Here is a 272,130-nt window from a genome sequence, read left to right as displayed (position 1 = left end):
TTGCCAATATCTCTCTTTTGCAAAGAGCTGCGCATTGGAAAATTCAGGGCTATGTCGTGTAGATGATGGCCTAACAGGAGGCTTTAAAATTTTCTTTCTAGTGACCTTCGTTTGGGAGAAAAATGCAAAGGTACAAGACAGCTTTTCCTTGCCAATATCTCTCTTTTGCAAAGAGCTGCGCATTGGAAAATTCAGGGCTATGTCGTGTAGATGATGGCCTAACAGGAGGCTTTAAAATTTTCTTTCTAGTGCCCTTCGTTTGGGAGAAAAATGCAATGGTACAAGACAGCTTTTCCTTGCCAATATCTCTCTTTTGCAAAGAGCTGCGCATTGGAAAATTCAGGGCTATGTCGTGTAGATGATGGCCTAACAGGAGGCTTTAAAATTTTCTTTCTAGTGCCCTTCGTTTGGGAGAAAAATGCAATGGTACAAGACAGCTTTTCCTTGCCAATATCTCTCTTTTGCAAAGAGCTGCGCATTGGAAAATTCAGGGCTATGTCGTGTAGATGATGGCCTAACAGGAGGCTTTAAAATTTTCTTTCTAGTGACCTTCGTTTGGGAGAAAAATGCAAAGGTACAAGACAGCTTTTCCTTGCCAATATCTCTCTTTTGCAAAGAGCTGCGCATTGGAAAATTCAGGGCTATGTCGTGTAGATGATGGCCTAACAGGAGGCTTTAAAATTTTCTTTCTAGTGCCCTTCGTTTGGGAGAAAAATGCAATGGTACAAGACAGCTTTTCCTTGCCAATATCTCTCTTTTGCAAAGAGCTGCGCATTGGAAAATTCAGGGCTATGTCGTGTAGATGATGGCCTAACAGGAGGCTTTAAAATTTTCTTTCTAGTGCCCTTCGTTTGGGAGAAAAATGCAATGGTACAAGACAGCTTTTCCTTGCCAATATTTCTCTTTTGCAAAGAGCTGCGCATTGGAAAATTCAGGGCTATGTCGTGTAGATGATGGCCTAACAGGAGGCTTTAAAATTTTCTTTCTAGTGACCTTCGTTTGGGAGAAAAATGCAAAGGTACAAGACAGCTTTTCCTTGCCAATATCTCTCTTTTGCAAAGAGCTGCGCATTGGAAAATTCAGGGCTATGTCGTGTAGATGATGGCCTAACAGGAGGCTTTAAAATTTTCTTTCTAGTGACCTTCGTTTGGGAGAAAAATGCAAAGGTACAAGACAGCTTTTCCTTGCCAATATCTCTCTTTTGCAAAGAGCTGCGCATTGGAAAATTCAGGGCTATGTCGTGTAGATGATGGCCTAACAGGAGGCTTTAAAATTTTCTTTCTAGTGCCCTTCGTTTGGGAGAAAAATGCAATGGTACAAGACAGCTTTTCCTTGCCAATATCTCTCTTTTGCAAAGAGCTGCGCATTGGAAAATTCAGGGCTATGTCGTGTAGATGATGGCCTAACAGGAGGCTTTAAAATTTTCTTTCTAGTGTCCTTCGTTTGGGAGAAAAATGCAAAGGTACAAGACAGCTTTTCCTTGCCAATATCTCTCTTTTGCAAAGAGCTACGCATTGGAAAATTCAGGGCTATGTCGTGTAGATGATGGCCTAACAGGAGGCTTTAAAATTTTCTTTCTAGTGACCTTCGTTTGGTAGAAAAATGCAAAGGTACAAGACAGCTTTTCCTTGCCAATATCTCTCTTTTGCAAAGAGCTGCGCATTGGAAAATTCAGGGCTATGTCGTGTAGATGATGGCCTAACAGGAGGCTTTAAAATATTCTTTCTAGTGTCCTTCGTTTGGGAGAAAAATGCAATGGTACAAGACAGCTTTTCCTTGCCAATATCTCTCTTTTGCAAAGAGCTGCGCATTGGAAAATTCAGGGCTATGTCGTGTAGATGATGGCCTAACAGGAGGCTTTAAAATTTTCTTTCTAGTTACCTTCGTTTGGGAGAAAAATGCAAAGGTACAAGACAGCTTTTCCTTGCCAATATCTCTCTTTTGCAAAGAGCTGCGCATTGGAAAATTCAGGGCTATGTCGTGTAGATGATGGCCTAACAGGAGGCTTTAAAATTTTCTTTCTAGTGACCTTCGTTTGGGAGAAAAATGCAAAGGTACAAGACAGCTTTTCCTTGCCAATATCTCTCTTTTGCAAAGAGCTGCGCATTGGAAAATTCAGGGCTATGTCGTGTAGATGATGGCCTAACAGGAGGCTTTAAAATTTTCTTTCTAGTGCCCTTCGTTTGGGAGAAAAATGCAATGGTACAAGACAGATTTTCCTTGCCAATATCTCTCTTTTGCAAAGAGCTGCGCATTGGAAAATTCAGGGCTATGTCGTGTAGATGATGGCCTAACAGGAGGCTTTAAAATTTTCTTTCTAGTGTCCTTCGTTTGGGAGAAAAATGCAAAGGTACAAGACAGTTTTTCCTTGCCAATATCTCTCTTTTGCAAAGAGCTACGCATTGGAAAATTCAGGGCTATGTCGTGTAGATGATGGCCTAACAGGAGGCTTTAAAATTTTCTTTCTAGTGACCTTCGTTTGGGAGAAAAATGCAAAGGTACAAGACAGCTTTTCCTTGCCAATATCTCTCTTTTGCAAAGAGCTGCGCATTGGAAAATTCAGGGCTATGTCGTGTAGATGATGGCCTAACAGGAGGCTTTAAAATTTTCTTTCTAGTGACCTTCGTTTGGGAGAAAAATGCAAAGGTACAAGACAGCTTTTCCTTGCCAATATCTCTCTTTTGCAAAGAGCTGCGCATTGGAAAATTCAGGGCTATGTCGTGTAGATGATGGCCTAACAGGAGGCTTTAAAATTTTCTTTCTAGTGCCCTTCGTTTGGGAGAAAAATGCAATGGTACAAGACAGCTTTTCCTTGCCAATATCTCTCTTTTGCAAAGAGCTGCGCATTGGAAAATTCAGGGCTATGTCGTGTAGATGATGGCCTAACAGGAGGCTTTAAAATTTTCTTTCTAGTGTCCTTCGTTTGGGAGAAAAATGCAAAGGTACAAGACAGCTTTTCCTTTCCAATATCTCTCTTTTGCAAAGAGCTACGCATTGGAAAATTCAGGGCTATGTCGTGTAGATGATGGCCTAACAGGAGGCTTTAAAATTTTCTTTCTAGTGACCTTCGTTTGGTAGAAAAATGCAAAGGTACAAGACAGCTTTTCCTTGCCAATATCTCTCTTTTGCAAAGAGCTGCGCATTGGAAAATTCAGTGCTATGTCGTGTAGATGATGGCCTAACAGGAGGCTTTCAAATTTTCTTTCTAGTGTCCTTCGTTTGGGAGAAAAATGCAATGGAACAAGACAGCTTTTCCTTGCCAATATCTCTCTTTTGCAAAGAGCTGCGCATTGGAAAATTCAGGGTTATGTCGAGTAGATGATGGCCTAACAGGAGGCTTTAAAATTTTCTTTCTAGTGTCCTTCGTTTGGGAGAAAAATGCAATGGTACAAGACAGCTTTTCCTTGCCAATATCTCTCTTTTGCAAAGAGCTGCGCATTGGAAAATTCAGGGCTATGTCGTGTAGATGATGGCCTAACAGGAGGCTTTAAAATTTTCTTTCTAGTGTCCTTCGTTTGGGAGAAAAATGCAAAGGTACAAGACAGCTTTTCCTTGCCAATATCTCTCTTTTGCAAAGAGCTGCGCATTGGAAAATTCAGGGCTATGTCGTGTAGATGATGGCCTAACAGGAGACTTTAAAATTTTCTTTCTAGTGTCCTTCGTTTGGGAGAAAAATGCAATGGTACAAGACAGCTTTTCCTTGCCAATATCTCTCTTTTGCAAAGAGCTGCGCATTGGAAAATTCAGGGCTATGTCGTGTAGATGATGGCCTAACAGGAGGCTTTAAAATTTTCTTTCTAGTGTCCTTCGTTTGGGAGAAAAATGCAATGGTACAAGACAGCTTTTCCTTGCCAATATCTCTCTTTTGCAAAGAGCTGCGCATTGGAAAATTCAGGGCTATGTCGTGTAGATGATGGCCTAAAAGGAGGCTTTAAAATTTTCTTTCTAGTGTCCTTCGTTTGGGAGAAAAATGCAATGGTACAAGACATCTTTTCCTTGCCAATATCTCTCTTTTGCAAAGAGCTGCGCATTGGAAAATTCAGGGCTATGTCGTGTAGATGATGGCCTAACAGGAGGCTTTAAAATTTTCTTTCTAGTGTCCTTCGTTTGGGAGAAAAATGCAAAGGTACAAGACAGCTTTTCCTTGCCAATATCTCTCTTTTGCAAAGAGCTGCGCATTGGAAAATTCAGGGCTATGTCGTGTAGATGATGGCCTAACAGGAGGCTTTAAAATTTTCTTTCTAGTGACCTTCGTTTGGGAGAAAAATGCAAAGGTACAAGACAGCTTTTCCTTGCCAATATCTCTCTTTTGCAAAGAGCTGCGCATTGGAAAATTTAGGGCTATGTCGTGTAGATGATGGCCTAACAGGAGGCTTTAAAATTTTCTTTCTAGTGTCCTTCGTTTGGGAGAAAAATGCAATGGTACAAGACAGCTTTTCCTTGCCAATATTTCTCTTTTGCAAAGAGCTGCGCATTGGAAAATTCAGGGCTATGTCGTGTAGATGATGGCCTAACAGGAGGCTTTAAAATTTTCTTTCTAGTGACCTTCGTTTGGGAGAAAAATGCAAAGGTACAAGACAGCTTTTCCTTGCCAATATCTCTCTTTTGCAAAGAGCTGCGCATTGGAAAATTCAGGGCTATGTCGTGTAGATGATGGCCTAACAGGAGGCTTTAAAATTTTCTTTCTAGTGACCTTCGTTTGGGAGAAAAATGCAAAGGTACAAGACAGCTTTTCCTTGCCAATATCTCTCTTTTGCAAAGAGCTGCGCATTGGAAAATTCAGGGCTATGTCGTGTAGATGATGGCCTAACAGGAGGCTTTAAAATTTTCTTTCTAGTGCCCTTCGTTTGGGAGAAAAATGCAATGGTACAAGACAGCTTTTCCTTGCCAATATCTCTCTTTTGCAAAGAGCTGCGCATTGGAAAATTCAGGGCTATGTCGTGTAGATGATGGCCTAACAGGAGGCTTTAAAATTTTCTTTCTAGTGCCCTTCGTTTGGGAGAAAAATGCAATGGTACAAGACAGCTTTTCCTTGCCAATATCTCTCTTTTGCAAAGAGCTGCGCATTGGAAAATTCAGGGCTATGTCGTGTAGATGATGGCCTAACAGGAGGCTTTAAAATTTTCTTTCTAGTGACCTTCGTTTGGGAGAAAAATGCAAAGGTACAAGACAGCTTTTCCTTGCCAATATCTCTCTTTTGCAAAGAGCTGCGCATTGGAAAATTCAGGGCTATGTCGTGTAGATGATGGCCTAACAGGAGGCTTTAAAATTTTCTTTCTAGTGCCCTTCGTTTGGGAGAAAAATGCAATGGTACAAGACAGCTTTTCCTTGCCAATATCTCTCTTTTGCAAAGAGCTGCGCATTGGAAAATTCAGGGCTATGTCGTGTAGATGATGGCCTAACAGGAGGCTTTAAAATTTTCTTTCTAGTGCCCTTCGTTTGGGAGAAAAATGCAATGGTACAAGACAGCTTTTCCTTGCCAATATTTCTCTTTTGCAAAGAGCTGCGCATTGGAAAATTCAGGGCTATGTCGTGTAGATGATGGCCTAACAGGAGGCTTTAAAATTTTCTTTCTAGTGACCTTCGTTTGGGAGAAAAATGCAAAGGTACAAGACAGCTTTTCCTTGCCAATATCTCTCTTTTGCAAAGAGCTGCGCATTGGAAAATTCAGGGCTATGTCGTGTAGATGATGGCCTAACAGGAGGCTTTAAAATTTTCTTTCTAGTGACCTTCGTTTGGGAGAAAAATGCAAAGGTACAAGACAGCTTTTCCTTGCCAATATCTCTCTTTTGCAAAGAGCTGCGCATTGGAAAATTCAGGGCTATGTCGTGTAGATGATGGCCTAACAGGAGGCTTTAAAATTTTCTTTCTAGTGCCCTTCGTTTGGGAGAAAAATGCAATGGTACAAGACAGCTTTTCCTTGCCAATATCTCTCTTTTGCAAAGAGCTGCGCATTGGAAAATTCAGGGCTATGTCGTGTAGATGATGGCCTAACAGGAGGCTTTAAAATTTTCTTTCTAGTGTCCTTCGTTTGGGAGAAAAATGCAAAGGTACAAGACAGCTTTTCCTTGCCAATATCTCTCTTTTGCAAAGAGCTACGCATTGGAAAATTCAGGGCTATGTCGTGTAGATGATGGCCTAACAGGAGGCTTTAAAATTTTCTTTCTAGTGACCTTCGTTTGGTAGAAAAATGCAAAGGTACAAGACAGCTTTTCCTTGCCAATATCTCTCTTTTGCAAAGAGCTGCGCATTGGAAAATTCAGGGCTATGTCGTGTAGATGATGGCCTAACAGGAGGCTTTAAAATATTCTTTCTAGTGTCCTTCGTTTGGGAGAAAAATGCAATGGTACAAGACAGCTTTTCCTTGCCAATATCTCTCTTTTGCAAAGAGCTGCGCATTGGAAAATTCAGGGCTATGTCGTGTAGATGATGGCCTAACAGGAGGCTTTAAAATTTTCTTTCTAGTTACCTTCGTTTGGGAGAAAAATGCAAAGGTACAAGACAGCTTTTCCTTGCCAATATCTCTCTTTTGCAAAGAGCTGCGCATTGGAAAATTCAGGGCTATGTCGTGTAGATGATGGCCTAACAGGAGGCTTTAAAATTTTCTTTCTAGTGACCTTCGTTTGGGAGAAAAATGCAAAGGTACAAGACAGCTTTTCCTTGCCAATATCTCTCTTTTGCAAAGAGCTGCGCATTGGAAAATTCAGGGCTATGTCGTGTAGATGATGGCCTAACAGGAGGCTTTAAAATTTTCTTTCTAGTGCCCTTCGTTTGGGAGAAAAATGCAATGGTACAAGACAGATTTTCCTTGCCAATATCTCTCTTTTGCAAAGAGCTGCGCATTGGAAAATTCAGGGCTATGTCGTGTAGATGATGGCCTAACAGGAGGCTTTAAAATTTTCTTTCTAGTGTCCTTCGTTTGGGAGAAAAATGCAAAGGTACAAGACAGTTTTTCCTTGCCAATATCTCTCTTTTGCAAAGAGCTACGCATTGGAAAATTCAGGGCTATGTCGTGTAGATGATGGCCTAACAGGAGGCTTTAAAATTTTCTTTCTAGTGACCTTCGTTTGGGAGAAAAATGCAAAGGTACAAGACAGCTTTTCCTTGCCAATATCTCTCTTTTGCAAAGAGCTGCGCATTGGAAAATTCAGGGCTATGTCGTGTAGATGATGGCCTAACAGGAGGCTTTAAAATTTTCTTTCTAGTGACCTTCGTTTGGGAGAAAAATGCAAAGGTACAAGACAGCTTTTCCTTGCCAATATCTCTCTTTTGCAAAGAGCTGCGCATTGGAAAATTCAGGGCTATGTCGTGTAGATGATGGCCTAACAGGAGGCTTTAAAATTTTCTTTCTAGTGCCCTTCGTTTGGGAGAAAAATGCAATGGTACAAGACAGCTTTTCCTTGCCAATATCTCTCTTTTGCAAAGAGCTGCGCATTGGAAAATTCAGGGCTATGTCGTGTAGATGATGGCCTAACAGGAGGCTTTAAAATTTTCTTTCTAGTGTCCTTCGTTTGGGAGAAAAATGCAAAGGTACAAGACAGTTTTTCCTTGCCAATATCTCTCTTTTGCAAAGAGCTACGCATTGGAAAATTCAGGGCTATGTCGTGTAGATGATGGCCTAACAGGAGGCTTTAAAATTTTCTTTCTAGTGACCTTCGTTTGGGAGAAAAATGCAAAGGTACAAGACAGCTTTTCCTTGCCAATATCTCTCTTTTGCAAAGAGCTGCGCATTGGAAAATTCAGGGCTATGTCGTGTAGATGATGGCCTAACAGGAGGCTTTAAAATTTTCTTTCTAGTGTCCTTCGTTTGGGAGAAAAATGCAATGGTACAAGACAGCTTTTCCTTGCCAATATCTCTCTTTTGCAAAGAGCTGCGCATTGGAAAATTCAGGGCTATGTCGTGTAGATGATGGCCTAACAGGAGGCTTTAAAATTTTCTTTCTAGTGACCTTCGTTTGGTAGAAAAATGCAAAGGTACAAGACAGCTTTTCCTTGCCAATATCTCTCTTTTGCAAAGAGCTGCGCATTGGAAAATTCAGGGCTATGTCGTGTAGATGATGGCCTAACAGGAGGCTTTAAAATTTTCTTTCTAGTGACCTTCGTTTGGGAGAAAAATGCAAAGGTACAAGACAGCTTTTCCTTGCCAATATCTCTCTTTTGCAAAGAGCTGCGCATTGGAAAATTCAGGGCTATGTCGTGTAGATGATGGCCTAACAGGAGGCTTTAAAATTTTCTTTCTAGTGACCTTCGTTTGGTAGAAAAATGCAAAGGTACAAGACAGCTTTTCCTTGCCAATATCTCTCTTTTGCAAAGAGCTGCGCATTGGAAAATTCAGGGCTATGTCGTGTAGATGATGGCCTAACAGGAGGCTTTAAAATATTCTTTCTAGTGTCCTTCGTTTGGGAGAAAAATGCAATGGTACAAGACAGCTTTTCCTTGCCAATATCTCTCTTTTGCAAAGAGCTGCGCATTGGAAAATTCAGGGCTATGTCGTGTAGATGATGGCCTAACAGGAGGCTTTAAAATTTTCTTTCTAGTGTCCTTCGTTTGGGAGAAAAATGCAATGGTACAAGACAGCTTTTCCTTGCCAATATCTCTCTTTTGCAAAGAGCTGCGCATTGGAAAATTCAGGGCTATGTCGTGTAGATGATGGCCTAACAGGAGGCTTTAAAATTTTCTTTCTAGTGTCCTTCGTTTGGGAGAAAAATGCAAAGGTACAAGACAGCTTTTCCTTGCCAATATCTCTCTTTTGCAAAGAGCTACGCATTGGAAAATTCAGGGCTATGTCGTGTAGATGATGGCCTAACAGGAGGCTTTAAAATTTTCTTTCTAGTGACCTTCGTTTGGTAGAAAAATGCAAAGGTACAAGACAGCTTTTCCTTGCCAATATCTCTCTTTTGCAAAGAGCTGCGCATTGGAAAATTCAGGGCTATGTCGTGTAGATGATGGCCTAACAGGAGGCTTTAAAATATTCTTTCTAGTGTCCTTCGTTTGGGAGAAAAATGCAATGGTACAAGACAGCTTTTCCTTGCCAATATCTCTCTTTTGCAAAGAGCTGCGCATTGGAAAATTCAGGGCTATGTCGTGTAGATGATGGCCTAACAGGAGGCTTTAAAATTTTCTTTCTAGTGACCTTCGTTTGGGAGAAAAATGCAAAGGTACAAGACAGCTTTTCCTTGCCAATATCTCTCTTTTGCAAAGAGCTGCGCATTGGAAAATTCAGGGCTATGTCGTGTAGATGATGGCCTAACAGTAGGCTTTAAAATTTTCTTTCTAGTGTCCTTCGTTTGGGAGAAAAATGCAAAGGTACAAGACAGCTTTTCCTTGCCAATATCTCTCTTTTGCAAAGAGCTGCGCATTGGAAGATTCAGGGCTATGTCGTGTAGATGATGGCCTAACAGGAGGCTTTAAAATGTTCTTTCTAGTGTCCTTCGTTTGGGAGAAAAATGCAATGGTACAAGACAGCTTTTCCTTGCCAATATCTCTCTTTTGCAAAGAGCTGCGCATTGGAAAATTCAGGGCTATGTCGTGTAGATGATGGCCTAAAAGGAGGCTTTAAAATTTTCTTTCTAGTGTCCTTCGTTTGGGAGAAAAATGCAATGGTACAAGACAGCTTTTCCTTGCCAATATCTCTCTTTTGCAAAGAGCTGCGCATTGGAAAATTCAGGGCTATGTCGTGTAGATGATGGCCTAACAGGAGGCTTTAAAATTTTCTTTCTAGTGTCCTTCGTTTGGGAGAAAAATGCAAAGGTACAAGACAGCTTTTCCTTGCCAATATCTCTCTTTTGCAAAGAGCTGCGCATTGGAAAATTCAGGGCTATGTCGTGTAGATGATGGCCTAACAGGAGGCTTTAAAATTTTCTTTCTAGTGACCTTCGTTTGGGAGAAAAATGCAAAGGTACAAGACAGCTTTTCCTTGCCAATATCTCTCTTTTGCAAAGAGCTGCGCATTGGAAAATTTAGGGCTATGTCGTGTAGATGATGGCCTAACAGGAGGCTTTAAAATTTTCTTTCTAGTGTCCTTCGTTTGGGAGAAAAATGCAATGGTACAAGACAGCTTTTCCTTGCCAATATTTCTCTTTTGCAAAGAGCTGCGCATTGGAAAATTCAGGGCTATGTCGTGTAGATGATGGCCTAACAGGAGGCTTTAAAATTTTCTTTCTAGTGACCTTCGTTTGGGAGAAAAATGCAAAGGTACAAGACAGCTTTTCCTTGCCAATATCTCTCTTTTGCAAAGAGCTGCGCATTGGAAAATTCAGGGCTATGTCGTGTAGATGATGGCCTAACAGGAGGCTTTAAAATTTTCTTTCTAGTGACCTTCGTTTGGGAGAAAAATGCAAAGGTACAAGACAGCTTTTCCTTGCCAATATCTCTCTTTTGCAAAGAGCTGCGCATTGGAAAATTCAGGGCTATGTCGTGTAGATGATGGCCTAACAGGAGGCTTTAAAATTTTCTTTCTAGTGCCCTTCGTTTGGGAGAAAAATGCAATGGTACAAGACAGCTTTTCCTTGCCAATATCTCTCTTTTGCAAAGAGCTGCGCATTGGAAAATTCAGGGCTATGTCGTGTAGATGATGGCCTAACAGGAGGCTTTAAAATTTTCTTTCTAGTGACCTTCGTTTGGGAGAAAAATGCAAAGGTACAAGACAGCTTTTCCTTGCCAATATCTCTCTTTTGCAAAGAGCTGCGCATTGGAAAATTCAGGGCTATGTCGTGTAGATGATGGCCTAACAGGAGGCTTTAAAATTTTATTTCTAGTGACCTTCGTTTGGGAGAAAAATGCAAAGGTACAAGACAGCTTTTCCTTGCCAATATCTCTCTTTTGCAAAGAGCTGCGCATTGGAAAATTCAGGGCTATGTCGTGTAGATGATGGCCTAACAGGAGGCTTTAAAATTTTCTTTCTAGTGACCTTCGTTTGGGAGAAAAATGCAAAGGTACAAGACAGCTTTTCCTTGCCAATATCTCTCTTTTGCAAAGAGCTGCGCATTGGAAAATTTAGGGCTATGTCGTGTAGATGATGGCCTAACAGGAGGCTTTAAAATTTTCTTTCTAGTGTCCTTCGTTTGGGAGAAAAATGCAATGGTACAAGACAGCTTTTCCTTGCCAATATTTCTCTTTTGCAAAGAGCTGCGCATTGGAAAATTCAGGGCTATGTCGTGTAGATGATGGCCTAACAGGAGGCTTTAAAATTTTCTTTCTAGTGACCTTCGTTTGGGAGAAAAATGCAAAGGTACAAGACAGCTTTTCCTTGCCAATATCTCTCTTTTGCAAAGAGCTGCGCATTGGAAAATTCAGGGCTATGTCGTGTAGATGATGGCCTAACAGGAGGCTTTAAAATTTTCTTTCTAGTGACCTTCGTTTGGGAGAAAAATGCAAAGGTACAAGACAGCTTTTCCTTGCCAATATCTCTCTTTTGCAAAGAGCTGCGCATTGGAAAATTCAGGGCTATGTCGTGTAGATGATGGCCTAACAGGAGGCTTTAAAATTTTCTTTCTAGTGCCCTTCGTTTGGGAGAAAAATGCAATGGTACAAGACAGCTTTTCCTTGCCAATATCTCTCTTTTGCAAAGAGCTGCGCATTGGAAAATTCAGGGCTATGTCGTGTAGATGATGGCCTAACAGGAGGCTTTAAAATTTTCTTTCTAGTGTCCTTCGTTTGGGAGAAAAATGCAAAGGTACAAGACAGCTTTTCCTTGCCAATATCTCTCTTTTGCAAAGAGCTACGCATTGGAAAATTCAGGGCTATGTCGTGTAGATGATGGCCTAACAGGAGGCTTTAAAATTTTCTTTCTAGTGACCTTCGTTTGGTAGAAAAATGCAAAGGTACAAGACAGCTTTTCCTTGCCAATATCTCTCTTTTGCAAAGAGCTGCGCATTGGAAAATTCAGGGCTATGTCGTGTAGATGATGGCCTAACAGGAGGCTTTAAAATATTCTTTCTAGTGTCCTTCGTTTGGGAGAAAAATGCAATGGTACAAGACAGCTTTTCCTTGCCAATATCTCTCTTTTGCAAAGAGCTGCGCATTGGAAAATTCAGGGCTATGTCGTGTAGATGATGGCCTAACAGGAGGCTTTAAAATTTTCTTTCTAGTGACCTTCGTTTGGGAGAAAAATGCAAAGGTACAAGACAGCTTTTCCTTGCCAATATCTCTCTTTTGCAAAGAGCTGCGCATTGGAAAATTCAGGGCTATGTCGTGTAGATGATGGCCTAACAGGAGGCTTTAAAATTTTATTTCTAGTGACCTTCGTTTGGGAGAAAAATGCAAAGGTACAAGACAGCTTTTCCTTGCTAATATCTCTCTTTTGCAAAGAGCTGCGCATTGGAAAATTCAGGGCTATGTCGTGTAGATGATGGCCTAACAGGAGGCTTTAAAATTTTCTTTCTAGTGCCCTTCGTTTGGGAGAAAAATGCAATGGTACAAGACAGCTTTTCCTTGCCAATATCTCTCTTTTGCAAAGAGCTGCGCATTGGAAAATTCAGGGCTATGTCGTGTAGATGATGGCCTAACAGGAGGCTTTAAAATTTTCTTTCTAGTGTCCTTCGTTTGGGAGAAAAATGCAAAGGTACAAGACAGCTTTTCCTTGCCAATATCTCTCTTTTGCAAAGAGCTACGCATTGGAAAATTCAGGGCTATGTCGTGTAGATGATGGCCTAACAGGAGGCTTTAAAATTTTCTTTCTAGTGACCTTCGTTTGGGAGAAAAATGCAAAGGTACAAGACAGCTTTTCCTTGCCAATATCTCTCTTTTGCAAAGAGCTGCGCATTGGAAAATTCAGGGCTATGTCGTGTAGATGATGGCCTAACAGGAGGCTTTAAAATTTTCTTTCTAGTGACCTTCGTTTGGGAGAAAAATGCAAAGGTACAAGACAGCTTTTCCTTGCCAATATCTCTCTTTTGCAAAGAGCTGCGCATTGGAAAATTCAGGGCTATGTCGTGTAGATGATGGCCTAACAGGAGGCTTTAAAATTTTCTTTCTAGTGCCCTTCGTTTGGGAGAAAAATGCAATGGTACAAGACAGCTTTTCCTTGCCAATATATCTCTTTTGCAAAGAGCTGCGCATTGGAAAATTCAGGGCTATGTCGTGTAGATGATGGCCTAACAGGAGGCTTTAAAATTTTCTTTCTAGTGTCCTTCGTTTGGGAGAAAAATGCAAAGGTACAAGACAGCTTTTCCTTGCCAATATCTCTCTTTTGCAAAGAGCTACGCATTGGAAAATTCAGGGCTATGTCGTGTAGATGATGGCCTAACAGGAGGCTTTAAAATTTTCTTTCTAGTGACCTTCGTTTGGTAGAAAAATGCAAAGGTACAAGACAGCTTTTCCTTGCCAATATCTCTCTTTTGCAAAGAGCTGCGCATTGGAAAATTCAGGGCTATGTCGTGTAGATGATGGCCTAACAGGAGGCTTTAAAATATTCTTTCTAGTGTCCTTCGTTTGGGAGAAAAATGCAATGGTACAAGACAGCTTTTCCTTGCCAATATCTCTCTTTTGCAAAGAGCTGCGCATTGGAAAATTCAGGGCTATGTCGTGTAGATGATGGCCTAACAGGAGGCTTTAAAATTTTCTTTCTAGTGACCTTCGTTTGGGAGAAAAATGCAAAGGTACAAGACAGCTTTTCCTTGCCAATATCTCTCTTTTGCAAAGAGCTGCGCATTGGAAAATTCAGGGTTATGTCGAGTAGATGATGGCCTAACAGGAGGCTTTAAAATTTTCTTTCTAGTGTCCTTCGTTTGGGAGAAAAATGCAATGGTACAAGACAGCTTTTCCTTGCCAATATCTCTCTTTTGCAAAGAGCTGCGCATTGGAAAATTCAGGGCTATGTCGTGTAGATGATGGCCTAACAGGAGGCTTTAAAATTTTCTTTCTAGTGTCCTTCGTTTGGGAGAAAAATGCAAAGGTACAAGACAGCTTTTCCTTGCCAATATCTCTCTTTTGCAAAGAGCTGCGCATTGGAAAATTCAGGGCTATGTCGTGTAGATGATGGCCTAACAGGAGACTTTAAAATTTTCTTTCTAGTGTCCTTCGTTTGGGAGAAAAATGCAATGGTACAAGACAGCTTTTCCTTGCCAATATCTCTCTTTTGCAAAGAGCTGCGCATTGGAAAATTCAGGGCTATGTCGTGTAGATGATGGCCTAACAGGAGGCTTTAAAATTTTCTTTCTAGTGACCTTCGTTTGGGAGAAAAATGCAAAGGTACAAGACAGCTTTTCCTTGCCAATATCTCTCTTTTGCAAAGAGCTGCGCATTGGAAAATTCAGGGCTATGTCGTGTAGATGATGGCCTAACAGGAGGCTTTAAAATTTTCTTTCTAGTGACCTTCGTTTGGGAGAAAAATGCAAAGGTACAAGACAGCTTTTCCTTGCCAATATCTCTCTTTTGCAAAGAGCTGCGCATTGGAAAATTCAGGGCTATGTCGTGTAGATGATGGCCTAACAGGAGGCTTTAAAATTTTCTTTCTAGTGCCCTTCGTTTGGGAGAAAAATGCAATGGTACAAGACAGCTTTTCCTTGCCAATATCTCTCTTTTGCAAAGAGCTGCGCATTGGAAAATTCAGGGCTATGTCGTGTAGATGATGGCCTAACAGGAGGCTTTAAAATTTTCTTTCTAGTGTCCTTCGTTTGGGAGAAAAATGCAAAGGTACAAGACAGCTTTTCCTTGCCAATATCTCTCTTTTGCAAAGAGCTACGCATTGGAAAATTCAGGGCTATGTCGTGTAGATGATGGCCTAACAGGAGGCTTTAAAATTTTCTTTCTAGTGACCTTCGTTTGGTAGAAAAATGCAAAGGTACAAGACAGCTTTTCCTTGCCAATATCTCTCTTTTGCAAAGAGCTGCGCATTGGAAAATTCAGGGCTATGTCGTGTAGATGATGGCCTAACAGTAGGCTTTAAAATTTTCTTTCTAGTGTCCTTCGTTTGGGAGAAAAATGCAAAGGTACAAGACAGCTTTTCCTTGCCAATATCTCTCTTTTGCAAAGAGCTGCGCATTGGAAAATTCAGGGCTATGTCGTGTAGATGATGGCCTAACAGGAGGCTTTAAAATGTTCTTTCTAGTGTCCTTCGTTTGGGAGAAAAATGCAATGGTACAAGACAGCTTTTCCTTGCCAATATCTCTCTTTTGCAAAGAGCTGCGCATTGGAAAATTCAGGGCTATGTCGTGTAGATGATGGCCTAACAGGAGGCTTTAAAATTTTCTTTCTAGTGTCCTTCGTTTGGGAGAAAAATGCAATGGTACAAGACAGCTTTTCCTTGCCAATATCTCTCTTTTGCAAAGAGCTGCGCATTGGAAAATTCAGGGCTATGTCGTGTAGATGATGGCCTAAAAGGAGGCTTTAAAATTTTCTTTCTAGTGTCCTTCGTTTGGGAGAAAAATGCAATGGTACAAGACAGCTTTTCCTTGCCAATATCTCTCTTTTGCAAAGAGCTGCGCATTGGAAAATTCAGGGCTATGTCGTGTAGATGATGGCCTAACAGGAGGCTTTAAAATTTTCTTTCTAGTGTCCTTCGTTTGGGAGAAAAATGCAAAGGTACAAGACAGCTTTTCCTTGCCAATATCTCTCTTTTGCAAAGAGCTGCGCATTGGAAAATTCAGGGCTATGTCGTGTAGATGATGGCCTAACAGGAGGCTTTAAAATTTTCTTTCTAGTGTCCTTCGTTTGGGAGAAAAACGCAATGGTACAAGACAGCTTTTCCTTGCCAATATCTCTCTTTTGCAAAGAGCTGCGCATTGGAAAATTCAGGGCTATGTCGTGTAGATGATGGCCTAACAGGAGGCTTTAAAATTTTCTTTCTAGTGACCTTCGTTTGGGAGAAAAATGCAATGGTACAAGACAGCTTTTCCTTGCCAATATCTCTCTTTTGCAAAGAGCTGCGCATTGGAAAATTCAGGGCTATGTCGTGTAGATGATGGCCTAACAGGAGGCTTTAAAATTTTCTTTCTAGTGTCCTTCGTTTGGGAGAAAAATGCAAAGGTACAAGACAGCTTTTCCTTGCCAATATCTCTCTTTTGCAAAGAGCTACGCATTGGAAAATTCAGGGCTATGTCGTGTAGATGATGGCCTAACAGGAGGCTTTAAAATTTTCTTTCTAGTGACCTTCGTTTGGTAGAAAAATGCAAAGGTACAAGACAGCTTTTCCTTGCCAATATCTCTCTTTTGCAAAGAGCTGCGCATTGGAAAATTCAGGGCTATGTCGTGTAGATGATGGCCTAACAGGAGGCTTTAAAATATTCTTTCTAGTGTCCTTCGTTTGGGAGAAAAATGCAATGGTACAAGACAGCTTTTCCTTGCCAATATCTCTCTTTTGCAAAGAGCTGCGCATTGGAAAATTCAGGGCTATGTCGTGTAGATGATGGCCTAACAGGAGGCTTTAAAATTTTCTTTCTAGTGACCTTCGTTTGGGAGAAAAATGCAAAGGTACAAGACAGCTTTTCCTTGCCAATATCTCTCTTTTGCAAAGAGCTGCGCATTGGAAAATTCAGGGCTATGTCGTGTAGATGATGGCCTAACAGTAGGCTTTAAAATTTTCTTTCTAGTGTCCTTCGTTTGGGAGAAAAATGCAAAGGTACAAGACAGCTTTTCCTTGCCAATATCTCTCTTTTGCAAAGAGCTGCGCATTGGAAAATTCAGGGCTATGTCGTGTAGATGATGGCCTAACAGGAGGCTTTAAAATGTTCTTTCTAGTGTCCTTCGTTTGGGAGAAAAATGCAATGGTACAAGACAGCTTTTCCTTGCCAATATCTCTCTTTTGCAAAGAGCTGCGCATTGGAAAATTCAGGGCTATGTCGTGTAGATGATGGCCTAACAGGAGGCTTTAAAATTTTCTTTCTAGTGTCCTTCGTTTGGGAGAAAAATGCAATGGTACAAGACAGCTTTTCCTTGCCAATATCTCTCTTTTGCAAAGAGCTGCGCATTGGAAAATTCAGGGCTATGTCGTGTAGATGATGGCCTAAAAGGAGGCTTTAAAATTTTCTTTCTAGTGTCCTTCGTTTGGGAGAAAAATGCAATGGTACAAGACAGCTTTTCCTTGCCAATATCTCTCTTTTGCAAAGAGCTGCGCATTGGAAAATTCAGGGCTATGTCGTGTAGATGATGGCCTAACAGGAGGCTTTAAAATTTTCTTTCTAGTGTCCTTCGTTTGGGAGAAAAATGCAAAGGTACAAGACAGCTTTTCCTTGCCAATATCTCTCTTTTGCAAAGAGCTGCGCATTGGAAAATTCAGGGCTATGTCGTGTAGATGATGGCCTAACAGGAGGCTTTAAAATTTTCTTTCTAGTGTCCTTCGTTTGGGAGAAAAACGCAATGGTACAAGACAGCTTTTCCTTGCCAATATCTCTCTTTTGCAAAGAGCTGCGCATTGGAAAATTCAGGGCTATGTCGTGTAGATGATGGCCTAACAGGAGGCTTTAAAATTTTCTTTCTAGTGACCTTCGTTTGGGAGAAAAATGCAAAGGTTCAAGACAGCTTTTCCTTGCCAATATCTCTCTTTTGCAAAGAGCTGCGCATTGGAAAATTTAGGGCTATGTCGTGTAGATGATGGCCTAACAGGAGGCTTTAAAATTTTCTTTCTAGTGTCCTTCGTTTGGGAGAAAAATGCAATGGTACAAGACAGCTTTTCCTTGCCAATATTTCTCTTTTGCAAAGAGCTGCGCATTGGAAAATTCAGGGCTATGTCGTGTAGATGATTGCCTAACAGGAGGCTTTAAAATTTTCTTTCTAGTGACCTTCGTTTGGGAGAAAAATGCAAAGGTACAAGACAGCTTTTCCTTGCCAATATCTCTCTTTTGCAAAGAGCTGCGCATTGGAAAATTCAGGGCTATGTCGTGTAGATGATGGCCTAACAGGAGGCTTTAAAATTTTCTTTCTAGTGACCTTCGTTTGGGAGAAAAATGCAAAGGTACAAGACAGCTTTTCCTTGCCAATATCTCTCTTTTGCAAAGAGCTGCGCATTGGAAAATTCAGGGCTATGTCGTGTAGATGATGGCCTAACAGGAGGCTTTAAAATTTTCTTTCTAGTGCCCTTCGTTTGGGAGAAAAATGCAATGGTACAAGACAGCTTTTCCTTGCCAATATCTCTCTTTTGCAAAGAGCTGCGCATTGGAAAATTCAGGGCTATGTCGTGTAGATGATGGCCTAACAGGAGGCTTTAAAATGTTCTTTCTAGTGTCCTTCGTTTGGGAGAAAAATGCAATGGTACAAGACAGCTTTTCCTTGCCAATATCTCTCTTTTGCAAAGAGCTGCGCATTGGAAAATTCAGGGCTATGTCGTGTAGATGATGGCCTAACAGGAGGCTTTAAAATTTTCTTTCTAGTGTCCTTCGTTTGGGAGAAAAATGCAATGGTACAAGACAGCTTTTCCTTGCCAATATCTCTCTTTTGCAAAGAGCTGCGCATTGGAAAATTCAGGGCTATGTCGTGTAGATGATGGCCTAAAAGGAGGCTTTAAAATTTTCTTTCTAGTGTCCTTCGTTTGGGAGAAAAATGCAATGGTACAAGACAGCTTTTCCTTGCCAATATCTCTCTTTTGCAAAGAGCTGCGCATTGGAAAATTCAGGGCTATGTCGTGTAGATGATGGCCTAACAGGAGGCTTTAAAATTTTCTTTCTAGTGTCCTTCGTTTGGGAGAAAAATGCAAAGGTACAAGACAGCTTTTCCTTGCCAATATCTCTCTTTTGCAAAGAGCTGCGCATTGGAAAATTCAGGGCTATGTCGTGTAGATGATGGCCTAACAGGAGGCTTTAAAATTTTCTTTCTAGTGTCCTTCGTTTGGGAGAAAAACGCAATGGTACAAGACAGCTTTTCCTTGCCAATATCTCTCTTTTGCAAAGAGCTGCGCATTGGAAAATTCAGGGCTATGTCGTGTAGATGATGGCCTAACAGGAGGCTTTAAAATTTTCTTTCTAGTGACCTTCGTTTGGGAGAAAAATGCAAAGGTTCAAGACAGCTTTTCCTTGCCAATATCTCTCTTTTGCAAAGAGCTGCGCATTGGAAAATTTAGGGCTATGTCGTGTAGATGATGGCCTAACAGGAGGCTTTAAAATTTTCTTTCTAGTGTCCTTCGTTTGGGAGAAAAATGCAATGGTACAAGACAGCTTTTCCTTGCCAATATTTCTCTTTTGCAAAGAGCTGCGCATTGGAAAATTCAGGGCTATGTCGTGTAGATGATGGCCTAACAGGAGGCTTTAAAATTTTCTTTCTAGTGACCTTCGTTTGGGAGAAAAATGCAAAGGTACAAGACAGCTTTTCCTTGCCAATATCTCTCTTTTGCAAAGAGCTGCGCATTGGAAAATTCAGGGCTATGTCGTGTAGATGATGGCCTAACAGGAGGCTTTAAAATTTTCTTTCTAGTGACCTTCGTTTGGGAGAAAAATGCAAAGGTACAAGACAGCTTTTCCTTGCCAATATCTCTCTTTTGCAAAGAGCTGCGCATTGGAAAATTTAGGGCTATGTCGTGTAGATGATGGCCTAACAGGAGGCTTTAAAATTTTCTTTCTAGTGCCCTTCGTTTGGGAGAAAAATGCAATGGTACAAGACAGCTTTTCCTTGCCAATATCTCTCTTTTGCAAAGAGCTGCGCATTGGAAAATTCAGGGCTATGTCGTGTAGATGATGGCCTAACAGGAGGCTTTAAAATTTTCTTTCTAGTGTCCTTCGTTTGGGAGAAAAATGCAAAGGTACAAGACAGCTTTTCCTTGCCAATATCTCTCTTTTGCAAAGAGCTACGCATTGGAAAATTCAGGGCTATGTCGTGTAGATGATGGCCTAACAGGAGGCTTTAAAATTTTCTTTCTAGTGACCTTCGTTTGGTAGAAAGATGCAAAGGTACAAGACAGCTTTTCCTTGCCAATATCTCTCTTTTGCAAAGAGCTGCGCATTGGAAAATTTAGGGCTATGTCGTGTAGATGATGGCCTAACAGGAGGCTTTAAAATATTCTTTCTAGTGTCCTTCGTTTGGGAGAAAAATGCAATGGTACAAGACAGCTTTTCCTTGCCAATATCTCTCTTTTGCAAAGAGCTGCGCATTGGAAAATTCAGGGCTATGTCGTGTAGATGATGGCCTAACAGGAGGCTTTAAAATTTTCTTTCTAGTGACCTTCGTTTGGGAGAAAAATGCAAAGGTACAAGACAGCTTTTCCTTGCCAATATCTCTCTTTTGCAAAGAGCTGCGCATTGGAAAATTCAGGGCTATGTCGTGTAGATGATGGCCTAACAGGAGGCTTTAAAATTTTCTTTCTAGTGTCCTTCGTTTGGGAGAAAAATGCAATGGTACAAGACAGCTTTTCCTTGCCAATATCTCTCTTTTGCAAAGAGCTGCGCATTGGAAAATTCAGGGCTATGTCGTGTAGATGATGGCCTAACAGGAGGCTTTAAAATTTTCTTTCTAGTGACCTTCGTTTGGGAGAAAAATGCAAAGGTACAAGACAGCTTTTCCTTGCCAATATCTCTCTTTTGCAAAGAGCTGCGCATTGGAAAATACAGGGCTATGTCGTGTAGATGATGGCCTAACAGGAGGCTTTAAAATGTTCTTTCTAGTGTCCTTCGTTTGGGAGAAAAATGCAATGGTACAAGACAGCTTTTCCTTGCCAATATCTCTCTTTTGCAAAGAGCTGCGCATTGGAAAATTCAGGGCTATGTCGTGTAGATGATGGCCTAACAGGAGGCTTTAAAATTTTCTTTCTAGTGTCCTTCGTTTGGGAGAAAAATGCAATGGTACAAGACAGCTTTTCCTTGCCAATATCTCTCTTTTGCAAAGAGCTGCGCATTGGAAAATTCAGGGCTATGTCGTGTAGATGATGGCCTAACAGGAGGCTTTAAAATTTTCTTTCTAGTGACCTTCGTTTGGGAGAAAAATGCAAAGGTACAAGACAGCTTTTCCTTGCCAATATCTCTCTTTTGCAAAGAGCTGCGCATTGGAAAATTCAGGGCTATGTCGTGTAGATGATGGCCTAACAGGAGGCTTTAAAATTTTCTTTCTAGTGCCCTTCGTTTGGGAGAAAAATGCAATGGTACAAGACAGCTTTTCCTTGCCAATATCTCTCTTTTGCAAAGAGCTGCGCATTGGAAAATTCAGGGCTATGTCGTGTAGATGATGGCCTAACAGGAGGCTTTAAAATTTTCTTTCTAGTGACCTTCGTTTGGGAGAAAAATGCAAAGGTACAAGACAGCTTTTCCTTGCCAATATCTCTCTTTTGCAAAGAGCTGCGCATTGGAAAATTTAGGGCTATGTCGTGTAGATGATGGCCTAACAGGAGGCTTTAAAATTTTCTTTCTAGTGTCCTTCGTTTGGGAGAAAAATGCAATGGTACAAGACAGCTTTTCCTTGCCAATATCTCTCTTTTGCAAAGAGCTGCGCATTGGAAAATTCAGGGCTATGTCGTGTAGATGATGGCCTAACAGGAGGCTTTAAAATTTTCTTTCTAGTGACCTTCGTTTGGGAGAAAAATGCAAAGGTACAAGACAGCTTTTCCTTGCCAATATCTCTCTTTTGCAAAGAGCTGCGCATTGGAAAATTCAGGGCTATGTCGTGTAGATGATGGCCTAACAGGAGGCTTTAAAATTTTCTTTCTAGTGACCTTCGTTTGGGAGAAAAATGCAAAGGTAAAAGACAGCTTTTCCTTGCCAATATCTCTCTTTTGCAAAGAGCTGCGCATTGGAAAATTCAGGGCTATGTCGTGTAGATGATGGCCTAACAGGAGGCTTTAAAATTTTCTTTCTAGTGCCCTTCGTTTGGGAGAAAAATGCAATGGTACAAGACAGCTTTTCCTTGCCAATATCTCTCTTTTGCAAAGAGCTGCGCATTGGAAAATTCAGGGCTATGTCGTGTAGATGATGGCCTAACAGGAGGCTTTAAAATGTTCTTTCTAGTGTCCTTCGTTTGGGAGAAAAATGCAATGGTACGAGACAGCTTTTCCTTGCCAATATCTCTCTTTTGCAAAGAGCTACGCATTGGAAAATTCAGGGCTATGTCGTGTAGATGATGGCCTAACAGGAGGCTTTAAAATTTTCTTTCTAGTGACCTTCGTTTGGTAGAAAAATGCAAAGGTACAAGACAGCTTTTCCTTGCCAATATCTCTCTTTTGCAAAGAGCTGCGCATTGGAAAATTCAGGGCTATGTCGTGTAGATGATGGCCTAACAGGAGGCTTTAAAATATTCTTTCTAGTGTCCTTCGTTTGGGAGAAAAATGCAATGGTACAAGACAGCTTTTCCTTGCCAATATCTCTCTTTTGCAAAGAGCTGCGCATTGGAAAATTCAGGGCTATGTCGTGTAGATGATGGCCTAACAGGAGGCTTTAAAATTTTCTTTCTAGTGACCTTCGTTTGGGAGAAAAATGCAAAGGTACAAGACAGCTTTTCCTTGCCAATATCTCTCTTTTGCAAAGAGCTGCGCATTGGAAAATTCAGGGCTATGTCGTGTAGATGATGGCCTAACAGTAGGCTTTAAAATTTTCTTTCTAGTGTCCTTCGTTTGGGAGAAAAATGCAAAGGTACAAGACAGCTTTTCCTTGCCAATATCTCTCTTTTGCAAAGAGCTGCGCATTGGAAAATTCAGGGCTATGTCGTGTAGATGATGGCCTAACAGGAGGCTTTAAAATGTTCTTTCTAGTGTCCTTCGTTTGGGAGAAAAATGCAATGGTACAAGACAGCTTTTCCTTGCCAATATCTCTCTTTTGCAAAGAGCTGCGCATTGGAAAATTCAGGGCTATGTCGTGTAGATGATGGCCTAACAGGAGGCTTTAAAATTTTCTTTCTAGTGTCCTTCGTTTGGGAGAAAAATGCAATGGTACAAGACAGCTTTTCCTTGCCAATATCTCTCTTTTGCAAAGAGCTGCGCATTGGAAAATTCAGGGCTATGTCGTGTAGATGATGGCCTAAAAGGAGGCTTTAAAATTTTCTTTCTAGTGTCCTTCGTTTGGGAGAAAAATGCAATGGTACAAGACAGCTTTTCCTTGCCAATATCTCTCTTTTGCAAAGAGCTGCGCATTGGAAAATTCAGGGCTATGTCGTGTAGATGATGGCCTAACAGGAGGCTTTAAAATTTTCTTTCTAGTGTCCTTCGTTTGGGAGAAAAATGCAAAGGTACAAGACAGCTTTTCCTTGCCAATATCTCTCTTTTGCAAAGAGCTGCGCATTGGAAAATTCAGGGCTATGTCGTGTAGATGATGGCCTAACAGGAGGCTTTAAAATTTTCTTTCTAGTGTCCTTCGTTTGGGAGAAAAACGCAATGGTACAAGACAGCTTTTCCTTGCCAATATCTCTCTTTTGCAAAGAGCTGCGCATTGGAAAATTCAGGGCTATGTCGTGTAGATGATGGCCTAACAGGAGGCTTTAAAATTTTCTTTCTAGTGACCTTCGTTTGGGAGAAAAATGCAAAGGTTCAAGACAGCTTTTCCTTGCCAATATCTCTCTTTTGCAAAGAGCTGCGCATTGGAAAATTTAGGGCTATGTCGTGTAGATGATGGCCTAACAGGAGGCTTTAAAATTTTCTTTCTAGTGTCCTTCGTTTGGGAGAAAAATGCAATGGTACAAGACAGCTTTTCCTTGCCAATATTTCTCTTTTGCAAAGAGCTGCGCATTGGAAAATTCAGGGCTATGTCGTGTAGATGATGGCCTAACAGGAGGCTTTAAAATTTTCTTTCTAGTGACCTTTGTTTGGGAGAAAAATGCAAAGGTACAAGACAGCTTTTCCTTGCCAATATCTCTCTTTTGCAAAGAGCTGCGCATTGGAAAATTCAGGGCTATGTCGTGTAGATGATGGCCTAACAGGAGGCTTTAAAATTTTCTTTCTAGTGACCTTCGTTTGGGAGAAAAATGCAAAGGTACAAGACAGCTTTTCCTTGCCAATATCTCTCTTTTGCAAAGAGCTGCGCATTGGAAAATTCAGGGCTATGTCGTGTAGATGATGGCCTAACAGGAGGCTTTAAAATTTTCTTTCTAGTGCCCTTCGTTTGGGAGAAAAATGCAATGGTACAAGACAGCTTTTCCTTGCCAATATCTCTCTTTTGCAAAGAGCTGCGCATTGGAAAATTCAGGGCTATGTCGTGTAGATGATGGCCTAACAGGAGGCTTTAAAATTTTCTTTCTAGTGTCCTTCGTTTGGGAGAAAAATGCAAAGGTACAAGACAGCTTTTCCTTGCCAATATCTCTCTTTTGCAAAGAGCTACGCATTGGAAAATTCAGGGCTATGTCGTGTAGATGATGGCCTAACAGGAGGCTTTAAAATTTTCTTTCTAGTGACCTTCGTTTGGTAGAAAGATGCAAAGGTACAAGACAGCTTTTCCTTGCCAATATCTCTCTTTTGCAAAGAGCTGCGCATTGGAAAATTTAGGGCTATGTCGTGTAGATGATGGCCTAACAGGAGGCTTTAAAATATTCTTTCTAGTGTCCTTCGTTTGGGAGAAAAATGCAATGGTACAAGACAGCTTTTCCTTGCCAATATCTCTCTTTTGCAAAGAGCTGCGCATTGGAAAATTCAGGGCTATGTCGTGTAGATGATGGCCTAACAGGAGGCTTTAAAATTTTCTTTCTAGTGACCTTCGTTTGGGAGAAAAATGCAAAGGTACAAGACAGCTTTTCCTTGCCAATATCTCTCTTTTGCAAAGAGCTGCGCATTGGAAAATTCAGGGCTATGTCGTGTAGATGATGGCCTAACAGGAGGCTTTAAAATTTTCTTTCTAGTGTCCTTCGTTTGGGAGAAAAATGCAATGGTACAAGACAGCTTTTCCTTGCCAATATCTCTCTTTTGCAAAGAGCTGCGCATTGGAAAATTCAGGGCTATGTCGTGTAGATGATGGCCTAACAGGAGGCTTTAAAATTTTCTTTCTAGTGACCTTCGTTTGGGAGAAAAATGCAAAGGTACAAGACAGCTTTTCCTTGCCAATATCTCTCTTTTGCAAAGAGCTGCGCATTGGAAAATTCAGGGCTATGTCGTGTAGATGATGGCCTAACAGGAGGCTTTAAAATGTTCTTTCTAGTGTCCTTCGTTTGGGAGAAAAATGCAATGGTACAAGACAGCTTTTCCTTGCCAATATCTCTCTTTTGCAAAGAGCTGCGCATTGGAAAATTCAGGGCTATGTCGTGTAGATGATGGCCTAACAGGAGGCTTTAAAATTTTCTTTCTAGTGTCCTTCGTTTGGGAGAAAAATGCAATGGTACAAGACAGCTTTTCCTTGCCAATATCTCTCTTTTGCAAAGAGCTGCGCATTGGAAAATTCAGGGCTATGTCGTGTAGATGATGGCCTAACAGGAGGCTTTAAAATTTTCTTTCTAGTGACCTTCGTTTGGGAGAAAAATGCAAAGGTACAAGACAGCTTTTCCTTGCCAATATCTCTCTTTTGCAAAGAGCTGCGCATTGGAAAATTCAGGGCTATGTCGTGTAGATGATGGCCTAACAGGAGGCTTTAAAATTTTCTTTCTAGTGCCCTTCGTTTGGGAGAAAAATGCAATGGTACAAGACAGCTTTTCCTTGCCAATATCTCTCTTTTGCAAAGAGCTGCGCATTGGAAAATTCAGGGCTATGTCGTGTAGATGATGGCCTAACAGGAGGCTTTAAAATTTTCTTTCTAGTGACCTTCGTTTGGGAGAAAAATGCAAAGGTACAAGACAGCTTTTCCTTGCCAATATCTCTCTTTTGCAAAGAGCTGCGCATTGGAAAATTTAGGGCTATGTCGTGTAGATGATGGCCTAACAGGAGGCTTTAAAATTTTCTTTCTAGTGTCCTTCGTTTGGGAGAAAAATGCAATGGTACAAGACAGCTTTTCCTTGCCAATATCTCTCTTTTGCAAAGAGCTGCGCATTGGAAAATTCAGGGCTATGTCGTGTAGATGATGGCCTAACAGGAGGCTTTAAAATTTTCTTTCTAGTGACCTTCGTTTGGGAGAAAAATGCAAAGGTACAAGACAGCTTTTCCTTGCCAATATCTCTCTTTTGCAAAGAGCTGCGCATTGGAAAATTCAGGGCTATGTCGTGTAGATGATGGCCTAACAGGAGGCTTTAAAATTTTCTTTCTAGTGACCTTCGTTTGGGAGAAAAATGCAAAGGTACAAGACAGCTTTTCCTTGCCAATATCTCTCTTTTGCAAAGAGCTGCGCATTGGAAAATTCAGGGCTATGTCGTGTAGATGATGGCCTAACAGGAGGCTTTAAAATTTTCTTTCTAGTGCCCTTCGTTTGGGAGAAAAATGCAATGGTACAAGACAGCTTTTCCTTGCCAATATCTCTCTTTTGCAAAGAGCTGCGCATTGGAAAATTCAGGGCTATGTCGTGTAGATGATGGCCTAACAGGAGGCTTTAAAATTTTCTTTCTAGTGTCCTTCGTTTGGGAGAAAAATGCAAAGGTACAAGACAGCTTTTCCTTGCCAATATCTCTCTTTTGCAAAGAGCTGCGCATTGGAAAATTCAGGGCTATGTCGTGTAGATGATGGCCTAACAGGAGGCTTTAAAATATTCTTTCTAGTGTCCTTCGTTTGGGAGAAAAATGCAATGGTACAAGACAGCTTTTCCTTGCCAATATCTCTCTTTTGCAAAGAGCTGCGCATTGGAAAATTCAGGGCTATGTCGTGTAGATGATGGCCTAACAGGAGGCTTTACAATTTTCTTTCTAGTGACCTTCGTTTGGGAGAAAAATGCAAAGGTACAAGACAGCTTTTCCTTGCCAATATCTCTCTTTTGCAAAGAGCTGCGCATTGGAAAATTCAGGGCTATGTCGTGTAGATGATGGCCTAACAGTAGGCTTTAAAATTTTCTTTCTAGTGTCCTTCGTTTGGGAGAAAAATGCAAAGGTACAAGACAGCTTTTCCTTGCCAATATCTCTCTTTTGCAAAGAGCTGCGCATTGGAAAATTCAGGGCTATGTCGTGTAGATGATGGCCTAACAGGAGGCTTTAAAATGTTCTTTCTAGTGTCCTTCGTTTGGGAGAAAAATGCAATGGTACGAGACAGCTTTTCCTTGCCAATATCTCTCTTTTGCAAAGAGCTGCGCATTGGAAAATTCAGGGCTATGTCGTGTAGATGATGGCCTAACAGGAGGCTTTAAAATTTTCTTTCTAGTGTCCTTCGTTTGGGAGAAAAATGCAATGGTACAAGACAGCTTTTCCTTGCCAATATCTCTCTTTTGCAAAGAGCTGCGCATTGGAAAATTCAGGGCTATGTCGTGTAGATGATGGCCTAACAGGAGGCTTTAAAATTTTCTTTCTAGTGCCCTTCGTTTGGGAGAAAAATGCAATGGTACAAGACAGCTTTTCCTTGCCAATATCTCTCTTTTGCAAAGAGCTGCGCATTGGAAAATCCAGGGCTATGTCGTGTAGATGATGGCCTAACAGGAGGCTTTAAAATATTCTTTCTAGTGTCCTTCGTTTGGGAGAAAAATGCAATGGTACAAGACAGCTTTTCCTTGCCAATATCTCTCTTTTGCAAAGAGCTGCGCATTGGAAAATTCAGGGCTATGTCGTGTAGATGATGGCCTAACAGGAGGCTTTACAATTTTCTTTCTAGTGACCTTCGTTTGGGAGAAAAATGCAAAGGTACAAGACAGCTTTTCCTTGCCAATATCTCTCTTTTGCAAAGAGCTGCGCATTGGAAAATTCAGGGCTATGTCGTGTAGATGATGGCCTAACAGTAGGCTTTAAAATTTTCTTTCTAGTGTCCTTCGTTTGGGAGAAAAATGCAAAGGTACAAGACAGCTTTTCCTTGCCAATATCTCTCTTTTGCAAAGAGCTGCGCATTGGAAAATTCAGGGCTATGTCGTGTAGATGATGGCCTAACAGGAGGCTTTAAAATGTTCTTTCTAGTGTCCTTCGTTTGGGAGAAAAATGCAATGGTACGAGACAGCTTTTCCTTGCCAATATCTCTCTTTTGCAAAGAGCTGCGCATTGGAAAATTCAGGGCTATGTCGTGTAGATGATGGCCTAACAGGAGGCTTTAAAATTTTCTTTCTAGTGTCCTTCGTTTGGGAGAAAAATGCAATGGTACAAGACAGCTTTTCCTTGCCAATATCTCTCTTTTGCAAAGAGCTGCGCATTGGAAAATTCAGGGCTATGTCGTGTAGATGATGGCCTAACAGGAGGCTTTAAAATTTTCTTTCTAGTGCCCTTCGTTTGGGAGAAAAATGCAATGGTACAAGACAGCTTTTCCTTGCCAATATCTCTCTTTTGCAAAGAGCTGCGCATTGGAAAATTCAGGGCTATGTCGTGTAGATGATGGCCTAAAAGGAGGCTTTAAAATTTTCTTTCTAGTGTCCTTCGTTTGGGAGAAAAATGCAAAGGTACAAGACAGCTTTTCCTTGCCAATATCTCTCTTTTGCAAAGAGCTAGGCATTGGAAAATTCAGGGCTATGTCGTGTAGATGATGGCCTAACAGGAGGCTTTAAAATTTTCTTTCTAGTGTCCTTCGTTTGGGAGAAAAATGCAAAGGTACAAGACAGCTTTTCCTTGCCAATATCTCTCTTTTGCAAAGAGCTACGCATTGGAAAATTCAGGGCTATGTCGTGTAGATGATGGCCTAACATGAGGCTTTAAAATTTTCTTTCTAGTGACCTTCGTTTGGGAGAAAAATGCAAAGGTACAAGACAGCTTTTCCTTGCCAATATCTCTCTTTTGCAAAGAGCTGCGCATTGGAAAATTCAGGGCTATGTCGTGTAGATGATGGCCTAACAGGAGGCTTTAAAATTTTCTTTCTAGTGCCCTTCGTTTGGGAGAAAAATGCAAAGGTACAAGACAGCTTTTCCTTGCCAATATCTCTCTTTTGCAAAGAGCTGCGCATTAAAAAATTCAGGGCTATGTCGTGTAGATGATGGCCTAACAGGAGGCTTTAAAATTTTCTTTCTAGTGCCCTTCGTTTGGGAGAAAAATGCAATGGTACAAGACAGCTTTTCCTTGCCAATATCTCTCTTTTGCAAAGAGCTGCGCATTGGAAAATTCAGGGCTATGTCGTGTAGATGATGGCCTAACAGGAGGCTTTAAAATTTTCTTTCTAGTGTCCTTCGTTTGGGAGAAAAATGCAATGGTACAAGACAGCTTTTCCTTGCCAATATCTCTCTTTTGCAAAGAGCTGCGCATTGGAAAATTCAGGGCTATGTCGTGTAGATGATGGCCTAACAGGAGGCTTTAAAATTTTCTTTCTAGTGTCCTTCGTTTGGGAGAAAAATGCAAAGGTACAAGACAGCTTTTCCTTGCCAATATCTCTCTTTTGCAAAGAGCTGCGCATTGGAAAATTCAGGGCTATGTCGTGTAGATGATGGCCTAACAGGAGGCTTTAAAATGTTCTTTCTAGTGTCCTTCGTTTGGGAGAAAAATGCAATGGTACAAGACAGCTTTTCCTTGCCAATATCTCTCTTTTGCAAAGAGCTGCGCATTGGAAAATTTAGGGCTATGTCGTGTAGATGATGGCCTAACAGGAGGCTTTAAAATTTTCTTTCTAGTGTCCTTCGTTTGGGAGAAAAATGCAATGGTACAAGACAGCTTTTCCTTGCCAATATCTCTCTTTTGCAAAGAGCTGCGCATTGGAAAATTCAGGGCTATGTCGTGTAGATGATGGCCTAACAGGAGGCTTTAAAATTTTCTTTCTAGTGTCCTTCGTTTGGGAGAAAAATGCAATGGTACAAGACAGCTTTTCCTTGCCAATATCTCTCTTTTGCAAAGAGCTGCGCATTGGAAAATTCAGGGCTATGTCGTGTAGATGATGGCCTAACAGGAGGCTTTACAATTTTCTTTCTAGTGACCTTCGTTTGGGAGAAAAATGCAAAGGTACAAGACAGCTTTTCCTTGCCAATATCTCTCTTTTGCAAAGAGCTGCGCATTGGAAAATTCAGGGCTATGTCGTGTAGATGATGGCCTAACAGTAGGCTTTAAAATTTTCTTTCTAGTGTCCTTCGTTTGGGAGAAAAATGCAAAGGTACAAGACAGCTTTTCCTTGCCAATATCTCTCTTTTGCAAAGAGCTGCGCATTGGAAAATTCAGGGCTATGTCGTGTAGATGATGGCCTAACAGGAGGCTTTAAAATGTTCTTTCTAGTGTCCTTCGTTTGGGAGAAAAATGCAATGGTACAAGACAGCTTTTCCTTGCCAATATCTCTCTTTTGCAAAGAGCTGCGCATTGGAAAATTCAGGGCTATGTCGTGTAGATGATGGCCTAACAGGAGGCTTTAAAATTTTCTTTCTAGTGTCCTTCGTTTGGGAGAAAAATGCAAAGGTACAAGACAGCTTTTCCTTGCCAATATCTCTCTTTTGCAAAGAGCTACGCATTGGAAAATTCAGGGCTATGTCGTGTAGATGATGGCCTAACAGGAGGCTTTAAAATTTTCTTTCTAGTGACCTTCGTTTGGTAGAAAAATGCAAAGGTACAAGACAGCTTTTCCTTGCCAATATCTCTCTTTTGCAAAGAGCTGCGCATTGGAAAATTCAGGGCTATGTCGTGTAGATGATGGCCTAACAGGAGGCTTTAAAATATTCTTTCTAGTGTCCTTCGTTTGGGAGAAAAATGCAATGGTACAAGACAGCTTTTCCTTGCCAATATCTCTCTTTTGCAAAGAGCTGCGCATTGGAAAATTCAGGGCTATGTCGTGTAGATGATGGCCTAACAGGAGGCTTTACAATTTTCTTTCTAGTGACCTTCGTTTGGGAGAAAAATGCAAAGGTACAAGACAGCTTTTCCTTGCCAATATCTCTCTTTTGCAAAGAGCTGCGCATTGGAAAATTCAGGGCTATGTCGTGTAGATGATGGCCTAACAGGAGGCTTTAAAATGTTCTTTCTAGTGTCCTTCGTTTGGGAGAAAAATGCAATGGTACGAGACAGCTTTTCCTTGCCAATATCTCTCTTTTGCAAAGAGCTGCGCATTGGAAAATTCAGGGCTATGTCGTGTAGATGATGGCCTAACAGGAGGCTTTAAAATTTTCTTTCTAGTGTCCTTCGTTTGGGAGAAAAATGCAATGGTACAAGACAGCTTTTCCTTGCCAATATCTCTCTTTTGCAAAGAGCTGCGCATTGGAAAATTCAGGGCTATGTCGTGTAGATGATGGCCTAACAGGAGGCTTTAAAATTTTCTTTCTAGTGCCCTTCGTTTGGGAGAAAAATGCAATGGTACAAGACAGCTTTTCCTTGCCAATATCTCTCTTTTGCAAAGAGCTGCGCATTGGAAAATTCAGGGCTATGTCGTGTAGATGATGGCCTAAAAGGAGGCTTTAAAATTTTCTTTCTAGTGTCCTTCGTTTGGGAGAAAAATGCAAAGGTACAAGACAGCTTTTCCTTGCCAATATCTCTCTTTTGCAAAGAGCTAGGCATTGGAAAATTCAGGGCTATGTCGTGTAGATGATGGCCTAACAGGAGGCTTTAAAATTTTCTTTCTAGTGTCCTTCGTTTGGGAGAAAAATGCAAAGGTACAAGACAGCTTTTCCTTGCCAATATCTCTCTTTTGCAAAGAGCTACGCATTGGAAAATTCAGGGCTATGTCGTGTAGATGATGGCCTAACATGAGGCTTTAAAATTTTCTTTCTAGTGACCTTCGTTTGGGAGAAAAATGCAAAGGTACAAGACAGCTTTTCCTTGCCAATATCTCTCTTTTGCAAAGAGCTGCGCATTGGAAAATTCAGGGCTATGTCGATTAGATGATGGCCTAACAGGAGGCTTTAAAATTTTCTTTCTAGTGCCCTTCGTTTGGGAGAAAAATGCAAAGGTACAAGACAGCTTTTCCTTGCCAATATCTCTCTTTTGCAAAGAGCTGCGCATTAAAAAATTCAGGGCTATGTCGTGTAGTTGATGGCCTAACAGGAGGCTTTAAAATTTTCTTTCTAGTGCCCTTCGTTTGGGAGAAAAATGCAATGGTACAAGACAGCTTTTCCTTGCCAATATCTCTCTTTTGCAAAGAGCTGCGCATTGGAAAATTCAGGGCTATGTCGTGTAGATGATGGCCTAACAGGAGGCTTTAAAATTTTCTTTCTAGTGTCCTTCGTTTGGGAGAAAAATGCAATGGTACAAGACAGCTTTTCCTTGCCAATATCTCACTTTTGCAAAGAGCTGCGCATTGGAAAATTCAGGGCTATGTCGTGTAGATGATGGCCTAACAGGAGGCTTTAAAATTTTCTTTCTAGTGTCCTTCGTTTGGGAGAAAAATGCAAAGGTACAAGACAGCTTTTCCTTGCCAATATCTCTCTTTTGCAAAGAGCTGCGCATTGGAAAATTCAGGGCTATGTCGTGTAGATGATGGCCTAACAGGAGGCTTTAAAATGTTCTTTCTAGTGTCCTTCGTTTGGGAGAAAAATTCAATGGTACAAGACAGCTTTTCCTTGCCAATATCTCTCTTTTGCAAAGAGCTGCGCATTGGAAAATTTAGGGCTATGTCGTGTAGATGATGGCCTAACAGGAGGCTTTAAAATGTTCTTTCTAGTGTCCTTCGTTTGGGAGAAAAATTCAATGGTACAAGACAGCTTTTCCTTGCCAATATCTCTCTTTTGCAAAGAGCTGCGCATTGGAAAATTTAGGGCTATGTCGTGTAGATGATGGCCTAACAGGAGGCTTTAAAATTTTCTTTCTAGTGTCCTTCGTTTGGGAGAAAAATGCAATGGTACAAGACAGCTTTTCCTTGCCAATATCTCTCTTTTGCAAAGAGCTGCGCATTGGAAAATTCAGGGCTATGTCGTGTAGATGATGGCCTAACAGGAGGCTTTACAATTTTCTTTCTAGTGACCTTCGTTTGGGAGAAAAATGCAAAGGTACAAGACAGCTTTTCCTTGCCAATATCTCTCTTTTGCAAAGAGCTGCGCATTGGAAAATTCAGGGCTATGTCGTGTAGATGATGGCCTAACAGGAGGCTTTAAAATGTTCTTTCTAGTGTCCTTCGTTTGGGAGAAAAATGCAATGGTACGAGACAGCTTTTCCTTGCCAATATCTCTCTTTTGCAAAGAGCTGCGCATTGGAAAATTCAGGGCTATGTCGTGTAGATGATGGCCTAACAGGAGGCTTTAAAATTTTCTTTCTAGTGTCCTTCGTTTGGGAGAAAAATGCAATGGTACAAGACAGCTTTTCCTTGCCAATATCTCTCTTTTGCAAAGAGCTGCGCATTGGAAAATTCAGGGCTATGTCGTGTAGATGATGGCCTAACAGGAGGCTTTAAAATTTTCTTTCTAGTGCCCTTCGTTTGGGAGAAAAATGCAATGGTACAAGACAGCTTTTCCTTGCCAATATCTCTCTTTTGCAAAGAGCTGCGCATTGGAAAATTCAGGGCTATGTCGTGTAGATGATGGCCTAAAAGGAGGCTTTAAAATTTTCTTTCTAGTGTCCTTCGTTTGGGAGAAAAATGCAAAGGTACAAGACAGCTTTTCCTTGCCAATATCTCTCTTTTGCAAAGAGCTAGGCATTGGAAAATTCAGGGCTATGTCGTGTAGATGATGGCCTAACAGGAGGCTTTAAAATTTTCTTTCTAGTGTCCTTCGTTTGGGAGAAAAATGCAAAGGTACAAGACAGCTTTTCCTTGCCAATATCTCTCTTTTGCAAAGAGCTACGCATTGGAAAATTCAGGGCTATGTCGTGTAGATGATGGCCTAACATGAGGCTTTAAAATTTTCTTTCTAGTGACCTTCGTTTGGGAGAAAAATGCAAAGGTACAAGACAGCTTTTCCTTGCCAATATCTCTCTTTTGCAAAGAGCTGCGCATTGGAAAATTCAGGGCTATGTCGATTAGATGATGGCCTAACAGGAGGCTTTAAAATTTTCTTTCTAGTGCCCTTCGTTTGGGAGAAAAATGCAAAGGTACAAGACAGCTTTTCCTTGCCAATATCTCTCTTTTGCAAAGAGCTGCGCATTAAAAAATTCAGGGCTATGTCGTGTAGTTGATGGCCTAACAGGAGGCTTTAAAATTTTCTTTCTAGTGCCCTTCGTTTGGGAGAAAAATGCAATGGTACAAGACAGCTTTTCCTTGCCAATATCTCTCTTTTGCAAAGAGCTGCGCATTGGAAAATTCAGGGCTATGTCGTGTAGATGATGGCCTAACAGGAGGCTTTAAAATTTTCTTTCTAGTGTCCTTCGTTTGGGAGAAAAATGCAATGGTACAAGACAGCTTTTCCTTGCCAATATCTCTCTTTTGCAAAGAGCTGCGCATTGGAAAATTCAGGGCTATGTCGTGTAGATGATGGCCTAACAGGAGGCTTTAAAATTTTCTTTCTAGTGTCCTTCGTTTGGGAGAAAAATGCAAAGGTACAAGACAGCTTTTCCTTGCCAATATCTCTCTTTTGCAAAGAGCTGCGCATTGGAAAATTCAGGGCTATGTCGTGTAGATGATGGCCTAACAGGAGGCTTTAAAATGTTCTTTCTAGTGTCCTTCGTTTGGGAGAAAAATTCAATGGTACAAGACAGCTTTTCCTTGCCAATATCTCTCTTTTGCAAAGAGCTGCGCATTGGAAAATTTAGGGCTATGTCGTGTAGATGATGGCCTAACAGGAGGCTTTAAAATTTTCTTTCTAGTGTCCTTCGTTTGGGAGAAAAATGCAATGGTACAAGACAGCTTTTCCTTGCCAATATCTCTCTTTTGCAAAGAGCTGCGCATTGGAAAATTCAGGGCTATGTCGTGTAGATGATGGCCTAACAGGAGGCTTTAAAATTTTCTTTCTAGTGTCCTTCGTTTGGGAGAAAAATGCAATGGTACAAGACAGCTTTTCCTTGCCAATATCTCTCTTTTGCAAAGAGCTGCGCATTGGAAAATTCAGGGCTATGTCGTGTAGATGATGGCCTAACAGGAGGCTTTACAATTTTCTTTCTAGTGACCTTCGTTTGGGAGAAAAATGCAAAGGTACAAGACAGCTTTTCCTTGCCAATATCTCTCTTTTGCAAAGAGCTGCGCATTGGAAAATTCAGGGCTATGTCGTGTAGATGATGGCCTAACAGTAGGCTTTAAAATTTTCTTTCTAGTGTCCTTCGTTTGGGAGAAAAATGCAAAGGTACAAGACAGCTTTTCCTTGCCAATATCTCTCTTTTGCAAAGAGCTGCGCATTGGAAAATTCAGGGCTATGTCGTGTAGATGATGGCCTAACAGGAGGCTTTAAAATGTTCTTTCTAGTGTCCTTCGTTTGGGAGAAAAATGCAATGGTACAAGACAGCTTTTCCTTGCCAATATCTCTCTTTTGCAAAGAGCTGCGCATTGGAAAATTCAGGGCTATGTCGTGTAGATGATGGCCTAACAGGAGGCTTTAAAATTTTCTTTCTAGTGTCCTTCGTTTGGGAGAAAAATGCAATGGTACAAGACAGCTTTTCCTTGCCAATATCTCTCTTTTGCAAAAAGCTGCGCATTGGAAAATTCAGGGCTATGTCGTGTAGATGATGGCCTAACAGGAGGCTTTAAAATTTTCTTTCTAGTGCCCTTCGTTTGGGAGAAAAATGCAATGGTACAAGACAGCTTTTCCTTGCCAATATCTCTCTTTTGCAAAGAGCTGCGCATTGGAAAATTCAGGGCTATGTCGTGTAGATGATGGCCTAAAAGGAGGCTTTAAAATTTTCTTTCTAGTGTCCTTCGTTTGGGAGAAAAATGCAAAGGTACAAGACAGCTTTTCCTTGCCAATATCTCTCTTTTGCAAAGAGCTAGGCATTGGAAAATTCAGGGCTATGTCGTGTAGATGATGGCCTAACAGGAGGCTTTAAAATTTTCTTTCTAGTGTCCTTCGTTTGGGAGAAAAATGCAAAGGTACAAGACAGCTTTTCCTTGCCAATATCTCTCTTTTGCAAAGAGCTACGCATTGGAAAATTCAGGGCTATGTCGTGTAGATGATGGCCTAACAGGAGGCTTTAAAATTTTCTTTCTAGTGACCTTCGTTTGGGAGAAAAATGCAAAGGTACAAGACAGCTTTTCCTTGCCAATATCTCTCTTTTGCAAAGAGCTGCGCATTGGAAAATTCAGGGCTATGTCGTGTAGATGATGGCCTAACAGGAGGCTTTAAAATTTTCTTTCTAGTGCCCTTCGTTTGGGAGAAAAATGCAAAGGTACAAGACAGCTTTTCCTTGCCAATATCTCTCTTTTGCAAAGAGCTGCGCATTAAAAAATTCAGGGCTATGTCGTGTAGATGATGGCCTAACAGGAGGCTTTAAAATTTTCTTTCTAGTGCCCTTCGTTTGGGAGAAAAATGCAATGGTACAAGACAGCTTTTCCTTGCCAATATCTCTCTTTTGCAAAGAGCTGCGCATTGGAAAATTCAGGGCTATGTCGTGTAGATGATGGCCTAACAGGAGGCTTTAAAATTTTCTTTCTAGTGTCCTTCGTTTGGGAGAAAAATGCAATGGTACAAGACAGCTTTTCCTTGCCAATATCTCTCTTTTGCAAAGAGCTGCGCATTGGAAAATTCAGGGCTATGTCGTGTAGATGATGGCCTAACAGGAGGCTTTAAAATTTTCTTTCTAGTGTCCTTCGTTTGGGAGAAAAATGCAAAGGTACAAGACAGCTTTTCCTTGCCAATATCTCTCTTTTGCAAAGAGCTGCGCATTTGAAAATTCAGGGCTATGTCGTGTAGATGATGGCCTAACAGGAGGCTTTAAAATGTTCTTTCTAGTGTCCTTCGTTTGGGAGAAAAATGCAATGGTACAAGACAGCTTTTCCTTGCCAATATCTCTCTTTTGCAAAGAGCTGCGCATTGGAAAATTTAGGGCTATGTCGTGTAGATGATGGCCTAACAGGAGGCTTTAAAATTTTCTTTCTAGTGTCCTTCGTTTGGGAGAAAAATGCAATGGTACAAGACAGCTTTTCCTTGCCAATATCTCTCTTTTGCAAAGAGCTGCGCATTGGAAAATTCAGGGCTATGTCGTGTAGATGATGGCCTACAGGAGGCTTTAATTTTCTTTCTAGTGTCCTTCGTTTGGCAGAAAAATGCAAAAGTACAAGACAGCTTTACCTTGCCAATATCTCTCTTTTGCAAAGAGCTACGCATTGGAAAATTCAGGGCTATGTCGTGTAGATGATGGCCTAACAGGAGGCTTTAAAATGTTCTTTCTAGTGTCCTTCGTTTGGGAGAAAAATGCAAAGGTACAAGACAGCTTTTCCTTGCCAATATCTCTCTTTTGCAAAGAGCTGCGCATTTGAAAATTCAGGGCTATGTCGTGTAGATGATGGCCTAACAGGAGGCTTTAAAATGTTCTTTCTAGTGTCCTTCGTTTGGGAGAAAAATGCAATGGTACAAGACAGCTTTTCCTTGCCAATATCTCTCTTTTGCAAAGAGCTGCGCATTGGAAAATTTAGGGCTATGTCGTGTAGATGATGGCCTAACAGGAGGCTTTAAAATTTTCTTTCTAGTGTCCTTCGTTTGGGAGAAAAATGCAATGGTACAAGACAGCTTTTCCTTGCCAATATCTCTCTTTTGCAAAGAGCTGCGCATTGGAAAATTCAGGGCTATGTCGTGTAGATGATGGCCTACAGGAGGCTTTAATTTTCTTTCTAGTGTCCTTCGTTTGGCAGAAAAATGCAAAAGTACAAGACAGCTTTACCTTGCCAATATCTCTCTTTTGCAAAGAGCTACGCATTGGAAAATTCAGGGCTATGTCGTGTAGATGATGGCCTAACAGGAGGCTTTAAAATTTTCTTTCTAGTGTCCTTCGTTTGGGAGAAAAATGCAATGGTACAAGACAGCTTTTCCTTGCCAATATCTCTCTTTTGCAAAGAGCTGCGCATTGGAAAATTCAGGGCTATGTCGTGTAGATGATGGCCTAACAGGAGGCTTTAAAATTTTCTTTCTAGTGTCCTTCGTTTGGGAGAAAAATGCAAAGGTACAAGACAGCTTTTCCTTGCCAATATCTCTCTTTTGCAAAGAGCTGCGCATTGGAAAATTCAGGGCTATGTCGTGTAGATGATGGCCTAACAGGAGGCTTTAAAATGTTCTTTCTAGTGTCCTTCGTTTGGGAGAAAAATGCAATGGTACAAGACAGCTTTTCCTTGCCAATATCTCTCTTTTGCAAAGAGCTGCGCATTGGAAAATTTAGGGCTATGTCGTGTAGATGATGGCCTAACAGGAGGCTTTAAAATTTTCTTTCTAGTGTCCTTCGTTTGGGAGAAAAAATGCAATGGTACAAGACAGCTTTTCCTTGCCAATATCTCTCTTTTGCAAAGAGCTGCGCATTGGAAAATTCAGGGCTATGTCGTGTAGATGATGGCCTAACAGGAGTCTTTAAAATTTTCTTTCTAGTGACCTTCGTTTGGGAGAAAAATGCAATGGTACAAGACAGCTTTTCCTTGCCAATATCTCTCTTTTGCAAAGAGCTGCGCATTGGAAAATTCAGGGCTATGTCGTGTAGATGATGGCCTAACAGGAGGCTTTAAAATGTTCTTTCTAGTGTCCTTCGTTTGGGAGAAAAATGCAATGGTACAAGACAGCTTTTCCTTGCCAATATCTCTCTTTTGCAAAGAGCTGCGCATTGGAAAATTCAGGGCTATGTCGTGTAGATGATGGCCTAACAGGAGGCTTTAAAATGTTCTTTCTAGTGTCCTTCGTTTGGGAGAAAAATGCAATGGTACAAGACAGCTTTTCCTTGCCAATATCTCTCTTTTGCAAAGAGCTGCGCATTGGAAAATTCAGGGCTATGTCGTGTAGATGATGGCCTAACAGGAGGCTTTAAAATTTTCTTTCTAGTGTCCTTCATTTGGGAGAAAAAAGCAAAGGTACAAGACAGCTTTTCCTTGCCAATATCTCTCTTTTGCAAAGAGCTACGCATTGGAAAATTCAGGGCTATGTCGTGTAGATGATGGCCTAACAGGAGGCTTTAAAATTTTCTTTCTAGTGACCTTCGTTTGGGAGAAAAATGCAATGGTACAAGACAGCTTTTCCTTGCCAATATCTCTCTTTTGCAAAGAGCTGCGCATTGGAAAATCCAGGGCTATGTCGTGTAGATGATGGCCTAACAGGAGGCTTTAAAATTTTCTTTCTAGTGTCCTTCGTTTGGGAGAAAAATGCAAAGGTACAAGACAGCTTTTCCTTGCCAATATCTCTCTTTTGCAAAGAGCTGCGCATTGGAAAATTCAGGGCTATGTCGTGTAGATGATGGCCTAACAGGAGGCTTTAAAATGTTCTTTCTAGTGTCCTTCGTTTGGGAGAAAAATGCAATGGTACAAGACAGCTTTTCCTTGCCAATATCTCTCTTTTGCAAAGAGCTGCGCATTGGAAAATTCAGGGCTATGTCGTGTAGATGATGGCCTAACAGGAGGCTTTAAAATTTTCTTTCTAGTGTCCTTCGTTTGGGAGAAAAATGCAATGGTACAAGACAGCTTTTCCTTGCCAATATCTCTCTTTTGCAAAAAGCTGCGCATTGGAAAATTCAGGGCTATGTCGTGTAGATGATGGCCTAACAGGAGGCTTTAAAATTTTCTTTCTAGTGCCCTTCGTTTGGGAGAAAAATGCAATGGTACAAGACAGCTTTTCCTTGCCAATATCTCTCTTTTGCAAAGAGCTGCGCATTGGAAAATTCAGGGCTATGTCGTGTAGATGATGGCCTAAAAGGAGGCTTTAAAATTTTCTTTCTAGTGTCCTTCGTTTGGGAGAAAAATGCAAAGGTACAAGACAGCTTTTCCTTGCCAATATCTCTCTTTTGCAAAGAGCTAGGCATTGGAAAATTCAGGGCTATGTCGTGTAGATGATGGCCTAACAGGAGGCTTTAAAATTTTCTTTCTAGTGACCTTCGTTTGGGAGAAAAATGCAAAGGTACAAGACAGCTTTTCCTTGCCAATATCTCTCTTTTGCAAAGAGCTGCGCATTGGAAAATTCAGGGCTATGTCGTGTAGATGATGGCCTAACAGGAGGCTTTAAAATTTTCTTTCTAGTGCCCTTCGTTTGGGAGAAAAATGCAAAGGTACAAGACAGCTTTTCCTTGCCAATATCTCTCTTTTGCAAAGAGCTGCGCATTGGAAAATTCAGGGCTATGTCGTGTAGATGATGGCCTAACAGGAGGCTTTAAAATTTTCTTTCTAGTGACCTTCGTTTGGGAGAAAAATGCAAAGGTACAAGACAGCTTTTCCTTGCCAATATCTCTCTTTTGCAAAGAGCTGCGCATTGGAAAATTCAGGGCTATGTCGTGTAGATGATGGCCTAACAGGAGGCTTTAAAATTTTCTTTCTAGTGCCCTTCGTTTGGGAGAAAAATGCAAAGGTACAAGACAGCTTTTCCTTGCCAATATCTCTCTTTTGCAAAGAGCTGCGCATTAAAAAATTCAGGGCTATGTCGTGTAGATGATGGCCTAACAGGAGGCTTTAAAATTTTCTTTCTAGTGCCCTTCGTTTGGGAGAAAAATGCAATGGTACAAGACAGCTTTTCCTTGCCAATATCTCTCTTTTGCAAAGAGCTGCGCATTGGAAAATTCAGGGCTATGTCGTGTAGATGATGGCCTAACAGGAGGCTTTAAAATTTTCTTTCTAGTGTCCTTCGTTTGGGAGAAAAATGCAATGGTACAAGACAGCTTTTCCTTGCCAATATCTCTCTTTTGCAAAGAGCTGCGCATTGGAAAATTCAGGGCTATGTCGTGTAGATGATGGCCTAACAGGAGGCTTTAAAATTTTCTTTCTAGTGTCCTTCGTTTGGGAGAAAAATGCAAAGGTACAAGACAGCTTTTCCTTGCCAATATCTCTCTTTTGCAAAGAGCTGCGCATTGGAAAATTCAGGGCTATGTCGTGTAGATGATGGCCTAACAGGAGGCTTTAAAATGTTCTTTCTAGTGTCCTTCGTTTGGGAGAAAAATGCAATGGTACAAGACAGCTTTTCCTTGCCAATATCTCTCTTTTGCAAAGAGCTGCGCATTGGAAAATTCAGGGCTATGTCGTGTAGATGATGGCCTAACAGGAGGCTTTAAAATGTTCTTTCTAGTGTCCTTCGTTTGGGAGAAAAATGCAATGGTACAAGACAGCTTTTCCTTGCCAATATCTCTCTTTTGCAAAGAGCTGCGCATTGGAAAATTCAGGGCTATGTCGTGTAGATGATGGCCTAACAGGAGGCTTTAAAATTTTCTTTCTAGTGTCCTTCGTTTGGGAGAAAAATGCAAAGGTACAAGACAGCTTTTCCTTGCCAATATCTCTCTTTTGCAAAGAGCTGCGCATTGGAAAATTCAGGGCTATGTCGTGTAGATGATGGCCTAACAGGAGGCTTTAAAATGTTCTTTCTAGTGTCCTTCGTTTGGGAGAAAAATGCAATGGTACAAGACAGCTTTTCCTTGCCAATATCTCTCTTTTGCAAAGAGCTGCGCATTGGAAAATTCAGGGCTATGTCGTGTAGATGATGGCCTAACAGGAGGCTTTAAAATTTTCTTTCTAGTGTCCTTCGTTTGGGAGAAAAATGCAATGGTACAAGACAGCTTTTCCTTGCCAATATCTCTCTTTTGCAAAAAGCTGCGCATTGGAAAATTCAGGGCTATGTCGTGTAGATGATGGCCTAACAGGAGGCTTTAAAATTTTCTTTCTAGTGCCCTTCGTTTGGGAGAAAAATGCAATGGTACAAGACAGCTTTTCCTTGCCAATATCTCTCTTTTGCAAAGAGCTGCGCATTGGAAAATTCAGGGCTATGTCGTGTAGATGATGGCCTAAAAGGAGGCTTTACAATTTTCTTTCTAGTGTCCTTCGTTTGGCAGAAAAATGCAAAAGTACAAGACAGCTTTTCCTTGCCAATATCTCTCTTTTGCAAAGAGCTACGCATTGGAAAATTCAGGGCTATGTCGTGTAGATGATGGCCTAACAGGAGTCTTTAAAATTTTCTTTCTAGTGACCTTCGTTTGGGAGAAAAATGCAATGGTACAAGACAGCTTTTCCTTGCCAATATCTCTCTTTTGCAAAGAGCTGCGCATTGGAAAATTCAGGGCTATGTCGTGTAGATGATGGCCTAACAGGAGGCTTTAAAATGTTCTTTCTAGTGTCCTTCGTTTGGGAGAAAAATGCAATGGTACAAGACAGCTTTTCCTTGCCAATATCTCTCTTTTGCAAAGAGCTGCGCATTGGAAAATTCAGGGCTATGTCGTGTAGATGATGGCCTAACAGGAGGCTTTAAAATGTTCTTTCTAGTGTCCTTCGTTTGGGAGAAAAATGCAATGGTACAAGACAGCTTTTCCTTGCCAATATCTCTCTTTTGCAAAGAGCTGCGCATTGGAAAATTCAGGGCTATGTCGTGTAGATGATGGCCTAACAGGAGGCTTTAAAATTTTCTTTCTAGTGTCCTTCATTTGGGAGAAAAAAGCAAAGGTACAAGACAGCTTTTCCTTGCCAATATCTCTCTTTTGCAAAGAGCTACGCATTGGAAAATTCAGGGCTATGTCGTGTAGATGATGGCCTAACAGGAGGCTTTAAAATTTTCTTTCTAGTGACCTTCGTTTGGGAGAAAAATGCAATGGTACAAGACAGCTTTTCCTTGCCAATATCTCTCTTTTGCAAAGAGCTGCGCATTGGAAAATCCAGGGCTATGTCGTGTAGATGATGGCCTAACAGGAGGCTTTAAAATTTTCTTTCTAGTGTCCTTCGTTTGGGAGAAAAATGCAAAGGTACAAGACAGCTTTTCCTTGCCAATATCTCTCTTTTGCAAAGAGCTGCGCATTGGAAAATTCAGGGCTATGTCGTGTAGATGATGGCCTAACAGGAGGCTTTAAAATGTTCTTTCTAGTGTCCTTCGTTTGGGAGAAAAATGCAATGGTACAAGACAGCTTTTCCTTGCCAATATCTCTCTTTTGCAAAGAGCTGCGCATTGGAAAATTCAGGGCTATGTCGTGTAGATGATGGCCTAACAGGAGGCTTTAAAATTTTCTTTCTAGTGTCCTTCGTTTGGGAGAAAAATGCAATGGTACAAGACAGCTTTTCCTTGCCAATATCTCTCTTTTGCAAAAAGCTGCGCATTGGAAAATTCAGGGCTATGTCGTGTAGATGATGGCCTAACAGGAGGCTTTAAAATTTTCTTTCTAGTGCCCTTCGTTTGGGAGAAAAATGCAATGGTACAAGACAGCTTTTCCTTGCCAATATCTCTCTTTTGCAAAGAGCTGCGCATTGGAAAATTCAGGGCTATGTCGTGTAGATGATGGCCTAAAAGGAGGCTTTAAAATTTTCTTTCTAGTGTCCTTCGTTTGGGAGAAAAATGCAAAGGTACAAGACAGCTTTTCCTTGCCAATATCTCTCTTTTGCAAAGAGCTGCGCATTGGAAAATTCAGGGCTATGTCGTGTAGATGATGGCCTAAAAGGAGGCTTTAAAATTTTCTTTCTAGTGTCCTTCGTTTGGCAGAAAAATGCAAAAGTACAAGACAGCTTTTCCTTGCCAATATCTCTCTTTTGCAAAGAGCTACGCATTGGAAAATTCAGGGCTATGTCGTGTAGATGATGGCCTAACAGGAGTCTTTAAAATTTTCTTTCTAGTGACCTTCGTTTGGGAGAAAAATGCAATGGTACAAGACAGCTTTTCCTTGCCAATATCTCTCTTTTGCAAAGAGCTGCGCATTGGAAAATTCAGGGCTATGTCGTGTAGATGATGGCCTAACAGGAGGCTTTAAAATGTTCTTTCTAGTGTCCTTCGTTTGGGAGAAAAATGCAATGGTACAAGACAGCTTTTCCTTGCCAATATCTCTCTTTTGCAAAGAGCTGCGCATTGGAAAATTCAGGGCTATGTCGTGTAGATGATGGCCTAACAGGAGGCTTTAAAATGTTCTTTCTAGTGTCCTTCGTTTGGGAGAAAAATGCAATGGTACAAGACAGCTTTTCCTTGCCAATATCTCTCTTTTGCAAAGAGCTGCGCATTGGAAAATTCAGGGCTATGTCGTGTAGATGATGGCCTAACAGGAGGCTTTAAAATTTTCTTTCTAGTGTCCTTCATTTGGGAGAAAAAAGCAAAGGTACAAGACAGCTTTTCCTTGCCAATATCTCTCTTTTGCAAAGAGCTACGCATTGGAAAATTCAGGGCTATGTCGTGTAGATGATGGCCTAACAGGAGGCTTTAAAATTTTCTTTCTAGTGACCTTCGTTTGGGAGAAAAATGCAATGGTACAAGACAGCTTTTCCTTGCCAATATCTCTCTTTTGCAAAGAGCTGCGCATTGGAAAATCCAGGGCTATGTCGTGTAGATGATGGCCTAACAGGAGGCTTTAAAATTTTCTTTCTAGTGTCCTTCGTTTGGGAGAAAAATGCAAAGGTACAAGACAGCTTTTCCTTGCCAATATCTCTCTTTTGCAAAGAGCTGCGCATTGGAAAATTCAGGGCTATGTCGTGTAGATGATGGCCTAACAGGAGGCTTTAAAATGTTCTTTCTAGTGTCCTTCGTTTGGGAGAAAAATGCAATGGTACAAGACAGCTTTTCCTTGCCAATATCTCTCTTTTGCAAAGAGCTGCGCATTGGAAAATTCAGGGCTATGTCGTGTAGATGATGGCCTAACAGGAGGCTTTAAAATTTTCTTTCTAGTGTCCTTCGTTTGGGAGAAAAATGCAATGGTACAAGACAGCTTTTCCTTGCCAATATCTCTCTTTTGCAAAAAGCTGCGCATTGGAAAATTCAGGGCTATGTCGTGTAGATGATGGCCTAACAGGAGGCTTTAAAATTTTCTTTCTAGTGCCCTTCGTTTGGGAGAAAAATGCAATGGTACAAGACAGCTTTTCCTTGCCAATATCTCTCTTTTGCAAAGAGCTGCGCATTGGAAAATTCAGGGCTATGTCGTGTAGATGATGGCCTAAAAGGAGGCTTTAAAATTTTCTTTCTAGTGTCCTTCGTTTGGGAGAAAAATGCAAAGGTACAAGACAGCTTTTCCTTGCCAATATCTCTCTTTTGCAAAGAGCTAGGCATTGGAAAATTCAGGGCTATGTCGTGTAGATGATGGCCTAACAGGAGGCTTTAAAATTTTCTTTCTAGTGTCCTTCGTTTGGGAGAAAAATGCAAAGGTACAAGACAGCTTTTCCTTGCCAATATCTCTCTTTTGCAAAGAGCTACGCATTGGAAAATTCAGGGCTATGTCGTGTAGATGATGGCCTAACAGGAGGCTTTAAAATTTTCTTTCTAGTGACCTTCGTTTGGGAGAAAAATGCAAAGGTACAAGACAGCTTTTCCTTGCCAATATCTCTCTTTTGCAAAGAGCTGCGCATTGGAAAATTCAGGGCTATGTCGTGTAGATGATGGCCTAACAGGAGGCTTTAAAATTTTCTTTCTAGTGCCCTTCGTTTGGGAGAAAAATGCAAAGGTACAAGACAGCTTTTCCTTGCCAATATCTCTCTTTTGCAAAGAGCTGCGCATTAAAAAATTCAGGGCTATGTCGTGTAGATGATGGCCTAACAGGAGGCTTTAAAATTTTCTTTCTAGTGCCCTTCGTTTGGGAGAAAAATGCAATGGTACAAGACAGCTTTTCCTTGCCAATATCTCTCTTTTGCAAAGAGCTGCGCATTGGAAAATTCAGGGCTATGTCGTGTAGATGATGGCCTAACAGGAGGCTTTAAAATTTTCTTTCTAGTGTCCTTCGTTTGGGAGAAAAATGCAATGGTACAAGACAGCTTTTCCTTGCCAATATCTCTCTTTTGCAAAGAGCTGCGCATTGGAAAATTCAGGGCTATGTCGTGTAGATGATGGCCTAACAGGAGGCTTTAAAATTTTCTTTCTACTGTCCTTTGTTTGGGAGAAAAATGCAAAGGTACAAGACAGCTTTTCCTTGCCAATATCTCTCTTTTGCAAAGAGCTGCGCATTGGAAAATTCAGGGCTATGTCGTGTAGATGATGGCCTAACAGGAGGCTTTAAAATGTTCTTTCTAGTGTCCTTCGTTTGGGAGAAAAATGCAATGGTACAAGACAGCTTTTCCTTGCCAATATCTCTCTTTTGCAAAGAGCTGCGCATTGGAAAATTTAGGGCTATGTCGTGTAGATGATGGCCTAACAGGAGGCTTTAAAATTTTCTTTCTAGTGTCCTTCGTTTGGGAGAAAAATGCAATGGTACAAGACAGCTTTTCCTTGCCAATATCTCTCTTTTGCAAAGAGCTGCGCATTGGAAAATTCAGGGCTATGTCGTGTAGATGATGGCCTAACAGGAGTCTTTAAAATTTTCTTTCTAGTGACCTTCGTTTGGGAGAAAAATGCAATGGTACAAGACAGCTTTTCCTTGCCAATATCTCTCTTTTGCAAAGAGCTGCGCATTGGAAAATTCAGGGCTATGTCGTGTAGATGATGGCCTAACAGGAGGCTTTAAAATGTTCTTTCTAGTGTCCTTCGTTTGGGAGAAAAATGCAATGGTACAAGACAGCTTTTCCTTGCCAATATCTCTCTTTTGCAAAGAGCTGCGCATTGGAAAATTCAGGGCTATGTCGTGTAGATGATGGCCTAACAGGAGGCTTTAAAATGTTCTTTCTAGTGTCCTTCGTTTGGGAGAAAAATGCAATGGTACAAGACAGCTTTTCCTTGCCAATATCTCTCTTTTGCAAAGAGCTGCGCATTGGAAAATTCAGGGCTATGTCGTGTAGATGATGGCCTAACAGGAGGCTTTAAAATTTTCTTTCTAGTGTCCTTCATTTGGGAGAAAAAAGCAAAGGTACAAGACAGCTTTTCCTTGCCAATATCTCTCTTTTGCAAAGAGCTACGCATTGGAAAATTCAGGGCTATGTCGTGTAGATGATGGCCTAACAGGAGGCTTTAAAATTTTCTTTCTAGTGACCTTCGTTTGGGAGAAAAATGCAATGGTACAAGACAGCTTTTCCTTGCCAATATCTCTCTTTTGCAAAGAGCTGCGCATTGGAAAATCCAGGGCTATGTCGTGTAGATGATGGCCTAACAGGAGGCTTTAAAATTTTCTTTCTAGTGTCCTTCGTTTGGGAGAAAAATGCAAAGGTACAAGACAGCTTTTCCTTGCCAATATCTCTCTTTTGCAAAGAGCTACGCATTGGAAAATCCAGGGCTATGTCGTGTAGATGATGGCCTAACAGGAGGCTTTAAAATTTTCTTTCTAGTGTCCTTCGTTTGGGAGAAAAATGCAAAGGTACAAGACAGCTTTTCCTTGCCAATATCTCTCTTTTGCAAAGAGCTACGCATTGGAAAATTCAGGGCTATGTCGTGTAGATGATGGCCTAACAGGAGGCTTTAAAATTTTCTTTCTAGTGACCTTCGTTTGGGAGAAAAATGCAAAGGTACAAGACAGCTTTTCCTTGCCAATATCTCTCTTTTGCAAAGAGCTGCGCATTGGAAAATTCAGGGCTATGTCGTGTAGATGATGGCCTAACAGGAGGCTTTAAAATGTTCTTTCTAGTGTCCTTCGTTTGGGAGAAAAATGCAATGGTACAAGACAGCTTTTCCTTGCCAATATCTCTCTTTTGCAAAGAGCTGCGCATTGGAAAATTCAGGGCTATGTCGTGTAGATGATGGCCTAACAGGAGGCTTTAAAATTTTCTTTCTAGTGACCTTCGTTTGGGAGAAAAATGCAAAGGTACAAGACAGCTTTTCCTTGCCAATATCTCTCTTTTGCAAAGAGCTGCGCATTGGAAAATTCAGGGCTATGTCGTGTAGATGATGGCCTAACAGGAGGCTTTAAAATTTTCTTTCTAGTGTCCTTCGTTTGGGAGAAAAATGCAAAGGTACAAGACAGCTTTTCCTTGCCAATATCTCTCTTTTGCAAAGAGCTGCGCATTGGAAAATTCAGGGCTATGTCGTGTAGATGATGGCCTAACAGGAGGCTTTAACATTTTCTTTCTAGTGTCCTTCGTTTGGGAGAAAAATGCAATGGTACAAGACAGCTTTTCCTTGCCAATATCTCTCTTTTGCAAAGAGCTGCGCATTGGAAAATTCAGGGCTATGTCGTGTAGATGATGGCCTAACAGGAGGCTTTAAAATTTTCTTTCTAGTGACCTTCGTTTGGGAGAAAAATGCAAAGGTACAAGACAGCTTTTCCTTGCCAATATCTCTCTTTTGCAAAGAGCTGCGCATTGGAAAATTCAGGGCTATGTCGTGTAGATGATGGCCTAACAGGAGGCTTTAAAATTTTCTTTCTAGTGACCTTCGTTTGGGAGAAAAATGCAAAGGTACAAGACAGCTTTTCCTTGCCAATATCTCTCTTTTGCAAAGAGCTGCGCATTGGAAAATTCAGGGCTATGTCGTGTAGATGATGGCCTAACAGGAGGCTTTAAAATTTTCTTTCTAGTGCCCTTCGTTTGGGAGAAAAATGCAATGGTACAAGACAGCTTTTCCTTGCCAATATCTCTCTTTTGCAAAGAGCTGCGCATTGGAAAATTCAGGGCTATGTCGTGTAGATGATGGCCTAACAGGAGGCTTTAAAATTTTCTTTCTAGTGTCCTTCGTTTGGGAGAAAAATGCAAAGGTACAAGACAGCTTTTCCTTTCCAATATCTCTCTTTTGCAAAGAGCTACGCATTGGAAAATTCAGGGCTATGTCGTGTAGATGCTGGCCTAACAGGAGGCTTTAAAATTTTCTTTCTAGTGACCTTCGTTTGGTAGAAAAATGCAAAGGTACAAGACAGCTTTTCCTTGCCAATATCTCTCTTTTGCAAAGAGCTGCGCATTGGAAAATTCAGGGCTATGTCGTGTAGATGATGGCCTAACAGGAGGCTTTAAAATTTTCTTTCTAGTGTCCTTCGTTTGGTAGAAAAATGCAATGGAACAAGACAGCTTTTCCTTGCCAATATCTCTCTTTTGCAAAGAGCTGCGCATTGGAAAATTCAGGGTTATGTCGAGTAGATGATGGCCTAACAGGAGGCTTTAAAATTTTCTTTCTAGTGACCTTCGTTTGGGAGAAAAATGCAAAGGTACAAGACAGCTTTTCCTTGCCAATATCTCTCTTTTGCAAAGAGCTGCGCATTGGAAAATTCAGGGCTATGTCGTGTAGATGATGGCCTAACAGGAGGCTTTAAAATGTTCTTTCTAGTGCCCTTCGTTTGGGAGAAAAATGCAATGGTACAAGACAGCTTTTCCTTGCCAATATCTCTCTTTTGCAAAGAGCTGCGCATTGGAAAATTCAGGGCTATGTCGTGTAGATGATGGCCTAACAGGAGGCTTTAAAATTTTCTTTCTAGTGTCCTTCGTTTGGGAGAAAAATGCAAAGGTACAAGACAGCTTTTCCTTTCCAATATCTCTCTTTTGCAAAGAGCTACGCATTGGAAAATTCAGGGCTATGTCGTGTAGATGCTGGCCTAACAGGAGGCTTTAAAATTTTCTTTCTAGTGACCTTCGTTTGGTAGAAAAATGCAAAGGTACAAGACAGCTTTTCCTTGCCAATATCTCTCTTTTGCAAAGAGCTGCGCATTGGAAAATTCAGGGCTATGTCGTGTAGATGATGGCCTAACAGGAGGCTTTAAAATTTTCTTTCTAGTGTCCTTCGTTTGGTAGAAAAATGCAATGGAACAAGACAGCTTTTCCTTGCCAATATCTCTCTTTTGCAAAGAGCTGCGCATTGGAAAATTCAGGGTTATGTCGAGTAGATGATGGCCTAACAGGAGGCTTTAAAATTTTCTTTCTAGTGTCCTTCGTTTGGGAGAAAAATGCAATGGTACAAGACAGCTTTTCCTTGCCAATATCTCTCTTTTGCAAAGAGCTGCGCATTGGAAAATTCAGGGCTATGTCGTGTAGATGATGGCCTAACAGGAGGCTTTAAAATTTTCTTTCTAGTGTCCTTCGTTTGGGAGAAAAATGCAAAGGTACAAGACAGCTTTTCCTTGCCAATATCTCTCTTTTGCAAAGAGCTGCGCATTGGAAAATTCAGGGCTATGTCGTGTAGATGATGGCCTAACAGGAGGCTTTAAAATTTTCTTTCTAGTGACCTTCGTTTGGGAGAAAAATGCAAAGGTACAAGACAGCTTTTCCTTGCCAATATCTCTCTTTTGCAAAGAGCTGCGCATTGGAAAATTCAGGGCTATGTCGTGTAGATGATGGCCTAACAGGAGGCTTTAAAATTTTCTTTCTAGTGCCCTTCGTTTGGGAGAAAAATGCAATGGTACAAGACAGCTTTTCCTTGCCAATATCTCTCTTTTGCAAAGAGCTGCGCATTGGAAAATTCAGGGCTATGTCGTGTAGATGATGGCCTAACAGGAGGCTTTAAAATTTTCTTTCTAGTGTCCTTCGTTTGGGAGAAAAATGCAAAGGTACAAGACAGCTTTTCCTTGCCAATATCTCTCTTTTGCAAAGAGCTACGCATTGGAAAATTCAGGGCTATGTCGTGTAGATGATGGCCTAACAGGAGGCTTTAAAATATTCTTTCTAGTGTCCTTCGTTTGGGAGAAAAATGCAATGGTACAAGACAGCTTTTCCTTGCCAATATCTCTCTTTTGCAAAGAGCTGCGCATTGGAAAATTCAGGGCTATGTCGTGTAGATGATGGCCTAACAGGAGGCTTTAAAATTTTCTTTCTAGTGACCTTCGTTTGGGAGAAAAATGCAAAGGTACAAGACAGCTTTTCCTTGCCAATATCTCTCTTTTGCAAAGAGCTGCGCATTGGAAAATTCAGGGCTATGTCGTGTAGATGATGGCCTAACAGGAGGCTTTAAAATGTTCTTTCTAGTGTCCTTCGTTTGGGAGAAAAATGCAATGGTACAAGACAGCTTTTCCTTGCCAATATCTCTCTTTTGCAAAGAGCTGCGCATTGGAAAATTCAGGGCTATGTAGTGTAGATGATGGCCTAACAGGAGGCTTTAAAATTTTCTTTCTAGTGTCCTTCGTTTGGGAGAAAAATGCAATGGTACAAGACAGCTTTTCCTTGCCAATATCTCTCTTTTGCAAAGAGCTGCGCATTGGAAAATTCAGGGCTATGTCGTGTAGATGATGGCCTAAAAGGAGGCTTTAAAATTTTCTTTCTAGTGTCCTTCGTGTGGGAGAAAAATGCAATGGTACAAGACAGCTTTTCCTTGCCAATATCTCTCTTTTGCAAAGAGCTGCGCATTGGAAAATTCAGGGCTATGTCGTGTAGATGATGGCCTAACAGGAGGCTTTAAAATTTTCTTTCTAGTGTCCTTCGTTTGGGAGAAAAACGCAATGGTACAAGACAGCTTTTCCTTGCCAATATCTCTCTTTTGCAAAGAGCTGCGCATTGGAAAATTCGGGGCTATGTCGTGTAGATGATGGCCTAACAGGAGGCTTTAAAATTTTCTTTCTAGTGACCTTCGTTTGGGAGAAAAATGCAAAGGTACAAGACAGCTTTTCCTTGCCAATATCTCTCTTTTGCAAAGAGCTGCGCATTGGAAAATTTAGGGCTATGTCGTGTAGATGATGGCCTAACAGGAGGCTTTAAAATTTTCTATCTAGTGTCCTTCGTTTGGGAGAAAAATGCAATGGTACAAGACAGCTTTTCCTTGCCAATATTTCTCTTTTGCAAAGAGCTGCGCATTGGAAAATTCAGGGCTATGTCGTGTAGATGATGGCCTAACAGGAGGCTTTAAAATTTTCTTTCTAGTGACCTTCGTTTGGGAGAAAAATGCAAAGGTACAAGACAGCTTTTCCTTGCCAATATCTCTCTTTTGCAAAGAGCTGCGCATTGGGAAATTCAGGGCTATGTCGTGTAGATGATGGCCTAACAGGAGGCTTTAAAATTTTCTTTCTAGTGACCTTCGTTTGGGAGAAAAATGCAAAGGTACAAGACAGCTTTTCCTTGCCAATATCTCTCTTTTGCAAAGAGCTGCGCATTGGAAAATTCAGGGCTATGTCGTGTAGATGATGGCCTAACAGGAGGCTTTAAAATTTTCTTTCTAGTGACCTTCGTTTGGGAGAAAAATGCAAAGGTACAAGACAGCTTTTCCTTGCCAATATCTCTCTTTTGCAAAGAGCTGCGCATTGGAAAATTCAGGGCTATGTCGTGTAGATGATGGCCTAACAGGAGGCTTTAAAATTTTCTTTCTAGTGACCTTCGTTTGGGAGAAAAATGCAAAGGTACAAGACAGCTTTTCCTTGCCAATATCTCTCTTTTGCAAAGAGCTGCGCATTGGAAAATTCAGGGCTATGTCGTGTAGATGATGGCCTAACAGGAGGCTTTAAAATTTTCTTTCTAGTGCCCTTCGTTTGGGAGAAAAATGCAATGGTACAAGACAGCTTTTCCTTGCCAATATCTCTCTTTTGCAAAGAGCTGCGCATTGGAAAATTCAGGGCTATGTCGTGTAGATGATGGCCTAACAGGAGGCTTTAAAATTTTCTTTCTAGTGTCCTTCGTTTGGGAGAAAAATGCAAAGGTACAAGACAGCTTTTCCTTTCCAATATCTCTCTTTTGCAAAGAGCTGCGCATTGGAAAATTCAGGGCTATGTCGTGTAGATGATGGCCTAACAGGAGGCTTTAAAATTTTCTTTCTAGTGTCCTTCGTTTGGTAGAAAAATGCAATGGAACAAGACAGCTTTTCCTTGCCAATATCTCTCTTTTGCAAAGAGCTGCGCATTGGAAAATTCAGGGTTATGTCGAGTAGATGATGGCCTAACAGGAGGCTTTAAAATTTTCTTTCTAGTGTCCTTCGTTTGGGAGAAAAATGCAATGGTACAAGACAGCTTTTCCTTGCCAATATCTCTCTTTTGCAAAGAGCTGCGCATTGGAAAATTCAGGGCTATGTCGTGTAGATGATGGCCTAACAGGAGGCTTTAAAATTTTCTTTCTAGTGTCCTTCGTTTGGGAGAAAAATGCAAAGGTACAAGACAGCTTTTCCTTGCCAATATCTCTCTTTTGCAAAGAGCTGCGCATTGGAAAATTCAGGGCTATGTCGTGTAGATGATGGCCTAACAGGAGGCTTTAAAATTTTCTTTCTAGTGACCTTCGTTTGGGAGAAAAATGCAAAGGTACAAGACAGCTTTTCCTTGCCAATATCTCTCTTTTGCAAAGAGCTGCGCATTGGAAAATTCAGGGCTATGTCGTGTAGATGATGGCCTAACAGGAGGCTTTAAAATTTTCTTTCTAGTGCCCTTCGTTTGGGAGAAAAATGCAATGGTACAAGACAGCTTTTCCTTGCCAATATCTCTCTTTTGCAAAGAGCTGCGCATTGGAAAATTCAGGGCTATGTCGTGTAGATGATGGCCTAACAGGAGGCTTTAAAATTTTCTTTCTAGTGTCCTTCGTTTGGGAGAAAAATGCAAAGGTACAAGACAGCTTTTCCTTTCCAATATCTCTCTTTTGCAAAGAGCTACGCATTGGAAAATTCAGGGCTATGTCGTGTAGATGCTGGCCTAACAGGAGGCTTTAAAATTTTCTTTCTAGTGACCTTCGTTTGGTAGAAAAATGCAAAGGTACAAGACAGCTTTTCCTTGCCAATATCTCTCTTTTGCAAAGAGCTGCGCATTGGAAAATTCAGGGCTATGTCGTGTAGATGATGGCCTAACAGGAGGCTTTAAAATTTTCTTTCTAGTGTCCTTCGTTTGGTAGAAAAATGCAATGGAACAAGACAGCTTTTCCTTGCCAATATCTCTCTTTTGCAAAGAGCTGCGCATTGGAAAATTCAGGGTTATGTCGAGTAGATGATGGCCTAACAGGAGGCTTTAAAATTTTCTTTCTAGTGTCCTTCGTTTGGGAGAAAAATGCAATGGTACAAGACAGCTTTTCCTTGCCAATATCTCTCTTTTGCAAAGAGCTGCGCATTGGAAAATTCAGGGCTATGTCGTGTAGATGATGGCCTAACAGGAGGCTTTAAAATTTTCTTTCTAGTGTCCTTCGTTTGGGAGAAAAATGCAAAGGTACAAGACAGCTTTTCCTTGCCAATATCTCTCTTTTGCAAAGAGCTGCGCATTGGAAAATTCAGGGCTATGTCGTGTAGATGATGGCCTAACAGGAGGCTTTAAAATTTTCTTTCTAGTGACCTTCGTTTGGGAGAAAAATGCAAAGGTACAAGACAGCTTTTCCTTGCCAATATCTCTCTTTTGCAAAGAGCTGCGCATTGGAAAAATCAGGGCTATGTCGTGTAGATGATGGCCTAACAGGAGGCTTTAAAATTTTCTTTCTAGTGCCCTTCGTTTGGGAGAAAAATGCAATGGTACAAGACAGCTTTTCCTTGCCAATATCTCTCTTTTGCAAAGAGCTGCGCATTGGAAAATTCAGGGCTATGTCGTGTAGATGATGGCCTAACAGGAGGCTTTAAAATTTTCTTTCTAGTGTCCTTCGTTTGGGAGAAAAATGCAAAGGTACAAGACAGCTTTTCCTTGCCAATATCTCTCTTTTGCAAAGAGCTACGCATTGGAAAATTCAGGGCTATGTCGTGTAGATGATGGCCTAACAGGAGGCTTTAAAATATTCTTTCTAGTGTCCTTCGTTTGGGAGAAAAATGCAATGGTACAAGACAGCTTTTCCTTGCCAATATCTCTCTTTTGCAAAGAGCTGCGCATTGGAAAATTCAGGGCTATGTCGTGTAGATGATGGCCTAACAGGAGGCTTTAAAATTTTCTTTCTAGTGACCTTCGTTTGGGAGAAAAATGCAAAGGTACAAGACAGCTTTTCCTTGCCAATATCTCTCTTTTGCAAAGAGCTGCGCATTGGAAAATTCAGGGCTATGTCGTGTAGATGATGGCCTAACAGGAGGCTTTAAAATGTTCTTTCTAGTGTCCTTCGTTTGGGAGAAAAATGCAATGGTACAAGACAGCTTTTCCTTGCCAATATCTCTCTTTTGCAAAGAGCTGCGCATTGGAAAATTCAGGGCTATGTAGTGTAGATGATGGCCTAACAGGAGGCTTTAAAATTTTCTTTCTAGTGTCCTTCGTTTGGGAGAAAAATGCAATGGTACAAGACAGCTTTTCCTTGCCAATATCTCTCTTTTGCAAAGAGCTGCGCATTGGAAAATTCAGGGCTATGTCGTGTAGATGATGGCCTAAAAGGAGGCTTTAAAATTTTCTTTCTAGTGTCCTTCGTTTGGGAGAAAAATGCAATGGTACAAGACAGCTTTTCCTTGCCAATATCTCTCTTTTGCAAAGAGCTGCGCATTGGAAAATTCAGGGCTATGTCGTGTAGATGATGGCCTAACAGGAGGCTTTAAAATTTTCTTTCTAGTGTCCTTCGTTTGGGAGAAAAACGCAATGGTACAAGACAGCTTTTCCTTGCCAATATCTCTCTTTTGCAAAGAGCTGCGCATTGGAAAATTCGGGGCTATGTCGTGTAGATGATGGCCTAACAGGAGGCTTTAAAATTTTCTTTCTAGTGACCTTCGTTTGGGAGAAAAATGCAAAGGTACAAGACAGCTTTTCCTTGCCAATATCTCTCTTTTGCAAAGAGCTGCGCATTGGAAAATTTAGGGCTATGTCGTGTAGATGATGGCCTAACAGGAGGCTTTAAAATTTTCTATCTAGTGTCCTTCGTTTGGGAGAAAAATGCAATGGTACAAGACAGCTTTTCCTTGCCAATATTTCTCTTTTGCAAAGAGCTGCGCATTGGAAAATTCAGGGCTATGTCGTGTAGATGATGGCCTAACAGGAGGCTTTAAAATTTTCTTTCTAGTGACCTTCGTTTGGGAGAAAAATGCAAAGGTACAAGACAGCTTTTCCTTGCCAATATCTCTCTTTTGCAAAGAGCTGCGCATTGGGAAATTCAGGGCTATGTCGTGTAGATGATGGCCTAACAGGAGGCTTTAAAATTTTCTTTCTAGTGACCTTCGTTTGGGAGAAAAATGCAAAGGTACAAGACAGCTTTTCCTTGCCAATATCTCTCTTTTGCAAAGAGCTGCGCATTGGAAAATTCAGGGCTATGTCGTGTAGATAATGGCCTAACAGGAGGCTTTAAAATTTTCTTTCTAGTGTCCTTCGTTTGGGAGAAAAATGCAATGGTACAAGACAGCTTTTCCTTGCCAATATCTCTCTTTTGCAAAGAGCTGCGCATTGGAAAATTCAGGGCTATGTCGTGTAGATGATGGCCTAACAGGAGGCTTTAAAATTTTCTTTCTAGTGACCTTCGTTTGGGAGAAAAATGCAAAGGTACAAGACAGCTTTTCCTTGCCAATATCTCTCTTTTGCAAAGAGCTGCGCATTGGAAAATTCAGGGCTATGTCGTGTAGATGATGGCCTAACAGGAGGCTTTAAAATTTTCTTTCTAGTGCCCTTCGTTTGGGAGAAAAATGCAATGGTACAAGACAGCTTTTCCTTGCCAATATCTCTCTTTTGCAAAGAGCTGCGCATTGGAAAATTCAGGGCTATGTCGTGTAGATGATGGCCTAACAGGAGGCTTTAAAATTTTCTTTCTAGTGTCCTTCGTTTGGGAGAAAAATGCAAAGGTACAAGACAGCTTTTCCTTGCCAATATCTCTCTTTTGCAAAGAGCTACGCATTGGAAAATTCAGGGCTATGTCGTGTAGATGATGGCCTAACAGGAGGCTTTAAAATATTCTTTCTAGTGTCCTTCGTTTGGGAGAAAAATGCAATGGTACAAGACAGCTTTTCCTTGCCAATATCTCTCTTTTGCAAAGAGCTGCGCATTGGAAAATTCAGGGCTATGTCGTGTAGATGATGGCCTAACAGGAGGCTTTAAAATTTTCTTTCTAGTGACCTTCGTTTGGGAGAAAAATGCAAAGGTACAAGACAGCTTTTCCTTGCCAATATCTCTCTTTTGCAAAGAGCTGCGCATTGGAAAATTCAGGGCTATGTCGTGTAGATGATGGCCTAACAGGAGGCTTTAAAATTTTCTTTCTAGTGCCCTTCGTTTGGGAGAAAAATGCAATGGTACAAGACAGCTTTTCCTTGCCAATATCTCTCTTTTGCAAAGAGCTGCGCATTGGAAAATTCAGGGCTATGTCGTGTAGATGATGGCCTAACAGGAGGCTTTAAAATTTTCTTTCTAGTGTCCTTCGTTTGGGAGAAAAATGCAAAGGTACAAGACAGCTTTTCCTTGCCAATATCTCTCTTTTGCAAAGAGCTACGCATTGGAAAATTCAGGGCTATGTCGTGTAGATGATGGCCTAACAGGAGGCTTTAAAATATTCTTTCTAGTGTCCTTCGTTTGGGAGAAAAATGCAATGGTACAAGACAGCTTTTCCTTGCCAATATCTCTCTTTTGCAAAGAGCTGCGCATTGGAAAATTCAGGGCTATGTCGTGTAGATGATGGCCTAACAGGAGGCTTTAAAATTTTCTTTCTAGTGACCTTCGTTTGGGAGAAAAATGCAAAGGTACAAGACAGCTTTTCCTTGCCAATATCTCTCTTTTGCAAAGAGCTGCGCATTGGAAAATTCAGGGCTATGTCGTGTAGATGATGGCCTAACAGGAGGCTTTAAAATTTTCTTTCTAGTGCCCTTCGTTTGGGAGAAAAATGCAATGGTACAAGACAGCTTTTCCTTGCCAATATCTCTCTTTTGCAAAGAGCTGCGCATTGGAAAATTCAGGGCTATGTCGTGTAGATGATGGCCTAACAGGAGGCTTTAAAATTTTCTTTCTAGTGTCCTTCGTTTGGGAGAAAAATGCAAAGGTACAAGACAGCTTTTCCTTTCCAATATCTCTCTTTTGCAAAGAGCTACGCATTGGAAAATTCAGGGCTATGTCGTGTAGATGCTGGCCTAACAGGAGGCTTTAAAATTTTCTTTCTAGTGACCTTCGTTTGGTAGAAAAATGCAAAGGTACAAGACAGCTTTCCTTGCCAATATCTCTCTTTTGCAAAGAGCTGCGCATTGGAAAATTCAGGGCTATGTCGTGTAGATGATGGCCTAACAGGAGGCTTTAAAATTTTCTTTCTAGTGTCCTTCGTTTGGTAGAAAAATGCAATGGAACAAGACAGCTTTTCCTTGCCAATATCTCTCTTTTGCAAAGAGCTGCGCATTGGAAAATTCAGGGTTATGTCGAGTAGATGATGGCCTAACAGGAGGCTTTAAAATTTTCTTTCTAGTGTCCTTCGTTTGGGAGAAAAATGCAATGGTACAAGACAGCTTTTCCTTGCCAATATCTCTCTTTTGCAAAGAGCTGCGCATTGGAAAATTCAGGGCTATGTCGTGTAGATGATGGCCTAACAGGAGGCTTTAAAATTTTCTTTCTAGTGTCCTTCGTTTGGGAGAAAAATGCAAAGGTACAAGACAGCTTTTCCTTGCCAATATCTCTCTTTTGCAAAGAGCTGCGCATTGGAAAATTCAGGGCTATGTCGTGTAGATGATGGCCTAACAGGAGGCTTTAAAATTTTCTTTCTAGTGACCTTCGTTTGGGAGAAAAATGCAAAGGTACAAGACAGCTTTTCCTTGCCAATATCTCTCTTTTGCAAAGAGCTGCGCATTGGAAAATTCAGGGCTATGTCGTGTAGATGATGGCCTAACAGGAGGCTTTAAAATTTTCTTTCTAGTGCCCTTCGTTTGGGAGAAAAATGCAATGGTACAAGACAGCTTTTCCTTGCCAATATCTCTCTTTTGCAAAGAGCTGCGCATTGGAAAATTCAGGGCTATGTCGTGTAGATGATGGCCTAACAGGAGGCTTTAAAATTTTCTTTCTAGTGTCCTTCGTTTGGGAGAAAAATGCAAAGGTACAAGACAGCTTTTCCTTGCCAATATCTCTCTTTTGCAAAGAGCTACGCATTGGAAAATTCAGGGCTATGTCGTGTAGATGATGGCCTAACAGGAGGCTTTAAAATATTCTTTCTAGTGTCCTTCGTTTGGGAGAAAAATGCAATGGTACAAGACAGCTTTTCCTTGCCAATATCTCTCTTTTGCAAAGAGCTGCGCATTGGAAAATTCAGGGCTATGTCGTGTAGATGATGGCCTAACAGGAGGCTTTAAAATTTTCTTTCTAGTGACCTTCGTTTGGGAGAAAAATGCAAAGGTACAAGACAGCTTTTCCTTGCCAATATCTCTCTTTTGCAAAGAGCTGCGCATTGGAAAATTCAGGGCTATGTCGTGTAGATGATGGCCTAAAAGGAGGCTTTAAAATTTTCTTTCTAGTGTCCTTCGTTTGGGAGAAAAATGCAATGGTACAAGACAGCTTTTCCTTGCCAATATCTCTCTTTTGCAAAGAGCTGCGCATTGGAAAATTCAGGGCTATGTCGTGTAGATGATGGCCTAACAGGAGGCTTTAAATTTTTCTTTCTAGTGTCCTTCGTTTGGGAGAAAAATGCAAAGGTACAAGACAGCTTTTCCTTGCCAATATCTCTCTTTTGCAAAGAGCTGCGCATTGGAAAATTCAGGGCTATGTCGTGTAGATGATGGCCTAACAGGAGGCTTTAAAATTTTCTTTCTAGTGTCCTTCGTTTGGGAGAAAAACGCAATGGTACAAGACAGCTTTTCCTTGCCAATATCTCTCTTTTGCAAAGAGCTGCGCATTGGAAAATTCGGGGCTATGTCGTGTAGATGATGGCCTAACAGGAGGCTTTAAAATTTTCTTTCTAGTGACCTTCGTTTGGGAGAAAAATGCAAAGGTACAAGACAGCTTTTCCTTGCCAATATCTCTCTTTTGCAAAGAGCTGCGCATTGGAAAATTTAGGGCTATGTCGTGTAGATGATGGCCTAACAGGAGGCTTTAAAATTTTCTATCTAGTGTCCTTCGTTTGGGAGAAAAATGCAATGGTACAAGACAGCTTTTCCTTGCCAATATTTCTCTTTTGCAAAGAGCTGCGCATTGGAAAATTCAGGGCTATGTCGTGTAGATGATGGCCTAACAGGAGGCTTTAAAATTTTCTTTCTAGTGACCTTCGTTTGGGAGAAAAATGCAAAGGTACAAGACAGCTTTTCCTTGCCAATATCTCTCTTTTGCAAAGAGCTGCGCATTGGGAAATTCAGGGCTATGTCGTGTAGATGATGGCCTAACAGGAGGCTTTAAAATTTTCTTTCTAGTGACCTTCGTTTGGGAGAAAAATGCAAAGGTACAAGACAGCTTTTCCTTGCCAATATCTCTCTTTTGCAAAGAGCTGCGCATTGGAAAATTCAGGGCTATGTCGTGTAGATGATGGCCTAACAGGAGGCTTTAAAATTTTCTTTCTAGTGCCCTTCGTTTGGGAGAAAAATGCAATGGTACAAGACAGCTTTTCCTTGCCAATATCTCTCTTTTGCAAAGAGCTGCGCATTGGAAAATTCAGGGCTATGTCGTGTAGATGATGGCCTAACAGGAGGCTTTAAAATTTTCTTTCTAGTGTCCTTCGTTTGGGAGAAAAATGCAAAGGTACAAGACAGCTTTTCCTTGCCAATATCTCTCTTTTGCAAAGAGCTACGCATTGGAAAATTCAGGGCTATGTCGTGTAGATGATGGCCTAACAGGAGGCTTTAAAATTTTCTTTCTAGTGACCTTCGTTTGGTAGAAAAATGCAAAGGTACAAGACAGCTTTTCCTTGCCAATATCTCTCTTTTGCAAAGAGCTGCGCATTGGAAAATTCAGGGCTATGTCGTGTAGATGATGGCCTAACAGGAGGCTTTAAAATATTCTTTCTAGTGTCCTTCGTTTGGGAGAAAAATGCAATGGTACAAGACAGCTTTTCCTTGCCAATATCTCTCTTTTGCAAAGAGCTGCGCATTGGAAAATTCAGGGCTATGTCGTGTAGATGATGGCCTAACAGGAGGCTTTAAAATGTTCTTTCTAGTGTCCTTCGTTTGGGAGAAAAATGCAATGGTACAAGACAGCTTTTCCTTGCCAATATCTCTCTTTTGCAAAGAGCTGCGCATTGGAAAATTCAGGGCTATGTCGTGTAGATGATGGCCTAACAGGAGGCTTTAAAATTTTCTTTCTAGTGACCTTCGTTTGGTAGAAAAATGCAAAGGTACAAGACAGCTTTTCCTTGCCAATATCTCTCTTTTGCAAAGAGCTGCGCATTGGAAAATTCAGGGCTATGTCGTGTAGATGATGGCCTAACAGGAGGCTTTAAAATTTTCTTTCTAGTGTCCTTCGTTTGGGAGAAAAATGCAATGGTACAAGACAGCTTTTCCTTGCCAATATCTCTCTTTTGCAAAGAGCTGCGCATTGGAAAATTCAGGGCTATGTCGTGTAGATGATGGCCTAACAGGAGGCTTTAAAATTTTCTTTCTAGTGACCTTCGTTTGGGAGAAAAATGCAAAGGTACAAGACAGCTTTTCCTTGCCAATATCTCTCTTTTGCAAAGAGCTGCGCATTGGGAAATTCAGGGCTATGTCGTGTAGATGATGGCCTAACAGGAGGCTTTAAAATTTTCTTTCTAGTGACCTTCGTTTGGGAGAAAAATGCAAAGGTACAAGACAGCTTTTCCTTGCCAATATCTCTCTTTTGCAAAGAGCTGCGCATTGGAAAATTCAGGGCTATGTCGTGTAGATGATGGCCTAACAGGAGGCTTTAAAATTTTCTTTCTAGTGCCCTTCGTTTGGGAGAAAAATGCAATGGTACAAGACAGCTTTTCCTTGCCAATATCTCTCTTTTGCAAAGAGCTGCGCATTGGAAAATTCAGGGCTATGTCGTGTAGATGATGGCCTAACAGGAGGCTTTAAAATTTTCTTTCTAGTGTCCTTCGTTTGGGAGAAAAATGCAAAGGTACAAGACAGCTTTTCCTTGCCAATATCTCTCTTTTGCAAAGAGCTACGCATTGGAAAATTCAGGGCTATGTCGTGTAGATGATGGCCTAACAGGAGGCTTTAAAATTTTCTTTCTAGTGACCTTCGTTTGGTAGAAAAATGCAAAGGTACAAGACAGCTTTTCCTTGCCAATATCTCTCTTTTGCAAAGAGCTGCGCATTGGAAAATTCAGGGCTATGTCGTGTAGATGATGGCCTAACAGGAGGCTTTAAAATATTCTTTCTAGTGTCCTTCGTTTGGGAGAAAAATGCAATGGTACAAGACAGCTTTTCCTTGCCAATATCTCTCTTTTGCAAAGAGCTGCGCATTGGAAAATTCAGGGCTATGTCGTGTAGATGATGGCCTAACAGGAGGCTTTAAAATGTTCTTTCTAGTGTCCTTCGTTTGGGAGAAAAATGCAATGGTACAAGACAGCTTTTCCTTGCCAATATCTCTCTTTTGCAAAGAGCTGCGCATTGGAAAATTCAGGGCTATGTCGTGTAGATGATGGCCTAACAGGAGGCTTTAAAATTTTCTTTCTAGTGACCTTCGTTTGGTAGAAAAATGCAAAGGTACAAGACAGCTTTTCCTTGCCAATATCTCTCTTTTGCAAAGAGCTGCGCATTGGAAAATTCAGGGCTATGTCGTGTAGATGATGGCCTAACAGGAGGCTTTAAAATTTTCTTTCTAGTGTCCTTCGTTTGGGAGAAAAATGCAATGGTACAAGACAGCTTTTCCTTGCCAATATCTCTCTTTTGCAAAGAGCTGCGCATTGGAAAATTCAGGGCTATGTCGTGTAGATGATGGCCTAACAGGAGGCTTTAAAATTTTCTTTCTAGTGACCTTCGTTTGGGAGAAAAATGCAAAGGTACAAGACAGCTTTTCCTTGCCAATATCTCTCTTTTGCAAAGAGCTGCGCATTGGAAAATTCAGGGCTATGTCGTGTAGATGATGGCCTAACAGGAGGCTTTAAAATGTTCTTTCTAGTGTCCTTCGTTTGGGAGAAAAATGCAATGGAACAAGACAGCTTTTCCTTGCCAATATCTCTCTTTTGCAAAGAGCTGCGCATTGGAAAATTCAGGGTTATGTCGTGTAGATGATGGCCTAACAGGAGGCTTTAAAATTTTCTTTCTAGTGTCCTTCGTTTGGGAGAAAAATGCAAAGGTACAAGACAGCTTTTCCTTGCCAATATCTCTCTTTTGCAAAGAGCTACGGATTGGAAAATTCAGGGCTATGTCGTGTAGATGATGTCCTAACAGGAGGCTTTAAAATTTTCTTTCTAGTGTCCTTCGTTTGGGAGAAAAATGCAAAGGTACAAGACAGCTTTTCCTTGCCAATGTCTCTCTTTTGCAAAGAGCTACGCATTGGAAAATTCAGGGCTATGTCGTGTAGATGATGGCCTAACAGGAGGCTTTAAAATTTTCTTTCTAGTGTCCTTCGTTTGGGAGAAAAATGCAATGGTACAAGACAGCTTTTCCTTGCCAATATCTCTCTTTTGCAAAGAGCTGCGCATTGGAAAATTCAGGGCTATGTCGTGTAGATGATGTCCTAACAGGAGGCTTTAAAATTTTCTTTCTAGTGTCCTTCGTTTGGGAGAAAAATGCAAAGGTACAAGACAGCTTTTCCTTGCCAATATCTCTCTTTTGCAAAGAGCTACGCATTGGAAAATTCAGGGCTATGTCGTGTAGATGATGGCCTAACAGGAGGCTTTAAAATTTTCTTTCTAGTGTCCTTCGTTTGGGAGAAAAATGCAAAGGTACAAGACAGCTTTTCCTTGCCAATATCTCTCTTTTGCAAAGAGCTACGCATTGGAAAATTCAGGGCTATATCGTGTAGATGATGGCCTAACAGGAGGCTTTAAAATTTTCTTTCTAGTGACCTTCGTTTGGGAGAAAAATGCAAAGGTACAAGACAGCTTTTCCTTGCCAATATCTCTCTTTTGCAAAGAGCTGCGCATTGGAAAATTCAGGGCTATGTCGTGTAGATGATGGCCTAACAGGAGGCTTTAAAATGTTCTTTCTAGTGTCCTTCGTTTGGGAGAAAAATGCAATGGTACAAGACAGCTTTTCCTTGCCAATATCTCTCTTTTGCAAAGAGCTGCGCATTGGAAAATTCAGGGCTATGTCGTGTAGTTGATGGCCTAACAGGAGGCTTTAAAATTTTCTTTCTAGTGACCTTCGTTTGGGAGAAAAATGCAAAGGTACAAGACAGCTTTTCCTTGCCAATATCTCTCTTTTGCAAAGAGCTGCGCATTGGAAAATTCAGGGCTATGTCGTGTAGATGATGGCCTAACAGGAGGCTTTAAAATGTTCTTTCTAGTGTCCTTCGTTTGGGAGAAAAATGCAATGGTACAAGACAGCTTTTCCTTGCAAATATCTCTCTTTTGCAAAGAGCTGCGCATTGGAAAATTCAGGGCTATGTCGTGTAGATGATGGCCTAACAGGAGGCTTTAAAATTTTCTTTCTAGTGTCCTTCGTTTGGGAGAAAAATGCAAAGGTACAAGACAGCTTTTCCTTGCCAATATCTCTCTTTTGCAAAGAGCTGCGCATTGGAAAATTCAGGGCTATGTCGTGTAGATGATGGCCTAACAGGAGGCTTTAAAATTTTCATTCTAGTGTCTTTCGTTTGGGAGAAAAATGCAAAAGTACAATGCTGCTTTTCCTTGCCGATATCTCTCTTTTGCAAAGAGATAAGCATTGGAAAATTCAGGGCTATAACGTGTAGATGAAGCACTAACAGGAGGCTTTAAAATTTTCATTCTAGTGTCCTTCGTTTGGGAGAAAAATGCAAAGGTACAATACAGCTTTTCCTTGCCAATATCTCTCTTTTGCAAAGAGCTAGGCATTGGAAAATGCAGGGCTATAACGTGTAGATGAAGCACTAACAGGAGGCTTTACAATTTTCATTCTAGTGTCTTTCGTTCGGGAGAAAAATGCCAAGATACAATGCTGCTTTTCCTTGCCGATATCTCTCTTTTGCAAAGAGATAGGCATTGGAAAATGCAGGGCTATAACGTGTAGATGAAGCACTAACAGGAGGCTTTAAAATTTTTATTCTAGTGTCTTTCGTTTGGGAGAAAAATGCAAAGGTACAATACAGCTTTTCCTTGCCGATATCTCTCTTTTGCAAAGAGATAGGCATTGGAAAATTCAGGGCTATAACGTGTAGATGAAGCACTAACAGGAGGCTTAAAAATTTTCATTCTAGTGTCCTTCGTTTGGGAGAAAAATGCAAAGGTACAATACAGCTTTTCCTTGCCAATATCTCTCTTTTGCAAAGAGATAGGCATTGAAAAATTCAGGGCTATAACGTGTAGATGAAGCACTAACAGGAGGCTTTAAAATTTTCATTCTAGTGTCTTTCGTTTGGGAGAAAAATGCAAAGGTACAATACAGCTTTTCCTTGCCGATATCTCTCTTTTGCAAAGAGATAGGCATTGGAAAATTCTGGGCTATAACGTGTAGATGAAGCACTAACAGGAGGCTTTAAAATTTTCATTCTAGTGTCCTTCGTTTGGGAGAAAAATGCAAAGGTACAATACAGCTTTTCCTTGCCGATATCTCTCTTTTGCAAAGAGATAGGCATTGGAAAATTCAGGGCTATAACGTGTAGATGAAGCACTAATAGGAGGCTTTAAAATTTTCATTCTAGTGTCCTTCTTTTGGGAGAAAAATGCAAAGGTACAATACAGTTTTTCCTTGCCGATATCTCTCTTTTGCAAAGAGATAGGCATTGGAAAATTCAGGGCTATAACGTGTAGATGAAGCACTAACAGGAGGCTTTAAAATTTTCATTCTAGTGTCCTTCGTTTGGGAGAAAAATGCAAAGGTACAATACAGCTTTTCCTTGCCAATATCTCTCTTTTGCAAAGAGCTAGGCATTGGAAAATGCAGGGCTATAACGTGTAGATGAAGCACTAACAGGAGGCTTTACAATTTTCATTCTAGTGTCTTTCGTTTGGGAGAAAAATGCAAAGGTACAATGCTGCTTTTCCTTGCCGATATCTCTCTTTTGCAAAGAGATAGGCATTGGAAAATGCAGGGCTATAACGTGTAGATGAAGCACTAACAGGAGGCTTTAAAATTTTCATTCTAGTGTCTTTCGTTTGGGAGAAAAATGCAAAGGTACAATACAGTTTTTCCTTGCCGATATCTCTCTTTTGCAAAGAGATAGGCATTGGAAAATTCAGGGCTATAACGTGTAGATGAAGCACTAACAGGAGGCTTTAAAATTTTCATTCTAGTGTCCTTCGTTTGGGAGAAAAATGCAAAGGTACAATACAGCTTTTCCTTGCCAATATCTCTCTTTTGCAAAGAGCTAGGCATTGGAAAATGCAGGGCTATAACGTGTAGATGAAGCACTAACAGGAGGCTTTACAATTTTCATTCTAGTGTCTTTCGTTTGGGAGAAAAATGCAAAGGTACAATACAGCTTTTCCTTGCCAATATCTCTCTTTTGCAAAGAGCTAGGCATTGGAAAATGCAGGGCTATAACGTGTAGATGAAGCACTAACAGGAGGCTTTACAATTTTCATTCTAGTGTCTTTCGTTTGGGAGAAAAATGCAAAGGTACAATGCTGCTTTTCCTTGCCGATATCTCTCTTTTGCAAAGAGATAGGCATTGGAAAATGCAGGGCTATAACGTGTAGATGAAGCACTAACAGGAGGCTTTAAAATTTTCATTCTAGTGTCTTTCGTTTGGGAGAAAAATGCAAAGGTACAATACAGTTTTTCCTTGCCGATATCTCTCTTTTGCAAAGAGATAGGCATTGGAAAATTCAGGGCTATAACGTGTAGATGAAGCACTAACAGGAGGCTTTAAAATTTTCATTCTAGTGTCCTTCGTTTGGGAGAAAAATGCAAAGGTACAATACAGCTTTTCCTTGCCAATATCTCTCTTTTGCAAAGAGCTAGGCATTGGAAAATTCAGGGCTATACCGTGTAGATGAAGCACTAACAGGAGGCTTTTAAATTTTCATTCTAGTGTCCTTCGTTTGGTAGAAAAATGCAAAGGTACAATAATGCTTTTCCTTGCCGATATCTCTCTTTTGCAAAGAGATAGGCATTGGAAAATTCTGGGCTAAAACGTGTAGATGAAGCACTAACAGGAGGCTTTAAAATTTTCATTCTAGTGTCCTTCGTTTGGGAGAAAAATGCAAAGGTAAAATACAGCTTTTCCTTGCCGATATCTCTCTTTTGCAAAGAGATAGGCATTGGAAAATTCAGGGCTATAACGTGTAGATGAAGCACTAATAGGAGGCTTTAAAATTTTAATTCTAGTGTCCTTCATTTGGGAGAAAAATGCAAAGGTACAATAAAGCTTTTCCTTGCCGATATCTCTCTTTTGCAAAGAGATAGGCATTGGAAAATTCAGGGCTATAACGTGTAGATGAAGCACTAACAGGAGGCTTTAAAATTTTCATTCTAGTGTCTTTCGTTTGGGAGAAAAATGCAAAGGTACAATACAGCTTTTCCTTGCCGATATCTCTCTTTTGCAAAGAGCTAGGCATTGGAAAATTCAGGGCTATAACGTGTAGATGAAGCACTAACAGGAGGCTTTAAAATTTTCATTCTAGTGTCCTTCGTTTGGGAGAAAAATGCAAAGGTACAATACAGCTTTTCCTTGCCAATATCTCTCTTTTGCAAAGAGCTAGGCATTGGAAAATGCAGGGCTATAACGTGTAGATGAAGCACTAACAGGAGGCTTTACAATTTTCATTCTATTGTCTTTCGTTTGGGAGAAAAATGCAAAGGTACAATGCTGCTTTTCCTTGCCGATATCTCTCTTTTGCAAAGAAATAGGCATTGGAAAATGCAGGGCTATAACGTGTAGATGAAGCACTAACAGGAGGCTTTAAAATTTTCATTCTAGTGTCTTTCGTTTGGGAGAAAAATGCAAAGGTACAATACAGTTTTTCCTTGCCGATATCTCTCTTTTGCAAAGAGATAGGCATTGGAAAATTCAGGGCTATAACGTGTAGATGAAGCACTAACAGGAGGCTTTAAAATTTTCATTCTAGTGTCCTTCGTTTGGGAGAAAAATGCAAAGGTACAATACAGCTTTTCCTTGCCAATATCTCTCTTTTGCAAAGAGCTAGGCATTGGAAAATTCAGGGCTATACCGTGTAGATGAAGCACTAACAGGAGGCTTTTAAATTTTCATTCTAGTGTCCTTCGTTTGGTAGAAAAATGCAAAGGTACAATACTGCTTTTCCTTGCCGATATCTCTCTTTTGCAAAGAGATAGGCATTGGAAAATTCTGGGCTATAACGTGTAGATGAAGCACTAACAGGAGGCTTTAAAATTTTCATTCTAGTGTCCTTCGTTTGGGAGAAAACTGCAAAGGTAAAATACAGCTTTTCCTTGCCGATATCTCTCTTTTGCAAAGAGATAGGCATTGGAAAATTCAGGGCTATAACGTGTAGATGAAGCACTAATAGGAGGCTTTAAAATTTTAATTCTAGTGTCCTTCATTTGGGAGAAAAATGCAAAGGTACAATAAAGCTTTTCCTTGCCGATATCTCTCTTTTGCAAAGAGATAGGCATTGGAAAATTCAGGGCTATAACGTGTAGATGAAGCACTAACAGGAGGCTTTAAAATTTTCATTCTAGTGTCTTTCGTTTGGGAGAAAAATGCAAAGGTACAATACAGCTTTTCTTTGCCGATATCTCTCTTTTGCAAAGAGCTAGGCATTGGAAAATTCAGGGCTATAACGTGTAGATGAAGCACTAACAGAAGGCTTTAAAATTTTCATTCTAGTGTCTTTAGTTTGGGAGAAAAATGCAAAGGTACAATACAGCTTTTCCTTGCCGATATCTCTCTTTTGCAAAGAGATAGGCATTGGAAAATTCAGGGCTATAACGTGTAGATGAAGCACTAACAGGAGGCTTTAAAATTTTCATTCTAGTGTCCTTCGTTTGGGAGAAAAATGCAAAGGTACAATACAGCTTTTCCTTGCCAATATCTCTCTTTTGCAAAGAGCTAGGCATTGGAAAATGCAGGGCTATAACGTGTAGATGAAGCACTAACAGGAGGCTTTACAATTTTCATTCTAGTGTCTTTCATTTGGGAGAAAAATGCAAAAGTACAATGCAGCTTTTCCTTGCCGATATCTCTCTTTTGCAAAGAGCTACGCATTGGAAAATTCAGGGCTATGTCGTGTAGATGATGGCCTAACAGGAGGCTTTAAAATTTTCTTTCTAGTGTCCTTCGTTTGGGAGAAAAATGCAATGGTACAAGACAGCTTTTCCTTGCCAATATCTCTCTTTTGCAAAGAGCTGCGCATTGGAAAATTCAGGGCTATGTCGTGTAGATGATGGCCTAACAGGAGGCTTTAAAATTTTCTTTCTAGTGTCCTTCGTTTGGGAGAAAAATGCAAAGGTACAAGACAGCTTTTCCTTGCCAATATCTCTCTTTTGCAAAGAGCTACGCATTGGAAAATTCAGGGCTATGTCGTGTAGATGATGGCCTAACAGGAGGCTTTAAAATTTTCTTTCTAGTGTCCTTCGTTTGGGAGAAAAATGCAAAGGTACAAGACAGCTTTTCCTTGCCAATATCTCTCTTTTGCAAAGAGCTGCGCATTGGAAAATTCAGGGCTATGTCGTGTAGATGATGGCCTAACAGGAGGCTTTAAAATTTTCTTTCTAGTGTCCTTCGTTTGGGAGAAAAATGCAAAGGTACAAGACAGCTTTTCCTTGCCAATATCTCTATTTTGCAAAGAGCTACGCATTGGAAAATTCAGGGCTATGTCGTGTAGATGATGGCCTAACAGGAGGCTTTAAAATTTTCTTTCTAGTGACCTTCGTTTGGGAGAAAAATGCAAAGGTACAAGACAGCTTTTCCTTGCCAATATCTCTCTTTTGCAAAGAGCTGCGCATTGGAAAATGCAGGGCTATAACGTGTAGATGAAGCACTAACAGGAGGCTTTAAAATTTTCATTCTAGTGTCTTTCGTTTGGGAGAAAAATGCAAAGGTACAATACAGTTTTTCCTTGCCGATATCTCTCTTTTGCAAAGAGATAGGCATTGGAAAATTCAGGGCTATAACGTGTAGATGAAGCACTAACAGTAGGCTTTAAAATTTGCATTCTAGTGTCTTTAGTTTGGGAGAAAAATGCAAAGGTACAATACAGCTTTTCCTTGCCAATATCTCTCTTTTGCAAAGAGCTAGGCATTGGAAAATTCAGGGCTATACCGTGTAGATGAAGCACTAAACAGGAGGCTTTTAAATTTTCATTCTAGTGTCCTTCGTTTGGGAGAAAAATGCAAAGGTACAATACAGGTTTTCCTTGCCGATATCTCTCTTTTGCAAAGAGATAGGCATTGGAAAATTCAGGGCTATAACGTGTAGTTGAAGCACTAACAGGAGGCTTTAAAATTTTCATTCTAGTGTCTTTCGTTTGGGAGAAAAATGCAAAGGTACAATACAGTTTTTCCTTGCCGATATCTCTCTTTTGCAAAGAGATAGGCATAGGAAAATTCAGGGCTATTACGTGTAGATGAAGCACTAAAAGGAGGCTTTAAAATTTTCATTCTAGTGTCTTTCATTTGGGAGAAAAATGCAAAAGTACAATGCAGCTTTTCCTTGCCGATATCTCTCTTTTGCAAAGAGCTACGCATTGGAAAATTCAGGGCTATGTCGTGTAGATGATGGCCTAACAGGAGGCTTTAAAATTTTCTTTCTAGTGTCCTTCGTTTGGGAGAAAAATGCAATGGTACAAGACAGCTTTTCCTTGCCAATATCTCTCTTTTGCAAAGAGCTGCGCATTGGAAAATTCAGGGCTATGTCGTGTAGATGATGGCCTAACAGGAGGCTTTAAAATTTTCTTTCTAGTGTCCTTCGTTTGGGAGAAAAATGCAAAGGTACAAGACAGCTTTTCCTTGCCAATATCTCTCTTTTGCAAAGAGCTACGCATTGGAAAATTCAGGGCTATGTCGTGTAGATGATGGCCTAACAGGAGGCTTTAAAATTTTCTTTCTAGTGTCCTTCATTTGGGAGAAAAATGCAAAGGTACAAGACAGCTTTTCCTTGCCAATATCTCTCTTTTGCAAAGAGCTGCGCATTGGAAAATTCAGGGCTATGTCGTGTAGATGATGGCCTAACAGGAGGCTTTAAAATTTTCTTTCTAGTGTCCTTCGTTTGGGAGAAAAATGCAAAGGTACAAGACAGCTTTTCCTTGCCAATATCTCTCTTTTGCAAAGAGCTGCGCATTGGAAAATGCAGGGCTATAACGTGTAGATGAAGCACTAACAGGAGGCTTTAAAATTTTCATTCTAGTGTCTTTCGTTTGGGAGAAAAATGCAAAGGTACAATACAGTTTTTCCTTGCCGATATCTCTCTTTTGCAAAGAGATAGGCATTGGAAAATTCAGGGCTATAACGTGTAGATGAAGCACTAACAGGAGGCTTTAAAATTTTCATTCTAGTGTCCTTCGTTTGGGAGAAAAATGCAAAGGTACAATACAGCTTTTCCTTGCCAATATCTCTCTTTTGCAAAGAGCTAGGCATTGGAAAATGCAGGGCTATAACGTGTAGATGAAGCACTAACAGGAGGCTTTACAATTTTCATTCTAGTGTCTTTCGTTTGGGAGAAAAATGCAAAGGTACAATGCTGCTTTTCCTTGCCGATATCTCTCTTTTGCAAAGAGATAGGCATTGGAAAATGCAGGGCTATAACGTGTAGATGAAGCACTAACAGGAGGCTTTAAAATTTTCATTCTAGTGTCTTTCGTTTGGGAGAAAAATGCAAAGGTACAATACAGTTTTTCCTTGCCGATATCTCTCTTTTGCAAAGAGATAGGCATTGGAAAATTCAGGGCTATAACGTGTAGATGAAGCACTAACAGGAGGCTTTAAAATTTTTATTCTAGTGTCCTTCGTTTGGGAGAATAATGCAAAGGTACAATACAGCTTTTCCTTGCCAATATCTCTCTTTTGCAAAGAGCTAGGCATTGGAAAATTCAGGGCTATACCGTGTAGATGAAGCACTAACAGGAGGCTTTTAAATTTTCATTCTAGTGTCCTTCGTTTGGTAGAAAAATGCAAAGGTACAATACTGCTTTTCCTTGCCGATATCTCTCTTTTGCAAAGAGATAGGCATTGGAAAATTCTGGGCTATAACGTGTAGATGAAGCACTAACAGGAGGCTTTAAAATTTTCATTCTAGTGTCCTTAGTTTGGGAGAAAAATGCAAAGGTAAAATACAGCTTTTCCTTGCTGATATCTCTCTTTTGCAAAGAGATAGGCATTGGAAAATTCAGGGCTATAACGTGTAGATGAAGCACTAATAGGAGGCTTTAAAATTTTAATTCTAGTGTCCTTCATTTGGGAGAAAAATGCAAAGGTACAATAAAGCTTTTCCTTGCCGATATCTCTCTTTTGCAAAGAGATAGGCATTGGAAAATTCAGGGCTATAACGTGTAGATGAAGCACTAACAGGAGGCTTTAAAATTTTCATTCTAGTGTCTTTCGTTTGGGAGAAAAATGCAAAGGTACAATACAGCTTTTCCTTGCCGATATCTCTCTTTTGCAAAGAGCTAGGCATTGGAAAATTCAGGGCTATAACGTGTAGATGAAGCACTAACAGTAGGCTTTAAAATTTTCATTCTAGTGTCTTTAGTTTGGGAGAAAAATGCAAAGGTACAATACAGCTTTTCCTTGCCGATATCTCTCTTTTGCAAAGAGATAGGCATTGGAAAATTCAGGGCTATAACGTGTAGATGAAGCACTAACAGGAGGCTTTAAAATTTTCATTCTAGTGTCTTTCGTTTGGGAGAAAAATGCAAAGGTACAATACAGCTTTTCCTTGCCAATATCTCTCTTTTGCAAAGAGCTAGGCATTGGAAAATTCAGGGCTATAACGTGTAGATGAAGCACTAACAGGAGGCTTTAAAATTTTCATTCTAGTGTCTTTCGTTTGGGAGAAAAATGCAAAGGTACAATACAGCTTTTCCTTGCCAATATCTCTCTTTTGCAAAGAGCTAGGCATTGGAAAATTCAGGGCTATAACGTGTAGATGAAGCACTAACAGGAGGCTTTAAAATTTTCATTCTAGTGTCTTTCGTTTGGGAGAAAAATGCAAAAGTACAATGCAGCTTTTCCTTGCCGATATCTCTCTTTTGCAAAGAGATAGGCATTGGAAAATGCAGGGCTATAACGTGTAGATGAAGCACTAACAGTAGGCTTTAAAATTTTCATTCTAGTGTCTTTCGTTTGGGAGAAAAATGCAAAGGTACAATACAGCATTTCCTTGCCGATATCTCTCTTTTGCAAAGAGATAGGCATTGGAAAATTCAGGGCTATTACGTGTAGATGAAGCACTAAAAGGAGGCTTTAAAATTTTCATTCTAGTGTCTTTCGTTTGGGAGAAAAATGCAAAAGTACAATGCAGCTTTTCCTTGCCGATATCTCTCTTTTGCAAAGAGATAGGCATTGGAAAATTCAGGGCTATAACGTGTAGATGAAGCACTAACAGTAGGCTTTAAAATTTTCATTCTAGTGTCTTTAGTTTGGGAGAAAAATGCAAAGGTACAATACAGCTTTTCCTTGCCAATATCTCTCTTTTGCAAAGAGCTAGGCATTGGAAAATTCAGGGCTATAACGTGTAGATGAAGCACTAACAGGAGGCTTTAAAATTTTCATTCTAGTGTCTTTCGTTTGGGAGAAAAATGCAAAGGTACAATACAGTTTTTCCTTGCCGATATCTCTCTTTTGCAAAGAGATAGGCATTGGAAAATTCAGGGCTATAACGTGTAGATGAAGCACTAACAGGAGGCTTTAAAATTTTCATTCTAGTGTCTTTCGTTTGGGAGAAAAATGCAAAGGTACAATACAGCATTTCGTTGCCGATATCTCTCTTTTGCAAAGAGATAGGCATTGGAAAATTCAGGGCTATAACGTGTAGATGAAGCACTAACAGTAGGCTTTAAAATTTTCATTCTAGTGTCTTTCGTTTGGGAGAAAAATGCAAAGGTACAATGCAGCTTTTCCTTGCCGATATCTCTCTTTTGCAAAGAGATAGGCATTGGAAAATTCAGGGCTATAACGTGTAGATGAAGCACTAACAGGAGGCTTTAAAATTTTCATTCTAGTGTCCTTCGTTTGGGAGAAAAATGCAAAGGTACAATACAGCTTTTCCTTGCCAATATCTCTCTTTTGCAAAGAGCTAGGCATTGGAAAATTCAGGGCTATAACGTGTAGATGAAGCACTAACAGTAGGCTTTAAAATTTGCATTCTAGTGTCTTTAGTTTGGGAGAAAAATGCAAAGGTACAATACAGCTTTTCCTTGCCAATATCTCTCTTTTGCAAAGAGCTAGGCATTGGAAAATTCAGGGCTATAACGTGTAGATGAAGCACTAACAGGAGGCTTTAAAATTTTCATTCTAGTGTCTTTCGTTTGGGAGAAAAATGCAAAGGTACAATACAGTTTTTCCTTGCCGATATCTCTCTTTTGCAAAGAGATAGGCATTTGAAAATTCAGGGCTATAACGTGTAGATGAAGCACTAACAGGAGGCTTTAAAATTTTCATTCTAGTGTCCTTCGTTTGGGAGAAAAATGCAAAGGTACAATACAGTTTTTCCTTGCCAATATCTCTCTTTTGCAAAGAGCTAGGCATTGGAAAATTCAGGGCTATACCGTGTAGATGAAGCACTAAACAGGAGGCTTTTAAATTTTCATTCTAGTGTCCTTCGTTTGGGAGAAAAATGCAAAGGTACAATACAGCTTTTCCTTGCCGATATCTCTCTTTTGCAAAGAGATAGGCATTGGAAAATTCAGGGCTATAACGTGTAGTTGAAGCACTAACAGGAGGCTTTAAAATTTTCATTCTAGTGTCTTTCGTTTGGGAGAAAAATGCAAAGGTACAATACAGTTTTTCCTTGCCGATATCTCTCTTTTGCAAAGAGATAGGCATTGGAAAATGCAGGACTATAACGTGTAGATGAAGCACTAACAGTAGGCTTTAAAATTTTCATTCTAGTGTCTTTCGTTTGGGAGAAAAATGCAAAGGTACAATACAGCATTTCCTTGCCGATATCTCTCTTTTGCAAAGAGATAGGCATAGGAAAATTCAGGGCTATTACGTGTAGATGAAGCACTAAAAGGAGGCTTTAAAATTTTCATTCTAGTGTCTTTCATTTGGGAGAAAAATGCAAAAGTACAATGCAGCTTTTCCTTGCCGATATCTCTCTTTTGCAAAGAGCTACGCATTGGAAAATTCAGGGCTATGTCGTGTAGATGATGGCCTAACAGGAGGCTTTAAAATTTTCTTTCTAGTGTCCTTCGTTTGGGAGAAAAATGCAATGGTACAAGACAGCTTTTCCTTGCCAATATCTCTCTTTTGCAAAGAGCTGCGCATTGGAAAATTCAGGGCTATGTCGTGTAGATGATGGCCTAACAGGAGGCTTTAAAATTTTCTTTCTAGTGTCCTTCGTTTGGGAGAAAAATGCAAAGGTACAAGACAGCTTTTCCTTGCCAATATCTCTCTTTTGCAAAGAGCTACGCATTGGAAAATTCAGGGCTATGTCGTGTAGATGATGGCCTAACAGGAGGCTTTAAAATTTTCTTTCTAGTGTCCTTCATTTGGGAGAAAAATGCAAAGGTACAAGACAGCTTTTCCTTGCCAATATCTCTCTTTTGCAAAGAGCTGCGCATTGGAAAATTCAGGGCTATGTCGTGTAGATGATGGCCTAACAGGAGGCTTTAAAATTTTCTTTCTAGTGTCCTTCGTTTGGGAGAAAAATGCAAAGGTACAAGACAGCTTTTCCTTGCCAATATCTCTCTTTTGCAAAGAGCTGCGCATTGGAAAATGCAGGGCTATAACGTGTAGATGAAGCACTAACAGGAGGCTTTAAAATTTTCATTCTAGTGTCTTTCGTTTGGGAGAAAAATGCAAAGGTACAATACAGTTTTTCCTTGCCGATATCTCTCTTTTGCAAAGAGATAGGCATTGGAAAATTCAGGGCTATAACGTGTAGATGAAGCACTAACAGGAGGCTTTAAAATTTTCATTCTAGTGTCCTTCGTTTGGGAGAAAAATGCAAAGGTACAATACAGCTTTTCCTTGCCAATATCTCTCTTTTGCAAAGAGCTAGGCATTGGAAAATGCAGGGCTATAACGTGTAGATGAAGCACTAACAGGAGGCTTTACAATTTTCATTCTAGTGTCTTTCGTTTGGGAGAAAAATGCAAAGGTACAATGCTGCTTTTCCTTGCCGATATCTCTCTTTTGCAAAGAGATAGGCATTGGAAAATGCAGGGCTATAACGTGTAGATGAAGCACTAACAGGAGGCTTTAAAATTTTCATTCTAGTGTCTTTCGTTTGGGAGAAAAATGCAAAGGTACAATACAGTTTTTCCTTGCCGATATCTCTCTTTTGCAAAGAGATAGGCATTGGAAAATTCTGGGCTATAACGTGTAGATGAAGTACTAACAGGAGGCTTTAAAATTTTCATTCTAGTGTCCTTAGTTTGGGAGAAAAATGCAAAGGTAAAATACAGCTTTTCCTTGCTGATATCTCTCTTTTGCAAAGAGATAGGCATTGGAAAATTCAGGGCTATAACGTGTAGATGAAGCACTAATAGGAGGCTTTAAAATTTTAATTCTAGTGTCCTTCATTTGGGAGAAAAATGCAAAGGTACAATAAAGCTTTTCCTTGCCGATATCTCTCTTTTGCAAAGAGATAGGCATTGGAAAATTCAGGGCTATAACGTGTAGATGAAGCACTAACAGGAGGCTTTAAAATTTTCATTCTAGTGTCTTTCGTTTGGGAGAAAAATGCAAAGGTACAATACAGCTTTTCCTTGCCGATATCTCTCTTTTGCAAAGAGCTAGGCATTGGAAAATTCAGGGCTATAACGTGTAGATGAAGCACTAACAGTAGGCTTTAAAATTTTCATTCTAGTGTCTTTAGTTTGGGAGAAAAATGCAAAGGTACAATACAGCTTTTCCTTGCCGATATCTCTCTTTTGCAAAGAGATAGGCATTGGAAAATTCAGGGCTATAACGTGTAGATGAAGCACTAACAGGAGGCTTTAAAATTTTCATTCTAGTGTCTTTCGTTTGGGAGAAAAATGCAAAGGTACAATACAGCTTTTCCTTGCCAATATCTCTCTTTTGCAAAGAGCTAGGCATTGGAAAATTCAGGGCTATAACGTGTAGATGAAGCACTAACAGGAGGCTTTAAAATTTTCATTCTAGTGTCTTTCGTTTGGGAGAAAAATGCAAAAGTACAATGCAGCTTTTCCTTGCCGATATCTCTCTTTTGCAAAGAGATAGGCATTGGAAAATGCAGGGCTATAACGTGTAGATGAAGCACTAACAGTAGGCTTTAAAATTTTCATTCTAGTGTCTTTCGTTTGGGAGAAAAATGCAAAGGTACAATACAGCATTTCCTTGCCGATATCTCTCTTTTGCAAAGAGATAGGCATTGGAAAATTCAGGGCTATTACGTGTAGATGAAGCACTAAAAGGAGGCTTTAAAATTTTCATTCTAGTGTCTTTCGTTTGGGAGAAAAATGCAAAAGTACAATGCAGCTTTTCCTTGCCGATATCTCTCTTTTGCAAAGAGATAGGCATTGGAAAATTCAGGGCTATAACGTGTAGATGAAGCACTAACAGTAGGCTTTAAAATTTTCATTCTAGTGTCTTTAGTTTGGGAGAAAAATGCAAAGGTACAATACAGCTTTTCCTTGCCAATATCTCTCTTTTGCAAAGAGCTAGGCATTGGAAAATTCAGGGCTATAACGTGTAGATGAAGCACTAACAGGAGGCTTTAAAATTTTCATTCTAGTGTCTTTCGTTTGGGAGAAAAATGCAAAGGTACAATACAGTTTTTCCTTGCCGATATCTCTCTTTTGCAAAGAGGTAGGCATTGGAAAATTCAGGGCTATAACGTGTAGATGAAGCACTAACAGGAGGCTTTAAAATTTTCATTCTAGTGTCTTTCGTTTGGGAGAAAAATGCAAAGGTACAATACAGCATTTCGTTGCCGATATCTCTCTTTTGCAAAGAGATAGGCATTGGAAAATTCAGGGCTATAACGTGTAGATGAAGCACTAACAGTAGGCTTTAAAATTTTCATTCTAGTGTCTTTCGTTTGGGAGAAAAATGCAAAGGTACAATACAGCACTTCGTTGCCGATATCTCTCTTTTGCAAAGAGCTAGGCATTGGAAAATTCAGAGCTATAACGTGTAGATGAAGCACTAACAGGAGGCTTTAAAATTTCCATTCTAGTGTCTTTCGTTTGGGAGAAAAATGCAAAGGTACAATACAGCTTTTCCTTGCCAATATCTCTCTTTTGCAAAGAGCTAGGCATTGGAAAATTCAGGGCTATAACGTGTAGATGAAGCACTAACAGGAGGCTTTAAAATTTTCATTCTAGTGTCTTTCGTTTGGGAGAAAAATGCAAAGGTACAATACAGTTTTTCCTTGCCGATATCTCTCTTTTGCAAAGAGGTAGGCATTGGAAAATTCAGGGCTATAACGTGTAGATGAAGCACTAACAGGAGGCTTTAAAATTTTCATTCTAGTGTCTTTCGTTTGGGAGAAAAATGCAAAGGTACAATACAGCATTTCGTTGCCGATATCTCTCTTTTGCAAAGAGATAGGCATTGGAAAATTCAGGGCTATAACGTGTAGATGAAGCACTAACAGTAGGCTTTAAAATTTTCATTCTAGTGTCTTTCGTTTGGGAGAAAAATGCAAAGGTACAATACAGCACTTCGTTGCCGATATCTCTCTTTTGCAAAGAGCTAGGCATTGGAAAATTCAGAGCTATAACGTGTAGATGAAGCACTAACAGGAGGCTTTAAAATTTCCATTCTAGTGTCTTTCGTTTGGGAGAAAAATGCAAAAGTACAATGCAGCTTTTCCTTGCCGATTTCTCTCTTTTGCAAAGAGATAGGCATTGGAAAATGCAGGGCTATAACGTGTAGATGAAGCACTAACAGTAGGCTTTAAAATTTTCATTCTAGTGTCTTTCGTTTGGGAGAAAAATGCAAAGGTACAATACAGCATTTCCTTGCCGATATCTCTCTTTTGCAAAGAGATAGGCATTGGAAAATTCAGGGCTATTACGTGTAGATGAAGCACTAAAAGGAGGCTTTAAAATTTTCATTCTAGTGTCTTTCGTTTGGGAGAAAAATGCAAAAGTACAATGCAGCTTTTCCTTGCCGATATCTCTCTTTTGCAAAGAGATAGGCATTGGAAAATTCAGGGCTATAACGTGTAGATGAAGCACTAACAGTAGGCTTTAAAATTTTCATTCTAGTGTCTTTAGTTTGGGAGAAAAATGCAAAGGTACAATACAGCTTTTCCTTGCCAATATCTCTCTTTTGCAAAGAGCTAGGCATTGGAAAATTCAGGGCTATAACGTGTAGATGAAGCACTAACAGGAGGCTTTAAAATTTTCATTCTAGTGTCTTTCGTTTGGGAGAAAAATGCAAAGGTACAATACAGTTTTTCCTTGCCGATATCTCTCTTTTGCAAAGAGATAGGCATTGGAAAATTCAGGGCTATAACGTGTAGATGAAGCACTAACAGGAGGCTTTAAAATTTTCATTCTAGTGTCTTTCGTTTGGGAGAAAAATGCAAAGGTACAATACAGCATTTCGTTGCCGATATCTCTCTTTTGCAAAGAGATAGGCATTGGAAAATTCAGGGCTATAACGTGTAGATGAAGCACTAACAGTAGGCTTTAAAATTTTCATTCTAGTGTCTTTCGTTTGGGAGAAAAATGCAAAGGTACAATACAGCATTTCGTTGCCGATATCTCTCTTTTGCAAAGAGCTAGGCATTGGAAAATTCAGGGCTATAACGTGTAGATGAAGCACCAACAGGAGGCTTTAAAATTTTCATTCTAGTGTCTTTCGTTTGGGAGAAAAATGCAAAGGTACAATACAGTTTTTCCTTGCCGATATCTCTCTTTTGCAAAGAGATAGGCATTGGAAAATTCAGGGCTATAACGTGTAGATGAAGCACTAACAGGAGGCTTTAAAATTTTCATTCTAGTGTCCTTCGTTTGGGAGAAAAATGCAAAGGTACAATACAGTTTTTCCTTGCCAATATCTCTCTTTTGCAAAGAGCTAGGCATTGGAAAATTCAGGGCTATACCGTGTAGATGAAGCACTAAACAGGAGGCTTTTAAATTTTCATTCTAGTGTCCTTCGTTTGGGAGAAAAATGCAAAGGTACAATACAGCTTTTCCTTGCCGATATCTCTCTTTTGCAAAGAGATAGGCATTGGAAAATTCAGGGCTATAACGTGTAGTTGAAGCACTAACAGGAGGCTTTAAAATTTTCATTCTAGTGTCTTTCGTTTGGGAGAAAAATGCAAAGGTACAATACAGTTTTTCCTTGCCGATATCTCTCTTTTGCAAAGAGATAGGCATTGGAAAATTCAGGGCTATAACATGTAGATGAAGCACTAACAGGAGGCTTTAAAATTTTCATTCTAGTGTCTTTCGTTTGGGAGAAAAATGCAAAAGTACAATGCAGCTTTTCCTTGCCGATATCTCTCTTTTGCAAAGAGATAGGCATTGGAAAATGCAGGGCTATAACGTGTAGATGAAGCACTAACAGTAGGCTTTAAAATTTTCATTCTAGTGTCTTTCGTTTGGGAGAAAAATGCAAAGGTACAATACAGCATTTCCTTGCCGATATCTCTCTTTTGCAAAGAGATAGGCATAGGAAAATTCAGGGCTATTACGTGTAGATGAAGCACTAAAAGGAGGCTTTAAAATTTTCATTCTAGTGTCTTTCATTTGGGAGAAAAATGCAAAAGTACAATGCAGCTTTTCCTTGCCGATATCTCTCTTTTGCAAAGAGCTACGCATTGGAAAATTCAGGGCTATGTCGTGTAGATGATGGCCTAACAGGAGGCTTTAAAATTTTCTTTCTAGTGTCCTTCGTTTGGGAGAAAAATGCAAAGGTACAATACAGTTTTTCCTTGCCAATATCTCTCTTTTGCAAAGAGCTAGGCATTGGAAAATTCAGGGCTATACCGTGTAGATGAAGCACTAAACAGGAGGCTTTTAAATTTTCATTCTAGTGTCCTTCGTTTGGGAGAAAAATGCAAAGGTACAATACAGCTTTTCCTTGCCGATATCTCTCTTTTGCAAAGAGATAGGCATTGGAAAATTCAGGGCTATAACGTGTAGTTGAAGCACTAACAGGAGGCTTTAAAATTTTCATTCTAGTGTCTTTCGTTTGGGAGAAAAATGCAAAGGTACAATACAGTTTTTCCTTGCCGATATCTCTCTTTTGCAAAGAGATAGGCATTGGAAAATTCAGGGCTATAACATGTAGATGAAGCACTAACAGGAGGCTTTAAAATTTTCATTCTAGTGTCTTTCGTTTGGGAGAAAAATGCAAAAGTACAATGCAGCTTTTCCTTGCCGATATCTCTCTTTTGCAAAGAGATAGGCATTGGAAAATGCAGGGCTATAACGTGTAGATGAAGCACTAACAGTAGGCTTTAAAATTTTCATTCTAGTGTCTTTCGTTTGGGAGAAAAATGCAAAGGTACAATACAGCATTTCCTTGCCGATATCTCTCTTTTGCAAAGAGATAGGCATAGGAAAATTCAGGGCTATTACGTGTAGATGAAGCACTAAAAGGAGGCTTTAAAATTTTCATTCTAGTGTCTTTCATTTGGGAGAAAAATGCAAAAGTACAATGCAGCTTTTCCTTGCCGATATCTCTCTTTTGCAAAGAGCTACGCATTGGAAAATTCAGGGCTATGTCGTGTAGATGATGGCCTAACAGGAGGCTTTAAAATTTTCTTTCTAGTGTCCTTCGTTTGGGAGAAAAATGCAATGGTACAAGACAGCTTTTCCTTGCCAATATCTCTCTTTTGCAAAGAGCTGCGCATTGGAAAATTCAGGGCTATGTCGTGTAGATGATGGCCTAACAGGAGGCTTTAAAATTTTCTTTCTAGTGTCCTTCGTTTGGGAGAAAAATGCAAAGGTACAAGACAGCTTTTCCTTGCCAATATCTCTCTTTTGCAAAGAGCTGCGCATTGGAAAATTCAGGGCTATGTCGTGTAGATGATGGCCTAACAGGAGGCTTTAAAATTTTCTTTCTAGTGTCCTTCGTTTGGGAGAAAAATGCAAAGGTACAAGACAGCTTTTCCTTGCCAATATCTCTATTTTGCAAAGAGCTACGCATTGGAAAATTCAGGGCTATGTCGTGTAGATGATGGCCTAACAGGAGGCTTTAAAATTTTCTTTCTAGTGTCCTTCGTTTGGGAGAAAAATGCAAAGGTACAAGACAGCTTTTCCTTGCCAATATCTCTCTTTTGCAAAGAGCTGCGCATTGGAAAATGCAGGGCTATAACGTGTAGATGAAGCACTAACAGGAGGCTTTAAAATTTTCATTCTAGTGTCTTTCGTTTGGGAGAAAAATGCAAAGGTACAATACAGTTTTTCCTTGCCGATATCTCTCTTTTGCAAAGAGATAGGCATTGGAAAATTCAGGGCTATAACGTGTAGATGAAGCACTTACAGGAGGCTTTAAAATTTTCATTCTAGTGTCCTTCGTTTGGGAGAAAAATGCAAAGGTACAATACAGTTTTTCCTTGCCAATATATCTCTTTTGCAAAGAGCTAGGCATTGGAAAATTTAGGGCTATAACGTGTAGATGAAGCACTAACAGTAGGCTTTAAAATTTTCATTCTAGTGTCTTTAGTTTGGGAGAAAAATGCAAAGGTACAATACAGCTTTTCCTTGCCAATATCTCTCTTTTGCAAAGAGCTAGGCATTGGAAAATTCAGGGCTATAACGTGTAGATGAAGCACTAACAGGAGGCTTTAAAATTTTCATTCTAGTGTCTTTCGTTTGGGAGAAAAATGCAAAGGTACAATACAGTTTTTCCTTGCCGATATCTCTCTTTTGCAAAGAGATAGGCATTTGAAAATTCAGGGCTATAACGTGTAGATGAAGCACTAACAGGAGGCTTTAAAATTTTCATTCTAGTGTCCTTCGTTTGGGAGAAAAATGCAAAGGTACAATACAGTTTTTCCTTGCAAATATCTCTCTTTTGCAAAGAGCTAGGCATTGGAAAATTCAGGGCTATACCGTGTAGATGAAGCACTAAACAGGAGGCTTTTAAATTTTCATTCTAGTGTCCTTCGTTTGGGAGAAAAATGCAAAGGTACAATACAGCTTTTCCTTGCCGATATCTCTCTTTTGCAAAGAGATAGGCATTGGAAAATTCAGGGCTATAACGTGTAGTTGAAGCACTAACAGGAGGCTTTAAAATTTTCATTCTAGTGTCTTTCGTTTGGGAGAAAAATGCAAAGGTACAATACAGTTTTTCCTTGCCGATATCTCTCTTTTGCAAAGAGATAGGCATTGGAAAATGCAGGACTATAACGTGTAGATGAAGCACTAACAGTAGGCTTTAAAATTTTCATTCTAGTGTCTTTCGTTTGGGAGAAAAATGCAAAGGTACAATACAGCATTTCCTTGCCGATATCTCTCTTTTGCAAAGAGATAGGCATAGGAAAATTCAGGGCTATTACGTGTAGATGAAGCACTAAAAGGAGGCTTTAAAATTTTCATTCTAGTGTCTTTCATTTGGGAGAAAAATGCAAAAGTACAATGCAGCTTTTCCTTGCCGATATCTCTCTTTTGCAAAGAGCTACGCATTGGAAAATTCAGGGCTATGTCGTGTAGATGATGGCCTAACAGGAGGCTTTAAAATTTTCTTTCTAGTGTCCTTCGTTTGGGAGAAAAATGCAATGGTACAAGACAGCTTTTCCTTGCCAATATCTCTCTTTTGCAAAGAGCTGCGCATTGGAAAATTCAGGGCTATGTCGTGTAGATGATGGCCTAACAGGAGGCTTTAAAATTTTCTTTCTAGTGTCCTTCGTTTGGGAGAAAAATGCAAAGGTACAAGACAGCTTTTCCTTGCCAATATCTCTCTTTTGCAAAGAGCTACGCATTGGAAAATTCAGGGCTATGTCGTGTAGATGATGGCCTAACAGGAGGCTTTAAAATTTTCTTTCTAGTGTCCTTCGTTTGGGAGAAAAATGCAAAGGTACAAGACAGCTTTTCCTTGCCAATATCTCTCTTTTGCAAAGAGCTGCGCATTGGAAAATTCAGGGCTATGTCGTGTAGATGATGGCCTAACAGGAGGCTTTAAAATTTTCTTTCTAGTGTCCTTCGTTTGGGAGAAAAATGCAAAGGTACAAGACAGCTTTTCCTTGCCAATATCTCTCTTTTGCAAAGAGCTGCGCATTGGAAAATGCAGGGCTATAACGTGTAGATGAAGCACTAACAGGAGGCTTTAAAATTTTCATTCTAGTGTCTTTCGTTTGGGAGAAAAATGCAAAGGTACAATACAGTTTTTCCTTGCCGATATCTCTCTTTTGCAAAGAGATAGGCATTGGAAAATTCAGGGCTATAACGTGTAGATGAAGCACTAACAGGAGGCTTTAACATTTTCATTCTAGTGTCCTTCGTTTGGGAGAAAAATGCAAAGGTACAATACAGCTTTTCCTTGCCAATATCTCTCTTTTGCAAAGAGCTAGGCATTGGAAAATTCAGGGCTATACCGTGTAGATGAAGCACTAACAGGAGGCTTTTAAATTTTCATTCTAGTGTCCTTCGTTTGGTAGAAAAATGCAAAGGTACAATACTGCTTTTCCTTGCCGATATCTCTCTTTTGCAAAGAGATAGGCATTGGAAAATTCTGGGCTATAACGTGTAGATGAAGCACTAACAGGAGGCTTTAAAATTTTCATTCTAGTGTCCTTCGTTTGGGAGAAAAATGCAAAGGTAAAATACAGCTTTTCCTTGCCGATATCTCTCTTTTGCAAAGAGATAGGCATTGGAAAATTCAGGGCTATAACGTGTAGATGAAGCACTAATAGGAGGCTTTAAAATTTTCATTCTAGTGTCCTTCGTTTGGGAGAAAAATGCAAAGGTACAATAAAGCTTTTCCTTGCCGATATCTCTCTTTTGCAAAGAGATAGGCATTGGAAAATGCAGGGCTATAACGTGTAGATGAAGCACTAACAGTAGGCTTTAAAATTTTCATTCTAGTGTCTTTCGTTTGGGAGAAAAATGCAAAGGTACAATACAGCATTTCCTTGCCGATATCTCTCTTTTGCAAAGAGATAGGCATTGGAAAATTCAGGGCTATTACGTGTAGATGAAGCACTAAAAGGAGGCTTTAAAATTTTCATTCTAGTGTCTTTCGTTTGGGAGAAAAATGCAAAAGTACAATGCAGCTTTTCCTTGCCGATATCTCTCTTTTGCAAAGAGATAGGCATTGGAAAATGTAGGGCTATAACGTGTAGATGAAGCACTAACAGGAGGCTTTAAAATTTTCATTCTAGTGTCTTTCGTTTGGGAGAAAAATGCAAAGGTACAATACAGCATTTCGTTGCCGATATCTCTCTTTTGCAAAGAGATAGGCATTGGAAAATTCAGGGCTATAACGTGTAGATGAAGCACTAACAGGAGGCTTTAAAATTTTCATTCTAGTGTCCTTCGTTTGGGAGAAAAATGCAATGGTACAAGACAGCTTTTCCTTACCAATATCTCTCTTTTGCAAAGAGCTAGGCATTGGAAAATTCAAGGCTATAACGTGTAGATGAAGCACTAACAGGAGGCTTTAAAATTTTCATTCTAGTGTCTTTCGTTTGGGAGAAAAATGCAAAAGTACAATGCAGCTTTTCCTTGCCGATATCTCTCTTTTGCAAAGAGATAGGCATTGGAAAATGCAGGGCTATAACGTGTAGATGAAGCACTAACAGTAGGCTTTAAAATTTTCATTCTAGTGTCTTTCGTTTGGGAGAAAAATGCAAAGGTACAATACAGCATTTCCTTGCCGATATCTCTCTTTTGCAAAGAGATAGGCATTGGAAAATTCAGGGCTATTACGTGTAGATGAAGCACTAAAAGGAGGCTTTAAAATTTTCATTCTAGTGTCTTTCGTTTGGGAGAAAAATGCAAAAGTACAATGCAGCTTTTCCTTGCCGATATCTCTCTTTTGCAAAGAGATAGGCATTGGAAAATGTAGGGCTATAACGTGTAGATGAAGCACTAACAGGAGGCTTTAAAATTTTCATTCTAGTGTCTTTCGTTTGGGAGAAAAATGCAAAGGTACAATACAGCATTTCCTTGCCGATATCTCTCTTTTGCAAAGAGATAGGCATTGGAAAATTCAGGGCTATAACGTGTAGATGAAGCACTAACAGGAGGCTTTAAAATTTTCATTCTAGTGTCCTTCGTTTGGGAGAAAAATGCAATGGTACAAGACAGCTTTTCCTTACCAATATCTCTCTTTTGCAAAGTGCTGCGCATTTGAAAATTCAGGGCTATGTCGTGTAGATGATGGCCTAACAGGAGGCTTTAAAATTTTCTTTCTAGTGTCCTTCGTTTGGGAGAAAAATGCAAAGGTACAAGACAGCTTTTCCTTGCCAATATCTCTCTTTTGCAAAGAGCTACGCATTGGAAAATTCAGGGATATGTCGTGTAGATGATGGCCTAACAGGAGGCTTTAAAATTTTCTTTCTAGTGTCCTTCGTTTGGGAGAAAAATGCAATGGTACAAGACAGCTTTTCCTTGCCAATATCTCTCTTTTGCAAAGAGCTGCGCATTGGAAAATTCAGGGCTATGTCGTGTAGACGATGGCCTAACAGGAGGCTTTAAAATTTTCTTTCTAGTGTCCTTCGTTTGGGAGAAAAATGCAAAGGTACAAGACAGCTTTTCCTTGCCAATATCTCTCTTTTGCAAAGAGCTGCGCATTGGAAAATTCAGGGCTATGTCGTGTAGATGATGGCCTAACAGGAGGCTTTAAAATTTTCTTTCTAGTGTCCTTCGTTTGGGAGAAAAATGCAAAGGTACAAGACAGCTTTTCCTTGCCAATATCTCTATTTTGCAAAGAGCTACTCATTGGAAAATTCCGGGCTATGTCGTGTAGATGATGGCCTAACAGGAGGCTTTAAAATTTTCTTTCTAGTGACCTTCGTTTGGGAGAAAAATGCAAAGGTACAATACAGCTTTTCCTTGCCGATATCTCTCTTTTGCAAAGAGATAGGCATTGGAAAATTCTGGGCTATAACGTGTAGATGAAGCACTAACAGGAGGCTTTAAAATTTTCATTCTAGTGTTCTTCGTTTGGGAGAAAAATGCAAAGGTAAAATACAGCTTTTCCTTGCCGATATCTCTCTTTTGCAAAGAGATAGGCATTGGAAAATTCAGGGCTATAACGTGTAGATGAAGCACTAATAGGAGGCTTTAAAATTTTCATTCTAGTGTCTTTCGTTTGGGAGAAAAATGCAAAGGTACAATACAGCTTTTCCTTGCCGATATCTCTCTTTTGCAAAGAGCTAGGCATTGGAAAATTCAGGGCTATAACGTGTAGATGAAGCACTAACAGTAGGCTTTAAAATTTTCATTCTAGTGTCTTTAGTTTGGGAGAAAAATGCAAAGGTACAATACAGCTTTTCCTTGCCGATATCTCTCTTTTGCAAAGAGATAGGCATTGGAAAATTCAGGGCTATAACGTGTAGATGAAGCACTAACAGGAGGCTTTAAAATTTTCATTCTAGTGTCTTTCGTTTGGGAGAAAAATGCAAAGGTACAATACAGCTTTTCCTTGCCAATATCTCTCTTTTGCAAAGAGCTAGGCATTGGAAAATTCAGGGCTATAACGTGTAGATGAAGCACTAACAGGAGGCTTTAAAATTTTCATTCTAGTGTCTTTCGTTTGGGAGAAAAATGCAAAAGTACAATGCAGCTTTTCCTTGCCGATATCTCTCTTTTGCAAAGAGATAGGCATTGAAAAATGCAGGGCTATAACGTGTAGATGAAGCACTAACAGTAGGCTTTAAAATTTTCATTCTAGTGTCTTTAGTTTGGGAGAAAAATGCAAAGGTACAATACAGCTTTTCCTTGCCGATATCTCTCTTTTGCAAAGAGATAGGCATTGGAAAATTCAGGGCTATAACGTGTAGATGAAGCACTAACAGGAGGCTTTAAAATTTTCATTCTAGTGTCTTTCGTTTGGGAGAAAAATGCAAAGGTACAATACCGCTTTTCCTTGCCGATATCTCTCTTTTGCAAAGAGATAGGCATTGGAAAATTCAGGGCAATAACGTGTAGATGAAGCACTAACAGGAGGCTTAAAAATTTTCATTCTAGTGTCCTTCGTTTGGGAGAAAAATGCAAAGGTACAATACAGCTTTTCCTTGCCAATATCTCTCTTTTGCAAAGAGATAGGCATTGGAAAATTCAGGGCTATAACGTGTAGATGAAGCACTAACAGGAGGCTTTAAAATTTTCATTCTAGTGTCTTTCGTTTGGGAGAAAAATGCAAAGGTACAATACAGCTTTTCCTTGCCAATATCTCTCTTTTGCAAAGAGCTACGGATTGGAAAATTCAGGGCTATGTCGTGTAGATGATGGCCTAACAGGAGGCTTTAAAATTTTCTTTCTAGTGTCCTTCGTTTGGGAGAAAAATGCAAAGGTACAAGACAGCTTTTCCTTGCCAATATCTCTCTTTTGCAAAGAGCTACGCATTGGAAAATTCAGGGCTATGTCGTGTAGATGATGGCCTAACAGGAGGCTTTAAAATTTTCTTTCTAGTGTCCTTCGTTTGGGAGAAAAATGCAATGGTACAAGACAGCTTTTCCTTGCCAATATCTCTCTTTTGCAAAGAGCTGCGCATTGGAAAATTCAGGGCTATGTCGTGTAGATGATGGCCTAACAGGAGGCTTTAAAATTTTCTTTCTAGTGTCCTTCGTTTGGGAGAAAAATGCAAAGGTACAAGACAGCTTTTCCTTGCCGATATCTCTCTTTTGCAAAGAGATAGGCATTGGAAAATTCTGGGCTATAACGTGTAGATGAAGCACTAACAGGAGGCTTTAAAATTTTCATTCTAGTGTCCTTCGTTTGGGAGAAAAATGCAAAGGTAAAATACAGCTTTTCCTTGCCGATATCTCTCTTTTGCAAAGAGATAGGCATTGGAAAATTCAGGGCTATAACGTGTAGATGAAGCACTAATAGGAGGCTTTAAAATTTTCATTCTAGTGTCCTTCGTTTGGGAGAAAAATGCAAAGGTACAATAAAGCTTTTCCTTGCCGATATCTCTCTTTTGCAAAGAGATAGGCATTGGAAAATTCAGGGCTATAACGTGTAGATGAAGCACTAACAGGAGGCTTTAAAATTTTCATTCTAGTGTCTTTCGTTTGGGAGAAAAATGCAAAGGTACAATACAGCTTTTCCTTGCCGATATCTCTCTTTTGCAAAGAGCTAGGCATTGGAAAATTCAGGGCTATAACGTGTAGATGAAGCACTAACAGTAGGCTTTAAAATTTTCATTCTAGTGTCTTTAGTTTGGGAGAAAAATGCAAAGGTACAATACAGCTTTTCCTTGCCGATATCTCTCTTTTGCAAAGAGCTAGGCATTGGAAAATTCAGGTTTATAACGTGTAGATGAAGCACTAACAGGAGGCTTTAAAATTTTCATTCTAGTGTCTTTCGTTTGGGAGAAAAATGCAAAGGTACAATACAGTTTTTCCTTGCCGATATCTCTCTTTTGCAAAGAGATATGCATTGGAAAATTCAGGGCTATACCGTGTAGATGAAGCACTAACAGGAGGCTTTAAAATTTTCATTCTAGTGTCCTTCGTTTGGGAGAAAAATGCAAAGGTACAATACAGCTTTTCCTTGCCAATATCTCTCTTTTGCAAAGAGCTAGGCATTGGAAAATTCAGGGCTATACCGTGTAGATGAAGCACTAAACAGGAGGCTTTTAAATTTTCATTCTAGTGTCCTTCGTTTGGGAGAAAAATGCAAAGGTACAAGACAGCTTTTCCTTACCAATATCTCTCTTTTGCAAAGTGCTGCGCATTTGAAAATTCAGGGCTATGTCGTGTAGATGATGGCCTAACAGGAGGCTTTAAAATTTTCTTTCTAGTGTCCTTCGTTTGGGAGAAAAATGCAAAGGTACAAGACAGCTTTTCCTTGCCAATATCTCTCTTTTGCAAAGAGCTACGCATTGGAAAATTCAGGGATATGTCGTGTAGATGATGGACTAACAGGAGGCTTTAAAATTTTCTTTCTAGTGTCCTTCGTTTGGGAGAAAAATGCAATGGTACAAGACAGCTTTTCCTTGCCAATATCTCTCTTTTGCAAAGAGCTGCGCATTGGAAAATTCAGGGCTATGTCGTGTAGACGATGGCCTAACAGGAGGCTTTAAAATTTTCTTTCTAGTGTCCTTCGTTTGGGAGAAAAATGCAAAGGTATAAGACAGCTTTTCCTTGCCAATATCTCTCTTTTGCAAAGAGCTGCGCATTGGAAAATTCAGGGCTATGTCGTGTAGATGATGGCCTAACAGGAGGCTTTAAAATTTTCTTTCTAGTGTCCTTCGTTTGGGAGAAAAATGCAAAGGTACAAGACAGCTTTTCCTTGCCAATATCTCTATTTTGCAAAGAGCTACTCATTGGAAAATTCCGGGCTATGTCGTGTAGATGATGGCCTAACAGGAGGCTTTAAAATTTTCTTTCTAGTGACCTTCGTTTGGGAGAAAAATGCAAAGGTACAATACAGCTTTTCCTTGCCGATATCTCTCTTTTGCAAAGAGATAGGCATTGGAAAATTCTGGGCTATAACGTGTAGATGAAGCACTAACAGGAGGCTTTAAAATTTTCATTCTAGTGTTCTTCGTTTGGGAGAAAAATGCAAAGGTAAAATACAGCTTTTCCTTGCCGATATCTCTCTTTTGCAAAGAGATAGGCATTGGAAAATTCAGGGCTATAACGTGTAGATGAAGCACTAATAGGAGGCTTTAAAATTTTCATTCTAGTGTCTTTCGTTTGGGAGAAAAATGCAAAGGTACAATACAGCTTTTCCTTGCCGATATCTCTCTTTTGCAAAGAGCTAGGCATTGGAAAATTCAGGGCTATAACGTGTAGATGAAGCACTAACAGTAGGCTTTAACATTTTCATTCTAGTGTCTTTAGTTTGGGAGAAAAATGCAAAGGTACAATACAGCTTTTCCTTGCCGATATCTCTCTTTTGCAAAGAGATAGGCATTGGAAAATTCAGGGCTATAACGTGTAGATGAAGCACTAACAGGAGGCTTTAAAATTTTCATTCTAGTGTCTTTCGTTTGGGAGAAAAATGCAAAGGTACAATACAGCTTTTCCTTGCCAATATCTCTCTTTTGCAAAGAGCTAGGCATTGGAAAATTCAGGGCTATAACGTGTAGATGAAGCACTAACAGGAGGCTTTAAAATTTTCATTCTAGTGTCTTTCGTTTGGGAGAAAAATGCAAAGGTACAATACAGCTTTTCCTTGCCAATATCTCTCTTTTGCAAAGAGCTAGGCATTGGAAAATTCAGGGCTATACCGTGTAGATGAAGCACTAAACAGGAGGCTTTTAAATTTTCATTCTAGTGTCCTTCGTTTGGGAGAAAAATGCAAAGGTACAAGACAGCTTTTCCTTACCAATATCTCTCTTTTGCAAAGTGCTGCGCATTTGAAAATTCAGGGCTATGTCGTGTAGATGATGGCCTAACAGGAGGCTTTAAAATTTTCTTTCTAGTGTCCTTCGTTTGGGAGAAAAATGCAAAGGTACAAGACAGCTTTTCCTTGCCAATATCTCTCTTTTGCAAAGAGCTACGCATTGGAAAATTCAGGGATATGTCGTGTAGATGATGGCCTAACAGGAGGCTTTAAAATTTTCTTTCTAGTGTCCTTCGTTTGGGAGAAAAATGCAATGGTACAAGACAGCTTTTCCTTGCCAATATCTCTCTTTTGCAAAGAGCTGCGCATTGGAAAATTCAGGGCTATGTCGTGTAGACGATGGCCTAACAGGAGGCTTTAAAATTTTCTTTCTAGTGTCCTTCGTTTGGGAGAAAAATGCAAAGGTACAAGACAGCTTTTCCTTGCCAATATCTCTCTTTTGCAAAGAGCTGCGCATTGGAAAATTCAGGGCTATGTCGTGTAGATGATGGCCTAACAGGAGGCTTTAAAATTTTCTTTCTAGTGTCCTTCGTTTGGGAGAAAAATGCAAAGGTACAAGACAGCTTTTCCTTGCCAATATCTCTATTTTGCAAAGAGCTACTCATTGGAAAATTCCGGGCTATGTCGTGTAGATGATGGCCTAACAGGAGGCTTTAAAATTTTCTTTCTAGTGACCTTCGTTTGGGAGAAAAATGCAAAGGTACAATACAGCTTTTCCTTGCCGATATCTCTCTTTTGCAAAGAGATAGGCATTGGAAAATTCTGGGCTATAACGTGTAGATGAAGCACTAACAGGAGGCTTTAAAATTTTCATTCTAGTGTTCTTCGTTTGGGAGAAAAATGCAAAGGTAAAATACAGCTTTTCCTTGCCGATATCTCTCTTTTGCAAAGAGATAGGCATTGGAAAATTCAGGGCTATAACGTGTAGATGAAGCACTAATAGGAGGCTTTAAAATTTTCATTCTAGTGTCTTTCGTTTGGGAGAAAAATGCAAAGGTACAATATAGCTTTTCCTTGCCGATATCTCTCTTTTGCAAAGAGCTAGGCATTGGAAAATTCAGGGCTATAACGTGTAGATGAAGCACTAACAGTAGGCTTTAAAATTTTCATTCTAGTGTCTTTAGTTTGGGAGAAAAATGCAAAGGTACAATACAGCTTTTCCTTGCCGATATCTCTCTTTTGCAAAGAGATAGGCATTGGAAAATTCAGGGCTATAACGTGTAGATGAAGCACTAACAGGAGGCTTTAAAATTTTCATTCTAGTGTCTTTCGTTTGGGAGAAAAATGCAAAGGTACAATACAGCTTTTCCTTGCCAATATCTCTCTTTTGCAAAGAGCTAGGCATTGGAAAATTCAGGGCTATAACGTGTAGATGAAGCACTAACAGGAGGCTTTAAAATTTTCATTCTAGTGTCTTTCGTTTGGGAGAAAAATGCAAAAGTACAATGCAGCTTTTCCTTGCCGATATCTCTCTTTTGCAAAGAGATAGGCATTGAAAAATGCAGGGCTATAACGTGTAGATGAAGCACTAACAGTAGGCTTTAAAATTTTCATTCTAGTGTCTTTAGTTTGGGAGAAAAATGCAAAGGTACAATACAGCTTTTCCTTGCCGATATCTCTCTTTTGCAAAGAGATAGGCATTGGAAAATTCAGGGCTATAACGTGTAGATGAAGCACTAACAGGAGGCTTTAAAATTTTCATTCTAGTGTCTTTCGTTTGGGAGAAAAATGCAAAGGTACAATACCGCTTTTCCTTGCCGATATCTCTCTTTTGCAAAGAGATAGGCATTGGAAAATTCAGGGCAATAACGTGTAGATGAAGCACTAACAGGAGGCTTAAAAATTTTCATTCTAGTGTCCTTCGTTTGGGAGAAAAATGCAAAGGTACAATACAGCTTTTCCTTGCCAATATCTCTCTTTTGCAAAGAGATAGGCATTGGAAAATTCAGGGCTATAACGTGTAGATGAAGCACTAACAGGAGGCTTTAAAATTTTCATTCTAGTGTCTTTCGTTTGGGAGAAAAATGCAAAGGTACAATACAGCTTTTCCTTGCCAATATCTCTCTTTTGCAAAGAGCTACGGATTGGAAAATTCAGGGCTATGTCGTGTAGATGATGGCCTAACAGGAGGCTTTAAAATTTTCTTTCTAGTGTCCTTCGTTTGGGAGAAAAATGCAAAGGTACAAGACAGCTTTTCCTTGCCAATATCTCTCTTTTGCAAAGAGCTACGCATTGGAAAATTCAGGGCTATGTCGTGTAGATGATGGCCTAACAGGAGGCTTTAAAATTTTCTTTCTAGTGTCCTTCGTTTGGGAGAAAAATGCAATGGTACAAGACAGCTTTTCCTTGCCAATATCTCTCTTTTGCAAAGAGCTGCGCATTGGAAAATTCAGGGCTATGTCGTGTAGATGATGGCCTAACAGGAGGCTTTAAAATTTTCTTTCTAGTGTCCTTCGTTTGGGAGAAAAATGCAAAGGTACAAGACAGCTTTTCCTTGCCGATATCTCTCTTTTGCAAAGAGATAGGCATTGGAAAATTCTGGGCTATAACGTGTAGATGAAGCACTAACAGGAGGCTTTAAAATTTTCATTCTAGTGTCCTTCGTTTGGGAGAAAAATGCAAGGTAAAATACAGCTTTTCCTTGCCGATATCTCTCTTTTGCAAAGAGATAGGCATTGGAAAATTCAGGGCTATAACGTGTAGATGAAGCACTAATAGGAGGCTTTAAAATTTTCATTCTAGTGTCCTTCGTTTGGGAGAAAAATGCAAAGGTACAATAAAGCTTTTCCTTGCCGATATCTCTCTTTTGCAAAGAGATAGGCATTGGAAAATTCAGGGCTATAACGTGTAGATGAAGCACTAACAGGAGGCTTTAAAATTTTCATTCTAGTGTCTTTCGTTTGGGAGAAAAATGCAAAGGTACAATACAGCTTTTCCTTGCCGATATCTCTCTTTTGCAAAGAGCTAGGCATTGGAAAATTCAGGGCTATAACGTGTAGATGAAGCACTAACAGTAGGCTTTAAAATTTTCATTCTAGTGTCTTTAGTTTGGGAGAAAAATGCAAAGGTACAATACAGCTTTTCCTTGCCGATATCTCTCTTTTGCAAAGAGCTAGGCATTGGAAAATTCAGGTTTATAACGTGTAGATGAAGCACTAACAGGAGGCTTTAAAATTTTCATTCTAGTGTCTTTCGTTTGGGAGAAAAATGCAAAGGTACAATACAGTTTTTCCCTTGCCGATATCTCTCTTTTGCAAAGAGATATGCATTGGAAAATTCAGGGCTATACCGTGTAGATGAAGCACTAACAGGAGGCTTTAAAATTTTCATTCTAGTGTCCTTCGTTTGGGAGAAAAATGCAAAGGTACAATACAGCTTTTCCTTGCCAATATCTCTCTTTTGCAAAGAGCTAGGCATTGGAAAATTCAGGGCTATACCGTGTAGATGAAGCACTAAACAGGAGGCTTTTAAATTTTCATTCTAGTGTCCTTCGTTTGGAGAAAAATGCAAAGGTACAAGACAGCTTTTCCTTACCAATATCTCTCTTTTGCAAAGTTGCTGCGCATTTGAAAATTCAGGGCTATGTCGTGTAGATGATGGCCTAACAGGAGGCTTTAAAATTTTCTTTCTAGTGTCCTTCGTTTGGGAGAAAAATGCAAAGGTACAAGACAGCTTTTCCTTGCCAATATCTCTCTTTTGCAAAGAGCTACGCATTGGAAAATTCAGGGATATGTCGTGTAGATGATGGCCTAACAGGAGGCTTTAAAATTTTCTTTCTAGTGTCCTTCGTTTGGGAGAAAAATGCAATGGTACAAGACAGCTTTTCCTTGCCAATATCTCTCTTTTGCAAAGAGCTGCGCATTGGAAAATTTAGGGCTATGTCGTGTAGACGATGGCCTAACAGGAGGCTTTAAAATTTTCTTTCTAGTGTCCTTCGTTTGGGAGAAAAATGCAAAGGTACAAGACAGCTTTTCCTTGCCAATATCTCTCTTTTGCAAAGAGCTGCGCATTGGAAAATTCAGGGCTATGTCGTGTAGATGATGGCCTAACAGGAGGCTTTAAAATTTTCTTTCTAGTGTCCTTCGTTTGGGAGAAAAATGCAAAGGTACAAGACAGCTTTTCCTTGCCAATATCTCTATTTTGCAAAGAGCTACTCATTGGAAAATTCCGGGCTATGTCGTGTAGATGATGGCCTAACAGGAGGCTTTAAAATTTTCTTTCTAGTGACCTTCGTTTGGGAGAAAAATGCAAAGGTACAATACAGCTTTTCCTTGCCGATATCTCTCTTTTGCAAAGAGATAGGCATTGGAAAATTCTGGGCTATAACGTGTAGATGAAGCACTAACAGGAGGCTTTAAAATTTTCATTCTAGTGTTCTTCGTTTGGGAGAAAAATGCAAAGGTAAAATACAGCTTTTCCTTGCCGATATCTCTCTTTTGCAAAGAGATAGGCATTGGAAAATTCAGGGCTATAACGTGTAGATGAAGCACTAATAGGAGGCTTTAAAATTTTCATTCTAGTGTCTTTCGTTGGGAGAAAAATGCAAAGGTACAATACAGCTTTTCCTTGCCGATATCTCTCTTTTGCAAAGAGCTAGGCATTGGAAAATTCAGGGCTATAACGTGTAGATGAAGCACTAACAGTAGGCTTTAAAATTTTCATTCTAGTGTCTTTAGTTTGGGAGAAAAATGCAAAGGTACAATACAGCTTTTCCTTGCCGATATCTCTCTTTTGCAAAGAGATAGGCATTGGAAAATTCAGGGCTATAACGTGTAGATGAAGCACTAACAGGAGGCTTTAAAATTTTCATTCTAGTGTCTTTCGTTTGGGAGAAAAATGCAAAGGTACAATACAGCTTTTCCTTGCCAATATCTCTCTTTTGCAAAGAGCTAGGCATTGGAAAATTCAGGGCTATAACGTGTAGATGAAGCACTAACAGGAGGCTTTAAATTTTCATTCTAGTGTCTTTCGTTTGGGAGAAAAATGCAAAGGTACAATACAGCTTTTCCTTGCCAATATCTCTCTTTTGCAAAGAGCTAGGCATTGGAAAATTCAGGGCTATACCGTGTAGATGAAGCACTAAACAGGAGGCTTTTAAATTTTCATTCTAGTGTCCTTCGTGTTTGGGAGAAAAATGCAAAGGTACAAGACAGCTTTTCCTTACCAATATCTCTCTTTTGCAAAGTGCTGCGCATTTGAAAATTCAGGGCTATGTCGTGTAGATGATGGCCTAACAGGAGGCTTTAAAATTTTCTTTCTAGTGTCCTTCGTTTGGGAGAAAAATGCAAAGGTACAAGACAGCTTTTCCTTGCCAATATCTCTCTTTTGCAAAGAGCTACGCATTGGAAAATTCAGGGATATGTCGTGTAGATGATGGCCTAACAGGAGGCTTTAAAATTTTCTTTCTAGTGTCCTTCGTTTGGGAGAAAAATGCAATGGTACAAGACAGCTTTTCCTTGCCAATATCTCTCTTTTGCAAAGAGCTGCGCATTGGAAAATTCAGGGCTATGTCGTGTAGACGATGGCCTAACAGGAGGCTTTAAAATTTTCTTTCTAGTGTCCTTCGTTTGGGAGAAAAATGCAAAGGTACAAGACAGCTTTTCCTTGCCAATATCTCTCTTTTGCAAAGAGCTGCGCATTGGAAAATTCAGGGCTATGTCGTGTAGATGATGGCCTAACAGGAGGCTTTAAAATTTTCTTTCTAGTGTCCTTCGTTTGGGAGAAAAATGCAAAGGTACAAGACAGCTTTTCCTTGCCAATATCTCTATTTTGCAAAGAGCTACTCATTGGAAAATTCCGGGCTATGTCGTGTAGATGATGGCCTAACAGGAGGCTTTAAAATTTTCTTTCTAGTGACCTTCGTTTGGGAGAAAAATGCAAAGGTACAATACAGCTTTTCCTTGCCGATATCTCTCTTTTGCAAAGAGATAGGCATTGGAAAATTCTGGGCTATAACGTGTAGATGAAGCACTAACAGGAGGCTTTAAAATTTTCATTCTAGTGTTCTTCGTTTGGGAGAAAAATGCAAAGGTAAAATACAGCTTTTCCTTGCCGATATCTCTCTTTTGCAAAGAGATAGGCATTGGAAAATTCAGGGCTATAACGTGTAGATGAAGCACTAATAGGAGGCTTTAAAATTTTCATTCTAGTGTCTTTCGTTTGGGAGAAAAATGCAAAGGTACAATACAGCTTTTCCTTGCCGATATCTCTCTTTTGCAAAGAGCTAGGCATTGGAAAATTCAGGGCTATAAAGTGTAGATGAAGCACTAACAGTAGGCTTTAAAATTTTCATTCTAGTGTCTTTAGTTTGGGAGAAAAATGCAAAGGTACAATACAGCTTTTCCTTGCCGATATCTCTCTTTTGCAAAGAGATAGGCATTGGAAAATTCAGGGCTATAACGTGTAGATGAAGCACTAACAGGAGGCTTTAAAATTTTCATTCTAGTGTCTTTCGTTTGGGAGAAAAATGCAAAGGTACAATACAGCTTTTCCTTGCCAATATCTCTCTTTTGCAAAGAGCTAGGCATTGGAAAATTCAGGGCTATAACGTGTAGATGAAGCACTAACAGGAGGCTTTAAAATTTTCATTCTAGTGTCTTTCGTTTGGGAGAAAAATGCAAAAGTACAATGCAGCTTTTCCTTGCCGATATCTCTCTTTTGCAAAGAGATAGGCATTGAAAAATGCAGGGCTATAACGTGTAGATGAAGCACTAACAGTAGGCTTTAAAATTTTCATTCTAGTGTCTTTAGTTTGGGAGAAAAATGCAAAGGTACAATACAGCTTTTCCTTGCCGATATCTCTCTTTTGCAAAGAGATAGGCATTGGAAAATTCAGGGCTATAACGTGTAGATGAAGCACTAACAGGAGGCTTTAAAATTTTCATTCTAGTGTCTTTCGTTTGGGAGAAAAATGCAAAGGTACAATACCGCTTTTCCTTGCCGATATCTCTCTTTTGCAAAGAGATAGGCATTGGAAAATTCAGGGCAATAACGTGTAGATGAAGCACTAACAGGAGGCTTAAAAATTTTCATTCTAGTGTCCTTCGTTTGGGAGAAAAATGCAAAGGTACAATACAGCTTTTCCTTGCCAATATCTCTCTTTTGCAAAGAGATAGGCATTGGAAAATTCAGGGCTATAACGTGTAGATGAAGCACTAACAGGAGGCTTTAAAATTTTCATTCTAGTGTCTTTCGTTTGGGAGAAAAATGCAAAGGTACAATACAGCTTTTCCTTGCCAATATCTCTCTTTTGCAAAGAGCTACGGATTGGAAAATTCAGGGCTATGTCGTGTAGATGATGGCCTAACAGGAGGCTTTAAAATTTTCTTTCTAGTGTCCTTCGTTTGGGAGAAAAATGCAAAGGTACAAGACAGCTTTTCCTTGCCAATATCTCTCTTTTGCAAAGAGCTACGCATTGGAAAATTCAGGGCTATGTCGTGTAGATGATGGCCTAACAGGAGGCTTTAAAATTTTCTTTCTAGTGTCCTTCGTTTGGGAGAAAAATGCAATGGTACAAGACAGCTTTTCCTTGCCAATATCTCTCTTTTGCAAAGAGCTGCGCATTGGAAAATTCAGGGCTATGTCGTGTAGATGATGGCCTAACAGGAGGCTTTAAAATTTTCTTTCTAGTGTCCTTCGTTTGGGAGAAAAATGCAAAGGTACAAGACAGCTTTTCCTTGCCGATATCTCTCTTTTGCAAAGAGATAGGCATTGGAAAATTCTGGGCTATAACGTGTAGATGAAGCACTAACAGGAGGCTTTAAAATTTTCATTCTAGTGTCCTTCGTTTGGGAGAAAAATGCAAAGGTAAAATACAGCTTTTCCTTGCCGATATCTCTCTTTTGCAAAGAGATAGGCATTGGAAAATTCAGGGCTATAACGTGTAGATGAAGCACTAATAGGAGGCTTTAAAATTTTCATTCTAGTGTCCTTCGTTTGGGAGAAAAATGCAAAGGTACAATAAAGCTTTTCCTTGCCGATATCTCTCTTTTGCAAAGAGATAGGCATTGGAAAATTCAGGGCTATAACGTGTAGATGAAGCACTAACAGGAGGCTTTAAAATTTTCATTCTAGTGTCTTTCGTTTGGGAGAAAAATGCAAAGGTACAATACAGCTTTTCCTTGCCGATATCTCTCTTTTGCAAAGAGCTAGGCATTGGAAAATTCAGGGCTATAACGTGTAGATGAAGCACTAACAGTAGGCTTTAAAATTTTCATTCTAGTGTCTTTAGTTTGGGAGAAAAATGCAAAGGTACAATACAGCTTTTCCTTGCCGATATCTCTCTTTTGCAAAGAGCTAGGCATTGGAAAATTCAGGTTTATAACGTGTAGATGAAGCACTAACAGGAGGCTTTAAAATTTTCATTCTAGTGTCTTTCGTTTGGGAGAAAAATGCAAAGGTACAATACAGTTTTTCCTTGCCGATATCTCTCTTTTGCAAAGAGATATGCATTGGAAAATTCAGGGCTATACCGTGTAGATGAAGCACTAACAGGAGGCTTTAAAATTTTCATTCTAGTGTCCTTCGTTTGGGAGAAAAATGCAAAGGTACAATACAGCTTTTCCTTGCCAATATCTCTCTTTTGCAAAGAGCTAGGCATTGGAAAATTCAGGGCTATACCGTGTAGATGAAGCACTAAACAGGAGGCTTTTAAATTTTCATTCTAGTGTCCTTCGTTTGGGAGAAAAATGCAAAGGTACAATACAGCTTTTCCTTGCCGATATCTCTCTTTTGCAAAGAGATAGGCATTGGAAAATTCAGGGCTATTACGTGTAGATGAAGCACTAAAAGGAGGCTTTAAAATTTTCATTCTAGTGTCTTTCGTTTGGGAGAAAAATGCAAAAGTACAATGCAGCTTTTCCTTGCCGATATCTCTCTTTTGCAAAGAGATAGGCATTGGAAAATGCAGGGCTATAACGGGTAGATGAAGCACTAACAGGAGGCTTTAAAATTTTCATTCTAGTGTCTTTCGTTTGGGAGAAAAATGCAAAGGTACAATACAGCATTTCGTTGCCGATATCTCTCTTTTGCAAAGAGATAGGCATTGGAAAATTCAGGGCTATAACGTGTAGATGAAGCACTAACAGTAGGCTTTAAAATTTTCATTCTAGTGTCTTTAGTTTGGGAGAAAAATGCAAAGGTACAATACAGCTTTTCCTTGCCAATATCTCTCTTTTGCAAAGAGCTAGGCATTGGAAAATTCAGGGCTATAACGTGTAGATGAAGCACTAACAGGAGGCTTTAAAATTTTCATTCTAGTGTCTTTCGTTTGGGAGAAAAATGCAAAGGTACAATACAGTTTTTCCTTGCCGATATCTCTCTTTTGCAAAGAGATAGACATTGGAAAATTCAGGGCTATAACGTGTAGATGAAGCACTAACAGGAGGCTTTAAAATTTTCATTCTAGTGTCCTTCGTTTGGGAGAAAAATGCAAAGGTACAATACAGCTTTTCCTTGCCAATATCTCTCTTTTGCAAAGAGCTAGGCATTGGAAAATTCAGGACTATACCGTGTAGATGAAGCACTAAACAGGAGGCTTTTAAATTTTCATTCTAGTGTCCTTCGTTTGGGAGAAAAATGCAAAGGTACAATACAGCTTTTCCTTGCCGATATCTCTCTTTTGCAAAGAGATAGGCATTGGAAAATTCAGGGCTATAACGTGTAGTTGAAGCACTAACAGGAGGCTTTAAAATTTTCATTCTAGTGTCTTTCGTTTGGGAGAAAAATGCAAAGGTACAATACAGTTTTTCCTTGCCGATATCTCTCTTTTGCAAAGAGATAGGCATTGGAAAATTCAGGGCTATAACGTGTAGATGAAGCACTAACAGGAGGCTTTAAAATTTTCATTCTAGTGTCTTTCGTTTGGGAGAAAAATGCAAAGGTACAATACAGCTTTTCCTTGCCAATATCTCTCTTTTGCAAAGAGCTAGGCATTGGAAAATTCAGGGCTATAACGTGTAGATGAAGCACTAACAGGAGGCTTTAAAATTTTCATTCTAGTGTCTTTCGTTTGGGAGAAAAATGCAAAGGTACAATACAGCATTTCCTTGCCGATATCTCTCTTTTGCAAAGAGATAGGCATTGGAAAATTCAGGGCTATAACGTGTAGTTGAAGCACTAACAGGAGGCTTTAAAATTTTCATTCTAGTGTCTTTCGTTTGGGAGAAAAATGCAAAGGTACAATACAGTTTTTCCTTGCCGATATCTCTCTTTTGCAAAGAGATAGGCATTGGAAAATTCAGGGCTATAACGTGTAGATGAAGCACTAACAGGAGGCTTTAAAATTTTCATTCTAGTGTCTTTCGTTTGGGAGAAAAATGCAAAGGTACAATACAGCTTTTCCTTGCCAATATCTCTCTTTTGCAAAGAGCTAGGCATTGGAAAATTCAGGGCTATAACGTGTAGATGAAGCACTAACAGGAGGCTTTAAAATTTTCATTCTAGTGTCTTTCGTTTGGGAGAAAAATGCAAAAGTACAATGAAGCTTTTCCTTGCCGATATCTCTCTTTTGCAAAGAGATAGGCATTGGAAAATGCAGGGCTATAACGTGTAGATGAAGCACTAACAGTAGGCTTTAAAATTTTCATTCTAGTGTCTTTCGTTTGGGAGAAAAATGCAAAGGTACAATACAGCATTTCCTTGCCGATATCTCTCTTTTGCAAAGAGATAGGCATTGGAAAATTCAGGGCTATTACGTGTAGATGAAGCACTAAAAGGAGGCTTTAAAATTTTCATTCTAGTGTCTTTCGTTTGGGAGAAAAATGCAAAAGTACAATGCAGCTTTTCCTTGCCGATATCTCTCTTTTGCAAAGAGATAGGCATTGGAAAATGTAGGGCTATAACGTGTAGATGAAGCACTAACAGGAGGCTTTAAAATTTTCATTCTAGTGTCTTTCGTTTGGGAGAAAAATGCAAAGGTACAATACAGCATTTCCTTGCCGATATCTCTCTTTTGCAAAGAGATAGGCATTGGAAAATTCAGGGCTATAACGTGTAGATGAAGCACTAACAGGAGGCTTTAAAATTTTCATTCTAGTGTCCTTCGTTTGGGAGAAAAATGCAATGGTACAAGACAGCTTTTCCTTACCAATATCTCTCTTTTGCAAAGTGCTGCGCATTTGAAAATTCAGGGCTATGTCGTGTAGATGATGGCCTAACAGGAGGCTTTAAAATTTTCTTTCTAGTGTCCTTCGTTTGGGAGAAAAATGCAAAGGTACAAGACAGCTTTTCCTTGCCAATATCTCTCTTTTGCAAAGAGCTACGCATTGGAAAATTCAGGGATATGTCGTGTAGATGATGGCCTAACAGGAGGCTTTAAAATTTTCTTTCTAGTGTCCTTCGTTTGGGAGAAAAATGCAATGGTACAAGACAGCTTTTCCTTGCCAATATCTCTCTTTTGCAAAGAGCTGCGCATTGGAAAATTCAGGGCTATGTCGTGTAGACGATGGCCTAACAGGAGGCTTTAAAATTTTCTTTCTAGTGTCCTTCGTTTGGGAGAAAAATGCAAAGGTACAAGACAGCTTTTCCTTGCCAATATCTCTCTTTTGCAAAGAGCTGCGCATTGGAAAATTCAGGGCTATGTCGTGTAGATGATGGCCTAACAGGAGGCTTTAAAATTTTCTTTCTAGTGTCCTTCGTTTGGGAGAAAAATGCAAAGGTACAAGACAGCTTTTCCTTGCCAATATCTCTATTTTGCAAAGAGCTACTCATTGGAAAATTCCGGGCTATGTCGTGTAGATGATGGCCTAACAGGAGGCTTTAAAATTTTCTTTCTAGTGACCTTCGTTTGGGAGAAAAATGCAAAGGTACAATACAGCTTTTCCTTGCCGATATCTCTCTTTTGCAAAGAGATAGGCATTGGAAAATTCTGGGCTATAACGTGTAGATGAAGCACTAACAGGAGGCTTTAAAATTTTCATTCTAGTGTTCTTCGTTTGGGAGAAAAATGCAAAGGTAAAATACAGCTTTTCCTTGCCGATATCTCTCTTTTGCAAAGAGATAGGCATTGGAAAATTCAGGGCTATAACGTGTAGATGAAGCACTAATAGGAGGCTTTAAAATTTTCATTCTAGTGTCTTTCGTTTGGGAGAAAAATGCAAAGGTACAATACAGCTTTTCCTTGCCGATATCTCTCTTTTGCAAAGAGCTAGGCATTGGAAAATTCAGGGCTATAACGTGTAGATGAAGCACTAACAGTAGGCTTTAAAATTTTCATTCTAGTGTCTTTAGTTTGGGAGAAAAATGCAAAGGTACAATACAGCTTTTCCTTGCCGATATCTCTCTTTTGCAAAGAGATAGGCATTGGAAAATTCAGGGCTATAACGTGTAGATGAAGCACTAACAGGAGGCTTTAAAATTTTCATTCTAGTGTCTTTCGTTTGGGAGAAAAATGCAAAGGTACAATACAGCTTTTCCTTGCCAATATCTCTCTTTTGCAAAGAGCTAGGCATTGGAAAATTCAGGGCTATAACGTGTAGATGAAGCACTAACAGGAGGCTTTAAAATTTTCATTCTAGTGTCTTTCGTTTGGGAGAAAAATGCAAAAGTACAATGCAGCTTTTCCTTGCCGATATCTCTCTTTTGCAAAGAGATAGGCATTGAAAAATGCAGGGCTATAACGTGTAGATGAAGCACTAACAGTAGGCTTTAAAATTTTCATTCTAGTGTCTTTAGTTTGGGAGAAAAATGCAAAGGTACAATACAGCTTTTCCTTGCCGATATCTCTCTTTTGCAAAGAGATAGGCATTGGAAAATTCAGGGCTATAACGTGTAGATGAAGCACTAACAGGAGGCTTTAAAATTTTCATTCTAGTGTCTTTCGTTTGGGAGAAAAATGCAAAGGTACAATACCGCTTTTCCTTGCCGATATCTCTCTTTTGCAAAGAGATAGGCATTGGAAAATTCAGGGCAATAACGTGTAGATGAAGCACTAACAGGAGGCTTAAAAATTTTCATTCTAGTGTCCTTCGTTTGGGAGAAAAATGCAAAGGTACAATACAGCTTTTCCTTGCCAATATCTCTCTTTTGCAAAGAGATAGGCATTGGAAAATTCAGGGCTATAACGTGTAGATGAAGCACTAACAGGAGGCTTTAAAATTTTCATTCTAGTGTCTTTCGTTTGGGAGAAAAATGCAAAGGTACAATACAGCTTTTCCTTGCCAATATCTCTCTTTTGCAAAGAGCTACGGATTGGAAAATTCAGGGCTATGTCGTGTAGATGATGGCCTAACAGGAGGCTTTAAAATTTTCTTTCTAGTGTCCTTCGTTTGGGAGAAAAATGCAAAGGTACAAGACAGCTTTTCCTTGCCAATATCTCTCTTTTGCAAAGAGCTACGCATTGGAAAATTCAGGGCTATGTCGTGTAGATGATGGCCTAACAGGAGGCTTTAAAATTTTCTTTCTAGTGTCCTTCGTTTGGGAGAAAAATGCAATGGTACAAGACAGCTTTTCCTTGCCAATATCTCTCTTTTGCAAAGAGCTGCGCATTGGAAAATTCAGGGCTATGTCGTGTAGATGATGGCCTAACAGGAGGCTTTAAAATTTTCTTTCTAGTGTCCTTCGTTTGGGAGAAAAATGCAAAGGTACAAGACAGCTTTTCCTTGCCGATATCTCTCTTTTGCAAAGAGATAGGCATTGGAAAATTCTGGGCTATAACGTGTAGATGAAGCACTAACAGGAGGCTTTAAAATTTTCATTCTAGTGTCCTTCGTTTGGGAGAAAAATGCAAAGGTAAAATACAGCTTTTCCTTGCCGATATCTCTCTTTTGCAAAGAGATAGGCATTGGAAAATTCAGGGCTATAACGTGTAGATGAAGCACTAATAGGAGGCTTTAAAATTTTCATTCTAGTGTCCTTCGTTTGGGAGAAAAATGCAAAGGTACAATAAAGCTTTTCCTTGCCGATATCTCTCTTTTGCAAAGAGATAGGCATTGGAAAATTCAGGGCTATAACGTGTAGATGAAGCACTAACAGGAGGCTTTAAAATTTTCATTCTAGTGTCTTTCGTTTGGGAGAAAAATGCAAAGGTACAATACAGCTTTTCCTTGCCGATATCTCTCTTTTGCAAAGAGCTAGGCATTGGAAAATTCAGGGCTATAACGTGTAGATGAAGCACTAACAGTAGGCTTTAAAATTTTCATTCTAGTGTCTTTAGTTTGGGAGAAAAATGCAAAGGTACAATACAGCTTTTCCTTGCCGATATCTCTCTTTTGCAAAGAGCTAGGCATTGGAAAATTCAGGTTTATAACGTGTAGATGAAGCACTAACAGGAGGCTTTAAAATTTTCATTCTAGTGTCTTTCGTTTGGGAGAAAAATGCAAAGGTACAATACAGTTTTTCCTTGCCGATATCTCTCTTTTGCAAAGAGATATGCATTGGAAAATTCAGGGCTATACCGTGTAGATGAAGCACTAACAGGAGGCTTTAAAATTTTCATTCTAGTGTCCTTCGTTTGGGAGAAAAATGCAAAGGTACAATACAGCTTTTCCTTGCCAATATCTCTCTTTTGCAAAGAGCTAGGCATTGGAAAATTCAGGGCTATACCGTGTAGATGAAGCACTAAACAGGAGGCTTTTAAATTTTCATTCTAGTGTCCTTCGTTTGGGAGAAAAATGCAAAGGTACAAGACAGCTTTTCCTTACCAATATCTCTCTTTTGCAAAGTGCTGCGCATTTGAAAATTCAGGGCTATGTCGTGTAGATGATGGCCTAACAGGAGGCTTTAAAATTTTCTTTCTAGTGTCCTTCGTTTGGGAGAAAAATGCAAAGGTACAAGACAGCTTTTCCTTGCCAATATCTCTCTTTTGCAAAGAGCTACGCATTGGAAAATTCAGGGATATGTCGTGTAGATGATGGCCTAACAGGAGGCTTTAAAATTTTCTTTCTAGTGTCCTTCGTTTGGGAGAAAAATGCAATGGTACAAGACAGCTTTTCCTTGCCAATATCTCTCTTTTGCAAAGAGCTGCGCATTGGAAAATTCAGGGCTATGTCGTGTAGACGATGGCCTAACAGGAGGCTTTAAAATTTTCTTTCTAGTGTCCTTCGTTTGGGAGAAAAATGCAAAGGTACAAGACAGCTTTTCCTTGCCAATATCTCTCTTTTGCAAAGAGCTGCGCATTGGAAAATTCAGGGCTATGTCGTGTAGATGATGGCCTAACAGGAGGCTTTAAAATTTTCTTTCTAGTGTCCTTCGTTTGGGAGAAAAATGCAAAGGTACAAGACAGCTTTTCCTTGCCAATATCTCTATTTTGCAAAGAGCTACTCATTGGAAAATTCCGGGCTATGTCGTGTAGATGATGGCCTAACAGGAGGCTTTAAAATTTTCTTTCTAGTGACCTTCGTTTGGGAGAAAAATGCAAAGGTACAATACAGCTTTTCCTTGCCGATATCTCTCTTTTGCAAAGAGATAGGCATTGGAAAATTCTGGGCTATAACGTGTAGATGAAGCACTAACAGGAGGCTTTAAAATTTTCATTCTAGTGTTCTTCGTTTGGGAGAAAAATGCAAAGGTAAAATACAGCTTTTCCTTGCCGATATCTCTCTTTTGCAAAGAGATAGGCATTGGAAAATTCAGGGCTATAACGTGTAGATGAAGCACTAATAGGAGGCTTTAAAATTTTCATTCTAGTGTCTTTCGTTTGGGAGAAAAATGCAAAGGTACAATACAGCTTTTCCTTGCCGATATCTCTCTTTTGCAAAGAGCTAGGCATTGGAAAATTCAGGGCTATAACGTGTAGATGAAGCACTAACAGTAGGCTTTAAAATTTTCATTCTAGTTTCTTTAGTTTGGGAGAAAAATGCAAAGGTACAATACAGCTTTTCCTTGCCGATATCTCTCTTTTGCAAAGAGATAGGCATTGGAAAATTCAGGGCTATAACGTGTAGATGAAGCACTAACAGGAGGCTTTAAAATTTTCATTCTAGTGTCTTTCGTTTGGGAGAAAAATGCAAAGGTACAATACAGCTTTTCCTTGCCAATATCTCTCTTTTGCAAAGAGCTAGGCATTGGAAAATTCAGGGCTATAACGTGTAGATGAAGCACTAACAGGAGGCTTTAAAATTTTCATTCTAGTGTCTTTCGTTTGGGAGAAAAATGCAAAGGTACAATACAGCTTTTCCTTGCCAATATCTCTCTTTTGCAAAGAGCTAGGCATTGGAAAATTCAGGGCTATACCGTGTAGATGAAGCACTAAACAGGAGGCTTTTAAATTTTCATTCTAGTGTCCTTCGTTTGGGAGAAAAATGCAAAGGTACAAGACAGCTTTTCCTTACCAATATCTCTCTTTTGCAAAGTGCTGCGCATTTGAAAATTCAGGGCTATGTCGTGTAGATGATGGCCTAACAGGAGGCTTTAAAATTTTCTTTCTAGTGTCCTTCGTTTGGGAGAAAAATGCAAAGGTACAAGACAGCTTTTCCTTGCCAATATCTCTCTTTTGCAAAGAGCTACGCATTGGAAAATTCAGGGATATGTCGTGTAGATGATGGCCTAACAGGAGGCTTTAAAATTTTCTTTCTAGTGTCCTTCGTTTGGGAGAAAAATGCAATGGTACAAGACAGCTTTTCCTTGCCAATATCTCTCTTTTGCAAAGAGCTGCGCATTGGAAAATTCAGGGCTATGTCGTGTAGATGATGGCCTAACAGGAGGCTTTAAAATTTTCTTTCTAGTGTCCTTCGTTTGGGAGAAAAATGCAAAGGTACAAGACAGCTTTTCCTTGCCAATATCTCTATTTTGCAAAGAGCTACTCATTGGAAAATTCCGGGCTATGTCGTGTAGATGATGGCCTAACAGGAGGCTTTAAAATTTTCTTTCTAGTGACCTTCGTTTGGGAGAAAAATGCAAAGGTACAATACAGCTTTTCCTTGCCGATATCTCTCTTTTGCAAAGAGATAGGCATTGGAAAATTCTGGGCTATAACGTGTAGATGAAGCACTAACAGGAGGCTTTAAAATTTTCATTCTAGTGTTCTTCGTTTGGGAGAAAAATGCAAAGGTAAAATACAGCTTTTCCTTGCCGATATCTCTCTTTTGCAAAGAGATAGGCATTGGAAAATTCAGGGCTATAACGTGTAGATGAAGCACTAATAGGAGGCTTTAAAATTTTCATTCTAGTGTCTTTCGTTTGGGAGAAAAATGCAAAGGTACAATACAGCTTTTCCTTGCCGATATCTCTCTTTTGCAAAGAGCTAGGCATTGGAAAATTCAGGGCTATAACGTGTAGATGAAGCACTAACAGTAGGCTTTAAAATTTTCATTCTAGTGTCTTTAGTTTGGGAGAAAAATGCAAAGGTACAATACAGCTTTTCCTTGCCGATATCTCTCTTTTGCAAAGAGATAGGCATTGGAAAATTCAGGGCTATAACGTGTAGATGAAGCACTAACAGGAGGCTTTAAAATTTTCATTCTAGTGTCTTTCGTTTGGGAGAAAAATGCAAAAGTACAATGCAGCTTTTCCTTGCCGATATCTCTCTTTTGCAAAGAGATAGGCATTGAAAAATGCAGGGCTATAACGTGTAGATGAAGCACTAACAGTAGGCTTTAAAATTTTCATTCTAGTGTCTTTAGTTTGGGAGAAAAATGCAAAGGTACAATACAGCTTTTCCTTGCCGATATCTCTCTTTTGCAAAGAGATAGGCATTGGAAAATTCAGGGCTATAACGTGTAGATGAAGCACTAACAGGAGGCTTTAAAATTTTCATTCTAGTGTCTTTCGTTTGGGAGAAAAATGCAAAGGTACAATACCGCTTTTCCTTGCCGATATCTCTCTTTTGCAAAGAGATAGGCATTGGAAAATTCAGGGCAATAACGTGTAGATGAAGCACTAACAGGAGGCTTAAAAATTTTCATTCTAGTGTCCTTCGTTTGGGAGAAAAATGCAAAGGTACAATACAGCTTTTCCTTGCCAATATCTCTCTTTTGCAAAGAGATAGGCATTGGAAAATTCAGGGCTATAACGTGTAGATGAAGCACTAACAGGAGGCTTTAAAATTTTCATTCTAGTGTCTTTCGTTTGGGAGAAAAATGCAAAGGTACAATACAGCTTTTCCTTGCCAATATCTCTCTTTTGCAAAGAGCTACGGATTGGAAAATTCAGGGCTATGTCGTGTAGATGATGGCCTAACAGGAGGCTTTAAAATTTTCTTTCTAGTGTCCTTCGTTTGGGAGAAAAATGCAAAGGTACAAGACAGCTTTTCCTTGCCAATATCTCTCTTTTGCAAAGAGCTACGCATTGGAAAATTCAGGGCTATGTCGTGTAGATGATGGCCTAACAGGAGGCTTTAAAATTTTCTTTCTAGTGTCCTTCGTTTGGGAGAAAAATGCAATGGTACAAGACAGCTTTTCCTTGCCAATATCTCTCTTTTGCAAAGAGCTGCGCATTGGAAAATTCAGGGCTATGTCGTGTAGATGATGGCCTAACAGGAGGCTTTAAAATTTTCTTTCTAGTGTCCTTCGTTTGGGAGAAAAATGCAAAGGTACAAGACAGCTTTTCCTTGCCGATATCTCTCTTTTGCAAAGAGATAGGCATTGGAAAATTCTGGGCTATAACGTGTAGATGAAGCACTAACAGGAGGCTTTAAAATTTTCATTCTAGTGTCCTTCGTTTGGGAGAAAAATGCAAAGGTAAAATACAGCTTTTCCTTGCCGATATCTCTCTTTTGCAAAGAGATAGGCATTGGAAAATTCAGGGCTATAACGTGTAGATGAAGCACTAATAGGAGGCTTTAAAATTTTCATTCTAGTGTCCTTCGTTTGGGAGAAAAATGCAAAGGTACAATAAAGCTTTTCCTTGCCGATATCTCTCTTTTGCAAAGAGATAGGCATTGGAAAATTCAGGGCTATAACGTGTAGATGAAGCACTAACAGGAGGCTTTAAAATTTTCATTCTAGTGTCTTTCGTTTGGGAGAAAAATGCAAAGGTACAATACAGCTTTTCCTTGCCGATATCTCTCTTTTGCAAAGAGCTAGGCATTGGAAAATTCAGGGCTATAACGTGTAGATGAAGCACTAACAGTAGGCTTTAAAATTTTCATTCTAGTGTCTTTAGTTTGGGAGAAAAATGCAAAGGTACAATACAGCTTTTCCTTGCCGATATCTCTCTTTTGCAAAGAGCTAGGCATTGGAAAATTCAGGTTTATAACGTGTAGATGAAGCACTAACAGGAGGCTTTAAAATTTTCATTCTAGTGTCTTTCGTTTGGGAGAAAAATGCAAAGGTACAATACAGTTTTTCCTTGCCGATATCTCTCTTTTGCAAAGAGATATGCATTGGAAAATTCAGGGCTATACCGTGTAGATGAAGCACTAACAGGAGGCTTTAAAATTTTCATTCTAGTGTCCTTCGTTTGGGAGAAAAATGCAAAGGTACAATACAGCTTTTCCTTGCCAATATCTCTCTTTTGCAAAGAGCTAGGCATTGGAAAATTCAGGGCTATACCGTGTAGATGAAGCACTAAACAGGAGGCTTTTAAATTTTCATTCTAGTGTCCTTCGTTTGGGAGAAAAATGCAAAGGTACAATACAGCTTTTCCTTGCCGATATCTCTCTTTTGCAAAGAGATAGGCATTGGAAAATTCAGGGCTATTACGTGTAGATGAAGCACTAAAAGGAGGCTTTAAAATTTTCATTCTAGTGTCTTTCGTTTGGGAGAAAAATGCAAAAGTACAATGCAGCTTTTCCTTGCCGATATCTCTCTTTTGCAAAGAGATAGGCATTGGAAAATGCAGGGCTATAACGGGTAGATGAAGCACTAACAGGAGGCTTTAAAATTTTCATTCTAGTGTCTTTCGTTTGGGAGAAAAATGCAAAGGTACAATACAGCATTTCGTTGCCGATATCTCTCTTTTGCAAAGAGATAGGCATTGGAAAATTCAGGGCTATAACGTGTAGATGAAGCACTAACAGTAGGCTTTAAAATTTTCATTCTAGTGTCTTTAGTTTGGGAGAAAAATGCAAAGGTACAATACAGCTTTTCCTTGCCAATATCTCTCTTTTGCAAAGAGCTAGGCATTGGAAAATTCAGGGCTATAACGTGTAGATGAAGCACTAACAGGAGGCTTTAAAATTTTCATTCTAGTGTCTTTCGTTTGGGAGAAAAATGCAAAGGTACAATACAGTTTTTCCTTGCCGATATCTCTCTTTTGCAAAGAGATAGACATTGGAAAATTCAGGGCTATAACGTGTAGATGAAGCACTAACAGGAGGCTTTAAAATTTTCATTCTAGTGTCCTTCGTTTGGGTGAAAAATGCAAAGGTACAATACAGCTTTTCCTTGCCAATATCTCTCTTTTGCAAAGAGCTAGGCATTGGAAAATTCAGGACTATACCGTGTAGATGAAGCACTAAACAGGAGGCTTTTAAATTTTCATTCTAGTGTCCTTCGTTTGGGAGAAAAATGCAAAGGTACAATACAGCTTTTCCTTGCCGATATCTCTCTTTTGCAAAGAGATAGGCATTTGAAAATTCAGGGCTATAACGTGTAGTTGAAGCACTAACAGGAGGCTTTAAAATTTTCATTCTAGTGTCTTTCGTTTGGGAGAAAAATGCAAAGGTACAATACAGTTTTTCCTTGCCGATATCTCTCTTTTGCAAAGAGATAGGCATTGGAAAATTCAGGGCTATAACGTGTAGATGAAGCACTAACAGGAGGCTTTAAAATTTTCATTCTAGTGTCTTTCGTTTGGGAGAAAAATGCAAAGGTACAATACAGCTTTTCCTTGCCAATATCTCTCTTTTGCAAAGAGCTAGGCATTGGAAAATTCAGGGCTATAACGTGTAGATGAAGCACTAACAGGAGGCTTTAAAATTTTCATTCTAGTGTCTTTCGTTTGGGAGAAAAATGCAAAGGTACAATACAGCATTTCCTTGCCGATATCTCTCTTTTGCAAAGAGATAGGCATTGGAAAATTCAGGGCTATAACGTGTAGTTGAAGCACTAACAGGAGGCTTTAAAATTTTCATTCTAGTGTCTTTCGTTTGGGAGAAAAATGCAAAGGTACAATACAGTTTTTCCTTGCCGATATCTCTCTTTTGCAAAGAGATAGGCATTGGAAAATTCAGGGCTATAACGTGTAGATGAAGCACTAACAGGAGGCTTTAAAATTTTCATTCTAGTGTCTTTCGTTTGGGAGAAAAATGCAAAGGTACAATACAGCTTTTCCTTGCCAATATCTCTCTTTTGCAAAGAGCTAGGCATTGGAAAATTCAGGGCTATAACGTGTAGATGAAGCACTAACAGGAGGCTTTAAAATTTTCATTCTAGTGTCTTTCGTTTGGGAGAAAAATGCAAAAGTACAATGAAGCTTTTCCTTGCCGATATCTCTCTTTTGCAAAGAGATAGGCATTGGAAAATGCAGGGCTATAACGTGTAGATGAAGCACTAACAGTAGGCTTTAAAATTTTCATTCTAGTGTCTTTCGTTTGGGAGAAAAATGCAAAGGTACAATACAGCATTTCCTTGCCGATATCTCTCTTTTGCAAAGAGATAGGCATAGGAAAATTCAGGGCTATTACGTGTAGATGAAGCACTAAAAGGAGGCTTTAACATTTTCATTCTAGTGTCTTTCATTTGGGAGAAAAATGCAAAAGTACAATGCAGCTTTTCCTTGCCGATATCTCTCTTTTGCAAAGAGATAGGCATTGGAAAATGCAGGGCTATAACGTGTAGATGAAGCACTAACAGGAGGATTTAAAATTTTCATTCTAGTGTCTTTCGTTTGGGAGAAAAATGCAAAGGTACAATACAGCATTTCCTTGCCGATATCTCTCTTTTGCAAAGAGATAGGCATTGGAAAATTCAGGGCTATAACGTGTAGATGAAGCACTAACAGGAGGCTTTAAAATTTTCATTCTAGTGTCCTTCGTTTGGGAGAAAAATGCAATGGTACAAGACAGCTTTTCCTTGCCAATATCTCTCTTTTGCAAAGTGCTGCGCATTTGAAAATTCAGGGCTATGTCGTGTAGATGATGGCCTAACAGGAGGCTTTAAAATTTTCTTTCTAGTGTCCTTCGTTTGGGAGAAAAATGCAAAGGTACAAGACAGCTTTTCCTTGCCAATATCTCTCTTTTGCAAAGAGCTACGCATTGGAAAATTCAGGGATATGTCGTGTAGATGATGGCCTAACAGGAGGCTTTAAAATTTTCTTTCTAGTGTCCTTCGTTTGGGAGAAAAATGCAATGGTACAAGACAGCTTTTCCTTGCCAATATCTCTCTTTTGCAAAGAGCTGCGCATTGGAAAATTCAGGGCTATGTCGTGTAGACGATGGCCTAACAGGAGGCTTTAAAATTTTCTTTCTAGTGTCCTTCGTTTGGGAGAAAAATGCAAAGGTACAAGACAGCTTTTCCTTGCCAATATCTCTCTTTTGCAAAGAGCTGCGCATTGGAAAATTCAGGGCTATGTCGTGTAGATGATGGCCTAACAGGAGGCTTTAAAATTTTCTTTCTAGTGTCCTTCGTTTGGGAGAAAAATGCAAAGGTACAAGACAGCTTTTCCTTGCCAATATCTCTCTTTTGCAAAGAGCTACTCATTGGAAAATTCAGGGCTATGTCGTGTAGATGATGGCCTAACAGGAGGCTTTAAAATTTTCTTTCTAGTGACCTTCGTTTGGGAGAAAAATGCAAAGGTACAATACAGCTTTTCCTTGCCAATATCTCTCTTTTGCAAAGAGCTAGGCATTGGAAAATTCAGGGCTATACCGTGTAGATGAAGCACTAAACAGGAGGCTTTTAAATTTTCATTCTAGTGTCCTTCGTTTGGGAGAAAAATGCAAAGGTACAATACAGCTTTTCCTTGCCGATATCTCTCTTTTGCAAAGAGATAGGCATTGGAAAATTCAGGGCTATTACGTGTAGATGAAACACTAAAAGGAGGCTTTAAAATTTTCATTCTAGTGTCTTTCGTTTGGGAGAAAAATGCAAAAGTACAATGCAGCTTTTCCTTGCCTATATCTCTCTTTTGCAAAGAGATAGGCATTGGAAAATGCAGGGCTATAACGTGTAGATGAAGCACTAACAGGAGGCTTTAAAATTTTCATTCTAGTGTCCTTCGTTTGGGAGAAAAATGCAAAGGTACAATACAGCTTTTCCTTGCCAATATCTCTCTTTTGCAAAGAGCTAGGCATTGGAAAATTCAGGGCTATACCGTGTAGATGAAGCACTAAACAGGAGGCTTTTAAATTTTCATTCTAGTGTCCTTCGTTTGGGAGAAAAATGCAAAGGTACAACACAGCTTTTCCTTGCCGATATCTCTCTTTTGCAAAGAGATAGGCATTGGAAAATTCAGGGCTATAACGTGTAGATGAAGCACTAACAGGAGGCTTTAAAATTTTCATTCTAGTGTCTTTCGTTTGGGAGAAAAATGCAAAGGTACAATACAGCTTTTCCTTGCCAATATCTCTCTTTTGCAAAGAGCTAGGCATTGGAAAATTCAGGGCTATAACGTGTAGATGAAGCACTAACAGGGGGCTTTAAAATTTTCATTCTAGTGTCTTTCGTTTGGGAGAAAAATGCAAAAGTACAATGAAGCTTTTCCTTGCCGATATCTCTCTTTTGCAAAGAGATAGGCATTGGAAAATGCAGGGCTATAACGTGTAGATGAAGCACTAACAGTAGGCTTTAAAATTTTCAGTCTAGTGTCTTTCGTTTGGGAGAAAAATGCAAAGGTACAATACAGCATTTCCTTGCCGATATCTCTCTTTTGCAAAGAGATAGGCATAGGAAAATTCAGGGCTATTACGTGTAGATGAAGCACTAACAGGAGGCTTTAAAATTTTCATTCTAGTGTCCTTCGTTTGGGAGAAAAATGCAATGGTACAAGACAGCTTTTCCTTGCCAATATCTCTCTTTTGCAAAGAGCTGCGCATTTGAAAATTCAGGGCTATGTCGTGTAGATGATGGCCTAACAGGAGGCTTTAAAATTTTCTTTCTAGTGTCCTTCGTTTGGGAGAAAAATGCAAAGGTACAAGACAGCTTTTCCTTGCCAATATCTCTCTTTTGCAAAGAGCTACGGATTGGAAAATTCAGGGCTATGTCGTGTAGATGATGGCCTAACAGGAGGCTTTAAAATTTTCTTTCTAGTGTCCTTCGTTTGGGAGAAACCAATATCTCTCTTTTGCAAAGAGCTACGCATTGGAAAATTCAGGGCTATGTCGTGTAGATGATGGCTTTAAAATTTTCTTTCTAGTGTCCTTCGTTTGGGAGAAAAATGCAAAGGTACAAGACAGCTTTTCCTTGCCAATATCTCTCTTTTGCAAAGAGCTACGCATTGGAAAATTCAGGGCTATGTCGTGTAGATGATGGCCTATCAGGAGGCTTTAAAATTTTCTTTCTAGTGTCCTTCGTTTGGGAGAAAAATGCAAAGGTACAAGACAGCTTTTCCTTGCCAATATCTCTCTTTTGCAAAGAGCTGCGCATTGGAAAATTCAGGGCTATGTCGTGTAGATGATGGCCTAACAGGAGGCTTTAAAATTTTCTTTCTAGTGTCCTTCGTTTGGGAGAAAAATGCAAAGGTACAAGACAGCTTTTCCTTGCCAATATCTCTATTTTGCAAAGAGCTACGCATTGGAAAATTCAGGGCTATGTCGTGTAGATGATGGCCTAACAGGAGGCTTTAAAATTTTCTTTCTAGTGACCTTCGTTTGGGAGAAAAATGCAAAGGTACAAGACAGCTTTTCCTTGCCAATATCTCTCTTTTGCAAAGAGCTGCGCATTGGAAAATTCAGGGCTATGTCGTGTAGATGATGGCCTAACAGGAGGCTTTAAAATGTTCTTTCTAGTGTCCTTCGTTTGGGAGAAAAATGCAATGGTACAAGACAGCTTTTCCTTGCCAATATCTCTCTTTTGCAAAGAGCTGCGCATTGGAAAATTCAGGGCTATGTCGTGTAGATGATGGCCTAACAGGAGGCTTTAAAATTTTCTTTCTAGTGTCCTTCGTTTGGGAGAAAAATGCAAAGGTACAAGACAGCTTTTCCTTGCCAATATCTCTCTTTTGCAAAGAGCTACGCATTGGAAAATTCAGGTCTATGTCGTGTAGATGATGGCCTAACAGGTGGCTTTAAAATTTTCTTTCTAGTGTCCTTCGTTTGGGAGAAAAATGCAATGGTACAAGACAGCTTTTCCTTGCCAATATATCTCTTTTGCAAAGAGCTGCGCATTGGAAAATTCAGGGCTATGTCGTGTAGATGATGGCCTAACAGGAGGCTTTAAAATTTTCTTTCTAGTGTCCTTCGTTTGGGAGAAAAATGCAAAGGTACAAGACAGCTTTTACTTGCCAATATCTCTCTTTTGCAAAGAGCTACGGATTGGAAAATTCAGGGCTATGTCGTGTAGATGATGGCCTAACAGGAGGCTTTAAAATTTTCTTTCTAGTGTCCTTCGTTTGGGAGAAAAATGCAAAGGTACAAGACAGCTTTTCCTTGCCAATATCTCTCTTTTGCAAAGAGCTACGCATTGGAAAATTCAGGGCTATGTCGTGTAGATGATGGCCTAACAGGAGGCTTTAAAATTTTCTTTCTAGTGTCCTTCGTTTGGGAGAAAAATGCAAAGGTACAAGACAGCTTTTCCTTGCCAATATCTCTCTTTTGCAAAGAGCTGCGCATTGGAAAATTCAGGGCTATGTCGTGTAGATGATGGCCTAACAGGAGGCTTTAAAATGTTCTTTCTAGTGTCCTTCGTTTGGGAGAAAAATGCAATGGTACAAGACAGCTTTTCCTTGCCAATATCTCTCTTTTGCAAAGAGCTGCGCATTGGAAAATTCAGGGCTATGTCGTGTAGATGATGGCCTAACAGGAGGCTTTAAAATGTTCTTTCTAGTGTCCTTCGTTTGGGAGAAAAATGCAATGGTACAAGACAGCTTTTCCTTGCCAATATCTCTCTTTTGCAAAGAGCTGCGCATTGGAAAATTCAGGGCTATGTCGTGTAGATGATGGCCTAACAGGAGGCTTTAAAATTTTCTTTCTAGTGTCCTTCGTTTGGGAGAAAAATGCAAAGGTACAAGACAGCTTTTCCTTGCCAATATCTCTCTTTTGCAAAGAGCTACGCATTGGAAAATTCAGGGCTATGTCGTGTAGATGATGGCCTAACAGGTGGCTTTAAAATTTTCTTTCTAGTGTCCTTCGTTTGGGAGAAAAATGCAATGGTACAAGACAGCTTTTCCTTGCCAATATATCTCTTTTGCAAAGAGCTGCGCATTGGAAAATTCAGGGCTATGTCGTGTAGATGATGGCCTAACAGGAGGCTTTAAAATTTTCTTTCTAGTGTCCTTCGTTTGGGAGAAAAATGCAAAGGTACAAGACAGCTTTTACTTGCCAATATCTCTCTTTTGCAAAGAGCTACGGATTGGAAAATTCAGGGCTATGTCGTGTAGATGATGGCCTAACAGGAGGCTTTAAAATTTTCTTTCTAGTGTCCTTCGTTTGGGAGAAAAATGCAAAGGTACAAGACAGCTTTTCCTTGCCAATATCTCTCTTTTGCAAAGAGCTACGCATTGGAAAATTCAGGGCTATGTCGTGTAGATGATGGCCTAACAGGAGGCTTTAAAATTTTCTTTCTAGTGTCCTTCGTTTGGGAGAAAAATGCAAAGGTACAAGACAGCTTTTCCTTGCCAATATCTCTCTTTTGCAAAGAGCTGCGCATTGGAAAATTCAGGGCTATGTCGTGTAGATGATGGCCTAACAGGAGGCTTTAAAATGTTCTTTCTAGTGTCCTTCGTTTGGGAGAAAAATGCAATGGTACAAGACAGCTTTTCCTTGCCAATATCTCTCTTTTGCAAAGAGCTGCGCATTGGAAAATTCAGGGCTATGTCGTGTAGATGATGGCCTAACAGGAGGCTTTAAAATTTTCTTTCTAGTGTCCTTCGTTTGGGAGAAAAATGCAAAGGTACAAGACAGCTTTTCCTTGCCAATATCTCTCTTTTGCAAAGAGCTACTCATTGGAAAATTCAGGGCTATGTCGTGTAGATGATGGCCTAACAGGAGGCTTTAAAATTTTCTTTCTAGTGACCTTCGTTTGGGAGAAAAATGCAAAGGTACAAGACAGCTTTTCCTTGCCAATATCTCTCTTTTGCAAAGAGCTGCGCATTGGAAAATTCAGGGCTATGTCGTGTAGATGATGGCCTAACAGGAGGCTTTAAAATTTTCTTTCTAGTGTCCTTCGTTTGGGAGAAAAATGCAAAGGTACAAGACAGCTTTTCCTTGCCAATATCTCTCTTTTGCAAAGAGCTACTCATTGGAAAATTCAGGGCTATGTCGTTTAGATGACGGCCTAACAGGAGGCTTTAAAATTTTCTTTCTAGTGACCTTCGTTTGGGAGAAAAATGCAAAGGTACAAGACAGCTTTTCCTTGCCAATATCTCTCTTTTGCAAAGAGCTGCGCATTGGAAAATTCAGGGCTATGTCGTGTAGATGATGGCCTAACAGGAGGCTTTAAAATTTTCTTTCTAGTGTCCTTCAATTTGGGAGAAAAATGCAATGGTACAAGACAGCTTTTCCTTGCCAATATCTCTCTTTTGCAAAGAGCTGCGCATTGGAAAATTCAGGGCTATGTCGTGTAGATTATGGCCTAACAGGAGGCTTTAAAATTTTCTTTCTAGTGACCTTCGTTTGGGAGAAAAATGCAAAGGTACAAGACAGCTTTTCCTTGCCAATATCTCTCTTTTGCAAAGAGCTGCGCATTGGAAAATTCAGGGCTATGTCGTGTAGATGATGGCCTAACAGGAGGCTTTAAAATTTTCATTCTAGTGTCTTTCGTTTGGGAGAAAAATGCAAAAGTACAATGCTGCTTTTCCTTGCCGATATCTCTCTTTTGCAAAGAGATAGGCATTGGAAAATGCAGGGCTATAACGTGTAGATGAAGCACTAACAGGAGGCTTTAAAATTTTCATTCTAGTGTCTTTCGTTTGGGAGAAAAATGCAAAGGTACAATACAGCTTTTCCTTGCCGATATCTCTCTTTTGCAAAGAGATAGGCATTGGAAAATTCAGGGCTATAACGTGTAGATGAAGCACTAACAGGAGGCTTTAAAATTTTCATTCTAGTGTCTTTCGTTTGGGAGAAAAATGCAAAGGTACAATACAGCTTTTCCTTGCCAATATCTCTCTTTTGCAAAGAGCTACGGATTGGAAAATTCAGGGCTATGTCGTGTAGATGATGGCCTAACAGGAGGCTTTAAAATTTTCTTTCTAGTGTCCTTCGTTTGGGAGAAAAATGCAAAGGTACAAGACAGCTTTTCCTTGCCAATATCTCTCTTTTGCAAAGAGCTACGCATTGGAAAATTCAGGGCTATGTCGTGTAGATGATGGCCTAACAGGAGGCTTTAAAATTTTCTTTCTAGTGTCCTTCGTTTGGGAGAAAAATGCAATGGTACAAGACAGCTTTTCCTTGCCAATATCTCTCTTTTGCAAAGAGCTGCGCATTGGAAAATTCAGGGCTATGTCGTGTAGATGATGGCCTAACAGGAGGCTTTAAAATTTTCTTTCTAGTGTCCTTCGTTTGGGAGAAAAATGCAAAGGTACAAGACAGCTTTTCCTTGCCAATATCTCTCTTTTGCAAAGAGCTACGCATTGGAAAATTCAGGGCTATGTCGTGTAGATGATGGCCTAACAGGAGGCTTTAAAATTTTCTTTCTAGTGTCCTTCGTTTGGGAGAAAAATGCAAAGGTACAAGACAGCTTTTCCTTGCCGATATCTCTCTTTTGCAAAGAGATAGGCATTGGAAAATTCTGGGCTATAACGTGTAGATGAAGCACTAACAGGAGGCTTTAAAATTTTCATTCTAGTGTCCTTCGTTTGGGAGAAAAATGCAAAGGTACAATACAGCTTTTCCTTGCCGATATCTCTCTTTTGCAAAGAGATAGGCATTGGAAAATTCAGGGCTATAACGTGTAGATGAAGCACTAATAGGAGGCTTTAAAATTTTCATTCTAGTGTCCTTCGTTTGGGAGAAAAATGCAAAGGTACAATACAGCTTTTCCTTGCCAATATCTCTCTTTTGCAAAGAGCTAGGCATTGGAAAATTCAGGGCATTAACGTGTAGATGAAGCACTAACAGTAGGCTTTAAAATTTTCATTCTAGTGTCTTTCGTTTGGGAGAAAAATGCACAGGTACAATGCAGCTTTTCCTTGCCGATATCTCTCTTTTGCAAAGAGATAGGCATTGGAAAATGCAGGGCTATAACGTGTAGATGAAGCACTAACAAGAGGCTTTAAAATTTTCATTCTAGTGTCTTTCGTTTGGGAGAAAAATGCAAAGGTACAATACAGCATTTCCTTGCCGATATCTCTCTTTTGCAAAGAGATAGGCATTGGAAAATTCAGGGCTATAACGTGTAGATGAAGCACTAACAGGAGGCTTTAAAGTTTTCATTCTAGTGTCTTTCGTTTGGGAGAAAAATGCAAAGGTACAATACAGCTTTTCCTTGCCGATATCTCTCTTTTGCAAAGAGATAGGCATTGGTAAATTCAGGGCTATAACGTGTAGATGAAGCACTAATAGGAGGCTTTAAAATTTTCATTCTAGTGTCTTTCGTTTGGGAGAAAAATGCAAAGGTACAATACAGCTTTTCCTTGCCGATATCTCTCTTTTGCAAAGAGATAGGCATTGGAAAATTCAGGGCTATAACGTGTAGATGAAGCACTAACAGGAGGCTTTAAAATTTTCATTCTAGTGTCCTTCGTTTGGGAGAAAACTGCAAAGGTACAATACAGCTTTTCCTTGCCGATATCTCTCTTTTGCAAAGAGATAGGCATTGGTAAATTCAGGGCTATAACGTGTAGATGAAGCACTAATAGGAGGCTTTAAAATTTTCATTCTAGTGTCCTTCGTTTGGGAGAAAAATGCAAAGGTACAATACAGCTTTTCCTTGCCGATATCTCTCTTTTGCAAAGAGATAGGCATTGGAAAATTCAGGGCTATAACGTGTAGATGAAGCACTAACAGGAGGCTTTAAAATTTTCATTCTAGTGTATTTCGTTTGGGAGAAAAATGCAAAGGTACAATACCGCTTTTCCTTGCCGATATCTCTCTTTTGCAAAGAGCTAGGCATTGGAAAATTCAGGGCTATAACGTGTAGATGAAGCACTAATAGGAGGCTTTAAAATGTTCAATCTAGTGTCTTCGTTTGGGAGAAAAATGCAAAGGTACAATACAGCTTTTCCTTGCCAATATCTCTCTTTTGCAAAGAGCTAGGCATTGGAAAATTCAGGGCTATAACGTGTAGATGAAGCACTAACAGGAGGCTTTAAAATTTTCATTCTAGTGTCTTTCGTTTGGGAGAAAAATGCAAAAGTACAATGCTGCTTTTCCTTGCCAATATCTCTCTTTTGCAAAGAGATAAGCATTGGAAAATTCAGGGCTATAACGTGTAGATGAAGCACTAACAGGAGGCTTTAAAATTTTCATTCTAGTGTCTTTCGTTTGGGAGAAAAATGCAAAGGTACAATACAGCTTTTCCTTGCCAATATCTCTCTTTTGCAAAGAGCTAGGCATTGGAAAATGCAGGGCTATAACGTGTAGATGAAGCACTAACAGGAGGCTTTACAATTTTCATTCTAGTGTCTTTCGTTTGGGAGAAAAATGCAAAGGTACAATGCTGCTTTTCCTTGCCGATATCTCTCTTTTGCAAAGAGATAGGCATTGGAAAATGCAGGGCTATAACGTGTAGATGAAGCACTAACAGGAGGCTTTAAAATTTTCATTCTAGTGTCTTTCGTTTGGGAGAAAAATGCAAAGGTACAATACAGCTTTTCCTTGCCGATATCTCTCTTTTGCAAAGAGATAGGCATTGGAAAATTCAGGGCTATAACGTGTAGATGAAGCACTAACAGGAGGCTTTAAAATTTTCATTCTAGTGTCTTTCGTTTGGGAGAAAAATGCAAAGGTACAATACAGCTTTTCCTTGCCGATATCTCTCTTTTGCAAAGAGATAGGCATTGGAAAATTCAGGGCTATAACGTGTAGATGAAGCACTAACAGGGGGCTTTAAAATTTTCATTCTAGTGTCCTTCGTTTGGGAGAAAACTGCAAAGGTACAATACAGCTTTTCCTTGCCGATAGCTCTCTTTTGCAAAGAGATAGGCATTGAAAAATTCAGGGCTATAACGTGTAGATGAAGCACTAATAGGAGGCTTTAAAATTTTCATTCTAGTGTCCTTCGTTTGGGAGAAAAATGCAAAGGTACAATACAGCTTTTCCTTGCCGATATCTCTCTTTTGCAAAGAGATAGGCATTGGAAAATTCAGGGCTATAACGTGTAGATGAAGCACTAACAGGAGGCTTTAAAATTTTCATTCTAGTGTATTTCGTTTGGGAGAAAAATGCAAAGGTACAATACCGCTTTTCCTTGCCGATATCTCTCTTTTGCAAAGAGCTAGGCATTGGAAAATTCAGGGCTATAACGTGTAGATGAAGCACTAATAGGAGGCTTAAAAATTTTCAATCTAGTGTCCTTCGTTTGGGAGAAAAATGCAAAGGTACAATACAGCTTTTCCTTGCCAATATCTCTCTTTTGCAAAGAGCTAGGCATTGGAAAATTCAGGGCTATAACGTGTAGATGAAGCACTAACAGGAGGCTTTAAAATTTTCATTCTAGTGTCTTTCGTTTGGGAGAAAAATGCAAAAGTACAATGCTGCTTTTCCTTGCCGATATCTCTCTTTTGCAAAGAGATAAGCATTGGAAAATTCAGGGCTATAACGTGTAGATGAAGCACTAACAGGAGGCTTTAAAATTTTCATTCTAGTGTCTTTCGTTTGGGAGAAAAATGCAAAGGTACAATACAGCTTTTCCTTGCCAATATCTCTCTTTTGCAAAGAGCTAGGCATTGGAAAATGCAGGGCTATAACGTGTAGATGAAGCACTAACAGGAGGCTTTACAATTTTCATTCTAGTGTCTTTCGTTTGGGAGAAAAATGCAAAGGTACAATGCTGCTTTTCCTTGCCGATATCTCTCTTTTGCAAAGAGATAGGCATTGGAAAATGCAGGGCTATAACGTGTAGATGAAGCACTAACAGGAGGCTTTAAAATTTTCATTCTAGTGTCCTTCGTTTGGGAGAAAAATGCAAAAGTACAATACAGCTTTTCCTTGCCAATATCTCTCTTTTGCAAAGAGCTAGGCATTGGAAAATTCAGGGCTATACCGTGTAGATGAAGCACTAACAGGAGGCTTTTAAATTTTCATTCTAGTGTCCTTCGTTTGGTAGAAAAATGCAAAGGTACAATACAGCTTTTCCTTGCCGATATCTCTCTTTTGCAAAGAGATAGGCATTGGAAAATTCAGGGCTATAACGTGTAGATGAAGCACTAACAGGAGGCTTTAAAATTTTCATTCTAGTGTCCTTCGTTTGGGAGAAAAATGCAAAGGTACAATAAAGCTTTTCCTTGCCGATATCTCTCTTTTGCAAAGAAATAGGCATTGGAAAATTCAGGGCTATAACGTGTAGATGAAGCACTAACAGGAGGCTTTAAAATTTTCATTCTAGTGTCTTTCGTTTGGGAGAAAAATGCAAAGGTACAATACAGCTTTTCCTTGCCGATATCTCTCTTTTGCAAAGAGATAGGCATTGGTAAATTCAGGGCTATAACGTGTAGATGAAGCACTAATAGGAGGCTTTAAAATTTTCATTCTAGTGTCTTTCGTTTGGGAGAAAAATGCAAAGGTACAATACAGCTTTTCCTTGCCGATATCTCTCTTTTGCAAAGAGATAGGCATTGGAAAATTCAGGGCTATAACGTGTAGATGAAGCACTAACAGGAGGCTTTAAAATTTTCATTCTAGTGTCCTTCGTTTGGGAGAAAACTGCAAAGGTACAATACAGCTTTTCCTTGCCGATATCTCTCTTTTGCAAAGAGATAGGCATTGGTAAATTCAGGGCTATAACGTGTAGATGAAGCACTAATAGGAGGCTTTAAAATTTTCATTCTAGTGTCCTTCGTTTGGGAGAAAAATGCAAAGGTACAATACAGCTTTTCCTTGCCGATATCTCTCTTTTGCAAAGAGATAGGCATTGGAAAATTCAGGGCTATAACGTGTAGATGAAGCACTAACAGGAGGCTTTAAAATTTTCATTCTAGTGTATTTCGTTTGGGAGAAAAATGCAAAGGTACAATACCGCTTTTCCTTGCCGATATCTCTCTTTTGCAAAGAGCTAGGCATTGGAAAATTCAGGGCTATAACGTGTAGATGAAGCACTAATAGGAGGCTTTAAAATGTTCAATCTAGTGTCCTTCGTTTGGGAGAAAAATGCAAAGGTACAATACAGCTTTTCCTTGCCAATATCTCTCTTTTGCAAAGAGCTAGGCATTGGAAAATTCAGGGCTATAACGTGTAGATGAAGCACTAACAGGAGGCTTTAAAATTTTCATTCTAGTGTCTTTCGTTTGGGAGAAAAATGCAAAAGTACAATGCTGCTTTTCCTTGCCAATATCTCTCTTTTGCAAAGAGATAAGCATTGGAAAATTCAGGGCTATAACGTGTAGATGAAGCACTAACAGGAGGCTTTAAAATTTTCATTCTAGTGTCTTTCGTTTGGGAGAAAAATGCAAAGGTACAATACAGCTTTTCCTTGCCGATATCTCTCTTTTGCAAAGAGCTAGGCATTGGAAAATGCAGGGCTATAACGTGTAGATGAAGCACTAACAGGAGGCTTTACAATTTTCATTCTAGTGTCTTTCGTTTGGGAGAAAAATGCAAAGGTACAATGCTGCTTTTCCTTGCCGATATCTCTCTTTTGCAAAGAGATAGGCATTGGAAAATGCAGGGCTATAACGTGTAGATGAAGCACTAACAGGAGGCTTTAAAATTTTCATTCTAGTGTCTTTCGTTTGGGAGAAAAATGCAAAGGTACAATACAGCTTTTCCTTGCCGATATCTCTCTTTTGCAAAGAGATAGGCATTGGAAAATTCAGGGCTATAACGTGTAGATGAAGCACTAACAGGAGGCTTTAAAATTTTCATTCTAGTGTCTTTCGTTTGGGAGAAAAATGCAAAGGTACAATACAGCTTTTCCTTGCCGATATCTCTCTTTTGCAAAGAGATAGGCATTGGAAAATTCAGGGCTATAACGTGTAGATGAAGCACTAACAGGGGGCTTTAAAATTTTCATTCTAGTGTCCTTCGTTTGGGAGAAAACTGCAAAGGTACAATACAGCTTTTCCTTGCCGATAGCTCTCTTTTGCAAAGAGATAGGCATTGAAAAATTCAGGGCTATAACGTGTAGATGAAGCACTAATAGGAGGCTTTAAAATTTTCATTCTAGTGTCCTTCGTTTGGGAGAAAAATGCAAAGGTACAATACAGCTTTTCTTTGCCGATATCTCTCTTTTGCAAAGAGATAGGCATTGGAAAATTCAGGGCTATAACGTGTAGATGAAGCACTAACAGGAGGCTTTAAAATTTTCATTCTAGTGTATTTCGTTTGGGAGAAAAATGCAAAGGTACAATACCGCTTTTCCTTGCCGATATCTCTCTTTTGCAAAGAGCTAGGCATTGGAAAATTCAGGGCTATAACGTGTAGATGAAGCACTAATAGGAGGCTTTAAAATGTTCAATCTAGTGTCCTTCGTTTGGGAGAAAAATGCAAAGGTACAATACAGCTTTTCCTTGCCAATATCTCTCTTTTGCAAAGAGCTAGGCATTGGAAAATTCAGGGCTATAACGTGTAGATGAAGCACTAACAGGAGGCTTTAAAATTTTCATTCTAGTGTCTTTCGTTTGGGAGAAAAATGCAAAAGTACAATGCTGCTTTTCCTTGCCAATATCTCTCTTTTGCAAAGAGATAAGCATTGGAAAATTCAGGGCTATAACGTGTAGATGAAGCACTAACAGGAGGCTTTAAAATTTTCATTCTAGTGTCTTTCGTTTGGGAGAAAAATGCAAAGGTACAATACAGCTTTTCCTTGCCAATATCTCTCTTTTGCAAAGAGCTAGGCATTGGAAAATGCAGGGCTATAACGTGTAGATGAAGCACTAACAGGAGGCTTTACAATTTTCATTCTAGTGTCTTTCGTTTGGGAGAAAAATGCAAAGGTACAATGCTGCTTTTCCTTGCCGATATCTCTCTTTTGCAAAGAGATAGGCATTGGAAAATGCAGGGCTATAACGTGTAGATGAAGCACTAACAGGAGGCTTTAAAATTTTCATTCTAGTGTCTTTCGTTTGGGAGAAAAATGCAAAGGTACAATACAGCTTTTCCTTGCCGATATCTCTCTTTTGCAAAGAGATAGGCATTGGAAAATTCAGGGCTATAACGTGTAGATGAAGCACTAACAGGAGGCTTTAAAATTTTCATTCTAGTGTCTTTCGTTTGGGAGAAAAATGCAAAGGTACAATACAGCTTTTCCTTGCCGATATCTCTCTTTTGCAAAGAGATAGGCATTGGAAAATTCAGGGCTATAACGTGTAGATGAAGCACTAACAGGGGGCTTTAAAATTTTCATTCTAGTGTCCTTCGTTTGGGAGAAAACTGCAAAGGTACAATACAGCTTTTCCTTGCCGATAGCTCTCTTTTGCAAAGAGATAGGCATTGAAAAATTCAGGGCTATAACGTGTAGATGAAGCACTAATAGGAGGCTTTAAAATTTTCATTCTAGTGTCCTTCGTTTGGGAGAAAAATGCAAAGGTACAATACAGCTTTTCCTTGCCGATATCTCTCTTTTGCAAAGAGATAGGCATTGGAAAATTCAGGGCTATAACGTGTAGATGAAGCACTAACAGGAGGCTTTAAAATTTTCATTCTAGTGTATTTCGTTTGGGAGAAAAATGCAAAGGTACAATACCGCTTTTCCTTGCCGATATCTCTCTTTTGCAAAGAGCTAGGCATTGGAAAATTCAGGGCTAGAACGTGTAGATGAAGCACTAATAGGAGGCTTAAAAATTTTCAATCTAGTGTCCTTCGTTTGGGAGAAAAATGCAAAGGTACAATACAGCTTTTCCTTGCCAATATCTCTCTTTTGCAAAGAGCTAGGCATTGGAAAATTCAGGGCTATAACGTGTAGATGAAGCACTAACAGGAGGCTTTAAAATTTTCATTCTAGTGTCTTTCGTTTGGGAGAAAAATGCAAAAGTACAATGCTGCTTTTCCTTGCCGATATCTCTCTTTTGCAAAGAGATAAGCATTGGAAAATTCAGGGCTATAACGTGTAGATGAAGCACTAACAGGAGGCTTTAAAATTTTCATTCTAGTGTCTTTCGTTTGGGAGAAAAATGCAAAGGTACAATACAGCTTTTCCTTGCCAATATCTCTCTTTTGCAAAGAGCTAGGCATTGGAAAATGCAGGGCTATAACGTGTAGATGAAGCACTAACAGGAGGCTTTACAATTTTCATTCTAGTGTCTTTCGTTTGGGAGAAAAATGCAAAGGTACAATGCTGCTTTTCCTTGCCGATATCTCTCTTTTGCAAAGAGATAGGCATTGGAAAATGCAGGGCTATAACGTGTAGATGAAGCACTAACAAGAGGCTTTAAAATTTTCATTCTAGTGTCCTTCGTTTGGGAGAAAAATGCAAAAGTACAATACAGCTTTTCCTTGCCAATATCTCTCTTTTGCAAAGAGCTAGGCATTGGAAAATTCAGGGCTATACCGTGTAGATGAAGCACTAACAGGAGGCTTTTAAATTTTCATTCTAGTGTCCTTCGTTTGGTAGAAAAATGCAAAGGTACAATACAGCTTTTCCTTGCCGATATCTCTCTTTTGCAAAGAGATAGGCATTGGAAAATTCAGGGCTATAACGTGTAGATGAAGCACTAACAGGAGGCTTTAAAATTTTCATTCTAGTGTCTTTCGTTTGGGAGAAAAATGCAAAGGTACAATACAGCTTTTCCTTGCCGATATCTCTCTTTTGCAAAGAGATAGGCATTGGAAAATTCTGGGCTATAACGTGTAGATGAAGCACTAACAGGAGGCTTTAAAATTTTCATTCTAGTGTCCTTCGTTTGGGAGAAAAATGCAAAGGTACAATACAGCTTTTCCTTGCCGATATCTCTCTTTTGCAAAGAAATAGGCATTGGAAAATTCAGGGCTATAACGTGTAGATGAAGCACTAATAGGAGGCTTTAAAATTTTCATTCTAGTGTCCTTCGTTTGGGAGAAAAATGCAAAGGTACAATAAAGCTTTTCCTTGCCGATATCTCTCTTTTGCAAAGAAATAGGCATTGGAAAATTCAGGGCTATAACGTGTAGATGAAGCACTAACAGGAGGCTTTAAAATTTTCATTCTAGTGTCTTTCGTTTGGGAGAAAAATGCAAAGGTACAATACAGCTTTTCCTTGCCGATATCTCTCTTTTGCAAAGAGATAGGCATTGGAAAATTCTGGGCTATAACGTGTAGATGAAGCACTAACAGGAGGCTTTAAAATTTTCATTCTAGTGTCTTTCGTTTGGGAGAAAAATGCAAAGGTACAATACAGCTTTTCCTTGCCAATATCTCTCTTTTGCAAAGAGCTAGGCATTGGAAAATGCAGGGCTATAACGTGTAGATGAAGCACTAACAGGAGGCTTTACAATTTTCATTCTAGTGTCTTTCGTTTGGGAGAAAAATGCAAAGGTACAATGCTGCTTTTCCTTGCCGATATCTCTCTTTTGCAAAGAGATAGGCATTGGAAAATGCAGGGCTATAACGTGTAGATGAAGCACTAACAGGAGGCTTTAAAATTTTCATTCTAGTGTCCTTCGTTTGGGAGAAAAATGCAAAAGTACAATACAGCTTTTCCTTGCCAATATCTCTCTTTTGCAAAGAGCTAGGCATTGGAAAATTCAGGGCTATACCGTGTAGATGAAGCACTAACAGGAGGCTTTTCAATTTTCATTCTAGTGTCTTTCGTTTGGTAGAAAAATGCAAAGGTACAATACAGCTTTTCCTTGCCGATATCTCTCTTTTGCAAAGAGATAGGCATTGGAAAATTCAGGGCTATAACGTGTAGATGAAGCACTAACAGGAGGCTTTAAAATTTTCATTCTAGTGTCTTTCGTTTGGGAGAAAAATGCAAAGGTACAATACAGCTTTTCCTTGCCGATATCTCTCTTTTGCAAAGAGATAGGCATTGGAAAATTCTGGGCTATAACGTGTAGATGAAGCACTAACAGGAGGCTTTAAAATTTTCATTCTAGTGTCCTTCGTTTGGGAGAAAAATGCAAAGGTACAATACAGCTTTTCCTTGCCGATATCTCTCTTTTGCAAAGAAATAGGCATTGGAAAATTCAGGGCTATAACGTGTAGATGAAGCACTAATAGGAGGCTTTAAAATTTTCATTCTAGTGTCCTTCGTTTGGGAGAAAAATGCAAAGGTACAATAAAGCTTTTCCTTGCCGATATCTCTCTTTTGCAAAGAAATAGGCATTGGAAAATTCAGGGCTATAACGTGTAGATGAAGCACTAACAGGAGGCTTTAAAATTTTCATTCTAGTGTCTTTCGTTTGGGAGAAAAATGCAAAGGTACAATACAGCTTTTCCTTGCCGATATCTCTCTTTTGCAAAGAGCTAGGCATTGGAAAATTCAGGGCTATAACGTGTAGATGAAGCACTAACAGTAGGCTTTAAAATTTTCATTCCCAATGGGGATGGCTTCCCGGGAGGTAACCCCTATTGAGTGAAGGGAGTATATAGGATACGACCCAGTGGTACCTGACGACATAGATACTAACAGCTATTTAATAACATTACGCTAGAAAGTGATTATTAGCAACATATATATCTATATAAACAACCCCGCCAGGGTTGTGCCTTCAAAAATAATCACACACGGACACGCTTTTTAAACCTTTTTTTCACATCTCTTTATTTTTCTTATGCACATGTATGTTAGTTCTGTGATTTTAACCTTTATGTTTCACTGCAGTTTGGGATAATAATATTAATATTTATCCAATTTTAATACATACTTAATAAAGGTTATATTTTATGATTCATTCATTCTGTCCAGTGCGTCAACAGTGCAGATTTCTTCTTGTTTTTTTCTCCCAAATTCTATAACAATGACAGTAAATGTTGTTTCTTTTCAAACAGAACTTTCTTGACCATGCTACTTGCTTGAAAGATCTGGGAGCACATGGAAAACAGTACAAACCATGCAGTATCACAAGAGCCTTTATTTGATCTTTCATGAAGATAGAGCAGAATTGAGGACACGTCAACAATTTCTGCCGAAGGTGGTTCATCTTTCCACATGGTGCCTTTGGCCACTGACACCTTCGTTGAGTCAAAGTCTCTGGCTGTGGTCAGAACTTTGAAAATTTATGTCACCAGAACGGTTCAGATTAGGAAAACAGAGGCTCTGTTTGTCCTGTATGCTCCCAACAGGATTGGGTGTCCTGCTTCCATGTAGACCATTATGCGCTGGATCTGTGGTAAGATTCAGCATGCTCATTCCATGGCAGGATTGCCGTTACTGAATTAGGTGAAGACCCATTCTACTAGAAAGGTGGGTTCATCCTGGGCAGCTGGTCGGGGAGTCTCGGCATTGCAACTTTGCCGAGAAGCTATTTAGTAAACACTTTTGCTAAGTTTTACAAGTTTGATACCTTGGCTGATGATAACCTCAAGTTGGGTCATTCGGTGCTGCAGAGTCGTACGCACTCTCCCACCCGTTCAAGAGCTTTGGTATAACCCCATGGTTCTTAATGTGACCCCAGCATCCTCTAGGTCGTATGAGAAAATAGGATTTTAATACCTACCGGTAAATCCTTTTCTCTTAGTCCGTAGAGGATGCTGGGCACCCGTCCCAGTCCATACTGTGTCTGCAGTTATTACTTGTGGTTATACACATGTTATGTTATGGTTCTGGTCAGCTTTTTGCTGCAATTGTTCATGCCGTTGGCTTGTGTTCTGTTGAATGCCACGTTCTGCGGCATGCTTAAGGTGTGAGCTGGTAAGATGCTCACCTTAGTTTAACAATAAATCCTTTCCTCGAAATGTCCGTCTCCCTGGGCACAGTTCCTATAACTGGAGTCTGGAGGAGGGGCATAGAGGGAGGAGCCAGTTCACACCCTTTGAAAGTCTTAAAGTGCCCATGTCTCTTGCGGATCCCGTCTATACCCCATGGTTCTTAATGTGACCCCAGCATCCTCTACGGACTAAGAGAAAAGGATGCCCTTGCGCACTATCCTGACTTCTCCTCCCGTCTGCTTACTTTGTGCCTTCCAACGCACAATGCGAACTACAGGTGGTGCTGCAGGGCCCACACCCTTTTACTTGCCTTACAGAACAGCTCTGGAGCTGTTACAGTGCCCAGCTGCTGCAAGAAATCAGCTTGAATGCTTCAGGGGATGGGGCATGGCCAACATGAGCCCCACACCAAAGGAGGGTGGGGGTGTTTAATGCGAACTAGGGGTCATCCAAGCACCGCAAAAGGCCGCCATGCCCTGCATGCCCCTTTTCTCTTTTCATATGCAGATGAGGGTTCCAGCCAACTTTGGCCCACATCTTGGATGACATCACCGTATGCAAATTCGTCTTCTGCAGACCTTCCCCCAGGAATGCTTGTACTAGTTGTTGCATATGGTTTGATATTTGATGGTGCTTCAATATTAGGCAGCCTTCCACCCTCCCATGTTCATCTGAACAGATGTGGTCTCCCTGCAGTTGTTGTCCCCAGACGAGAGTTCCCTTGTGCGTCCTCAGTTGAATCTCCTTAACTTGACGGGGGAGGGGCTGCCCGAGCAGCCACCCTCCCCAGCCCTATCCCAACTCATACTTATTTTGCATATGAGATCTCTTGATCATGAAGATTGTTCTCACAGGGTGAGGTTCATCCATTATATTTTAAAATAGGAAGGTACAAATTACATATTTGAATTGCATCTATGTGCTGGATTCAAATGTCCCCCCCCCCCCCCTTCCTTTCTCAATTGTGCCCGTCAGCAGCTATTCTAAGGTTGCTGCCAATGGGTGTGACACATTAATTTCTTCTGTGGGGTACACTGGACTCCACAAGGATTCACATTGGGGTGTAGAGTAGGATCTTGATCTGAGGCACCAACCGGCTCAAAGCTTTTGACTGTTCCCAAGATGCTCAGCGCATCCTCCTCTATAACCCCGCTTCCATGAACAGGGAGCTCAGTTTGTAGTTGGTGCCTTCAGTAGCAGGCCACTTAACAGGGGCCTGCCTCAGGCAGCCTATTCTTAGCTATTAATTTTGACAAGAAAAGAAGAACTTGTTTTATGAGAATCTACAAGGGCTGCAGCAGGCTAGGTCTAATAGACATCTTTACTGCAGCTTCATCACTCCCAGCGGCGCTGTATACTCCCGTGCCCTGGTTGCTGGGTCACTGCAGCGGAGGCTCCAGTTTCTTCCTAAGGTCAGTCACACACACACCGCCCTTCCGGATCACGAGGCCGCTGATGAAGGGGAGCGTGGCCGTAGGGGGTGGACCGTGTGCGCACTGGCGTGGACACTGATTACTGGGCAGCCGCTCCACTAGCCACCAGGTACAGTTAAGGAGCACAGGTCTGGGAGTTTTACTCCTATATTAACCCAATTTTGTACTGCCCGCAGCGCATTGTGATAGGTAATAGGGCCTGATTCAGGTTGGAATGCAATCACAATAAGCGATCCAACTGCAAAAATTGCTAACAGCATACGCATGTGCCTGCATTTTCTGCGGCACCCCGCAGAGAATGCGATCGCCTCTGCCTGTCAATCGGGGCGGGGGGGGGAGAGGGGGGTCAGCAACACTCCATTTCCAAGTCAGGGATGGAGCGGTGCGGGGGCAAGGCTTCAAAATGGGGTCTGCAACGGAGGAGACACAGGGGGCGTGGTCACAGCGGCTGTATGACATCACATTCAGCCGCTGTGATCACAAAAATGGTGGCGGCTTCCTGCGCGCACATACAGTTTGCACCAGCAGGAGGCTACACCATTTTTTATGATCACGCTGAACTGCAGTGCGACTGCAATTACAGCATGGTCAAGAATGGAGGCGTCATGCTGGGTGGCCATGCCCTGTCACTGTGCAGGAGCCAGCACCGCACACACACTAGTCCCCGGGTGCAGCCCCCAACCCCCGGGACACCCGGAGCAACAAAATGTAGATTCAGGCCACCAGGCCACGCCCCTACCTATGAAACCATGCCTCCTTTTTACCATTGCGCTGCTTATCTGCGCGCACTGCATTACAATCTCCTTCGCCACCTCTCTGGGTGTCACCAGTGATAGTGACACCTCTGCCATGCTTGTAGCAGCTGGTCCTAAGATCTACGCCTCAAGCCCTGAGTGTTTGCCCTTGTGACTTGTTGATCATCATAGCGAAGCAGATGCTTACAGAAAACTGCAGGGGCTTAGATTGAAAATAAAAAAATTGATGGGTATAAGGTAGAGAGGAGCGGGTTCGGTTCTCCGAGAACCGAATTCCCGACGAACTCCATGTGGTTTACACTGGTCCGAGGCAGGCTCGGTTGTTCCCGCCTGACTCGGAAAACCTGAACAAGGGAAAATGTCATCATCCCGCTGTCGGATTCTCTCGAGATTCGGATTCCATATAAAGAGCTGCGCGTTGCCGCCATTTTTACTCGTGCATTGAAGAGAGAGCGGAGAGGACGTGGCTATGTTCTCTCAGTGGAAATCTCAATATCAGTGCTCAGTATCAGTGGTTACTTATTGCTGCTCAGTAATACTAGTAGTGTGTCTCTCCTGCTCAGTGTCAGTTCTCAGTAGTATCCTCATCAGTGCTCAGTATCACTGCTCATTGTCTTGTGCTGCATTGTGGTGCTCAGCATACTACAGTACATTACTAATAGTCCAGTGCTGCATCTTGCTGCTCAGTGTCAGTTCTAGTATCCTCATCAGTGCTCACTATCACTGCTCATTACATTGTGGTGTTCTGTATACTACAGTAACATAGTAATATAGTAACATATAGTAACATAGTTTTTGAGGTTGAATAGAGGCAAATTGCCCATCGTGTTCAACCTGTTTTAAGTTGTGATGATTCTACATACTTGCTGAATAATGTTTTATGACTAGTTAGCTACTATAACTCATGTTACCCCCGGATTAACCATGTTGATATTTTAAGTATTATAACCTTGGATAGCTTTTTCATTCAGAAATGTATCCATTCCTTTTTTAAATCCAATTACAGAGTCCGCCATTACCACCTTCCCTGGCAGGGAATTCCACATCCTGATTGCCCTAACAGTGAACATCATAGTATCTCACCTGGCAGGTAAGTAGGAGTTGGGCTAGAGCTGTGGAGGATTGCTGCTCGGGCACCCCCTGTCAAGTGAAGGAGATCCAACTGAGGCAGCACAAGGGAACTCTCGAAAGAAGAACAAGGCTAGAGGAAGATCTGAGACAAAGAAATCTGACTTTTACCAGAGCTGACCAGAGGAAAGCACAAACGCAGTCCCCCACTACCACAAATAATGCAGTCGAGTTTCCCACATTTGGGGAAATCACAGGGGTCAGCATACCCAGAGTGCAATGAATGAACCTCACCCTGGGAGAACAATCTTCATGACCATGGTATCTCCTATGCAAAATAAGTATGATTTGGGATAGGGCTGGGGAGGGCCGCTGCTCAGGCACATCTCTGTCAAGTAAAGGAGATTCAACTGAGCCAACACAAGGGAACTCTCATCTGGGGACAACAACTGCAGGGAGAACACATATTTTCAGATGAACATGGGAGGGCAGAAGGCTGCCTAACACTGAAGCACCCCCAAACAACAAACCAAATGCAACTACTAGTGCAAGCATTCCTGGGGGAAGGCCTGCAGCAGATGGATTTGCATATGGTGATGTCATCCAAGCAGTGGGTCAAAGTTGGCTTCAACCCTCGTCTGCATATGAAAATAAAAAAGGGGTGTGCAGGGCATGGCGGCCTTTTGCGGCGCTTGGATGACCCCTAGTTTGCATTAAACACCTCCACCTTCCTTCGGTGTGGGGCTCATGTTGGCTATGCCCCAGCCCCTGAAGCATTCAAGCTGATTTCTTGCAGCAGCTGGGCACTGTAACAGCTCCAGAGCTGCTCTGTAAAGCAAGTAAAAGGGTGTGGGCCCTGCAGCACTACCTGTAGTTTGCATTGTGCGTTGGAAGGCACAAAGTAAGCAGACGGGAGAAGTCAGGATAGTGCACAAGGGCATAGAAGGGAGCGGCTCAAGAAAAGAGAAGTGGAAACAGACAGCAAACTAGGCTGGAGAGAGACCTGAGACAAAGAGATCTGAATTATACGAGAGCCGACCAGAGGAAACACAAATTATGTAATCAAGTGTCCCACATTTGGGGAAATCGTAGGAGCAGCACACCCAGAGTGCATTGGGTGAGCCTTGCCCTGGGAGAAGCACCTTCCTGATCATAGTATCTCACCTGGCAGGTAAGTAGGAGTTGGGCTAGAGCTGGGGAGGGTCGCTGTTCGGGCACCCCCCTGTCAAGTGAAGGAGATCCAACTGAGGCAGCACAAGGAAACTCTCGAAAAAAGAACAAGGCTAGAGGAAGATCTGAGACAAAGAAATCTGACTTTTACCAGAGCTGACCAGAGGAAAGCACAAACACAGTCCCCCACTACCACAAATAATGCAGTCGAGTTTCCCACATTTGGGGAAATGACAGGGGTCAGCATACCCAGAATGCAATGAATGAACCTCACCCTGGGAGAACAATCTTCATGACAATGGTATCTCCTATGCAAAATAAGTATGATTTGGGATAGGGCTGGGGAGGGCCGCTGCTCAGGCACATCTCTGTCAAGTAAAGGAGATTCAACTGAGGCAGCACAAGGGAACTCTCATCTGGGGACAACAACTGCAGGGAGAACACATATTTTCAGATGAACATGGGAGAGCAGAAGGCTGCCTAATACTGAAGCACCCCCAAACAACAAACCAAATGCAACAACTAGTACAAGCATTCCTGGGAAAAGGTCTGCAGAAGACGGATTTGCATACGGTGATGTCATCCAAGCAGTGGGCCAAAGTTGGCTGGAACCCTCATCTGCATATGAAAAGAGAAAAGGGGTATGCAGGGCATGGCGGCCTTTTGCGGCGCTTGGATGACCCTTAGTTCGCATTAAACACCTCCACCCTCCGTCGGTGTGGGGCTCATGTTGGCTATGCCCCAGCCCCTGAAGCATTCAAGCTGATTTCTTGCAGCAGCTGGGCACTGTAACAGCTCCAGAGCTGCTCTGTAAGGCAAGTAAAAGGGTGTTGGCCCTGCAGCACTACCTGTAGTTTGCATTGTGCGTTGGAAGGCACAAAGTAAGCAGACAGGAGAAGTCAGGAGAGTGCACAAGGGCAAGGGCAGGGGCTCAAGAAAAGAGAAGTGGAAACAGACAGCAAACTAGGCTGGAGAGAGACCTGAGACAAAGAGATCTGAATTATACGAGTAGCCGACCAGAGGAAACACAAATTATGTAGTCAAGTGTCCCACATTTGGGGAAATCGTAGGAGCAGCACACCCAGAGTGCAATGGGTGAGCCTTGCCCTGGGAGAAGCACCTTCCTGATCATAGTATCTCACCTGGCAGGTAAGTAGGAGTTGGGCTAGAGCTGGGGAGGGTCACTGCTCGGGCACCCCCCTGTCAAGTGAAGGAAATCCAACTGAGGCAGCACAAGGAAACTCTCAAAAAAAGAACAAGGCTAGAGGAAGATCTGAGACAAAGAAATCTGACTTTTACCAGAGCTGACCAGAGGAAAGCACAAACACAGTCCCCCACTACCACAAATAATGCAGTCGAGTTTCCCACATTTGGGGAAATCACAGGGGTCAGCATACCCAGAATGCAATGAATGAACCTCACCCTGGAAGAACAATCTTCATGACCATGGTATCTCCTATGCAAAATAAGTATGATTTGGGATAGGGCTGGGGAGGGCCGCTGCTCAGGCACATCTCTGTCAAGTAAAGGAGATTCAACTGAGGCAGCACAAGAGAACTCTCATCTGGGGACAACAACTGCAGGGAGAACACATATTTTCAGATGAACATGGGAGAGCAGAAGGCTGCCTAATACTGAAGCACCCCAAACAACAAACCAAATGCAACAACTAGTACAAGCATTCCTGGGGGAAGGTCTGCAGAAGACGTATTTGCATACGGTGATGTCATCCAAGCAGTGGGCCAAAGTTGGCTGGAACCCTCATCTGCATATGAAAAGAGAAAAGGGGTATGCAGGGCATGGCGGCCTTTTGCGGCGCTTGGATGACCCTTAGTTCGCATTAAACACCTCCACCCTCCGTCGGTGTGGGGCTCATGTTGGCTATGCCCCAGCCCCTGAAGCATTCAAGCTGATTTCTTGCAGCAGCTGGGCACTGTAACAGCTCCAGAGCTGCTCTGAAAGGCAAGTAAAAGGGTGTGGGCCCTGCAGCACTACCTGTAGTTTGCATTGTGCGTTGGAAGGCACAAAGTAAGCAGACAGGAGAAGTCAGGAGAGTGCACAAGGGCATAGAAGGCAGCGGCTCAAGAAAAGAGAAGTGGAAACAGACAGCAAACTAAGCTGGAGAGAGACCTGAGACAAAGAGATCTGAATTATACGAGAGCCGACCAGGGGAAACGCAAATTATGCAGTCAAGTTTCCCACATTTGGGGAAATCGCAGGAGCAGCACACCCAGAGTGCAATGGGTGAGCCTTGCCCTGGGAGAAGCACCTTCATGATCATAGTATCTCACCTGGCAGTTATGTAGGAGTTGGGCTAGAGCTGGGGAGGGTCGCTGCTCGGGTACCCCCCTGTCAAGTGAAGGAGATCAAACTGAGGCAGCACAATGGAACTCTCGAAAGAAGAACAAGGCTAGAGGAAGATCTGAGACAAAGAAATCTGACTTTTACCAGAGCTGACCAGAGGAAAACACAAACACAGTCCCCCACTACCACAAATAATGCAGTTGAGTTTCCCACATTTGGGGAAATCACAGGGGTCAGCATACCCAGAATGCAATGAATGAACCTCACCCTGGGAGAACAATCTTTATGACCATGGTATCTCCTATGCAAAATAAGTATGATTTGGGATAGGGCTGGGGAGGGCCGCTGCTCAGGCACATCTCTGTCAAGTAAAGGAGATTCAACTGAGGCAGCACAAGGGAACTCTCATCTGGGGACAACAACTGCCGGGAGAACACATATTTTCAGATGAACATGGGAGGGCAGAAGGCTGCCTAATACTGAAGCACCCCCAAACAACAAACCAAATGCAGCAACTAGTACAAGCATTCCTGGGGGAAGGTCTGCAGAAGACGGATTTGCATACAGTGATGTCATCCAAGCAGTGGGCCAAAGTTGGCTGGAACCCTCATCTGCATATGAAAAGAGAAAAGGGGTATGCAGGGCATGGCGGCCTTTTGCGGCGCTTGGATGACCCTTAGTTCGCATTAAACACCCCCACCCTACTTCGGTGTGGGGCTCATGTTGGCCATGCCCCAGCCCCTGAAGCATTCAAGCTGATTTCTTGCAGCAGCTTGGCACTGTAACAGCTCCAGAGCTGCTCTGTAAGGCAAGTAAAAGGGTGTGGGCCCTGCAGCACTACCTGTAGTTTGCATTGTGCATCGGAAGGCACAAAGTAAGCAGACAGGAGGAGAAGTCAGGATAGTGCACAAGGGTATAGAAGGGAGGGGCTCAAGAAAAAAGAAGTGGAAACAGACAGCAAACTAGGCTGGAGAGAGACCTGAGACAAAGAGATCTGAATTATATGAGAGCCGACTAGGGGAAACACAAATTATGCAATCAAGTTTCCCATATTTGGGGAAATCGCAGGGGCAGCACACCCAGAGTGCAATGGGTGAGCCTTGCCCTGGGAGAAGCAACTTCATGATCATAGTATCTCACCTGGCAGGTAAGTAGGAGTTGGGCTAGAGCTGGGGAGGGTCGCTGCTCGGGCACCCCCCTGTCAAGTGAAGGAGATCCAACTGAGGCAGCACAAGGGAACTCTTGAAAGAAGAACAAGGCTAGAGGAAGATCTGAGACAAAGAAATCTGACTTTTACCAGAGCTGACCAGAGGAAAGCACAAACACAGTCCCCCACTACCACAAATAATGCAGTTGAGTTTCCCACATTTGGGGAAATCACAGAGGTCAGCATACCCAGAACGCAATGAATGAACCTAACCCTGGGAGAACAATCTTCATGACCATGGTATCTCCTATGCAAAATAAGTATGATTTGGGATAGGGCTGGGGAGGGCCGCTGCTCAGGCACATCTCTGTCAAGTAAAGGAGATTCAACTGAGGCAGCACAAGGGAACTCTCATCTGGGGACAACAACTGCAGGGAGAACACATATTTTCAGATGAACATGGGAGGGCAGAAGGCTGCCTAATACTGAAGCACCCCCAAACAACAAACCAAATGCAACAACTAGTGCAAGCATTCCTGGGGGAAGGCCTGCCGCAGATGGATTTGCATATGGTGATGTCATCCAAGCAGTGGGTCAAAGTTGGCTTCAACCCTCGTCTGCATATGAAAAGAGAAAAGGGGCATGCAGGGCATGGCGGCCTTTTGCGGCGCTTGGCTGACCCCTAGTTTGCATTAAACACCTCCACCCTCCGTCGGTGTGGGGCTCATGTTGGCTATGCCCCAGCCCCTGAAGCATTCAAGCTGATTTCTTGCTGCAGCTGGGCACTGTAACAGCTCCAGAGCTGCTCTGTAAGGCAAGTAAAAGGGTGTGGGCCCTGCAGCACTACCTGTAGTTTGCATTGTGCGTTGGAAGGCACAAAGTAAGCAGACAGGAGAAGTCTGGAGAGTGCACAAGGGCATAGAAGGCAGCGGCTCAAGAAAAGAGAAGTGGAAACAGACAGCAAACTAGGCTGGAGAGAGACCTGAGACAAAGAGATCTGAATTATACGAGAGCCGACCAGGGGAAACACAAATTATGCAGTCAAGTTTCCCACAGGAGTATATAGGATACGACCCAGTGGTACCTGACGACATAGATACTAACAGCTATTTAATAATATTACGCTAGAAAGTGATTATTAGCAACATATATATCTATATAAACAACCCCGCCAGGGTTGTGCCTTCAAAAATAATCACACACGGACACGCTTTTTAAACCTTTTTTTCACATCTCTTTATTCTTCTTATGCACATGTATGTTAGTTCTGTGATTTTAACCTTTATGTTTCACTGCAGTTTGGGATAATAATATTAATATTTATCCAATTTTAATACATACTTAATAAAGGTTATATTTTATGATTCATTCATTCTGTCCAGTGCGTCAACAGTGCAGATTTCTTCTTGTTTTTTCTCCCAAATTCTATAACAATGACAGTAAATGTTGTTTCTTTTCAAACAGAACTTTCTTGACCATGCTTCTTGCTTGAAAGATCTGGGAGCACATGGAAAACAGTACAAACCATGCAGTATCACAAGAGCCTTTATTTGATATTTCATGAAGATAGAGCAGAATTGAGGACACGTCAACTATTTCTGCCGAAGGTGGTTCATCTTTCCACATGGTGCCTTTGGCCACTGACACCTTCGTTGAGTCAAAGTCTCTGGCTGTGGTTAGAACTTTGAAAATTTATGTCACCAGAACGGTTCAGATTAGGAAAACAGAGGCTCTGTTTGTCCTGTATGCTCCCAACAGGATTGGGTGTCCTGCTTCCATGTAGACAATTATGCGCTGGATCTGTGGTAAGATTCAGCATGCTCATTCCACGGCAGGATTGCCGTTACTGAATTAGGTGAAGACCCATTCTACTAGAAAGGTGGGTTCATCCTGGGCAGCTGGTCGGGGAGTCTCGGCATTGCAACTTTGCCGAGCAGCTATTTAGTAAACACTTTTGCTAAGTTTTACAAGTTTTAGAGTAAAGGAGATTCAACTGAGGCAGCACAAGGGAACTCTCATCTGGGGACAACAACTGCAGTGAGAACACATATTTTCAGATGAACATGGGAGGGCAGAAGGCTGCCTAATACTGAAGCACCCCCAAACAACAAACCAAATGCAACAACTAGTACAAGCATTCCTGGGGGAAGGTCTGCAGAAGACGGATATGCATATAGTGATGTCATCCAAGCAGTGGGCCAAAGTTGGCTGGAACCCTCATCTGCATATGAAAAGAGAAAAGGGGTATGCAGGGCATGGCGGCCTTTTGCGGCGCTTGGATGACCCTTAGTTCGCATTAAACACCCCCACCCTCCTTCGGTGTGGGGCTCATGTTGGCCATGCCCCAGCCCCTGAAGCATTCAAGCTGATTTCTTGCAGCAGCTTGGCACTGTAACAGCTCCAGAGCTGCTCTGTAAGGCAAGTAAAAGGGTGTGGGCCCTGCAGCACTACCTGTAGTTTGCATTGTGCATTGGAAGGCACAAAGTAAGCAGACAGGAGGAGAAGTCAGGATAGTCCACAAGGGTATAGAAGGGAGGGGCTCAAGAAAAAAGAAGTGGAAACAGACAGCAAACTAGGCTGGAGAGAGACCTGAGACAAAGAGATCTGAATTATATGAGAGCCGACCAGGGGAAACACAAATTATGCAGTCAAGTTTCCCACATTTGGGGAAATCGCAGGGGCAGCACACCCAGGTGAGATACTATAATCAGGAAGGTGCTTCTCCCAGGGCAAGGCTCACCCATTGCACACTGGGTGTGCTGCTCCTACGATTTCCCCAAATGTGGGACACTTGACTGCATAATTTGTGTTTCCTCTGGTCGGCTCTCGTATAATTCAGATCTCTTTGTCTCAGGTCTCTCTCCAGCCTAGTTTGCTCTCTGTTTCCACTTCTTTTTTCTTGAGCCCCTCCCTTCTATACCCTTGTGCACTATCCTGACTTCTCCTCCCGTCTGCTTACTTTGTGCCTTCCAATGCACAATGCAAACTACAGGTAGTGCTGCAGGGCCCACACCCTTTTACTTGCCTTACAGAGCAGCTCTGGAGCTGTTACAGTGCCCAGCTGCTGCAAGAAATCAGCTTGAATGCTTCATGGGATGGGGCATGGCCAACATGAGCCCCACACCAAAGGAGAGTGGGGGTGTTTAATGCGATCTAGGGGTCATCCAAGCACCGCAAAAGGCCGCCATGCCCTGCACGCCCCTTTTCTCTTTTCATATGCAGATGAGGGTTGAAGCCAACTTTGACCCACTGCTTGGATAACATCACCATATGCAAATCCATCTGCTGCAGGCCTTCCCCCAGGAATGCTTGCACTAGTTGTTGCATTTGGTTTGTTGTTTGGGGGTGCTTCAGTATTAGGCAGCCTTCTGCCCTCCCATGTTCATCTGAAAATATGTGTTCTCCCTGCAGTTGTTGTCCCCATATGAGAGTTCCCTTGTGCTGCCTCAGTTGAATCTCCTTTACTTGACAGAGATGTGCCTGAGCAGCGGCCCTCCCCAGCCCTATCCCAAATCATACTTATTTTGCATAGGAGACACCATGGTCATGAAAATTGTTCACCCAGGGTGAGGTTCATTCATTGCATTCTGGGTATGCTGACCCCTGTGATTTACCCAAATGTGGAAACTCGCCTGCATTATTTGTGGTAGTTGGGGACTGTGTTTGTGTTTTCCGCTGGTCAGCTCTGGTAAAAGTCAGATTTCTTTGTCTCAGATCTTCCTCTAGCCTTGTTCTTCTTTCGAGAGTTCCATTGTGCTGCCTCAGTTGGATCTCCTTCACTTGACAGGGGGGTGCCCGAGCAGCGACCCTCCCCAGCTCTAGCCCAACTCCTACTTACCTGCCAGGTGAGATACTATGATCTTGAAGGTGCTTCTCCCAGGGCAAGGCTCAACCATTGCACTCTGGGTGTGCTGCCCCTGCGATTTCCCCAAATATGGGAAACTTGACTGCATAATTTGTGTTTCCCCTGGTCGGCTCTCGTATAATTCAGATCTCTTTGTCTCAGGTCTCTCTCCAGCCTAGTTTGCTGTCTGTTTCCACTTCTCTTTTCTTGAGCCGCTCCCTTCTATGCCCTTGCGCACTATCCTGACTTCTCCCGTCTGCTTACTTTGCGCCTTCCAACGCACAATGCGAACTACAGGTAGTGCTGCAGGGCCCACACCCTTTTATTTGCCTTACAGAGCAGCTCTGGAGCTGTTACAGTGCCCAGCTGCTGCAAGAAATCAGCTTGAATGCTTCAGGGGCTGGGGCATAGCCAACATGAGCCCCACACCGAAGGAGGGTGGAGGTGTTTAATGCGAACTAGGGGTCATCCAAGCGCCGCAAAAGGCCGCCATGCCCTGCATAACCCTTTTCTCTTTTCATATGCAGATGAGGGTTCCAGCCAACTTTGGCCCACTGCTTGGATGACATCACCGTATGCAAATTCGTCTCCTGCAGACCTTCCCCCAGGAATGCTTGTACTAGTTATTGCATATGGTTTGATATTTGATGGTGCTTCAGTATTAGGCAGCCTTCCGCTCTCCCATGTTCATCTGAAAAAATGTGGTCTCCCTGCAGTTGTTGTCCCCAGACGAGAGTTCCCTTGTGCTTCCTCAGTTGAATCTCCTTAACTTGACGGGGGAGGGGCTTGCCCGAGCAGCCACCCTCCCCAGCCCTATCCCAACTCATACTTATTTTGCATATGAGATCTCTATATCATGAAGATTGTTATCACAGGGTGAAGTTCATCCATTATATTTTAAAATAGGAAGGTTCAAATTACATATTTGAATTGCATCTATGTGCTGGATTCAAATGTCCCCCCCCCTTCCTTTCTCAATTGTGCCCGTCAGCAGCTATTCTAAGGTTGCTGCCAATGGGTGTGACACATTAATTTCTTCTGTGGGGTACACTGGACTCCACAAGGATTCACATTGGGGTGTAGAGTAGGATCTTGATCTGAGGCACCAACCGGCTCAAAGCTTTTGACTGTTCCCAAGATGCTCAGCGCATTCTCCTCTATAACCCCGCTTCCATGAACAGGGAGTTCAGTTTGTAGTTGGTGCCTTCAGTAGCAGGCCACTTAACAGGGGCCTGCCTCAGGCAGCCTATTCTTAGCTATTAATTTTGACAAGAAAATAAGAACTTTTTTTATGAGAATCTACAAGGGCTGCAGCAGGCTAGGTCTAATAGACATCTTTACTGCAGCTTCATCACTCCCAGCGGCGCTGTATACTCCCGTGCCCTGGTTGCTGGGTCACTGCAGCGGAGGCTCCGGTTTCTTCCTAAGGTCAGTCACACACGCACCGCCCTTCCGGATCACGAGGCCGCTGATGAAGGGGAGCGTGGCCGTAGGGGGTGGACCGTGTGCGCACTGGCGTGGACACTGATTACTGGGCAGCCGCTCCACGAGCCACCAGGTACAGTTAAGGAGCACAGGTCTGGGGTTTTTTCTCCCATATTAAACCAATTTTGTACTGCCCGCAGCGCATTGTGATAGGTAATAGGGCCTGATTCAGGTTGGATTGCAATCACAGTAAGCGATCCAACTGCAAAAATTGCTAAGAGCATACGCATGTGCCTGCATTTTCTGCGGCACCCCGCAGAGAATGCGATCGCCTCTGCCTGTCAATCGGGGCAGGGGGGGAGAGGGGGGTCAGCAACACTCCATTTCCAAGTCAGGGATGGAGCGGTGCGGGGGCAAGGCTTCAAAATGGGGTCTGCAACGGAGGAGACACAGGGGGCGTGGTCACAGCGGCTGTATGACATCACATTCAGCCGCTGTGATCACAAAAATGGTGGCGGCTTCCTGCGCGCACATACAGTCTGCACCAGCAGGAGGCTACACCATTTTTTATGATCACGCTGAACTGCAGTGCGACTGCAATTACAGATTGGTCAAGAAGGGAGGCGTCATGCTGGGTGGCCATGTCCTGTCACTGTGCAGGAGCCAGCACCGCTCACACACTAGTCCCCGGGTGCAGCCCCCAACCCCCGGGACACCCGGAGCAACAAAATGTAGATTCAGGCCACCAGGCCACGCCCCTACCTATGAAACCATGCCTCCTTTTTACCATTGCGCTGCTTATCTGCGCGCACTGCATTACAATCTCCTTCGCCACCTCTCTGGGTGTCACCAGTGATAGTGACACCTCTGCCATGCTTGTAGCAGCTGGTCCTAAGATCTACGCCTCAAGCCCTGAGTGTTTGCCCTTGTGACTTGTTGATCATCATAGCGAAGCAGATGCTTACAGAAAACTGCAGGGGCTTAGATTGAAAATAAAAAAATATATGGGTATAAGGTAGAGAGGAGCGGGTTCGGTTCTCCGAGAACCGAATTCCCCACGAACTCCACGTGGTTTACACTGGTCCGAGGCAGGCTCGGTTGTTCCCGCCTGACTCGGAAAACCTGAACAAGGGAAAATGTCATCATCCCGCTGTCGGATTCTCGCGAGATTCGGATTTCATATAAAGAGCTGCGCGTTGCCGCCATTTTTACTCGTGCATTGAAGAGGGAGCGGAGAGGACGTGGCTATGTTCTCTCAGTGGAAATCTCAATATCAGTGCTCAGTATCAGTGGTTACTTATTGCTGCTCAGTAATACTAGTAGTGTGTCTCTCCTGCTCAGTGTCAGTTCTCAGTAGTATCCTCATCAGTGCTCAGTATCACTGCTCATTGTCTTGTGCTGCATTGTGGTGCTCAGCATACTACAGTACATTACTAATAGTCCAGTGCTGCATCTTGCTGCTCAGTGTCAGTTCTAGTATCCTCATCAGTGCTCACTATCACTGCTCATTACATTGTGGTGTTCTGTATACTACAGTAACATAGTAATATAGTAACATATAGTAATATAGTTTTTGAGGTTGAAAAGAGGCAAATTGCCCATCGTGTTCAACCTGTTTTAAGTTGTGATGATTCTACATACTTGCTGAATAATGTTTTATGACTAGTTAACTACTACAACTCATGTTACCCCCGGATTAACCATGTTGATATTTTAAGTATTATAACCTTGGATAGCTTTTTCATTCAGAAATGTATCCATTCCTTTTTTAAATCCAATTACAGAGTCCGCCATTACCACCTTCCCTGGCAGGGAATTCCACATCCTGATTGCCCTAACAGTGAAGATCATAGTATCTCACCTGGCAGGTAAGTAGGAGTTGGGCTAGAGCTGTGGAGGATTGCTGCTTGGGCACCCCCTGTCAAGTGAAGGAGATCCAACTGAGGCAGCACAAGGGAACTCTCGAAAGAAGAACAAGGCTAGAGGAAGATCTGAGACAAAGAAATCTGACTTTTACCAGAGCTGACCAGAGGAAAGCACAAACACAGTCCCCCACTACCACAAATAATGCAGTCGAGTTTCCCACATTTGGGGAAATCACAGGGGTCAGCATACCCAGAATGCAATGAATGAACCTCACCCTGGGAGAACAATCTTCATGACCAAGGTATCTCCTATGCAAAATAAGTATGATTTGGGATAGGGCTGGGGAGGGCCGCTGCTCAGGCACATCTCTGTCAAGTAAAGGAGATTCAACTGAGGCAGCACAAGGGAACTCTCATCTGGGGACAACAACTGCAGGGAGAACACATATTTTCAGATGAACATGGGAGGGCAGAAGGCTGCCTAAAACTGAAGCACCCCCAAACAACGAACCAAATGCAACTACTAGTGCAAGCATTCCTGGGGGAAGGCCTGCAGCAGATGGATTTGCATATGGTGATGTCATCCAAGCAGTGGGTCAAAGTTGGCTTCAACCCTCGTCTGCATATGAAAATAAAAAAGGGGTGTGCAGGGCATGGCGGCCTTTTGCTGCGCTTGGATGACCCCTAGTTCGCATTAAACACCTCTACCCTCCTTCGGTGTGGGGCTCATGTTGGCTATGCCCCAGCCCCTGAAGCATTCAAGCTGATTTCTTGCAGCAGCTGGGCACTGTAACAGCTCCAGAGCTGCTCTGTAAAGCAAGTAAAAGGGTGTGGGCCCTGCAGCACTACCTGTAGTTTGCATTGTGCGTTGGAAGGCACAAAGTAAGCAGATGGGAGAAGTCAGGATAGTGCACAAGGGTATAGAAGGGAGGGGCTCAAGAAAAAAGAAGTGGAAACAGACAGCAAACTAGGCTGGAGAGAGACCTGAGACAAAGAGATCTGAATTATATGAGAGCCGACCAGGGGAAACACAAATTATGCAGTCAAGTTTCCCACATTTGGGGAAATCGCAGGGGCAGCACAGCCAGAGTGCAATGGGTGAGCCTTGCCGTGGGAGAAGCATCTTCATGATCATAGTATCTCACCTGGCAGGTAAGTAGGAGTTGGGCTAGAGCTGGGGAGGGTCGCTGCTCGGGCACCCCCCTGTCAAGTGAAGGAGATCCAACTGAGGCAGCACAAGGGAACTCTCGAAAGAAGAACAAGGCTAGAGGAAGATCTGAGACAAAGAAATCTGACTTTTACCAGAGCTGACCAGAGGAAAGCACAAACACAGTCCCCCACTACCACAAATAATGCAGTTGAGTTTCCCACATTTGGGGAAATCACAGGGGTCAGCATACCCAGAATGCAATGAATTAACCTAACCCTGGGAGAACAATCTTCATGACCATGGTATCTCCTATGCAAAATAAGTATGATTTGGGATAGGGCTGGGGAGGGGCGCTGCTCAGGCACATCTCTGTCAAGTAAAGGAGATTCAACTGAGGCAGCACAAGGGAACTCTCATCTGGGGACAACAACTGCAGGGAGAACACATATTTTCAGATGAACATGGGAGGGCAGAAGGCTGCCTAATACTGAAGCACCCCCAAACAACAAACCAAATGCAACAACTAGTGCAAGCATTCCTGGGGGAAGGCCTGCAGCAGATGGATTTGAATATGGTGATGTCATCCAAGCAGTGGGTCAAAGTTGGCTTCAACCCTCGTCTGCATATGAAAAGAATAAAGGGGTGTGCAGGGCATGGCGGCCTTTTGCGGTGCTTGGATGACCCCTAGTTCGCATTAAACACCTCCACCCTCCTTCGGTGTGGGGCTCATGTTGGCTATGCCCCAGCCCCTGAAGCATTCAAGCTGATTTCTTGCAGCAGCTGGGCACTGTAACAGCTCCAGAGCTGCTCTGTAAAGCAAGTAAAAGGGTGTGGGCCCTGCAGCACTACCTGTAGTTTGTATTGTGCGTTGGAAGGCACAAAGTAAGCAGACGGGAGAAGTCAGGATAGTGCACAAGGGTATAGAAGGGAGGGGCTCAAGAAAAAAGAAGTGGAAACAGACAGCAAACTAGGCTGGAGAGAGACCTGAGACAAAGAGATCTGAATTATATGAGAGCCGACCAGGGGAAACACAAATTATGCAGTCAAGTTTCCCACATTTGGGGAAATCGCAGGGGCAGCACACCCAGAGTGCAATGGGTGAGCCTTGCCCTGGGAGAAGCATCTTCATGATCATAGTATCTCACCTGGCAGGTAAGTAGGAGTTGGGCTAGAGCTGGGGAGGGTCGCTGCTCGGGCACCCCCCTGTCAAGTGAAGGAGATCCAACTGAGGCAGCACAAGGGAACTCTCGAAAGAAGAACAAGGCTAGAGGAAGATCTGAGACAAAGAAATCTGACTTTTACCAGAGCTGACCAGAGGAAAGCACAAACACAGTCCCCCACTACCACAAATAATGCAGTTGAGTTTCCCACATTTGGGGAAATCACAGGGGTCAGCATACCCAGAATGCAATGAATTAACCTAACCCTGGGAGAACAATCTTCATGACCATGGTATCTCCTATGCAAAATAAGTATGATTTGGGATAGGGCTGGGGAGGGCCGCTGCTCAGGCACATCTCTGTCAAGTAAAGGAGATTCAACTGAGGCAGCACAAGGGAACTCTCATCTGGGGACAACAACTGCAGGGAGAACACATATTTTCAGATGAACATGGGAGGGCAGAAGGCTGCCTAATACTGAAGCACCCCCAAACAACAAACCAAATGCAACAACTAGTGCAAGCATTCCTGGGGGAAGGCCTGCCGCAGATGGATTTGCATATGGTGATGTCATCCAAGCAGTGGGTCAAAGTTGGTTCAAACACCTTTGCAAAGTTCTATAAGTTTGATACCCTGGCTGAGGAGGACCTCCTGTTTGCTCAATCGGTGCTGCAAAGTCATCCGCACTCTCCTGCCCGTTTGGGAGCTTTGGTATAATCCCCATGGTCCTTACGGAGTCCCCAGCATCCTCTAGGACGTAAGAGAAAATAAGATTTTAAACCTACCGGTAAATCTTTTTCTCGTAGTCCGTAGAGGATGCTGGGTGCCCGTCCCAAGTGCGGTCTACTTCTGCAAGACTTGTATATAGTTATTGCTTACATAAGGGTTATATGTTAGTTTTCATCGGTCTTGGACTGATGCTATGTTGTTTTCATACTGTTAACTGGGTAGTATATCACAAGTTATACGGTGTGATTGGTGTGGCTGGTATGAATCTTGACCTTGGATTAACAAAAATCCTTTCCTCGTACTGTCCGTCTCCTCTGGGCACAGTTTCTCTAACTGAGGTATGGAGGAGGGGCATAGAGGGAGGAGCCAGTGCACACCCAGATCTAAAGTCTTTCTTAAAGTGCCCATGTCTGCTGCGGAGCCCGTCTATCCCCCATGGTCCTTACGGAGTCCCCATCATCCTCTACGGACTACGAGAAAAAAAAATTACCGGTAGGTTTAAAATGTTATTTTTTTCTCTGCAACCCACTGCTAAATTGTGCTTCCTAGCTGTTTTTTATAAAATCACTTAATTAAATCTAACTCTGATTACGTCAGAGAAGGCCAGGTACCCTACACCATAAGAGGGGGTTTGAAATTTTGACTTGTCTACTTAAAGATCACCAAAATCTGATGACAAGGTCAATTACATCCCTGGGTGGGATTGAACCACCAACCTTTTGGTTAATAGCCCATGTAAGTGCAAGAAATCCTGAAGCACTCACTCATCATGGGAAAGTACCAATGTGTTTCTTACAAAAATTCTCCAGATTATTGACTTTTTAAAGTTTTTCTAGGAAACGTTCTAGATGAATGCTTATTAGCCTTTGTCAGTATTGACTTTCGCAAGGTGTCTCTGTGGCGCAATCGGTTAGCATGTTTGGCTATTAACCAAAAGGTTGGTGGTTCAATCCCACCCAGGGATGTAATTGACCTTGTAATCAGATTTTGGTGATCTTTAAGTAGACAAGTCAAAATTTCAAAAACCCCCCTTATGGTGTAGGGTACCTGGCCTTCTCTGATGTAATCAGAGTTAGATTTGATTAAGTGATTTTATAAAAAAACAGCTAGGAAGCACAATTTAGCAGTGAGTTGCAGAGAAAAAAAATTATGCTGGCAGAAAAGTCCAATTGAGTGATTAAACAGCTCTTAATTTTCTGATTTTATGTTTATGCTAACAAATTTGCTCTCTGAAAAGTGTCCACAAAGCCAAGTCTCTGATTAACACCTTTGTAGGAATGGTTTTTCACCTATTACTGAATTAAACTTGCTTCATTGGAAAGGCATCAAAGATGCATCCTCATTTCAATGTCTACTGAAATAATACAGGTTGACACCAGGAAACGTCACTGCATCCTTGCTGCTTCCTCATGGGGAAGTCTGTTTAATGTGAAAACAAGGTGATATCTAATCAGCACACAGGTAAGGAATTAAGAAAATCTTTCTTTATGGGTGAAGATGTTTCTCACAAATTGTTGTCCCAATGCATCATTGAAATTCAAGATGGAAGATGATTTTCATATATCACTTGTACATTTTGCATTGCTCTTCTGGTGACAATGTAGTTTGTTTTTGTCAATTACCATTTCAGTAATAGGGTAAAGAAAATTAAGTGGATTTTTTAAAGAAAACAATGCTGTCAATATACTATTAAAACAAATTAAAATGATAAAAGTTATTGTACTTTAAGTAAAAATAAAAGTGCCAAAATATCAATCCCAGTTTTTGATTACTTTAATTATAAAAAAAAAAAATGCACATAGCAGAGGATAGTTTCGATCAATCGACCTCTGGGTTATGGGCCCAGCATGCTTCCATTGCACTACTCTGCTGCTCATGGAAGTGTCAGAGATCCTGAAGACTAAATTGATTAAAGGCCTTAAAGTACTGGACTATAAGGAAAGACTTACTAGGCTGAATATTTATACACTAGAAAAGAGGTGCCTAAGAGGAGATATTATTAATATCTTCAAATATGTAAAGATACATAACAAAGAGTTATCAGAGGAATTATTTATTAAAAGAACACGTGGTCACTCGCTGCGACTGGAGGAAAGTTCAGAACGCAATGGAGGAAAGGTTTCTTCACTGTTAGGGCAATCAGGATGTGGAATTCCCTGCCAGGGAAGGTGGTAATGGCGGACTCTGTAATTGGATTTAAAAAAGGAATGGATACATTTCTGAATGAAAAAGCTATCCAAGGTTATAATACTTAAAATATCAACATGGTTAATCCGGGGGTAACATGAGTTATAGTAGCTAACTAGTCATAAAACATTATTCAGCAAGTATGTAGAATCATCACAACTTAAAACAGGTTGAACACGATGGGCAATTTGCCTCTATTCAACCTCAAAAACTATGTTACTATATTACTATGTTATTGTAGTATACAGAACACCACAATGCAATGAGCAGTGATAGTGAGCACTGATGAGGATACTAGAACTGACACTGAGCAGCAAGATGCAGCACTGGACTATTAGTAATGTACTGTATTATGCTGAGCAACACAATGCAGCACAAGACAATGAACAGTGATACTGAGCACTGATGAGGATACTACTGAGAACTGACACTGAGCAGGAGAGACACACTACTAGTATTACTGAGCAGCAATAAGTAACCACTGATACTGAGCACTGATATTGAGATTTCCACTGAGAGAACATAGCCACGTCCTCTCCGCTCTCTCTTCAATGCACGAGTAAAAATGGCAGCAACGCGCAGCTCTTTATATGGAATCCGAATCTCGCGAGAATCCGACAGCGGGATGATGACATTTTCCCTTGTTCAGGTTTTCCGAGTCAGGCGGGAACAACCGAGCCTGCCTCGGACCAGTGTAAACCACGTGGAGTTCGTGGGGAATTCGGTTCTCGGAGAACCGAACCCGCTCCTCTCTACCTTATACCCTATCAATTTTTTTATTTTCAATCTAAGCCCCTGCAGTTTTCTGTAAGCATCTGCTTCGCTATGATGATCAACAAGTCACAAGGGCAAACACTCAGGGTTTGAGGCGTAGATCTTAGGACCAGCTGCTACAAGCATGGCAGAGGTGTCACTATCACTGGTGACACCCAGAGAGGTGGCGAGGGAGATTGTAATGCAGTGCGCGCAGATAAGCAGTGCAATGGTAAAAAGGAGGCATGGTTTCATAGGTAGGGGCGTGGCCTGGTGGCCTGAATCTACATTTTGTTGCTCCGGATGTCCCGGGGGTTGGGGGCTGCACCCGGGGACTAGTGTGTGAGCGGTGCTGGCTCCTGCAAAGTGACAGGGCATGGCCACCCAGCATGACGCCTCCCTTCTTGACCATGCTGTAATTGCAGTCGCACTGCAGTTCAGCGTGATCATAAAAAATGGTGTAGGCTCCTGCTGGTGCAGACTGTATGTGCGCGCAGGAAGCCGCCACCATTTTTGTGATCACAGCGGCTGAATGTGATGTCATACAGTCGCTGTGACCACGCCCCCTGTGTCTCCTCCGTTGCAGACCCCATTTTGAAGCCTTGCCCCCGCACCGCTCCATCCCTGACTTGGAAATGGAGTGTTGCTGACCCACCTCTCCCCCCCTTCCCCGCCCCGATTGACAGGCAGAGGCGATCACATTCTCTGCGGGGTGCCGCAGAAAATGCAGGCACATGCGTATGCTCTTAGCAATTTTTGCAGTTGGATCGCTTATTGTGATTGCAATCCAACCTGAATCAGGCCCTATTACCTATCACAATGCGCTGCGGGCAGTACAAAATTGGGTTAATATAGGAGAAAAACCCCCAGACCTGTGCTCCTTAACTGTACCTGGTGGCTAGTGGAGCGGCTGCCCAGTAATCAGTGTCCACCGCAGTGCGCACACGGCCCACCCCCTACGGCCTCGCTCCCCTTCAGCAGCGGCCTCGTGATCCGGAAGGGTGGTGTGTGTGTGACTGACCTTAGGATGAAACCGGAGCCTCCGCTGCAGTGACCCAGCAACCAGGGCACGGGAGTATACAGCGCCGCTGGGAGTGATGAAGCTGCAGTAAAGATGTCTATTAGACCTAGCCTGCTGCAGCCCTTGTAGATTCTCATAAAACAAGTTCTTCTTTTCTTGTCAAAATTAATAGCTAAGAATAGGCTGCCTGAGGCAGGCCCCTGTTAATTGGCCTGCTACTGAAGGCACCAACTACAAACTGAGCTCCCTGTTCATGGAAGCGGGGTTATAGAGGAGAATGCACTGAGCTTCTTGGGAACAGTCAAAAGCTTTGAGCCGGTTGGTGCCTCAGATCAAGATCCTACTCTACACCCCAATGTGAATCCTTGTGGAGTCCAGTGTACCCCACAGAAGAAATTAATGTGTCACACCCATTGGCAGCAACCTTAGAATAGCTGCTGACGGGCACAATTGAGAAAGGAAGGGGGGGGGGACATTTGAATCCAGCACATAGATGCAATTCAAATATGTAATTCGTACCTTCCTATTTTAAAATATAATGGATGAACCTCACCCTGTGAGAACAATCTTCATGATCAAGAGATCTCATATGCAAAATAAATATGAGTTGGGATAGGGCTGGGGAGGGCTGCTCGGGCAGCACCTCCCCCGTCAAGTTAAGGAGATTCAACTGAGGAAGCACAAGGGAACTCTCGTCTGGGGACAACAACTGCAGGGAGACCACATCTTTTCAGATGAACATGGGAGGGCGGAAGGCTGCCTAATACTGAAGCGCCATATGCAACAACTAGTACAAGCATTCCTGGGGGAAGGTCTGCAGCAGACGGATTTGCATACGGTGATGTTATCCAAGCACTGGGCCAAAGTTGACTGGAACCCTCATCTGCATATGAAAAGAGAAAAGGGGCATGCAGGGCATGGCGGCCTTTTGCAGTGCTTGGATGACCCCTAGTTCACATTAAACACCCCCACCCTCCTTTGGTGTGGGGCTCATGTTGGCCATGCCCCATCCCCTGAAGCATTCAAGCTGATTTCTTGCAGCAGCTGGGCACTGTAACAGCTCCAGAGCTGTTCTGTAAGGCAAGTAAAAGGGTGTGGGCCCTGCAGCACCACCTGTAGTTCGCATTGTGCGTTGGAAGGCACAAAGTAAGCAGACGGGAGGAGAAGTCAGGATAGTGCGCAAGGGCATTCTTTTCTCTTAGTCCGTAGAGGATGCTGGGGTCACATTAAGAACCATGGGGTATAGACGGGATCCGCAAGAGACATGGGCACTTTAAGACTTTCAAAGGGTGTGAACTGGCTCCTCCCTCTATGCCCCTCCTCCAGACTCCAGTTATAGGAACTGTGCCCAGGGAGACGGACATTTCGAGGAAAGGATTTATTGTTAAACTAAGGTGAGCATCTTACCAGCTCACACCTTAAACATGCCGCAGAACGTGGCATTCAACAGAACACAAGCCAACGGCATGAACAATTGCAGCAAAAAGCTGACCAGAACCATAACACAACATGTGTATAACCACAAGTAATAACTGCAGACACAGTATGGACTGGGACGGGTGCCCAGCATCCTCTACAGACTAAGAGAAAAGGATTTACCGGTAGGTATTAAAATCCTATTTTCTCATACGACCTAGAGGATGCTGGGGTCACATTAAGAACCATGGGGTTATACCAAAGCTCTTGAACGGGTGGGAGAGTGCGTACGACTCTGCAGCACCGAATGACCCAACTTAAGGTTATCATCAGCCAAGGTATCAAACTTGTAAAACTTAGCAAAAGTGTTTACTAAATAGCTGCTCGGCAAAGTTGCAATGCCGAGACTCCCCGACCAGCTGCCAAGGATGAACCCACCTTTCTAGTAGAATGGGTCTTCACCTACTTCAGTAACGGCAATCCTGCCGTGGAACGAGCATGCTGAATCTTACCACAGATCCAGCGCATAATGGTCTGCATGGAAGCAGGACACCAAATCCTGTTGGGAGCATACAGGACAAACAGAGCCTCTGTTTTCCTAATCTGAACCGTTCTGGTGACATACATTTTCAAAGTTCTGACCACAGCCAGAGACTTTGACTCAACGAAGGTGTCAGTGGCCAAAGGCACCATGTGGAAAGATGAACCACCTTCGGCAGAAATTGTTGACGTGTCCTCAATTCTGCTCTATCTTCATGAAAGATCAAATAAAGGCTCTTGTGATACTGCATGGTTTGTACTGTTTTCCATGTGCTCCCAGACCTTTAAGCAAGTAGCATGGTCAAGAAAGTTCTGTTTGAAAAGAAACAACATTTACTGTCATTGTTATGCAAATAAACTTACATTAAAGCTAACAAGAAAGCACACTCGTTCTGTCTTTAAACTGATAAAAGAAACCCCAATAATATGGGGCATGCAAAAATTGAGATAAAACTCAGTTTTGCTCCTCTCCACGGAAATCTTTAATAAAAGGCGAAATATTTGTTAGTTCTGAAGAGAAACCAGAGCATGACCAAGATTCCACCTGTCGCCTGAGTGCCATGCCAGCAGTTCTCATTCAGCTGAAAGTGAGCACCCAATTTGAATGAAAGAAAGCAGATTTCTCACCAGGCTTCCCCTTGCTATAAACATGGTTTGTACTCTTTTCCATGTGCTCCCAGATCTTTCAAGCAATTAGTGTGGTCAAGAAAGTTCTGTTTGAAAAGAAACAAACATTTACTGTCATTTCTATGCAAATGAGCTTACATTAAAGCACACTCGTTCTATCTTTAAACCGATAAAATAAAACCCCAATAAGATGGGGCATGCAAAAATTGAGATAAAACTCAGTTTTGCTCCTCTCCACGGAAATCTTTAGTAAAAGGCGAAAGATTTGTTCGTTCTGAAGAGAAACCAGAACATGACCAAGATTCCACCTGTCGCCTGAGTGCCATGCCAGCAGTCCTCATTCAGCTCAAAGTGAGCACCCAATTTGAAAGAAAGAAAGCAGATTTCTCACCAGGCTTCCCCTTGCTATAAACATGGTTTGTACTCTTTTCCATGTGCTCCCAATGAAGCATGTTTAATTTAGTAATAGGTGAAAAACCATCCCTACAAAGGTGTTAATCAGATACTTGGCTTTGTGGACTCTTTTCAGAGAACAAATTTGTTAGCATAAAAATAAAGCCAGAAAATGAAGAGCTGTTTAATCACTCAATTGGATTTTTCTGCCAGCATATTTCTTTTTCTCTGCAACCCACTGCTAAATTGTGCTTCCTAGCTGTTTTTTTTATAAAATCACTTAATCAAATCTAACTGATTACATCAGAGTAGGCCAGGTACCCTACACCATAAGAGAGGGTTTGAAATTTTGACTTGTCTACTTAAATATCACCAAAATCTGATCACAAGGTCAATTACGTCCCTGGGTGGGATTGAACCACCAACTTTTTGGTTAATAGCCGTACACACTAACTGATTGCGCTACAGCGACACTTTGTGAAAGTACATACTGACAAAGGCTAATAAGCATTCATCTAGAACGTTTCCTAGAAAAACTTTAAATAGTCAATAATCTGGAGAGTTTTTGTAAGATGTTTCTTCCATCAACCAATGAAGAAACACATTGGTACTTTCCCATGATGAGTGAGTGCTTCAGGATCTCTTGCACTTACATGTGCAGCAGAGTACTGTAATGGAAGCATGCTGGGTCCATAACCCAGAGGTAGGCAGATTGAAATTATCCTCTGCTATATGCATTTTTTTTTTGTTAATTAAAGTAATCCAAAACTGGGATTGATATTTTTGCTCTTTTTATTTTACTTAAAGTACAATAACTTTTACCTTTTTAATTTGTTTTAATAGTATATAGACAGTATTGTTTTCTTTCAAAAATCCACTTAATTTTCTTTACCCGATTATTAAAATGGTAATTGACAAAAACAAACTACATTGTCACCAGAAGAGCAATACAAAATGTACAAGTGATATATTAAAATCATCTTTCCAGCTTGAATTTCAATGATGCATTGGGGCAACGATTTTGTGAGAAACATCTTACCCTTAAATAAAGATTTTCTTAATTCCTTACCTGTGTGCTAATTAGATATCACCTTTTTTTCACATTAAACAGACTTCCACATGAGAAAGCAGCAAGGATGCAGTGGCGTTAATGTTTCCTGGTGTCAACCTGTATTATTTCAGTAGATATTGAAATGAGGATGCATCTTGCTGCCTTTCCAATGAAGCAAGTTTAATTTAGTAATAGGTGAAAAACCATCCCTACAAAGATGTTAATCCGATACTTGGCTTTGTGGAAACTTTTCAGAGAATAAATTAGTTAGCATAAAAATAAAGCCAGAAAATGAAGAGCTGTTTAATCACTCAATTGGATTTTTCTGCCAGCATATTTCATTTTCTCTGCAAACCACTGCTAAATTGTGCTTCATAGCTTTTTTTTGATAAAATCACTTAATCAAATCTAACTCTGATTACATCAGAGTAGGCCAGGTACCCTACACCATAAGAGGGGGTTTGAAATTTTGACTTGTCTACTTAAAGATCACCAAAATCTGATGACAAGGTCAATAACATCCCTGGGTGGGATTGAACCACCAACCCTTTGGTTAATAACCAAACACACTAACCGATTGCACCACAGAGACACTTTGCAAAAGTACATACTGACAAAGGCTAATAAGCATTCATCTAGAACGTTTCCTAGAAAACTTTAAAAAGTCAATAATCTGGAGAGTTTTTGTAAGATGTTTCTTCCATCAACCAATGAAGAAACACATTGGTACTTTCCCATGATGAGTGAGTGCTTCAGAATCTCTTGCACTTACATGTGCAGCAGAGTACTGCAATGGAAGCATGCTGGGCCCCTTAACCCAGAGGTAGGCAGATTGAAACTATCCTCTGCTATATGCATTTTTTTTTTGTTAATTAAAGTAATCCAAAACTGGGATTGATATTTTTGCTCTTGTATTTTTACTTAAAGTACAATAACTTTTACCATTTTAATTTGTTTTAATAGTATATTGACAGTATTGTTTTCTTTCAAAAATCCACTTAATTTTCTTTACCCTATTATTAAAATGGTAATTGACAAAAACAAACTACATTGTCACCAGAAGAGCAATACAAAATGTACAAGTGATATATTAAAATCATCTTTCCAGCTTGAATTTCAATGATGCATTGGGGCAACGATTTTGTGAGAAACATCTTCACCCTTAAATAAAGATTTTCTTAATTCCTTACCTGTGTGCTAATTAGATATCACCTTGTTTTCACATTAAACAGACTTCCACATGAGAAAGCAGCAAGGATGCAGTGGCATTAATGTTTCCTGGTGTCAACCTGTATTATTTCAGTAGATATTGAAATGAGGATGCATCTTGCTGCCTTTCCAATAAAGCAAGTTTAATTTAGCAATAGGTGAAAAACCATCCCTACAAAGATGTTAATCAGATACTTGGCTTTGTGGACACTTTTCAGAGAACAAATTTGTTAGCATAAAAATAAAGCCAGAAAATGAAGAGCTGTTTAATCACTCAATTGGATTTTTTTGCCAGCATATTTCTTTTTCTCTGCAAACCGCTGCTAAATTGTGCTTCCTAGCTGTTTTTATAAAATCACTGAATCAAATCTAACTCTGATTACATCAGAGAAGGCCAGGTACCCTACACCATAACAGGGGTTTTTGAAATTTTGACTTGTCTACTTAAAGATCACCAAAATCTGATAACAAGGTCAATTACATCCCTGGGTGGGATTGAACCACCAACCTTTTGGTTAATAGCCGTACACACTAACTGATTGCGCCACAGCGACACTTTGCAAAAGTACATACTGACAAAGGCTAATAAGCATTCATCTAGAATGTTTCCTAGAAAAACTTTAAATAGTCAATAATCTGGAGAGTTTTTGTAAGATGTTTCTTCCATCAACCAATGAAGAAACACATTGGTACTTTCCCATGATGAGTGAGTACTTCAGGATCTCTTGCAATTACATGTGCAGCAGAGTACTGTAATGGAAGCATGCTGGGTCCATAGCCCAGATGTAGGCAGATTGAAACTATCCTCTGCTATATGCGTTTTTTTTTGTTAATTAAAGTAATCCAAAACTGGGATTGATATTTTTGCTCTTTTATTTTTACTTAAAGTACAATAACTTTTACCATTTTCATTTGTTTTAATAGTATATTGACAGTATTGTTTTCTTTCAAAAATCCACTTAATTTTCTTTACCCGATTATTAAAATGGTAATTGACAAAAACAAACTACATTGTCACCAGAAGAGCAATACAAAATGTACAAGTGATATATTAAAATCATCTTTCCAGCTTGAATTTCAATGATGCATTGGGGCAACGATTTTGTGAGAAACATCTTCACCCTTAAATAAAGATTTTCTTAATTCCTTACCTGTGTGCTAATTAGATATCACCTTGTTTTCACATTAAACAGACTTCCACATGAGAAAGCAGCAAGGATGCAGTGGCGTTAATGTTTCCTGGTGTCAACCTGTATTATTTCAGTAGATATTCAAATGAGGATGCATCTTGCTGCCTTTCCAATGAAGCAAGTTTAATTTAGTAATAGGTGAAAAACCATCCCTACAAATGTGTTAATCAGAAACTTGGCTTTGTGGACACTTTTCAGAGAACAAATTTGTTAGCATAAAAATAAAGCCAGAAAATGAAGAGCTGTTTAATCACTCAATTGGATTTTTTTGCCAGCATATTTCTTTTTCTCTGCAACCCACTGCTAAATTGTGCTTCCTAGCTGTTTTTATAAAATCACTGAATCAAATCTAACTCTGATTACATCAGAGAAGGCCAGGTACCCTACACCATAAGAGGGGGTTTGAAATTTTGACTTGTCTACATAAAGATCACCAAAATCTGATAACAAGGTCAATTACATCCCTGGGTGGGATTGAACCACCAACCTTTTGGTTAATAGCCTTACACAGTAACTGATTGCGCCACAGCAACACTTTGCAAAAGTCCATACTGACAAAGGCTAATAAGCATTCATCTAGAACGATTCCTAGAAACATTTTAAAAAGTCAATAATGTGGAGAGTTTTTGTAAGATGTTTCTTCCATCAACCAATGAAGAAACACATTGGTACTTTCCCATGATGAGTGAGTGCTTCAGGATCTCTTGCACTTACATGTGCAGCAGAGTACTGTAATGGAAGCATGCTGGGTCCATAACCCAGAGGTAGGCAGATTGAAACTATCCTCTGCTATATGCATTTTTTTTTGTTAATTAAAGTAATCCAAAACTGGGATTGATATTTTTGCTCTTTTATTTTTACTTAAAGTACAATAACTTTTACCATTTTAATTTGTTTTAATAGTATATTGACAGTATTGTTTTCTTTCAAAAATCCAATTAATTTTCTTTACCCGATTATTAAAATGGTAATTGACAAAAACAAACTACATTGTCACCAGAAGAGCAATACAAAATGTACAAATGATATATTAAAATCATCTTTCCAGCTTGAATTTAAATGATGCATTGGGGCAACGATTTTGTGAGAAACATCTTCACCCTTAAATAAAGATTTTCTTAATTCCTTACCTGTGTGCTAATTAGATATCACCTTGTTTTCACATTAAACAGACTTCCACATGAGAAAGCAGCAAGGATGCAGTGGCGTTAATGTTTCCTGGTGTCAACCTGTATTATTTCAGTAGATATTGAAATGAGGATGCATCTTGTTGCCTTTCCAATGAAGCAAGTTTAATTTAGTAATAGGTGAAAAACCATCCCTACAAAGATGTTAATCAGATACTTGGCTTTGTGGACACTTTTCAGAGAACAAATTTGTTAGCATAAAAATAAAGCCAGAAAATGAAGAGCTATTTAATCACTCAATTGGATTTTTTTGCCAGCATATTTCTTTTTCTCTGCAACCCACTGCTAAATTGTGCTTCCTAGCTGTTTTTATAAAATCACTGAATCAAATCTAACTCTGATTACATCAGAGAAGGCCAGGTACCCTACACCATAACAGGGGTTTTCGAAATTTTGACTTGTCTACATAAAGATCACCAAAATCTGATAACGAGGTCAATTACGTCCCTGGGTGGGATTGAACCACCAACCTTTTGGTTAATAGCCTTACACAGTAACTGATTGCACCACAGCAACACTTTGCAAAAGTCCATACTGACAAAGGCTAATAAGCATTCATCTAGAACGATTCCTAGAAACATTTTAAAAAGTCAATAATGTGGAGAGTTTTTGTAAGATGTTTCTTCCATCAACCAATGAAGAAACACATTGGTACTTTCCCATGATGAGTGAGTGCTTCAGGATCTCTTGCACTTACATGTGCAGCAGAGTACTGTAATGGAAGCATGCTGGGTCCATAACCCAGAGGTAGGCAGATTGAAACTATCCTCTGCTATATGCATTTTTTTTTGTTAATTAAAGTAATCCAAAACTGGGATTGATATTTTTGCTCTTTTATTTTTACTTAAAGTACAATAACTTTTACCATTTTAATTTGTTTTAATAGTATATTGACAATATTGTTTTCTTTCAAAAATCCACTTAATTTTCTTTACCCGATTATTAAAATGGTAATTGACAAAAACAAACTACATTATCACCAGAAGAGCAATATAAAATGTTCAAGTAATATATTAAAATCATCTTTCCAGCTTGGATTTCAATGATGCATTGGGGCAACGATTTTGTGAGAAACATCTTCACCCTTAAATAAAGATTTTCTTAATTCCTTACCTGTGTGCTAATTAGATATCACCTTGTTTTCACATTAAACAGACTTCCACATGAGAAAACAGCAAAGATGCAGTGGCGTTAATGTTTCATGGTGTCAACCTGTATTATTTCCGTAGATATTGAAATGAGGATGCATCTTGCTGCCTTTCCAATGAAGCAAGTTTAATTTAGTAATAGGTGAAAAACCATCCCTACAAAGATGTTAATCAGATACTTGGCTTTGTGGACACTTTTCAGAGAACAAATTTGTTATCATAAAAATAAAGCCAGAAAATGAAGAGCTGTTTAATCACTCAATTGGATTTTTCTGCCAGCATTTTTCTTTTTCTCTGCAACTCACTGCTAAATTGTGCTTCCTAGCTGTTTTTTTTATAAAATCACTTAATCAAATCTAACTCTGATTACATCAGAGAAGGCCAGGTACCCTACACCATAAGAGGGGGTTTGCAATTTTGACTTGTCTACTTAAATATCACCAAAATCTGATCACAAGGTCAATCACGTCCCTGGGTGGGATTGAACCACCAACCTTTTGATTAATAGCTGAACACACTAACCGATTGCGCCACAGAGACACTTTGCAAAAAGTAAATACTGACAAAGACTAATAAGCATTCATCTAGAACGTTTCCTAGAAAAACTTTAAAAAGTCAATAATCTGGAGAGTTTTTGTAAGATGTTTCTTCCAGCAACCAATGAAGAAACACATTGGTACTTTCGCATGATGAGTGAGTGCTTCAGGATCTCTTGCACTTACATGTGCAGCAGAGTACTGTAATGGAAGCATGCTGGGTCCATAACCCAGAGGTAGGCAGATTGAAACTATCCTTTGCTATATGCATATTTTTTTGTTCATTAAAGTAATCCAAAACTGGGATTGATATTTTAGCTTTTATTTTTACTTAAAGTACAATAACTTTTACCATTTTAATTTGTTTTAATAGTATATTGACAGTATTGTTTTCTTTCAAAAATCCACTTAATTTTCTTTACCCTATTATTAAAATGGTAATTGACAAAAACAAACTACATTGTCACCAGAAGAGCAATACAAAATGTACAAGTGATATATTAAAATCATCTTTCCAGCTTGAATTTCAATGATGCATTGGGGCAACGATTTTGTGAGAAACATCTTCACCCTTAAATAAAGATTTTCTTAATTCCTTACCTGTGTGCTAATTAGATATCACCTTGTTTTCACATTAAACAGACTTCCACATGAGAAAGCAGCAAGGATGCAGTGGCGTTAATGTTTCCTGGTGTCAACCTGTATTATTTCAGTAGATATTGAAATGAGGATGCATCTTGCTGCCTTTCCAATGAAGCAAGTTTAATTTAGTAATAGGTGAAAAACCATCCCTACAAAGATGTTAATCAGATATTTGGCTTTGTGGACACTTTTCAGAGAACAAATTTGTTAGCATAAAAGTAAAGCCAGAAAATGAAGAGCTGTTTAATCACTCAATTGGATTTTTTTGCCAGCATATTTCTTTTTCTCTGCAAACCACTGCTAAATTGTGCTTCCTAGCTGTTTTTATAAAATCACTGAATCAAATCTAACTCTGATTACATCAGAGAAGGCCAGGTACCCTACACCATAAGAGGGGTTTTTGAAATTTTGACTTGTCTACTTAAAGATCACCAAAATCTGATAACAAGGTCAATTACGTCCCTGGGTGGGATTGAACCACCAACCTTTTGGTTAATAGCCTTACACACTAACTGATTGCGCCACAGCGACACTTTGCAAAAGTACATACTGACAAAGGCTGATAAGCATTCATCTAGAACGTTTCCAAGAAAAACTTTAAATAGTCAATAATCTGGAGAGTTTTTGTAAGATGTTTCTTCCATCAACCAATGAAGAAACACATTGGTACTTTCCCATGATGAGTGAGTGCTTCAGGATCTCTTGCAATTACATGTGCAGCAGAGTACTGTAATGGAAGCATGCTGGGTCCATAGCCCAGAGGTAGGCAGATTGAAACTATCCTCTGCTATATGCATTTTTTTTTGTTAATTAAAGTAATCCAAAACTGGGATTGATATTTTTGCTCTTTTATTTTTACTTAAAGTACAATAACTTTTACCATTTTAATTTGTTTTAATAGTATATTGACAGTATTGTTTTCTTTCAAAAATCCACTTAATTTTCTTTACCCGATTATTAAAATGGTAATTGACAAAAATAAACTGATGAGGATACTACTGCAGTCTTTGTTTCGTCTGTACCCGCTGAAAGAGCAGCAAAAGTTGGAGATCTTGATGGGACAGTTGAAAGGGCTTGCACTTAGAGAGGTTACTTCCTGGCCTACTGAAGAGAAGAAGACTGTGGACCAGATCCTCAACAGGCTTGCTACCACATTTGACACAAGGACAGTGTCAGAACTTAAAATGCACTTCTTTGCTCGAAAGCAACAACCAGGAGAGTCACTACGGGGCTATGCCCTCAGCTTTCAGGAAGCACTCAGAGATGTTCAGCAAGCAGACCCTGAGGAAGTGCATGACAAAGAGAAAATGTTATTGGACCAGTTCACTGAAGTTGCAAGGGGCGAATTTGTAAAAACTCAGCTGCGACTATTGAGATTGCAGAAGCCTGGAAGCACATTCCTGGATTTTAAAGAGGCTGCGATTAAAGTTCTAGGCTCCAGTCTTACTTCAGGGGCTGTTCCACAAGAGTCTATTCCAGAGATGCCACGGTATCAAGAGAATTCTGATGCCCAGGAGTCAAGTTTTAAAGGAGCTACTTACCCACCTACAGTAAAAGGAGTGACAGTGCCATGTTCAAAGACATGCATATTTGACTCTTCTAGTGAGTTACGAAGTCTGCTGGCTGAACTGACACGTGGTGTGACAGAGATGCGCAGAGACCTGCAGATTCTGAAGAGACAGCAGGCACTGCTCCATGAAGAAATGGAATGGTGCCAGGAGAGGAGACCACTGAACAGTTCCCAATGGGACCTACATAGAAACAGGGAGACACTTTTTTCCAACCACTTTGCCTCCCAAAGGCGACCCATTTTTCAAAGCTGTGAAGGAAGCGGACAAATTAAGAGAGAATTTGAGCAGCCAGATCATTTAAACTCCAAATTCATGTGGTTAACCCGTTATGTTAGCCAATGCCCGGTGGTTCAAGTTTGCATCAATGGAGTCTCAATGCCCGCTCTCTTAGACACTGGATCACAAGTGACCACAATACAAGCAACACAGTTTGAGCAGCATTGGACTGAGGAACAGATGTTTCCGTCAACTTCCACATTGATAAACCCGATTGCAAGCAATGGGCACTGCATCCCTTGCAAAGGATACTGGGAAGATGAAATTCAAATCGGACGAACAGTGCTACCACAGCAAGGCTTCATCATCACCACTGCCCAAGATGATGGATTGCCTCCAGTGATAGTGGGCATGAATGTGTTGCGGAACTGCTGTGAGGAGCTCGTAGCAGCACTCCAAGGAGAGTTTCAAACTGACAAGCTCCAGGAGAAACAAGGCCTTCAACCTGGGATAGCCAAACAAAAGGGAAGAATGATAACAGAATTATCTGTAAGAGAGGAACATGAAAAAAATAAGGCCAGCCAAATAATGATAGAAATGCCCATCTCCAGTGTCCAGATTATCCGAAAGAATGCTTCAATGTTAGGCATGAATAATATAGCATCCAGTTCTAGAAACTGTGAGCAACCTATTCAAGGAACCAGTTTTGACCACCTGCAAGATAAAAGTCAGATGATAAGACACCTCAAAGCCTTACTGAAGATTGGGAAATACCTGACCAAGCGACAAAGGCAAGAATCCTCGCCAGAACTCCTGAAGTTGTTGAGACAGCGAGAAAGGCTGTTTGAAGAGAAAGGACAGTTGGTTCGATGTAGTGTGGATCCTAATACTCATTACAAGTCAGGTCACCCTGGGTGCAAAAGGATGGAAACAAGCATCTGGAAAAAGTTCTTTTGGGTTGAAATGAGGGAAGACATCAAGAGATGGTGCCGAAACTGTCCAACCTGTTCTGTAAGAAGAACCTTGCTGCCTCTTTCTCTCCAGAATCCATTGTCCCAAACTAGCTGTGATACTGAATCCCAAGATGGAATGGAAGAGGCTCATAAAATGTATTTACAGCAGACTAAGGTGGTTTGTCACCGACAAGGAGGCAAGAAGACTAGGGCTTGCAAAACAGAAAACCACCATAGTCAGCTGCAGTTTTGTACAGCATGTCCCAAAGACAGTTTAGAAAGAGTTCAATACTCATCCATGGCAGGGGGGTTGAGGTTTCCTAGACAAACTTTTCAAGACCATATACTGTCCAGATTTCAACCGATTGCTCCAGGAGCATGTGTTAATGTACTATAGCACAAAAGGAATTATACCTATCAGATACTGATGTTAAAAATGTTGATAAATGTTAATGTTTCAGACATAATCTGTGTTCACTAATGAATGTGACTGGATATAGTGAGAAGTTTATATAGGGATAAAACCAAAATGCGTGAGGACACGCATGTTTTGGGGGGGGGCACGTGTGATATCCCATAACAACAAGGACATTTTTGACAACAGTGTAGTTGCCTGTGCCATTTTAAATAAAGTTTATTTAAAAGAAAATTGAACAGCAGTTTGAGAAGTCAGTTGGAGCCATGGTGAGGAAAGAGCTGGCGACGCCATTACGCAGAGATGAGCAGCTGAGAGAGGGGAGACAAATAAGCTGAAAATTGCATGAGAGAGTAAGCAGTAGTGCAAAATACAGCAGTGGAAGTGCAGCAATTAACAAGTAAGAACGCCATGACACTCTCAGCCAAGAGAGTGCACAGCAAGTGTCAGAGACAGGAGAGTATAAAGCCTTTATACCAATGCTGACTGGCCTACATCTGAGGGGAAACTGCCTCAGAAACATCTATTGACTGGGTGAGATAAATCCATATTTATACTGAAACCTACTCCACTGCAAAGGACATTATCCTATATTTACTATACCTATGCAGCGATTTACATGGGAAGCAGCTCCAGTTTGTTTTAAACAATCATCTTTACTACACAGAGCTACAATATTTTGTTCACAGCTAAAGGAGACAATAGCTGCATATAACTATGTAACAACATAACCGGGCCCCAACGTGCACATAGAGACTCCCTGCAGTGACACCAATGTTATCTTGGACTTAAATATTGTCTGCATAAGTTGATTTCTATTACTAAGCAACATAGTATTAATCTCAGATTTAGTTATATTACCATTTGTGTAATGACTTAAAGTGTATATGGTGTCTGTGTTTAAGTTGCTTGAATCAAATCTTTCCCTTCCCTACTGTAATCAGTTCCTTTTCTGAGTTATGTGGTAAACCATTTATTCTTTCATACAAAGCCCTGCCTGCCTTTCTTTGTGTCTGGGGAAACCTTGCCTCTCTGCCAGGAATAGAGAAGAGCTGCTGCTGAAGGAGGAATAGTCCATCAAGGTATCCCTGACCTGTTCCACATAGTTTACACACTTGTTATACCGGGGTGTTACATTGTGTGTGACTGACCTTAGGAAGAAACCGGAGCCTCCGCTGCAGTGACCCAGCAACCAGGGCACGGGAGTATACAGTGCCGCTGGGAGTGATGAAGCTGCAGTAAAGATGTCTATTAGACCTAGCCTGCTGCAGCCCTTGTAGATTCTCATAAAAAAAGTTCTTCTTTTCTTGTCAAAATTAATAGCTAAGAATAGGCTGCTTGAGGCAGGCCCCTGTTAAGTGGCCTGCTACTGAAGGCAACAACTACAAACTGAGCTCCCTGTTCATGGAAGCGGGGTTATAGAGGAGAATGCGCTGAGCATCTTGGGAACAGTCAAAAGCTTTGAGCCGGTTGGTGCCTCAGATCAAGATCCTACTCTACACCCCAATGTGAATCCTTGTGGAGTCCAGTGTACCCCACAGAAGAAATTAATGTGTCACACCCATTGGCAGCAACCTTAGAATAGCTGCTGATGGGCACAATTGAGAAAGGAAGGGGGGGGGACATTTGAATCCAGCACATAGATGCAATTCAAATATGTAATTTGAACCTTCCTATTTTAAAATATAATGGATGAACCTCACCCTGTGAGAACAATCTTCATGATATAGAGATCTCATATGCAAAATAAGTATGAGTTGGGATAGGGCTGGGGAGGGTGGCTGCTCGGGCAGCCCCTCCCCCGTCAAGTTAAGGAGATTCAACTGAGGAAGCACAAGGGAACTCTCGTCTGGGGACAACAACTGCAGGGAGACCACATCTTTTCAGATGAACATGGGAGGGCGGAAGGCTGCCTAATACTGAAGCACCATCAAATATCAAACCATATGCAATAACTAGTACAAGCATTCCTGGGGGAAGGTCTGCAGGAGACGAATTTGCATACGGTGATGTCATCCAAGCAGTGGGCCAAAGTTGGCTGGAACCCTCATCTGCATATGAAAAGAGAAAAGGGTTATGCAGGGCATGGCGGCATTTTGCGGCGCTTGGATGACCCCTAGTTCGCATTAAACACCTCCACCCTCCTTCGGTGTGGGGCTCATGTTGACTATGCCCCAGCCCCTGAAGCATTCAAGCTGATTTCTTGCAGCAGCTGGGCACTGTAACAGCTCCAGAGCTGCTCTGTAAGGCAAATAAAAGGGTGTGGGCCCTGCAGCACTACCTGTAGTTCGCATTGTGCGTTGGAAGGCACAAAGTAAGCAGACGGGAGAAGTCAGGATAGTGCGCAAGGGCATAGAAGGGAGCGGCTCAAGAAAAGAGAAGTGGAAACAGACAGCAAACTAGGCTGGAGAGAGACCTGAGACAAAGAGATCTGAATTATACGAGAGCCGACCAGGGGAAACACAAATTATGCAGTCAAGTTTCCCACATTTGGGGAAATCGCAGGGGCAGCACAGCCAGAGTGCAATGGGTGAGCCTTGATCTTGGAGAAGCACCTTCAAGATCATAGTATCTCACCTGGCAGGTAAATAGGAGTTGGGCTAGAGCTGGGGAGGGTCGCTGCTCGGGCACCCCCCTGTCAAGTGAAGGAGATCCAACTGAGGCAGCACAATGGAACTCTCGAAAGAAGAACAAGGCTAGAGGAAGATCTGAGACAAAGAAATCTGACTTTTACCAGAGCTGACCAGCGGAAAACACAAACACAGTCCCCCACTACCACAAATAATGCAGGCGAGTTTCCCACATTTGGGGAAATCACAGGGGTCAGCATACCCAGAATGCAATGAATGAACCTCACCCTGGGTGAACAATCTTCATGACCATGGTGTCTCCTATGCAAAATAAGTATGATTTGGGATAGGGCTGGGGAGGGCCGCTGCTCAGGCACATCTCTGTCAAGTAAAGGAAATTCAACTGAGGCAGCACAAGGGAACTCTCATCTGGGGACAACAACTGCAGGGAGAACACATATTTTCAGATGAACATGGGAGGGCAGAAGGCTGCCTAATACTGAAGCACCCCCAAACAACAAACCAAATGCAACAACTAGTGCAAGCATTCCTGGGGGAAGGCCTGCAGCAGATGGATTTGCATATGGTGATGTTATCCAAGCAGTGGGTCAAAGTTGGCTTCAACCCTCATCTGCATATGAAAAGAGAAAAGGGGCGTGCAGGGCATGGCGGCCTTTTGCGCTGCTTGGATGACCCCTAGATCGCATTAAACACCCCCACCCTCCTTTGGTGTGGGGCTCATGTTGGCCATGCCCCATCCCATGAAGCATTCAAGCTGATTTCTTGCAGCAGCTGGGCACTGTAACAGCTCCAGAGCTGCTCTGTAAGGCAAGTAAAAGGGTGTGGGCCCTGCAGCACTACCTGTAGTTTGCATTGTGCATTGGAAGGCACAAAGTAAGCAGACGGGAGGAGAAGTCAGGATAGTGCACAAGGGTATAGAAGGGAGGGGCTCAAGAAAAGAGAAGTGGAAACAGACAGCAAACTAGGCTGGAGAGAGACCTGAGACAAAGAGATCTGAATTATACGAGAGCCGACCAGGGGAAACACAAATTATGCAGTCAAGTTTCCCACATTTGGGGAAATTGCAGGGGCAGCACACCCAGAGTGCAATGGGTGAGCCTTGCCCTGGGAGAAGCACCTTCATGATCATAGTATCTCACCTGGCAGGTAAGTAGGAGTTGGGCTAGAGCTGGGGAGGGTCGCTGCTCGGGCACCCCCCTGTCAAGTGAAGGAGATCCAACTGAGGCAGCACAAAGGAACTCTCGAAAGAAGAACAAGGCTAGAGGAAGATCTGAGACAAAGAAATCTGACTTTTACCAGAGCTGACCAGAGGAAAGCACAAACACAGTCCACCACTACCACAAATAATGCAGTCGAGTTTCCCACATTTGGGGAAATCACAGGGGTCAGCATACCCAGAGTGCAATGAATGAACCGCACCCTGGGAGAACAATCTTCATAACAATGGTATCTCCTATGCAAAATAAGTATGATTTGGGATATGGCTGGGGAGGGCCGCTGCTCAGGCACATCTCTGTCAAGTAAAGGAGATTCAACTGAGGCAGCACAAGGGAACTCTCATCTGGGGACAACAACTGCAGGGAGAACACATATTTTCAGATGAACATGGGAGGGCAGAAGGCTGCCTAATACTGAAGCACCCCCAAACAACAAACCAAATGCAACAACTAGTGCAAGCATTCCTGGAGGAAGGCCTGCAGCAGATAGATTTGCATATGGTGATGTCATCCAAGCAGTGGGTCAAAGTTGGCTTCAACCCTCGTCTGCATATGAAAAGAGAAAAGGGGCGTGCAGGGCATGGTGGCCTTTTGCGGCACTTGGCTGACCCCTAGTTTGCATTAAACACCTCCACCCTCCTTCGGTGTGGGGCTCATGTTGGCTATGCCCCAGCCCCTGAAGCATTCAAGCTGATTTCTTGCAGCAGCTGGGCACTGTTACAGCTCCAGAGCTGCTCTGTAAGGCAAGTAAAAGGGTGTGGGCCCTGCAGCACTACCTGTAGTTCGCATTGTGCGTTGGAAGGCACAAAGTAAGCAGAAAGGAGGAGAAGTCAGGATAGTGCGCAAGGGCATAGAAGGGAGCGGCTCAAGAAAAGAGAAGTGGAAACAGACAGCAAACTAGGCTGGAGAGAGACCTGAGACAAAGATATCTGAATTATACGAGACCTGACCAGGGGAAACACAAATTATGCAGTCAAGTTTCCCACATTTGGGGAAATCGCAGGAGCAGCACACCCAGAGTGCAATGGGTGAGCCTTGCCCTTGGAGAAGCACCTTCATGATCATAGTATCTCACCTGGCAGGTAAGTATGAGTTGGGCTAGAGCTGGGGAGGGTCGCTGCTCGGGCACCCCCCTGTCAAGTGAAGGAGATCCAACTGAGGCAGCACAAAGGAACTCTCGAAAGAAGAACAAGGCTAGAGGAAGATCTGAGACAAAGAAATCTGACTTTTACCAGAGCTGACCAGAGGAAAGCACAAACACAGTCCACCACTACCACAAATAATGCAGTCGAGTTTCCCACATTTGGGGAAATCACAGGGGTCAGCATACCCAGAGTGCAATGAATGAACCGCACCCTGGGAGAACAATCTTCATAACAATGGTATCTCCTATGCAAAATAAGTATGATTTGGGATATGGCTGGGGAGGGCCGCTGCTCAGGCACATCTCTGTCAAGTAAAGGAGATTCAACTGAGGCAGCACAAGGGAACTCTCATCTGGGGACAACAACTGCAGGGAGAACACATATTTTCAGATGAACATGGGAGGGCAGAAGGCTGCCTAATACTGAAGCACCCCCAAACAACAAACCAAATGCAACAACTAGTGCAAGCATTCCTGGGGGAAGGCCTGCAGCAGATAGATTTGCATATGGTGATGTCATCCAAGCAGTGGGTCAAAGTTGGCTTCAACCCTCGTCTGCATATGAAAAGAGAAAAGGGGCGTGCAGGGCATGGTGGCCTTTTGCAGCACTTGGCTGACCCCTAGTTTGCATTAAACACCTCCACCCTCCTTCGGTGTGGGGCTCATGTTGGCTATGCCCCAGCCCCTGAAGCATTCAAGCTGATTTCTTGCAGCAGCTGGGCACTGTAACAGCTCCAGAGCTGCTCTGTAAGGCAAGTAAAAGGGTGTGGGCCCTGCAGCACTACCTGTAGTTCGCATTGTGCGTTGGAAGGCACAAAGTAAGCAGAAAGGAGGAGAAGTCAGGATAGTGCGCAAGGGCATAGAAGGGAGCGGCTCAAGAAAAGAGAAGTGGAAACAGACAGCAAACTAGGCTGGAGAGAGACCTGAGACAAAGAGATCTGAATTATACGAGACCTGACCAGGGGAAACACAAATTATGCAGTCAAGTTTCCCACATTTGGGGAAATCGCAGGGGCAGCACACCCAGAGTGCAATGGGTGAGCCTTGCCCTGGGAGAAGCACCTTCATGATCATAGTATCTCACCTGGCAGGTAAGTAGGAGTTGGGCTAGAGCTGGGGAGGGTCGCTGCTCGGGCACCCCCCTGTCAAGTGAAGGAGATCCAACTGAGGCAGCACAAGGAAACTCTCGAAAGAAGAACAAGGCTAGAGGAAGATCTGAAACAAAGAAATCTGACTTTTACCAGAGATCAGAGGAAAACACAAACACAGTCCCCCACTACCAACAAATAAAGCAGTCACGTTTCCCACATTTGGGGAAATCACAGGGGTCAGCATACCCAGAATGCAATGAATGAACCTCACCCTGGGAGAGTAATCTTCATGACCATGGTATCTCCTATGCAAAATAAGTATGATTTGGGATAGGGCTGGGGAGGGCCGCTGCTCATGCACATCTCTGTCAAGTAAAGGAGATTCAACTGAGGCAGCACAAGGGAACTCTCATCTGGGGACAACAACTGCAGGGAGAACACATATTTTCAGATGAACATGGGAGGGCAGAAGGCTGCCTAATACTGAAGCACCCCCAAACAACAAACCAAATGCAACAACTAGTGCAAGCATTCCTGGGGGAAGTTCTGCAGAAGACGGATTTGCATACGGTGATGTCATCCAAGCAGTGGGTCAAAGTTGGCTTCAACCCTCATCTGCATATGAAAAGAGAAAAGGGGCGTGCAGGGCATGGCGGCCTTTTGCGGTGCTTGGATGACCCCTAGTTCGCATTAAACACCTCCACCCTCCTTCGGTGTGGGGCTCATGTTGACTATGCCCCAGCCCCTGAAGCATTCAAGCTGATTTCTTGCAGCAGCTGGGCACTGTAACAGCTCCAGAGCTGCTCTGTAAGGCAAATAAAAGGGTGTGGGCCCTGCAGCACTACCTGTAGTTCGCATTGTGCGTTGGAAGGCACAAAGTAAGCAGACGGGAGAAGTCAGGATAGTGCGCAAGGGCATAGAAGGGAGCGGCTCAAGAAAAGAGAAGTGGAAACAGACAGCAAACTAGGCTGGAGAGAGACCTGAGACAAAGAGATCTGAATTATACGAGAGCCGACCAGGGGAAACACAAATTATGCAGTCAAGTTTCCCACATTTGGGGAAATCGCAGGGGCAGCACAGCCAGAGTGCAATGGGTGAGCCTTGCCCTGGGAGAAGCACCTTCAAGATCATAGTATCTCACCTGGCAGGTAAATAGGAGTTGGGCTAGAGCTGGGGAGGGTCGCTGCTCGGGCACCCCCCTGTCAAGTGAAGGAGATCCAACTGAGGCAGCACAATGGAACTCTCGAAAGAAGAACAAGGCTAGAGGAAGATCTGAGACAAAGAAATCTGACTTTTACCAGAGCTGACCAGCGGAAAACACAAACACAGTCCCCCACTACCACAAATAATGCAGGCGAGTTTCCCACATTTGGGGAAATCACAGGGGTCAGCATACCCAGAATGCAATGAATGAACCTCACCCTGGGTGAACAATCTTCATGACCATGGTGTCTCCTATGCAAAATAAGTATGATTTGGGATAGGGCTGGGGAGGGCCGCTGCTCAGGCACATCTCTGTCAAGTAAAGGAAATTCAACTGAGGCAGCACAAGGGAACTCTCATCTGGGGACAACAACTGCAGGGAGAACACATATTTTCAGATGAACATGGGAGGGCAGAAGGCTGCCTAATACTGAAGCACCCCCAAACAACAAACCAAATGCAACAACTAGTGCAAGCATTCCTGGGGGAAGGCCTGCAGCAGATGGATTTGCATATGGTGATGTTATCCAAGCAGTGGGTCAAAGTTGGCTTCAACCCTCGTCTGCATATGAAAAGAGAAAAGGGGCGTGCAGGGCATGGCGGCCTTTTGCGCTGCTTGGATGACCCCTAGATCGCATTAAACACCCCCACCCTCCTTTGGTGTGGGGCTCATGTTGGCCATGCCCCATCCCATGAAGCATTCAAGCTGATTTCTTGCAGCAGCTGGGCACTGTAACAGCTCCAGAGCTGCTCTGTAAGGCAAGTAAAAGGGTGTGGGCCCTGCAGCACTACCTGTAGTTTGCATTGTGCATTGGAAGGCACAAAGTAAGCAGACGGGAGGAGAAGTCAGGATAGTGCACAAGGGTATAGAAGGGAGGGGCTCAAGAAAAGAGAAGTGGAAACAGACAGCAAACTAGGCTGGAGAGAGACCTGAGACAAAGAGATCTGAATTATACGAGAGCCGACCAGGGGAAACACAAATTATGCAGTCAAGTTTCCCACATTTGGGGAAATTGCAGGGGCAGCACACCCAGAGTGCAATGGGTGAGCCTTGCCCTGGGAGAAGCACCTTCATGATCATAGTATCTCACCTGGCAGGTAAGTAGGAGTTGGGCTAGAGCTGGGGAGGGTCGCTGCTCGGGCACCCCCCTGTCAAGTGAAGGAGATCCAACTGAGGCAGCACAAAGGAACTCTCGAAAGAAGAACAAGGCTAGAGGAAGATCTGAGACAAAGAAATCTGACTTTTACCAGAGCTGACCAGAGGAAAGCACAAACACAGTCCACCACTACCACAAATAATGCAGTCGAGTTTCCCACATTTGGGGAAATCACAGGGGTCAGCATACCCAGAGTGCAATGAATGAACCGCACCCTGGGAGAACAATCTTCATAACAATGGTATCTCCTATGCAAAATAAGTATGATTTGGGATATGGCTGGGGAGGGCCGCTGCTCAGGCACATCTCTGTCAAGTAAAGGAGATTCAACTGAGGCAGCACAAGGGAACTCTCATCTGGGGACAACAACTGCAGGGAGAACACATATTTTCAGATGAACATGGGAGGGCAGAAGGCTGCCTAATACTGAAGCACCCCCAAACAACAAACCAAATGCAACAACTAGTGCAAGCATTCCTGGGGGAAGGCCTGCAGCAGATAGATTTGCATATGGTGATGTCATCCAAGCAGTGGGTCAAAGTTGGCTTCAACCCTCGTCTGCATATGAAAAGAGAAAAGGGGCGTGCAGGGCATGGTGGCCTTTTGCGGCACTTGGCTGACCCCTAGTTTGCATTAAACACCTCCACCCTCCTTCGGTGTGGGGCTCATGTTGGCTATGCCCCAGCCCCTGAAGCATTCAAGCTGATTTCTTGCAGCAGCTGGGCACTGTAACAGCTCCAGAGCTGCTCTGTAAGGCAAGTAAAAGGGTGTGGGCCCTGCAGCACTACCTGTAGTTCGCATTGTGCGTTGGAAGGCACAAAGTAAGCAGAAAGGAGGAGAAGTCAGGATAGTGCGCAAGGGCATAGAAGGGAGCGGCTCAAGAAAAGAGAAGTGGAAACAGACAGCAAACTAGGCTGGAGAGAGACCTGAGACAAAGATATCTGAATTATACGAGACCTGACCAGGGGAAACACAAATTATGCAGTCAAGTTTCCCACATTTGGGGAAATCGCAGGAGCAGCACACCCAGAGTGCAATGGGTGAGCCTTGCCCTTGGAGAAGCACCTTCATGATCATAGTATCTCACCTGGCAGGTAAGTAGGAGTTGGGCTAGAGCTGGGGAGGGTCGCTGCTCGGGCACCCCCCTGTCAAGTGAAGGAGATCCAACTGAGGCAGCACAAAGGAACTCTCGAAAGAAGAACAAGGCTAGAGGAAGATCTGAGACAAAGAAATCTGACTTTTACCAGAGCTGACCAGAGGAAAGCACAAACACAGTCCACCACTACCACAAATAATGCAGTCGAGTTTCCCACATTTGGGGAAATCACAGGGGTCAGCATACCCAGAGTGCAATGAATGAACCGCACCCTGGGAGAACAATCTTCATAACAATGGTATCTCCTATGCAAAATAAGTATGATTTGGGATATGGCTGGGGAGGGCCGCTGCTCAGGCACATCTCTGTCAAGTAAAGGAGATTCAACTGAGGCAGCACAAGGGAACTCTCATCTGGGGACAACAACTGCAGGGAGAACACATATTTTCAGATGAACATGGGAGGGCAGAAGGCTGCCTAATACTGAAGCACCCCCAAACAACAAACCAAATGCAACAACTAGTGCAAGCATTCCTGGGGGAAGGCCTGCAGCAGATAGATTTGCATATGGTGATGTCATCCAAGCAGTGGGTCAAAGTTGGCTTCAACCCTCGTCTGCATATGAAAAGAGAAAAGGGGCGTGCAGGGCATGGTGGCCTTTTGCAGCACTTGGCTGACCCCTAGTTTGCATTAAACACCTCCACCCTCCTTCGGTGTGGGGCTCATGTTGGCTATGCCCCAGCCCCTGAAGCATTCAAGCTGATTTCTTGCAGCAGCTGGGCACTGTAACAGCTCCAGAGCTGCTCTGTAAGGCAAGTAAAAGGGTGTGGGCCCTGCAGCACTACCTGTAGTTCGCATTGTGCGTTGGAAGGCACAAAGTAAGCAGAAAGGAGGAGAAGTCAGGATAGTGCGCAAGGGCATAGAAGGGAGCGGCTCAAGAAAAGAGAAGTGGAAACAGACAGCAAACTAGGCTGGAGAGAGACCTGAGACAAAGAGATCTGAATTATACGAGACCTGACCAGGGGAAACACAAATTATGCAGTCAAGTTTCCCACATTTGGGGAAATCGCAGGGGCAGCACACCCAGAGTGCAATGGGTGAGCCTTGCCCTGGGAGAAGCACCTTCATGATCATAGTATCTCACCTGGCAGGTAAGTAGGAGTTGGGCTAGAGCTGGGGAGGGTCGCTGCTCGGGCACCCCCCTGTCAAGTGAAGGAGATCCAACTGAGGCAGCACAAGGAAACTCTCGAAAGAAGAACAAGGCTAGAGGAAGATCTGAAACAAAGAAATCTGACTTTTACCAGAGATCAGAGGAAAACACAAACACAGTCCCCCACTACCAACAAATAAAGCAGTCACGTTTCCCACATTTGGGGAAATCACAGGGGTCAGCATACCCAGAATGCAATGAATGAACCTCACCCTGGGAGAGTAATCTTCATGACCATGGTATCTCCTATGCAAAATAAGTATGATTTGGGATAGGGCTGGGGAGGGCCGCTGCTCATGCACATCTCTGTCAAGTAAAGGAGATTCAACTGAGGCAGCACAAGGGAACTCTCATCTGGGGACAACAACTGCAGGGAGAACACATATTTTCAGATGAACATGGGAGGGCAGAAGGCTGCCTAATACTGAAGCACCCCCAAACAACAAACCAAATGCAACAACTAGTGCAAGCATTCCTGGGGGAAGTTCTGCAGAAGACGGATTTGCATACGGTGATGTCATCCAAGCAGTGGGTCAAAGTTGGCTTCAACCCTCATCTGCATATGAAAAGAGAAAAGGGGCGTGCAGGGCATGGCGGCCTTTTGCGGTGCTTGGATGACCCCTAGTTCGCATTAAACACCTCCACCCTCCTTCGGTGTGGGGCTCATGTTGACTATGCCCCAGCCCCTGAAGCATTCAAGCTGATTTCTTGCAGCAGCTGGGCACTGTAACAGCTCCAGAGCTGCTCTGTAAGGCAAATAAAAGGGTGTGGGCCCTGCAGCACTACCTGTAGTTCGCATTGTGCGTTGGAAGGCACAAAGTAAGCAGACGGGAGAAGTCAGGATAGTGCGCAAGGGCATAGAAGGGAGCGGCTCAAGAAAAGAGAAGTGGAAACAGACAGCAAACTAGGCTGGAGAGAGACCTGAGACAAAGAGATCTGAACTATACGAGAGCCGACCAGGGGAAACACAAATTATGCAGTCAAGTTTCCCACATTTGGGGAAATCGCAGGGGCAGCACAGCCAGAGTGCAATGGGTGAGCCTTGCCCTGGGAGAAGCACCTTCAAGATCATAGTATCTCACCTGGCAGGTAAATAGGAGTTGGGCTAGAGCTGGGGAGGGTCGCTGCTCGGGCACCCCCCTGTCAAGTGAAGGAGATCCAACTGAGGCAGCACAAAGGAACTCTCGAAAGAAGAACAAGGCTAGAGGAAGATCTGAGACAAAGAAATCTGACTTTTACCAGAGCTGACCAGCGGAAAACACAAACACAGTCCCCCACTACCACAAATAATGCAGGCGAGTTTCCCACATTTGGGGAAATCACAGGGGTCAGCATACCCAGAATGCAATGAATGAACCTCACCCTGGGTGAACAATCTTCATGACCATGGTGTCTCCTATGCAAAATAAGTATGATTTGGGATAGGGCTGGGGAGGGCCGCTGCTCAGGCACATCTCTGTCAAGTAAAGGAAATTCAACTGAGGCAGCACAAGGGAACTCTCATCTGGGGACAACAACTGCAGGGAGAACACATATTTTCAGATGAACATGGGAGGGCAGAAGGCTGCCTAATACTGAAGCACCCCCAAACAACAAACCAAATGCAACAACTAGTGCAAGCATTCCTGGGGGAAGGCCTGCAGCAGATGGATTTGCATATGGTGATGTTATCCAAGCAGTGGGTCAAAGTTGGCTTCAACCCTCGTCTGCATATGAAAAGAGAAAAGGGGCGTGCAGGGCATGGCGGCCTTTTGCGCTGCTTGGATGACCCCTAGATCGCATTAAACACCCCCACCCTCCTTTGGTGTGGGGCTCATGTTGGCCATGCCCCATCCCATGAAGCATTCAAGCTGATTTCTTGCAGCAGCTGGGCACTGTAACAGCTCCAGAGCTGCTCTGTAAGGCAAGTAAAAGGGTGTGGGCCCTGCAGCACTACCTGTAGTTTGCATTGTGCATTGGAAGGCACAAAGTAAGCAGACGGGAGGAGAAGTCAGGATAGTGCACAAGGGTATAGAAGGGAGGGGCTCAAGAAAAGAGAAGTGGAAACAGACAGCAAACTAGGCTGGAGAGAGACCTGAGACAAAGAGATCTGAATTATACGAGAGCCGACCAGGGGAAACACAAATTATGCAGTCAAGTTTCCCACATTTGGGGAAATTGCAGGGGCAGCACACCCAGAGTGCAATGGGTGAGCCTTGCCCTGGGAGAAGCACCTTCATGATCATAGTATCTCACCTGGCAGGTAAGTAGGAGTTGGGCTAGAGCTGGGGAGGGTCGCTGCTCGGGCACCCCCCTGTCAAGTGAAGGAGATCCAACTGAGGCAGCACAAAGGAACTCTCGAAAGAAGAACAAGGCTAGAGGAAGATCTGAGACAAAGAAATCTGACTTTTACCAGAGCTGACCAGAGGAAAGCACAAACACAGTCCACCACTACCACAAATAATGCAGTCGAGTTTCCCACATTTGGGGAAATCACAGGGGTCAGCATACCCAGAGTGCAATGAATGAACCGCACCCTGGGAGAACAATCTTCATAACAATGGTATCTCCTATGCAAAATAAGTATGATTTGGGATATGGCTGGGGAGGGCCGCTGCTCAGGCACATCTCTGTCAAGTAAAGGAGATTCAACTGAGGCAGCACAAGGGAACTCTCATCTGGGGACAACAACTGCAGGGAGAACACATATTTTCAGATGAACATGGGAGGGCAGAAGGCTGCCTAATACTGAAGCACCCCCAAACAACAAACCAAATGCAACAACTAGTGCAAGCATTCCTGGGGGAAGGCCTGCAGCAGATAGATTTGCATATGGTGATGTCATCCAAGCAGTGGGTCAAAGTTGGCTTCAACCCTCGTCTGCATATGAAAAGAGAAAAGGGGCGTGCAGGGCATGGTGGCCTTTTGCGGCACTTGGCTGACCCCTAGTTTGCATTAAACACCTCCACCCTCCTTCGGTGTGGGGCTCATGTTGGCTATGCCCCAGCCCCTGAAGCATTCAAGCTGATTTCTTGCAGCAGCTGGGCACTGTAACAGCTCCAGAGCTGCTCTGTAAGGCAAGTAAAAGGGTGTGGGCCCTGCAGCACTACCTGTAGTTCGCATTGTGCGTTGGAAGGCACAAAGTAAGCAGAAAGGAGGAGAAGTCAGGATAGTGCGCAAGGGCATAGAAGGGAGCGGCTCAAGAAAAGAGAAGTGGAAACAGACAGCAAACTAGGCTGGAGAGAGACCTGAGACAAAGATATCTGAATTATACGAGACCTGACCAGGGGAAACACAAATTATGCAGTCAAGTTTCCCACATTTGGGGAAATCGCAGGAGCAGCACACCCAGAGTGCAATGGGTGAGCCTTGCCCTTGGAGAAGCACCTTCATGATCATAGTATCTCACCTGGCAGGTAAGTAGGAGTTGGGCTAGAGCTGGGGAGGGTCGCTGCTCGGGCACCCCCCTGTCAAGTGAAGGAGATCCAACTGAGGCAGCACAAAGGAACTCTCGAAAGAAGAACAAGGCTAGAGGAAGATCTGAGACAAAGAAATCTGACTTTTACCAGAGCTGACCAGAGGAAAGCACAAACACAGTCCACCACTACCACAAATAATGCAGTCGAGTTTCCCACATTTGGGGAAATCACAGGGGTCAGCATACCCAGAGTGCAATGAATGAACCGCACCCTGGGAGAACAATCTTCATAACAATGGTATCTCCTATGCAAAATAAGTATGATTTGGGATATGGCTGGGGAGGGCCGCTGCTCAGGCACATCTCTGTCAAGTAAAGGAGATTCAACTGAGGCAGCACAAGGGAACTCTCATCTGGGGACAACAACTGCAGGGAGAACACATATTTTCAGATGAACATGGGAGGGCAGAAGGCTGCCTAATACTGAAGCACCCCCAAACAACAAACCAAATGCAACAACTAGTGCAAGCATTCCTGGGGGAAGGCCTGCAGCAGATAGATTTGCATATGGTGATGTCATCCAAGCAGTGGGTCAAAGTTGGCTTCAACCCTCGTCTGCATATGAAAAGAGAAAAGGGGCGTGCAGGGCATGGTGGCCTTTTGCAGCACTTGGCTGACCCCTAGTTTGCATTAAACACCTCCACCCTCCTTCGGTGTGGGGCTCATGTTGGCTATGCCCCAGCCCCTGAAGCATTCAAGCTGATTTCTTGCAGCAGCTGGGCACTGTAACAGCTCCAGAGCTGCTCTGAACGGCAAGTAAAAGGGTGTGGGCCCTGCAGCACTACCTGTAGTTCGCATTGTGCGTTGGAAGGCACAAAGTAAGCAGAAAGGAGGAGAAGTCAGGATAGTGCGCAAGGGCATAGAAGGGAGCGGCTCAAGAAAAGAGAAGTGGAAACAGACAGCAAACTAGGCTGGAGAGAGACCTGAGACAAAGAGATCTGAATTATACGAGACCTGACCAGGGGAAACACAAATTATGCAGTCAAGTTTCCCACATTTGGGGAAATCGCAGGGGCAGCACACCCAGAGTGCAATGGGTGAGGCTTGCCCTGGGAGAAGCACCTTCATGATCATAGTATCTCACCTGGCAGGTAAGTAGGAGTTGGGCTAGAGCTGGGGAGGGTCGCTGCTCGGGCACCCCCCTGTCAAGTGAAGGAGATCCAACTGAGGCAGCACAAGGAAACTCTCGAAAGAAGAACAAGGCTAGAGGAAGATCTGAAACAAAGAAATCTGACTTTTACCAGAGATCAGAGGAAAACACAAACACAGTCCCCCACTACCAACAAATAAAGCAGTCACGTTTCCCACATTTGGGGAAATCACAGGGGTCAGCATACCCAGAATGCAATGAATGAACCTCACCCTGGGAGAGTAATCTTCATGACCATGGTATCTCCTATGCAAAATAAGTATGATTTGGGATAGGGCTGGGGAGGGCCGCTGCTCATGCACATCTCTGTCAAGTAAAGGAGATTCAACTGAGGCAGCACAAGGGAACTCTCATCTGGGGACAACAACTGCAGGGAGAACACATATTTTCAGATGAACATGGGAGGGCAGAAGGCTGCCTAATACTGAAGCACCCCCAAACAACAAACCAAATGCAACAACTAGTGCAAGCATTCCTGGGGGAAGTTCTGCAGAAGACGGATTTGCATACGGTGATGTCATCCAAGCAGTGGGTCAAAGTTGGCTTCAACCCTCATCTGCATATGAAAAGAGAAAAGGGGCGTGCAGGGCATGGCGGCCTTTTGCGGTGCTTGGATGACCCCTAGTTCGCATTAAACACCCCACCCTCCTTTGGTGTGGGGCTCATGTTGGCCATGCCCCATCCCCTGAAGCATTCAAGCTGATTTATTGCAGCAGCTGGGCACTGTAACAGCTCCAGAGCAGCTCTGAACGGCAAGTAAAAGGGTGTGGGCCCTGCAGCACTACCTGTAGTTTGCATTGTGCATTGGAAGGCACAAAGTAAGCAGACGGGAGAAGTCAGGATAGTGCGCAAGGGCATAGAAGGGAGCGGCTCAAGAAAAGAGAAGTTGAAACAGACAGCAAACTAGGCTGGAGAGAGACCTGAGACAAAGAGATCTGAATTATACGAGAGCCGACCAGGGGAAACACAAATTATGCAGTCAAGTTTCCCACATTTGGGGAAATCGCAGGAGCAGCACACCCAGAGTGCAATGGGTGAGCCTTGCCCTGGGAGAAGCACCTACATGATCATAGTATCTCACCTGCCAGGTAAGTAGAAGTTGGGCTAGAGCTGGGGAGGGTCGCTGCTCAGGTACCCCCCTGTCAAGTGAAGGAGATCCAACTGAGGCAGCACAAGGGAACTCTCGAAAGAAGAACAAGGCTAAAGGAAGATCTGAGACAAAGAAATCTGACTTTTACCAGAGCTGACCAGAGGAAAGCACAAACACAGTCCCCCACTACCACAAATAAAGCAGTCGAGTTTCCCACATTTGGGGAAATCACAGGGGTCAGCATACCCAGAATGCAATGAATGAACCTCACCGTGGGAGAACAATCTTCATGACCATGGTATCTCCTATGCAAAATAAGTATGATTTGGGATAGGGCTGGGGAGGGCCGCTGCTCAGGCACATCTCTGTCAAGTAAAGGAGATTCAACTGAGGCAGCACAAGGGAACTCTCATCTGGGGACAACAACTGCAGGGAGAACACATATTTTCAGATGAACATGGGAGGGCAGAAGGCTGCCTAATACTGAAGCACCCCCAAACAACAAACCAAATGCATCAACTAGTGCAAGCATTCCTGGGGGAAGGCCTGCAGCAGATGGATTTGCATACGGTGATGTCATCCAAGCAGTGGGTCAAAGTTGGCTTCAACCCTCGTCTGCATATGAAAAGAGAAAAGGGGCGTGCAGGGCATGGCGGCCTTTTGCGGCGCTTGGATGACCCCTAGTTCGCATTAAACACCTCCACCCTCCTTCGGTGTGGGGCTCATGTTGGCTATGCCCCAGCCCCTGAAGCATTCAAGCTGATTTCTTGCAGCAGCTGGGCACTGTAACAGCTCCAGAGCTGCTCTGTACGGCAAGTAAAAGGGTGTGGGCCCTGCAGCACTACCTGTAGTTTGCATTGTGCATTGGAAGGCACAAAGTAAGCAGACAGGAGGAGAAGTCAGGATAGTGCACAAGGGTATAAAAGGGAGGGGCTCATGAAAAAAGAAGTGGAAACAGACAGCAAACTAGGCTGGAGAGAGACCTGAGACAAAGAGATCTGAATTATACGAGAGCCGACCAGGGGAAACACAAATTATGCAGTCAAGCTTCCCACATTTGGGGAAATCAGAGTGCAATGGGTGAGCCTTGCCCTGGGAGAAGCACCTTCATGATCATAGTATCTCACCTGGCAGGTAAGTAGGAGTTGGGCTAGAGCTGGGGAGGGTCGCTGCTCGGGCACCCCCCTGTCAAGTGAAAGAGATCCAACTGAGGCAGCACAAGGAAACTCTCGAAAGAAGAACAAGGCTAGAGGAAGATCTGAGACAAATAAATCTGACTTTTACCAGAGCTGACCAGAGGAAAGCACAAACACAGTCCCCCACTACCACAAATAATGCAGTCGAGTTTCCCACATTTGGGGAAATCACAGGGGTCAGCATACCCAGAATGCAATGAATGAACCTCACCCTGGGAGAACAATCTTCATGACCATGGTATCTCCTATGCAAAATAAGTATGATTTGGGATAGGGCTGGGGAGGGCCGCTGCTCAGGCACATCTCTGTCAAGTAAAGGAGATTCAACTGAGGCAGCACAAGGGAACTCTCATCTGGGGACAACAACTGCAGGGAGAACACATATTTTCAGATGAACATGGGAGGGCAGAAGGCTGCCTAATACTGAAGCACCCCCAAACAACAAACCAAATGCAACAACTAGTGCAAGCATTCCTGGGGGAAGGCCTGCAGCAGATGGATTTGCATACGGTGATGTCATCCAAGCAGTGGGTCAAAGTTGGCTTCAACCCTCGTCTGCATATGAAAAGAGAAAAGGGGCGTGCAGGGCATGGCGGCCTTTTGCGGTGCTTGGATGACCCCTAGTTCACATTAAACACCTCCACCCTCCTTCGGTGTGGGGCTCATGTTGGCTGTGCCCCAGCCCCTGAAGCATTCAAGCTGATTTCTTGCAGTAGCTGGGCACTGTAACAGCTCCAGAGCTGCTCTGTACGGCAAGTTAAAGGGTGTGGGCCCTACAGCACTACCTGTAGTTTGCATTGTGCATCGGAAGGCACAAAGTAAGCAGACAGGAGGAGAAGTCAGGATAGTGCACAAGGGTATAAAAGGGAGGGGCTCATGAAAAAAGAAGTGGAAACAGACAGCAAACTAGGCTGGAGAGAGACCTGAGACAAAGAGATCTGAATTATACGAGAGCCGACCAGGGGAAACACAAATTATGCAGTCAAGCTTCCCACATTTGGGGAAATCGCAGGGGCACCACACCCAGAGTGCAATGGGTGAGCCTTGCCCTGGGAGAAGATCCTTCATGATCATAGTATCTCACCTGGCAAGTAAGTAGGAGTTGGGCTAGAGCTGGGGAGGGTCGCTGCTCGGGCACCCCCCTGTCAAGTTAAAGAGATCCAACTGAGGCAGCACAAGGGAACTCTCGAAAGAAGAACAAGGCTAGAGGAAGATCTGAGACAAAGAAATCTGACTTTTACCAGAGCTGTCCAGAGGAAAGCACAAACACAGTCCCCCACTACCACAAATAATGCAGTCGAGTTTCCCACATTTGGGGAAATCACAGGGGTCAGCATACCCAGAATGCAATGAATGAACCTCACCCTGGGAGAACAATCTTCATGACCATGGTATCGCCTATGCAAAATAAGTATGATTTGGGATAGGGTTGGGGAGGGCCGCTGCTCAGGCACATCTCTGTCAAGTAAAGGAGATTCAACTGAGGCAGCACAAGGGAACTCTCATCTGGGGACAACAACTGCAGGGAGAACACATATTTTCAGATAAACATGGGAGGGCAGAAGGCTGCCTAATACTGAAGCACCCCCAAACAACAAACCAAATGCAACAACTAGTACAAGCATTCCTGGGGGAAGGCCTGCAGCAGATGGATTTGCATATAGTGATGTCATCCAAGCAGTGGGTCAAAGTTGGCTTCAACCCTCGTCTGCATATGAAAAGAGAAAAGGGGCGTGCAGGGCATGGCGGCCTTTTGCGGCGCTTGGATGACCCCTAGTTCGCATTAAACACCTCCACCCTCCTTCGGTGTGGGGCTCATGTTGGCTATGCCCCAGCCCCTGAAGCATTCAAGCTGATTTCTTGCAGCAGCTGGGCACTGTAACAGCTCCAGAGCTGCTCTGAACGGCAAGTAAAAGGGTGTGGGCCCTGCAGCACTACCTGTAGTTTGCATTGTGCATTGGAAGGCACAAAGTAAGCAGACGGGAGAAGTCAGGATAGTGCGCAAGGGCATAGAAGGGAGCGGCTCAAGAAAAGAGAAGTTGAAACAGACAGCAAACTAGGCTGGAGAGAGACCTGAGACAAAGAGATCTGAATTATACGAGAGCCGACCAGGGGAAACACAAATTATGCAGTCAAGTTTCCCACATTTGGGGAAATCGCAGGAGCAGCACACCCAGAGTGCAATGGGTGAGCCTTGCCCTGGGAGAAGCACCTACATGATCATAGTATCTCACCTGCCAGGTAAGTAGAAGTTGGGCTAGAGCTGGGGAGGGTCGCTGCTCGGGTACCCCCCTGTCAAGTGAAGGAGATTCAACTGAGGCAGCACAAGGGAACTCTCGAAAGAAGAACAAGGCTAGAGGAAGATCTGAGACAAATAAATCTGACTTTTACCAGAGCTGACCAGAGGAAAGCACAAACACAGTCCCCCACTACCACAAATAATGCAGTCGAGTTTCCCACATTTGGGGAAATCACAGGGGTCAGCATACCCAGAATGCAATGAATGAACCTCACCCTGGGAGAACAATCTTCATGACCATGGTATCTCCTATGCAAAATAAGTATGATTTGGGATAGGGCTGGGGAGGGCTAAAATATCAATCCCAGTTTTGGATTACTTTAATGAACAAAAAAAAAATGCCAGCAGTCCTCATTCAGATCAAAGTGAGCGCCCAATTTGAAAGAAAGCAGATTTCTCACCTGGCTTCTCCTTGCTATAAGCATGGTTTGTACTGTATTCCATGTGCTCCCAGATCTTTAAAGCAAGTAGCATGGTCAAGAAAGTTCTGTTTGAACATAAATAAACATTTACTGTCATTTCTATGCAAATGAGCTTACATTAAAGCACACTCATTCTATCTTTAAACCGGTAAAAGAAACCCCAAAAAGATGGGGCATGCAAAAATTGAGATAAAACTCGGTTTTGCTCCTCTCCACGGAAATCTTTAGTAAGAGGCGAAAGATTTGTTCGTTCTGAAGAGAAACCAGAGCATGACCAAGATTTTTATCTGAAAATATGTGTTCTCCCTGCAGTTGTTGTCCCCAGATGAGAGTTCCCTTGTGCTGCCTCAGCTGAATCTCCTTTACTTGACAGAGATGTGCCTGAGCAGCGGCCCTCCCCAGCCTTATCCCAAATCATACTTATTTTGCATAGGCGATACCATGGTCATGAAGATTGTTCTCCCAGGGTGAGGTTCATTCATTGCATTCTGGGTATGCTGACCCCTGTGATTTCCCCAAATGTGGGAAACTCGACTGCATTATTTGTGGTAGTGGGGGACTGTGTTTGTGCTTTCCTCTAGTCAGCTCTGGTAAAAGTCAGATTTATTTGTCTCAGATCTTCCTCTAGCCTTGTTCTTCTTTCGAGAGTTCCCTTGTGCTGCCTCAGTTGGATCTCTTTCACTTGACAGGGGGGTGCCCGAGTAGCGACCCTCCCCAGCTCTAGCCCAACTCCTACTTACCTGCCAGGTGAGATACTATGATCATGAAGGTGCTTCTCCCAGGGCAAGGCTCACCCATTGCACTCTGGGTGTGGTGCCCCTGCGATTTCCCCAAATGTGGGAAGCTTGACTGCATAATTTGTGTTTCCCCTGGTCGGCTCTCGTATAATTCAGATCTCTTTGTCTCAGGTCTCTCTCCAGCCTAGTTTGCTGTCTGTTTCCACTTCTTTTTTCATGAGCCCCTCCCTTTTATACCCTTGTGCACTATCCTGACTTCTCCTCTTGTCTGCTTATTTTGTGCCTTCCAATGCACAATGCAAACTACAGGTAGTGCTGCAGGGCCCACTCCCTTTTACTTGCCGTACAGAGCAGCTCTGGAGCTGTTACAGTGCCCAGCTGCTGCAAGAAATCAGCTTGAATGCTTCAGGGGCTGGGGCATAGCCAACATGAGCCCCACACCGAAGGAGGGTGGAGGTGTTTAATGCGAACTAGGGGTCATCCAAGCGCCGCAAAAGGCCGCTATGCCCTGCACGCCCCTTTTCTCTTTTCATATGCAGACGAGGGTTGAAGCCAACTTTGACCCACTGCTTGGATGACATCACCGTATGCAAATCCATCTGCTGCAGGCCTTCCCCCAGGAATGCTTGCACTAGTTGTTGCATTTGGTTTGTTGTTTGGGGGTGCTTCATTATTAGGCAGCCTTCTGCCCTCCCATGTTCATCTGAAAATATGTGTTCTCCCTGCAGTTGTTGTCCCCAGATGAGAGTTCCCTTGTGCTGCCTCAGTTGAATCTCCTTTACTTGACAGAGATGTGCCTGAGCAGCGGCCCTCCCCAGCCCTATCCCAAATCATACTTATTTTGCATAGGAGATACCATGGTCATGAAGATTGTTCTCCCAGGGTGAGGTTCATTCATTGCATTCTGGGTATGCTGACCCCTGTGATTTCCCCAAATGTGGGAAACTCGACTGCATTATTTGTGGTAGTGGGGGACTGTGTTTGTGCTTTCCTCTGGTCAGCTCTGGTAAAAGTCAGATTTATTTGTCTCAGATCTTCCTCTAGCCTTGTTCTTCTTTCGAGAGTTCCCTTGTGCTGCCTCAGTTGAATCTCCTTCACTTGACAGGGGGGTACCCGAGCAGCGACCCTCCCCAGCTCTAGCCCAACTTCTACTTACCTGGCAGGTGAGATACTATGATCATGTAGGTGCTTCTCCCAGGGCAAGGCTCACCCATTGCACTCTGGGTGTGCTGCTCCTGCGATTTCCCCAAATGTGGGAAACTTGACTGCATAATTTGTGTTTCCCCTGGTCGGCTCTCGTATAATTCAGATCTCTTTGTCTCAGGTCTCTCTCCAGCCTAGTTTGCTGTCTGTTTCAACTTCTCTTTTCTTGAGCCGCTCCCTTCTATGCCCTTGCGCACTATCCTGACTTCTCCCGTCTGCTTACTTTGTGCCTTCCAATGCACAATGCAAACTACAGGTAGTGCTGCAGGGCCCACACCCTTTTACTTGCCGTTCAGAGCAGCTCTGGAGCTGTTACAGTGCCCAGCTGCTGCAAGAAATCAGCTTGAATGCTTCAGGGGCTGGGGCATAGCCAACATGAGCCCCACACCGAAGGAGGGTGGAGGTGTTTAATGCGAACTAGGGGTCATCCAAGCGCCGCAAAAGGCCGCCATGCCCTGCACGCCCCTTTTCTCTTTTCATATGCAGACGAGGGTTGAAGCCAACTTTGACCCACTGCTTGGATGACATCACTATATGCAAATCCATCTGCTGCAGGCCTTCCCCCAGGAATGCTTGTACTAGTTGTTGCATTTGGTTTGTTGTTTGGGGGTGCTTCAGTATTAGGCAGCCTTCTGCCCTCCCATGTTTATCTGAAAATATGTGTTCTCCCTGCAGTTGTTGTCCCCAGATGAGAGTTCCCTTGTGCTGCCTCAGTTGAATCTCCTTTACTTGACAGAGATGTGCCTGAGCAGCGGCCCTCCCCAACCCTATCCCAAATCATACTTATTTTGCATAGGCGATACCATGGTCATGAAGATTGTTCTCCCAGGGTGAGGTTCATTCATTGCATTCTGGGTATGCTGACCCCTGTGATTTCCCCAAATGTGGGAAACTCGACTGCATTATTTGTGGTAGTGGGGGACTGTGTTTGTGCTTTCCTCTGGACAGCTCTGGTAAAAGTCAGATTTCTTTGTCTCAGATCTTCCTCTAGCCTTGTTCTTCTTTCGAGAGTTCCCTTGTGCTGCCTCAGTTGGATCTCTTTAACTTGACAGGGGGGTGCCCGAGCAGCGACCCTCCCCAGCTCTAGCCCAACTCCTACTTACTTGCCAGGTGAGATACTATGATCATGAAGGATCTTCTCCCAGGGCAAGGCTCACCCATTGCACTCTGGGTGTGGTGCCCCTGCGATTTCCCCAAATGTGGGAAGCTTGACTGCATAATTTGTGTTTCCCCTGGTCGGCTCTCGTATAATTCAGATCTCTTTGTCTCAGGTCTCTCTCCAGCCTAGTTTGCTGTCTGTTTCCACTTCTTTTTTCATGAGCCCCTCCCTTTTATACCCTTGTGTACTATCCTGACTTCTCCTCCTGTCTGCTTACTTTGTGCCTTCCAATGCACAATGCAAACTACAGGTAGTGCTGTAGGGCCCACACCCTTTAACTTGCCGTACAGAGCAGCTCTGGAGCTGTTACAGTGCCCAGCTACTGCAAGAAATCAGCTTGAATGCTTCAGGGGCTGGGGCACAGCCAACATGAGCCCCACACCGAAGGAGGGTGGAGGTGTTTAATGTGAACTAGGGGTCATCCAAGCACCGCAAAAGGCCGCCATGCCCTGCACGCCCCTTTTCTCTTTTCATATGCAGACGAGGGTTGAAGCCAACTTTGACCCACTGCTTGGATGACATCACCGTATGCAAATCCATCTGCTGCAGGCCTTCCCCCAGGAATGCTTGCACTAGTTGTTGCATTTGGTTTGTTGTTTGGGGGTGCTTCAGTATTAGGCAGCCTTCTGCCCTCCCATGTTCATCTGAAAATATGTGTTCTCCCTGCAGTTGTTGTCCCCAGATGAGAGTTCCCTTGTGCTGCCTCAGTTGAATCTCCTTTACTTGACAGAGATGTGCCTGAGCAGCGGCCCTCCCCAGCCCTATCCCAAATCATACTTATTTTGCATAGGAGATACCATGGTCATGAAGATTGTTCTCCCACGGTGAGGTTCATTCATTGCATTCTGGGTATGCTGACCCCTGTGATTTCCCCAAATGTGGGAAACTCGACTGCATTATTTGTGGTAGTGGGGGACTGTGTTTGTGCTTTCCTCTGGTCAGCTCTGGTAAAAGTCAGATTTATTTGTCTCAGATCTTCCTCTAGCCTTGTTCTTCTTTCGAGAGTTCCCTTGTGCTGCCTCAGTTGGATCTCTTTAACTTGACAGGGGGGTGCCCGAGCAGCGACCCTCCCCAGCTCTAGCCCAACTCCTACTTACTTGCCAGGTGAGATACTATGATCATGAAGGATCTTCTCCCAGGGCAAGGCTCACCCATTGCACTCTGATTTCCCCAAATGTGGGAAGCTTGACTGCATAATTTGTGTTTCCCCTGGTCGGCTCTCGTATAATTCAGATCTCTTTGTCTCAGGTCTCTCTCCAGCCTAGTTTGCTGTCTGTTTCCACTTCTTTTTTCATGAGCCCCTCCCTTTTATACCCTTGTGCACTATCCTGACTTCTCCTCCTGTCTGCTTACTTTGTGCCTTCCAATGCACAATGCAAACTACAGGTAGTGCTGCAGGGCCCACACCCTTTTACTTGCCGTACAGAGCAGCTCTGGAGCTGTTACAGTGCCCAGCTGCTGCAAGAAATCAGCTTGAATGCTTCAGGGGCTGGGGCATAGCCAACATGAGCCCCACACCGAAGGAGGGTGGAGGTGTTTAATGCGAACTAGGGGTCATCCAAGCGCCGCAAAAGGCCGCCATGCCCTGCACGCCCCTTTTCTCTTTTCATATGCAGACGAGGGTTGAAGCCAACTTTGACCCACTGCTTGGATGACATCACCGTATGCAAATCCATCTGCTGCAGGCCTTCCCCCAGGAATGCTTGCACTAGTTGATGCATTTGGTTTGTTGTTTGGGGGTGCTTCAGTATTAGGCAGCCTTCTGCCCTCCCATGTTCATCTGAAAATATGTGTTCTCCCTGCAGTTGTTGTCCCCAGATGAGAGTTCCCTTGTGCTGCCTCAGTTGAATCTCCTTTACTTGACAGAGATGTGCCTGAGCAGCGGCCCTCCCCAGCCCTATCCCAAATCATACTTATTTTGCATAGGAGATACCATGGTCATGAAGATTGTTCTCCCACGGTGAGGTTCATTCATTGCATTCTGGGTATGCTGACCCCTGTGATTTCCCCAAATGTGGGAAACTCGACTGCTTTATTTGTGGTAGTGGGGGACTGTGTTTGTGCTTTCCTCTGGTCAGCTCTGGTAAAAGTCAGATTTCTTTGTCTCAGATCTTCCTTTAGCCTTGTTCTTCTTTCGAGAGTTCCCTTGTGCTGCCTCAGTTGGATCTCCTTCACTTGACAGGGGGGTACCCGAGCAGCGACCCTCCCCAGCTCTAGCCCAACTTCTACTTACCTGGCAGGTGAGATACTATGATCATGTAGGTGCTTCTCCCAGGGCAAGGCTCACCCATTGCACTCTGGGTGTGCTGCTCCTGCGATTTCCCCAAATGTGGGAAACTTGACTGCATAATTTGTGTTTCCCCTGGTCGGCTCTCGTATAATTCAGATCTCTTTGTCTCAGGTCTCTCTCCAGCCTAGTTTGCTGTCTGTTTCAACTTCTCTTTTCTTGAGCCGCTCCCTTCTATGCCCTTGCGCACTATCCTGACTTCTCCCGTCTGCTTACTTTGTGCCTTCCAATGCACAATGCAAACTACAGGTAGTGCTGCAGGGCCCACACCCTTTTACTTGCCGTTCAGAGCTGCTCTGGAGCTGTTACAGTGCCCAGCTGCTGCAATAAATCAGCTTGAATGCTTCAGGGGATGGGGCATGGCCAACATGAGCCCCACACCAAAGGAGGGTGGGGTGTTTAATGCGAACTAGGGGTCATCCAAGCACCGCAAAAGGCCGCCATGCCCTGCACGCCCCTTTTCTCTTTTCATATGCAGATGAGGGTTGAAGCCAACTTTGACCCACTGCTTGGATGACATCACCGTATGCAAATCCGTCTTCTGCAGAACTTCCCCCAGGAATGCTTGCACTAGTTGTTGCATTTGGTTTGTTGTTTGGGGGTGCTTCAGTATTAGGCAGCCTTCTGCCCTCCCATGTTCATCTGAAAATATGTGTTCTCCCTGCAGTTGTTGTCCCCAGATGAGAGTTCCCTTGTGCTGCCTCAGTTGAATCTCCTTTACTTGACAGAGATGTGCATGAGCAGCGGCCCTCCCCAGCCCTATCCCAAATCATACTTATTTTGCATAGGAGATACCATGGTCATGAAGATTACTCTCCCAGGGTGAGGTTCATTCATTGCATTCTGGGTATGCTGACCCCTGTGATTTCCCCAAATGTGGGAAACGTGACTGCTTTATTTGTTGGTAGTGGGGGACTGTGTTTGTGTTTTCCTCTGATCTCTGGTAAAAGTCAGATTTCTTTGTTTCAGACCTTCCTCTAGCCTTGTTCTTCTTTCGAGAGTTTCCTTGTGCTGCCTCAGTTGGATCTCCTTCACTTGACAGGGGGGTGCCCGAGCAGCGACCCTCCCCAGCTCTAGCCCAACTCCTACTTACCTGCCAGGTGAGATACTATGATCATGAAGGTGCTTCTCCCAGGGCAAGGCTCACCCATTGCACTCTGGGTGTGCTGCCCCTGCGATTTCCCCAAATGTGGGAAACTTGACTGCATAATTTGTGTTTCCCCTGGTCAGGTCTCGTATAATTCAGATCTCTTTGTCTCAGGTCTCTCTCCAGCCTAGTTTGCTGTCTGTTTCCACTTCTCTTTTCTTGAGCCGCTCCCTTCTATGCCCTTGCGCACTATCCTGACTTCTCCTCCTTTCTGCTTACTTTGTGCCTTCCAACGCACAATGCGAACTACAGGTAGTGCTGCAGGGCCCACACCCTTTTACTTGCCTTACAGAGCAGCTCTGGAGCTGTTACAGTGCCCAGCTGCTGCAAGAAATCAGCTTGAATGCTTCAGGGGCTGGGGCATAGCCAACATGAGCCCCACACCGAAGGAGGGTGGAGGTGTTTAATGCAAACTAGGGGTCAGCCAAGTGCTGCAAAAGGCCACCATGCCCTGCACGCCCCTTTTCTCTTTTCATATGCAGACGAGGGTTGAAGCCAACTTTGACCCACTGCTTGGATGACATCACCATATGCAAATCTATCTGCTGCAGGCCTTCCCCCAGGAATGCTTGCACCAGTTGTTGCATTTGGTTTGTTGTTTGGGGGTGCTTCAGTATTAGGCAGCCTTCTGCCCTCCCATGTTCATCTGAAAATATGTGTTCTCCCTGCAGTTGTTGTCCCCAGATGAGAGTTCCCTTGTGCTGCCTCAGTTGAATCTCCTTTACTTGACAGAGATGTGCCTGAGCAGCGGCCCTCCCCAGCCATATCCCAAATCATACTTATTTTGCATAGGAGATACCATTGTTATGAAGATTGTTCTCCCAGGGTGCGGTTCATTCATTGCACTCTGGGTATGCTGACCCCTGTGATTTCCCCAAATGTGGGAAACTCGACTGCATTATTTGTGGTAGTGGTGGACTGTGTTTGTGCTTTCCTCTGGTCAGCTCTGGTAAAAGTCAGATTTCTTTGTCTCAGATCTTCCTCTAGCCTTGTTCTTCTTTCGAGAGTTCCTTTGTGCTGCCTCAGTTGGATCTCCTTCACTTGACAGGGGGGTGCCCGAGCAGCGACCCTCCCCAGCTCTAGCCCAACTCCTACTTACCTGCCAGGTGAGATACTATGATCATGAAGGTGCTTCTCCAAGGGCAAGGCTCACCCATTGCACTCTGGGTGTGCTGCTCCTGCGATTTCCCCAAATGTGGGAAACTTGACTGCATAATTTGTGTTTCCCCTGGTCAGGTCTCGTATAATTCAGATATCTTTGTCTCAGGTCTCTCTCCAGCCTAGTTTGCTGTCTGTTTCCACTTCTCTTTTCTTGAGCCGCTCCCTTCTATGCCCTTGCGCACTATCCTGACTTCTCCTCCTTTCTGCTTACTTTGTGCCTTCCAACGCACAATGCGAACTACAGGTAGTGCTGCAGGGCCCACACCCTTTTACTTGCCTTACAGAGCAGCTCTGGAGCTGTTACAGTGCCCAGCTGCTGCAAGAAATCAGCTTGAATGCTTCAGGGGCTGGGGCATAGCCAACATGAGCCCCACACCGAAGGAGGGTGGAGGTGTTTAATGCAAACTAGGGGTCAGCCAAGTGCCGCAAAAGGCCACCATGCCCTGCACGCCCCTTTTCTCTTTTCATATGCAGACGAGGGTTGAAGCCAACTTTGACCCACTGCTTGGATGACATCACCATATGCAAATCTATCTGCTGCAGGCCTTCCCCCAGGAATGCTTGCACTAGTTGTTGCATTTGGTTTGTTGTTTGGGGGTGCTTCAGTATTAGGCAGCCTTCTGCCCTCCCATGTTCATCTGAAAATATGTGTTCTCCCTGCAGTTGTTGTCCCCAGATGAGAGTTCCCTTGTGCTGCCTCAGTTGAATCTCCTTTACTTGACAGAGATGTGCCTGAGCAGCGGCCCTCCCCAGCCATATCCCAAATCATACTTATTTTGCATAGGAGATACCATTGTTATGAAGATTGTTCTCCCAGGGTGCGGTTCATTCATTGCACTCTGGGTATGCTGACCCCTGTGATTTCCCCAAATGTGGGAAACTCGACTGCATTATTTGTGGTAGTGGTGGACTGTGTTTGTGCTTTCCTCTGGTCAGCTCTGGTAAAAGTCAGATTTCTTTGTCTCAGATCTTCCTCTAGCCTTGTTCTTCTTTCGAGAGTTCCTTTGTGCTGCCTCAGTTGGATCTCCTTCACTTGACAGGGGGGTGCCCGAGCAGCGACCCTCCCCAGCTCTAGCCCAACTCCTACTTACCTGCCAGGTGAGATACTATGATCATGAAGGTGCTTCTCCCAGGGCAAGGCTCACCCATTGCACTCTGGGTGTGCTGCCCCTGCAATTTCCCCAAATGTGGGAAACTTGACTGCATAATTTGTGTTTCCCCTGGTCGGCTCTCGTATAATTCAGATCTCTTTGTCTCAGGTCTCTCTCCAGCCTAGTTTGCTGTCTGTTTCCACTTCTCTTTTCTTGAGCCCCTCCCTTCTATACCCTTGTGCACTATCCTGACTTCTCCTCCCGTCTGCTTACTTTGTGCCTTCCAATGCACAATGCAAACTACAGGTAGTGCTGCAGGGCCCACACCCTTTTACTTGCCTTACAGAGCAGCTCTGGAGCTGTTACAGTGCCCAGCTGCTGCAAGAAATCAGCTTGAATGCTTCATGGGATGGGGCATGGCCAACATGAGCCCCACACCAAAGGAGGGTGGGGGTGTTTAATGCGATCTAGGGGTCATCCAAGCAGCGCAAAAGGCCGCCATGCCCTGCACGCCCCTTTTCTCTTTTCATATGCAGATGAGGGTTGAAGCCAACTTTGACCCACTGCTTGGATAACATCACCATATGCAAATCCATCTGCTGCAGGCCTTCCCCCAGGAATGCTTGCACTAGTTGTTGCATTTGGTTTGTTGTTTGGGGGTGCTTCAGTATTAGGCAGCCTTCTGCCCTCCCATGTTCATCTGAAAATATGTGTTCTCCCTGCAGTTGTTGTCCCCAGATGAGAGTTCCCTTGTGCTGCCTCAGTTGAATTTCCTTTACTTGACAGAGATGTGCCTGAGCAGCGGCCCTCCCCAGCCCTATCCCAAATCATACTTATTTTGCATAGGAGACACCATGGTCATGAAGATTGTTCACCCAGGGTGAGGTTCATTCATTGCATTCTGGGTATGCTGACCCCTGTGATTTCCCCAAATGTGGGAAACTCGCCTGCATTATTTGTGGTAGTGGGGGACTGTGTTTGTGTTTTCCGCTGGTCAGCTCTGGTAAAAGTCAGATTTCTTTGTCTCAGATCTTCCTCTAGCCTTGTTCTTCTTTCGAGAGTTCCATTGTGCTGCCTCAGTTGGATCTCCTTCACTTGACAGGGGGGTGCCCGAGCAGCGACCCTCCCCAGCTCTAGCCCAACTCCTATTTACCTGCCAGGTGAGATACTATGATCTTGAAGGTGCTTCTCCCAGGGCAAGGCTCACCCATTGCACTCTGGCTGTGCTGCCCCTGCGATTTCCCCAAATGTGGGAAACTTGACTGCATAATTTGTGTTTCCCCTGGTCGGCTCTCGTATAATTCAGATCTCTTTGTCTCAGGTCTCTCTCCAGCCTAGTTTGCTGTCTGTTTCCACTTCTCTTTTCTTGAGCCGCTCCCTTCTATGCCCTTGCGCACTATCCTGACTTCTCCCGTCTGCTTACTTTGTGCCTTCCAACGCACAATGCGAACTACAGGTAGTGCTGCAGGGCCCACACCCTTTTATTTGCCTTACAGAGCAGCTCTGGAGCTGTTACAGTGCCCAGCTGCTGCAAGAAATCAGCTTGAATGCTTCAGGGGCTGGGGCATAGTCAACATGAGCCCCACACCGAAGGAGGGTGGAGGTGTTTAATGCGAACTAGGGGTCATCCAAGCACCGCAAAAGAGCGCCATGCCCTGCACGCCCCTTTTCTCTTTTCATATGCAGATGAGGGTTGAAGCCAACTTTGACCCACTGCTTGGATGACATCACCGTATGCAAATCCGTCTTCTGCAGAACTTCCCCCAGGAATGCTTGCACTAGTTGTTGCATTTGGTTTGTTGTTTGGGGGTGCTTCAGTATTAGGCAGCCTTCTGCCCTCCCATGTTCATCTGAAAATATGTGTTCTCCCTGCAGTTGTTGTCCCCAGATGAGAGTTCCCTTGTGCTGCCTCAGTTGAATCTCCTTTACTTGACAGAGATGTGCATGAGCAGCGGCCCTCCCCAGCCCTATCCCAAATCATACTTATTTTGCATAGGAGATACCATGGTCATGAAGATTACTCTCCCAGGGTGAGGTTCATTCATTGCATTCTGGGTATGCTGACCCCTGTGATTTCCCCAAATGTGGGAAACGTGACTGCTTTATTTGTTGGTAGTGGGGGACTGTGTTTGTGTTTTCCTCTGATCTCTGGTAAAAGTCAGATTTCTTTGTTTCAGATCTTCCTCTAGCCTTGTTCTTCTTTCGAGAGTTTCCTTGTGCTGCCTCAGTTGGATCTCCTTCACTTGACAGGGGGGTGCCCGAGCAGCGACCCTCCCCAGCTCTAGCCCAACTCCTACTTACCTGCCAGGTGAGATACTATGATCATGAAGGTGCTTCTCCCAGGGCAAGGCTCACCCATTGCACTCTGGGTGTGCTGCCCCTGCGATTTCCCCAAATGTGGGAAACTTGACTGCATAATTTGTGTTTCCCCTGGTCAGGTCTCGTATAATTCAGATCTCTTTGTCTCAGGTCTCTCTCCAGCCTAGTTTGCTGTCTGTTTCCACTTCTCTTTTCTTGAGCCGCTCCCTTCTATGCCCTTGCGCACTATCCTGACTTCTCCTCCTTTCTGCTTACTTTGTGCCTTCCAACGCACAATGCGAACTACAGGTAGTGCTGCAGGGCCCACACCCTTTTACTTGCCTTACAGAGCAGCTCTGGAGCTGTTACAGTGCCCAGCTGCTGCAAGAAATCAGCTTGAATGCTTCAGGGGCTGGGGCATAGCCAACATGAGCCCCACACCGAAGGAGGGTGGAGGTGTTTAATGCAAACTAGGGGTCAGCCAAGTGCTGCAAAAGGCCACCATGCCCTGCACGCCCCTTTTCTCTTTTCATATGCAGACGAGGGTTGAAGCCAACTTTGACCCACTGCTTGGATGACATCACCATATGCAAATCTATCTGCTGCAGGCCTTCCCCCAGGAATGCTTGCACTAGTTGTTGCATTTGGTTTGTTGTTTGGGGGTGCTTCAGTATTAGGCAGCCTTCTGCCCTCCCATGTTCATCTGAAAATATGTGTTCTCCCTGCAGTTGTTGTCCCCAGATGAGAGTTCCCTTGTGCTGCCTCAGTTGAATCTCCTTTACTTGACAGAGATGTGCCTGAGCAGCGGCCCTCCCCAGCCATATCCCAAATCATACTTATTTTGCATAGGAGATACCATTGTTATGAAGATTGTTCTCCCAGGGTGCGGTTCATTCATTGCACTCTGGGTATGCTGACCCCTGTGATTTCCCCAAATGTGGGAAACTCGACTGCATTATTTGTGGTAGTGGTGGACTGTGTTTGTGCTTTCCTCTGGTCAGCTCTGGTAAAAGTCAGATTTCTTTGTCTCAGATCTTCCTCTAGCCTTGTTCTTCTTTAGAGAGTTCCTTTGTGCTGCCTCAGTTGGATCTCCTTCACTTGACAGGGGGGTGCCCGAGCAGCGACCCTCCCCAGCTCTAGCCCAACTCATACTTACCTGCCAGGTGAGATACTATGATCATGAAGGTGCTTCTCCAAGGGCAAGGCTCACCCATTGCACTCTGGGTGTGCTGCTCCTGCGATTTCCCCAAATGTGGGAAACTTGACTGCATAATTTGTGTTTCCCCTGGTCAGGTCTCGTATAATTCAGATATCTTTGTCTCAGGTCTCTCTCCAGCCTAGTTTGCTGTCTGTTTCCACTTCTCTTTTCTTGAGCCGCTCCCTTCTATGCCCTTGCGCACTATCCTGACTTCTCCTCCTTTCTGCTTACTTTGTGCCTTCCAACGCACAATGCGAACTACAGGTAGTGCTGCAGGGCCCACACCCTTTTACTTGCCTTACAGAGCAGCTCTGGAGCTGTTACAGTGCCCAGCTGCTGCAAGAAATCAGCTTGAATGCTTCAGGGGCTGGGGCATAGCCAACATGAGCCCCACACCGAAGGAGGGTGGAGGTGTTTAATGCAAACTAGGGGTCAGCCAAGTGCCGCAAAAGGCCACCATGCCCTGCACGCCCCTTTTCTCTTTTCATATGCAGACGAGGGTTGAAGCCAACTTTGACCCACTGCTTGGATGACATCACCATATGCAAATCTATCTGCTGCAGGCCTTCCCCCAGGAATGCTTGCACTAGTTGTTGCATTTGGTTTGTTGTTTGGGGGTGCTTCAGTATTAGGCAGCCTTCTGCCCTCCCATGTTCATCTGAAAATATGTGTTCTCCCTGCAGTTGTTGTCCCCAGATGAGAGTTCCCTTGTGCTGCCTCAGTTGAATCTCCTTTACTTGACAGAGATGTGCCTGAGCAGCGGCCCTCCCCAGCCATATCCCAAATCATACTTATTTTGCATAGGAGATACCATTGTTATGAAGATTGTTCTCCCAGGGTGCGGTTCATTCATTGCACTCTGGGTATGCTGACCCCTGTGATTTCCCCAAATGTGGGAAACTCGACTGCATTATTTGTGGTAGTGGTGGACTGTGTTTGTGCTTTCCTCTGGTCAGCTCTGGTAAAAGTCAGATTTCTTTGTCTCAGATCTTCCTCTAGCCTTGTTCTTCTTTCGAGAGTTCCTTTGTGCTGCCTCAGTTGGATCTCCTTCACTTGACAGGGGGGTGCCCGAGCAGCGACCCTCCCCAGCTCTAGCCCAACTCCTACTTACCTGCCAGGTGAGATACTATGATCATGAAGGTGCTTCTCCCAGGGCAAGGCTCACCCATTGCACTCTGGGTGTGCTGCCCCTGCAATTTCCCCAAATGTGGGAAACTTGACTGCATAATTTGTGTTTCCCCTGGTCGGCTCTCGTATAATTCAGATCTCTTTGTCTCAGGTCTCTCTCCAGCCTAGTTTGCTGTCTGTTTCCACTTCTCTTTTCTTGAGCCCCTCCCTTCTATACCCTTGTGCACTATCCTGACTTCTCCTCCCGTCTGCTTACTTTGTGCCTTCCAATGCACAATGCAAACTACAGGTAGTGCTGCAGGGCCCACACCCTTTTACTTGCCTTACAGAGCAGCTCTGGAGCTGTTACAGTGCCCAGCTGCTGCAAGAAATCAGCTTGAATGCTTCATGGGATGGGGCATGGCCAACATGAGCCCCACACCAAAGGAGGGTGGGGGTGTTTAATGCGATCTAGGGGTCATCCAAGCAGCGCAAAAGGCCGCCATGCCCTGCACGCCCCTTTTCTCTTTTCATATGCAGATGAGGGTTGAAGCCAACTTTGACCCACTGCTTGGATAACATCACCATATGCAAATCCATCTGCTGCAGGCCTTCCCCCAGGAATGCTTGCACTAGTTGTTGCATTTGGTTTGTTGTTTGGGGGTGCTTCAGTATTAGGCAGCCTTCTGCCCTCCCATGTTCATCTGAAAATATGTGTTCTCCCTGCAGTTGTTGTCCCCAGATGAGAGTTCCCTTGTGCTGCCTCAGTTGAATTTCCTTTACTTGACAGAGATGTGCCTGAGCAGCGGCCCTCCCCAGCCCTATCCCAAATCATACTTATTTTGCATAGGAGACACCATGGTCATGAAGATTGTTCACCCAGGGTGAGGTTCATTCATTGCATTCTGGGTATGCTGACCCCTGTGATTTCCCCAAATGTGGGAAACTCGCCTGCATTATTTGTGGTAGTGGGGGACTGTGTTTGTGTTTTCCGCTGGTCAGCTCTGGTAAAAGTCAGATTTCTTTGTCTCAGATCTTCCTCTAGCCTTGTTCTTCTTTCGAGAGTTCCATTGTGCTGCCTCAGTTGGATCTCCTTCACTTGACAGGGGGGTGCCTGAGCAGCGACCCTCCCCAGCTCTAGCCCAACTCCTATTTACCTGCCAGGTGAGATACTATGATCTTGAAGGTGCTTCTCCAAGGGCAAGGCTCACCCATTGCACTCTGGCTGTGCTGCCCCTGCGATTTCCCCAAATGTGGGAAACTTGACTGCATAATTTGTGTTTCCCCTGGTCGGCTCTCGTATAATTCAGATCTCTTTGTCTCAGGTCTCTCTCCAGCCTAGTTTGCTGTCTGTTTCCACTTCTCTTTTCTTGAGCCGCTCCCTTCTATGCCCTTGCGCACTATCCTGACTTCTCCCGTCTGCTTACTTTGTGCCTTCCAACGCACAATGCGAACTACAGGTAGTGCTGCAGGGCCCACACCCTTTTATTTGCCTTACAGAGCAGCTCTGGAGCTGTTACAGTGCCCAGCTGCTGCAAGAAATCAGCTTGAATGCTTCAGGGGCTGGGGCATAGTCAACATGAGCCCCACACCGAAGGAGGGTGGAGGTGTTTAATGCGAACTAGGGGTCATCCAAGCGCCGCAAAATGCCGCCATGCCCTGCATAACCCTTTTCTCTTTTCATATGCAGATGAGGGTTCCAGCCAACTTTGGCCCACTGCTTGGATGACATCACCGTATGCAAATTCGTCTCCTGCAGACCTTCCCCCAGGAATGCTTGTACTAGTTATTGCATATGGTTTGATATTTGATGGTGCTTCAGTATTAGGCAGCCTTCCGCCCTCCCATGTTCATCTGAAAAGATGTGGTCTCCCTGCAGTTGTTGTCCCCAGACGAGAGTTCCCTTGTGCTTCCTCAGTTGAATCTCCTTAACTTGACGGGGGAGGGGCTGCCCGAGCAGCCACCCTCCCCAGCCCTATCCCAACTCATACTTATTTTGCATATGAGATCTCTATATCATGAAGATTGTTCTCACAGGGTGAGGTTCATCCATTATATTTTAAAATAGGAAGGTTCAAATTACATATTTGAATTGCATCTATGTGCTGGATTCAAATGTCCCCCCCCCCTTCCTTTCTCAATTGTGCCCATCAGCAGCTATTCTAAGGTTGCTGCCAATGGGTGTGACACATTAATTTCTTCTGTGGGGTACACTGGACTCCACAAGGATTCACATTGGGGTGTAGAGTAGGATCTTGATCTGAGGCACCAACCGGCTCAAAGCTTTTGACTGTTCCCAAGATGCTCAGCGCATTCTCCTCTATAACCCCGCTTCCATGAACAGGGAGCTCAGTTTGTAGTTGTTGCCTTCAGTAGCAGGCCACTTAACAGGGGCCTGCCTCAAGCAGCCTATTCTTAGCTATTAATTTTGACAAGAAAAAAAGAACTTTTTTTATGAGAATCTACAAGGGCTGCAGCAGGCTAGGTCTAATAGACATCTTTACTGCAGCTTCATCACTCCCAGCGGCACTGTATACTCCCGTGCCCTGGTTGCTGGGTCACTGCAGCGGAGGCTCCGGTTTCTTCCTAAGGTCAGTCACACACAATGTAACACCCCGGTATAACAAGTGTGTAAACTATGTGGAACAGGTCAGGGATACCTTGATGGACTATTCCTCCTTCAGCAGCAGCTCTTCTCTATTCCTGGCAGAGAGGCAAGGTTTCCCCAGACACAAAGAAAGGCAGGCAGGGCTTTGTATGAAAGAATAAATGGTTTACCACATAACTCAGAAAAGGAACTGATTACAGTAGGGAAGGGAAAGATTTGATTCAAGCAACTTAAACACAGACACCATATACACTTTAAGTCATTACACAAATGGTAATATAACTAAATCTGAGATTAATACTATGTTGCTTAGTAATAGAAATCAACTTATGCAGACAATATTTAAGTCCAAGATAACATTGGTGTCACTGCAGGGAGTCTCTATGTGCACGTTGGGGCCCGGTTATGTTGTTACATAGTTATATGCAGCTATTGTCTCCTTTAGCTGTGAACAAAATATTGTAGCTCTGTGTAGTAAAGATGATTGTTTAAAACAAACTGGAGCTGCTTCCCATGTAAATCGCTGCATAGGTATAGTAAATATAGGATAATGTCCTTTGCAGTGGAGTAGGTTTCAGTATAAATATGGATTTATCTCACCCAGTCAATAGATGTTTCTGAGGCAGTTTCCCCTCAGATGTAGGCCAGTCAGCATTGGTATAAAGGCTTTATACTCTCCTGTCTCTGACACTTGCTGTGCACTCTCTTGGCTGAGAGTGTCATGGCGTTCTTACTTGTTAATTGCTGCACTTCCACTGCTGTATTTTGCACTACTGCTTACTCTCTCATGCAATTTTCAGCTTATTTGTCTCCCCTCTCTCAGCTGCTCATCTCTGCGTAATGGCGTCGCCAGCTCTTTCCTCACCATGGCTCCAACTGACTTCTCAAACTGCTGTTCAATTTTCTTTTAAATAAACTTTATTTAAAATGGCACAGGCAACTACACTGTTGTCAAAAATGTCCTTGTTGTTATGGGATATCACACGTGCCCCCCCCCAAAACATGCGTGTCCTCACGCATTTTGGTTTTATCCCTATATAAACTTCTCACTATATCCAGTCACATTCATTAGTGAACACAGATTATGTCTGAAACATTAACATTTATCAACATTTTTAACATCAGTATCTGATAGGTATAATTCCTTTTGTGCTATAGTACATTAACACATGCTCCTGGAGCAATCGGTTGAAATCTGGACAGTATATGGTCTTGAAAAGTTTGTCTAGGAAACCTCAACCCCCCTGCCATGGATGAGTATTGAACTCTTTCTAAACTGTCTTTGGGACATGCTGTACAAAACTGCAGCTGACTATGGTGGTTTTCTGTTTTGCAAGCCCTAGTCTTCTTGCCTCCTTGTCGGTGACAAACCACCTTAGTCTGCTGTAAATACATTTTATGAGCCTCTTCCATTCCATCTTGGGATTCAGTATCACAGCTGGTTTGGGACAATGGATTCTGGAGAGAAAGAGGCAGCAAGGTTCTTCTTACAGAACAGGTTGGACAGTTTCGGCACCATCTCTTGATGTCTTCCCTCATTTCAACCCAAAAGAACTTTTTCCAGATGCTTGTTTCCATCCTTTTGCACCCAGGGTGACCTGACTTGTAATGAGTATTAGGATCCACACTACATCGAACCAACTGTCCTTTCTCTTCAAACAGCCTTTCTCGCTGTCTCAACAACTTCAGGAGTTCTGGCGAGGATTCTTGCCTTTGTCGCTTGGTCAGGTATTTCCCAATCTTCAGTAAGGCTTTGAGGTGTCTTATCATCTGACTTTTATCTTGCAGGTGGTCAAAACTGGTTCCTTGAATAGGTTGCTCACAGTTTCTAGAACTGGATGCTATATTATTCATGCCTAACATTGAAGCATTCTTTCGGATAATCTGGACACTGGAGATGGGCATTTCTATCATTATTTGGCTGGCCTTATTTTTTTCATGTTCCTCTCTTACAGATAATTCTGTTATCATTCTTCCCTTTTGTTTGGCTATCCCAGGTTGAAGGCCTTGTTTCTCCTGGAGCTTGTCAGTTTGAAACTCTCCTTGGAGTGCTGCTACGAGCTCCTCACAGCAGTTCCGCAACACATTCATGCCCACTATCACTGGAGGCAATCCATCATCTTGGGCAGTGGTGATGATGAAGCCTTGCTGTGGTAGCACTGTTCGTCCGATTTGAATTTCAGCTTCCCAGTATCCTTTGCAAGGGATGCAGTGCCCATTGCTTGCAATCGGGTTTATCAATGTGGAAGTTGACGGAAACATCTGTTCCTCAGTCCAATGCTGCTCAAACTGTGTTGCTTGTATTGTGGTCACTTGTGATCCAGTGTCTAAGAGAGCGGGCATTGAGACTCCATTGATGCAAACTTGAACCACCGGGCATTGGCTAACATAACGGGTTAACCACATGAATTTGGAGTTTAAATGATCTGGCTGCTCAAATTCTCTCTTAATTTGTCCGCTTCCTTCACAGCTTTGAAAAATGGGTCGCCTTTGGGAGGCAAAGTGGTTGGAAAAAAGTGTCTCCCTGTTTCTATGTAGGTCCCATTGGGAACTGTTCAGTGGTCTCCTCTCCTGGCACCATTCCATTTCTTCATGGAGCAGTGCCTGCTGTCTCTTCAGAATCTGCAGGTCTCTGCGCATCTCTGTCACACCACGTGTCAGTTCAGCCAGCAGACTTCGTAACTCACTAGAAGAGTCAAATATGCATGTCTTTGAACATGGCACTGTCACTCCTTTTACTGTAGGTGGGTAAGTAGCTCCTTTAAAACTTGACTCCTGGGCATCAGAATTCTCTTGATACCGTGGCATCTCTGGAATAGACTCTTGTGGAACAGCCCCTGAAGTAAGACTGGAGCCTAGAACTTTAATCGCAGCCTCTTTAAAATCCAGGAATGTGCTTCCAGGCTTCTGCAATCTCAATAGTCGCAGCTGAGTTTTTACAAATTCGCCCCTTGCAACTTCAGTGAACTGGTCCAATAACATTTTCTCTTTGTCATGCACTTCCTCAGGGTCTGCTTGCTGAACATCTCTGAGTGCTTCCTGAAAGCTGAGGGCATAGCCCCGTAGTGACTCTCCTGGTTGTTGCTTTCGAGCAAAGAAGTGCATTTTAAGTTCTGACACTGTCCTTGTGTCAAATGTGGTAGCAAGCCTGTTGAGGATCTGGTCCACAGTCTTCTTCTCTTCAGTAGGCCAGGAAGTAACCTCTCTAAGTGCAAGCCCTTTCAACTGTCCCATCAAGATCTCCAACTTTTGCTGCTCTTTCAGCGGGTACAGACGAAACAAAGACTGCAGTAGTATCCTCATCAGTTTATTTTTGTCAATTACCATTTTAATAATCGGGTAAAGAAAATTAAGTGGATTTTTGAAAGAAAACAATACTGTCAATATACTATTAAAACAAATTAAAATGGTAAAAGTTATTGTACTTTAAGTAAAAATAAAAGAGCAAAAATATCAATCCCAGTTTTGGATTACTTTAATTAACAAAAAAAAATGCATATAGCAGAGGATAGTTTCAATCTGCCTACCTCTGGGCTATGGACCCAGCATGCTTCCATTACAGTACTCTGCTGCACATGTAATTGCAAGAGATCCTGAAGCACTCACTCATCATGGGAAAGTACCAATGTGTTTCTTCATTGGTTGATGGAAGAAACATCTTACAAAAACTCTCCAGATTATTGACTATTTAAAGTTTTTCTTGGAAACGTTCTAGATGAATGCTTATCAGCCTTTGTCAGTATGTACTTTTGCAAAGTGTCGCTGTGGCGCAATCAGTTAGTGTGTAAGGCTATTAACCAAAAGGTTGGTGGTTCAATCCCACCCAGGGACGTAATTGACCTTGTTATCAGATTTTGGTGATCTTTAAGTAGACAAGTCAAAATTTCAAAAACCCCTCTTATGGTGTAGGGTACCTGGCCTTCTCTGATGTAATCAGAGTTAGATTTGATTCAGTGATTTTATAAAAACAGCTAGGAAGCACAATTTAGCAGTGGTTTGCAGAGAAAAAGAAATATGCTGGCAAAAAAATCCAATTGAGTGATTAAACAGCTCTTCATTTTCTGGCTTTACTTTTATGCTAACAAATTTGTTCTCTGAAAAGTGTCCACAAAGCCAAATATCTGATTAACATCTTTGTAGGGATGGTTTTTCACCTATTACTAAATTAAACTTGCTTCATTGGAAAGGCAGCAAGATGCATCCTCATTTCAATATCTACTGAAATAATACAGGTTGACACCAGGAAACATTAACGCCACTGCATCCTTGCTGCTTTCTCATGTGGAAGTCTGTTTAATGTGAAAACAAGGTGATATCTAATTAGCACACAGGTAAGGAATTAAGAAAATCTTTATTTAAGGGTGAAGATGTTTCTCACAAAATCGTTGCCCCAATGCATCATTGAAATTCAAGCTGGAAAGATGATTATAATATATCACTTGTACATTTTGTATTGCTCTTCTGGTGACAATGTAGTTTGTTTTTGTCAATTACCATTTTAATAATAGGGTAAAGAAAATTAAGTGGATTTTTGAAAGAAAACAATACTGTCAATATACTATTAAAACAAATTAAAATGGTAAAAGTTATTGTACTTTAAGTAAAAATAAAAGCTAAAATATCAATCCCAGTTTTGGATTACTTTAATGAACAAAAAAATATGCATATAGCAAAGGATAGTTTCAATCTGCCTACCTCTGGGTTATGGACCCAGCATGCTTCCATTACAGTACTCTGCTGCACATGTAAGTGCAAGAGATCCTGAAGCACTCACTCATCATGCGAAAGTACCAATGTGTTTCTTCATTGGTTGCTGGAAGAAACATCTTACAAAAACTCTCCAGATTATTGACTTTTTAAAGTTTTTCTAGGAAACGTTCTAGATGAATGCTTATTAGTCTTTGTCAGTATTTACTTTTTGCAAAGTGTCTCTGTGGCGCAATCGGTTAGTGTGTTCAGCTATTAATCAAAAGGTTGGTGGTTCAATCCCACCCAGGGACGTGATTGACCTTGTGATCAGATTTTGGTGATATTTAAGTAGACAAGTCAAAATTGCAAACCCCCTCTTATGGTGTAGGGTACCTGGCCTTCTCTGATGTAATCAGAGTTAGATTTGATTAAGTGATTTTATAAAAAAAACAGCTAGGAAGCACAATTTAGCAGTGAGTTGCAGAGAAAAAGAAAAATGCTGGCAGAAAAATCCAATTGAGTGATTAAACAGCTCTTCATTTTCTGGCTTTATTTTTATGATAACAAATTTGTTCTCTGAAAAGTGTCCACAAAGCCAAGTATCTGATTAACATCTTTGTAGGGATGGTTTTTCACCTATTACTAAATTAAACTTGCTTCATTGGAAAGGCAGCAAGATGCATCCTCATTTCAATATCTACGGAAATAATACAGGTTGACACCATGAAACATTAACGCCACTGCATCTTTGCTGTTTTCTCATGTGGAAGTCTGTTTAATGTGAAAACAAGGTGATATCTAATTAGCACACAGGTAAGGAATTAAGAAAATCTTTATTTAAGGGTGAAGATGTTTCTCACAAAATCGTTGCCCCAATGCATCATTGAAATCCAAGCTGGAAAGATGATTTTAATATATTACTTGAACATTTTATATTGCTCTTCTGGTGATAATGTAGTTTGTTTTTGTCAATTACCATTTTAATAATCGGGTAAAGAAAATTAAGTGGATTTTTGAAAGAAAACAATATTGTCAATATACTATTAAAACAAATTAAAATGGTAAAAGTTATTGTACTTTAAGTAAAAATAAAAGAGCAAAAATATCAATCCCAGTTTTGGATTACTTTAATTAACAAAAAAAAATGCATATAGCAGAGGATAGTTTCAATCTGCCTACCTCTGGGTTATGGACCCAGCATGCTTCCATTACAGTACTCTGCTGCACATGTAAGTGCAAGAGATCCTGAAGCACTCACTCATCATGGGAAAGTACCAATGTGTTTCTTCATTGGTTGATGGAAGAAACATCTTACAAAAACTCTCCACATTATTGACTTTTTAAAATGTTTCTAGGAATCGTTCTAGATGAATGCTTATTAGCCTTTGTCAGTATGGACTTTTGCAAAGTGTTGCTGTGGTGCAATCAGTTACTGTGTAAGGCTATTAACCAAAAGGTTGGTGGTTCAATCCCACCCAGGGACGTAATTGACCTCGTTATCAGATTTTGGTGATCTTTATGTAGACAAGTCAAAATTTCGAAAACCCCTGTTATGGTGTAGGGTACCTGGCCTTCTCTGATGTAATCAGAGTTAGATTTGATTCAGTGATTTTATAAAAACAGCTAGGAAGCACAATTTAGCAGTGGGTTGCAGAGAAAAAGAAATATGCTGGCAAAAAAATCCAATTGAGTGATTAAATAGCTCTTCATTTTCTGGCTTTATTTTTATGCTAACAAATTTGTTCTCTGAAAAGTGTCCACAAAGCCAAGTATCTGATTAACATCTTTGTAGGGATGGTTTTTCACCTATTACTAAATTAAACTTGCTTCATTGGAAAGGCAACAAGATGCATCCTCATTTCAATATCTACTGAAATAATACAGGTTGACACCAGGAAACATTAACGCCACTGCATCCTTGCTGCTTTCTCATGTGGAAGTCTGTTTAATGTGAAAACAAGGTGATATCTAATTAGCACACAGGTAAGGAATTAAGAAAATCTTTATTTAAGGGTGAAGATGTTTCTCACAAAATCGTTGCCCCAATGCATCATTTAAATTCAAGCTGGAAAGATGATTTTAATATATCATTTGTACATTTTGTATTGCTCTTCTGGTGACAATGTAGTTTGTTTTTGTCAATTACCATTTTAATAATCGGGTAAAGAAAATTAATTGGATTTTTGAAAGAAAACAATACTGTCAATATACTATTAAAACAAATTAAAATGGTAAAAGTTATTGTACTTTAAGTAAAAATAAAAGAGCAAAAATATCAATCCCTGTTTTGGATTACTTTAATTAACAAAAAAAAATGCATATAGCAGAGGATAGTTTCAATCTGCCTACCTCTGGGTTATGGACCCAGCATGCTTCCATTACAGTACTCTGCTGCACATGTAAGTGCAAGAGATCCTGAAGCACTCACTCATCATGGGAAAGTACCAATGTGTTTCTTCATTGGTTGATGGAAGAAACATCTTACAAAAACTCTCCACATTATTGACTTTTTAAAATGTTTCTAGGAATCGTTCTAGATGAATGCTTATTAGCCTTTGTCAGTATGGACTTTTGCAAAGTGTTGCTGTGGCGCAATCAGTTACTGTGTAAGGCTATTAACCAAAAGGTTGGTGGTTCAATCCCACCCAGGGATGTAATTGACCTTGTTATCAGATTTTGGTGATCTTTATGTAGACAAGTCAAAATTTCAAACCCCCTCTTATGGTGTAGGGTACCTGGCCTTCTCTGATGTAATCAGAGTTAGATTTGATTCAGTGATTTTATAAAAACAGCTAGGAAGCACAATTTAGCAGTGGGTTGCTGAGAAAAAGAAATATGCTGGCAAAAAAATCCAATTGAGTGATTAAACAGCTCTTCATTTTCTGGCTTTATTTTTATGCTAACAAATTTGTTCTCTGAAAAGTGTCCACAAAGCCAAGTTTCTGATTAACACATTTGTAGGGATGGTTTTTCACCTATTACTAAATTAAACTTGCTTCATTGGAAAGGCAGCAAGATGCATCCTCATTTGAATATCTACTGAAATAATACAGGTTGACACCAGGAAACATTAACGCCACTGCATCCTTGCTGCTTTCTCATGTGGAAGTCTGTTTAATGTGAAAACAAGGTGATATCTAATTAGCACACAGGTAAGGAATTAAGAAAATCTTTATTTAAGGGTGAAGATGTTTCTCACAAAATCGTTGCCCCAATGCATCATTGAAATTCAAGCTGGAAAGATGATTTTAATATATCACTTGTACATTTTGTATTGCTCTTCTGGTGACAATGTAGTTTGTTTTTGTCAATTACCATTTTAATAATCGGGTAAAGAAAATTAAGTGGATTTTTGAAAGAAAACAATACTGTCAATATACTATTAAAACAAATGAAAATGGTAAAAGTTATTGTACTTTAAGTAAAAATAAAAGAGCAAAAATATCAATCCCAGTTTTGGATTACTTTAATTAACAAAAAAAAAACGCATATAGCAGAGGATAGTTTCAATCTGCCTACATCTGGGCTATGGACCCAGCATGCTTCCATTACAGTACTCTGCTGCACATGTAATTGCAAGAGATCCTGAAGTACTCACTCATCATGGGAAAGTACCAATGTGTTTCTTCATTGGTTGATGGAAGAAACATCTTACAAAAACTCTCCAGATTATTGACTATTTAAAGTTTTTCTAGGAAACGTTCTAGATGAATGCTTATTAGCCTTTGTCAGTATGTACTTTTGCAAAGTGTCGCTGTGGCGCAATCAGTTAGTGTGTACGGCTATTAACCAAAAGGTTGGTGGTTCAATCCCACCCAGGGATGTAATTGACCTTGTTATCAGATTTTGGTGATCTTTAAGTAGACAAGTCAAAATTTCAAAAACCCCTGTTATGGTGTAGGGTACCTGGCCTTCTCTGATGTAATCAGAGTTAGATTTGATTCAGTGATTTTATAAAAACAGCTAGGAAGCACAATTTAGCAGCGGTTTGCAGAGAAAAAGAAATATGCTGGCAAAAAAATCCAATTGAGTGATTAAACAGCTCTTCATTTTCTGGCTTTATTTTTATGCTAACAAATTTGTTCTCTGAAAAGTGTCCACAAAGCCAAGTATCTGATTAACATCTTTGTAGGGATGGTTTTTCACCTATTGCTAAATTAAACTTGCTTTATTGGAAAGGCAGCAAGATGCATCCTCATTTCAATATCTACTGAAATAATACAGGTTGACACCAGGAAACATTAACGCCACTGCATCCTTGCTGCTTTCTCATGTGGAAGTCTGTTTAATGTGAAAACAAGGTGATATCTAATTAGCACACAGGTAAGGAATTAAGAAAATCTTTATTTAAGGGTGAAGATGTTTCTCACAAAATCGTTGCCCCAATGCATCATTGAAATTCAAGCTGGAAAGATGATTTTAATATATCACTTGTAAATTTTGTATTGCTCTTCTGGTGACAATGTAGTTTGTTTTTGTCAATTACCATTTTAATAATAGGGTAAAGAAAATTAAGTGGATTTTTGAAAGAAAACAATACTGTCAATATACTATTAAAACAAATTAAAATGGTAAAAGTTATTGTACTTTAAGTAAAAATAAAAGAGCAAAAATATCAATCCCAGTTTTGGATTACTTTAATTAACAAAAAAAAAAATGCATATAGCAGAGGATAGTTTCAATCTGCCTACCTCTGGGTTAAGGGACCCAGCATGCTTCCATTGCAGTACTCTGCTGCACATGTAAGTGCAAGAGATTCTGAAGCACTCACTCATCATGGGAAAGTACCAATGTGTTTCTTCATTGGTTGATGGAAGAAACATCTTACAAAAACTCTCCAGATTATTGACTTTTTAAAGTTTTCTAGGAAACGTTCTAGATGAATGCTTATTAGCCTTTGTCAGTATGTACTTTTACAAAGTGTCTCTGTGGTGCAATCGGTTAGTGTGTTTGGTTATTAACCAAAGGGTTGGTGGTTCAATCCCACCCAGGGATGTTATTGACCTTGTCATCAGATTTTGGTGATCTTTAAGTAGACAAGTCAAAATTTCAAACCCCCTCTTATGGTGTAGGGTACCTGGCCTACTCTGATGTAATCAGAGTTAGATTTGATTAAGTGATTTTATCAAAAAACAGCTAGGAAGCACAATTTAGCAGTGGTTTGCAGAGAAAATGAAATATGCTGGCAGAAAAATCCAATTGAGTGATTAAACAGCTCTTCATTTTCTGGCTTTATTTTTATGCTAACTAATTTATTCTCTGAAAAGTGTCCACAAAGCCAAGTATCGGATTAACATCTTTGTAGGGATGGTTTTTCACCTATTACTAAATTAAACTTGCTTCATTGGAAAGGCAGCAAGATGCATCCTCATTTCAATATCTACTGAAATAATACAGGTTGACACCAGGAAACATTAACGCCACTGCATCCTTGCTGCTTTCTCATGTGGAAGTCTGTTTAATGTGAAAAAAAGGTGATATCTAATTAGCACACAGGTAAGGAATTAAGAAAATCTTTATTTAAGGGTAAGATGTTTCTCACAAAATCGTTGCCCCAATGCATCATTGAAATTCAAGCTGGAAAGATGATTTTAATATATCACTTGTACATTTTGTATTGCTCTTCTGGTGACAATGTAGTTTGTTTTTGTCAATTACCATTTTAATAATCGGGTAAAGAAAATTAAGTGGATTTTTGAAAGAAAACAATACTGTCTATATACTATTAAAACAAATTAAAAAGGTAAAAGTTATTGTACTTTAAGTAAAATAAAAAGAGCAAAAATATCAATCCCAGTTTTGGATTACTTTAATTAACAAAAAAAAAATGCATATAGCAGAGGATAATTTCAATCTGCCTACCTCTGGGTTATGGACCCAGCATGCTTCCATTACAGTACTCTGCTGCACATGTAAGTGCAAGAGATCCTGAAGCACTCACTCATCATGGGAAAGTACCAATGTGTTTCTTCATTGGTTGATGGAAGAAACATCTTACAAAAACTCTCCAGATTATTGACTATTTAAAGTTTTTCTAGGAAACGTTCTAGATGAATGCTTATTAGCCTTTGTCAGTATGTACTTTCACAAAGTGTCGCTGTAGCGCAATCAGTTAGTGTGTACGGCTATTAACCAAAAAGTTGGTGGTTCAATCCCACCCAGGGACGTAATTGACCTTGTGATCAGATTTTGGTGATATTTAAGTAGACAAGTCAAAATTTCAAACCCTCTCTTATGGTGTAGGGTACCTGGCCTACTCTGATGTAATCAGTTAGATTTGATTAAGTGATTTTATAAAAAAAACAGCTAGGAAGCACAATTTAGCAGTGGGTTGCAGAGAAAAAGAAATATGCTGGCAGAAAAATCCAATTGAGTGATTAAACAGCTCTTCATTTTCTGGCTTTATTTTTATGCTAACAAATTTGTTCTCTGAAAAGAGTCCACAAAGCCAAGTATCTGATTAACACCTTTGTAGGGATGGTTTTTCACCTATTACTAAATTAAACATGCTTCATTGGGAGCACATGGAAAAGAGTACAAACCATGTTTATAGCAAGGGGAAGCCTGGTGAGAAATCTGCTTTCTTTCTTTCAAATTGGGTGCTCACTTTGAGCTGAATGAGGACTGCTGGCATGGCACTCAGGCGACAGGTGGAATCTTGGTCATGTTCTGGTTTCTCTTCAGAACGAACAAATCTTTCGCCTTTTACTAAAGATTTCCGTGGAGAGGAGCAAAACTGAGTTTTATCTCAATTTTTGCATGCCCCATCTTATTGGGGTTTTATTTTATCGGTTTAAAGATAGAACGAGTGTGCTTTAATGTAAGCTCATTTGCATAGAAATGACAGTAAATGTTTGTTTCTTTTCAAACAGAACTTTCTTGACCACACTAATTGCTTGAAAGATCTGGGAGCACATGGAAAAGAGTACAAACCATGTTTATAGCAAGGGGAAGCCTGGTGAGAAATCTGCTTTCTTTCATTCAAATTGGGTGCTCACTTTCAGCTGAATGAGAACTGCTGGCATGGCACTCAGGCGACAGGTGGAATCTTGGTCATGCTCTGGTTTCTCTTCAGAACTAACAAATATTTCGCCTTTTATTAAAGATTTCCGTGGAGAGGAGCAAAACTGAGTTTTATCTCAATTTTTGCATGCCCCATATTATTGGGGTTTCTTTTATCAGTTTAAAGACAGAACGAGTGTGCTTTCTTGTTAGCTTTAATGTAAGTTTATTTGCATAACAATGACAGTAAATGTTGTTTCTTTTCAAACAGAACTTTCTTGACCATGCTACTTGCTTAAAGGTCTGGGAGCACATGGAAAACAGTACAAACCATGCAGTATCACAAGAGCCTTTATTTGATCTTTCATGAAGATAGAGCAGAATTGAGGACACGTCAACAATTTCTGCCGAAGGTGGTTCATCTTTCCACATGGTGCCTTTGGCCACTGACACCTTCGTTGAGTCAAAGTCTCTGGCTGTGGTCAGAACTTTGAAAATGTATGTCACCAGAACGGTTCAGATTAGGAAAACAGAGGCTCTGTTTGTCCTGTATGCTCCCAACAGGATTTGGTGTCCTGCTTCCATGCAGACCATTATGCGCTGGATCTGTGGTAAGATTCAGCATGCTCGTTCCACGGCAGGATTGCCGTTACTGAAGTAGGTGAAGACCCATTCTACTAGAAAGGTGGGTTCATCCTTGGCAGCTGGTCGGGGAGTCTCGGCATTGCAACTTTGCCGAGCAGCTATTTAGTAAACACTTTTGCTAAGTTTTACAAGTTTGATACCTTGGCTGATGATAACCTTAAGTTGGGTCATTCGGTGCTGCAGAGTCGTACGCACTCTCCCACCCGTTCAGGAGCTTTGGTATAACCCCATGGTTCTTAATGTGACCCCAGCATCCTCTAGGTCGTATGAGAAAATAGGATTTTAATACCTACCGGTAAATCCTTTTCTCTTAGTCTGTAGAGGATGCTGGGCACCCGTCCCAGTCCATACTGTGTCTGCAGTTATTACTTGTGGTTATACACATGTTGTGTTATGGTTCTGGTCAGCTTTTTGCTGCAATTGTTCATGCCGTTGGCTTGTGTTCTGTTGAATGCCACGTTCTGCGGCATGTTTAAGGTGTGAGCTGGTAAGATGCTCACCTTAGTTTAACAATAAATCCTTTCCTCGAAATGTCCGTCTCCCTGGGCACAGTTCCTATAACTGGAGTCTGGAGGAGGGGCATAGAGGGAGGAGCCAGTTCACACCCTTTGAAAGTCTTAAAGTGCCCATGTCTCTTGCGGATCCCGTCTATACCCCATGGTTCTTAATGTGACCCCAGCATCCTCTACGGACTAAGAGAAAAGAATGCCCTTGCGCACTATCCTGACTTCTCCTCCCGTCTGCTTACTTTGTGCCTTCCAACGCACAATGCGAACTACAGGTGGTGCTGCAGGGCCCACACCCTTTTACTTGCCTTACAGAACAGCTCTGGAGCTGTTACAGTGCCCAGCTGCTGCAAGAAATCAGCTTGAATGCTTCAGGGGATGGGGCATGGCCAACATGAGCCCCACACCAAAGGAGGGTGGGGGTGTTTAATGTGAACTAGGGGTCATCCAAGCACTGCAAAAGGCCGCCATGCCCTGCATGCCCCTTTTCTCTTTTCATATGCAGATGAGGGTTCCAGTCAACTTTGGCCCACTGCTTGGATAACATCACCGTATGCAAATCCGTCTGCTGCAGACCTTCCCCCAGGAATGCTTGTACTAGTTGTTGCATATGGCGCTTCAGTATTAGGCAGCCTTCCGCCCTCCCATGTTCATCTGAAAAGATGTGGTCTCCCTGCAGTTGTTGTCCCCAGACGAGAGTTCTCTTGTGCTTCCTCAGTTGAATCTCCTTAACTTGACGGGGGAGGTGCTGCCCGAGCAGCCCTCCCCAGCCCTATCCCAACTCATATTTATTTTGCATATGAGATCTCTTGATCATGAAGATTGTTCTCACAGGGTGAGGTTCATCCATTATATTTTAAAATAGGAAGGTACGAATTACATATTTGAATTGCATCTATGTGCTGGATTCAAATGTCCCCCCCCCCTTCCTTTCTCAATTGTGCCCGTCAGCAGCTATTCTAAGGTTGCTGCCAATGGGTGTGACACATTAATTTCTTCTGTGGGGTACACTGGACTCCACAAGGATTCACATTGGGGTGTAGAGTAGGATCTTGATCTGAGGCACCAACCGGCTCAAAGCTTTTGACTGTTCCCAAGAAGCTCAGTGCATTCTCCTCTATAACCCCGCTTCCATGAACAGGGAGCTCAGTTTGTAGTTGGTGCCTTCAGTAGCAGGCCAATTAACAGGGGCCTGCCTCAGGCAGCCTATTCTTAGCTATTAATTTTGACAAGAAAAGAAGAACTTGTTTTATGAGAATCTACAAGGGCTGCAGCAGGCTAGGTCTAATAGACATCTTTACTGCAGCTTCATCACTCCCAGCGGCGCTGTATACTCCCGTGCCCTGGTTGCTGGGTCACTGCAGCGGAGGCTCCGGTTTCATCCTAAGGTCAGTCACACACACACCACCCTTCCGGATCACGAGGCCGCTGCTGAAGGGGAGCGAGGCCGTAGGGGGTGGGCCGTGTGCGCACTGCGGTGGACACTGATTACTGGGCAGCCGCTCCACTAGCCACCAGGTACAGTTAAGGAGCACAGGTCTGGGGGTTTTTCTCCTATATTAACCCAATTTTGTACTGCCCGCAGCGCATTGTGATAGGTAATAGGGCCTGATTCAGGTTGGATTGCAATCACAATAAGCGATCCAACTGCAAAAATTGCTAAGAGCATACGCATGTGCCTGCATTTTCTGCGGCACCCCGCAGAGAATGTGATCGCCTCTGCCTGTCAATCGGGGCGGGGAAGGGGGGGAGAGGTGGGTCAGCAACACTCCATTTCCAAGTCAGGGATGGAGCGGTGCGGGGGCAAGGCTTCAAAATGGGGTCTGCAACGGAGGAGACACAGGGGGCGTGGTCACAGCGACTGTATGACATCACATTCAGCCGCTGTGATCACAAAAATGGTGGCGGCTTCCTGCGCGCACATACAGTCTGCACCAGCAGGAGCCTACACCATTTTTTATGATCACGCTGAACTGCAGTGCGACTGCAATTACAGCATGGTCAAGAAGGGAGGCGTCATGCTGGGTGGCCATGCCCTGTCACTTTGCAGGAGCCAGCACCGCTCACACACTAGTCCCCGGGTGCAGCCCCCAACCCCCGGGACACCCGGAGCAACAAAATGTAGATTCAGGCCACCAGGCCACGCCCCTACCTATGAAACCATGCCTCCTTTTTACCATTGCACTGCTTATCTGCGCGCACTGCATTACAATCTCCCTCGCCACCTCTCTGGGTGTCACCAGTGATAGTGACACCTCTGCCATGCTTGTAGCAGCTGGTCCTAAGATCTACGCCTCAAACCCTGAGTGTTTGCCCTTGTGACTTGTTGATCATCATAGCGAAGCAGATGCTTACAGAAAACTGCAGGGGCTTAGATTGAAAATAAAAAAATTGATAGGGTATAAGGTAGAGAGGAGCGGGTTCGGTTCTCCGAGAACCGAATTCCCCACGAACTCCACGTGGTTTACACTGGTCCGAGGCAGGCTCGGTTGTTCCCGCCTGACTCGGAAAACCTGAACAAGGGAAAATGTCATCATCCCGCTGTCGGATTCTCGCGAGATTCGGATTCCATATAAAGAGCTGCGCGTTGCTGCCATTTTTACTCGTGCATTGAAGAGAGAGCGGAGAGGACGTGGCTATGTTCTCTCAGTGGAAATCTCAATATCAGTGCTCAGTATCAGTGGTTACTTATTGCTGCTCAGTAATACTAGTAGTGTGTCTCTCCTGCTCAGTGTCAGTTCTCAGTAGTATCCTCATCAGTGCTCAGTATCACTGTTCATTGTCTTGTGCTGCATTGTGTTGCTCAGCATAATACAGTACATTACTAATAGTCCAGTGCTGCATCTTGCTGCTCAGTGTCAGTTCTAGTATCCTCATCAGTGCTCACTATCACTGCTCATTGCATTGTGGTGTTCTGTATACTACAATAACATAGTAATATAGTAACATAGTTTTTGAGGTTGAATAGAGGCAAATTGCCCATCGTGTTCAACCTGTTTTAAGTTGTGATGATTCTACATACTTGCTGAATAATGTTTTATGACTAGTTAGCTACTATAACTCATGTTACCCCCGGATTAACCATGTTGATATTTTAAGTATTATAACCTTGGATAGCTTTTTCATTCAGAAATGTATCCATTCCTTTTTTAAATCCAATTACAGAGTCCGCCATTACCACCTTCCCTGGCAGGGAATTCCACATCCTGATTGCCCTAACAGTGAAGAAACCTTTCCTCCATTGCGTTCTGAACTTTCCTCCAGTCGCAGCGAGTGACCACGTGTTCTTTTAATAAATAATTCCTCTGATAACTCTTTGTTATGTATCTTTACATATTTGAAGATATTAATAATATCTCCTCTTAGGCACCTCTTTTCTAGTGTATAAATATTCAGCCTAGTAAGTCTTTCCTTATAGTCCAGTACTTTAAGGCCTTTAATCAATTTAGTCTTCAGGATCTCTGACACTTCCATGAGCAGCAGAGTAGTGCAATGGAAGCATGCTGGGCCCATAACCCAGAGGTCGATTGATCGAAACTATCCTCTGCTATGTGCACTTTTTTTTTTATAATTAAAGTAATCAAAAACTGGGATTGATATTTTGGCACTTTTATTTTTACTTAAAGTACAATAACTTTTATCATTTTAATTTGTTTTAATAGTATATTGACAGCATTGTTTTCTTTAAAAAATCCACTTAATTTTCTTTACCCTATTACTGAAATGGTAATTGACAAAAACAAACTACATTGTCACCAGAAGAGCAATGCAAAATGTACAAGTGATATATGAAAATCATCTTCCATCTTGAATTTCAATGATGCATTGGGACAACAATTTGTGAGAAACATCTTCACCCATAAAGAAAGATTTTCTTAATTCCTTACCTGTGTGCTGATTAGATATCACCTTGTTTTCACATTAAACAGACTTCCCCATGAGGAAGCAGCAAGGATGCAGTGACGTTTCCTGGTGTCAACCTGTATTATTTCAGTAGACATTGAAATGAGGATGCATCTTTGATGCCTTTCCAATGAAGCAAGTTTAATTCAGTAATAGGTGAAAAACCATTCCTACAAAGGTGTTAATCAGAGACTTGGCTTTGTGGACACTTTTCAGAGAGCAAATTTGTTAGCATAAACATAAAATCAGAAAATTAAGAGCTGTTTAATCACTCAATTGGACTTTTCTGCCAGCATAATTTTTTTTCTCTGCAACTCACTGCTAAATTGTGCTTCCTAGCTGTTTTTTTATAAAATCACTTAATCAAATCTAACTCTGATTACATCAGAGAAGGCCAGGTACCCTACACCATAAGGGAGGTTTCTGAAATTTTGACTTGTCTACTTAAAGATCACCAAAATCTGATTACAAGGTCAATTACATCCCTGGGTGGGATTGAACCACCAACCTTTTGGTTAATAGCCAAACATGCTAACCGATTGCGCCACAGAGACACCTTGCGAAAGTCAATACTGACAAAGGCTAATAAGCATTCATCTAGAACGTTTCCTAGAAAAACTTTAAAAAGTCAATAATCTGGAGAATTTTTGTAAGAAACACATTGGTACTTTCCCATGATGAGTGAGTGCTTCAGGATTTCTTGCACTTACATGGGCTATTAACCAAAAGGTTGGTGGTTCAATCCCACCCAGGGATGTAATTGACCTTGTCATCAGATTTTGGTGATCTTTAAGTAGACAAGTCAAAATTTCAAACCCCCTCTTATGGTGTAGGGTACCTGGCCTTCTCTGATGTAATCAGAGTTAGATTTAATTAAGTGATTTTATAAAAAACAGCTAGGAAGCACAATTTAGCAGTGGGTTGCAGAGAAAAAAATAACATTTTAAACCTACCGGTAATTTTTTTTTCTCGTAGTCCGTAGAGGATGATGGGGACTCCGTAAGGACCATGGGGGATAGACGGGCTCCGCAGCAGACATGGGCACTTTAAGAAAGACTTTAGATCTGGGTGTGCACTGGCTCCTCCCTCTATGCCCCTCCTCCATACCTCAGTTAGAGAAACTGTGCCCAGAGGAGACGGACAGTACGAGGAAAGGATTTTTGTTAATCCAAGGTCAAGATTCATACCAGCCACACCAATCACACCGTATAACTTGTGATATACTACCCAGTTAACAGTATGAAAACAACATAGCATCAGTCCAAGACCGATGAAAACTAACATATAACCCTTATGTAAGCAATAACTATATACAAGTCTTGCAGAAGTAGACCGCACTTGGGACGGGCACCCAGCATCCTCTACGGACTACGAGAAAAAGATTTACCGGTAGGTTTAAAATCTTATTTTCTCTTACGTCCTAGAGGATGCTGGGGACTCCGTAAGGACCATGGGGATTATACCAAAGCTCCCAAACGGGCAGGAGAGTGCGGATGACTTTGCAGCACCGATTGAGCAAACAGGAGGTCCTCCTCAGCCAGGGTATCAAACTTATAGAACTTTGCAAAGGTGTTTGAACCAACTTTGACCCACTGCTTGGATGACATCACCATATGCAAATCCATCTGCGGCAGGCCTTCCCCCAGGAATGCTTGCACTAGTTGTTGCATTTGGTTTGTTGTTTGGGGGTGCTTCAGTATTAGGCAGCCTTCTGCCCTCCCATGTTCATCTGAAAATATGTGTTCTCCCTGCAGTTGTTGTCCCCAGATGAGAGTTCCCTTGTGCTGCCTCAGTTGAATCTCCTTTACTTGACAGAGATGTGCCTGAGCAGCGGCCCTCCCCAGCCCTATCCCAAATCATACTTATTTTGCATAGGAGATACCATGGTCATGAAGATTGTTCTCCCAGGGTTAGGTTAATTCATTGCATTCTGGGTATGCTGACCCCTGTGATTTCCCCAAATGTGGGAAACTCAACTGCATTATTTGTGGTAGTGGGGGACTGTGTTTGTGCTTTCCTCTGGTCAGCTCTGGTAAAAGTCAGATTTCTTTGTCTCAGATCTTCCTCTAGCCTTGTTCTTCTTTCGAGAGTTCCCTTGTGCTGCCTCAGTTGGATCTCCTTCACTTGACAGGGGGGTGCCCGAGCAGCGACCCTCCCCAGCTCTAGCCCAACTCCTACTTACCTGCCAGGTGAGATACTATGATCATGAAGATGCTTCTCCCAGGGCAAGGCTCACCCATTGCACTCTGGGTGTGCTGCCCCTGCGATTTCCCCAAATGTGGGAAACTTGACTGCATAATTTGTGTTTCCCCTGGTCGGCTCTCATATAATTCAGATCTCTTTGTCTCAGGTCTCTCTCCAGCCTAGTTTGCTGTCTGTTTCCACTTCTTTTTTCTTGAGCCCCTCCCTTCTATACCCTTGTGCACTATCCTGACTTCTCCCGTCTGCTTACTTTGTGCCTTCCAACGCACAATACAAACTACAGGTAGTGCTGCAGGGCCCACACCCTTTTACTTGCTTTACAGAGCAGCTCTGGAGCTGTTACAGTGCCCAGCTGCTGCAAGAAATCAGCTTGAATGCTTCAGGGGCTGGGGCATAGCCAACATGAGCCCCACACCGAAGGAGGGTGGAGGTGTTTAATGCGAACTAGGGGTCATCCAAGCGCCGCAAAAGGCCGCCATGCCCTGCACACCCCTTTATTCTTTTCATATGCAGACGAGGGTTGAAGCCAACTTTGACCCACTGCTTGGATGACATCACCATATTCAAATCCATCTGCTGCAGGCCTTCCCCCAGGAATGCTTGCACTAGTTGTTGCATTTGGTTTGTTGTTTGGGGGTGCTTCAGTATTAGGCAGCCTTCTGCCCTCCCATGTTCATCTGAAAATATGTGTTCTCCCTGCAGTTGTTGTCCCCAGATGAGAGTTCCCTTGTGCTGCCTCAGTTGAATCTCCTTTACTTGACAGAGATGTGCCTGAGCAGCGGCCCTCCCCAGCCCTATCCCAAATCATACTTATTTTGCATAGGAGATACCATGGTCATGAAGATTGTTCTCCCAGGGTTAGGTTAATTCATTGCATTCTGGGTATGCTGACCCCTGTGATTTCCCCAAATGTGGGAAACTCAACTGCATTATTTGTGGTAGTGGGGGACTGTGTTTGTGCTTTCCTCTGGTCAGCTCTGGTAAAAGTCAGATTTCTTTGTCTCAGATCTTCCTCTAGCCTTGTTCTTCTTTCGAGAGTTCCCTTGTGCTGCCTCAGTTGGATCTCCTTCACTTGACAGGGGGGTGCCCGAGCAGCGACCCTCCCCAGCTCTAGCCCAACTCCTACTTACCTGCCAGGTGAGATACTATGATCATGAAGATGCTTCTCCCACTGCAAGGCTCACCCATTGCACTCTGGCTGTGCTGCCCCTGCGATTTCCCCAAATGTGGGAAACTTGACTGCATAATTTGTGTTTCCCCTGGTCGGCTCTCATATAATTCAGATCTCTTTGTCTCAGGTCTCTCTCCAGCCTAGTTTGCTGTCTGTTTCCACTTCTTTTTTCTTGAGCCCCTCCCTTCTATACCCTTGTGCACTATCCTGACTTCTCCCATCTGCTTACTTTGTGCCTTCCAACGCACAATGCAAACTACAGGTAGTGCTGCAGGGCCCACACCCTTTTACTTGCTTTACAGAGCAGCTCTGGAGCTGTTACAGTGCCCAGCTGCTGCAAGAAATCAGCTTGAATGCTTCAGGGGCTGGGGCATAGCCAACATGAGCCCCACACCGAAGGAGGGTAGAGGTGTTTAATGCGAACTAGGGGTCATCCAAGCGCCGCAAAAGGCCGCCATGCCCTGCACACCCCTTTTTTCTTTTCATATGCAGACGAGGGTTGAAGCCAACTTTGACCCACTGCTTGGATGACATCACCATATGCAAATCCATCTGCTGCAGGCCTTCCCCCAGGAATGCTTGCACTAGTAGTTGCATTTGGTTCGTTGTTTGGGGGTGCTTCAGTTTTAGGCAGCCTTCTGCCCTCCCATGTTCATCTGAAAATATGTGTTCTCCCTGCAGTTGTTGTCCCCAGAAGAGAGTTCCCTTGTGCTGCCTCAGTTGAATCTCCTTTACTTGACAGAGATGTGCCTGAGCAGCGGCCCTCCCCAGCCCTATCCCAAATCATACTTATTTTGCATAGGAGATACCTTGGTCATGAAGATTGTTCTCCCAGGGTGAGGTTCATTCATTGCATTCTGGGTATGCTGACCCCTGTGATTTCCCCAAATGTGGGAAACTCGACTGCATTATTTGTGGTAGTGGGGGACTGTGTTTGTGCTTTCCTCTGGTCAGCTCTGGTAAAAGTCAGATTTCTTTGTCTCAGATCTTCCTCTAGCCTTGTTCTTCTTTCGAGAGTTCCCTTGTGCTGCCTCAGTTGGATCTCCTTCACTTGACAGGGGGTGCCCAAGCAGCAATCCTCCACAGCTCTAGCCCAACTCCTACTTACCTGCCAGGTGAGATATTATGATCTTCACTGTTAGGGCAATCAGGATGTGGAATTCCCTGCCAGGGAAGGTGGTAATGGCGGACTCTGTAATTGGATTTAAAAAAGGAATGGATACATTTCTGAATGAAAAAGCTATCCAAGGTTATAATACTTAAAATATCAACATGGTTAATCCGGGGGTAACATGAGTTGTAGTAGTTAACTAGTCATAAAACATTATTCAGCAAGTATGTAGAATCATCACAACTTAAAACAGGTTGAACACGATGGGCAATTTGCCTCTTTTCAACCTCAAAAACTATATTACTATATGTTACTATATTACTATGTTACTGTAGTATACAGAACACCACAATGTAATGAGCAGTGATAGTGAGCACTGATGAGGATACTAGAACTGACACTGAGCAGCAAGATGCAGCACTGGACTATTAGTAATGTACTGTAGTATGCTGAGCACCACAATGCAGCACAAGACAATGAGCAGTGATACTGAGCACTGATGAGGATACTACTGAGAACTGACACTGAGCAGGAGAGACACACTACTAGTATTACTGAGCAGCAATAAGTAACCACTGATACTGAGCACTGATATTGAGATTTCCACTGAGAGAACATAGCCACGTCCTCTCCGCTCCCTCTTCAATGCACGAGTAAAAATGGCGGCAACGCGCAGCTCTTTATATGAAATCCGAATCTCGCGAGAATCCGACAGCGGGATGATGACATTTTCCCTTGTTCAGGTTTTCCGAGTCAGGCGGGAACAACCGAGCCTGCCTCGGACCAGTGTAAACCACGTGGAGTTCGTGGGGAATTTGGTTCTCGGAGAACCGAACCCGCTCCTCTCTACCTTATACCCATATATTTTTTTATTTTCAATCTAAGCCCCTGCAGTTTTCTGTAAGCATCTGCTTCGCTATGATGATCAACAAGTCACAAGGGCAAACACTCAGGGCTTGAGGCGTAGATCTTAGGACCAGCTGCTACAAGCATGGCAGAGGTGTCACTATCACTGGTGACACCCAGAGAGGTGGCGAAGGAGATTGTAATGCAGTGCGCGCAGATAAGCAGCGCAATGGTAAAAAGGAGGCATGGTTTCATAGGTAGGGGCGTGGCCTGGTGGCCTGAATCTACATTTTGTTGCTCCGGGTGTCCCGGGGGTTGGGGGCTGCACCCGGGGACTAGTGTGTGAGCGGTACTGGCTCCTGCACAGTGACAGGACATGGCCACCCAGCATGACGCCTCCCTTCTTGACCAATCTGTAATTGCAGTCGCACTGCAGTTCAGCGTGATCATAAAAAATGGTGTAGCCTCCTGCTGGTGCAGACTGTATGTGCGCGCAGGAAGCCGCCACCATTTTTGTGATCACAGCGGCTGAATGTGATGTCATACAGCCGCTGTGACCACGCCCCCTGTGTCTCCTCCGTTGCAGACCCCATTTTGAAGCCTTGCCCCCGCACCGCTCCATCCCTGACTTGGAAATGGAGTGTTGCTGACCCCCCTCTCCCCCCCTGCCCCGATTGACAGGCAGAGGCGATCGCATTCTCTGCGGGGTGCCGCAGAAAATGCAGGCACATGCGTATGCTCTTAGCAATTTTTGCAGTTGGATCGCTTACTGTGATTGCAATCCAACCTGAATCAGGCCCTATTACCTATCACAATGCGCTGCGGGCAGTACAAAATTGGTTTAATATGGGAGAAAAAACCCCAGACCTGTGCTCCTTAACTGTACCTGGTGGCTCGTGGAGCGGCTGCCCAGTAATCAGTGTCCACGCCAGTGCGCACACGGTCCACCCCCTACGGCCACGCTCCCCTTCATCAGCGGCCTCGTGATCCGGAAGGGCGGTGCGTGTGTGACTGACCTTAGGAAGAAACCGGAGCCTCCGCTGCAGTGACCCAGCAACCAGGGCACGGGAGTATACAGCGCCGCTGGGAGTGATGAAGCTGCAGTAAAGATGTCTATTAGACCTAGCCTGCTGCAGCCCTTGTAGATTCTCATAAAAAAAGTTCTTATTTTCTTGTCAAAATTAATAGCTAAGAATAGGCTGCCTGAGGCAGGCCCCTGTTAAGTGGCCTGCTACTGAAGGCACCAACTACAAACTGAGCTCCCTGTTCATGGAAGCGGGGTTATAGAGGAGAATGCGCTGAGCATCTTGGGAACAGTCAAAAGCTTTGAGCCGGTTGGTGCCTCAGATCAAGATCCTACTCTACACCCCAATGTGAATCCTTGTGGAGTCCAGTGTACCCCACAGAAGAAATTAATGTGTCACACCCATTGGCAGCAACCTTAGAATAGCTGCTGACGGGCACAATTGAGAAAGGAAGGGGGGGGGGACATTTGAATCCAGCACATAGATGCAATTCAAATATGTAATTTGAACCTTCCTATTTTAAAATATAATGGATGAACTTCACCCTGTGATAACAATCTTCATGATATAGAGATCTCATATGCAAAATAAGTATGAGTTGGGATAGGGCTGGGGAGGGTGGCTGCTCGGGCAAGCCCCTCCCCCGTCAAGTTAAGGAGATTCAACTGAGGAAGCACAAGGGAACTCTCGTCTGGGGACAACAACTGCAGGGAGACCACATTTTTTCAGATGAACATGGGAGAGCGGAAGGCTGCCTAATACTGAAGCACCATCAAATATCAAACCATATGCAATAACTAGTACAAGCATTCCTGGGGGAAGGTCTGCAGGAGACGAATTTGCATACGGTGATGTCATCCAAGCAGTGGGCCAAAGTTGGCTGGAACCCTCATCTGCATATGAAAAGAGAAAAGGGTTATGCAGGGCATGGCGGCCTTTTGCGGCGCTTGGATGACCCCTAGTTCGCATTAAACACCTCCACCCTCCTTCGGTGTGGGGCTCATGTTGGCTATGCCCCAGCCCCTGAAGCATTCAAGCTGATTTCTTGCAGCAGCTGGGCACTGTAACAGCTCCAGAGCTGCTCTGTAAGGCAAATAAAAGGGTGTGGGCCCTGCAGCACTACCTGTAGTTCGCATTGTGCGTTGGAAGGCACAAAGTAAGCAGACGGGAGAAGTCAGGATAGTGCGCAAGGGCATAGAAGGGAGCGGCTCAAGAAAAGAGAAGTGGAAACAGACAGCAAACTAGGCTGGAGAGAGACCTGAGACAAAGAGATCTGAATTATACGAGAGCCGACCAGGGGAAACACAAATTATGCAGTCAAGTTTCCCATATTTGGGGAAATCGCAGGGGCAGCACACCCAGAGTGCAATGGTTGAGCCTTGCCCTGGGAGAAGCACCTTCAAGATCATAGTATCTCACCTGGCAGGTAAGTAGGAGTTGGGCTAGAGCTGGGGAGGGTCGCTGCTCGGGCACCCCCCTGTCAAGTGAAGGAGATCCAACTGAGGCAGCACAATGGAACTCTCGAAAGAAGAACAAGGCTAGAGGAAGATCTGAGACAAAGAAATCTGACTTTTACCAGAGCTGACCAGCGGAAAACACAAACACAGTCCCCAACTACCACAAATAATGCAGGCGAGTTTCCCACATTTGGGTAAATCACAGGGGTCAGCATACCCAGAATGCAATGAATGAACCTCACCCTGGGTGAACAATTTTCATGACCATGGTGTCTCCTATGCAAAATAAGTATGATTTGGGATAGGGCTGGGGAGGGCCGCTGCTCAGGCACATCTCTGTCAAGTAAAGGAGATTCAACTGAGGCAGCACAAGGGAACTCTCATATGGGGACAACAACTGCAGGGAGAACACATATTTTCAGATGAACATGGGAGGGCAGAAGGCTGCCTAATACTGAAGCACCCCCAAACAACAAACCAAATGCAACAACTAGTGCAAGCATTCCTGGGGGAAGGCCTGCAGCAGATGGATTTGCATATGGTGATGTTATCCAAGCAGTGGGTCAAAGTTGGCTTCAACCCTCATCTGCATATGAAAAGAGAAAAGGGGCGTGCAGGGCATGGCGGCCTTTTGCGGTGCTTGGATGACCCCTAGATCGCATTAAACACCCCCACCCTCCTTTGGTGTGGGGCTCATGTTGGCCATGCCCCATCCCATGAAGCATTCAAGCTGATTTCTTGCAGCAGCTGGGCACTGTAACAGCTCCAGAGCTGCTCTGTAAGGCAAGTAAAAGGGTGTGGGCCCTGCAGCACTACCTGTAGTTTGCATTGTGCATTGGAAGGCACAAAGTAAGCAGACGGGAGGAGAAGTCAGGATAGTGCACAAGGGTATAGAAGGGAGGGGCTCAAGAAAAAAGAAGTGGAAACAGAGAGCAAACTAGGCTGGAGAGAGACCTGAGACAAAGAGATCTGAATTATACGAGAGCCGACCAGAGGAAACACAAATTATGCAGTCAAGTGTCCCACATTTGGGGAAATCGTAGGAGCAGCACACCCAGTGTGCAATGGGTGAGCCTTGCCCTGGGAGAAGCACCTTCCTGATTATAGTATCTCACCTGGGTGTGCTGCCCCTGCGATTTCCCCAAATGTGGGAAACTTGACTGCATAATTTGTGTTTCCCCTGGTCGGCTCTCATATAATTCAGATCTCTTTGTCTCAGGTCTCTCTCCAGCCTAGTTTGCTGTCTGTTTCCACTTCTTTTTTCTTGAGCCCCTCCCTTCTATACCCTTGTGGACTATCCTGACTTCTCCTCCTGTCTGCTTACTTTGTGCCTTCCAATGCACAATGCAAACTACAGGTAGTGCTGCAGGGCCCACACCCTTTTACTTGCCTTACAGAGCAGCTCTGGAGCTGTTACAGTGCCAAGCTGCTGCAAGAAATCAGCTTGAATGCTTCAGGGGCTGGGGCATGGCCAACATGAGCCCCACACCGAAGGAGGGTGGGGGTGTTTAATGCGAACTAAGGGTCATCCAAGCGCCGCAAAAGGCCGCCATGCCCTGCATACCCCTTTTCTCTTTTCATATGCAGATGAGGGTTCCAGCCAACTTTGGCCCACTGCTTGGATGACATCACTATATGCATATCCGTCTTCTGCAGACCTTCCCCCAGGAATGCTTGTACTAGTTGTTGCATTTGGTTTGTTGTTTGGGGGTGCTTCAGTATTAGGCAGCCTTCTGCCCTCCCATGTTCATCTGAAAATATGTGTTCTCACTGCAGTTGTTGTCCCCAGATGAGAGTTCCCTTGTGCTGCCTCAGTTGAATCTCCTTTACTCTAAAACTTGTAAAACTTAGCAAAAGTGTTTACTAAATAGCTGCTCGGCAAAGTTGCAATGCCGAGACTCCCCGACCAGCTGCCCAGGATGAACCCACCTTTCTAGTAGAATGGGTCTTCACCTAATTCAGTAACGGCAATCCTGCCGTGGAATGAGCATGCTGAATCTTACCACAGATCCAGCGCATAATTGTCTACATGGAAGCAGGACACCCAATCCTGTTGGGAGCATACAGGACAAACAGAGCCTCTGTTTTCCTAATCTGAACCGTTCTGGTGACATAAATTTTCAAAGTTCTGACCACAGCCAGAGACTTTGACTCAACGAAGGTGTCAGTGGCCAAAGGCACCATGTGGAAAGATGAACCACCTTCGGCAGAAATAGTTGACGTGTCCTCAATTCTGCTCTATCTTCATGAAATATCAAATAAAGGCTCTTGTGATACTGCATGGTTTGTACTGTTTTCCATGTGCTCCCAGATCTTTCAAGCAAGAAGCATGGTCAAGAAAGTTCTGTTTGAAAAGAAACAACATTTACTGTCATTGTTATAGAATTTGGGAGAAAAAACAAGAAGAAATCTGCACTGTTGACGCACTGGACAGAATGAATGAATCATAAAATATAACCTTTATTAAGTATGTATTAAAATTGGATAAATATTAATATTATTATCCCAAACTGCAGTGAAACATAAAGGTTAAAATCACAGAACTAACATACATGTGCATAAGAAGAATAAAGAGATGTGAAAAAAAGGTTTAAAAAGCGTGTCCGTGTGTGATTATTTTTGAAGGCACAACCCTGGCGGGGTTGTTTATATAGATATATATGTTGCTAATAATCACTTTCTAGCGTAATGTTATTAAATAGCTGTTAGTATCTATGTCGTCAGGTACCACTGGGTCGTATCCTATATACTCCTGTGGGAAACTTGACTGCATAATTTGTGTTTCCCCTGGTCGGCTCTCGTATAATTCAGATCTCTTTGTCTCAGGTCTCTCTCCAGCCTAGTTTGCTGTCTGTTTCCACTTCTCTTTTCTTGAGCCGCTGCCTTCTATGCCCTTGTGCACTCTCCAGACTTCTCCTGTCTGCTTACTTTGTGCCTTCCAACGCACAATGCAAACTACAGGTAGTGCTGCAGGGCCCACACCCTTTTACTTGCCTTACAGAGCAGCTCTGGAGCTGTTACAGTGCCCAGCTGCAGCAAGAAATCAGCTTGAATGCTTCAGGGGCTGGGGCATAGCCAACATGAGCCCCACACCGACCGAGAGTGGAGGTGTTTAATGCAAACTAGGGGTCAGCCAAGCGCCGCAAAAGGCCGCCATGCCCTGCATGCCCCTTTTCTCTTTTCATATGCAGACGAGGGTTGAAGCCAACTTTGACCCACTGCTTGGATGACATCACCATATGCAAATCCATCTGCGGCAGGCCTTCCCCCAGGAATGCTTGCACTAGTTGTTGCATTTGGTTTGTTGTTTGGGGGTGCTTCAGTATTAGGCAGCCTTCTGCCCTCCCATGTTCATCTGAAAATATGTGTTCTCCCTGCAGTTGTTGTCCCCAGATGAGAGTTCCCTTGTGCTGCCTCAGTTGAATCTCCTTTACTTGACAGAGATGTGCCTGAGCAGCGGCCCTCCCCAGCCCTATCCCAAATCATACTTATTTTGCATAGGAGATACCATGGTCATGAAGATTGTTCTCCCAGGGTTAGGTTCATTCATTGCGTTCTGGGTATGCTGACCTCTGTGATTTCCCCAAATGTGGGAAACTCAACTGCATTATTTGTGGTAGTGGGGGACTGTGTTTGTGCTTTCCTCTGGTCAGCTCTGGTAAAAGTCAGATTTCTTTGTCTCAGATCTTCCTCTAGCCTTGTTCTTCTTTCAAGAGTTCCCTTGTGCTGCCTCAGTTGGATCTCCTTCACTTGACAGGGGGGTGCCCGAGCAGCGACCCTCCCCAGCTCTAGCCCAACTCCTACTTACCTGCCAGGTGAGATACTATGATCATGAAGTTGCTTCTCCCAGGGCAAGGCTCACCCATTGCACTCTGGGTGTGCTGCCCCTGCGATTTCCCCAAATATGGGAAACTTGATTGCATAATTTGTGTTTCCCCTAGTCGGCTCTCATATAATTCAGATCTCTTTGTCTCAGGTCTCTCTCCAGCCTAGTTTGCTGTCTGTTTCCACTTCTTTTTTCTTGAGCCCCTCCCTTCTATACCCTTGTGCACTATCCTGACTTCTCCTCCTGTCTGCTTACTTTGTGCCTTCCGATGCACAATGCAAACTACAGGTAGTGCTGCAGGGCCCACACCCTTTTACTTGCCTTACAGAGCAGCTCTGGAGCTGTTACAGTGCCAAGCTGCTGCAAGAAATCAGCTTGAATGCTTCAGGGGCTGGGGCATGGCCAACATGAGCCCCACACCGAAGTAGGGTGGGGGTGTTTAATGCGAACTAAGGGTCATCCAAGCGCCGCAAAAGGCCGCCATGCCCTGCATACCCCTTTTCTCTTTTCATATGCAGATGAGGGTTCCAGCCAACTTTGGCCCACTGCTTGGATGACATCACTGTATGCAAATCCGTCTTCTGCAGACCTTCCCCCAGGAATGCTTGTACTAGTTGCTGCATTTGGTTTGTTGTTTGGGGGTGCTTCAGTATTAGGCAGCCTTCTGCCCTCCCATGTTCATCTGAAAATATGTGTTCTCCCGGCAGTTGTTGTCCCCAGATGAGAGTTCCCTTGTGCTGCCTCAGTTGAATCTCCTTTACTTGACAGAGATGTGCCTGAGCAGCGGCCCTCCCCAGCCCTATCCCAAATCATACTTATTTTGCATAGGAGATACCATGGTCATAAAGATTGTTCTCCCAGGGTGAGGTTCATTCATTGCATTCTGGGTATGCTGACCCCTGTGATTTCCCCAAATGTGGGAAACTCAACTGCATTATTTGTGGTAGTGGGGGACTGTGTTTGTGTTTTCCTCTGGTCAGCTCTGGTAAAAGTCAGATTTCTTTGTCTCAGATCTTCCTCTAGCCTTGTTCTTCTTTCGAGAGTTCCATTGTGCTGCCTCAGTTTGATCTCCTTCACTTGACAGGGGGGTACCCGAGCAGCGACCCTCCCCAGCTCTAGCCCAACTCCTACATAACTGCCAGGTGAGATACTATGATCATGAAGGTGCTTCTCCCAGGGCAAGGCTCACCCATTGCACTCTGGGTGTGCTGCTCCTGCGATTTCCCCAAATGTGGGAAACTTGACTGCATAATTTGCGTTTCCCCTGGTCGGCTCTCGTATAATTCAGATCTCTTTGTCTCAGGTCTCTCTCCAGCTTAGTTTGCTGTCTGTTTCCACTTCTCTTTTCTTGAGCCGCTGCCTTCTATGCCCTTGTGCACTCTCCTGACTTCTCCTGTCTGCTTACTTTGTGCCTTCCAACGCACAATGCAAACTACAGGTAGTGCTGCAGGGCCCACACCCTTTTACTTGCCTTTCAGAGCAGCTCTGGAGCTGTTACAGTGCCCAGCTGCTGCAAGAAATCAGCTTGAATGCTTCAGGGGCTGGGGCATAGCCAACATGAGCCCCACACCGACGGAGGGTGGAGGTGTTTAATGCGAACTAAGGGTCATCCAAGCGCCGCAAAAGGCCGCCATGCCCTGCATACCCCTTTTCTCTTTTCATATGCAGATGAGGGTTCCAGCCAACTTTGGCCCACTGCTTGGATGACATCACCGTATGCAAATACGTCTTCTGCAGACCTTCCCCCAGGAATGCTTGTACTAGTTGTTGCATTTGGTTTGTTGTTTGGGGTGCTTCAGTATTAGGCAGCCTTCTGCTCTCCCATGTTCATCTGAAAATATGTGTTCTCCCTGCAGTTGTTGTCCCCAGATGAGAGTTCTCTTGTGCTGCCTCAGTTGAATCTCCTTTACTTGACAGAGATGTGCCTGAGCAGCGGCCCTCCCCAGCCCTATCCCAAATCATACTTATTTTGCATAGGAGATACCATGGTCATGAAGATTGTTCTTCCAGGGTGAGGTTCATTCATTGCATTCTGGGTATGCTGACCCCTGTGATTTCCCCAAATGTGGGAAACTCGACTGCATTATTTGTGGTAGTGGGGGACTGTGTTTGTGCTTTCCTCTGGTCAGCTCTGGTAAAAGTCAGATTTCTTTGTCTCAGATCTTCCTCTAGCCTTGTTCTTTTTTTGAGAGTTTCCTTGTGCTGCCTCAGTTGGATTTCCTTCACTTGACAGGGGGGTGCCCGAGCAGCGACCCTCCCCAGCTCTAGCCCAACTCCTACTTACCTGCCAGGTGAGATACTATGATCAGGAAGGTGCTTCTCCCAGGGCAAGGCTCACCCATTGCACTCTGGGTGTGCTGCTCCTACGATTTCCCCAAATGTGGGACACTTGACTACATAATTTGTGTTTCCTCTGGTCGGCTACTCGTATAATTCAGATCTCTTTGTCTCAGGTCTCTCTCCAGCCTAGTTTGCTGTCTGTTTCCACTTCTCTTTTCTTGAGCCCCTGCCCTTGCCCTTGTGCACTCTCCTGACTTCTCCTGTCTGCTTACTTTGTGCCTTCCAACGCACAATGCAAACTACAGGTAGTGCTGCAGGGCCAACACCATTTTACTTGCCTTACAGAGCAGCTCTGGAGCTGTTACAGTGCCCAGCTGCTGCAAGAAATCAGCTTGAATGCTTCAGGGGCTGGGGCATAGCCAACATGAGCCCCACACCGACGGAGGGTGGAGGTGTTTAATGCGAACTAAGGGTCATCCAAGCGCCGCAAAAGGCCGCCATGCCCTGCATACCCCTTTTCTCTTTTCATATGCAGATGAGGGTTCCAGCCAACTTTGGCCCACTGCTTGGATGACATCACCGTATGCAAATCCGTCTTCTGCAGACCTTTTCCCAGGAATGCTTGTACTAGTTGTTGCATTTGGTTTGTTGTTTGGGGGTGCTTCAGTATTAGGCAGCCTTCTGCTCTCCCATGTTCATCTGAAAATATGTGTTCTCCCTGCAGTTGTTGTCCCCAGATGAGAGTTCCCTTGTGCTGCCTCAGTTGAATCTCCTTTACTTGACAGAGATGTGCCTGAGCAGCGGCCCTCCCCAGCCCTATCCCAAATCATACTTATTTTGCATAGGAGATACCATTGTCATGAAGATTGTTCTCCCAGGGTGAGGTTCATTCATTGCATTCTGGGTATGCTGACCCCTGTCATTTCCCCAAATGTGGGAAACTCGACTGCATTATTTGTGGTAGTGGGGGACTGTGTTTGTGCTTTCCTCTGGTCAGCTCTGGTAAAAGTCAGATTTCTTTGTCTCAGATCTTCCTCTAGCCTTGTTCTTTTTTCGAGAGTTTCCTTGTGCTGCCTCAGTTGGATCTCCTTCACTTGACAGGGGGGTGCCCGAACAGCGACCCTCCCCAGCTCTAGCCCAACTCCTACTTACCTGCCAGGTGAGATACTATGATCAGGAAGGTGCTTCTCCCAGGGCAAGGCTCACCCAATGCACTCTGGGTGTGCTGCTCCTACGATTTCCCCAAATGTGGGACACTTGATTACATAATTTGTGTTTCCTCTGGTCGGCTCTCGTATAATTCAGATCTCTTTGTCTCAGGTCTCTCTCCAGCCTAGTTTGCTGTCTGTTTCCACTTCTCTTTTCTTGAGCCGCTCCCTTCTATGCCCTTGTGCACTATCCTGACTTCTCCCGTCTGCTTACTTTGTGCCTTCCAACGCACAATGCAAACTACAGGTAGTGCTGCAGGGCCCACACCCTTTTACTTGCTTTACAGAGCAGCTCTGGAGCTGTTACAGTGCCCAGCTGCTGCAAGAAATCAGCTTGAATGCTTCAGGGGCTGGGGCATAGCCAACATGAGCCCCACACCGAAGGAAGGTGGAGGTGTTTAATGCAAACTAGGGGTCATCCAAGCGCCGCAAAAGGCCGCCATGCCCTGCACACCCCTTTTTTATTTTCATATGCAGACGAGGGTTGAAGCCAACTTTGACCCACTGCTTGGATGACATCACCATATGCAAATCCATCTGCTGCAGGCCTTCCCCCAGGAATGCTTGCACTAGTAGTTGCATTTGGTTTGTTGTTTGGGGGTGCTTCAGTGTTAGGCAGCCTTCTGCCCTCCCATGTTCATCTGAAAATATGTGTTCTCCCTGCAGTTGTTGTCCCCAGATGAGAGTTCCCTTGTGTTGGCTCAGTTGAATCTCCTTTACTTGACAGAGATGTGCCTGAGCAGCGGCCCTCCCCAGCCCTATCCCAAATCATACTTATTTTGCATAGGAGATACCATGGTCATGAAGATTGTTCTCCCAGGGTGAGGTTCATTCATTGCACTCTGGGTATGCTGACCCCTGTGATTTCCCCAAATGTGGGAAACTCGACTGCATTATTTGTGGTAGTGGGGGACTGCGTTTGTGCTTTCCTCTGGTCAGCTCTGGTAAAAGTCAGATTTCTTTGTCTCAGATCTTCCTCTAGCCTTGTTCTTCTTTCGAGAGTTCCCTTGTGCTGCCTCAGTTGGATCTCCTTCACTTGACAGGGGGTGCCCGAGCAGCAATCCTCCACAGCTCTAGCCCAACTCCTACTTACCTGCCAGGTGAGATACTATGATGTTCACTGTTAGGGCAATCAGGATGTGGAATTCCCTGCCAGGGAAGGTGGTAATGGCGGACTCTGTAATTGGATTTAAAAAAGGAATGGATACATTTCTGAATGAAAAAGCTATCCAAGGTTATAATACTTAAAATATCAACATGGTTAATCCGGGGGTAACATGAGTTATAGTAGCTAACTAGTCATAAAACATTATTCAGCAAGTATGTAGAATCATCACAACTTAAAACAGGTTGAACACGATGGGCAATTTGCCTCTATTCAACCTCAAAAACTATGTTACTATATGTTACTATATTACTATGTTACTGTAGTATACAGAACACCACAATGTAATGAGCAGTGATAGTGAGCACTGATGAGGATACTAGAACTGACACTGAGCAGCAAGATGCAGCACTGGACTATTAGTAATGTACTGTAGTATGCTGAGCACCACAATGCAGCACAAGACAATGAGCAGTGATACTGAGCACTGATGAGGATACTACTGAGAACTGACACTGAGCAGGAGAGACACACTACTAGTATTACTGAGCAGCAATAAGTAACCACTGATACTGAGCACTGATATTGAGATTTCCACTGAGAGAACATAGCCACGTCCTCTCCGCTCTCTCTTCAATGCACGAGTAAAAATGGCGGCAACGCGCAGCTCTTTATATGGAATCCGAATCTCGAGAGAATCCGACAGCGGGATGACGACATTTTCCCTTGTTCAGGTTTTCCGAGTCAGGCGGGAACAACCGAGCCTGCCTCGGACCAGTGTAAACCACATGGAGTTCGTCGGGAATTCGGTTCTCGGAGAACCGAACCCGCTCCTCTCTACCTTATACCCATCAATTTTTTTATTTTCAATCTAAGCCCCTGCAGTTTTCTGTAAGCATCTGCTTCGCTATGATGATCAACAAGTCACAAGGGCAAACACTCAGGGCTTGAGGCGTAGATCTTAGGACCAGCTGCTACAAGCATGGCAGAGGTGTCACTATCACTGGTGACACCCAGAGAGGTGGCGAAGGAGATTGTAATGCAGTGCGCGCAGATAAGCAGCGCAATGGTAAAAAGGAGGCATGGTTTCATAGGTAGGGGCGTGGCCTGGTGGCCTGAATCTACATTTTGTTGCTCCGGGTGTCCCGGGGGTTGGGGGCTGCACCCGGGGACTAGTGTGTGTGCGGTGCTGGCTCCTGCACAGTGACAGGGCATGGCCACCCAGCATGACGCCTCCATTCTTGACCATGCTGTAATTGCAGTCGCACTGCAGTTCAGCGTGATCATAAAAAATGGTGTAGCCTCCTGCTGGTGCAAACTGTATGTGCGCGCAGGAAGCCGCCACCATTTTTGTGATCACAGCGGCTGAATGTGATGTCATACAGCCGCTGTGACCACGCCCCCTGTGTCTCCTCCGTTGCAGACCCCATTTTGAAGCCTTGCCCCCGCACCGCTCCATCCCTGACTTGGAAATGGAGTGTTGCTGACCCCCCTCTCCCCCCCCCGCCCCGATTGACAGGCAGAGGCGATCGCATTCTCTGCGGGGTGCCGCAGAAAATGCAGGCACATGCGTATGCTGTTAGCAATTTTTGCAGTTGGATCGCTTATTGTGATTGCATTCCAACCTGAATCAGGCCCTATTACCTATCACAATGCGCTGCGGGCAGTACAAAATTGGGTTAATATAGGAGTAAAACTCCCAGACCTGTGCTCCTTAACTGTACCTGGTGGCTAGTGGAGCGGCTGCCCAGTAATCAGTGTCCACGCCAGTGCGCACACGGTCCACCCCCTACGGCCACGCTCCCCTTCATCAGCGGCCTCGTGATCCGGAAGGGCGGTGTGTGTGTGACTGACCTTAGGAAGAAACTGGAGCCTCCGCTGCAGTGACCCAGCAACCAGGGCACGGGAGTATACAGCGCCGCTGGGAGTGATGAAGCTGCAGTAAAGATGTCTATTAGACCTAGCCTGCTGCAGCCCTTGTAGATTCTCATAAAACAAGTTCTTCTTTTCTTGTCAAAATTAATAGCTAAGAATAGGCTGCCTGAGGCAGGCCCCTGTTAAGTGGCCTGCTACTGAAGGCACCAACTACAAACTGAGCTCCCTGTTCATGGAAGCGGGGTTATAGAGGAGGATGCGCTGAGCATCTTGGGAACAGTCAAAAGCTTTGAGCCGGTTGGTGCCTCAGATCAAGATCCTACTCTACACCCCAATGTGAATCCTTGTGGAGTCCAGTGTACCCCACAGAAGAAATTAATGTGTCACACCCATTGGCAGCAACCTTAGAATAGCTGCTGACGGGCACAATTGAGAAAGGAAGGGGGGGGGGGACATTTGAATCCAGCACATAGATGCAATTCAAATATGTAATTTGTACCTTCCTATTTTAAAATATAATGGATGAACCTCACCCTGTGAGAACAATCTTCATGATCAAGAGATCTCATATGCAAAATAAGTATGAGTTGGGATAGGGCTGGGGAGGGTGGCTGCTCGGGCAGCCCCTCCCCCGTCAAGTTAAGGAGATTCAACTGAGGACGCACAAGGGAACTCTCGTCTGGGGACAACAACTGCAGGGAGACCACATCTGTTCAGATGAACATGGGAGGGTGGAAGGCTGCCTAATATTGAAGCACCATCAAATATCAAACCATATGCAACAACTAGTACAAGCATTCCTGGGGGAAGGTCTGCAGAAGACGAATTTGCATACGGTGATGTCATCCAAGATGTGGGCCAAAGTTGGCTGGAACCCTCATCTGCATATGAAAAGAGAAAAGGGGCATGCAGGGCATGGCGGCCTTTTGCGGTGCTTGGATGACCCCTAGTTCGCATTAAACACCCCCACCCTCCTTTGGTGTGGGGCTCATGTTGGCCATGCCCCATCCCCTGAAGCATTCAAGCTGATTTCTTGCAGCAGCTGGGCACTGTAACAGCTCCAGAGCTGTTCTGTAAGGCAAGTAAAAGGGTGTGGGCCCTGCAGCACCACCTGTAGTTCGCATTGTGCGTTGGAAGGCACAAAGTAAGCAGACGGGAGGAGAAGTCAGGATAGTGCGCAAGGGCATCCTTTTCTCTTAGTCCGTAGAGGATGCTGGGGTCACATTAAGAACCATGGGGTATAGACGGGATCCGCAAGAGACATGGGCACTTTAAGACTTTCAAAGGGTGTGAACTGGCTCCTCCCTCTATGCCCCTCCTCCAGACTCCAGTTATAGGAACTGTGCCCAGGGAGACGGACATTTCGAGGAAAGGATTTATTGTTAAACTAAGGTGAGCATCTTACCAGCTCACACCTTAAGCATGCCGCAGAACGTGGCATTCAACAGAACACAAGCCAACGGCATGAACAATTGCAGCAAAAAGCTGACCAGAACCATAACATAACATGTGTATAACCACAAGTAATAACTGCAGACACAGTATGGACTGGGACGGGTGCCCAGCATCCTCTACGGACTAAGAGAAAAGGATTTACCGGTAGGTATTAAAATCCTATTTTCTCATACGACCTAGAGGATGCTGGGGTCACATTAAGAACCATGGGGTTATACCAAAGCTCTTGAACGGGTGGGAGAGTGCGTACGACTCTGCAGCACCGAATGACCCAACTTGAGGTTATCATCAGCCAAGGTATCAAACTTGTAAAACTTAGCAAAAGTGTTTACTAAATAGATGCTCGGCAAAGTTGCAATGCCGAGACTCCCCGACCAGCTGCCCAGGATGAACCCACCTTTCTAGTAGAATGGGTCTTCACCTAATTCAGTAACGGCAATCCTGCCATGGAATGAGCATGCTGAATCTTACCACAGATCCAGCGCATAATGGTCTACATGGAAGCAGGACACCCAATCCTGTTGGGAGCATACAGGACAAACAGAGCCTCTGTTTTCCTAATCTGAACCGTTCTGGTGACATAAATTTTCAAAGTTCTGACCACAGCCAGAGACTTTGACTCAACGAAGGTGTCAGTGGCCAAAGGCACCATGTGGAAAGATGAACCACCTTCGGCAGAAATTGTTGACGTGTCCTCAATTCTGCTCTATCTTCATGAAAGATCAAATAAAGGCTCTTGTGATACTGCATGGTTTGTACTGTTTTCCATGTGCTCCCAGATCTTTCAAGCAAGTAGCATGGTCAAGAAAGTTCTGTTTGAAAAGAAACAACATTTACTGTCATTGTTATAGAATTTGGGAGAAAAAACAAGAAGAAATCTGCACTGTTGACGCACTGGACAGAATGAATGAATCATAAAATATAACCTTTATTAAGTATGTATTAAAATTGGATAAATATTAATATTATTATCCCAAACTGCAGTGAAACATAAAGGTTAAAATCACAGAACTAACATACATGTGCATAAGAAAAATAAAGAGATGTGAAAAAAAGGTTTAAAAAGCGTGTCCGTGTGTGATTATTTTTGAAGGCACAACCCTGGCGGGGTTGTTTATATAGATATATATGTTGCTAATAATCACTTTCTAGCGTAATGTTATTAAATAGCTGTTAGTATCTATGTCGTCAGGTACCACTGGGTCGTATCCTATATACTCCCTTCACTCAATAGGGGTTACCTCCCGGGAAGCCATCCCCATTGGGAATGAAAATTTTAAAGCCTACTGTTAGTGCTTCATCTACACGTTATAGCCCTGAATTTTCCAATGCCTAGCTCTTTGCAAAAGAGAGATATCGGCAAGGAAAAGCTGTATTGTACCTTTGCATTTTTCTCCCAAACGAAAGACACTAGAATGAAAATTTTAAAGCCTCCTGTTAGTGCTTCATCTACACATTATAGCCCTGAATTTTCCAATGCCTATTTCTTTGCAAAAGAGAGATATCGGCAAGGAAAAGCTTTATTGTACCTTTGCATTTTTCTCCCAAACGAAGGACACTAGAATGAAAATTTTAAAGCCTCCTATTAGTGCTTCATCTACACGTTATAGCCCTGAATTTTCCAATGCCTATTTCTTTGCAAAAGAGAGATATCGGCAAGGAAAAGCTGTATTGTACCTTTGCATTTTTCTCCCAAACGAAGGACACTAGAATGAAAATTTTAAAGCCTCCTGTTAGTGCTTCATCTACACGTTATAGCCCAGAATTTTCCAATGCCTATCTCTTTGCAAAAGAGAGATATCGGCAAGGAAAAGCTGTATTGTACCTTTGCATTTTTCTCCCAAACGAAAGACACTAGAATGAAAATTTTAAAGCCTCCTGTTAGTGCTTCATCTACACGTTATAGCCCTGAATTTTCCAATGCCTATCTCTTTGCAAAAGAGAGATATCGGCAAGGAAAAGCTGTATTGTACCTTTGCATTTTTCTACCAAACGAAAGACACTAGAATGAAAATTGAAAAGCCTCCTGTTAGTGCTTCATCTACACGGTATAGCCCTGAATTTTCCAATGCCTAGCTCTTTGCAAAAGAGAGATATTGGCAAGGAAAAGCTGTATTGTACTTTTGCATTTTTCTCCCAAACGAAGGACACTAGAATGAAAATTTTAAAGCCTCCTGTTAGTGCTTCATCTACACGTTATAGCCCTGCATTTTCCAATGCCTATCTCTTTGCAAAAGAGAGATATCGGCAAGGAAAAGCAGCATTGTACCTTTGCATTTTTCTCCCAAACGAAAGACACTAGAATGAAAATTGTAAAGCCTCCTGTTAGTGCTTCATCTACACGTTATAGCCCTGCATTTTCCAATGCCTAGCTCTTTGCAAAAGAGAGATATTGGCAAGGAAAAGCTGTATTGTACCTTTGCATTTTTCTCCCAAACGAAAGACACTAGAATGAAAATTTTAAAGCCTCCTGTTAGTGCTTCATCTACACGTTATAGCCCTGAATTTTCCAATGCTTATCTCTTTGCAAAAGAGAGATATCGGCAAGGAAAAGCAGCATTGTACTTTTGCATTTTTCTCCCAAACGAAAGACACTAGAATGAAAATTTTAAAGCCTCCTGTTAGTGCTTCATCTACACGTTATAGCCCTGAATTTTCCAATGCCTAGCTCTTTGCAAAAGAGAGATATTGGCAAGGAAAAGCTGTATTGTACCTTTGCATTTTTCTCCCAAACGAAGGACACTAGATTGAAAATTTTTAAGCCTCCTATTAGTGCTTCATCTACACGTTCTAGCCCTGAATTTTCCAATGCCTAGCTCTTTGCAAAAGAGAGATATCGGCAAGGAAAAGCGGTATTGTACCTTTGCATTTTTCTCCCAAACGAAATACACTAGAATGAAAATTTTAAAGCCTCCTGTTAGTGCTTCATCTACACGTTATAGCCCTGAATTTTCCAATGCCTATCTCTTTGCAAAAGAGAGATATCGGCAAGGAAAAGCTGTATTGTACCTTTGCATTTTTCTCCCAAACGAAGGACACTAGAATGAAAATTTTAAAGCCTCCTGTTAGTGCTTCATCTACACGTTATAGCCCTGCATTTTCCAATGCCTATCTCTTTGCAAAAGAGAGATATCGGCAAGGAAAAGCAGCATTGTACCTTTGCATTTTTCTCCCAAACGAAAGACACTAGAATGAAAATTGTAAAGCCTCCTGTTAGTGCTTCATCTACACGTTAAAGAGCTAGGCATTGGAAAATTCAGGGCTATAACGTGCAGATGAAGCACTAACAGGAGGCTTTAAAATTTTCATTCTAGTGTCTTTCGTTTGGGAGAAAAATGCAAAGGTACAATACCGTTTTTCCTTGCCGATATCTCTCTTTTGCAAAGAGATAGATATTGGAAAATTCAGGGCTATAACGTGTAGATGAAGCACTAACAGGAGGCTTTACAATTTTCATTCTAGTGTCTTTCGTTTGGGAGAAAAATGCAAAGGTACAATACAGCTTTTCCTTGCCGATATCTCTCTTTTGCAAAGAGATAGGCATTGGAAAATGCAGGGCTATAACGTGTAGATGAAGCACTAACAGGAGGCTTTAAAATTTTCATTCTAGTGTCTTTCGTTTGGGAGAAAAATGCAAAGGTACAATACAGCATTTCCTTGCCGATATCTCTCTTTTGCAAAGAGATAGGCATTGGAAAATTCAGGACTATTACGTGTAGATGAAGCACTAAAAGGAGGCTTTAAAATTTTCATTCTAGTGTCTTTCGTTTGGGAGAAAAATGCAAAGGTACAATACAGCATTTCCTTGCCGATATCTCTCTTTTGCAAAGAGATAGGCATTGGAAAATTCAGGACTATTACGTGTAGATGAAGCACTAAAAGGAGGCTTTAAAATTTTCATTCTAGTGTCTTTCGTTTGGGAGAAAAATGCAAAAGTACAATGCAGCTTTTCCTTGCCGATATCTCTCTTTTGCAAAGAGATAGGCATTGGAAAATTCAGGGCTATAACGTGTAGATGAAGCACTAATAGGAGGCTTTAAAATTTTCAATCTAGTGTCCTTCGTTTGGGAGAAAAATGCAAAGGTACAATACAGCTTTTCCTTGCCAATATCTCTCTTTTGCAAAGAGCTAGGCATTGGAAAATGCAGGGCTATAACGTGTAGATGAAGCACTAACAGGAGGCTTTACAATTTTCATTCTAGTGTCTTTCGTTTGGGAGAAAAATGCAAAGGTACAATGCAGCTTTTCCTTGCCGATATCTCTCTTTTGCAAAGAGATAGGCATTGGAAAATGCAGGGCTATAACGTGTAGATGAAGCACTAACAGGAGGCTTTAAAATTTTCATTCTAGTGTCTTTCGTTTGGGAGAAAAATGCAAAGGTACAATACAGCATTTCCTTGCCGATATCTCTCTTTTGCACAGAGATAGGCATTGGAAAATTCAGGGCTATAACGTGTAGATGAAGCACTAACAGGAGGCTTTAAAATTTTCATTCTAGTGTCTTTCGTTTGGGAGAAAAATGCAAAGGTACAATACAGCTTTTCCTTGCCGATATCTCTCTTTTGCAAAGAGATAGGCATTGGAAAATTCAGGGCTATAACGTGTACATGAAGCACTAACAGGAGGCTTTAAAATTTTCATTCTAGTGTCCTTCGTTTGGGAGAAAAATGCAAAGGTACAATACAGCTTTTCCTTGCCGATATCTCTCTTTTGCAAAGAGATAGGCATTGGAAAATTCAGGGCTATAACGTGTAGATGAAGCACTAATAGGAGGCTTTAAAATTTTCAATCTAGTGTCCTTCGTTTGGGAGAAAAATGCAAAGGTACAATGCAGCTTTTCCTTGCCAATATCTCTCTTTTGCAAAGAGCTAGGCATTGGAAAATGCAGGGCTATAACGTGTAGATGAAGCACTAACAGGAGGCTTTACAATTTTCATTCTAGTGTCTTTCGTTTGGGAGAAAAATGCAAAGGTACAATACAGTTTTTCCTTGCCGATATCTCTCTTTTGCAAAGAGATAGGCATTGGAAAATTCAGGGCTATAACGTGTAGATGAAGCACTAATAGGAGGCTTTAAAATTTTCAATCTAGTGTCCTTCGTTTGGGAGAAAAATGCAAAGGTACAATACAGCTTTTCCTTGCCAATATCTCTCTTTTGCAAAGAGCTAGGCATTGGAAAATTCAGGCCTATAACGTGTAGATGAAGCACTAACAGGAGGCTTTAAAATTTTCATTCTAGTGTCTTTCGTTTGGGAGAAAAATGCAAAGGTACAATACAGTTTTTCCTTGCCGATATCTCTCTTTTGCAAAGAGATAGGCATTGGAAAATTCAGGGCTATAACGTGTAGATGAAGCACTAACAGGAGGCTTTACAATTTTCATTCTAGTGTCTTTCGTTTGGGAGAAAAATGCAAAGGTACAATACAGCTTTTCCTTGCCGATATCTCTCTTTTGCAAAGAGATAGGCATTGGAAAATGCAGGGCTATAACGTGTAGATGAAGCACTAACAGGAGGCTTTAAAATTTTCATTCTAGTGTCTTTCGTTTGGGAGAAAAATGCAAAGGTACAATACAGCATTTCCTTGCCGATATCTCTCTTTTGCACAGAGATAGGCATTGGAAAATTCAGGGCTATAACGTGTAGATGAAGCACTAACATGAGGCTTTAAAATTTTCATTCTAGTGTCTTTCTTTTGGGAGAAAAATGCAAAGGTACAATACAGCTTTTCCTTACCGATATCTCTCTTTTGCAAAGAGATAGGCATTGGAAAATTCAGGGCTATAACGTGTAGATGAAGCACTAATAGGAGGCTTTAAAATTTTCAATCTAGTGTCCTTCGTTTGGGAGAAAAATGCAAAGGTACAATACAGCTTTTCCTTGCCAATATCTCTCTTTTGCAAAGAGCTAGGCATTGGAAAATGCAGGGCTATAACGTGTAGATGAAGCACTAACAGGAGGCTTTACAATTTTCATTCTAGTGTCTTTCGTTTGGGAGAAAAATGCAAAGGTACAATGCAGCTTTTCCTTGCCGATATCTCTCTTTTGCAAAGAGATAGGCATTGGAAAATGCAGGGCTATAACGTGTAGATGAAGCACTAACAGGAGGCTTTAAAATTTTCATTCTAGTGTCTTTCGTTTGGGAGAAAAATGCAAAGGTACAATACAGCATTTCCTTGCCGATATCTCTCTTTTGCACAGAGATAGGCATTGGAAAATTCAGGGCTATAACGTGTAGATGAAGCACTAACAGGAGGCTTTAAAATTTTCATTCTAGTGTCTTTCGTTTGGGAGAAAAATGCAAAGGTACAATACAGCTTTTCCTTGCCGATATCTCTCTTTTGCAAAGAGATAGGCATTGGAAAATTCAGGGCTATAACGTGTAGATGAAGCACTAACAGGAGGCTTTAAAATTTTCATTCTAGTGTCCTTCGTTTGGGAGAAAAATGCAAAGGTACAATACAGCTTTTCCTTGCCGATATCTCTCTTTTGCAAAGAGATAGGCATTGGAAAATTCAGGGCTATAACGTGTAGATGAAGCACTAATAGGAGGCTTTAAAATTTTCAATCTAGTGTCCTTCGTTTGGGAGAAAAATGCAAAGGTACAATACAGCTTTTCCTTGCCAATATCTCTCTTTTGCAAAGAGCTAGGCATTGGAAAATTCAGGGCTATAACGTGTAGATGAAGCACTAACAGGAGGCTTTAAAATTTTCATTCTAGTGTCTTTCGTTTGGGAGAAAAATGCAAAGGTACAATACAGTTTTTCCTTGCCGATATCTCTCTTTTGCAAAGAGATAGGCATTGGAAAATTCAGGGCTATAACGTGTAGATGAAGCACTAACAGGAGGCTTTACAATTTTCATTCTAGTGTCTTTCGTTTGGGAGAAAAATGCAAAGGTACAATACAGCTTTTCCTTGCCGATATCTCTCTTATGCAAAGAGATAGGCATTGGAAAATGCAGGGCTATAACGTGTAGATGAAGCACTAACAGGAGGCTTTAAAATTTTCATTCTAGTGTCTTTCGTTTGGGAGAAAAATGCAAAGGTACAATACAGCATTTCCTTGCCGATATCTCTCTTTTGCAAAGAGATAGGCATTGGAAAATTCAGGACTATTACGTGTAGATGAAGCACTAAAAGGAGGCTTTAAAATTTTCATTCTAGTGTCTTTCGTTTGGGAGAAAAATGCAAAAGTACAATGCAGCTTTTCCTTGCCAATATCTCTCTTTTGCAAAGAGCTAGGCATTGGAAAATTCAGGGCTATAACGTGTAGATGAAGCACTAATCGGAGGCTTTAAAATTTTCAATCTAGTGTCCTTCGTTTGGGAGAAAAATGCAAAGGTACAATACAGCTTTTCCTTGCCAATATCTCTCTTTTGCAAAGAGCTAGGCATTGGAAAATGCAGGGCTATAACGTGTAGATGAAGCACTAACAGGAGGCTTTACAATTTTCATTCTAGTGTCTTTCGTTTGGGAGAAAAATGCAAAGGTACAATGCAGCTTTTCCTTGCCGATATCTCTCTTTTGCAAAGAGATAGGCATTGGAAAATGCAGGGCTATAACGTGTAGATGAAGCACTAACAGGAGGCTTTAAAATTTTCATTCTAGTGTCTTTCGTTTGGGAGAAAAATGCAAAGGTACAATACAGCTTTTCCTTGCCGATATCTCTCTTTTGCAAAGAGATAGGCATTGGAAAATTCAGGGCTATAACGTGTAGATGAAGCACTAACAGGAGGCTTTAAAATTTTCATTCTAGTGTCCTTCGTTTGGGAGAAAAATGCAAAGGTACAATACAGCTTTTCCTTGCCGATATCTCTCTTTTGCAAAGAGATAGGCATTGGAAAATTCAGGGCTATAACGTGTAGATGAAGCACTAATAGGAGGCTTTAAAATTTTCAATCTAGTGTCCTTCGTTTGGGAGAAAAATGCAAAGGTACAATACAGCTTTTCCTTGCCAATATCTCTCTTTTGCAAAGAGCTAGGCATTGGAAAATTCAGGGCTATAACGTGTAGATGAAGCACTAACAGGAGGCTTTAAAATTTTCATTCTAGTGTCTTTCGTTTGGGAGAAAAATGCAAAGGTACAATACAGTTTTTCCTTGCCGATATCTCTCTTTTGCAAAGAGATAGGCATTGGAAAATTCAGGGCTATAACGTGTAGATGAAGCACTAACAGGAGGCTTTACAATTTTCATTCTAGTGTCTTTCGTTTGGGAGAAAAATGCAAAGGTACAATACAGCTTTTCCTTGCCGATATCTCTCTTTTGCAAAGAGATAGGCATTGGAAAATGCAGGGATATAACGTGTAGATGAAGCACTAACAGGAGGCTTTAAAATTTTCATTCTAGTGTCTTTCGTTTGGGAGAAAAATGCAAAGGTACAATACAGCATTTCCTTGCCGATATCTCTCTTTTGCAAAGAGATAGGCATTGGAAAATTCAGGACTATTACGTGTAGATGAAGCACTAAAAGGAGGCTTTAAAATTTTCATTCTAGTGTCTTTCGTTTGGGAGAAAAATGCAAAAGTACATTGCAGCTTTTCCTTGCCGATATCTCTCTTTTGCAAAGAGATAGGCATTGGAAAATGCAGGGCTATAACGTGTAGATGAAGCACTAATAGGAGGCTTTACAATTTTCAATCTAGTGTCCTTCGTTTGGGAGAAAAATGCAAAGGTACAATACAGCTTTTCCTTGCCAATATCTCTCTTTTGCAAAGAGCTAGGCATTGGAAAATGCAGGGCTATAACGTGTAGATGAAGCACTAACAGGAGGCTTTAAAATTTTCATTCTAGTGTCTTTCGTTTGGGAGAAAAATGCAAAGGTACAATACAGCATTTCCTTGACGATATCTCTCTTTTGCAAAGAGATAGGCATTGGAAAATTCAGGACTATTACGTGTAGATGAAGCTCTAAAAGGAGGCTTTAAAATTTTCATTCTAGTGTCTTTCGTTTGGGAGAAAAATGCAAAAGTACATTGCAGCTTTTCCTTGCCGATATCTCTCTTTTGCAAAGAGATAGGCATTGGAAAATGCAGGGCTATAACGTGTAGATGAAGCACTAATAGGAGGCTTTAAAATTTTCAATCTAGTGTCCTTCGTTTGGGAGAAAAATGCAAAGGTACAATACAGCTTTTCCTTGCCAATATCTCTCTTTTGCAAAGAGCTAGGCATTGGAAAATGCAGGGCTATAACGTGTAGATGAAGCACTAACAGGAGGCTTTACAATTTTCATTCTAGTGTCTTTCGTTTGGGAGAAAAATGCAAAGGTACAATACAGTTTTTCCTTGCCGATATCTCTCTTTTGCAAAGAGATAGGCATTGGAAAATTCAGGGCTATAACGTGTAGATGAAGCACTAACAGGAGGCTTTACAATTTTCATTCTAGTGTCTTTCGTTTGGGAGAAAAATGCAAAGGTACAATACAGCTTTTCCTTGCCGATATCTCTCTTTTGCAAAGAGATAGGCATTGGAAAATGCAGGGCTATAACGTGTAGATGAAGCACTAACAGGAGGCTTTAAAATTTTCATTCTAGTGTCTTTCGTTTGGGAGAAAAATGCAAAGGTACAATACAGCATTTCCTTGCCGATATCTCTCTTTTGCAAAGAGATAGGCATTGGAAAATTCAGGACTATTACGTGTAGATGAAGCACTAAAAGGAGGCTTTAAAATTTTCATTCTAGTGTCTTTCGTTTGGGAGAAAAATGCAAAAGTACAATGCAGCTTTTCCTTGCCGATATCTCTCTTTTGCAAAGAGCTAGGCATTGGAAAATTCAGGGCTATAACGTGTAGATGAAGCACTAACAGGAGGCTTTAAAATTTTCATTCTAGTGTCTTTCGTTTGGGAGAAAAATGCAAAGGTACAATACAGTTTTTCCTTGCCGATATCTCTCTTTTGCAAAGAGATAGGCATTGGAAAATTCAGGGCTATAACGTGTAGATGAAGCACTAACAGGAGGCTTTACAATTTTCATTCTAGTGTCTTTCGTTTGGGAGAAAAATGCAAAGGTACAATACAGCTTTTCCTTGCCGATATCTCTCTTTTGCAAAGAGATAGGCATTGGAAAATGCAGGGCTATAACGTGTAGATGAAGCACTAAAAGGAGGCTTTAAAATTTTCATTCTAGTGTCTTTCGTTTGGGAGAAAAATGCAAAAGTACAATGCAGCTTTTCCTTGCCGATATCTCTCTTTTGCAAAGAGATAGGCATTGGAAAATTCAGGGCTATAACGTGTAGATGAAGCACTAATAGGAGGCTTTAAAATTTTCAATCTAGTGTCCTTCGTTTGGGAGAAAAATGCAAAGGTACAATACAGCTTTTCCTTGCCAATATCTCTCTTTTGCAAAGAGCTAGGCATTGGAAAATGCAGGGCTATAACGTGTAGATGAAGCACTAACAGGAGGCTTTAAAATTTTCATTCTAGTGTCTTTCGTTTGGGAGAAAAATGCAAAGGTACAATACAGTTTTTCCTTGCCGATATCTCTCTTTTGCAAAGAGATAGGCATTGGAAAATTCAGGGCTATAACGTGTAGATGAAGCACTAACAGGAGGCTTTACAATTTTCATTCTAGTGTCTTTCGTTTGTGAGAAAAATGCAAAGGTACAATACAGCTTTTCATTGCCGATATCTCTCTTTTGCAAAGAGATAGGCATTGGAAAATGCAGGGCTATAACGTGTAGATGAAGCACTAACAGGAGGCTTTAAAATTTTCATTCTAGTGTCTTTCGTTTGGGAGAAAAATGCAAAGGTACAATACAGCATTTCCTTGCCGATATCTCTCTTTTGCAAAGAGATAGGCATTGGAAAATTCAGGACTATTACGTGTAGATGAAGCACTAAAAGGAGGCTTTAAAATTTTCATTCTAGTGTCTTTCGTTTGGGAGAAAAATGCAAAGGTACAATGCAGCTTTTCCTTGCCGATATCTCTCTTTTGCAAAGAGATAGGCATTGGAAAATTCAGGGCTATAACGTGTAGATGAAGCACTAATAGGAGGCTTTAAAATTTTCATTCTAGTGTCTTTCGTTTGGGAGAAAAATGCAAAGGTACAATACAGTTTTTCCTTGCCGATATCTCTCTTTTGCAAAGAGATAGGCATTGGAAAATTCAGGGCTATAACGTGTAGATGAAGCACTAACAGGAGGCTTTACAATTTTCATTCTAGTGTCTTTCGTTTGGAGAAAAATGCAAAGGTACAATACAGTTTTTCCTTGCCGATATCTCTCTTTTGCAAAGAGATAGGCATTGGAAAATTCAGGGCTATAACGTGTAGATGAAGCACTAATAGGAGGCTTTAAAATTTTCAATCTAGTGTCCTTCGTTTGGGAGAAAAATGCAAAGGTACAATACAGCTTTTCCTTGCCAATATCTCTCTTTTGCAAAGAGCTAGGCATTGGAAAATTCAGGGCTATAACGTGTAGATGAAGCACTAACAGGAGGCTTTAAAATTTTCATTCTAGTGTCTTTCGTTTGGGAGAAAAATGCAAAGGTACAATACAGTTTTTCCTTGCCGATATCTCTCTTTTGCAAAGAGATAGGCATTGGAAAATTCAGGGCTATAACGTGTAGATGAAGCACTAACAGGAGGCTTTACAATTTTCATTCTAGTGTCTTTCGTTTGGGAGAAAAATGCAAAGGTACAATACAGCTTTTCCTTGCCGATATCTCTCTTTTGCAAAGAGATAGGCATTGGAAAATTCAGGGCTATAACGTGTAGATGAAGCACTAACAGGAGGCTTTAAAATTTTCATTCTAGTGTCCTTCGTTTGGGAGAAAAATGCAAAGGTACAATACAGCTTTTCCTTGCCGATATCTCTCTTTTGCAAAGAGCTAGGCATTGGAAAATTCAGGGCTATAACGTGTAGATGAAGCACTAACAGGAGGCTTTAAAATTTTCATTCTAGTGTCTTTCGTTTGGGAGAAAAATGCAAAGGTACAATACAGTTTTTCCTTGCCGATATCTCTCTTTTGCAAAGAGATAGGCATTGGAAAATTCAGGGCTATAACGTGTAGATGAAGCACTAACAGGAGGCTTTACAATTTTCATTCTAGTGTCTTTCGTTTGGGAGAAAAATGCAAAGGTACAATACAGCTTTTCCTTGCCGATATCTCTCTTTTGCAAAGAGATAGGCATTGGAAAATGCAGGGCTATAACGTGTAGATGAAGCACTAAAAGGAGGCTTTAAAATTTTCATTCTAGTGTCTTTCGTTTGGGAGAAAAATGCAAAAGTACAATGCAGCTTTTCCTTGCCGATATCTCTCTTTTGCAAAGAGATAGGCATTGGAAAATTCAGGGCTATAACGTGTAGATGAAGCACTAATAGGAGGCTTTAAAATTTTCAATCTAGTGTCCTTCGTTTGGGAGAAAAATGCAAAGGTACAATACAGCTTTTCCTTGCCAATATCTCTCTTTTGCAAAGAGCTAGGCATTGGAAAATTCAGGGCTATAACGTGTAGATGAAGCACTAACAGGAGGCTTTAAAATTTTCATTCTAGTGTCTTTCGTTTGGGAGAAAAATGCAAAGGTACAATACAGTTTTTCCTTGCCGATATCTCTCTTTTGCAAAGAGATAGGCATTGGAAAATTCAGGGCTATAACGTGTAGATGAAGCACTAACAGGAGGCTTTACAATTTTCATTCTAGTGTCTTTCGTTTGGGAGAAAAATGCAAAGGTACAATACAGCTTTTCCTTGCCGATATCTCTCTTTTGCAAAGAGATAGGCATAGGAAAATGCAGGGCTATAACGTGTAGATGAAGCACTAACAGGAGGCTTTAAAATTTTCATTCTAGTGTCTTTCGTTTGGGAGAAAAATGCAAAGGTACAATACAGCATTTCCTTGCCGATATCTCTCTTTTGCAAAGAGATAGGCATTGGAAAATTCAGGACTATTACGTGTAGATGAAGCACTAAAAGGAGGCTTTAAAATTTTCATTCTAGTGTCTTTCGTTTGGGAGAAAAATGCAAAAGTACAATGCAGCTTTTCCTTGCCGATATCTCTCTTTTGCAAAGAGATAGGCATTGGAAAATTCAGGGCTATAACGTGTAGATGAAGCACTAATAGGAGGCTTTAAAATTTTCAACCTAGTGTCCTTCGTTTGGGAGAAAAATGCAAAGGTACAATACAGCTTTTCCTTGCCAATATCTCTCTTTTGCAAAGAGCTAGGCATTGGAAAATGCAGGGCTATAACGTGTAGATGAAGCACTAACAGGAGGCTTTACAATTTTCATTCTAGTGTCTTTCGTTTGGGAGAAAAATGCAAAGGTACAATGCAGCTTTTCCTTGCCGATATCTCTCTTTTGCAAAGAGATAGGCATTGGAAAATACAGGGCTATAACGTGTAGATGAAGCACTAACAGGAGGCTTTAAAATTTTCATTCTAGTGTCTTTCGTTTGGGAGAAAAATGCAAAGGTACAATACAGCATTTCCTTGCCGATATCTCTCTTTTGCACAGAGATAGGCATTGGAAAATTCAGGGCTATAACGTGTAGATGAAGCACTAACAGGAGGCTTTAAAATTTTCATTCTAGTGTCTTTCGTTTGGGAGAAAAATGCAAAGGTACAATACAGCTATTCCTTGCCGATATCTCTCTTTTGCAAAGAGATAGGCATTGGAAAATTCAGGGCTATAACGTGTAGATGAAGCACTAACAGGAGGCTTTAAAATTCATCTGCTGCAGGCCTTCCCCCAGGAATGCTTGCACTAGTTGTTGCATTTGGTTTGTTGTTTGGGGGTGCTTCAGTATTAGGCAGCCTTCTGCCCTCCCATGTTCATCTGAAAATATGTGTTCTCCCTGCAGTTGTTGTCCCCAGATGAGAGTTCCCTTGTGCTGCCTCAGTTGAATCTCCTTTACTTGACAGAGATGTGCCTGAGCAGCGGCCCTCCCCAGCCCTATCCCAAATCATACTTATTTTGCATAGGAGATACCATGGTCATGAAGATTGTTCTCCCAGGGTGAGGTTCATTCATTGTATTCTGGGTATGCTGACCCCTGTGATTTCCCCAAATGTGGGAAACTCGACTGCATTATTTGTGGTAGTGGGGGACTGTGTTTGTGCTTTCCTCTGGTCAGCTCTGGTAAAAGTCAGATTTATTTGTCTCAGATCTTCCTCTAGCCTTGTTCTTCTTTCGAGAGTTCCCTTGTGCTGCCTCAGTTGGATCTCTTTCACTTGACAGGGGGGTGCCCGAGCAGCGACCCTCCCCAGCTCTAGCCCAACTCCTACTTACCTGCCAGGTGAGATACTATGATCATAAAGGTGCTTCTCCCAGGGCAAGGCTCACCCATTGCACTCTGATTTCCCCAAATGTGGGAAGCTTGACTGCATAATTTGTGTTTCCCCTGGTCGGCTCTCGTATAATTCAGATCTCTTTGTCTCAGGTCTCTCTCCAGCCTAGTTTGCTGTCTGTTTCCACTTCTTTTTTCATGAGCCCCTCCCTTTTATACCCTTGTGCACTATCCTGACTTCTCCTCCTGTCTGCTTACTTTGTGCCTTCCAATGCACAATGCAAACTACAGGTAGTGCTGCAGGGCCCACACCCTTTTACTTGCCGTACAGAGCAGCTCTGGAGCTGTTACAGTGCCCAGCTGCTGCAAGAAATCAGCTTGAATGCTTCAGGGGCTGGGGCATAGCCAACATGAGCCCCACACCGAAGGAGGGTGGAGGTGTTTAATGCGAACTAGGGGTCATCCAAGCGCCGCAAAAGGCCGCCATGCCCTGCACGCCCCTTTTCTCTTTTCATATGCAGACGAGGGTTGAAGCCAACTTTGACCCACTGCTTGGATGACATCACCGTATGCAAATCCATCTGCTGCAGGCCTTCCCCCAGGAATGCTTGCACTAGTTGTTGCATTTGGTTTGTTGTTTGGGGGTGCTTCAGTATTAGGCAGCCTTCTGCCCTCCCATGTTCATCTGAAAATATGTGTTCTCCCTGCAGTTGTTGTCCCCAGATGAGAGTTCCCTTGTGCTGCCTCAGTTGAATCTCCTTTACTTGACAGAGATGTGCCTGAGCAGCGGCCCTCCTCAGCCCTATCCTAAATCATACTTATTTTGCATAGGAGATACCATGGTCATGAAGATTGTTCTCCCAGGGTGAGGTTCATTCATTGCATTCTGGGTATGCTGACCCCTGTGATTTTCCCAAATTTGGGGAAACTCGACTGCATTATTTGTGGTAGTGGGGGACTGTGTTTGTGCTTTCCTCTGGTCAGCTCTGGTAAAAGTCAGATTTCTTTGTCTCAGATCTTCCTCTAGCCTTGTTCTTCTTTCGAGAGTTTCCTTGTGCTGCCTCAGTTGGATCTCCTTCACTTGACAGGGGGGTGCCCGAGCAGCGACCCTCCCAAGCTCTAGCCCAACTCCTACTTACCTGCCAGGTGAGATACTATAATCAGGAAGGTGCTTCTCCCAGGGCAAGGCTCACCCATTGCACTCTGGGTGTGCTGCTCCTGCGATTTCCCCAAATGTGGGAAACTTGACTGCATAATTTGTGTTTCCCCTGGTCGGCTCTCGTATAATTCAGATCTCTTTGTCTCAGGTCTCTCTCCAGCCTAGTTTGCTGTCTGTTTCAACTTCTCTTTTCTTGAGCCGCTCCCTTCTATGCCCTTGCGCACTATCCTGACTTCTCCCGTCTGCTTACTTTGTGCCTTCCAATGCACAATGCAAACTACAGGTAGTGCTGCAGGGCCCACACCCTTTTACTTGCCGTTCAGAGCAGCTCTGGAGCTGTTACAGTGCCCAGCTGCTGCAATAAATCAGCTTGAATGCTTCAGGGGATGGGGCATGGCAAACATGAGCCCCACACCAAAGGAGGGTGGGGGTGTTTAATGCGAACTAGGGGTCATCCAAGCACCGCAAAAGGCCGCCATGCCCTGCACGCCCCTTTTCTCTTTTCATATGCAGATGAGGGTTGAAGCCAACTTTGACCCACTGCTTGGATGACATCACCGTATGCAAATCCGTCTTCTGCAGAACTTCCCCCAGGAATGCTTGCACTAGTTGTTGCATTTGGTTTGTTGTTTGGGGGTGCTTCAGTATTAGGCAGCCTTCTGCCCTCCCATGTTCATCTGAAAATATGTGTTCTCCCTGCAGTTGTTGTCCCCAGATGAGAGTTCCCTTGTGCTGCCTCAGTTGAATCTCCTTTACTTGACAGAGATGTGCATGAGCAGCGGCCCTCCCCAGCCCTATCCCAAATCATACTTATTTTGCATAGGAGATACCATGGTCATGAAGATTACTCTCCCAGGGTGAGGTTCATTCATTGCATTCTGGGTATGCTGACCCCTGTGATTTCCCCAAATGTGGGAAACGCGACTGCTTTATTTGTTGGTAGTGGGGGACTGTGTTTGTGTTTTCCTCTGGTCAGCTCTGGTAAAAGTCAAATTTCTTTGTTTCAGATCTTCCTCTAGCCTTGTTCTTCTTTCGAGAGTTTCCTTGTGCTGCCTCAGTTGGATCTCCTTCACTTGACAGGGGGGTGCCCGAGCAGCGACCCTCCCCAGCTCTAGCCCAACTCCTACTTACCTGCCAGGTGAGATACTATGATCATGAAGGTGCTTCTCCCAGGGCAAGGCTCACCCATTGCACTCTGGGTGTGCTGCCCCTGCGATTTCCCCAAATGTGGGAAACTTGACTGCATAATTTGTGTTTCCCCTGGTCAGGTCTCGTATAATTCAGATCTCTTTGTCTCAGGTCTCTCTCCAGCCTAGTTTGCTGTCTGTTTCAACTTCTCTTTTCTTGAGCCGCTCCCTTTTATACCCTTGTGCACTATCCTGACTTCTCCTCCTGTCTGCTTACTTTGTGCCTTCCAATGCGCAATGCAAACTACAGGTAGTGCTGCAGGGCCCACACCCTTTTACTTGCCTTACTGAACAGCTCTGGAGCTGTTACAGTGCCAAGCTGCTGCAAGAAATCAGCTTGAATGCTTCAGGGGATGGGGCATGGCCAACATGAGCCCCACACCGAAGGAGGGTGGAGGTGTTTAATGCGAACTAAGGGTCATCCAAGCGCCGCAAAAGGCCGCCATGCCCTGCATACCCCTTTTCTCTTTTCATATGCAGATGAGGGTTCCAGCCAACTTTGGCCCACTGCTTGGATGACATCACCGTATGCAATTCCGTCTTCTGCAGAACTTCCCCCAGGAATGCTTGTACTAGTTGTTGCATTTGGTTTGTTGTTTGGGGGTGCTTCAGTATTAGGCAGCCTTCTGCCCTCCCATGTTCATCTGAAAATATGTGTTCTCCCTGCAGTTGTTGTCCCCAGATGAGAGTTTCCTTGTGCTGCCTCAGTTGAATCTCCTTTACTTGACAGAGATGTGCATGAGCAGCGGCCCTCCCCAGCCCTATCCCAAATCATACTTATTTTGCATAGGAGATACCATGGTCATGAAGATTGTTCTCCCAGGGTGAGGTTCATTCATTGCATTTTGGGTATGCTGACCCCTGTGATTTCCCCAAATGTGGGAAACTCGACTGCATTATTTGTGGTAGTGGGGGACTGTGTTTGTGCTTTCCTCTGGTCAGCTCTGGAAAAAGTCAGATTTCTTTGTCTCAGATCTTCCTCTAGCCTTGTTCTTCTTTCGAGAGTTCCCTTGTGCTGCCTCAGTTGGATCTCTTTCACTTGACAGGGGGGTGCCCGAACAGCGACTTTCCCCAGCTCTAGCCCAACTCCTACTTACCTGCCAGGTGAGATACTATGATCATGAAGGTGCTTCTCCCAGGGCAAGGCTCACCCATTGCACTCTGAGTGTGCTGCCCCTGCGATTTCCCCAAATGTGGGAAACTTGACTGCATAATTTGTGTTTCCCCTGGTCGGCTCTCGTATAATTCAGATCTCTTTGTCTCAGGTCTCTCTCCAGCCTAGTTTGCTGTCTGTTTCCACTTCTCTTTTCTTCAGCCGCTCCCTTCTATACCCTTGTGCACTATCCTGACTTCTCCTCCCGTCTGCTTACTTTGTGCCTTCCAATGCACAATGCACACTACATGTAGTGCTGCAGGGCCCACACCCTTTTACTTGCCTTACAGAGCAGCTCTGGAGCTGTTACAGTGCCCAGCTGCTGCAAGAAATCAGCTTGAATGCTTCAGGGGATGGGGCATGGCCAACATGAGCCCCACACCAAAGGAGGGTGGAGGTGTTTAATGCGAACTAGGGGTCATCCAAGCACCGCAAAAGGCCGCCATGCCCTGCACGCCCCTTTTCTCTTTTCATATGCAGATGAGGGTTGAAGCCAACTTTGACCCACTGCTTGGATGACATCACCGTATGCAAATCCGTCTTCTGCAGAACTTCCCCCAGGAATGCTTGCACTAGTTGTTGCATTTGGTTTGTTGTTTGGAGGTGCTTCAGTATTAGGCAGCCTTCTGCCCTCCCATGTTCATCTGAAAATATGTGTTCTCCCTGCAGTTGTTGTCCCAAGATGAGAGTTCCCTTGTGCTGCCTCAGTTGAATCTCCTTTACTTGACAGAGATGTGCATGAGCAGCGGCCCTCCCCAGCCCTATTCCAAATCATACTTATTTTGCATAGGAGATACCATGGTCATGAAGATTTTTCTCCCAGGGTGAGGTTCATTCATTGCATTTTGGGTATGCTGACCCCTGTGATTTCCCCAAATGTGGGAAACTCGACTGCATTATTTGTGGTAGTGGGAGACTGTGTTTGTGCTTTCCTCTGGTCAGCTCTGGTAAAAGTCAGATTTCTTTGTCTCAGATTTTCCTTTAGCCTTGTTCTTCTTTCGAGAGTTCCCTTGTGCTGCCTCAGTTGGATCTCCTTCACTTTACAGGGGGGTACCCGAGCAGCGACCCTCCCCAGCTCTAGCCCAACTCCTACTTACCTGCCAGGTGAGATACTATGATCATGAAGGTGCTTCTCCCAGGGCAAGGCTCACCCATTGTACTCTGGGTGTGCTGCTCCTGCGATTTCCCCAAATGTGGGAAACTTGACTGCATAATTTGTGTTTCCCCTGGTCGGCTCTCGTATAATTCAGATCTCTTTGTCTCAGGTCTCTCTCCAGCCTAGTTTGCTGTCTGTTTCCACTTCTCTTTTCTTCAGCCGCTCCCTTCTATACCCTTGTGCACTATCCTGACTTCTCCTCCCGTCTGCTTACTTTGTGCCTTCCAATGCACAATGCAAACTACAGGTAGTGCTGCAGGGCCCACACCCTTTTACTTGCCTTACAGAGCAGCTCTGGAGCTGTTACAGTGCCCAGCTGCTGCAAGAAATCAGCTTGAATGCTTCAGGGGATGGGGCATGGCCAACATGAGCCCCACACCAAAGGAAGGTGGAGGTGTTTAATGCGAACTAGGGGTCATCCAAGCACCGCAAAAAGCCGCCATGCCCTGCACGCCCCTTTTCTCTTTTCATATGCAGATGAGGGTTGAAGCCAACTTTGACCCACTGCTTGGATGACATCACCGTATGCAAATCCGTCTTCTGCAGAACTTCCCCCAGGAATGCTTGCACTAGTTGTTGCATTTGGTTTGTTGTTTGGGGGTGCTTCAGTATTAGGCAGCCTTCTGCCCTCCCATGTTCATCTGAAAAGATGTGGTCTCCCTGCAGTTGTTGTCCCCAGATGAGAGTTCCCTTGTGCTGCCTCAGTTGAATCTCCTTAACTTGACAGAGATGTGCCTGAGCAGCGGCCCACCCCAGCTCTATCCCAAATCATACTTATTTTGCATAGGACATACCATGGTCATGAAGATTATTCTCCCAGGGTGAGGTTCATTCATTGCATTCTGGGTATGCTGACCCCTGTGATTTCCCCAAATGTGGGAAACTCGACTGCTTTATTTGTGGTAGTGGGGGACTGTGTTTGTGTTTTCCTCTGGTCAGCTCTGGTAAAAGTCAGATTTCTTTGTTTCAGATCTTCCTCTAGCCCTGTTCTTCTTTTGAGAGTTCCCTTGTGCTGCCTCAGTTGGATCTCCTTCACTTGACAGGGGGGTGCCCGAGCAGAGACCCTCCCCAGCTCTAGCCCAACTCCTACTTACCTGCCAGGTGAGATACTATGATCATGATGGTGCTTCTCCCAGGGCAAGGCTCACCCATTGCACTCTGGGTGTGCTGCCCCTGCGATTTCCCCAAATGTGGGAAACTTGACTGCATAATTTGTGTTTCCCCTGGTCGGCTCTCGTATAATTCAGATCTCTTTGTCTCAGGTCTCTCTCCAGCCTAGTTTGCTGTCTGTTTCCACTTCTCTTTTCTTCAGCCGCTCCCTTCTATAACCTTGTGCACTATCCTGACTTCTCCTCCCGTCTGCTTACTTTGTGCCTTCCAATGCACAATGCAAACTACAGGTAGTGCTGCAGGGCCCACACCCTTTTACTTGCCTTACAGAGCAGCTCTGGAGCTGTTACAGTGCCCAGCTGCTGCAAGAAATCTGCTTGAATGCTTCAGGGGATGGGGCATGGCCAACATGAGCCCCACACCAAAAGAGGGTGGAGGTGTTTAATGCGAACTAGGGGTCATCCAAGCACCGCAAAAGGCCGCCATGCCCTGCACGCCCCTTTTCTCTTTTCATATGCAGACGAGGGTTGAAGCCAACTTTGACCCACTGCTTGGATGACATCACCATATGCAAATCCATCTGCGGCAGGCCTTCCCCCAGGAATGCTTGCACTAGTTGTTGCATTTGGTTTGTTGTTTGGGGGTGCTTCAGTATTAGGCAGCCTTCTGCCCTCCCATGTTCATCTGAAAATATATGTTCTCCCTGCAGTTGTTGTCCCCAGATGAGAGTTCCCTTGTGTTGCCTCAGTTAAATCTCCTTTACTTGACAGAGATGTGCATGAGCAGCGGCCCTCCCCAGCCCTATTCCAAATCATACTTATTTTGCATAGGAGATACCATGGTCATGAAGATTTTTCTCCCAGGGTGAGGTTTATTCATTGCATTTTGGGTATGCTGACCCCTGTGATTTCCCCAAATGTGGGAAACTTGACTGCATTATTTGTGGTAGTGGGAGGCTGTGTTTGTGATTTCTTCTGGTCAGCTCTGGTAAAAGTCAGATTTCTTTGTCTCAGATTTTCCTTTAGCCTTGTTCTTCTTTCGAGAGTTCCCTTGTGCTGCCTCAGTTGGATCTCCTTCACTTTACAGGGGGGTACCCGAGCAGCGACCCTCCCCAGCTCTAGCCCAACTCCTACTTACCTGCCAGGTGAGATACTATGATCATGAAGGTGCTTCTCCCAGGGCAAGGCTCACCCATTGTACTCTGGGTGTGCTGCTCCTGCGATTTCCCCAAATGTGGGAAACTTGACTGCATAATTTGTGTTTCCCCTGGTCGGCTCTCGTATAATTCAGATCTCTTTGTCTCAGGTCTCTCTCCAGCCTAGTTTGCTGTCTGTTTCCACTTCTCTTTTCTTCAGCCGCTCCCTTCTATACCCTTGTGCACTATCCTGACTTCTCCCGTCTGCTTACTTTGTGCCTTCCAATGCACAATGCAAACTACAGGTAGTGCTGCAGGGCCCACACCCTTTTACTTGCCTTACAGAGCAGCTCTGGAGCTGTTACAGTGGCCAGCTGCTGCAAGAAATCAGCTTGAATGCTTCAGGGGCTGGGGCATAGCCAACATGAGCCCCACACCGAAGGAGGGTGGAGGTGTTTAATGCAAACTAGGGGTCAGTCAAGCGCCGCAAAAGGCCACCATGCCCTGCACGCCCCTTTTCTGTTTTTATATGCAGACGAGGGTTGAAGCCACCTTTGACCCACTGCTTGGATGACATCACCATATGCAAATCCATCTGCGGCAGGCCTTCCCCCAGGAATGCTTGCACTAGTTGTTGCATTTGGTTTGTTGTTTGGGGGTGCTTCAGTATTAGGCAGCCTTCTGCTCCACCCTCCTTTGGTGTGGGGCTCATGTTGGCCATGTCCCATCCCCTGAAGCATTCAAGCAGATTTCTTGCAGCAGCTGGGCACTGTAACAGCTCCAGAGACGCTCTGTAAGGCAAGTAAAAGGGTGTGGGCCCTGCAGCACTACCTGTAGTTTGCATTGTGCATTGGAAGGCACAAAGTAAGCAGACGGGAGGAGAAGTCAGGATAGTGCACAAGGGTATAGAAGGGAGCGGCTGAAGAAAAGAGAAGTGGAAACAGACAGCAAACTAGGCTGGAGAGAGATCTGAGACAAAGAGATCTGAATTATACGAGAGCCGACCAGGGGAAACACAAATTATGCAGTCAAGTTTCCCACATTTGGGGAAATCGCAGGGGCAGCACACCCAGAGTGCAATGGGTGAGCCTTGCCCTGGGAGAAGCACCTTCATGATCATAGTATCTCACCTGGCAGGTAAGTAGGAGTTGGGCTAGAGCTAGGGAGGGTCGCTGCTCGGGCACCCCCCTGTTAAGTGAAGGAGATCCAACTGAGGCAGCACAAGGGAACTCTCGAAAGAAGAACAAGGCTAAAGGAAAATCTGAAACAAAGAAATCTGACTTTTACCAGAGCTGACCAGAAGAAATCACAAACACAGCCTCCCACTACCACAAATAATGCAGTCGAGTTTCCCACATTTGGGGAAATCACAGGGGTCAGCATACCCAAAATGCAATGAATGAACCTCACCCTGGGAGAAAAATCTTCATGACCATGGTATCTCCTATGCAAAATAAGTATGATTTGGAAGAGGGCTGGGGAGGGCCGCTGCTCATGCACATCTCTGTCAAGTAAAGGAGATTCAACTGAGGCAGCACAAGGGAACTCTCATCTTGGGACAACAACTGCAGGGAGAACATATATTTTCAGATGAACATGGGAGGGCAGAAGGCTGCCTAATACTGAAGCACCCCCAAACAACAAACCAAATGCAACAACTAGTGCAAGCATTCCTGGGGGAAGGCCTGCCGCAGATGGATTTGCATATGGTGATGTCATCCAAGCAGTTGGTCAAAGTTGGCTTCAACCCTCGTCTGCATATGAAAAGAGAAAAGGGGCGTGCAGGGCATGGTGGCCTTTTGCGGCGCTTGGCTGACCCCTAGTTTGCATTAAACACCTCCACCCTCCTTTGGTGTGGGGCTCATGTTGGCTATGCCCCAGCCCCTGAAGCATTCAAGCTGAATTCTTGCAGCAGCTGGGCACTGTAACAGCTCCAGAGCTGCTCTGTAAGGCAAGTAAAAGGGTGTGGGCCCTGCAGCACTACCTGTAGTTCGCATTGTGCGTTGGAAGGCACAAAGTAAGCAGACAGGAGGAGAAGTCAGGATAGTGCGCAAGGGCATAGAAGGGAGCGGCTCAAGAAAAGAGAAGTGGAAACAGACAGCAAACTAGGCTGGAGAGAGACCTGAGACAAAGAGATCTGAATTATACGAGAGCCGACCAGGGGAAACACAAATTATGCAGTCAAGTTTCCCACATTTGGGGAAATCGCAGGGGCAGCACACTCAGAGTGCAATGGGTGAGCCTTGCCCTGGGAGAAGCACCTTCATGATCATAGTATCTCACCTGGCAGGTAAGTAGGAGTTGGGCTAGAGCTGGGGAGGGTCGCTGCTCGGGTACCCCCCTGTAAAGTGAAGGAGATCCAACTGAGGCAGCACAAGGGAACTCTCGAAAGAAGAACAAGGCTAGAGGAAAATCTGAGACAAAGAAATCTGACTTTTACCAGAGCTGACCAGAGGAAAGCACAAACACAGTCCCCCACTACCACAAATAATGCAGTCAAGTTTCCCACATTTGGGGAAATCACAGAGGTCAGCATACCCAAAATGCAATGAATGAACCTCACCCTGGGAGAACAATCTTCATGACCATGGTATCTCCTATGCAAAATAAGTATGATTTGGAATAGGGCTGGGAAGGGCCGCTGCTCATGCACATCTCTGTCAAGTAAAGGAGATTCAACTGAGGCAGCACAAGGGAACTCTCATCTGGGGACAACAACTGCAGGGAGAACACATATTTTCAGATGAACATGGGAGGGCAGAAGGCTGCCTAATACTGAAGCACCCCCAAACAACAAACCAAATGCAACAACTAGTGCAAGCATTCCTGGGGGAAGTTCTGCAGAAGATGGATTTGCATACGGTGATGTCATCCAAGCAGTGGGTCAAAGTTGGCTTCAACCCTCATCTGCATATGAAAAGAGAAAAGGGGCGTGCAGGGCATGGCGGCCTTTTGCGGTGCTTGGATGACCCCTAGTTCGCATTAAACACCTCCACCCTCCTTCGGTGTGGGGCTCATGTTGGCTATGCCCCAGCCCCTGAAGCATTCAAGCTGATTTCTTGCAGCAGCTGGGCACTGTAACAGCTCCAGAGCTGCTCTGTAAGGCAAGTAAAAGGGTGTGGGCCCTGCAGCACTACCTGTAGTTTGCATTGTGCATTGGAAGGCACAAAGTAAGCAGATGGGAGGAGAAGTCAGGATAGTGCACAAGGGTATAGAAGGGAGCGGCTGAAGAAAAGAGAAGTGGAAACAGACAGCAAACTAGGCTGGAGAGAGACCTGAGACAAAGAGATCTGAATTATACGTGAGCCGACCAGGGGAAACACAAATTATGCAGTCAAGATTCCCACATTTGGGGAAATCGCAGGAGCATCACACCCAGAGTACAATGGGTGAGCCTTGCCCTGGGAGAAGCACCTTCATGATCATAGTATCTCACCTGGCAGGTAAGTAGGAGTTGGGCTAGAGCTGGGGAGGGTCGCTGCTCGGGTACCCCCCTGTAAAGTGAAGGAGATCCAACTGAGGCAGCACAAGGGAACTCTCGAAAGAAGAACAAGGCTAAAGGAAAATCTGAGACAAAGAAATCTGACTTTTACCAGAGCTGACCAGAGGAAAGCACAAACACAGTATCCCACTACCACAAATAATGCAGTCAAGTTTCCGACATTTGGGGAAATCACAGGGGTCAGCATACCCAAAATGCAATGAATGAACCTCACCCTGGGAGAAAAATCTTCATGACCATGGTATCTCCTATGCAAAATAAGTATGATTTGGAATAGGGCTGGGGAGGGCCGCTGCTCATGCACATCTCTGTCAAGTAAAGGAGATTCAACTGAGGCAGCACAAGGGAACTCTCATCTTGGGACAACAACTGCAGGGAGAACATATATTTTCAGATGAACATGGGAGGGCAGAAGGCTGCCTAATACTGAAGCACCCCCAAACAACAAACCAAATGCAACAACTAGTGCAAGCATTCCTGGGGGAAGGCCTGCCGCAGATGGATTTGCATATGGTGATGTCATCCAAGCAGTGGGTCAAAGTTGGCTTCAACCCTCGTCTGCATATGAAAAGAGAAAAGGGGCGTGCAGGGCATGGTGGCCTTTTGCGGCGCTTGGCTGACCCCTAGTTTGCATTAAACACCTCCACCCTCCTTTGGTGTGGGGCTCATGTTGGCTATGCCCCAGCCCCTGAAGCATTCAAGCTGATTTCTTGCAGCAGCTGGGCACTGTAACAGCTCCAGAGCTGCTCTGTAAGGCAAGTAAAAGGGTGTGGGCCCTGCAGCACTACCTGTAGTTCGCATTGTGCATTGGAAGGCACAAAGTAAGCAGACGGGAGGAGAAGTCAGGATAGTGCACAAGGGTATAGAAGGGAGCGGCTGAAGAAAAGAGAAGTGGAAACAGACAGCAAACTAGGCTGGAGAGAGACCTGAGACAAAGAGATCTGAATTTTACGAGAGCCGACCAGGGGAAACACAAATTATGCAGTCAAGTTTCCCACATTTGGGGAAATCGCAGGGGCAGCACACCCAGAGTGCAATGGGTGAGCCTTGCCCTGGGAGAAGCACCTTCATGATCATAGTATCTCACCTGGCAGGTAAGTAGGAGTTGGGCTAGAGCTGGGGAGGGTCGCTGCTCGGGTTCCCCCCTGTGAAGTGAAGGAGATCCAACTGAGGCAGCACCAGGGAACTCTCGAAAGAAGAACAAGGCTAGAGGAAGATCTGAGACAAAGAAATCTGACTTTTACCAGAGCTGACCAGAGGAAAGCACAAACACAGTCCCCCACTACCACAAATAATGCAGTCGAGTTTCCCACATTTGGGAAAATCACAGGGGTCAGCATACCCAGAATGCAATGAATGAACCTCACCCTGGGAGAACAATCTTCATGACCATGGTATCTCCTATGCAAAATAAGTATGATTTGGGATAGGGCTGGTGAGGGCCGCTGCTCAGGCACATCTCTGTCAAGCAAAGGAGATTCAACTGAGGCAGCACAAGGGAACTCTCATCTGGGGACAACAACTGCAGGGAGACCACATCTTTTCAGATGAACATGGGAGGGCGGAAGGCTGCCTAATACTGAAGCACCATCAAATATCAAACCATATGCAACAACTAGTACAAGCACTCCTGGGGGAAGGTCTGCAGCAGACGGATTTGCATATGGTGATGTTATCCAAGCAGTGGGCCAAAGTTGACTGGAACCCTCATCTGCATATGAAAAGAGAAAAGGGGCATGCAGGGCATGGCGGCCTTTTGCAGTGCTTGGATGACCCCTAGTTCGCATTAAACACCCCCACCCTCCTTTGGTGTGGGGCTCATGTTGGCCATGCCCCATCCCCTGAAGCATTCAAGCTGATTTCTTGCAGCAGCTGGGCACTGTAACAGCTCCAGAGCTGCTCTGTAAGGCAAGTAAAAGGGTGTGGGCCCTGAAGCACTACCTGTAGTTTGCATTGTGCATTTGAAGGCACAAAGTAAGCAGACGGGAGGAGAAGTCAGGATAGTGCACAAGGGTATAGAAGGGAGCGGCTGAAGAAAAGAGAAGTGGAAACAGACAGCAAACTAGGCTGGAGAGAGACCTGAGACAAAGAGATCTGAATTATACGAGAGCCGACCAAGGGAAACACAAATTATGCAGTCAAGTTTCCCACATTTGGGGAAATCGCAGGGGCAGCACACCCAGAGTGCAATGGGTGAGCCTTGCCCTGGGAGAAGCACCTTCATGATCATAGTATCTCACCTGGCAGGTAAGTAGGAGTTGGGCTAGAGCTGGGGAGGGTCGCTGCTCGGGTACCCCCCTGTAAAGTGAAGGAGATCCAACTGAGGCAGCACAAGGGAACTCTCGAAAGAAGAACAAGGCTAGAGGAAAATCTGAGACAAAGAAATCTGACTTTTACCAGAGCTGACCAGAGGAAAGCACAAACACAGTCCCCCACTACCACAAATAATGCAGTCAAGTTTCCCACATTTGGGGAAATCACAGGGGTCAGCATACCCAAAATGCAATGAATGAACCTCACCCTGGGAGAACAATCTTCATGACCATGGTATCTCCTATGCAAAATAAGTATGATTTGGAATAGGGCTGGGGAGGGCCGCTGCTCATGCACATCTCTGTCAAGTAAAGGAGATTCAACTGAGGCAGCACAAGGGAACTCTCATCTGGGGACAACAACTGCAGGGAGAACACATATTTTCAGATGAACATGGGAGGGCAGAAGGCTGCCTAATACTGAAGCACCCCCAAACAACAAACCAAATGCAACAACTAGTGCAAGCATTCCTGGGGGAAGTTCTGCAGAAGACGGATTTGCATACGGTGATGTCATCCAAGCAGTGGGTCAAAGTTGGCTTCAACCCTCATCTGCATATGAAAAGAGAAAATGGGCGTGCAGGGCATGGCGGCCTTTTGCGGTGCTTGGATGACCCCTAGTTCGCATTAAACACCTCCACCCTCCTTTGGTGTGGGGCTCATGTTGGCCATGCCCCATCCCCTGAAGCATTCAAGCTGATTTCTTGCAGCAGCTGGGCACTGTAACAGCTCCAGAGCTGCTCTGTAAGGCAAGTAAAAGGGTGTGGGCCCTGCAGCACTTCCTGTAGTTTGCATTGTGCATTGGAAGGCACAAAGTAAGCAGACTGGAGGAGAAGTCAGGATAGTGCACAAGGGTATAGAAGGGAGCGGCTGAAGAAAAGAGAAGTGGAAACAGACAGCAAACTAGGCTGGAGAGAGACCTGAGACAAAGAGATCTGAATTATACGAGAGCCGACCAGGGGAAACACAAATTATGCAGTCAAGTTTCCCACATTTGGGGAAATCGCAGGGGCAGCACACCCAGAGTGCAATGGGTGAGCCTTGCCCTGGGAGAAGCACCTTCATGTTAGCATAAAAATAAAGCCAGAAAATGAAGAGCTGTTTAATCAGTCAATTGGATTTTTTTGCCAGCATATTTCTTTTTTCTCTGCAACCCACTGCTAAATTGTGCTTCCTAGCTGTTTTTATAAAATCACTGAATCAAATCTAACTCTGATTACATCAGAGAAGGCCAGGTACCCTACACCATAACAGGGGTTTTCGAAATTTTGACTTGTCTACTTAAATATCACCAAAATCTGATCACAAGGTCAATTACGTCCCTGGGTGGGATTGAACCACCAACCTTTTGATTAATAGCTGAACACACTAACCGATTGCGCCACAGAGACACTTTGCAAAAAGTACATACTGACAAAGACTAATAAGCATTCATCTAGAACGTTTCCTAGAAAAACTTTAAAAAGTCAATAATCTGGAGAGTTTTTGTAAGATGTTTCTTCCAGCAACCAATGAAGAAACACATTGGTACTTTCGCATGATGAGTGAGTGCTTCAGGATCTCTTGCACTTACATGTGCAGCAGAGTACTGCACTGGAAGCATGCTGGGCCCATAACCCAGAGGTAGGCAGATTGAAACTATCCTTTGCTATATGCATTTTTTTTTTGTTCATTAAAGTAATCCAAAACTGGGATTGATATTTTAGCTTTTATTTTTACTTAAAGTACAATAACTTTTACCATTTTAATTTTTTTTAATAGTATATTGACAGTATTGTTTTCTTTCAAAAATCCAATTAATTTTCTTTACCCGATTATTAAAATGGTAATTGACAAAAACAAACTACATTGTCACCAGAAGAGCAATACAAAATGTACAAGTGATATATTAAAATCATCTTTTCAGCTTGAATTTCAATGATGCATTGGGGCAACGATTTTGTGAGAAACATCTTCACCCTTAAATAAAGATTTTCTTAATTCCTTACCTGTGTGCTAATTAGATATCACCTTGTTTTCACATTAAACAGACTTCCACATGAGAAAGCAGCAAGGATGCAGTGGCGTTAATGTTTCCTGGTGTCAACCTGTATTATTTCAGTAGATATTGAAATGAGGATGCATCTTGCTGCCTTTCCAATGAAGCAAGTTTAATTTAGTAATAGGTGAAAAACCATCACTACAAATATGTTAATCAGATACTTGGCTTTGTGGACACTTTTCAGAGAACAAATTAGTTAGCATAAAAATAAAGCCAGAAAATGAAGAGCTGTTTAATCATTCAATTGGATTTTTCTGCCAGCATATTTCTTTTTCTCTGCAACCCACTGCTAAATTGTGCTTCCTAGCTGTTTTTATAACATCACTGAATCAAATCTAACTCTGATTACATCAGAGAAGGCCAGGTACCCTACACCATAAGAGGGGGTTTGCAATTTTGACTTGTCTACTTAAATATCACCAAAATCTGATCACAAGGTCAATTACGTCCCTGGGTGGGATTGAACCACCAACCTTTTGATTAATAGCTGCACACACTAACCGATTGCGCCACAGAGACACTTTGCGAAAAGTATATACTGACAAAGACTAATAAGCATTCATCTAGAACGTTTCCTAGAAAAACTTTAAAAAGTCAATAATCTGGAGAGTGTTTGTAAGATGTTTCTTCCAGCAACCAATGAAGAAACACATTGGTACTTTCGCATGATGAGTGAGTGCTTCAGGATCTCTTGCACTTACATGTGCAGCAGAGTACTGCAATGGAAGCATGCTGGGTCCATAACCCAGAGGTAGGCAGATTGAAACTATCCTTTGCTATATGCATTTTTTTTTGTTCATTAAAGTAATCCAAAACTGGGATTGATATTTTAGCTTTTATTTTTACTTAAAGTACAATAACTTTTACCATTTTAATTTGTTTTAATAGTATATTGACAGTATTGTTTTCTTTCAAAAATCCACTTAATTTTCTTTACCCTATTATTAAAATGGTAATTGACAAAAACAAACTACATTGTCACCAGAAGAGCAATACAAAATGTACAAGTGATATATTAAAATCATCTTTCCAGCTTGAATTTCAATGATGCATTGGGGCAACGATTTTGTGAGAAACATCTTCACCCTTAAATAAAGATTTTCTTAATTCCTTACCTGTGTGCTAATTAGATATCACCTTGTTTTCACATTAAACAGACTTCCACATGAGAAAGCAGCAAGGATGCAGTGGCGTTAATGTTTCCTGGTGTCAACCTGTATTATTTCAGTAGATATTGAAATGAGGATGCATCTTGCTGCCTTTCCAATGAAGCAAGTTTAATTTAGTAATAGGTGAAAAACCATCCCTACAAATATGTTAATCAGATACTTGGCTTTGTGGACACTTTTCAGAGAACAAATTAGTTAGCATAAAAATAAAGCCAGAAAATGAAGAGCTGTTTAATCACTCAATTGGATTTTTCTGCCAGCATTTTTCTTTTTCTCTGCAACCCACTGCTAAATTGTGCTTCCTAGCTGTTTTTATAAAATCACTGAATCAAATCTAACTCTGATTACATCAGAGAAGGCCAGGTACCCTACACCATAACAGGGGGTTTGAAATTTTGACTTGTCTACTTAAAGATCACCAAAATCTGATAACAAGGTCAATTAAGTCCCTGGGTGGGATTGAACCACCAACCTTTTGGTTAATAGCCTTACACACTAACTGATTGCGCCACCGCGACACTTTGCAAAAGTACATACTGACAAAGGCTAATAAGCATTCATCTAGAACGATTCCTAGAAACATTTTAAAAAGTCAATAATGTGGAGAGTTTTTGTATGATGTTTCTTCCATCAACCAATGAAGAAACACATTGGTACTTTCCCATGATGAGTGAGTGCTTCAGGATCTCTTGTACTTACATGTGCAGCAGAGTACTGTAATGGAAGCATGCTGGGTCCATAACCCAGAGGTAGGCAGATTGAAACTATCCTCTGCTATATGCATTTTTTTTTTGTTAATTAAAGTAATCCAAAACTGGGATTGATATTTTTGCTCTTTTATTTTTACTTAAAGTACAATAACTTTTACCATTTTAATTTGTTTTAATAGTATATTGACAGTATTGTTTTCTTTCAAAAATCCAATTAATTTTCTTTACCCGATTATTAAAATGGTTATTGACAAAAGCAAACTACATTGTCACCAGAAGAGCAATACAAAATGTACAAGTGATATATTAAAATCATCTTTCCAGCTTGAATTTCAATGATGCATTGGGGCAACGATTTTGTGAGAAACATCTTCACCCTTAAATAAAGATTTTCTTAATTCCTTACCTGTGTGCTAATTAGATATCACCTTGTTTTCACATTAAACAGACTTCCACATGAGAAAGCAGCAAGGATGCAGTGGCGTTAATGTTTCCTGGTGTCAACCTGTATTATTTCAGTAGATATTGAAATGAGGATGCATCTTGCTGCCTTTCCAATGAAGCAAGTTTAATTTAGTAATAGGTGAAAAACCATCCCTACAAAGATGTTAATCAGATACTTGGCTTTGTGGACACTTTTCAGAGAACAAATTTGTTAGCATAAAAATAAAGCCAGAAAATGAAGAGCTGTTTAATCAGTCAATTGGATTTTTTTGCCAGCATATTTCTTTTTCTCTGCAACCCACTGCTAAATTGTGCTTCCTAGCTGTTTTTATAAAATCACTGAATCAAATCTAACTCTGATTACATCAGAGAAGGCCAGGTACCCTACACCATAACAGGGGTTTTCGAAATTTTGACTTGTCTACTTAAATATCACCAAAATCTGATCACAAGGTCAATTACATCCCTGGGTGGGATTGAACCACCAACCTTTTGATTAATAGCTGAACACACTAACCGATTGCGCCACAGAGACACTTTGCAAAAAGTACATACTGACAAAGACTAATAAGCATTCATCTAGAACGTTTCCTAGAAAAACTTTAAAAAGTCAATAATCTGGAGAGTTTTTGTAAGATGTTTCTTCCAGCAACCAATGAAGAAACACATTGGTACTTTCGCATGATGAGTGAGTGCTTCAGGATCTCTTGCACTTACATGTGCAGCAGAGTACTGCACTGGAAGCATGCTGGGCCCATAACCCAGAGGTAGGCAGATTGAAACTATCCTTTGCTATATGCATTTTTTTTTTTGTTCATTAAAGTAATCCAAAACTGGGATTGATATTTTAGCTTTTATTTTTACTTAAAGTACAATAACTTTTACCATTTTAATTTGTTTTAATAGTATATTGACAGTATTGTTTTCTTTCAAAAATCCAATTAATTTTCTTTACCCGATTATTAAAATGGTAATTGACAAAAACAAACTACATTGTCACCAGAAGAGCAATACAAAATGTACAAGTGATATATTAAAATCATCTTTCCAGCTTGAATTTCAATGATGCATTGGGGCAACGATTTTGTGAGAAACATCTTCACCCTTAAATAAAGATTTTCTTAATTCCTTACCTGTGTGCTAATTAGATATCACCTTGTTTTCACATTAAACAGACTTCCACATGAGAAAGCAGCAAGGATGCAGTGGCGTTAATGTTTCCTGGTGTCAACCTGTATTATTTCAGTAGATATTGAAATGAGGATGCATCTTGCTGCCTTTCCAATGAAGCAAGTTTAATTTAGTAATAGGTGAAAAACCATCCCTACAAAGATGTTAATCAGATACTTGGCTTTGTGGACACTTTTCAGAGAACAAATTTGTTAGCATAAAAATAAAGCCAGAAAATGAAGAGCTGTTTAATCAGTCAATTGGATTTTTTTGCCAGCATATTTCTTTTTCTCTGCAACCCACTGCTAAATTGTGCTTCCTAGCTGTTTTTATAAAATCACTGAATCAAATCTAACTCTGATTACATCAGAGAAGGCCAGGTACCCTACACCATAACAGGGGTTTTCGAAATTTTGACTTGTCTACTTAAATATCACCAAAATCTGATCACAAGGTCAATTACGTCCCTGGGTGGGATTGAACCACCAACCTTTTGATTAATAGCTGAACACACTAACCGATTGCGCCACAGAGACACTTTGCAAAAAGTACATACTGACAAAGACTAATAAGCATTCATCTAGAACGTTTCCTAGAAAAACTTTAAAAAGTCAATAATCTGGAGAGTTTTTGTAAGATGTTTCTTCCAGCAACCAATGAAGAAACACATTGGTACTTTCGCATGATGAGTGAGTGCTTCAGGATCTCTTGCACTTACATGTGCAGCAGAGTACTGCACTGGAAGCATGCTGGGCCCATAACCCAGAGGTAGGCAGATTGAAACTATCCTTTGCTATATGCATTTTTTTTTTGTTCATTAAAGTAATCCAAAACTGGGATTGATATTTTAGCTTTTATTTTTACTTAAAGTACAATAACTTTTACCATTTTAATTTGTTTTAATAGTATATTGACAGTATTGTTTTCTTTCAAAAATCCAATTAATTTTCTTTACCCGATTATTAAAATGGTAATTGACAAAAACAAACTACATTGTCACCAGAAGAGCAATACAAAATGTACAAGTGATATATTAAAATCATCTTTCCAGCTTGAATTTCAATGATGCATTGGGGCAACGATTTTGTGAGAAACATCTTCACCCTTAAATAAAGATTTTCTTAATTCCTTACCTGTGTGCTAATTAGATATCACCTTGTTTTCACATTAAACAGACTTCCACATGAGAAAGCAGCAAGGATGCAGTGGCGTTAATGTTTCCTGGTGTCAACCTGTATTATTTCAGTAGATATTGAAATGAGGATGCATCTTGCTGCCTTTCCAATGAAGCAAGTTTAATTTAGTAATAGGTGAAAAACCATCACTA

General features: G+C 42.7%; 110 non-coding genes and 8 pseudogenes across 110 annotated transcripts; 57 read left to right on the top strand and 61 right to left on the bottom strand.

Moving 5' to 3' along the window:
* Positions 1 to 134,041: 134,041 nt before the first annotated feature.
* LOC135021935 (U1 spliceosomal RNA) lies at positions 134,042 to 134,205 on the bottom strand. Its single transcript, XR_010219130.1, has one exon. It is a non-coding gene; the product is annotated as a U1 spliceosomal RNA (small nuclear RNA).
* A 671-nt stretch (positions 134,206 to 134,876) lies between these two features.
* Positions 134,877 to 135,039, bottom strand: LOC135021877 (U1 spliceosomal RNA). The gene has a single exon (XR_010219076.1). It is a non-coding gene; the product is annotated as a U1 spliceosomal RNA (small nuclear RNA).
* Positions 135,040 to 135,191: 152 nt separating this feature from the next.
* LOC135021726 (U1 spliceosomal RNA) lies at positions 135,192 to 135,355 on the bottom strand. The gene has a single exon (XR_010218944.1). It is a non-coding gene; the product is annotated as a U1 spliceosomal RNA (small nuclear RNA).
* Positions 135,356 to 136,023: 668 nt separating this feature from the next.
* On the bottom strand, positions 136,024 to 136,187 carry LOC135021836 (U1 spliceosomal RNA). Its single transcript, XR_010219045.1, has one exon. It is a non-coding gene; the product is annotated as a U1 spliceosomal RNA (small nuclear RNA).
* A 152-nt stretch (positions 136,188 to 136,339) lies between these two features.
* LOC135021943 (U1 spliceosomal RNA) lies at positions 136,340 to 136,503 on the bottom strand. The gene has a single exon (XR_010219137.1). It is a non-coding gene; the product is annotated as a U1 spliceosomal RNA (small nuclear RNA).
* A 670-nt stretch (positions 136,504 to 137,173) lies between these two features.
* Positions 137,174 to 137,336, bottom strand: LOC135021868 (U1 spliceosomal RNA). The gene has a single exon (XR_010219069.1). It is a non-coding gene; the product is annotated as a U1 spliceosomal RNA (small nuclear RNA).
* A 152-nt stretch (positions 137,337 to 137,488) lies between these two features.
* Positions 137,489 to 137,652, bottom strand: LOC135021941 (U1 spliceosomal RNA). Its single transcript, XR_010219135.1, has one exon. It is a non-coding gene; the product is annotated as a U1 spliceosomal RNA (small nuclear RNA).
* A 702-nt stretch (positions 137,653 to 138,354) lies between these two features.
* Positions 138,355 to 138,489, bottom strand: LOC135021861 (U1 spliceosomal RNA; annotated as a pseudogene).
* A 152-nt stretch (positions 138,490 to 138,641) lies between these two features.
* Positions 138,642 to 138,805, bottom strand: LOC135021703 (U1 spliceosomal RNA). Its single transcript, XR_010218921.1, has one exon. It is a non-coding gene; the product is annotated as a U1 spliceosomal RNA (small nuclear RNA).
* Positions 138,806 to 141,166: 2,361 nt separating this feature from the next.
* Positions 141,167 to 141,322, top strand: LOC135021889 (U1 spliceosomal RNA). The gene has a single exon (XR_010219085.1). It is a non-coding gene; the product is annotated as a U1 spliceosomal RNA (small nuclear RNA).
* Positions 141,323 to 141,996: 674 nt separating this feature from the next.
* LOC135021759 (U1 spliceosomal RNA) lies at positions 141,997 to 142,159 on the top strand. The gene has a single exon (XR_010218977.1). It is a non-coding gene; the product is annotated as a U1 spliceosomal RNA (small nuclear RNA).
* Positions 142,160 to 142,311: 152 nt separating this feature from the next.
* On the top strand, positions 142,312 to 142,474 carry LOC135021850 (U1 spliceosomal RNA). The gene has a single exon (XR_010219058.1). It is a non-coding gene; the product is annotated as a U1 spliceosomal RNA (small nuclear RNA).
* A 3,303-nt stretch (positions 142,475 to 145,777) lies between these two features.
* Positions 145,778 to 145,941, bottom strand: LOC135021950 (U1 spliceosomal RNA). Its single transcript, XR_010219144.1, has one exon. It is a non-coding gene; the product is annotated as a U1 spliceosomal RNA (small nuclear RNA).
* Positions 145,942 to 146,633: 692 nt separating this feature from the next.
* Positions 146,634 to 146,775, bottom strand: LOC135021870 (U1 spliceosomal RNA; annotated as a pseudogene).
* Positions 146,776 to 146,927: 152 nt separating this feature from the next.
* On the bottom strand, positions 146,928 to 147,091 carry LOC135021914 (U1 spliceosomal RNA). The gene has a single exon (XR_010219110.1). It is a non-coding gene; the product is annotated as a U1 spliceosomal RNA (small nuclear RNA).
* A 692-nt stretch (positions 147,092 to 147,783) lies between these two features.
* On the bottom strand, positions 147,784 to 147,925 carry LOC135021803 (U1 spliceosomal RNA; annotated as a pseudogene).
* A 152-nt stretch (positions 147,926 to 148,077) lies between these two features.
* Positions 148,078 to 148,241, bottom strand: LOC135021902 (U1 spliceosomal RNA). Its single transcript, XR_010219097.1, has one exon. It is a non-coding gene; the product is annotated as a U1 spliceosomal RNA (small nuclear RNA).
* A 6,744-nt stretch (positions 148,242 to 154,985) lies between these two features.
* On the bottom strand, positions 154,986 to 155,101 carry LOC135021918 (U5 spliceosomal RNA). Its single transcript, XR_010219114.1, has one exon. It is a non-coding gene; the product is annotated as a U5 spliceosomal RNA (small nuclear RNA).
* Positions 155,102 to 155,376: 275 nt separating this feature from the next.
* On the bottom strand, positions 155,377 to 155,492 carry LOC135021898 (U5 spliceosomal RNA). Its single transcript, XR_010219093.1, has one exon. It is a non-coding gene; the product is annotated as a U5 spliceosomal RNA (small nuclear RNA).
* Positions 155,493 to 168,138: 12,646 nt separating this feature from the next.
* On the bottom strand, positions 168,139 to 168,301 carry LOC135021885 (U1 spliceosomal RNA). The gene has a single exon (XR_010219082.1). It is a non-coding gene; the product is annotated as a U1 spliceosomal RNA (small nuclear RNA).
* Positions 168,302 to 168,453: 152 nt separating this feature from the next.
* Positions 168,454 to 168,617, bottom strand: LOC135021742 (U1 spliceosomal RNA). Its single transcript, XR_010218959.1, has one exon. It is a non-coding gene; the product is annotated as a U1 spliceosomal RNA (small nuclear RNA).
* A 674-nt stretch (positions 168,618 to 169,291) lies between these two features.
* LOC135021771 (U1 spliceosomal RNA) lies at positions 169,292 to 169,454 on the bottom strand. The gene has a single exon (XR_010218988.1). It is a non-coding gene; the product is annotated as a U1 spliceosomal RNA (small nuclear RNA).
* A 152-nt stretch (positions 169,455 to 169,606) lies between these two features.
* LOC135021722 (U1 spliceosomal RNA) lies at positions 169,607 to 169,770 on the bottom strand. Its single transcript, XR_010218940.1, has one exon. It is a non-coding gene; the product is annotated as a U1 spliceosomal RNA (small nuclear RNA).
* Positions 169,771 to 170,444: 674 nt separating this feature from the next.
* LOC135021794 (U1 spliceosomal RNA) lies at positions 170,445 to 170,607 on the bottom strand. The gene has a single exon (XR_010219010.1). It is a non-coding gene; the product is annotated as a U1 spliceosomal RNA (small nuclear RNA).
* Positions 170,608 to 170,759: 152 nt separating this feature from the next.
* LOC135021721 (U1 spliceosomal RNA) lies at positions 170,760 to 170,923 on the bottom strand. The gene has a single exon (XR_010218939.1). It is a non-coding gene; the product is annotated as a U1 spliceosomal RNA (small nuclear RNA).
* Positions 170,924 to 171,597: 674 nt separating this feature from the next.
* On the bottom strand, positions 171,598 to 171,760 carry LOC135021787 (U1 spliceosomal RNA). The gene has a single exon (XR_010219003.1). It is a non-coding gene; the product is annotated as a U1 spliceosomal RNA (small nuclear RNA).
* A 149-nt stretch (positions 171,761 to 171,909) lies between these two features.
* LOC135021818 (U1 spliceosomal RNA) lies at positions 171,910 to 172,074 on the bottom strand. The gene has a single exon (XR_010219029.1). It is a non-coding gene; the product is annotated as a U1 spliceosomal RNA (small nuclear RNA).
* Positions 172,075 to 172,745: 671 nt separating this feature from the next.
* On the bottom strand, positions 172,746 to 172,908 carry LOC135021858 (U1 spliceosomal RNA). The gene has a single exon (XR_010219064.1). It is a non-coding gene; the product is annotated as a U1 spliceosomal RNA (small nuclear RNA).
* Positions 172,909 to 173,060: 152 nt separating this feature from the next.
* Positions 173,061 to 173,224, bottom strand: LOC135021741 (U1 spliceosomal RNA). Its single transcript, XR_010218958.1, has one exon. It is a non-coding gene; the product is annotated as a U1 spliceosomal RNA (small nuclear RNA).
* Positions 173,225 to 173,898: 674 nt separating this feature from the next.
* LOC135021770 (U1 spliceosomal RNA) lies at positions 173,899 to 174,061 on the bottom strand. The gene has a single exon (XR_010218986.1). It is a non-coding gene; the product is annotated as a U1 spliceosomal RNA (small nuclear RNA).
* Positions 174,062 to 174,213: 152 nt separating this feature from the next.
* LOC135021719 (U1 spliceosomal RNA) lies at positions 174,214 to 174,377 on the bottom strand. The gene has a single exon (XR_010218937.1). It is a non-coding gene; the product is annotated as a U1 spliceosomal RNA (small nuclear RNA).
* Positions 174,378 to 175,051: 674 nt separating this feature from the next.
* LOC135021827 (U1 spliceosomal RNA) lies at positions 175,052 to 175,214 on the bottom strand. Its single transcript, XR_010219038.1, has one exon. It is a non-coding gene; the product is annotated as a U1 spliceosomal RNA (small nuclear RNA).
* A 152-nt stretch (positions 175,215 to 175,366) lies between these two features.
* On the bottom strand, positions 175,367 to 175,530 carry LOC135021718 (U1 spliceosomal RNA). Its single transcript, XR_010218936.1, has one exon. It is a non-coding gene; the product is annotated as a U1 spliceosomal RNA (small nuclear RNA).
* A 674-nt stretch (positions 175,531 to 176,204) lies between these two features.
* On the bottom strand, positions 176,205 to 176,367 carry LOC135021786 (U1 spliceosomal RNA). The gene has a single exon (XR_010219002.1). It is a non-coding gene; the product is annotated as a U1 spliceosomal RNA (small nuclear RNA).
* Positions 176,368 to 176,516: 149 nt separating this feature from the next.
* LOC135021817 (U1 spliceosomal RNA) lies at positions 176,517 to 176,681 on the bottom strand. The gene has a single exon (XR_010219028.1). It is a non-coding gene; the product is annotated as a U1 spliceosomal RNA (small nuclear RNA).
* Positions 176,682 to 177,352: 671 nt separating this feature from the next.
* On the bottom strand, positions 177,353 to 177,515 carry LOC135021854 (U1 spliceosomal RNA). Its single transcript, XR_010219060.1, has one exon. It is a non-coding gene; the product is annotated as a U1 spliceosomal RNA (small nuclear RNA).
* A 152-nt stretch (positions 177,516 to 177,667) lies between these two features.
* Positions 177,668 to 177,831, bottom strand: LOC135021740 (U1 spliceosomal RNA). Its single transcript, XR_010218957.1, has one exon. It is a non-coding gene; the product is annotated as a U1 spliceosomal RNA (small nuclear RNA).
* A 674-nt stretch (positions 177,832 to 178,505) lies between these two features.
* LOC135021769 (U1 spliceosomal RNA) lies at positions 178,506 to 178,668 on the bottom strand. The gene has a single exon (XR_010218985.1). It is a non-coding gene; the product is annotated as a U1 spliceosomal RNA (small nuclear RNA).
* A 152-nt stretch (positions 178,669 to 178,820) lies between these two features.
* LOC135021717 (U1 spliceosomal RNA) lies at positions 178,821 to 178,984 on the bottom strand. The gene has a single exon (XR_010218935.1). It is a non-coding gene; the product is annotated as a U1 spliceosomal RNA (small nuclear RNA).
* A 674-nt stretch (positions 178,985 to 179,658) lies between these two features.
* On the bottom strand, positions 179,659 to 179,821 carry LOC135021826 (U1 spliceosomal RNA). Its single transcript, XR_010219037.1, has one exon. It is a non-coding gene; the product is annotated as a U1 spliceosomal RNA (small nuclear RNA).
* A 152-nt stretch (positions 179,822 to 179,973) lies between these two features.
* On the bottom strand, positions 179,974 to 180,137 carry LOC135021716 (U1 spliceosomal RNA). The gene has a single exon (XR_010218934.1). It is a non-coding gene; the product is annotated as a U1 spliceosomal RNA (small nuclear RNA).
* Positions 180,138 to 180,811: 674 nt separating this feature from the next.
* LOC135021828 (U1 spliceosomal RNA) lies at positions 180,812 to 180,974 on the bottom strand. The gene has a single exon (XR_010219039.1). It is a non-coding gene; the product is annotated as a U1 spliceosomal RNA (small nuclear RNA).
* A 149-nt stretch (positions 180,975 to 181,123) lies between these two features.
* On the bottom strand, positions 181,124 to 181,288 carry LOC135021816 (U1 spliceosomal RNA). The gene has a single exon (XR_010219027.1). It is a non-coding gene; the product is annotated as a U1 spliceosomal RNA (small nuclear RNA).
* Positions 181,289 to 181,958: 670 nt separating this feature from the next.
* LOC135021757 (U1 spliceosomal RNA) lies at positions 181,959 to 182,121 on the bottom strand. The gene has a single exon (XR_010218975.1). It is a non-coding gene; the product is annotated as a U1 spliceosomal RNA (small nuclear RNA).
* A 152-nt stretch (positions 182,122 to 182,273) lies between these two features.
* Positions 182,274 to 182,437, bottom strand: LOC135021708 (U1 spliceosomal RNA). The gene has a single exon (XR_010218926.1). It is a non-coding gene; the product is annotated as a U1 spliceosomal RNA (small nuclear RNA).
* Positions 182,438 to 183,409: 972 nt separating this feature from the next.
* Positions 183,410 to 183,573, bottom strand: LOC135021824 (U1 spliceosomal RNA). Its single transcript, XR_010219035.1, has one exon. It is a non-coding gene; the product is annotated as a U1 spliceosomal RNA (small nuclear RNA).
* Positions 183,574 to 184,247: 674 nt separating this feature from the next.
* Positions 184,248 to 184,410, bottom strand: LOC135021883 (U1 spliceosomal RNA). Its single transcript, XR_010219081.1, has one exon. It is a non-coding gene; the product is annotated as a U1 spliceosomal RNA (small nuclear RNA).
* Positions 184,411 to 184,562: 152 nt separating this feature from the next.
* LOC135021691 (U1 spliceosomal RNA) lies at positions 184,563 to 184,726 on the bottom strand. The gene has a single exon (XR_010218909.1). It is a non-coding gene; the product is annotated as a U1 spliceosomal RNA (small nuclear RNA).
* Positions 184,727 to 185,397: 671 nt separating this feature from the next.
* Positions 185,398 to 185,560, bottom strand: LOC135021756 (U1 spliceosomal RNA). The gene has a single exon (XR_010218974.1). It is a non-coding gene; the product is annotated as a U1 spliceosomal RNA (small nuclear RNA).
* A 152-nt stretch (positions 185,561 to 185,712) lies between these two features.
* LOC135021813 (U1 spliceosomal RNA) lies at positions 185,713 to 185,876 on the bottom strand. The gene has a single exon (XR_010219024.1). It is a non-coding gene; the product is annotated as a U1 spliceosomal RNA (small nuclear RNA).
* A 312-nt stretch (positions 185,877 to 186,188) lies between these two features.
* LOC135021906 (U5 spliceosomal RNA) lies at positions 186,189 to 186,304 on the bottom strand. The gene has a single exon (XR_010219101.1). It is a non-coding gene; the product is annotated as a U5 spliceosomal RNA (small nuclear RNA).
* Positions 186,305 to 186,448: 144 nt separating this feature from the next.
* LOC135021681 (U1 spliceosomal RNA) lies at positions 186,449 to 186,612 on the top strand. Its single transcript, XR_010218900.1, has one exon. It is a non-coding gene; the product is annotated as a U1 spliceosomal RNA (small nuclear RNA).
* A 152-nt stretch (positions 186,613 to 186,764) lies between these two features.
* LOC135021843 (U1 spliceosomal RNA) lies at positions 186,765 to 186,927 on the top strand. Its single transcript, XR_010219052.1, has one exon. It is a non-coding gene; the product is annotated as a U1 spliceosomal RNA (small nuclear RNA).
* A 674-nt stretch (positions 186,928 to 187,601) lies between these two features.
* Positions 187,602 to 187,765, top strand: LOC135021802 (U1 spliceosomal RNA). Its single transcript, XR_010219014.1, has one exon. It is a non-coding gene; the product is annotated as a U1 spliceosomal RNA (small nuclear RNA).
* A 152-nt stretch (positions 187,766 to 187,917) lies between these two features.
* On the top strand, positions 187,918 to 188,080 carry LOC135021754 (U1 spliceosomal RNA). The gene has a single exon (XR_010218971.1). It is a non-coding gene; the product is annotated as a U1 spliceosomal RNA (small nuclear RNA).
* A 671-nt stretch (positions 188,081 to 188,751) lies between these two features.
* LOC135021690 (U1 spliceosomal RNA) lies at positions 188,752 to 188,915 on the top strand. The gene has a single exon (XR_010218908.1). It is a non-coding gene; the product is annotated as a U1 spliceosomal RNA (small nuclear RNA).
* A 152-nt stretch (positions 188,916 to 189,067) lies between these two features.
* On the top strand, positions 189,068 to 189,230 carry LOC135021882 (U1 spliceosomal RNA). The gene has a single exon (XR_010219080.1). It is a non-coding gene; the product is annotated as a U1 spliceosomal RNA (small nuclear RNA).
* Positions 189,231 to 189,904: 674 nt separating this feature from the next.
* On the top strand, positions 189,905 to 190,068 carry LOC135021697 (U1 spliceosomal RNA). The gene has a single exon (XR_010218915.1). It is a non-coding gene; the product is annotated as a U1 spliceosomal RNA (small nuclear RNA).
* Positions 190,069 to 191,040: 972 nt separating this feature from the next.
* LOC135021707 (U1 spliceosomal RNA) lies at positions 191,041 to 191,204 on the top strand. Its single transcript, XR_010218925.1, has one exon. It is a non-coding gene; the product is annotated as a U1 spliceosomal RNA (small nuclear RNA).
* A 152-nt stretch (positions 191,205 to 191,356) lies between these two features.
* Positions 191,357 to 191,519, top strand: LOC135021753 (U1 spliceosomal RNA). Its single transcript, XR_010218970.1, has one exon. It is a non-coding gene; the product is annotated as a U1 spliceosomal RNA (small nuclear RNA).
* Positions 191,520 to 192,189: 670 nt separating this feature from the next.
* LOC135021815 (U1 spliceosomal RNA) lies at positions 192,190 to 192,354 on the top strand. Its single transcript, XR_010219026.1, has one exon. It is a non-coding gene; the product is annotated as a U1 spliceosomal RNA (small nuclear RNA).
* Positions 192,355 to 192,503: 149 nt separating this feature from the next.
* LOC135021785 (U1 spliceosomal RNA) lies at positions 192,504 to 192,666 on the top strand. Its single transcript, XR_010219001.1, has one exon. It is a non-coding gene; the product is annotated as a U1 spliceosomal RNA (small nuclear RNA).
* Positions 192,667 to 193,340: 674 nt separating this feature from the next.
* On the top strand, positions 193,341 to 193,504 carry LOC135021715 (U1 spliceosomal RNA). The gene has a single exon (XR_010218933.1). It is a non-coding gene; the product is annotated as a U1 spliceosomal RNA (small nuclear RNA).
* Positions 193,505 to 193,656: 152 nt separating this feature from the next.
* On the top strand, positions 193,657 to 193,819 carry LOC135021825 (U1 spliceosomal RNA). The gene has a single exon (XR_010219036.1). It is a non-coding gene; the product is annotated as a U1 spliceosomal RNA (small nuclear RNA).
* Positions 193,820 to 194,493: 674 nt separating this feature from the next.
* On the top strand, positions 194,494 to 194,657 carry LOC135021714 (U1 spliceosomal RNA). The gene has a single exon (XR_010218932.1). It is a non-coding gene; the product is annotated as a U1 spliceosomal RNA (small nuclear RNA).
* A 152-nt stretch (positions 194,658 to 194,809) lies between these two features.
* Positions 194,810 to 194,972, top strand: LOC135021768 (U1 spliceosomal RNA). Its single transcript, XR_010218984.1, has one exon. It is a non-coding gene; the product is annotated as a U1 spliceosomal RNA (small nuclear RNA).
* A 674-nt stretch (positions 194,973 to 195,646) lies between these two features.
* Positions 195,647 to 195,810, top strand: LOC135021739 (U1 spliceosomal RNA). Its single transcript, XR_010218956.1, has one exon. It is a non-coding gene; the product is annotated as a U1 spliceosomal RNA (small nuclear RNA).
* Positions 195,811 to 195,962: 152 nt separating this feature from the next.
* LOC135021856 (U1 spliceosomal RNA) lies at positions 195,963 to 196,125 on the top strand. The gene has a single exon (XR_010219062.1). It is a non-coding gene; the product is annotated as a U1 spliceosomal RNA (small nuclear RNA).
* Positions 196,126 to 196,796: 671 nt separating this feature from the next.
* LOC135021814 (U1 spliceosomal RNA) lies at positions 196,797 to 196,961 on the top strand. Its single transcript, XR_010219025.1, has one exon. It is a non-coding gene; the product is annotated as a U1 spliceosomal RNA (small nuclear RNA).
* A 149-nt stretch (positions 196,962 to 197,110) lies between these two features.
* Positions 197,111 to 197,273, top strand: LOC135021784 (U1 spliceosomal RNA). The gene has a single exon (XR_010219000.1). It is a non-coding gene; the product is annotated as a U1 spliceosomal RNA (small nuclear RNA).
* Positions 197,274 to 197,947: 674 nt separating this feature from the next.
* LOC135021713 (U1 spliceosomal RNA) lies at positions 197,948 to 198,111 on the top strand. The gene has a single exon (XR_010218931.1). It is a non-coding gene; the product is annotated as a U1 spliceosomal RNA (small nuclear RNA).
* Positions 198,112 to 198,263: 152 nt separating this feature from the next.
* Positions 198,264 to 198,426, top strand: LOC135021793 (U1 spliceosomal RNA). Its single transcript, XR_010219009.1, has one exon. It is a non-coding gene; the product is annotated as a U1 spliceosomal RNA (small nuclear RNA).
* Positions 198,427 to 199,100: 674 nt separating this feature from the next.
* LOC135021712 (U1 spliceosomal RNA) lies at positions 199,101 to 199,264 on the top strand. The gene has a single exon (XR_010218930.1). It is a non-coding gene; the product is annotated as a U1 spliceosomal RNA (small nuclear RNA).
* Positions 199,265 to 199,416: 152 nt separating this feature from the next.
* Positions 199,417 to 199,579, top strand: LOC135021765 (U1 spliceosomal RNA). Its single transcript, XR_010218982.1, has one exon. It is a non-coding gene; the product is annotated as a U1 spliceosomal RNA (small nuclear RNA).
* A 674-nt stretch (positions 199,580 to 200,253) lies between these two features.
* Positions 200,254 to 200,417, top strand: LOC135021738 (U1 spliceosomal RNA). The gene has a single exon (XR_010218955.1). It is a non-coding gene; the product is annotated as a U1 spliceosomal RNA (small nuclear RNA).
* A 152-nt stretch (positions 200,418 to 200,569) lies between these two features.
* LOC135021878 (U1 spliceosomal RNA) lies at positions 200,570 to 200,732 on the top strand. The gene has a single exon (XR_010219077.1). It is a non-coding gene; the product is annotated as a U1 spliceosomal RNA (small nuclear RNA).
* Positions 200,733 to 213,381: 12,649 nt separating this feature from the next.
* LOC135021897 (U5 spliceosomal RNA) lies at positions 213,382 to 213,497 on the top strand. The gene has a single exon (XR_010219092.1). It is a non-coding gene; the product is annotated as a U5 spliceosomal RNA (small nuclear RNA).
* Positions 213,498 to 213,772: 275 nt separating this feature from the next.
* LOC135021917 (U5 spliceosomal RNA) lies at positions 213,773 to 213,888 on the top strand. The gene has a single exon (XR_010219113.1). It is a non-coding gene; the product is annotated as a U5 spliceosomal RNA (small nuclear RNA).
* Positions 213,889 to 220,631: 6,743 nt separating this feature from the next.
* Positions 220,632 to 220,795, top strand: LOC135021891 (U1 spliceosomal RNA). The gene has a single exon (XR_010219086.1). It is a non-coding gene; the product is annotated as a U1 spliceosomal RNA (small nuclear RNA).
* Positions 220,796 to 220,947: 152 nt separating this feature from the next.
* Positions 220,948 to 221,089, top strand: LOC135021801 (U1 spliceosomal RNA; annotated as a pseudogene).
* A 692-nt stretch (positions 221,090 to 221,781) lies between these two features.
* LOC135021880 (U1 spliceosomal RNA) lies at positions 221,782 to 221,945 on the top strand. The gene has a single exon (XR_010219078.1). It is a non-coding gene; the product is annotated as a U1 spliceosomal RNA (small nuclear RNA).
* Positions 221,946 to 222,097: 152 nt separating this feature from the next.
* Positions 222,098 to 222,239, top strand: LOC135021884 (U1 spliceosomal RNA; annotated as a pseudogene).
* A 692-nt stretch (positions 222,240 to 222,931) lies between these two features.
* LOC135021949 (U1 spliceosomal RNA) lies at positions 222,932 to 223,095 on the top strand. The gene has a single exon (XR_010219143.1). It is a non-coding gene; the product is annotated as a U1 spliceosomal RNA (small nuclear RNA).
* Positions 223,096 to 226,399: 3,304 nt separating this feature from the next.
* On the bottom strand, positions 226,400 to 226,562 carry LOC135021849 (U1 spliceosomal RNA). The gene has a single exon (XR_010219057.1). It is a non-coding gene; the product is annotated as a U1 spliceosomal RNA (small nuclear RNA).
* A 152-nt stretch (positions 226,563 to 226,714) lies between these two features.
* LOC135021748 (U1 spliceosomal RNA) lies at positions 226,715 to 226,878 on the bottom strand. Its single transcript, XR_010218964.1, has one exon. It is a non-coding gene; the product is annotated as a U1 spliceosomal RNA (small nuclear RNA).
* Positions 226,879 to 227,552: 674 nt separating this feature from the next.
* On the bottom strand, positions 227,553 to 227,708 carry LOC135021888 (U1 spliceosomal RNA). Its single transcript, XR_010219084.1, has one exon. It is a non-coding gene; the product is annotated as a U1 spliceosomal RNA (small nuclear RNA).
* A 2,361-nt stretch (positions 227,709 to 230,069) lies between these two features.
* Positions 230,070 to 230,233, top strand: LOC135021702 (U1 spliceosomal RNA). The gene has a single exon (XR_010218920.1). It is a non-coding gene; the product is annotated as a U1 spliceosomal RNA (small nuclear RNA).
* A 152-nt stretch (positions 230,234 to 230,385) lies between these two features.
* Positions 230,386 to 230,520, top strand: LOC135021860 (U1 spliceosomal RNA; annotated as a pseudogene).
* Positions 230,521 to 231,222: 702 nt separating this feature from the next.
* LOC135021939 (U1 spliceosomal RNA) lies at positions 231,223 to 231,386 on the top strand. The gene has a single exon (XR_010219134.1). It is a non-coding gene; the product is annotated as a U1 spliceosomal RNA (small nuclear RNA).
* Positions 231,387 to 231,538: 152 nt separating this feature from the next.
* LOC135021867 (U1 spliceosomal RNA) lies at positions 231,539 to 231,701 on the top strand. The gene has a single exon (XR_010219068.1). It is a non-coding gene; the product is annotated as a U1 spliceosomal RNA (small nuclear RNA).
* A 670-nt stretch (positions 231,702 to 232,371) lies between these two features.
* LOC135021942 (U1 spliceosomal RNA) lies at positions 232,372 to 232,535 on the top strand. Its single transcript, XR_010219136.1, has one exon. It is a non-coding gene; the product is annotated as a U1 spliceosomal RNA (small nuclear RNA).
* A 152-nt stretch (positions 232,536 to 232,687) lies between these two features.
* LOC135021834 (U1 spliceosomal RNA) lies at positions 232,688 to 232,851 on the top strand. The gene has a single exon (XR_010219043.1). It is a non-coding gene; the product is annotated as a U1 spliceosomal RNA (small nuclear RNA).
* Positions 232,852 to 233,519: 668 nt separating this feature from the next.
* Positions 233,520 to 233,683, top strand: LOC135021725 (U1 spliceosomal RNA). The gene has a single exon (XR_010218943.1). It is a non-coding gene; the product is annotated as a U1 spliceosomal RNA (small nuclear RNA).
* Positions 233,684 to 233,835: 152 nt separating this feature from the next.
* LOC135021876 (U1 spliceosomal RNA) lies at positions 233,836 to 233,998 on the top strand. Its single transcript, XR_010219075.1, has one exon. It is a non-coding gene; the product is annotated as a U1 spliceosomal RNA (small nuclear RNA).
* Positions 233,999 to 234,669: 671 nt separating this feature from the next.
* LOC135021908 (U1 spliceosomal RNA) lies at positions 234,670 to 234,833 on the top strand. The gene has a single exon (XR_010219103.1). It is a non-coding gene; the product is annotated as a U1 spliceosomal RNA (small nuclear RNA).
* Positions 234,834 to 252,233: 17,400 nt separating this feature from the next.
* Positions 252,234 to 252,397, top strand: LOC135021932 (U1 spliceosomal RNA). The gene has a single exon (XR_010219127.1). It is a non-coding gene; the product is annotated as a U1 spliceosomal RNA (small nuclear RNA).
* Positions 252,398 to 253,369: 972 nt separating this feature from the next.
* LOC135021927 (U1 spliceosomal RNA) lies at positions 253,370 to 253,534 on the top strand. Its single transcript, XR_010219122.1, has one exon. It is a non-coding gene; the product is annotated as a U1 spliceosomal RNA (small nuclear RNA).
* Positions 253,535 to 253,686: 152 nt separating this feature from the next.
* Positions 253,687 to 253,849, top strand: LOC135021819 (U1 spliceosomal RNA). The gene has a single exon (XR_010219030.1). It is a non-coding gene; the product is annotated as a U1 spliceosomal RNA (small nuclear RNA).
* A 671-nt stretch (positions 253,850 to 254,520) lies between these two features.
* On the top strand, positions 254,521 to 254,685 carry LOC135021789 (U1 spliceosomal RNA). Its single transcript, XR_010219005.1, has one exon. It is a non-coding gene; the product is annotated as a U1 spliceosomal RNA (small nuclear RNA).
* A 152-nt stretch (positions 254,686 to 254,837) lies between these two features.
* On the top strand, positions 254,838 to 255,000 carry LOC135021783 (U1 spliceosomal RNA). Its single transcript, XR_010218999.1, has one exon. It is a non-coding gene; the product is annotated as a U1 spliceosomal RNA (small nuclear RNA).
* Positions 255,001 to 255,674: 674 nt separating this feature from the next.
* Positions 255,675 to 255,838, top strand: LOC135021698 (U1 spliceosomal RNA). The gene has a single exon (XR_010218916.1). It is a non-coding gene; the product is annotated as a U1 spliceosomal RNA (small nuclear RNA).
* Positions 255,839 to 255,990: 152 nt separating this feature from the next.
* On the top strand, positions 255,991 to 256,153 carry LOC135021823 (U1 spliceosomal RNA). The gene has a single exon (XR_010219034.1). It is a non-coding gene; the product is annotated as a U1 spliceosomal RNA (small nuclear RNA).
* A 674-nt stretch (positions 256,154 to 256,827) lies between these two features.
* LOC135021704 (U1 spliceosomal RNA) lies at positions 256,828 to 256,991 on the top strand. The gene has a single exon (XR_010218922.1). It is a non-coding gene; the product is annotated as a U1 spliceosomal RNA (small nuclear RNA).
* A 152-nt stretch (positions 256,992 to 257,143) lies between these two features.
* LOC135021808 (U1 spliceosomal RNA) lies at positions 257,144 to 257,306 on the top strand. Its single transcript, XR_010219019.1, has one exon. It is a non-coding gene; the product is annotated as a U1 spliceosomal RNA (small nuclear RNA).
* Positions 257,307 to 257,980: 674 nt separating this feature from the next.
* LOC135021736 (U1 spliceosomal RNA) lies at positions 257,981 to 258,144 on the top strand. Its single transcript, XR_010218953.1, has one exon. It is a non-coding gene; the product is annotated as a U1 spliceosomal RNA (small nuclear RNA).
* A 152-nt stretch (positions 258,145 to 258,296) lies between these two features.
* On the top strand, positions 258,297 to 258,459 carry LOC135021798 (U1 spliceosomal RNA). Its single transcript, XR_010219013.1, has one exon. It is a non-coding gene; the product is annotated as a U1 spliceosomal RNA (small nuclear RNA).
* Positions 258,460 to 259,133: 674 nt separating this feature from the next.
* Positions 259,134 to 259,297, top strand: LOC135021730 (U1 spliceosomal RNA). The gene has a single exon (XR_010218947.1). It is a non-coding gene; the product is annotated as a U1 spliceosomal RNA (small nuclear RNA).
* Positions 259,298 to 259,449: 152 nt separating this feature from the next.
* Positions 259,450 to 259,612, top strand: LOC135021807 (U1 spliceosomal RNA). The gene has a single exon (XR_010219018.1). It is a non-coding gene; the product is annotated as a U1 spliceosomal RNA (small nuclear RNA).
* An 825-nt stretch (positions 259,613 to 260,437) lies between these two features.
* LOC135021776 (U1 spliceosomal RNA) lies at positions 260,438 to 260,600 on the bottom strand. The gene has a single exon (XR_010218993.1). It is a non-coding gene; the product is annotated as a U1 spliceosomal RNA (small nuclear RNA).
* Positions 260,601 to 260,752: 152 nt separating this feature from the next.
* On the bottom strand, positions 260,753 to 260,916 carry LOC135021733 (U1 spliceosomal RNA). The gene has a single exon (XR_010218950.1). It is a non-coding gene; the product is annotated as a U1 spliceosomal RNA (small nuclear RNA).
* A 674-nt stretch (positions 260,917 to 261,590) lies between these two features.
* On the bottom strand, positions 261,591 to 261,753 carry LOC135021822 (U1 spliceosomal RNA). The gene has a single exon (XR_010219033.1). It is a non-coding gene; the product is annotated as a U1 spliceosomal RNA (small nuclear RNA).
* A 152-nt stretch (positions 261,754 to 261,905) lies between these two features.
* On the bottom strand, positions 261,906 to 262,069 carry LOC135021693 (U1 spliceosomal RNA). Its single transcript, XR_010218911.1, has one exon. It is a non-coding gene; the product is annotated as a U1 spliceosomal RNA (small nuclear RNA).
* A 685-nt stretch (positions 262,070 to 262,754) lies between these two features.
* Positions 262,755 to 262,906, bottom strand: LOC135021871 (U1 spliceosomal RNA; annotated as a pseudogene).
* Positions 262,907 to 263,058: 152 nt separating this feature from the next.
* On the bottom strand, positions 263,059 to 263,222 carry LOC135021758 (U1 spliceosomal RNA). Its single transcript, XR_010218976.1, has one exon. It is a non-coding gene; the product is annotated as a U1 spliceosomal RNA (small nuclear RNA).
* Positions 263,223 to 263,917: 695 nt separating this feature from the next.
* On the bottom strand, positions 263,918 to 264,059 carry LOC135021795 (U1 spliceosomal RNA; annotated as a pseudogene).
* Positions 264,060 to 264,211: 152 nt separating this feature from the next.
* LOC135021835 (U1 spliceosomal RNA) lies at positions 264,212 to 264,375 on the bottom strand. Its single transcript, XR_010219044.1, has one exon. It is a non-coding gene; the product is annotated as a U1 spliceosomal RNA (small nuclear RNA).
* A 674-nt stretch (positions 264,376 to 265,049) lies between these two features.
* On the bottom strand, positions 265,050 to 265,212 carry LOC135021791 (U1 spliceosomal RNA). The gene has a single exon (XR_010219007.1). It is a non-coding gene; the product is annotated as a U1 spliceosomal RNA (small nuclear RNA).
* Positions 265,213 to 265,364: 152 nt separating this feature from the next.
* Positions 265,365 to 265,528, bottom strand: LOC135021933 (U1 spliceosomal RNA). The gene has a single exon (XR_010219128.1). It is a non-coding gene; the product is annotated as a U1 spliceosomal RNA (small nuclear RNA).
* Positions 265,529 to 272,130: the final 6,602 nt, after the last annotated feature.

The sequence above is a fragment of the Pseudophryne corroboree genome, unplaced genomic scaffold, assembly GCF_028390025.1.
Source record: "Pseudophryne corroboree isolate aPseCor3 unplaced genomic scaffold, aPseCor3.hap2 scaffold_373, whole genome shotgun sequence".
NCBI classification, from domain to species: domain Eukaryota; kingdom Metazoa; phylum Chordata; class Amphibia; order Anura; family Myobatrachidae; genus Pseudophryne; species Pseudophryne corroboree.
The sequence above is the reverse complement of the archived record's forward strand: the minus strand, read 5'-3'. Positions and strand labels throughout refer to the sequence as shown.